Raw genomic sequence first — 266063 nt, forward strand, 5'->3', positions numbered from 1 at the left:
GAACACGGCAGCCTTGCTCCGGTCAGAAAGCCACGATCTGAAATCAAACCCTGACCCCCAGCAGCATGTCCCACATCTCTGACCCACCTCCTGGCCACACTGACCCTCAGTAACTGCACAGGATCCCCAGGGAAGGGCAGAGCCATCGTGGTGATTTGTTACTGCCCACTGCTCACACAACAGCCCCTGAGGAATCTGCTCCACTGGCAGTGTGTGGATAGCATGGAGATTTGAACCCTGCCAAAGCACTCACAACTAGAAGGTGTCTGTAGAAGCATGACAGTGTAATATCACCACTACAGTCTTGGGCCCAGTTCCCATCAGCACATTATGCTCATCAGGCCACCTTTGCCTCAGTCCAAAAGCCAGGGGGGGTTGCTTGCTGCTGTGCAGTGATGGAACAGAGCACAGCAGCCGTTTCTGCGGGGTCAGGGCAGGGCCTGTGGGTCTGAAGAGGAGCACAGGTTATAAAGCATGCAGTGCTGGGAGAAAGCCCCATGTGCACAGGCACAGGGTGAAGATCACTGTGCCCCTGCTCTGAAGCCTCTCCAGGTGATGGAGCCCCATCAGGACTGGAGCCCCAGATTTCTGAGAATAGAGGCAAAGTAATATCTTCATCCTCCTGCCCCTCCCCAAAGGTCTAATAATACCATAACATGCTATTTTCAGAATTTTTTTGCCATCAGTGTGGTGACAGTTCTAAAGGCATCAACTACCACTCTGAAGGACAGAGTGATCAAATCCCCTTTTGAAACAGACTTTTATTAAGGTGCAAAAGACATTTAAAATGCCAAACCAGCAAAGCAGAAGGCATTTGATTGACTGAGCTAGTCCTCTGAGATTCTGGAGTCCCAGACACAAGCTTCCACTTTCAAAGTTGTTCCTCTCCTGTGAGACAAGACAGTAAATGGAAAGCATACCAAGTGCAATAATTCTGCATGACCCAGAACAGTTTTGATGTTTGTTTTTTCTGGCAGGATGCACTCTCCCTGATCTGAGTTACAGCAGCTAATCTTTTATGTATGATCACACTGCTCTGCCAAAATGCATGCAAGCAAAAATACATCACAACCTCTTTCCACTGCACTCTTGGGACACACATTATTTATAAACATTTACTGTACCTGATAAGTTCATCTATATTGGCATTTACCAAGATCCCTGCATTACAAGAGGTTTGCTCCAATTGCCAATAAATCCATCAGAATAATTTCATCCAAGATCAGTGGGAGAGGGATAACCTTAGCAGTTAGGTTCTTTAGGACATGTTTTCTGTCTCAGTGATCTGACATGACCAAGCAACCTGATAAAGAGTCAGTGTTGCTGGACTGAGACACCTCTCCAGTTACTTGTGGGGATCACAATAACATGCAACTTGAGGAAACACAAATGTCCTTTCCAAATTAACCTTTCCTGTTCAAGTCCAAGGAGACAACACCATTTTCCTTTCTACAAAGGGCAAAGAGAACATACCAGTCCCATCAACAAGGTCACACATACTACTGCTTTTTTTTTTTTTGCTCAGCAGTCATGTATCAGACACACACTTAATATGCTGAATAGACTTTTAGCATCAACAGCTGCAACAGAAAGTAGGCCAAAAAATTCTGACAATATATGATAGAGCAGTCTAGCATGACAAGAAAAAATCCAGTGATGGTGCTAGTGTAGAAATCAGGGCATCCCTCTAAAACCAGCCCTTCTTGATGTAATAGCACATACTCTGTTTTCCAAATACTTTGGAAACATTAACCTCCCGAGCAAGTCTTCGTGCAGGCATTCCACATACATAATTCAAATTCTGCTTCAGGCTTATTTCTCAGAAGCGCCCACTACAAAGTGATGTAACTGATATTTTTCAAAAAGGATGAAGATAATCATAGTTGAAGGGAATGTGCTCCTTCTAAGCTCTGACCATGGTTTCCCTCTTGCCCTACTAAGCATAAAAAAGTATTTTTATATGACCCAGCAAAGTATTTTAAAGTACTAGCCAGGGGAAAAATCCCTGACTGAAAAACTTGGATGGCCAATCAGAGACAGAAAGAAAATAATAATAATAAAAAAACACTAATAGAAAAAAATGAAAAGAGAAATTAATGTCCAGAACAGATTTAAACTCTGACTCAGTCAGTGAGATGACAGAAATCTGTGCTCACACATTAGAAGTAGGTTAATGTGTGTGAACACAAAAAGAAACATTCCCCCACTGACAATTCTGGGTGAGAAGGTGAATAAAAGACATCAAAACTAGCATCCTTGGCAAAAAGCACACCAAACCAGAAATATGAAAGAAAGGCAGTGGTAGGGCCTCAAAGCTCCTGAAGACCAAGAAACTAGACCAGAACACCATGAAACGATCAGGATACTCTCTGTGAAAAATGAGAACTTTTTTTTAAAATAAAGTTTCCCAAATTATCAGATGAATGCAGATTATTCTGGGAAGCAATGACTAATGACCTAATTTGCACAACTCTATCTCCCTGACGTTAGCTCCAACCGCCACTTACAGCTTATAGAAATGATAGCTATCTATCTACAGCACTCAGGATTTGACAGATCTTAGTAAAGCAGTATGAGGGAAAAGGAATGGATTGCCTACCACAAGCTTGATGTGCATTTTGTTGGTCTGGTGAGCCAGAAGCTCTGCACACAGTGCAAACCCTACATCCTGATGCCTCAGCCCGACCAGACTGTCCCTTTGCCAAAGGGGTAGAGCCTTTTAATGAGGCTCTCCAGGTCAAATCAGGCTCCCCAGGTCAGGAGAGCACACAGTTCTGACTCACATACAATGATCAGTATGTAAAAAGGATTTGAAAAATATTTTAAATTGTTTTTTAAATAATGGAATCTACCAACTATTAAGTGCGACCACATACAGGGCAAGGGGTCATCAAGTCTTTGGAAATAATCATCTTCATCTCTATTTTCATCTAATGCTTATTAAACTGCTTTTAATCAAAAAAGGACAACATTTTCTACTTAGTGTACAGAAATCTGCTTCTTCAGCAAAATATCAATTTCAAAAGTCATGTCAGCTATGCTATTTAGCTACAAGCAATACACTGTTTTGTTTACAAGCACTCCAACTCTCCCAAACTTACTTTTTATATTCCAAATAATAACTTCTGTTCATAGCTTTTAACCTGTAAACATAGTATAGGTGCCTTAATTTGTGCTCCTACAAGCCCCTCCCTTTGAGATGTGAGACAGAGTGCAGTATGGTGAGGACTGAGGTAGTGCAAAACAGCGGGTAAGACATAACAGAGGGAAGACGGCAATTACTGTGGGGTGCAAGGGGTGACGAGGCCCATGGATAGATGGATGTACAGATGGACGGATGGCTGGCTGGGTGGATGGATGGATGGATGGATGGATGGATGGATGGATGGACGGATGGATGTACAGATGCACGGATGGCTGGCTGGCTGGGTGGATGGATGGATGGATGGATGGATGGATGGATGGATGGATGGATGGATGGATGGATGGATGTACAGATGCACGGATGGATGGCTGGCTGGCTGGCTGGCTGGCTGGGTGGATGGATGGATGTACAGATGCACGGATGGCTGGCTGGCTGGCTGGGTGGATGGATGGATGGATGGATGGATGGATGGATGGATGGATGGATGGATGGATGGATGGATGGATGGATGGATGTACAGATGCACGGATGGCTGGCTGGCTGGCTGGCTGGCTGGGTGGGTGGGTGGACACCCAAACCTCAGGGAGGCGTTTCCCGCCCGGGGCCCGAGCGGGGCCTGAGGCGCTGGGCGAGCGCGGGGCGCCCCCTGCCGGCGGCGCGGACCGCGGCTGGAGCCCCCCCGGGCTCCTCACACGAGGGGGAAACTGTCCGTCCTCTCTGGGGACTGGGAAAAGCCGGGCGGTCCTGCCTCTCACTGCCTTTTGGTTTTCAGATAGCCTCCTGTACCGAGGAAATCACCTCCACGTCCCTCCCCCGCTAAGAGGAGAGCTGAGGCGCCCCGCAGTCTCGCAGGGGCCTCGCCGCAGTCTCGCGGCCTCCCCACAGCAGCGAGGCGCTCCCCACGGCCGGGTTAGGGGAGATCCGCACAGCCGGGCTCCCCGGGGCAGCCCCGGTGTTGCTGCAGCTCCCCCGGAGCTCAGCCCGCCCTTCCCACACTTGGGCCAGACTAACGTGACTCCAGCCCAGCTCTGGGGGAACGGCCGAGCATATTTCAGGAGCAATGGATGCGCAGGAAGGCTGCCAGCCCTTCCCGGAGCGAGGCTAGTGGCAATGGCGCTGGGAGCACACGGGCTGAAGGCAGAGATTTACCGAGCACATTCCGTGTGCCGAATAGCTGCAGGGGAAGGGAGCGCTCCCCTGCAGGGTGACCCGCACCCCCAGGGCCGTTACCCGCTCCTGTGCAGTGTGCGGCCGGGCAGAGCGGGGGGAGCGGCACAGGAACCCTGCCTGGACCTGACTGACCCCCGTCACGCCCCTCTGTGGCCATCAGAAGGGCTGATAAACATTAGGGTAATGTTTAATTACTACATTTGATTTAATCAACCAGCAATTAAAGAGAAAACACCAGACTTCCCTCCTCAGCCACGGGGGCGCAGTCAGAGTCTCGTCGATAGGGGCAGTACGGCCAGAGAAGGTGTGCATGGCGGTTCCATAGTGTAGTGGTTATCACGTCTGCTTTACACGCAGAAGGTCCTGGGTTCGAGCCCCAGTGGAACCAGCGCCATCCTAACAGTTTTTTTTTTTTTTTTCCTTTCCTTGGCTCACGCTGAGGTTTTCATGATTTCCTTTAACGCGATGAGTTTCGGTTTAGCTGATTCCCCCACAAGACCGGGAACCTCATAAGCAGTTACAGCAGTTACGGAAGGCGCGGGCCCTGCGTGCGGCAGGGGCGGAGCATTGTTTCCAGGGGAGCAGAAAGGCGACTCAAGTGGGAAACCCTGGCACATGGGATTCCTTCCACAGGCTGCAACCTTGCCTGGGAACGCCCGCCTGCAAAGGGAGCCTTTCCCTGCCAGCGCAGGAGGGGAATCCCCACCTTACCATGGTCCGTCGGAGGAGTAACCGAGGAGACCACAGAGAGCAGAGGCAGTGGGGAGAAGCAGCAGCCCGTTCCTCCTCCAAGCAGAGAGGGACAAAGGCGGTGGCGAAGTCTGCAGCCCCGTGCACCCCCAAGGAGTCTCACCGGGATAGACTGGAGCATGAGTCCTTTTATCTCTGTTTGGAGACGTGTTTGACCGCTGGGGAAAGGCCAGCGGTTTTCACAGCACACAGCTAGCAAGCACAGTTAACTCCATCCTTGGTTTCCCCTGCAGTGTGCATATCGTTTTTATTAACTGGGAAAAGAAAAGCCATCTCATCTTGCCTTGGAGCAGTTTAACTTTTAAATTATAACACTTTGTCTCATTTTGCACGTGCAAGTCTTTAGAAAAGGGTAACCTCTGGGCACGGCTGCTGGCACAGCATCTGTCTGTGCGTGGGAACCCTGACGAGTGCTGGGGCTAAGACAGCTCTGCAGGAGGAGAGTAGTCCCTAAGCTCCACTGACCTGGAGTCAGCTCTTGAGTGTCTTTGAAGGATCAGAGTGGGAGGGTGTGATTTACCTATCTAAAAGATTAAAGAGAAAACATTGGCTTAACTTACTTTAATCAGAGACTTATTAAGAAACTTACCTTAATCATGATCATATTGAGAAAACTATTAACCTTTGTCAGTGCTTGTTCTCACTAAATAAACACTCTGGGGTATGGGCAAGTGGCAGTTAGAGATTGCAGATAGAGATTGCAGACCAAAGTAAGGATACCTGAGCCAGGTTGCAAAAGCTTTTTTGGGTGGAAAGCAGCCGTACATCCCATAGTGAGACCTGGCAGGCTGAAGTCGTAACATTATTGCCATACTGATACTAAGGGCCCATGCATCCCACAACCTGAAAGTGCAGAAGTACTCAGGTCTGGCTTTCCTCTGCCTATTTGCTTAGCAGTGTATGCACAGCCCACAGGAGGTGAAGCCAAAGCAATGTAGTCCCTCTCTGGGGTAAGCTGTCTTCCACAGACTGGCTTCTTTCAGGACACAGGCTCAAAGCTGAGTCAGATATAGCTAGACTTTTCCTAGGAAATGCAAGCCTTCGGTGTAGGTACATCCCATCTGATAGGGATGGTGCCTATCTTGCTGTGGACAGCCACAGCACTCCCAAGTGCATGAGTTACAGGGAATAGGCCTGGGCCTAGTGGCCAGCACTGGGTCTACCTCATGCTTTCCTACATTTAGGAAAAAGTCCTCTTTTCAGAAGATGACTTAAGATCACGCTTAAGACTTGTAAAAGGAACGTTTTATTCCGAGAGCCATATCTTAAATGTTTGTCTAGTCTACTGCAACTCCGTCCATTTGAAGGGGATCCAGCTCCTGACTCAGGCTCTAAAAGCATCAACACTCTTGCCCTTTCTGCACATCAGTATCCTGCTTCTGAGAGATGTCCATGGTTCATACAGACATATATAAATGTGTGTTTTCTACATTCCCTTACTGTGCTAAAACAGAAGTGTGCCGGTTACACATTTCTGCTGAGACACTGCTTGTCGTGTGTGTTCAGCTTCCAGACACATGGATCTGTGTGTGCTGCTCCAGTTGAGCCGTCTGGCACTCTGACTTGGGGAGAAACATGACACTGCTACGTGGAGTTGCACTTCTCTCTCACACGAGTACCTTTGCCTCCTGCTTCCCCTCCGAGGCCACACGCACATGCTGCCAGTCAGACTAAAAGCATCTCCATGGTGCAGGGAGATCTCTGTGTTTTTTTCCCACAATCTGGCAGAAGAAAACACACCAAGATTCCTGAGGGCTATGAAAACATAGCAAAATGTCTTAGGGCCAATGGGACATGAGCTGGAGCTGGAGAAGATGTATGGACAAAAGAGTGAACCTGCCCAGGCAGTTCCTGTTTTACATAGCAGTGTGAATGTTACCAAACTGTCTTAATTTGGGCCATTTTTACTAGTCTCAGTTTGGTTCTGTAATCATTGCCAAACTAATCTCTATCTCTTTTGAAATTGTATTTTTCTTTTTTTTATGCAGGTCAAATGTAGCCATTTCTAGTGCTGTATTATGTACTGGCCATTAATTGTTTTTCTGTACCTGAAAATATTTCCGTGCTTGCTAGGAATTAACTACTTGATTCATTTAGCAATGCTCTCTGCAGTGGCAACGTGGTTTTGCTGTTTATAGTTATTAAAATTAAGGACTATCAACAGCATTAGACATAGATTGTCTGAACTACATGCTATATATAGAGAGACTTTAATGCTCTTCTAATCTTCATGTGAAACAGTTTGGTTTTTTGAATGCTATAGACAATTTTTTAAACAAAAGCTGCCCTTCCTTCTGTGTGGAGGTAGTTTTATAACTGGGCAGCCACGAGGCTTAAGAGTATCCCTTTGGATGAAATGTTCTTTGATAAGAGCTGTGCTATTTCTGAACACGTTCCCTGAGCTACTGTACATTTCTTACACAAAATCAAAATGTGAAGGGTGGGGTTGACCATAAACCAAGCTGATTTAAAACTACGTGAGGTGATGGGAGAGGATTTGGTTTTGCTTTTTAAAACATGGTAGGTGATTTTTCTTTGTGTGAGTAGCTCTCCTTCCCTGTGACCTGTCCTTACGAGACCGTAAGGTGAGAGGCTGAAGCTCAGGTCTGGTTTTCCAAGAGATATGTGGATGAAGGTATTTAGGGATTTTTAAGCTGGGATTTTCAAGCTGGGATTTTCAAGCTGGGATTTTCAAACCCACGAGATTTAGATACCAACTGCTCATCAGTGCAGAGGAAATAGATGTCTGAGTGTCTTCAACATCTCTGGAAATCTCTGTCTCTGTGGCAGTCCATTTTAGACTGAACAATATAATGAGGATACTGTGTAGAGCCTGAAGTGAGAAGTTGCACTGCAGCAGATGCCCAGAGCCTGCCCTGGTACCCTCAATGGGTCTCATATTTCTTTACTTCCTGGCTGGACTTTCTGGTGAGTCTCACTACCCCAAGATGGGAAGAGCATATGAGCATGAGGCCTCTGGCAAAAAATGAGGAGCAGCCCCCTGCCCTTAGAAAAATGACCCCCTTCCTGTTGCCTGGGATGAGCTGCCCCTCCTGCTCTCCCTGCCATGCTTTGATTCTCCCCCAGTGTTTGGGGTGAGCTGGCCCAAGTCCATGAAGCAGAAGGGCCATGTCTGTGCCCATGGCACATGTCTGTGCCACAGGGGTCTGCCTGTGACAACCCTCCTCTCCATGCAGGAAGGGTAAAGTGGGAAAAGTGTTGGGCTGAGGAGGTTAAATTCCTTGAGGCTGAGCAAAGCAGTGAGCACCCCTGGCAGAAGACTCCTCCCATCCATGTCACATATCCTGGTGAGTCTGGGATGTGTCAATGCTGGAGGTGTGACTGCAGGGGGATGCTGTACCTGACAACAAATTTACAGGGCATTCCAAATTTGTGTGTATCCAAAAGCAAGTGAGATAAATCCTGTCCAGGGGGCTGTTTTTGAAAAACCAGCATCCTTGTTTGCACAGCATTTTTGAATGAATATAAACCAGAAGAGTAGAGCCACGACTGGCTTAACTCAACAGCAGCCTTTGTGATCTAAGCAGTGCCTTAATCTATTCCCAGTGCCTACAATCTGAGATCTCTTGAAAGAAAGCAAGTTGCTTCTGAAGCAATTGCTTTCAAAAACCTCCATTAAAAATTCGCTGCTAATTTCACATAATCAACAGAGATTGGAGGAACAGGTGCAAGATCCTGTGGAATCACTAGCAGTCTGTTTTTATCTTGAATCAGTCATTCTAAAATCAAATCTTTGATGTATGCTAGTTGAGAATACTGTAGGTAGAGAGGTTTACATTTTTGGTTAGAGATATTTGCAGCCTAACAAGTAAACAACTGAAAAATGCTGGTTTGTTTTTTTTTTTTATCTACTAATTGCAGTTTTCAACCCTGTGCAATTAGGTGACTAGAAGAGCAGTAAGGCTGGGGCAGATTTCTACACAGAGCTATTGCTAGGAAAGACAACTATTGCTAGTGTAGAGGTATATAATTGGGGTGGAAGATAATGAATACATGCTATATACAATAGACAATATATACTATACATCTTCTACAAGCATCAGGCATCTGCATTTCTGTAGGGTGTGTATATGTGGTTTATATGTAGGTATATCCTAGTTTATTTGGACATATGTCTGCATGTACAATCAGATTCACACTCAGAGTGTCAGTACCTCAGTACTTGTGTCCTTTTATAACCTGTTACAGATGGCACAGCCTCTAGGATGGAGTTTGACAGTAACAATTGTGTGGTTGGCTTGATGGTGCTTGATAAAATCATGGGAATGGAGGAGAGTAAGGTGCTTAGGCAGCGCTTAAGTTAATCTCATGCCTTCCCATCAAGCCAAGCAGGACACTAAGGAGCTATTTACAACAGAGGAAGGAAAAGATGCAGTTCAAGATGGGGAGCGTCCTGCTGTCTCTTCTTTTCTGGTACAAAGGTATGCGCTTTGCCTCCTGAGGGGCGCTTTCAGATATCCCTCTTTGAGTTCCCTGTTTCAGCCATGCTTTCTTCTGCCAGGGGCTGTGGGGTACAGAGCAAGCTCTTCTCTACATTCTCATGGAAACATCATAATTCGGGGGAAGGCAAAATGTGGAGGAGATGTGTAATTTATGTACATGAGGGAGTAGCATTCTTACAGCTCTATGAATATTCAGTAGTAAAACTCTGTTTCAAAAAAAAATAATTGCAGTGTAAAAAATTGCCATATAATTTGTCAAAATATGAATTTGCACAGAAAATTGTAGTGCAGCTGAGCCAGTGTGTAGATAATAACGCTGATTTGAAAAATGAGGTACAGTATAACATGAAAGACTGGTCCTTCATTAATCAAAACTCCTGATTAATCAAAAACTGATCATTTTCTCTAGCAGCAAGACCTTGCTGATGAAGATTGCCTTTTTTTAAAAGGCCTTTCAAGGTATTTTGGCCTGGAAAAGACTTCCAAAGACTTTTAGAACAAAAAGCAATTCATAAGTCTAGGAAATGTGAAAGGTATTTATCAATTTTGAGGTTTTCTCATATTCATTTTGCAGAAAACAAACGTAGGTAAGCGGGAGCTAGAAGGAGCCAGAAAATTTAGGGTCACAATCTTCTTCCACTTTAATTCACCCAGCTGTGGAAAACAAGGAGATAATTTCCTGGTTCATATTTAAATTTCTGGCTTCATCAAAGCCAATGGCAAAGCTACTTTTTTCTTAAATGAGGCTGAGGGTTGCTCTTGGTAAATGGTGGGCAGTGTCTACCAACATGAATATGTGAATCAAGTATGATCTGTGAGGGTGAGGAACAGATTAATCAGACAGTCCAACTTTTCTCCTGTGGGTGTTGAATTCCCAGTGTTTTTGTATGTCTGTTTTTTTCTATATTTTTCTGTTTCCATTGAATATTTTGCTCTACCGAATCTCATGGGTAGGAAAATATATGCTCCTCAGCTAGCCATGCCTTCATTTCATCTCGTTATGTTTGGCTGTACCCAGCTCTGCCTAATTAATAGGTCTTTCTTTTAATCTCCCAGCAAATATTTGTACGTTCTCCTTGTACCTTATCTCTTCACTCTCCTTTGTTTCACTTGGGAAGGTTACTGGTGCCTGAACTTCTAGGAAGAGTGATTTTATACAGACTCCAGCATTTTTCCCCCTATGGGTGGCATAACTGCAATTAGTCCTTGGAATAAGTTCATATACCTTGCTCTGAATTCCAGACACAGCTTGCTTTTTATAGACACCCACACATCAGGATATTTTTGGAGAGCCTGCAGTGAAAAATAAGTTGCAAGATCACTTTCCAGGCATCATTCCTTCTGTATTTAATTTATTTTCTTAATTTATTGTATTTCTTAATTTACTGGTTTTCTCTGCTTTGCGGTCTAAGTGTCCTCTTGTGGATAAAAAGGGAGCAGCCCGGGTTGCCCCTCACGCTCCTGCCTCTCCCGGCTGGAAGGTGCCGCCAGGTCAGCCCTGGGAGCTACGTGCACTGATGCCGTGATAAGCCGCTTAGCTTATTTTCCCTGGCAGAGCAAGTGGCTTAGAGGAGCACCCGCGGGCCCCGCGCCTTGGCCGGGCTTGTGTTCGCCGGGGACACGGCGCAGCAGCAGCAGCAGCAGATGGTGCGGCAGGAGGGCTCCGGCCACAGAGCCGCGGCAGCTGCCGGGGCCCCGCAAATTATATGGGGGGACAGCACCGCACCGCGCCGCTCCCACCGCGCTCGCCGCACCTGCAGGAACAAGCACACTTCAGCAATTCTAGACAAGGGATTTCGCGGGGGTTTTTTTTGTTTGTTGGTTTGGTTTGGGGTTTTTTTGTTGTTTTGTTTTGTTTTGTTGGGTTTTTTGGGGGGGGTTGCTTTGGGGTTTTTTGGGGGTTTGATTTTTGTTGTTGTTTGTTTGTGGGTTTTTTTGGGTTCTTGTTTTGGTAGCTTTGAAAAAAAAAATCAAAACAAGAGCTCCTCCCCAAAAAAAAAAAAAAAAAAAAAAAAAAAAATAAAGGTGAAAGCATGCCTTTGGATCACCGTAAATAACATATTTAGCAGTGCTGCCTTTTAGTGTAATCAATGCATCTAATGAAATTACTATGCAGGCAATGTTCTGCGTAGTTCTAAGCACGAAGGAACGAACATGTCAATAAGGTCAGAAAATGCTGAACGTTTCTAGGGAACACTTTGGGAAAAAAGGTCATTAATTATACATCTCTTAAGAAAAAAGGGAGGAAAGGTAGATTTTTTTCCCCCCCAAATTTATTTAGCTTTTTTCAAATATTGTTACAACATTAAAAAAAAAAAATTGTGGAAACATTATGGAAAAAGAGAAATTAATATTAATTAAATAGGTGTAATTGTGATTACCCAAATGTTTTTTATTGCCTTCAAATAAATACTCGTAAATATTAAATGAACCACAATACAAAAGAATGAAAAGGAAAACCTAATGAAAATAATTAAAATAAAGAAAATGAATTGGAAATTAAAATAATAAAACTGTGAAGAGTCCCCACAAAATTAAATAGGAAAAGAACAGCCAATTAAAAGCCTGAGAGAGAAGCTTAACACAGAGCATGGGACCTCCCCTGTGCAGGTTTATGTCCTCTTGCCCTCGTTTTCTGTCTCTGGGCGAGGCTGCCCTGATCAGCAGAGATCAGTGCTCGCAGTGATGAGTGCCGGGCTGCTGGTGCCCTGCTGGCTGCTGCTGGGGCCTCAATGTCATTTACAGGGAGGAGAAACAATCTACAGCCCACAACCTACAGGAGGGACAGGCTGAGCATTTGGCCCAGCGAGGCTTTAGGTGTTGGATCCCTGGATGGGCACCCTGCTCTCACCAGGCCAGCCCGGCTTCCCATGGCTTTGGGCGGACACAGACCTGCACTGTCCTGGAGGTCTCTGCCTGCCGGCACAGCTCCCACGGGCCATTGAAAGCCCACGCTTTTTAGAAATAAAGGTGCTGTTTGCACAACACACGGCCCCATGGAGCCTGCCTGGCACGGCCATGGAAAAAGCCCCGGGGGAAAATCAACAAAAGCAATCACAGGCTGTGAAGGGGGGCTGTGCTGGCCGAGGGGACCTGGGGACCGGCCACAGCTGCAGCGGGGCCCTGGGACCACTGCCCCCGGCACAGGGACAAGGAGAGGTGGAGAGAACGCCACAAATGTGGCAGCTTCCCGAAATGCACCTTCTTACAGAGGCTGGTGCAGCCTGATGTGAGTCACCTCAGTCGCCTGGCACGATTTTCAGGGCTGGGTTGTAAAAATAGCCTAAGTTAATAATATAGCAAGATACAAACTAGCACCCAATGGGCACAGAGGCACTGCAATGTTTTTTTTCAGTATCTCAACCCCCTGTATTGCTTACAGGCTGTTACCTAACTCTGCTTCCTGATGCTGCCTAATGCGGGGCTCAGGGAAAAGAGAACCTTTCAGAAAGCATGACAAAACCAGTGCCACCTATTCCAGCCATGCCTTTCATTTTTGTGACCTTTTGGAGCTTTTCTGGGGCTCCAGTCATATTTTCCTGGGGTTTCAGATGTTTTCCTTTCCCCTACCCCATAACCCACAGGTGCAGAAGGGAAGCAGGTGACTATCTGTGCAAAAGGACCCACTGTGGCCGGGAAGCACTGCTGCACCATTGGGGGGGGGCATTGCTCTCCACTGGGAGGAGAGAAAATAATTTTACCTCTCTGAGTACTGTTAAAGTGGGATGTTGCTTACAGAGATACGCAAAAAAATCAATTTATTTTAGCTGAAGCTTCTAGGACACCTATATAATAAAGTAAACAAATAAAGAAATTAACGTTTTCCACATAGCTATCCTGCAATGATCAAGTTTATATGAACTTATTCCAGGAAATTGAGTGACTGACATTTATTCTATATTATATTTTATTTCTTTCTTTTCATAAGTAAAATGTGCTTTCTCATGCTTGTATATCTGTCATTAATTCCTACACTAAAAGATGACTTGCTGCTGTGACACTATGGTCAGGATAGTGAATATGATTCCTCAGGGTTACTGTACTGAACAGAGCCTTTGGCAGTGTTACTTCTGCCCACACTTATCTTCCTCCTTTCTTTCTCCTAATGATTACAATTTTTTTGACAAACACAGCTACCTGTTCCTATCATAAAAATGTCAGCAGCTGAGTTTCCTTGCTATTGATTACCCCTTTTCCCAAGTAGCCCTAAGGTGTGGCTGCTGCTTTATCCAACTTCCACATCAGGAAACCCCATCCTGGCACCCCAGGGCTACCTCTGCCAGCTCTTTTCTTTCTGCCCCAAACCTGGACCAGTTCCTGGAGTATCATTCCCCTTCATCCTGCTCAGCAGCAAGTGCCAAGTGCAGACGACATCTCAGGACCTGGCCTCCAGCCCAGCCTCACCAGCACAGGTTCCCTGACACAAAATCATCCCCTGGGTCTTGTCCCAAGCCCTGGTCCCTAAATCTTGTGCTATGGGATAGCATTTGTGCATGGCAGTGCTCTGGACACACCACACTGCAGGTGAGATGAAGAGACAGGACAGGTACATCCCACAAACACAGATAATAATTTATATCACTGAATTGATGATTTGCCAAAGGTCCAGGGGGGCTGTAAATAGAGCTTTTTCCTTTTTAATGTTTTGGGGTTTTTGTCAGTCCTTTTAAAACAACAGCTCCTGGCGGCCGTGCAGGCCTTATGACTCTCCCTTGAATTGCAGCAATTCGTTCTGTCTGACCTACAATTACCAATTATCTTTTTAACCTTCCTTGAAGGCAAACATGCTCGCTATAAAAGCATGCTGCCCATCACATTTTTAGACTATTGGCAGCCACCTTTCCTCTTCATTTCCTTTGTAGGACAGGGCCTGTCACAGCTGTAAACATACCAATATATCAATTACTATGTTTTGTGGCCAACTGCAGGCAAGGGCATCTTTCATTTGCTTTCCTCTCCCAGGGCCAGGGGTTATCAGGCTGCACTGCCCAGGCAGGGCATTTGGCCACCCTCTGCTATACTTACCCCATGCCAAGCCTGCTGCTCCCCTGTACCATGGTTGGATTGCTGAGGCTCTTGTGGGAAGGAGCCCTTAGCAGTTCACCTCTCCTGGCTGGAAAAGGGGAAGCTGAACTCTTGTTTGAGCTGTTTAAATCAGCAAGTTATGCAGGGAGGAGTGGAGGTGCCAGCCCAGCTGGGACAGCCAGAGGGGCAGCATGCCAACACCTGTGCTGTGGTACTGCCTTTGCACCACTGTGTGCTGTGGGACTGACCCAATAAAACATTGCATTGAAAAAAGGGATTTTGTCCTTGAAATTCACACCCTTTCTTGGTTTGCAGTGGTGTCCCCTGGCAGATGAGGCTAAAAGCTCTCAAAGCCACTCTTGTAGCTCAGGAGCAGGCACCATTGGCTGAATGCAGCCACTCACAAAATGTTGGGTCGCCTGGGGAAGAGGATTTATTCCTGGTGCTTGAATTGATTCTAACATACACCCACCCACCTGAAATCTGTTTGGTTTTGCCCGTTGTTTCACTCACAGCTGTTGAGTTTCCAGCTGCATGTGTCAAGGGCATATTAAGTTTTGATCTTGGCTTTGAAAGTGAGAGACTCAGGAGGCCTATTGAAGGGCTTAGCATGGTCACAGAACAATATCCTACACCATCCTGGTAACTCACATCCCCTTTCTCCACCCCAGGCATGCACTGGCTAAAGAACAGGCCTTACCACACTACAGTCATGGAACATAACTTCCTTAGATTAATGGCTGGACTCAATGATCCAGAAGAAACCTTTTTCAACCCCTTTTCCAGGCTAAAGTACCACCATGAGAATTAATTAAACCACCATAACAAAACCCCCCAAAACCCACAAAAGTTTTCTCCACAAAAATCAGTCTTCTAAAGATGAAAATAAAGTGGTTAAGCAGATGGAAGAAGTCAAGCCTGCAGCCCTGTGAGCCAGAGATTTCTGGGCAATGGGAACACACAGCAGGCTGCGATGGGTGGGGAGCCATCCCTGATGTCAGGGTAAGGAAGCCCTTGCAGCTGGTGGTCCTGGAGCAGGGCACCTGTCCTGCTGGGAAAGGACACCACTCTATGGGCCAGGGTGGCAGGAGAGACACCGGCCAGCCTGGATGTCATGCCCCAGGTACCAATGCCTTTCCAGCACTGGCATCAAACAGCAAAGGGCGGGCAGGAGAGGCAGGCACTGCATTACTTTTATTGGCAAAGATGGTCCAGTTCTGGTAAGTGATAAAATCCTGATTTCTCTTGTATTGACATTAACTTAAATCACCTTCACACAGGTTTAAGTCAAACCTCTTTGCCCCACATGGCACACCACGGGGGTGGCTTTGGGTTTGCCCCTCTGCCTTGGTTTTCTGATTGCACAATGGGCTCCCCGGGCTTGCCTTGGTAATTTTGTGCTGGGAAAGGTGTAATGCAGTGCTGTGTGGGGCCCCCAGCCTACACTTTCCAAGATGTCTGGAGATGTACAAGCATGTTTTCCTCCTGAGCATGTTGGGCTCTGGGTGATCCCTGCCTCCCTCTTGGGCCTGACTACAAGCCACAACTTTTTATTGTAGACTGGCATTTAATTCTCCTGCCAGGGCCAGCACTGTGGGTTAATGTGGCAAGTTCCTGACGCCAAAAATGCTACTCTGGGACAGCAAAGCACAGGAGACTATCTCTGTGTTAGAGAAAGGAATTTTTAAAAAATTCTTTATCATTTTGATTTTTGAGGTCTTTCTTTTAGGCTCTTGAAATATTTGGACTCAATTTCACACCCAAGGAGCAGTTGCATTTCAGTAATAAACAAAGCTTTGTATATAGTTTATATTTCAGCTGATTATAATTGCTCTGTGTTTGTGAATCTTTTGAGATGAAACTTGCTATAGTAATGTAAGATGTAAATTCCCAGCATTAGCTGGAGCTTCCTAGGCTCAGCAAAGTGACAGTGTATGAATGAATAAATCATAACTAGATTTCAGTGAATAATTCAGAGTCTAATTCATTTGGTGAAAAAAAAGTCTTTTCATATCCACAAAACCTCTGGGGATGGCAGGTTTCTCATGGCTCCTGTATGCAAGCTTTTACCTGCTCAATCACTTTTTCCTTACTGGCTTGTAGATTCCCTCCATCTTTGAAAACCAGATGTTTGACATTTGACTTGTGTTGATGAGTTATCAGGAGTAATTGGATTGCTTTTTTATTATTTTATTTTCATATAAAATATTTTCATTATTTTATTTTCATTTTTCAGCTGTTTGGGAAATATTTTACCGGTCTAAAAGCTACTAACATACTCTGCTTTGGACTTAAGCAAGAAGAGCCTTTTCAGTAAGGAAAAAGCCTCATAAAAAATCCATTGCTCAGTAAAAGGCAGGAGATAAAACAGGTCAGATGTTGCAAAAATAGCATCTCTTCCTTCATAGCCACAATTACTGGTTTTCCTTAAGAAAGGAAAAATGGGAGTCTTGTCTGTAAGACAGATTAGGAAGGCCTATTTACATTTCTTTTTTCTTTATCACATCCAGAGGGAGTGATCTTAGGCCAAGCACCTTGTGAGGTGCTCTATCTCCTCCAAAGACTCTTGGCATCTGCAGTGGCATGAGCCTAGGATTGCACCCTTGAAGTTCATCAGCTTATACATTTTAAGGGGAAAATGTGACAGGGAAAGTGTGGAGCAGAAAGACAGAAAAAAATGGATATGGGCAAAATTAGCTGTAATGCAGAGACTGAGGGGTCCAGCATGTGTTTTGCCTCAGAGTGATTCAGGTATATCTGACCAGGAAGGGGAGATGGCAAAGGCATCTGAAGGAAAACCTGATCGAGGAGTAGCAGAGTCATGAGCACATGCAGTGCCCTGTTCTCTTGCCTTCTCCTGGCAATCAGCTTGGGGAAATGTGGTAGATTCATCAGTCCTTCCTCTATTTATTTGTCTCTATCTCAAGAGTAAATGTTGATAGTATTTCCTGATGTTTGCCTACAACATCTTTGTTTCTGATCTCTCTCTCTCTCTATCTCTCTCTCTCTCTCCTTCCCTCCACACCCACTGCCCAGCTGTGATGGCCCTCTCCCCAGGAGAGGTAAGTCTCTCTGGATAGTTCAGCTGCCACGTAAATGCTGGGGGTCTGACACTGCCCAGCCCTGGTGCCTTGTGGCAGAAGGAGGGATGGCACCTGGGCCTTCAAGCTCAGGCACATACCTGACCTCTGAATCCAAGAATATCCAAGTTGTTCTGTGCTTCATGCTGAGCTGGCAACAGGAAAGGGTCTCAGACAAGGTGCAGCAGTCCAGACAGGCACAAGCATTTGTCTAAGGTTCAGAATTTAGATTTGGCCTCACGGCACAATTGTTGATGACTGCGTTGATTTATTATTTGCTTTTTTACCTTTCCTTTAGGATGAGAGACTGGAGCTGTGGCACAGCAAGGCTTGCAAATGTGATTGCCAAGGAGGCCCTAACTCAGTGTGGTCCAGTGAGACTAATGGCTTAGAGTGCATGCCAGGTAATAGAGGGAGCCTTGAGCTGTGTTTGTCTGGTGCCGTTCAAAAGCTTCCCCTTTGTACCTGGCACTGCAGAGCTGGCACGTTCCAAATCCAGCTCTTGATGAGGCTGGTGGAGCTGAACCACTGTGAGGTGAGGGGATGGCCCTACACCATCAGGCAGAGGCAGCCCCCATGCCTGGGGAGGTCACCTAGGGTGGCCCATGCTGGCCAGTGACAGTGGGCGTTTTTCTCTCCCCTCTGGAGCCCTTGGTGTTGGTGCTTCCAGAAACTGGCTGGGGCAGCTACTGTCATGTGTAGGATTTGCTGCAGGAAACGTTTTGTACCATGTAGGCTCATTCTCCCTTGCTGCAGTTCAGCCTGTGACATCTTCTAGACTCTCCAGGGATCAAGAAAAACAGTTTATTCCTTCTTTGTAGCATATTTTTAAAAGGGGAAGGGAAGGGAAGGGAAGGGAAGGGAAGGGAAGGGAAGGGAAGGGAAGGGAAGGGAAGGGAAGGGAAGGGAAGGGAAGGGAAGGTGGCAGATTTGGTTGATCTGTCCATGGCCAAGGAACACATGGGCAAGGACTTGTGTTGGGTTTCCTGGCCAGGCCAGGTGTGAGGGGGTGTTTCTCACATTAGCATTATGTAGCTGAGTAATGAAGGCAGTTCCTTGTTCTCCTGAATCCAATGTCACTCCCAGCTGTCGCTGTTGCCAGAGATGGGCTTTGCATTCCCCTTGCCCAGCCCAGCCCAGCACACATGGTGTGGCCTGGCATTCCCTGCTGCCCAGGACAGTTTGCAGAGCAGCCATGCAGAGCTGGCATGGCCAAAGGGAGCAGCCAGCCCCACAAATGCTGCATGACTTTTTTCTGGCTTGGCAGTAACAGTGTTCAATGGTTCAGCTGCTTTGGCTGGGCAGGCACCAGGCATCTGTTTTGGCAGGTCCCTGTGCACGGCACAAATGGACTCACCAGAAGGTGACCTGCTAATTGCATTACAGTTGTGTGGCCTGTGGATTAGTGTTGCTAAAAGTAAAGTTGGGTGGTGTTTGAGATAAGCCTGACAAATAGTAAACACACAGGGCCACACTCTTGCACAAGAGGAGCAAGGCTTTTAATGTGGTGGAAAAGTATGATGTTTCCATGCCTGGAGGAAGGCGGGACAGTGGTTACATGTTTTCATGGGGAAAAACATGATAATGAGGTTCCAACTGAGCAAGATATGTTAATGAGATATTGATGCATGCAATATTGACCTAGTAGGGCTTGCTAATGAGACATTGACCACATGGCTGCAATGCTGGGGAGTTGCACTGGGGAGGCCACAGTCATGCCAGGTTCTGGGCACTCACTGATGATCCCCATATGTTGACTGTTTTTAACACGAGGTACCATGGTGGTTGTTCAGGCATGGATAAGGCAAGGAAACCTCTTACCCACAAAGAAGCTGCACAGAGCTTTGCTTGCTCCTTTATTGCTGAGACCTGTGAAACAGACTATGCTAAATTGGAGAAAGGGACAGAATTACCTCTGGGGACTCCAGAGGCTCCACAGGCTGCAAAATCAGAAAATGCTGCCCATGATATAGATGTTTGCCTAGGCAATCTCTGTGTGACACTTGAGTGCCTTCATTCTGTGTAGCTTGATACACAATGATAACCTGATCACATAAAAAAAGATCATAACAAGAAAACCTGCAACTAGGTCCAAGTAGCATGAAGGTGCTCAGCATCACTGAAGTCTTACCTTCCAGAGGACTGTGTGGTGACCCACAACAGAAAGTTTTAATGATGAATTAGTATGATGAATGAGCCTTTCCCCCAAAATGTTGCAGTCAGAACAAGTCTAGTAAGTTTGAGAGAGAAAGAAGATTTAGAAATTAACACAAGTAAGGGTTAGAAATGAAGACCCTATGGTCCCAGGGCAGGTTGTGGTCTGGGATAAGAGCATTCCAAGCATTCTAATCAGGAGAAGAGAGAGCAATGAAACTCCAGGAGGTGTTCACAATGTGTGTGCAAACACACCCAGAAAACAGAGCCACTTCTGTCTGTTAAGTGTTTTTTCCCTTGTTCTGCAGAGTGTCCCTACCACAAGCCCCTGGGCTTTGAATCTGGTGCTGTTGGCCCAGACCAGATCAGCTGCTCCAACCCTGAGCAATACACAGGCTGGTACTCCTCCTGGACAGCCAACAAGGCCCGCCTCAATGGCCAAGGCTTTGGGTGAGTTCAAAAACGCCTCCCTGAGGAGTCCTGGGGGCTGTGGGTGTGGGGCTGGGGAGCCCTGGCCATGTGGGGGCAGGAGGCTCTGCCTGGGAGGGCACAGTGGAGGACAGAGCAGGGCTGGTGGTGTCCCCCCAGGTGTGCGTGGCTCTCCAAGTACCAGGACACTGCCCAGTGGCTGCAGATCGACCTGAAGGAGGTGAAGGTGATTTCGGGGATCCTGACACAAGGGCGCTGTGACGCTGACGAGTGGATGACCAAGTACAGTGTACAGTACCGCACCGACGAAAACCTCAACTGGGTCTACTACAAGGACCAGACTGGGAACAACCGGGTCAGTGATCTTTGCTCCTTGGCCCTGCTGGAAGGGTGGCATGTTTGGTGACAACAGGTCTCAGAGGAGAATACATCTAAAGGGGGATCCTGTGGGAGCAGCAGGGTGGATGGGTCTCGGTGCTCACTCGGCGTCAGGGAGCAGCACAGAGAGGGGCCTTCCCCCTGAGGCGAGAGTGTATCATGCTGACCAGTGCAGAAGGACAAAATAAATTATTTATGTTTTCTAAAGATCATACTGAAGTCCAGATTAACCTCAGAGGCATTAGCTGGCATTGCAGAGGAGGCAGCACCTCCATGACTCCAAAACTCTTTTCTCAGCTGTGGCCACACAGCCCTAGCCATGCTTCAGCACTGCATGGGGATTCTCTTATTGCCATGTCCAGGGATAGTGCATGATCCTGGTGCAGAAAAGCCCCTCAGACAAAATCTGCAACTAGTTAAGTCATAACCCACCAAACCATTCTCATGCTGCGCTTCTTACTGGTTGACTTGAAACTAAAAATTGCATAGGGGAAATATTAGAGAGTTGCCTCTTGATCCCTGTGCAGTCCAGCTGGGCTGGGAGGGGGGTGCCACAGCTGCTGCCTCCCAGGTGTCCTCAATGCCCATCTGTGGGAATGGTCCTGTCCTAGCATAGGAGGCTCAGCTGGCTTTGCTGAAGTTCCTGCAGCCCTGGGGAGATGCTGAGCTTTCCCAAAAAACAGGTCATGGTAGCAGATGTGACAATCAGGCCAAGGAAGGGGAAAGGGCCCTCAAATATGTATTTTTCATCCATATTGGCTTGTGTAGGAGCCTGGCTCATGAACTTCAAAGAGCCAAAGTCAACCATGCTCACCCCAAACAAGCAGTGCCTTGGTACAGGAAGGCAAATGAGAGAGAATGGGATGAGAATGGGTTAAGATTTCCTGGCCTAGTCATAAAAAGTGCAGGATAGATGGGGAAAAATGGCCTACTTAGAAAACTGCATCAGTGTGATAGAATTTGTCTACGTCTGGCTAATCTTAAAGTCTTTTGAGGCTGGAGGGGAAGGAGCCTCCTCTGCTCTGCACAAGGCACCCCAAACTCATAGGACAGGACTTCCAGCCCCCTAACCACCCACCCTTCTTTCCACAGGTTTTCTATGGCAACTCCGACCGCTCGTCCTCGGTGCAGAACCTGCTGCGGCCGCCCATCGTGGCGCGCTACATCCGCCTGATCCCGCTGGGCTGGCACGTGCGCATCGCCATCCGCATGGAGCTCCTCGAGTGCCTGGGCAAGTGCGGCTGAGCCCGGGGGGCTCCCTGGGCATCTGCCCTGCCTCACCCCGCCGCCTCTCCTGCGGTGTAAACACCCAGCCTGCAAAGGGAAGGGCTGGCTTGAATAAAATGTTACTTCACACCCTGCCTGGTGATACAGCTGATGGAGGGTTGTGGGACACACACTGGGGAAGAGGAAGGTTCAGGGCTTGGATCCTGTGGGATGCAGTGCTTCTGGCCCTGGGTGTTAGGCTAGGGAAATGGTCATCACGATGTGCTGTGAACACTGAAATACATGCAGATGGGTTCCAAAGGCAGGGCTTGGATTGGCAGGTATGTACCAGGACAGACACCTCACCCTCATGCCCTGAGCTGGGTTTTGGCCAAATCTGGCCTGTCCCCAGTACAAAGGCCCCCATCTAAATTCACACTCTCAAATCACCTCATGTTTGTTTGTGTCAGGAACCCTCAGGCCTGAGCTGCTGTGGCTGGTTTTGGGACAGACATTGGTGCCTTGAGCACCAGGTGATCAAACCCTCTCTGTATCCTTTCTGTTTTTGCACTGACACATTTTGGGGACCTCAGCACTTTGCTCCCTATGGGTGTTTGAGCACAAACACAGGGACTCACTCTTAACTGTTTGATCTCCATGGTCCAAACTCCAGTGGGTGCAAGGGATTTGAGGCATGTTGATGATGGACCCATCTTCCTGGGATGACAGCCCAACTGCTAAGGTTCATCACCCTGCCTCAGCCCAGGAGCTGATGCCCAACACAGCCTAGGTGAGAACTGCAGCCCCCACAGCTCCCATGAGGGAGGGTTGTGGGGAGCTCTCGAGTGATGGCTTTGGTTTGCCTTCCCACACACCTGCAGAACAAACCTGGCAGGCACCATTGGCCTTTTCCCTATTTTCTAACAATCTGTGCATCCATCCCAAAGAGTCACAGCATCAGAACTTGAATGGTCTCAGGGAAGAGAGGAGGGGCATGAAGGCTGTGGCACAGGGGCAGCTCCCGTCCTCTCCTTATCCCTATGGGCACAGAGGTGAATGCTTGGTGTGCAGGGCAGGAGTACAGATAAGACTAAAAACAAATGAGAGGTGACCAAACACATGAGAAAAGCCTTGGAAGGCTGTGCAATTCATCACATTCATTTGTGAGAGCAGATGTTTCTGCCTTGTTTTATTCCTGTATGTAGAGACAAATAATAGCTGTCAGGGAAATAAACTCTTCTAGCAAGTCTGAAAGCTGCTCCACTAACCAACATTATGAAGTCTACAGAGATGTAGAAAAGACCAATTCCCATCTGCTGAGATGATTGCTATACACCAGCACTCCCTTGCTTCCCTCCCACCTCCTCATCCATGGGTAGGATTTTTGCCTATTCACAAATTGGTCTAGGGACACATTTTCTTAGTAAGAAATCACTGGGTGGTTCTTTTAATGCTGAACAGTCGAGGCAAGCTCTATTGAGAAGATCCACTGAGCTTGAGGCACTTCCTCAGCAGCCAAGCTGTGAGACCAGCATGGTATAGCAGCCTCTCTGGAGGCACTGCACATCCAGCACCAGGGAGACAAGGCCTCCCCAGCAGTAATCACAGCTCTTGTCTTGCTAACACCAACACTGAAAGCTGAAGCATTTCCAGGCCCTGCATGCAGTTGCCAACATGTTAACACACAGCTCTCTCTGCCCTAAAATCAGGCAGCTTTTAGGCAGCTCTGCTCCATGTCCTGATGGATGGTAATGGGGGAAGGAGCCTTGGTGCTGATGTTTTCCTGCATGTCTGGGGAGTGGAGGGGTGGCTGCGAGGGGCAGAAGGATGACCAGAGCACAGGAATATTTGTATCACCCCAAAGCAGTTAAGCTTGACTGTAGCTAGTCAGAGCCTTGTCTGTGACTGGCCTCTGACAAGCACCTATGCACAGTCAAGGGTTTTTCAGTTGTCTGGTTTTGGAAATGCAACCAATGGCAAAGGCCAGAAGCTCCTGTGAGATTTGGAAGAGCTGGCAGGCTGAATGCACAGCCTGAATGGATGGACCACACACCATTATTCATCAAGGCACTACACTAAATTACATATCTTCATATGACTGATCCTACATAGAGGATATAATAAAACCTTGGAGGAAGAAAATACTTTCTAGGTAGAAAGGACCTGTGCTATCACTCTTCCAGCCTCCCATCTTCAAAGAAATCACTAGACCTTTTTCTAGATTGAAATGTATGGCAATACATAAGATGGAACACAGTGCATTTCACAGTTCATTTGCCTCTTGCCTTGCCCCTATCCTTTGTCTGCAGTTCACCTCTCCAACTTGTATGGAGAAGGGACATACTTCTGACTTGCAACTCAATGGTTCCTGCTAAAGCAGGAGTTTCTGTTCTGATCCTTGCTATGCAGCTCACTTGCTAATTGACCTCTAGAAATTCACTTAACCTCTGCCTCTTATATAAAGAGTGCTGAGAGGCTCAATTAATTAAGTGGTCCTAAAATGCTTTTAGAATTGCATCTGACTTCCACTTCTGCATAAATTTGGCATGTTAGAGTAACAGTGTGACTGAGGTCATCATGAAAGTGAGACAGCACCAGCTGAAGTATAATTACATAAATACAAAATCTTTTCTTCATAGTCATAGAATTACAGAATGATTTGGATTGGAAGGAACCTTAAAGATCATTTAGCTCCTATCTCCCTGCCATGGGCAGGGGCATCTTCCACTAGACCAGGTTTCTCAGAGCCCCATCCAACCTGACCTGGAACACCTCCAGGGATGGGGAGTCCACAGCTTCTCTGGGCACTCTGTCACTCTGTGCCTCACCACCCTCACAGTAAAAAAAAATTCTTCCTGATATCTAATGTAAACCTGCCCCCCTTTAGCTTAGAGCAAATCCCCCATGTCCTGTAACTACATGCACTTGTGAAAGTCCCTCTCCAGCTCTATTGCAGCTTCCTTTAGGTACTAGAAGGTGCTATATGGTCTCACCAAGGTCTTCTCTTCCAGACCCAAATCTCTCAGCCTGTTTTCTCAGGAGAGGTGTGCAGCCCTGGGAAGCCCTGTGCAGCCCTTGATCTGCTCCTCCTCCAATCTGTATTTCTGCTTGTGACTGTCTCGACCCACATGCAGGATCTTGCACTTGGCTTTGATGAACTTTGAGGTTTGCACAGGCCCAGCTCTCAAGCCTGCTCAGCTCCCTCTGGATGTGTTCACTTCCCTCCAGCATGTCAACTGCACAACAGGGTTTGGTGAGAGGACACTCAATCCCACTGTCCATGTTGCTGACAAAGATGTTAAACTATCCTGCAGGCCTTGATCTGCAGAGATAGGGAGACCAATGTATGGGTTTGCAACTGCATAAAACAGAAGGGGTTTGAAACAGGAAGTAGGACCAAGAACTGCTTTCAGCTTTATGACCTGGATTTTTAGGATAGGATGCATAGAGAGAAGTGAGGGAACAAAGGGTGCTGAGAAGTTTGTACCCAATCTAAGTTACCTGATCAGAGACTGCCTCAAGCCTCCAGACCAGCCACTTTATTTCTAAGCCAATAGCTCCTTTATCTTAATGGGTATATGCAGGAATTATCCCTTCACTTCCATCCAGAGAAAAATGTCCACTCTCCCCTCCATCCCATGGGGGTCTGATACTGACTACACTGGAGATACCACATCAAGGTGCTCAACCTCTTCAAGGAGATGGCCACTCCAATTTCTGGGCCTCTGCAGGGGGTACAGAAAAGGGGTTACTAAACGAGACTGTTGGAAGACTAAGAGCCAAGTAAGGTTTTAAGAGTAAAGCCAAGTCCCCCAGAGCACTGGACACCTCAAGGAAATGCATTTCAACCCCATTTCTGGATGGAAATGTTGAAATGCTGGGCTGCTTGTCCTGGTGGAAGTTGAGGCCATTAGCTCAGGCTGGAAGTTTCCCTCTTGGGGAGGTGATGGGCACAGCTCAGTGCAGGCACTGGCAGCAGCCTGGTCTCACCAAGGCTGTGGTTGTTGCACAACCCATCAGGCAGCTGTTTCAGAGGGATCTAACAGACTGCAAGTCTTTCTGAAGCTCAGAGGGAAAGAAGGGAGGCCCAGGAAAAGCACTCCTCAGTTTGTTTCCAATTTCCAATTACCCCAAAGAATGAGAGATTAGCAGGGAAATATTTAAAGTTTTTTTAAAGCTGCCCACAGTAACAAAAAACTCATAGCCAGGATACACTAAAGAGGAAGCCATCAAAAACTTTCTGCTGACACCTCAACACTTGCCTAGAAGTGTCTCAGTTTACATGTGACAATGATTAAATGCCATCATGACACTTCCTGAGGTGAAGACTGTGGGTTGCAATTTTCAGGGCCTTTTAATTTCTGGTAGTCCCTGCTGAGGGGCTTGGTGGGTTGGTACTGTTCAAAAGAGAGAACAGCAGAGATTTTTGCCCTGAAAGGAAGATAATCCATCCTGCAATGAGACTAGAGGAGTGGTGGGCAACAAGGTGCTTCAGAGATGTTGCCCTGTGGAAACATCCCATGGAAACATCAAGGCTTGTTGGACAGATACAAGTGGCCTCTCAGATGGGGGAGTCAGCCAGGACCTGGCAGTGACCCACTGGGCACAGGAGTCCTGGTTCTGGACTGTTCCACTCATCTGAGCCAAGCTAACTATGGAGAGGTGCTCTGGAAGAGACGTGTCAGGAATGAGATCAGCTGTTGAACAATGCCAGTGTTCTAGTGCAAAATCTGCATTTTTATTAAAGACATATTTTGGAAGGCCCATTCAAAAATACATTGTGCTCAGTAAAAATTAACCATTTCCATGCTGATAATTAAGGTTACCACAGGATTTTTTTTTCTCTTTTAGAATATTTACAGCAACAATAGAAATTGTACAGAAGTAAAGAATGGAATACATGCTCAAAAAAAATTTGGTAAGGTGTACCAACAACATGATACAAAGGGTTGTATACAAACACTTTACAAATGGTTTATTAACTTGCATGAAGTCATCCTTAAATATTCAACACATTTTAAAATCAATTTGTATTCCAGGATTAAAAAGGCTAACACCACAACATATCCCTTCCACAACAGAAAGCACGGTAGATTTAAAAGTTTGTGCGCTTTAGATTTCTAGTAGCTGTTAAAAAACATCAGGGAATCTTATTCATGAATTTAGAAGTTTTGAAAGCTGCCTCCCCAGCCTGTTAATCTGTACTGGCAGATAGTGAAAAAATAAAAGATCTTCCTAAACTTCATTTTTCCCTCTTTCTTCCAATGACATAAATTTAAAATTAAACATTCCACAGTGGAGACCTAAGCAGTCCCGGAATTTCTTATCAGATTAACCAGATTTTAAAATGCCTGCATAGAATTTCCAAAAAACCATATAGTTTCTGGGAAGATTTTAGTGTAGATTTGTTCCATATAATCCAAATACAAAGTTACTTCTTTCAATTAGTCATATCCTTCAGTAGTACGAGTCTAAGATGTGCACTAGCAAAAAAAAAAAAAAAAAAAAAAAAAAAAGGAAGAAAAGGAAAGTTGAGATAGTTCCCTATGCTTGAAGTTTTGCCTTGTGACTGAAGAGTTAAAAGCTCTGCCACTGGATTCACATGTCAGGAGTTTACACCAAGAGGTTCATATCCTACAGGAAAATGGAACAGTGGCTTCCACCTTGTGCTATGAACATGCTTTATCTTTATGCTAATGGAAAGCTCCACGACAGCAGCTACTTCACAACGCATTTCTATGCCTGTACAATGAAGATGCCACCTTGCATTTCTCAGAACGAATCCAGAGAAACAATGCCCTGTGTGAACAGAGACCTGGTGGAAGGAAAAGCCTGGCAGGCAGTGTGTTTTGGTGGGGGCACAATGAGGTAAGGTATCTCACCCAGATGAAATGGAAAATTAAAATGAAGGAAATCCTGAGCAAGTCTAAGGATAGCTGTTTGAGTAAAACAGCAAATAGGGTGGAGTAGTAGATAAGGCCTCTAACTCCCTGAAAATCTGCACTAGAGAAACAACAAAGAACAAGGCAACTGCAATATTTGAGAACCACAAGGGGAAGGCCAAGGGAAGACTGCAAAGCAGTGCAAAGGATGGCATTGGGATTCTAGAGGGAAAGCTCAGATGGCTTGGAGGTTTCAAAGTATTTCAGATGAAGGCCCAACAATATTTCATTACATGGTTGCTAACAGTACCTAGAGGAAGAATCTTTTTAGATAACTCTTCAAAATTTGGAGTCAATAATAAGCTCAGAATAAACAAACCTAACCTAACCACATTCTGCAAGAGAGAGGAGGTAGATTGACTTGCAGAGAAGACAAGAGATGTGCAGTCATTCTTAGGCTAAGACACAAATTCCATGTTCAGGCTCTTGGACCATGTCTCAAGAGTCACTTTGTAATGTTCTAAGAGCCTGAGAAGCAATCTGATTTGTTGGAATGAAAGCATCCAAACGTAGTGGTGCCAGTCCCCTCACACTTTGCATGCATCTTCCACTGAGTAGGTCACCCAGCTTTTGCATCAAACAATTGGCTGCACACAAGGTCACAAATCTATATCCAAGCAGAACTCGGAACAAGTAAAATTCAGACCTAATTAATCAGATTTACCTATGCTGTCTCATGTGGTAGTTAAGACACTCCACTGAGATGACCTAACACAGCTTTTTTCTTACAACTGAAAGAGCATCTCCTATAAAATTTGCTTTGCTAATTTTAATGACATTTGCTTTGTGATTGCAAAATGAGGAATCTTCTGTTTCAGTACAACATTCAGTACAGCACAAGCCTTAACATGCCTGATGAATCTGAGCATTGATGCACTGCTGCTGCTTGACCATTTGAAAAAGGTGCCAACATCTAGAATTTCCAAGCTTTGTTATATGCAAAGGGTTTACTCAAATCACTCCCTTTAAAAAAAAGGCCAGAAGTTAAATGGCTTTTTTCCTCATTCACTACAAACCCAGTTAATGAATGGTTAATATCATGATACCATTAGAAAGAGTTGTGTAGGGAAAGGCACCTGTTCTTTAATAGTGTCTTGATTTGAAGGTTATTCAAAAATGGTTACACAGGGCACATCACCTTTCCAACCATCTTCTGTGGCACTCCTATTTCAAATGGTGGGCCTATTAACATGAACAACAGCCTAGATGCATGGTTTGTGATATTACCCCATTAACAGATGTAGTATGTATGTTAGCTGGAATGGAAAAAATAAACATTCATTGCCACCCCACAATTTGCAGTATATTATATATGGCTATCCTTTTCATACTCTTTGTGTGACTGGGATGCAAATATTCTCCCAGCTCTACTCTGACAGTGATCAACACATACAGAATTAATTACATGCAAGTATTTTGAAGCATGTCTCACTATCAAACCATTACAAGACATAAAAAAAATTAAATATGAATAAACCCCCCAATACTTCTAGAGCACAGCTCCTCTTTAAAGTGACTAGGTCTTGCCTTAGCTACCTAGATCACAATAGTGCTTTCAGAGCTGTATAATCTGTATTCCCATAGGCTCCCTGTGTTCTTACAGGGAGGTCTACAGAATTGTTGAGAATATATAGCTTTATCTGAGTGAACCTAGGAGTCTACTCAGCTAACACCTCATCAGCTTTTGAAGAAAAAAATAAAAGGTTGGTATGTAGCTTTTTAAACAAGCGAGATTCATCTCCTAAGAGATCTAACTGCAATGGCAGGGAAGGTGAAGAGCCTACCACAGGCCACTGCGTTCTGAAGAGTCACTCCAGCCTTGGTCCCAGAAACAAGTTGGTGTGGTAGAGAGAAAGGTGACAAGCCAAATGACGACCTGAGGATGCCTCATGCACTTGGAAGTTTGAAGCCTGCTTTAATATTGATCTAAAAGAATGAGTGGTGTTTGGGGAATGTTTTAAGAGACAAATCTGGGATCATTGACCTCCTGCCAAGAACTCTGCCCAGTGCTCTCCTGGCAACATCTCAGAGGGGCAACAAAGCTTGCACTGCAATAAATGGAGCAAGAAGTGTTAAACAGGTCAAAGGGACTGCTCTCTGTGGCCAGGTCTGCTGAAAATAGATGTTGTTCTAGGTTTATACATTTACATGGCAGTTTAAAACGACAGCTTGGACACTCAAACAATTTCAGTTAGGATGAATTTAAGGTGCTTTTTTTCAATTAAAAAGAGCTCAAGAACTATAACAAAAACATATAGACAAGTTTAGGCAGCTTGAGTTCTGCAAAATGACTACAATTAATTTCTGAAACTTAGTTTCTTTTTTATTCACATCATCAGTGATGCCATAAGGCAAAAGATTGCCAAAGAATAAAACGCAGTTTGACTAGGATCCTTTATACTAAATAAATCTATAGAGCATGTAGTACAGGACTCACAGACCAGTGAAAAGGAAAGCTCACACCTACAAAATAGTTTGCTCTGTAATTCTCTTCCTCTTTATTAAGTCAGAAAATCTCAGTCACTATAATAAGACTCCTTAGAAAACCTTGACAAAATTACATTAGCCATAGTCTAACTATTGGGAAGCCAGACCAAGTTAAAAATACACAATTCATCCCAGCACCAGCTGGCCGAGCTACTGGAATTTCTTGAAGAAAGAAAATACTACATACATTCACCACAATTTATTATTCAACTGAAAGCTACTACAGTTTGTTTAATTCAAAAGGAAAATGCAGTATGAAGCAGAAACAAATTTCTGTAAACATGGGCCACCAAAAACTCAAACATTCCTTGGGTCACCTTTGAAGATTTGCTAACTACTTTAAACAGCTATATGTACAGTCAGGGATTACCCTGATTTAACTTAATGGGTACAGAGAAAAAAAAAAAACAACAACCTTTAGAAACATTTTTCCTTGCTAGAAATCCTAACAACCACATATAGCCCAGTATCATCATCCCCAGCATGATGATCTTACCAGCAAGCTAAAAACCTTGCAGAGGCAAAAGGATACATATCCACGAAGCACAGGAGAGTCTAGACTGAACATTCCCTGTAAGACTGAATGCAAAATCATCAAGGCTGGAAGAAATCTTTGGGATCTTCCAGTCCAACCACCAAGCACCCTAGTCACCCCCAAACCATATCTCCAAGTGCCACATCCAGATACCTCTCAAACACTTCCAGAGTCAGTGACTGCACCACATCCCTGGACAACTTATTCCAATGCCTGAACGCTCTTTCAGTGATCTTTTTCCCCCTAACATTTAATTTGAACCTCTGCTGGCACAACAGAAGGTTGTTGTGCCATCAAACATCCTTTCACTTGAGACATGGGAGAAGAGGCTGACCCCACTTGGCTACACTCTTCCTTTCAGGTGATTGTAGAGGGCAATGAGGTCCCTCCTGAGATTCCTTTTTCCAGACTAATCACCCCCAGCTCCCTCAGCCACTCTTGTAAGACTTGTGCTCCAGGCCCTCCACCAGTTCTGTTGCCCTAAAAGAGACATTCAAACCACACTGCTTAGAGCCCCACTCTCTCAGTGCTTTTGTGAGGGATTTCAGTGGCATCAGCCCTTTTCAAAGCAGGGCTAACAGGGCTCATGTAGCTGTGACCAAGCAATGAATATAACAGAGACTGCTAAAATAAGCTGCTAAACTCTGACAGTGACAACAAGTAAATATCACAATATCTTTCCTGGATGCCCACTGAACTTAGGAAAAAACTGAATACCCTTTCATGTCTATTGTATTTATATATGCTATATATATGATATATCAATACAGTATATATCATATATAGAGAGATATTATATATCATATCTATCTATAGAAAAATCACATGCACATTTCTTGCAGGCAATTGACAAAGGAAGAATTCCTATTTTATATTTTTTTTAAATTTAGCAGACGTATTTTTAGTCCTGGACAAAACTGATATAACATCCTTCCATACTGTTCTTTCTGACAACAATTTTTACAGTAGTGGTGCCAAATTTGCTGTTGTTAGAACTTTGGTATGACTCAAGAGGTACTGAACAGCATGTCCAGTTTGCATTGTTATCCAAGTCGGAAATTCAGCTTTTACTGCCTGGCTGCTTCTATTAACTACATCTATGGCTAAATCATCCAATTTACATTCAGGTTAATCTCTTTTTGAAAAAGACAGTGTATTTGCAAGTACAGGTGTCTTACGAGGACAGCATCTAGAAAAACAAATTATGCTGCAGAGTAATGAGGGAGTAGAACTAATGTGTTTAAAAAGGAAAATTGTATTGTTCTGACACTACAGGCCTGGCTCTCCTCTTATTGCACAAAGTTTAGACTGGCATAAATCTTTTGACTCCTACTGGCTCATGTTTGATTTGCTTTACTGGTAGCAAGAGAGGAATCAGGGTGTGTATTTGCTACACTTGACATTCACCAAGGTAAAGGCAGTTTTAACTAAGTTGTACAGGAGACTGGAACTCAAGATCTAGTATTTTGCTGAGACTGGTAGCTGAACTGGGTATGGGAATATTTGGATAGTAAGACCTAAGGAGAAATCAAGTTGCATGGCAACCTTCTCCGTCTGTATCCAAATATCAGATTTGTAGCTTTAAATACATCCTGAAATGTAATAAAAAGTGCAAGAGTAGTTTAAATTCTAATACAGTGTTTATCTTATTAGTTAATAGATTGTTAGAGATGTAAAATACACATATGCATAAAAGCTTATATCATGATCTGCAGTGCCATGCTATGCTTAAGTGTCAAAGTTTTGCATTTCACTTGCAATTCATGCTGTGTTTCTTTGGTTTTCACCCCTGCTATTAAGTGGAAGAGCACCTGCTTTCGTAGTCATGGGGCACTTTATCTCTTTAGGAGAAACAAAAATTTGGTACTGGGGCTCTGTGCTCTTGATGCAGATGCAGAAATCCCATTAATATTACTTGGAAAGCTAAGGACACAGGGGAGAACATACTACATTTAGATTACTGTACAGTTCTGCAGTCTCTTACTTTTAGCCCATACTTCCAACAAAATAGCCCATAATAAAGCTTGGAATCGAATGCTGTCTTTTGTTTGTTACCAATAATGCCTATAATACTGGGCTCTCACAGCCAAGCAAGATTCATACTGTTACAGTCACGTTTATATCCACATTCAAATTTCCTTTTATTAGAAGTATAATACTGCACTTTATATCACAAATGTATAAAAAATATGGCAGATAGTGTCATAACAATACTTTTCTTTTAAATGAGTATATTTAAAAAACAGACAGTTATTTTCCATTTATATATATATTTATATATAGAATAAAATACTCCTGATGCAATATATAAATGTTACTGTTAGTTTTTTATAGAAACTACTGTAGCTGTTGCACTGCTTCACAATGTTTCAAACAGCTCAAAATAACTTTACCTTATAACATAAAAGATATGATTATAACAGTACGATATTGGGTCATCATAAATAAATATTACAAATCCTATCAAATATGGAAGTTTAAAAAACAAATTTAAGACATACAATTTAACTTTAAACCCTTAACAGGGATACACTTTTATCACATAAACCCCACTGTTTTAACTAGGCAGCAAAAAATGTAGTAAGGGCATAGGCCTAGACAATGCTTTCACCCTTATAAGTGCCAATACATACCAGAAGTTTCCCAGCTTTCAGACAGAGATGTGCACTGAGCTGGAATGTAAATGAGAGAAAATGACAGTGCATTTTGCTCCCTGACCGGCACACTCTGCCTGGCATCCAGTGACATTTCTGATGACCAGTAATTCATAGTTCACTCGTGTTCCTGTACAATCCCTGACTCTCTCGTGGTGCTGAACAGCATAGCTCCACACGTACATATTGCACACCTCTATAAAGCTGAAAATGCAGTCTCACCATCACCAGAACCACCACCGCTCTCCCGGGCTGCTCTCCACCCACACTGGTCTGTTTGCTGGGCAGTTACAAGGCCGTCTCTTTGAGATCGTTCAGGTTTGGCATTCGCGCCCGGTTGGTTCGGCTGTAGGTGTGCCCGTTCTGTCCGCTCTTGGAAGGCAGCTGGTCCGAGTAGGGGGGTCCCTCGCTGACAGCCCTGTTCACGGGGGACACGTGCCAGGTGGGCTCCAGCTGGCTGGGGATCTGCAGGGTCGGCCGGCTCTTGGGCTGCGGCTCCGGTCGCACGTTGCTGCTGCTGCTGCTGGAGCTCTGACTCATGGGGTGAATTCGCACTTCAGGAAATGGAGCTTTGGCTGGCTGGCTGGGCAGGGGCTGGAAGCGGGGCTCAGCAGCGACAGGGTGGTTTGAGGAGAGGTGTAAGAGCTTCCGAAGAGATTTTAATGGCTGGCTCTGAAAGACACGCACAAATGCTCCATCATATCAAACCTCCCGTAAAAAAGCTGTCCTATCCTAAACTGGACATCCTGAACTTTACAGAACTTCTTCACTTTTAGTTCATATCTGTTTGATATATTTCATTCCAAGCTATGACTACACACCTGAGAAAATGTCTTCTCATCACGGTCCAATCTATTAGCTACCTGAAAAGATAGAACCTTTTTTCCCTCAAAAAAAAATTGCTCCCATCAATTATTTTATCCTGGTTTCCTTTGAAAATGCAGGCATAGACAATTGCATTAGCTGTCCATCTGTCACTTCTCCCTCCTGCTATTAACTTAAGAACCTCAGCCACATTTTAAGAGGAACAGATTTCAGAAACACAAGTTCTTAAAAATGTTGTGAACATAAATTAGGGGTTAGAGTGAGTCTTGAGTAACCATCTGCACTGAAACAAGGTCTGGCAGAACTCATAAGTTATTTTGTTTGCTGGCAGCTGGGTGATAGACAGCTCTAGTCTCCCACAGCTTCCTTCAATTGCTGAGCAGGTTGAAGGTGATACAGGGTTACTGAAAATAGGTAGCAAGAGCCTGGGGAAGCCTGTGTACACAAAGTGGCATGAAAGCAGTCTCATTAAATTCCACAGCTCACAGAGCAACTTGTTTCTTCAAACACTGCAGCTGCAACAAACCCTCTTTTCCAGTTTCCAATGTGACAACAACGAACATGGCACTGACACTCCCTCTCAAATACTGCCCACTGAGCTGGTTTTAGAACTGGAGAAAATAAAGTTGCACAAGTGCAGTGCTATGCTGCAAAAATGCAGCCAGCTGAAACTGCCAGTCTGTGCCAAGTATCAAACTCTGCGGAGCAGCTGCCAACCCTCAGGATTCACCATTCCTTACAGAGCTGACTTGAGGGCTTTTGCATCGCTACCAGCACTGCATCGCTACCATAGACCTGCACTGAAACACTGCTTGCCTATAATACAGAAACTTAACCAATATTTCAAGGGGCTCAAAGACTGACACAGGACATTTAGCCTCTTTTTTCCTTGTCATTCATGTCCACATTTCAGAAGAATTGTGCAGGACTGCAGGTACACGATCTTTTACATCCACGGCGCGAGGAATTAGAAAGTTGGGTAAAAATGTCAAATGCAATTCTTCTATTCACCAGAGAAAAAGCTGTCAAGATACATCAGTGATATTAATATATAGGGAATTGATAATGCCACTTACATGAGGCTGGATTTCTGTCATCTTCTCAGGATGCCAATCCTTCTGCCTGCTGCTCTGGTGATTGGAAGAATGAATGGCTTTCTGTAATGCCAAGAGATCCTGACCTTCAGTGTTAGGCATCTGCAACAAAATATTAAATACTGGTCTCCTAATATTTTCTTAAGAATAGCTGTCAATAATTTCCCAAAGTTAATTACAGAACACAAGTGAAGCCCATTACTGCAGCAGAATTGCAATGACCTCTCAATAATTCTCCCCAAAGTAAGATTAAGTGGCTGTGGACATCATGCAGATTTGCTCTACCCTTAGCCCTTAAAGCATTCACATGCTGTTAGTGTTATTTGCTGTAAGAAAGAGCAGTTAAACAAGGCCTTAAAAATAAAATTAAAAACAAAATATTGTTGAGCCTCATCTTCATTTAAAAAGCATTCCATACTGCAGTTAAGACCATGGATCAGTTCTATAAATTTGCTCCAGAGTGAAGCAGACCAAAATCCCTCTAAACTGATGTCTTGACTGACATCACAAAACCAAGAGCTTTCTCTATTCCCATCTTCCTTTTCCTCCACAAATATCCCAAACTAAAGCAAAAATTAAAAAAACAGATGAAACTTTATGGCAGAAAAGTAATTAAAAACTTACATGTAGCTTTTAATCTCATTTCAAGAATTCTAAGTAAAAAGAGGACAGTCAAAATATAATGTATTTTTAATGCAAGCTGTCTTTTATCATGAACAATCATGACAAACAAAAATACAGACAGACACACGAGCTGAAGTTCTTTCCAGATCATCCATTGTTAGTACTTGATTTATATAAATTTATATATAAAGGAATAGTTTGTATAAAATTATGTACTTACAATATATTTATAAATCAAACCAGGTTAATTTTTTTTCTGAATTAAACATAATGAGACAGTTTAATTTTAAACATACATAATTTTCCAACTATTTCCCTTCCTTAGTCTTACTCCCAAGACTCATTCTCTCTGGAACTATGTAGGGTACATTTTCACTACACTAAATACTAAAAAAAAGGTTTTTTGGCACAATCTGTTTCAACAAAACTGCCAATTTTACTTAAATTTATTGAACTGGCCCAAGATACTTAACTGGCATGAAGAGGAAGTGATACCATGAAAATAAACCACATGCTGCTGTAGTCAGTAAAACAAATTTACTGGAGCATTTTACATTGTTACTGTACTTAAAAATTAATACCATTGGTAGAGTGACTACAGGAAGTTTTTTCAAAGAAGAACTATGCTTTAAATTATTCTTTGAATTAAAAAGAGGAAAGAGGGATTTCTTGATGCTTGGATTCTCGCCGTTGGTTGAGTCTGTCTGCAATATAAGACACAAAAACTAAATGCATAGTATTTCAATTCAAGAGATCTGCCCCATACTATGTTAACACTTTTTTTCTTTCTTTCCTTTTTTTGGTAATTCGACAATACATGTTATCAAGCCTATAATTTTGCTTTTGGAAAATACAATAATGATTGAAAAAAGCCTATGGAACAAATTCAAGGAACTCAATGCATAGAAAGCATGTAAAAAAAGATCAGCACACCTATTCTAATATCCACGTTCATTAGGAATACAGAATGTGTTTATTTCAAAGGCTTTTGGAAATAACTGGTAGTTCTGGTTGACTTTACTGAGCTTTGAATTTAATCCTGTAACTCTGGCAATCACTTTGATAATGACCTAAAGCAGTATGACATTTCTATTTTTATATAGAGACAATATGAAAGATACACTAACAATAATAGGAGTTGGTTTCAGAATGAGCACTTGATAGTTACTCCAGGGGAAAAAAAACCCCATTCTATTTTTAACTTGCAATAAGAGCTAAGGCTCCAAGATGAATTATTTCAGTTCTAACATAAATATGCTATTAGCAACTTCACGTATAGCTGCAAGTACACTGGCTGTTTTATTTTAATTTCTAGAGCACAACCAAAGAGCTTACCAGTGGATGCATGAACAACAAACAGAACTATAAGGTACTAGAATTATAAATGGGTCTATTTCTCCCCTGCTCAGGCATAATAAGGACAACAAGTAATAAGGACAACAAGCATAGGACATATATATTGTGCCTTGCATTTTCCTGTCTATCAGAAGAAATCTTTATTTTGCAATAGAATTATTATATGACTAAATACAATGACAAGTGCACTACCAAAAGCAAAGGCTTTCAAATAGTTTTTTCAGGTTCTAGATTCCATCCAAGTTAACGAAAATCAATAATTAGCATAGATTGTGTTTAGGAACTTCATGGTCAGAAGAATTTCCTGTTTCAGATGTAGTAAATTAAAAAGGAATGAAAGCATTGCTAAGAGAAATGCTCACCTGCAACTGTTTTTTCCAAAGCAGATAATTTGTTCATACCCATAGCTTGAAATAAGTACCAAAATCTGCAAAACTCAGGCTCCTCTGAAGATAGTGCCTACTGACACTGTGCACAACCCTCATGGTTATCAAATTGTTTGGTGGCAGATGACATAAAACTGTGATGCTAAAAATCCTCAAAACCTTTTGCTACATTACTAAAACACTTCAAACAATGAAAAGGAGAATGGGTAAGAACAGCTCTGCAAAAACAATATTGCAAAGAATTCCCATAACAGGCAGTAACAATTGCTACCCCACGAGGCACCTGGAGAACCCTAGGGGGACTGATTCATGGGAACAACCTGCAGGAAGAAGTGTGAGGAACTGGGATCAATTCTGGGCTATTAGATATTTTGAGAATGACATTACTAAGATGTCTTCAATCCAAATTCAGGTATCTTTTACGACTCCTGTGATGATGATCACCAGCAAAATGAGACTTGCCAAAGGATATCAGAAGCAAATCATAGCTAGCTATTTTGTGCTTCCTAGCTCTGCGACAGTCCTCAGGTCTAGTTTGTTATTTCTTGCTGAAAGTCTGTGTTTGAGTAAATAACTGAAATTTCATACTTGTAGGACTTTACAAGAATTGTAGGTCTCAGAAAAAAAACAACTTAGGTAGTCACAAACTGTCTATTAAGACTTTTAATAGAAATTCAGAGAAAACATATGGGTAGTAGAAGAGCTAATATTACAGTGCTGTGAACAGCTTTTACTACTAAAGCCAAATCTGGTGCTGAAGTGAAGGCATTAATTATTTTTTGTCATGGAAGATCCTAAAGACTGTTGAAAAGTTTGTCAGGTAGATGTCTTCAATTAACAGATGAAGAAGAATAAATAACAGTGTCTGAGCCAGACACCTGTACACACACTGGTGGTACAGTCTATGCCTAAGTACTGTCCTGGTAATCAGCTGTGAATAGAAATGAAAGGAGGTTTTTCCAACTCTGATTTGATTCAAAACTCAAGTTGATCTCACTAAGTTTCTAGCTGAGGGTGAAAGAGTTGTACTGTATTATTTCACTAATTTATTCATCTTTCTGTGAGATAGCAGTTCTAGTTACATTTTTTTCCTTCTCTATCTCTCCATTCCCCTCTGTCCCTCTTCTTAAAAGTGAGAAGAAACAGGAGTAAGGATTATATATATAAATCTGCCTTAGCTTGTAATCGGTGATGGTTTTGGTAGCTATAGATCAAGGATAAGTGATTTTGATTTAGGTGTTTTGTAAAATGCCAGATTTTGAGAGGCAACACAATCCAGTATGTATTTCTTTCACACAGTTTAATGTGGAGGTAATTAATACACCATCTATCAGCTCAGTTATTGGAGTGTTGTCTGCCACCATGTCTGGATGGCTGGAATCAGAGTACAGTACAAAAATGCAAATTACCCCCCCTTTTTTTTCCCCCTTGAAAATGCATCAGTGGAATCAATGGCCTTAGGTGTGTTACTCTTACATGGACATTTTGGTATCAAACAATCTCAGAGCTATAATTCAGACATTTAATTCAGTTGTTTAATACAAATGATCATATTTGAACTGCATCCAGGTATGAGGGTGAACAAGTTCAGAAGGAGATATAGATGCCACTGCTGTGAATTCCACCCAGCAGGAAGGTGAGGTGCATTTCTGAGTGCTAGCTAATGTACATATGCACATGTTCTACACAGTTCAAAGAAATTTAAAAAAAACCCAAATCAACAAAAAACCCCTAATAATCACTCCTCTCTCCCAATTTTCAACAGATCAGCCCTCCAGCAACATTCAGAGTCATATTACCTTACTCCTTGACAGTAAATATTTTCATTAAGTCACTCCCCTTTGCCAGGAGTAAGCATGATTTACTCAGTTTTGAGAATCTTCAAAACTCTAACTGCATTTACCCTTACAGGAACATTATAGTTTTAAATGTTTTACTCTTTCCAGAGCTGTCATTTTAAGAATGATATTATGTGTAAGTTACTTCAGTTCTTAGGGATATCTTTATTATAAAATTTTGTGAAATGTTAGTATACCAGTACTTTCTGATAAACAAAGTCCTTTCTCCCTCCCAAAAGCCATATGAAAATGTATGAGACACAAAAGACTTATATTGAATAACAAAAGCCACAATCCATTCCCTCAGCAAAACATAAAACACTTAAGAATGTTTAAGACACATCATCCTTTTTCCAGTCATGGAATGCAGCAAGAAGACAGGGGCTGTTCCTAAGACACTCTCATGAAAAAAACTGGAAAGAATTCTCATTTGTAATAATCTCATTTTCTCTGTATGGGTGCCTGAAAAAGAATTTGTTGCAACATCATCTTAAAACCTGTATCAAAACTGCCTCTCAAAGGGTCTGAATGCAAACAAAGGTGCACAGGACTAGTAAGTGAAGAAATATGTGAAAAGGCAGAAAAATCAACCCTCAGGGTTGATCAACAGGAGAAGAATTTGACTTTCATATAGTGAAGAGAGAAAATAAAAGAACAAGTGTATACACACACAGAGTCATAAATAATACAAAGGTACTGTACTAATCTAGCATACTAAAACGGTATAATTCAAAATGAATAAAAGAATTCTTCTATTAGAAATGCTGCATACTTACATTTTGAGATTTCTTCTTTTTCTTTTTTATTGCCCTGAAAAAACCTTGCTTTTCTTTCTCCTTGAGCTGTTCTGAATGACTGTTAAGGTTTTCAGGACTTTTCCTAAATACGAAATAAGGTATTGTAAGAGAAATTTTATTATGGTATTGCTTTGTAAATTCTGTGTAATACTGAGATCTGATGCCAAAGAATGCAAATTATTGATTAAAGTAAAAAGATACTTAATGTTTTAGCATTCATTGGTTCCAGGGTTACTACACAAATACCAGATAGACTTATTACAAGGGATAGGAAGCACACAGTGTTAGGGTAAAATGATTAGTTTAAACCAATGAATAGTTATTTAGGAAAAAGGAAAGCATGCATGTGTTCTTTTAAGCCAGAATTTAATACTCAAACCACAATATCACACACGAGGTCTTTAAGAGAAATAAAAAGCATATCTGAGAGAACATACAAATGGTGATGAGCTATAAAGCACAGGTCCACTTTATCCACTGCTTGCTGGAGAACCAGGAGTTGCAAAGTTGGCCAGAGAAAACCACTTTCAATTGCACTTCCTGACCCTTGCTGACATGATTCCAAATTTATCATCAGGGAAGCTGGGGATCTACTGTTGTCCATTTCAACTTAAAGCCTTCAGTTAGTTTGTTATGTGTGAGTAAAACAGTGCTGGCAAAAGGAGGTGACCCAAAAATGGAACAGGTGACTTGCCTGAAGACTGAATTTCTGCCTTTGAACTCTTAACTGACACGTCTGAAGCTGATAAATAACATGTTACTTTCAATATACACAGTAAACCACGCATGTGAAGTGCTTATAGAGGGTAAAAAGATGGTTTATAAGGACAGTGGTAAGACATAACTGAATGCAGTTCTAGTGCCCTTTAAAATAGCTTGAAAATTGAAAATGGTGCCGAAAAGCATCACAAATATTTTCAGAGATTTCCATCTCTTTGGTGTGTTTAAAAACACAGCCAAACAAGCCCAAATATTTAGTTTCCTTGATCATGATGCAGAACTACTTATCCAGAAAGAAATTACAGAATACTAGAAAAATCTTTAACAGGCAAAGACATAACAAGAACAAGTAGGTGGATGATGAAGCCTAAGAAGTCATATTAGAAATAAGGCACTGATTTTCACAATAACATCATTAACTGCCAGAACAAACTCCTTTGTGAAGTGGATTTCCTGTCTTTGACATTTCAAATCAGGACCTAACACTTATCTGGGAGAAACACAGCCAACAGGCCTGCCCCTGGGCCTGGATCCCAGAGGATGGACAAATTTAATAGCAACTAACATACAGAAAGTCATACTGGGTCATTTAATAGTCCGTTTTCCCGCTTAAATTGCAGGAAAACAAAAAAGAAATTATTCCATTGTCTTGATGGAAAACCTAAAAAAAAGCCACTGTTTTAAGGGCTCTGTATGACAAACAGGAGCAGCTTTTCTTGGAGCGACTGTAATGTAGCAACATTTAACTGTCTAATATAGTTGTCGCTGGCTTCTAATTCTGGCTTTAAATGCTATGCTATCAGCTGGTGATTCAGCTGCTACTACATGCCAAGCTGACTTTTTTTTGCTAAATAAATGTGAAAAACATAATTGGGGTAGAAATCACTGGAGTCATCCTCCTTATTGATAAAACCATCTTCACTCTGGTAGGCGGTATCAGTTCCTCAATTTCTACACAAAACCACCTTGAGCTTGAAATGTTACCTGGCTCTAAGTACAAATGCATGCAGTGTTTAAATCCTGTAATAGAGTGCAACTGTTCATTAAGAGAATGGTCTTAGCAGAAAGATCCATAGGCAGGAAGTATGGCAGAAATTTTCCTAATTTTGATTTCTGGGAACTTATATCTAGATGCAGAAAACACATTCAGGTGCATGACAATATAAATTTAATGTGGACATTAAAACACTACTATAGGGAAAAAAACCTCTAGTTTACCGTAATTATTATGTTTACAACACATGTTTTAAATATACTGGATTGCTAAAGATTGCTCTTGCTGTCATGTCCCTGTATTTGGTACTACTGTAAGTAATGTGACAGGTGTAAAGCATTCTTACACAAGTCACTTAAAGCACCAGGGAGAAAGCCAAAGAGTAAAAACTGCTGACAGCTTTAGATTCAGTGAACTCAGGAGCCTGACTTGACAGAGACAGAACACCTGCTGAATTATTTACTAAACGATTTGTACTTGATTTGTTAGAAAAGTTGGAGGAAAGCATATACCCCAAGTATCCTGCTTGTAGTCAGAGAGTCATGTAAATGGGGCTGAGAATCTTCTGAGCCTTTCCCCAAAAGAGCTCCTGTGCATCCACATCTGCAAGCATATCCCAAACCACAGCCCCAGTGCAAATTACCAACCCAATGATGGTTGCCCACAGAGGAACCAGTGTCAGATCATAAGCAAGACCCCACTGTCCTTTAAATTTTTTCAATGTCTTGCTATAGCTTTTCTATTACAAAGTCTATTCCAAAATGGAGATGCTATATTTTAAAAGGTGAAGTTAATCTTCAGAGTGAAGCTTGGAACAATTTTTGCCATACTTTTAGAAAGAGATTCACTCAAGTGTGATTCTTTTCTTTGGCCCAGTGAACCTGGATGAGAAAACTGCTCTCCGCAGCAGTTGAGCAGAGAGGAGAGAAATTAAATTCTGCACCATGATTTCCTCTTTATGGCTGCAGTGGCCAGAGAGAATTGGAAAATAAGGGGCTGAGAACTGCTCATTTTCAATTGCTGCTTACCCAAAAGCCAGTGGTTTTATACTGAATAGTTTATGTCATTAACTCCTATGACTCATATTGCAGTACAGTTGTCTGAAAAAGCATTGACCTTGAAAAGCAACTGCTTCAAAACACATGCTCATTATGTGAAGAGAGTGAACATATATAGCATTATAGCAGGAAGCTTCAACACCAGGATTTTGTACTGAGTAAAAATAGAGCAGAACATTTTGATCGATGATGAAACACTGGGATATTTTAGGCATCCCAAAAGATGATTTTCAGATAATGGACAGTACAGGAAAAAATAGGATTATCAAAAAAATCTGTATGGTAGAATCACACAACATGAAACTCTTACAAACATACTGCAAGTATTTTGGTATTTTGCAGAAAGCTTCAGCTCTTGAAAGCAAACAGTTCCACCAGAATCTTTTATGTGCTGTCTGTTTTAGTAGCAAGTAAGAGTAGTCCCAGAGAAAAGCCCCCACTCAGAGAGCTCATTCTTACGCAGAAACCAAAGGCAAAATTTGTTGTGCTTTGTTATTTTATCTCTGTGCATCTTTTGTATGCTTAGGACATATAATGTAGAACACATTGGTTATTCTGGTCTGAAACACTTGGAATACAAACAGAAATTCTGTGATTATCACTCTTATTTATTGGCCCTAGTAGGAAAGATATCCAGCTTCATGCAGGTGCAATGAGGTGTAGCAGCAAACATGCATGTGGCAAGCAAGCTGATGTGCTTTCACATTAACTAAAAAGGAAAAATAGGAAGCATGTTGCATTCATGCTGCCATAGAGAGATTCATATTGCAGACAGCTCTTTTTGGGAGGCAATTCCTCATGCTTGTTTTAGTTATTCTTCAGCAATCCTAATCTCAGCAGGCAGCCTGGCTTGGAAACCCTCTACTATTCCCTTTACTGATCCAATCACAATTACATGAGTAAGGTTTTTTTTGCCTAATGAAGGAGTTACTGAAATAGCTGAACTTTTCTTTAGAAGATAAATGACAAACGCTAATTCTTCAAGTTAGCTTTTAGTTTTGCTCAAAGTAAGACCCTTAAGGGGCAGTTACACAGTTACCATTCAGCAAAGGTAAGAAAATGTCAGAAATTAATGAAACTATTCAAATAGATAGTTCAAGATAAAAAATCTCAATCCCACAAGCTGAAGCCCACAGTAAAACTTCATGTCTAAAAGTCTGGCATTGAAAGTTTAAAAATCAAAAGATCAAATCTGAACTCTGTTTGCAGCTGCAATTTTTTTTATTTTTCATGTGGAAAATAAGTATTTATTAATTGGAATAAACCCCAGATCTATTATCTGATTTACAGAATACCATTCAGAATTTGCATTTTCTTTATTTTTTAAAAAAAAATTCTATTAAAGAATTGGAAATAGTATTTATAATGCAGCAACAGTCATGCTGCAACACAGAGCTGAACATGCTCTAAACTAACTTGCTCAGATGCTGGTAACCTTTTACTTTCAGGAATAGTAAGTGTAACTATAATGTTACACTGATACTGACACAGCAGTATGAAAGTCAGTCATGTTCTGTTTACAAAATACTGTTTTGTTCTGGAACCTTGAAACTGAATAGTGGATGAAGTTTTAAGCCTTTTACTCTCGTAAGAGTGAGATGATTTTTTTGTTGTTGTTCTTTTTTGAATGGCAGAGATTTTGTGTGTGTTTAAATATATATATTATACATATAAAAATAGTAATATTATACATATAGTTCCTCTTTTTTATTATTTTTGCAGAAATGTATGACATATGCTAGAGAAGAAATGACAAGCTGCTGGTCATTGCACGACTACATTTGTATGGACATAAAAGGTCTAAACAAAAATGCTTTCCAGAAGCCCCCAAATACCTTGTAAGCAGTCAATGCAATATGATGTGAGATACACTACTGCAGGTTGGAATTGATTCTAAAGAAATATTTAGAACTATGACAGTGGTAAAGATAACTCAGGCCAATGTTCTGGCACACTGGCAGAATACAATTATCTTGCCTATACCTACTGATTTTGCCCAGCTCAGGACAAAGTTTGTATGAGTAAAACAAATAAAACATCTGTTCTTATATCAACAAGAAAAAATTGAGTAAGTTCAAGGTCATTTACAGGATATTAAAATAGAGCAAAGAAAAGATTTTCTAGAAGGATAAAAAATTTCCCTTTTTTCAAATCAAGTTGTTTGAAGTTCAGAAATGGTCTAGTAATTTAAGAGTAAAATCTGATGACAAAAGTCAAGTTTATAACATCTTTATTTTAAAAGGAAGGACAGTGGGCACAGAGCAAAAAAATGCACACAAAGACAAGGGAACATCTGTGACAATTCAGTCTAGCAAACATTCACAGAATCTTTGACAGAAGAAAGGCAACACAGAGCAATAGTATGAGAAGCAATATTTTACAGCAGTGGCAAGTCCAGGTGGAATACATGTCACTCATAATTCGAGATGAATTGTCATGTACCAGTTAGGTATGTCAGTCAAACACCAAATATTTACTTCATCATAAAATTGATGTAAGCAGAATCATTTTGCATTAGAGCTTTCAACATTTTCATAAGCATTTACACAACTTCTATACAGAAAATTAAGTAGAGGAACACAGACTCTTCACCACTCAAGAATCTGATTAAGCTGCATTTATGGCACAGAACAATTTTGCAACAACATTAGACCATTGCCAAGACAACTTGAACAGAGTTAGCATGTAGAGCTGGGCAGGAAACATTTTGGGAAAATAGGGAGCAGGAAAAGAAAAGAGAAAGATAAGCATATGCCAAAATAGCAGCAACTTGGTGTTGCAGGTACTGCTATTTCTTCCATTTCCTAAGAAGAAATGCTTGTTCTTCTGTGGGTTCTTCTCTCAAAGGAGCTGTTCCACTTTGTGAAAATATTTGAGTAATTTGGAACAAGGACTTAAAACTAACTGTCTCAAAGTTAACAAAGGGCCTTTTTCACAAGTCCACATTCAGCACCTCTGTAGTCATTTCACTGTTTTAAGAGGATGAAACAGCTTCAAGAGAATGTATTAAGGGAACCAGACAATGTACTCCAGAAGAACCTCTAACTTCTGGTCAAGGGCATTCACCTGTTAGATCTAAGATCTTGGTTCAAGCCTCTGGTTTAAATAACAAAGACCCTGCACTCAAGTTCCTTGCATTCTAAAAAATAATGCTGCCTCCAAAATATTTGTTATTTTGAGAGTATCTCTGGTTTTGACTGGCAATTCCATCCTGGAGCTGAAGAATCTTCAAAATAAAAGGTTAGTGGGTATCAGCCAGTTCCTTTGAAAAGTTCTGGTTTTGGTTATTTGGCATTATAAACAAAAAAAAAAAAAGTACTTCATTAAAAAAAATTCCCAACCAGCTCTAATAACATATGCTATTTTTTTTCGGTTCAAAGTTAAAATTACATTACATGTTTCTTTGCAGTCAAGACAATATCTTGCTGAATGATATATAAAGCAAAACAAGATTCCAGTTGTCTTATGTTATAGGCAAGATAGAAAGATCCAGATATGAAGGACAATGTAAAATGATAAAAGGGTTGAACAGTAGGAATAAATACCTTCTTTAGCCACATAAGTCACAACATAAGAACCACCTTTTTACATAAATGACCGGTTTCCTCAGCTAACTTCCAGAAAATGGATGTAGGTGGAGCTACTGAAGGACAGGAAGCAGACTCTAGTGAAGCAGAGCAGGTGAGAAGGGTTCTGGAGTAAACATCTTCTATTACTGACATAGGTATGAAACCTGAACAAAAGCTGAAATAGCAACTGTCCACCACCCACCACCCCCTTTCTCTTTTAAGCACATAATTCACTGGTTATTTGTGTGAAAACACATTAAGTCAACAAACCACTGAAATAGTTTAGAGAGCATGACTTCATGGCCCTTTTAGAGAGAAGTGTTTCAGTGAGTGCTACAAAGCATAGCTAAACCATGCAAATGTATGCAGTCCATTCCTCCCACCAATTCTGTGAAGCTCCATTTGCTTATTTTTATTCAATATGCTTTATTGTGATTTAACAAAGTATAAGATTAAGAGTATTTTAAAACCAAACAGCTCTCAAAGAAACAAAATTAAGGTATTTACCTTTAAATCCTGCAAAGCTACGTATATGCTGTCATTTTATTAGCATAATTAAGGTGCTCTATGTTATATAATGGAGCCATGTGATGCTTTTAATCTTTTAAAATCAATATACACCATTAAGATGTTGCTTAGTCCATTTTCCCACAGAATGTATTAATTTCCTTCCGTGTGTAAACAAAGAGAGCAGCGGTCCCCATGGTAGGGTGAAAATATTCTTCCTTAATATAGTATTACTTTATATATGAAAACATGCATTTTGATATTTTTTCCACTTGTCTAACAATTCATGCTTCTGGAATCCACAAATTTCTATACATACTACACACACGAGCACTTTGTACTATCATCAGTTAAAGATTAATAGCGGGGAAAAAATTGTGAAAGACTGGACAAAAGTATATAAACTTTAATGCATTCATGTTATGGGTGCAATGAAGGATTTCTTGCTGCTCAGAAGGGGACAGAAAACATGCCATGCTATGCCAGTACAGCTGGAGGAAGCAACTAAGCACATGGACAATTGCAAATCTCCAGAAAAGCGTGAGGTTTTTTTCCTCCTGTTAAAACTGCTTTTGTTTTTTCCTGCCATTCTCTACTCATGCGTGCAAATTACAACTCACCAGGTATCAAAGGTGGTTTGTCTCTTGGGATGGTTTGTCACCGTGGTGCTGTCTGCTGGTAAAACCGAGGCTCGGTTTGACACGTTGTTTTCTATGTAGGTACTCTCTGGACGCGGAGATGGAACTGAACAGAGAAACAGCAAACAATGTACACAGAAGCTGACTTTTGTGATCCTTCCAGGGTAATACTGGTTGTAAAATGAGACCATCAGAACTTGGGTAAATTGTTATTAGATTTAAAAACACTTGTATTGATAGGGAGCTCTAAGCGTGATTGATATTTAAAAACAGGAAAGAGAATAAGAGGTTAGGATACTGTTACTGAAGACATGAAATACTATAGTTTACACTTTGTCTTTACTTTAGACCTTAAAAAAAGTAGTACCTATCTTGGAAAAAAAAATTGATTTTTAATGTAACTAAGAGATAATGGACTAAAAATTAAAACATCAAAATCAGAAACTATGTATTTTTCAAACAGACATACTGTGGTTTTGAAAATACACAACTATATAGAGATCTAAAACATATATTCATTAGAATTATGCATATCACTAGAAATACCTTCACTGGATTAAAAATTGACCAGACACTAGTTGGAACATTAATGCATCATCACATTACACAATCAATCAAAACAGCATCTTTAAGTTTTTGTTCAAGCTGTAGCACAAAAGTATATGCTAATAAATACCGTTCTACTACAAAGGTTAAACGTTATATAAATAAGGATTTACCTTTTTCACAGTAACTTGCATATACTATTATCACCAGTTTTGCATATACACTATTATCAATATATTCTTTTAAATATAATATCATCTTCCCAAAGCAATGATTAAGTCGATATAAAATATACTTGTTTGATAGATAAAGCTGAAGAGGAAAAACCCTCCTGTTTATAATATGGAATTTAATAAATCCCACACCTACAGTTTCTTTAGCATGTGACTTACGGGGAGTCATTCTTTGGAACTTTTGTTTCACTATGTATAAAAACAAAGGGTAATCCACGTCCAGTTTTTAGGAGCTTTTAGGGATTAATGAAAGCAATTCAGGACAGAGAATTCTTAAGGATCTTCTGTTGCATTTGCAACAAAAACGCTCAAAGTGCCACTCAAAACAGTACAAGCTTTAATTCTGCTCCCAGGTTTTAATATTGCAGTGGGACACTTGCAAGGATTGTCAGATTTTAACGTGTCTAAATCAGGTCATCAGCCAACCCATCAACCTGAAGAGGATCAGGGAGAGATTAGTGACTCTACTTAAGGTTATTAGCTGACTCATAATCGAATTTCAGCTGATTGGGACTTCTTAACATTCAGGGGAGCCCCACAAGCTTGCTAACACTTGCAGGACAGTAATTAGCCTCTTACCATCTTTTTCAAAACAATTATCCAGGTTTAGCCATGAAGCAGCTGCTCAGAAATCACCATAATAGAACAGTATCTCTTTGTGTGTGTCCATAAACAGACCTGTTTTATTATTTATTCTGAACTGGAATTATGTAAGTGTGCTCTTGCTTGTAGGAAACCCTGATCTTTAGTACATTTTAATGAAAGAAATGCCACAGGTTTCAAGCCATGAAAAGCCAGCATTACACTTCCACAGTACCTGAAACAGATCAGTATGTCCATGTGCTACAACTGCATAGGTGTAAACAGAGTCTTTATAAGAATTTAATACAAAAATTAAAAACATAATTAAATTTATAATCAATTAAATAATAAAATAGAAATTAAAATAAAACTGCTTACTTTGGTTATATTAGTTCATTTTCTTCATTTTGCCCTGATAAATTATATTCTGCTGTACAAGGTTCTGCAGTGGATATACTTTCCAATTAAAATGAGCTATCATTTACAAACAAACAATGCAGTACCAATGCAGTTCCTGCAAACAACCTAGCAGGTAAACTCACCCTGTGAAAGCTGAGAAAAAATTCTTTTTCCAACAGATTTTTGTAGTTGCTCATGTTAATTCTCTGTATCAATTTCTACTACTTAATTCACATTCCATGCTAAAATTCTTGATTAAATTTGAAGGATACAAATCATGAAATTACCTCTGTAAAAGCTGCCAACTCTTCTCGGAACAGGGTCATTATACAGAATTCTATTCTCCTTAGTAGATGCTCCATCTTCTGTGTGTGGATCATGATATGCTCCACCCTATGCAAAAGAACAATAAACTATTTAAAATGAAAGACTATAAACCAATTTGCAATTTTTAACCAACATACACATAAGCAAAACTTCAAAATTCACCAAACAATTCTCCTTTCATATTATTATTAACTGCAAATATCAAATCACAGACTACGTAATCAATAATTATTTGGTTTTGCTGCTTCCTTGCTTCCTTCCAGAATGACAAAAATTACATTAACAAAATTTTGCCTCTAAGTTGTAATTTTAAAGACATGAATCTGATTCAGACCCTCAGATTTTTCAACCTAAATGAAATGCAACTGTAACATATCTGGAGGAATCTTTCACTAGGGGCTTGTTAAATTAATTTCTGATGGAATCTGGTCACTCTGCTACTGGCGAACTTTAAAAAGCAGACAGGAATGCACCTAATTTGTGATAATTGCAACACCAAAATACCATAATCTCTTATCTCTTAATATCATTACCTAGAGGTACCAACAGTCACAAAATCTACTGTATGCAAAATAACAGAAAGTCTCTGAACTAAGAATTCCACAGACAACGTACTTTAGTCAGACAGGACAGCAAAAAGCATATCAATACCTCTAATTTATTCTATTTTCCTGAAAACAGCACTTCCTGGAAGTACTTCAAGTAAAGTTTAGGTGAGCCCTTAGAAACATCCTTATGCACATCAGTTACCACCTAATTTGACTTAACTCTGCTCTTAAATGAATCAGAAGCTACAATTTTTTCCCTCAGTATGGACTGACCACATGAAATTTAATGCTCTCTTCAAGACCCCAAAGGAAACTACTGAAACCTCTGTACAAACTAAAATCTAGAATGTCCAAGAAGGACAAAGGTTAAAAACCAAAGTACCAAAAAAACTTAAAGAAAATTAAAAACTAGGATTTCACTTCACTGCACAAGTGATTTGCAAAACCTGCTTTGCTTTTTGTGGATGAAGATCTGGTCTCACTGTCACAGTGAAAACAAACCTTGATACCAAGACCTGCAGCTAAAACAATGCTTCAAATCCCAATTGGATTTTTCTAAAATTTACCAGAGGCTGAAGCATTTGATTAAATTACTACCTGTATTAGGTAATTCCTATTTATCAGCAGTTAAATTTCAAACATGAGACAGGTAACAGCAACTTGTATTTGATTTTCTTCTGCTTAACCCTTTCTGTGTACATTTGATTTATATGTAAAAAACCCCACCAAGACCCTTAAAACAAAACTGTTGTGTTGAGACTTGAAAAGTCCTAAGACTGGATGAGAGTTTTTTTCTTGATTTTTTTTTAAATAAGACTTAAATCTTGGCAAACAAAGAATGTTTTTCTTTAAACAGACTTGGTAGAGCTAAAAAGAAAATCAATGAGAAACTAGAAACATGGAAGTGAGGAAACTTCACAAAATACGAGCAGAGAAAAAAACAGTATAAAACCAGAAAAGAATCTATGAGAACACATATTATTTATGAGTTTTTTAGTTCACTAATTGTGAGGGGAGTGAAATTTTCTGATTCCTAATGCATAATGTAGAAAAGGGGAGGAAAAATGAAGATAGGAAAGAGCCAAAGAATGATTTCTTTGTGAAAATGCCTTTATGAGGCATAGGAAGATTGACAATTTGATTTTGATTTGTTACTGAAAACAGTATACACAAATAAAAACAGCTTTGAGAATTCACAGATTTTGCATCCATTTCAGAAATGTCATTTTCCTTTCACACTTCTAATGGTTGAAATACAGATTTAAAAGCACTAAGTGAAGGCTGAAGTCATAAAAATACTGACCATAAGAGATAAAGGCAAGTTCTTTATCTTAAATGAACAGACTTTCCAAAGCAAATGAAAATGAACATAAGCATTACAATACACATTGATTTTGCTAATTAAAACAAAAATCTGTCAACCAATTTTCAAAGACAAAGAATAATCCAATAAAAACAACTGGCCTCTAAATAGTAGGAAATAGAATTAAAATTACTTCAAATTACTATCTGCTGCACAATGCAGGAAATGAACTGAGGAATATAAGGTAGTGTGACCTTGTATTATCAAAAACTGAAATGCTGATATTACTGCCCTTCCAAATAATATCCTGAAGAATAAGTAACATTTAATTTGACAGAAATGAGAGACAGAAAAATAACTACACAGGAAAAAGCTGGTTTTGAAATGGAGCTGCTGTAATCCCTTCTAGGTAGCTTTTTAAAAATTATTATTCCATTGCACTTCTATTTTGATATTTTCTCATGTTTGACTACACAATCTTGGTTGGAAGAGATGTGCTACAAAGGAAAAAAACACAATTTGTCTTTTTTTCTCCACTGGACTGTGGAGACAACCACTACCTAAAACTCTTCTTTTTATGGTACTTGTAGACCCCCTACAGCTACACAATTAGGTCAGCTACACAATTCTTAGATGAATTACTAAATAGGCAGAGTATTCAGTTTCTCAGAGTAAACCACAATCTTTGGACCTTAAATATTATTTGCAACTCTTTGACTTTCTTCAATTTGTCAGCAAATCTGAACTACATGTTCTCTCCTTAGAAGTCAGTTTATCGCAGGTATAGGCATAGAGAAATGAACACTAATTTTTGTATTTGTCTCTGAACCATTTTGTTAATAGAGGAATTTAAAGCTCTGAGGACAAATACAGTCACCTTTACAGATCTGATGTGTAAAACATGAGATAATTCAGAAGTGCTGTGTAACAAATGTGAATTAACACCAGAATCAGCCCATCCTCCACTCTTTAATTAATGCTCACAGAAAAACACAACCAGGTATCCACTGACAGTAACCACTGTGAGGAGTCAATTTACCAGTGGCTACTACATCATGAAATCTCTAGATTACCCCAGTTAATTATCATACCAATCTAAAGAAATATTGCAAGCTTTGATATTTCTCTAGTAAATTAAGGTATTTCAGCAATAATGTCCTGCTATATATGAATGAAACACTGGCTTAAAAAATTAACATCAGCATTCAAAACAGAAATACATATAGGAAAAGCTAAATAAAAACACAAATGAGAAAGATAATTAAGCAACATGACACAATAAAAATCAGACCACGTAACCAAGGGCTAAAAACAACTAATGAAATTTTAACTTCAGAGACAGTTTTTCCATTTTCACATTTTAGTACTTTAAGACAATGGTATTCATAGTCCATTTTTCAAAAGTACCTTGAAATATTTAGCCCTTCTGAAAAAAAGCCCCTAAAAAATCCCCATGCCTTACAAGACAAATAAATTAATAACTGCAAAGAAACAAACAGAAGACAGAAAGCAGGCCACTGCCCCCACACTGAGTTAAAAAGAGGAAGGTAAACCTTCAAGTAAGAGGCAATATTTTGGACTAACCCTATTAGAATCATCCGTACAGTCTTCTCGTGATGAGCCAACAGACCTGGTGAGTGACTTATGCTGCACCTGTGGAGATAACAGTTGCAGGCTGTTTGCTCTGGCTGCCATCCCTTGCCCTACGCTTAAGCCACCCTCTGAGCCCTTTGACCTCACTCTGTCCCGGCTCACATACATAGAGTGTCTATGAGGGCGCTGCTGTGAAGAAAAAGGACTGGTATAACCTAGACCATAGGAAAAAGATTCATGTGGAGCAGACAGAGAGTGGGAATGGCTTCCATCCATGTGATCTGGCAGTTTTAACTCCTCCATTGTTTTGGAGTGCCTTGTTGGTGGTCTTCGGGTGTCCAGGGTACCATCGCTGCGGTTATTCCTGGTGGATGGGCTGAGCATAGTTCTGTTATCACTGTGCCGGGGAGCGCTCGGACTGGTAGGAGAGTTCAAGTCCATACAGCTGGATGGAAAATACCTACTGGTGTTCGGTTCTGCAGCTTGGGCCCTGGCCTCAGAAAGGTTGCCCACGGATTTTGAGTCTGTCAGAACTCCATGGCTCTTGGACTTTGTTCGATAGGAGGGACTCTTGGATGACTGTGGGATGGTGTCGATGTAGCTGTGGCGACTGTGCTTGTCGCCGGGCTGCAGCGTCCCGGTTTTGCTTTGAGAAGTTTCCATAAAGGAGTGTCGATTCTGCTGGGATCTGGTGTTAGATTTCAGGTACTTTGTGCCTGAGCCATCAGAACTTTTGGTGTCCACGTTAAAATCAAATTCTGTTTTTCCCTTTGGTTCCTTTGGGCTGAGAAGATGCGGCATGTTATTATTGGCTATATCCTTGTTGCCAGATCCAGGTGTGTTGCTTGGTTTTTTTGCATGCATTGGACTAGGTGCAGGTGCAGGTCCAGGTCCAGGTCCAGGAAGGTTTCCATTTAAAAAGCTTTCATTTGCTGGAAGCCCTTCTTCTCTTGGCCCGCCAGCCCCTAGTGTCTGCAAATCCTTGCTGTTTGATCTGTGGTGTGACTGCAAAGCAGAACTTTTGCTGGCTTGATTTCTATATTAAAATGCATAAAGAAGCATTAGTATACCAGATTACTTATTCATGTATTAATAACTTCAAAAAAGTACACCCATTTCAGTTGCCATTTAAAACCACAAAATTTAACTGCAGTAAGATCAAATATTGCCAATTGAGGTACCAGAAGCTTCACTAAAATAACAGATTTGCAAGCATTGTTATTTCTGGTTATAATCTGATGGAAAACTCTGCTTTGGTTAATGATTTTGCTGACAAAAATCCTAACGATATAAAATCTAATCATAGAAATTCCAACATATATTTGCACATTTATGTATGTATGTGTGTACTTTGTGAGTAAATTAGCTGCATATCAATTGAAAAAATCTTAAATACACCTGGCATATCAAAGGAACATAGAACAATCAAATATGTCAGCACTGTCAAAAAAACCCTGATACAATCAATGCTCCAGGCTATCTAGTTTATTCCTACTTTGGAGGAGGAGGGAGAGGAAAGGAGGGGAAAAGAGATTATTATTCAGATGGAGTGTGCCTGAGCAAGCCCTGTAACACCAAACCCAAAATCAGGTCTACCACAGGAAGACAGCTTTTGTGGAACTTGGCACTATCCCAGTTTTTGGTACATTAACTTATTCCAAGGCTGCACCTGAAAGGCTCTGCAACCAGACTGACTTGGCGCAGAGTTGTGTCCTTAACCTCTACTTCCTAGCTCTTCTGCTTTTGGGATTACAGGACTGAGACATGAGTTGGTCCTACAAACCCTGATCCTGACTTTTTGGAGCAGGATTTATTATCTCAGGTTTTCTGGCATTAAACCAGTTCTGCTTCTGGACTTAGGCTGGCTCTGCAAAGTAGCCAAGACTGAACAGTGCTGGAGCTGTGCTTGTTTGCCTTGATGGACCTAGGCAGGCTATAAGCAATTAACTTATTTCTGTAACAAGTCTATGATGTAACTCAGATATATCACTGAGGGTTGAAGTTAGAGCTTACTGTACCTTCGTTGATCTTTTTGTTAATTATAATTGGATAATGCTAGCCATTTTTATACCTAGGATGTTTGTATTAACCACGTCTACTGATCTCATCATCTATTTCATTACAGTTTCTAAAACTTAAGCAATTTTAATGCCAGTTTAAAATATTTTTCAGTTAACAGAAAGTATATTTTTTAAAAACTCAGATTCAAGGAACCTAGTATATTTACTAGGCAAGCCTTTTGGACAAGTTTCCAGGGGATGTAGGTTTTTCTTTCTGATGTCACATGTCTAATGGTAGAACTTCTACTCTAAGCATCTGTAAAGGTAGCTAAAACTTTCTGGCGTCTATCTTTGAAAAAGTATAGATTGTGAATGTCATCATCCCAGGTCTTAAAATAGAGGAGCAATTTTTTGAATGTCACAAAATAAACTCAAGAAAAACATGCCTAGGATTAAAAGCCTGCATATAGAATATTAAAATATTCTGCTTAGTTCAGAGGGTGACCTTTAGGAATTAATTTATCAGAGCAATAACATGAAGCTTTTTGTACTAAAATGTTTTATCCACCAGTAAACCTGATTCATTGAGGCATTAAGTGGCTTCTCTCAAGCTAGGTGGGTCCAGCAAGGGAGTTACTGAACAAACTTTGAGTCTGAATCTGAGGTCAAATAGACTAGACCCAACCCACAACTGCAACTGCAGACAAAATTCTGTTCATCTCCAATCTGGAACGTGATCAACGCGCACAATTTTCAGGATATTTAGTTGCTAAGAATCTGTGTGAACTTTTAAGCTTTTTTAAATATCAAAATCTTGGACAGATTTGTACACATACAGCAATGGGAGCATTCCAAAGAAAAGAGCATTCCTTTGGAATCTTGGGCATCTTCCAAGCCACAAAATTCCTATTGTTCAAGAAAAAGGCTAACATATTTTTTAAGGTGGATCAGTCAATTATTTTTCTTTGTCATATACAGAAATGGTTGTAACATTGTCTTCTTTTTCTGTTTTTTTAAGATGCATTCAGCCTGATGCAGAAAGTTAGCAAAAATTTCAGCTTGTGTAACTGTAAAAACTATGTCTGCTTCCTTTATTCAGTGAGACAACACAGAACAGCACACAACATGTCTCAGTGTGCCTACGCTGTCAAACAACCACCTCTCTAGTAGGTGATGCTGCATGTGAGCACCACAACAACTCACTCACTGGCAGAGCAAATGTCAGTGTAACAGTGACAAGACTACATTTACCTGTTAGATAAAGTGTTGCTGTCTGCATGGTAAGGTTTTCTCTTAGCTGACCGTGAAGGGGAACTTCCACAGCGATCCAAGAGTCTTTGGGTTTGAAACGAAGGGTGGTTCAAACATTGTTCTGTCAAATATCTATCTGCTGGATCTAACTTCAGTAAGTTCTTTAAAAAACAAATTCCAAAGTTTAAATGTTAATATATGTATTAACAAAAAAAACCCCCAAAAACTAAAACCAAACCAAACAAAAAAACCCCAACAACCCCCCCAAACCAACAAAACAAACAAACCCCCAAACAAACAAACAAACAAACAAACCCTCAAAAAACCCAACAAAATAAAGAAAATTATTGGGATAATTTTTTAATTTCCAGAGTTTCTGGGATTAGATGTCACTGCTAGAATAATTTCATGGTGCATTAAACTACACATGATACAAAACAAACATATATATATATGTTATATGTGTATAATGTTATGTACACATACATGATAGTATGTTTAAAATACAAAGATATCTAAAACTTTTAAAATATGTTTTTTATATATCTATATATATTTTAAATACATGTACTTTAAACTTATTTTTCAGGGTTTACCTTACAACCTTATATAGCCTATATTTTTTTTACCTTTTTTATATACCTTATATTTTTTTAATCAAAAATATTAAATTTACCAGTAATAAAATGCTACAATGAAACAGATTTTACAAACAAATAAAACAACTACATGGGAACATTCTTTTGTAAAAACAAACATTATTTTAAAGTCAGTATTTTTAAAAATACACAAATGTAAGAGTTCTGTTTTTAGCTTATAGCATTGAAAGGTTTCTTGCAGGAAAAGAGCAATGCAAAGCTTACATTAAAATTTTCAAGCATGCATGACTGTTAGCAAGGTTAAAAGTTTGAATGGCTATTAAGCAAAAAACCCACCTATTTCTTAAGGCTTGTATATGTTCAAGGAGAGAAGAAATCTATGTGTGTCTATGCACATGCCTATATACACACATACACATAGTGACTACTTTAACACCATATTCACCCACAAACTGGTTTTCCCTTCACAGGATTCCTGCACTTCAAGATGGAAAATGCTCAGGAAACAAAGCAAGTGGCAAACCAAACTCCTGTGCAGTTTGGTCATACAGTATGCTGCATCTTTCTTTCTCAAGTGACAAACTGTACTGAATGATTAACAACTTATTTCCCCCCCTTTTTTTCTGGTGCTCATCACTACAGTGGCTCAAAAGGCTGAACAAACATGAGAAGGCCACATGTGATTCCTACACTCCCCCTCAGAAGAGAGGATGTTCCAAGAAGAGTAACACTCCATATAATTGACTTCCTGGAACAAATCCAATGTCAGCATGGAACAAAAGGTTTATCCATTGACAATCTCTAAGTCAGGATTAGAAGGGAAAGCAACATTTGGTATGTTATGGTGGGAGTTTGTTACCAACAATGCACTGAAGAGCATGAAGGTGAGGAAGAGGAAAACTCTCTACAACAACTAAAAATTGTCTCCTGGTAACAGATCCTCATCCTCACAGCAGACTGCAGCTATACTAACATCCAGCCTGTGTACATGTTCCAGATTTCTAGACTCTGTTGATGGAATTTTCTTAGTGCAGCTGCTGGAGAGGCAAATTAGCCAAGGGGGGAACTTCAGTTTACTTGAGCTGCTGCTCAACAACAGTAAAGTACTGCTGAGAAATCTGATCAGAGAAGATACTCTGAGCTGTGGCAACCATGAGATGATTACAGTTAGGACTGAAAGAAGAGGTGGGAAGATAAACATCAGAGATAAGATTCAGGACTTCAGGAGAGCAAATTCCATTTTCTATAAGGAATTACTGAGCAGAATCTCCTGAAAAGTTACCATAAGAGGAAAGCTGTCCAGGACAGCCATTGATTTTTATGGAAAATTTATTATGAGTTCAGGAACAAAGCACCTTACTGTATAGGCCAAACTCTTTTGCATAGGTTCAGGTTGGCTGAACAGGGAGTTTCCTATTGGACAAAAATGCAAAACAGAAATGTGTAAGAGCCAGGGTGAAGGACAGGATACAAAGGTGGACTATAAAAGCAATGTATTAGCACAAAGGTTAGGCCACTTCAGAAGGCCAAAGTCCAGATAAGGCAAGTGAAGAATACCCAGGGTAAAAAGAAAGAGTTCTACAAGTATTCTATTTAGCAAACAGAAGATCAGAGGAAATGCATGTCTGGTGCTGAATGGCAGAGACAATTGAATGGCAGATGATATAAAAAAGAGAGCCTCAATGTCTTTTATTCCCAAGTCATAACATGCAAAACCAGTTCCCAACTCCCTAATGCTTGCAAACCAGCATGATTTGTGAAGGAAAGTGGAGGACTGGAGCAATAACAAAGCAACAAGGTCCAGTTGGTGCCTCTTCATTAATCTAGTTCAGAAATGCTCTCTAAATAGATATATATTAATAACTGCCTATTTCAGTTCACATAAATTGAAGCATGGGTTATTCAGTAATCTAGTAATCCAACCTCAGGTCCCTGGGAATGCAGATAATGAGGAACACAAGTGTGGACATGTGTCAGACTGTCCATTGTCTGCCAAAGAAACAGGCACACAACCAAGAATGTGCAGCATTTGCAACATGAAATTTAACCACAAGTCCCTTCTGTTCTCTCATTGTAGGCTTCTGCTCATTGCTTAACAAGGTTCCAATTCCTGAACTAAGAAATTCAGGTCAAACACAAAATATCCCCTTTACAGAATTCCTGACGTTTTTCATCTTGTAGGCAGAAACATGGATAGAAAAGATGAAAAGAATGAAATTAAGTGGAAACCGGTGTTTCCCTAAAACTCAAGTGCTTTATTTCACAACTTTGCAACTTTTATATCATATCAAAAGAACTTAAAATACACTGAGATATAACATAAAATCTAGGATAAAATGAAAATAAACCCTCCCCCAGTACATGTAACAATGGTCTTAAGACTGATCTTGAAGTGGATCTTGAGGTACAGCTAACTATGAAAAAAGTTTCTGTGCATTAGAACATAGAGAAGAAAGTATAATACCAAAAATAGCAATTGTATGCACTGGAGTATATCATGTGGCAGACTCCTTGAAACCAAGACAAAAGCCATGCTGACTCTCTTCATAAGACAAGGAGATCAAAGTGAATTGAACTGGCTGTATTGAAGAAGAGTAGAGTAAATTTAGTGGATTTCTGCTGGCTACAACAACACTATCAAAAGCGAGTAAACACCCAAGTATATCCCAAAGCATCTTAGTTTTCCAAGACAACTGGTGCAGAGGGGCTTGGAATCACACAATTCATTCAGAGTTGATTAGCCATATCCACGCTTCATATGTGTCCCATTTTGCCTTTAATTCTTAGGTGGTTCTGTGATTCTAAACCTAATTTTGGATACTATGACTTCTCTCTTCAGCTTACTGGGGATGAAATGATGTGAGTGTTGTGGTGCAGCTTACCATGGAGTGTTTCTATAGTACAGTAGTAAGGACAATAATACTTGTTCCATATCCAGGAATGTGACACAAATGCATAGCATTTCAGGGGAATGAGCTTCTGATTCTCCTGATTCCCCATAAGAACCCTCAGGACCATAACCTGGTCTGGCCATGTGTAACTAGCTGACTTGTTACATAACAGGACTGAAGAATAACCTAACACAGACAGTGTAGAGATGAGAGCAAGCAGATTAAGAGTTGGATAAAACCTCAAAACTCCCATGTGTCAACTCTGCCTTTGAAAACTGTCTACATCCTCACTCTTACCCAACAACAAATGAAAAACAACTCAGGTTAGCCCAATACTCTGTGGATGTATGTAAATATGATGGGTTGAGAGCTCCCACTCCAGCAGTCATTGCTCTGCATGGATGTCAGTGTGAATGCACAGCCTGTAAAGGATGGTGATGATGCTTTGTCTGGGATACATATTCTTTATCAAATCAGTTTAAATTCAACAGACTTTCCTGGCATTTGCAAGGGATATTTTTATGATTTCTAGGAAATACCAAGCCTTACTACAAACAATGGTGGAATCAAAATACCTCAAAACAGAGTTTCCAAGTCCTTCTAAGATGGATTATATTACAAAAAAAAAAAAAAAAAAAAAGGTTAAAAGTCACTTATATATTTTCCTACATATTACAAACAGAAAATAAAAGACATTTTCCTACCTTCATAAGATCAAGCAATACACCACTTAAAATTCCCAAGTATCTTCTCTCTAAAGACTGTGGATGATTGACTGCTGGAAACTGTAAAAAATACACTGTAAATATACTGATCATGTAAACAAGGTGGTACATGAATACAATGTTTCAAAAAATAGAAACTAGTGACTCAATTAATGGGAACCATTAATTACATAAGCACTGAAAAAGTTAGTGGTTTATGAAAACTATAAAATATTATAGTAAAACAAGTAACTCTTGATGTGTGGTAAGCATTTAGTCAACCAAAGAAAGTAGTCTTTATTATTAGGGCAGCCAAGAAACCACTCTCAAATGAGAAATAATCAACTTGTTGTTTTTTTTTTTTTTCCGGCATTATGATTGATAAGCAGTTTAAAATAGATTCAGAACTAACATAAGTGACACATTTATAAAAAAAAAGATTAAAAATAGCTCAGAGAGAATTTGAGAGTGCAAATACAGTACTAATTACGTACTAAATATTAACAAACAATTCTCAAGTGTTCTTAGTGAGAAAAGGCAAAAGCTCCAAGGTTTAAGTTTCAGGGTTACTGCTGTGGTCATGCTACTGGCAACACCATGAGAACCAGTGCACACTGCTGGGGGCATCCATTAGCTGTACCAGCATTGCTTTCATAAATCACATTATGTGTACTTGGAAGAAAAGTGGAAGAACATTACTTTGAATGCTTTTATTCCTAAATAGTCTCTGTATTTTTCTTTTGAATTTGCTTTATTTTGAAGTGGCTTACTAAGAATTGAGAATTTTTTAAATTCCAAGTCTGCTATATTGATCTTAAACAGCAACTTAGGTAAACCAAGGCTTCCACGCTTCCTCCAATTTCAACAGAAACCAAATTGTAAAATGTTCGTGTCTTCCTGTAGAGTGACAATCATAAAGAAGCTTTTATATCTTAAATGATTAGGGAAAGAGGAAAACATGCTGAAGCACTAGTGGCTTTTCACTGTAATTGTTCAGATTCTTCATGTAACTTATTGGTAGAACAAATATTTATAGCCTTACATTGCCACTGACACTTTTCTGTAATGTCATGAACCTATTGGTAATTTCTGATCCCGTATTACTTTACTTTCTTATGTCTTCAACATACCCTGGCTGTTTTCCTCCTCAAAAGAATTGAAGAGAGATCACTAAATATTCCCTTAACCTCCAAAGTGAGGAAAACTGTGTTATATACATATATATGGTGGATATGAGTAGAAAGAAAAGACAAAGTTTGCAATTATGTTTTGAGTGTTTGAAGAGAATTTTTTTTAAATCCTGTTTTACAATATGGTAGTATTCACTTAGGGTAATGTAGAAATTCACGAAGTCTAAGCATATGGATAAAAAATTCCACATCATGGGCTAGTTTCTACCTTGAAAATATCCAGCACCAAATCCAGCCTGTAAGTAATAACTGGCTTGATCACAGCATACCTACAATATGCTCTGCAACAGAAAATCTTCCACTATTAAGGACTACACTACACTCAGAAAAAATGTACTTTTGAGGCTGTCTTATAGCACAAGAAATTTTTTTTTAATTAATTAATTAATATTATATTTCAAACAAATAATTTTTGTAGTATTTTTTATGTTTAAGCCATTATTCACCTTTACTTTGGTTCTAAAAAATACTCTTTATGAGGAGCCATATAGCCCTGTCCACATCAGCAGTATCTTGACTTTACAGACGGGACTAAGAAGGCAGGAACAGGTCTGAGGCCAAGCAATAAACCACTGATCCAGGATGAGAACAGAGACTCATAACTCTGAACCTTGTGCTAATCACATTAGGTCCATGCTGTCTTCTTGAATTACTGTATTTTAAAGCTACAAACCAAAGATACTTCATCCTCATCTTAAGACATCACAGGGCATTTATCCAAACAAGATTGTTGGATCTGCACTGCACAATCAGAAATGCTGTAAAATAACATTGAAGACGCAGTAATTTATTTTGCTTACAATTTTTAAAATATTGCTTTTCTGATAAGAGGTTATAAATTTCTCATACAAAAACCCATCCAACCTCACCCTGTTCTAAGCAGGGTGAAATACAAAAAGGACCTTGCAAGAAATGCTTGTCTAATAATTTTTTTAAACCCTCCACTCTTGAAGGGTCTACAAACTTCAACAAAAACTCTTCAGAATTAGTTACCCTTGTACCTAAAATAATTACCTTAGCACCTTAAGCCAACTCTTTTCTTACCATTGTTAACTAAACCAAATTTATGGCAACTTTGAACATGTTTTAACAGAACTAGGTCTCCACTCCTTCCCTTTCACATTCTCATTTTCTCTTTCTCAGAGTAGAACTCAAATTTTGAGTCTTTAGCACAGATCAGGTCTCCTAAAACCTTTGTATGTCTCTTTACATGATTTACAATAAAGAATTCAGAATATTATCAAGATCATAAACTCACCTTTCCAAGCAACATTCATCAATAAAGAAAGGACAACCAAAAGTGAATTACAAGGAAACACGAGTACAGTCACTGACCAGGTATTGTTAAAAGTAACAGAGCTATTACTTATTTATTGATTTTGGTATTTTGTCATATTGCATATCCCAGCTTGCATAGATCTTCACACTAGTGAGTCTCTGTCACCATGTTATATTGGCAAACTCTTGAAAAGAACAATGCTGTCAGTAGGAAGAGCTTTTTTACTCATGAGACTTACATAAACTCCCCAGGAATATAAGTCAAAAGGCAGAAAGCTCTTCTGCCATGAGAGTAGCATCTACAGCTCAGATTTTCCCAACAAATTAGCCTGAAGGCAGTAGTCCTGAATTTTCCACAACCTGACCTTACTGAACTTTGTCACTAAACTTTACAGTGCAAACCTGGCAGGGCAACGTTAGATTGGGTATAAGAGGTAAACTGCGTGCCAAAAATATCAAAGAAATGAAAGAAAACCTTTAAAGAACTTTTAACAAGAAAACAAATGTATTTATAATACTCACTTCTGGTGCAATCACAATTTTACTTTGACTTATGAATGCCTTATAATCTACATATCCTATACTTACTCAGAAACATAGGCAGTAGGTAATGCATAATGTAAATGAAAAGAACTTTTGCATCACTTTACACAAGTAAATAAGAAAAAAGAACAAAGCTTTCTCTTACCCGCAAGCCATGGAAGCGTGGGTTGCTGTAGAAGAGCTTCATCTGCTCGGCTGGCAGAGGGCCCAGCACCTTCTGAATGGTGAAGAGCTGGTCAATCTCACTCTCGCCAGGGAACAGGGGCTGCCCATCACTCAGCTCCCCCAGGATACAGCCCACAGACCACATATCCACAGCCTTGCCATAAGGGGCTCTGTGAGGCAAAAAAAATGTTTGTCACCCACTGCCTTCTTATTGAGCTGCTCCAATTTATTGGCCATATTTCCCAAGGCACACTTCCTCACAACACAGAAAAATAAACTTTGTTTTTAAGAAAACTACCTCAAAAACCAAGCCCTCTGTTTCTGCATTCGATTCCTGCTTGAAAAGGCAGGAATTCTCAAGTGCCCCCAGGGACCTTGATCTTTTCGAAGAATCTTACACCAAGAATAATCTTTTTGACTGCAAAGCATTCTCCACTCACAGTTAAACTACCACTAACTTCCCTTCTCTCTAGAGCTCATGCCTGTACTCCGTTCCTGCATTACATTTCTTGTTTGATTATGCTTAATAGGTGGATGGGCATACTGGGTCTGGCCCTGGGAGAACAGAAATTCTAAGAAATCTTTACTTCAGCGTTTACACAAAAATTTAATTAGTGAGAAGGAAAAAAATACAAAAATCTTTTTATACACAAGAATTTTAATTAGCAAGAGCACAGCGAGTGCTCCTGAAAACTATTCCTTAGAAAAAATAAGTAAGGAAGCAGTGAAAGCATATTAAGTCATTCCTGTTTGGGAGCAAAGCCACAGGTTGGGGTTTGGGGAAAACTCTTTTTATACATCCATATTCTTGCTTGTTGAATTTGTAAATAAAATTTGTAAACACCCATATTATTTCAATTATGTCTTTCCAGTGCTTGGATTTTGAACAGAATGACTGTAGAATTCTTTTCATGTAAAAAAAAAAAAAAAAAAGCATACAAAAATAATAAAGACTAGAATAAAGACTGAACTGAAAACATATTTCACTGAGTCTTTTCTTTTTGAAACTTGCAATCCAGTAACTCAAACTCTTCAAGAGATTTAAGTTACAGCTTTCTGGAATAAGACAGCACCAAGAGTTGCAGGTGACAAATCCTATCCTAAATCTGTCTTCTTCACTCCTTCCTTATGCTGCTTGCTGATTTATGATGTTTGGAGAAAGAACATCCTCAAACTAAAAAAAAAAAAAACAAAAAACAAAAAAAACAACGAAGTTTGACTCTTCCCCATTGATTACTCATGATTATTTACTTCACTTGTGGGGAAGAACAGTAAACCCCGATGGTGATTTGGTGAGAAAGCATTTCTAGCTGGACAATAGCCCGACTGAAACCACAGGCTCACTGAGCTGACTGCTGCAGGACTCTGTGGTAGCTGGGAAAACTGAAGTAGGTCACCAAAACTTCAAGAACCACTTGCCTTAGAGAACATGCCATGAGACACTGTAGTCCTCTCACAATAACCATCCCAAAATCAAAAGTTTCCCCCCCTGGAAGAGACTGCTGACAAGGAACCACCAGAGGCAAGGTAGACCATGTCACAGTTCCTCAAGTACCACTGCTACTCAGCGGGCTTCATAATTTGCTTTCTACTCCTGTAGTGGCTCCCTGTGGATGTGCTGAGAGACTCAATGTTTGACCTTTCTATGATGTTGCTAGTCCAACCCACCCACTAGGTGAGAATGACAAGTAAGGTCTAGTTTGTTTTTTTCTCAGTGCACAAGCCAACACAGGCAAGAATGGACCCCAAAGCCAAGGACTGGCTTTTTCTGTGCCTCTGTTGGGAAACTGAGGCTCTGTAGGCAAAACAGTAGAGTGCAGGTAAAAATCCTACCCAAATATATCTTTATTCACAACTCCTTTAATACACAGTTTTCTCCACTAAAATGTGAAATGGGGAAAAGGCTGTAAAGTGGGGGTACTGTAGAACAAGCTAGGGTAACAACTGAGGGATGGGCTAAAACTCCTTTCAGGCATGGACCATTACCTTTCCTTGCTCACAACAAAGGAAGCTGAACTACAGTTAAAAACTGCTCACTATTTATAGCAAACAGAAACAAATCAGAAAATAGTAATTTCTTGAGGCAGCACAAACTGCAACGTTGTTGTTTGACAAGGCAAACTCGAGACTTCTTTTCTGCTGATTGCCAGGATCAGTCTTGTCAGATCTGTGCTATAGGAGTTATTTCATTTCTCCAGCCATGTCACTCTTGCATTTTTTGATGCAAGAGTGACATGGCTGAAGAAATGAAGTAACTCCTATAGGACAAACAGACCATACACCTCAGAAGCACTACAGTCTATGCCTGCATATATTAGATTCTCCAAAGCATGCTTCCTACCTAGTAATTTAGAACACTTTAAAATCTGGCTTTTAGCAATATTTTGTCATCAAAGGGTACAGAGTACTCTACTAACAGAGTAACCTGAGGCTCTCCAAAGTGAGTAGATTTTAGATGTTCCGTGAATATTTAGGGAGCAATTTCTTTCCTCTCCTGAAATTTAAGTCTTGAATGTTATCACTAAACAAAAACCTCTCTGGGACACATTTTAAAAATTGAAAAAGCAAATCTGTATTTGTTAAATTGAATGTATTTAATAAACCTGTGAAGACTTTTGAATATTAGATGCTTATAAAGATTTGGTATATGTAAGGAAAGGGGGAATGGGAAAGATGAATGCCTGGAAATGGAACATGATTTCCAAGAAACAGGCATCACTTTGCCAGAAAAACTTGGCTTTAAAAACAGGTATCAGCACAATTGAAACATTAAATGCACAAATCCCCTTCCTTTCTCTAGAAGCTAATCAAACAGATTTAGTCAACTACAAATAGACACATAGTTCCAACAAAATTTCCTCTGTCAACAAAACAGTTTCAAAAACTGCAGGTCAGACTAATACTACGTCTGTCAAGCTTTTCATGCCTGTCCTCCTAAATCCTCATTAATACCAGAGACAGAAAAAATGTTTTTTTATCTAAAAAGGTCACAATTGATGCTATTTTTCCAAGTCTTTTTTTTATACTTATATATGCACATACACACTTCACTGGAATCTTTACTGTTTTCTCCAAAACATGAAAAATCGAGCTTTGAGTTTTCTAATGGCAAATTTATGATGCTATTGTGCACATAAGAAAACAACTGCCAACAGATTTAAGATTAGCACAGCTCTGGGAATACCAGGATGTCTTTATTGACAGAATAATTATTACTTAATTATTTACCTATTCAAAAAATATCTAGGTTCAGTGTTAATCAAAGGTTCCAACAAAGACTTGTTTCCCAGGAGCACTTAACATGGTACTTAAAGACTCCCAGGAGTGACCCAAAATTTTTTGATCCATCCTGTGGGTAATAGTTTCTTATTTTAAGAATATGTATATATAAATACATATGCACAGTATATTAGAATTGAGAGCGGTCATGTAGTTTAGATGAATGTTCTCATAACTTGACCGTAATGGGGAGATCACATATCATAGATGTCCACTTTTTTTTCCTCTTCATTTGCCCTCTTGGATTCTAATGAATTTGTTCATTTAGTACTTCAAAATCTATTTTGCCTTGTGAGATAGTAAAATGCTCATTTTACAGAAGAATAAAGGAGTAAAACTTAATTTTCTGTCTGCGGCTACTCGTGTAACTAATACTTTTGCAGTCAATGCAATGGTAATCTCTCAGTGCTTTATTAAAATGATTTATACAGCCTCCTTCAATAAATTCTTCCTAACTAGCAAAACCATTTGAGTGACTTCAGCAGTGCTGGCAAAAGGTAACTACAAATAAAAATCAAAGCATAGAACCATAGAACGTTTTGGGCTGGAAGGGATCTTTGAAGATCATCTTGTTCCAATCCCCCTCACTTGCGCAGGGACACCTTCCACTAGATCAGGATGCTCAGAGCCCCATCCAACCTGGTCTTGACTGCCAGAGATGGAGCACCCACAGCTTCTTTGGGCAACCTGTTCTAGAGCCTCACCACCTCTGAGCAAAAAATTTCTTCCTAATATAGTTCTGACTCAAAGGATGAGGATAACAAGGAATGCTGCACTGTGAAAGCTGTACTGCCATTGCTATGTCCACAGAGGGCTGATGGAACATTCCAGGCTAGAGGACTACCATGGAAACCTCTTCTGAAAGAACTGGGGATGGCAGTGCAGGAGCTGGAAGTACATCTGTTATAATTCAGCCTAATATTTTAATCAGTTAAACACTGCTCAGCTCAAGACAGGTCAGTATGTCAATGATTCATACTGACTTACTGGAAATGAACAAAAATTAATGAAATTCTGGAAGCCTCTTGAAATCTTCCCTTTAAATCACAGTTCTCCACAGGCAAAGCTTACAAAAGCTGCTGAAAACTGGTATAGAATCAGTAAAGATTAATTATGGCAGTACTCAAACTGTACTTACCCAAGCAAGAGTTCAGGTGAGCGGTACCATCTGGTAGCCACATATTCTGTATAGTTAGCATTGCTTCCTTCAGAGAGGTTACGAGCAAAGCCTGTCAGAGAAACAGTGTGAAAGATTATATCCCATTTTAAAAACAATATGTGTATCACCACTGATTTTGGCAGTAAGAGGTCATGTCTATTTATATAGAAGCAAATTGTTTACAACCCCTGCTGCAGAATGATGTCTCCAGCAACTGCTTGTCTATTGAAATGCAAGCTTTTATTGATACAACAGTGAAAGTCAGCATGTCTGCTTTAATGACTCCCTTACTTGTGTACTATCCTCACGTCAGTAGGGTTTTACTATTTTGCTATTACTCTGTATGCTAAATGTATTACCCTATTATTGATATTTTGGTATTACTCTGTAGGCTATTATGAAATCAAAACAGACTGATAAAAGTAACTGTCAGTATGCCATGTCAGCTATTGAAATATTACACTAAATTTCACTGAGGTGCTGTTTGCAGAAGAAGATTCCTAACTTTAGAAACATTACACATGCATGTGTACTAGGCTTTTCTGGTCATTGATCCTAACTACTACAGTCTTTGATTTTTTAAACTGGTCAAAAAACTACATAGTATTCTCATCTAAGGACACTCCCTCCCGGGCTTGGCAAGAAAATGGTCATCTCCTCAAAACTATAAAATGCAGGAGTCTAGGAAAATCAGCAAAACCGTTTATACCTGCACTTGGCTCACTCCACATGTTTTGGCTTCCCAACTGCCTTAGCATCACATTCACAACAAGGTTCTTCATGAATTAGGATCAGAAAGCATGTCCAAATTAACTTCTTTATCAACATCATTTTTAAAGAATAAAACAAAAAAATTAAAAACGTATACTTATTTGCAATTGTACCAAAACCTCCCTACTGTCCTAAGGCACAACAATTATGACCACTGGCTGAGAGATGAGTGCATATACTGGAAGATCCATTTGTTGGAATAATTTGAACTTTTATTTTCATTCTCCTCCATCCATTAAATGTCAGCCAAGCACCACAATAATGTCACTGGATTTTTCATGTAGCAGTATTCTCAGACATATGTTGGCACTATTTTCAGAAAGTATCAAGTCTTACTGTTTTCGAATAAATAATTAACAATTAGGTGAGACAGGACACACAGATCTCAGCAGCAAGACTGCACACGTGTCAGCTCCTTACTAAAGCTCAAACTGAGACAAACTTTTGGGACTGAAATGCAGAAGCAGCATTTCCAAAATGCTTTCTTATTTGGATGTGGCATTAAAACACAGTTTAAAATTCCCTTCAGTGAAATCACTATAAGTCTTTCCATTATTGTATGAACAATAAAGAAATAGTAAAAATTCCAAAGTGTTGCAGAAGAGTAAGGCATAACTTTATTTCCTGAATCAATAAGTGCTACTTAAATGCACTAGATGTTTTTCTTTATATCTGAGTTCCTTTGCAGAAGCTGCCAAAAGTGCCTTTCCCATTCAACCATGTTTTGTAAAGTTGTAAATTTAATTTTTTTTTTAAATTTTTTTTTAGTATTCTGAAAGTGTGAAGCTTAGCATGAAGAAGCCCAGTTCTACTCACCCCTGTGGAATACTAACTTACTACAAGTTGAAGTAAAAATTTGGATGCAGACTATTATTATTATTGTTATTATTATTATTATTATTATTAGACTAATGATCATAGAAAACAATTATAAATTCATTAATGACACAGGTTACAGCTGTTACTTTTTGCAAGATACCTCTAATTTCACGTTAGTAAACTAAAAGATGGGATGAGTATGATGGGAAATGGGTATTTCAAAGCTGTCTGAACATAAGAATTCATATCTGTTCCCATAAAGTCTAATGAACATTACTGGTGCTGCTGCAGAAAAGCTGGAAAAGATTTTTTTTTTTTTACTTCTAACATGGGGATTGAGTGAATTTTGAAATGTTACTATATTTAGAACTGCTTAGGCAGCCCCATCTCTGTTTCAAATTATGAGCTATCTGATTAATCTTGGCAGTGGAAAATCTTTCATTCATGTGTTTAAAGAACAGAGGGAAGATAATCAGGAGCTACACCGAAGAAATGGGACAGTCAAAATGTGGGAAACCCCAGACTGAAAGGGAGGGGGAAGAAAGGAAAAAAGTTGTCACATAATAAACAGGTGCTGATTTAACACATGAGCCTGGCAGCACATGAGCTCCTGTGCATCAGAATAATCAACAGGTCAAAGTTTCATCCTCCTCCCTCCAGGCCCAGTCTATCAGAACTTGGTCACAGACAGGAGCTATTATGTCCAGAAACCAGCTAATGTAGTCTGAAAAATCAAACTCTAACTTTACAGGCCAAGTGCAGCATGGATTTGATGTGGCAAGACAGAAAGCAAAGTTATCATCGTGGGCTTCAGTGTCATCGTTAGTGTTGGGTGCTGCATTTTATAGATCCAATATTGCTCTGACCCTGTAACACCATGCAGAAAGATGATGAACACAACTAACAGTTCAGGAAAGCATATCTTACTAAGGGAACAATTATTTTTTGGTTATGATGGAGTTTGCTTACTGCTCCTTCTTCCAAATTATGCTGAGGTATCAGGAATACAGAAATAAGAGAAGGAAGCTAGGGAGATTAGACAAACTCTAAACAGTGAGAAGGAACAGATTTGAAGATGAAGATAGGAGATTTGGGTGAGAGCAGCTATGAAAACAATACCATTTGCAAAGGCATCATGCTGCAGAAAGTAATAAGCAAAATCAGAATTTCAGGAAAGGACTTTAAACATCTCAAAACATGGTAGAAGAGATGTTAGGAAAAAGATGTAAGAATAAAAAGGAGGAGGTTGTCAGTTTCTTACAGAGAAACAGGGCACATTTAAGTTAGACATAAGGTAAAGCATTCTAATCTTAATGACATGTAACACTAGGGAACCTCTATTATTCAGAATTTTAAGAATATACTAAGCAAACACCTGTCAAGAATGACAGAGACATTCTTAATCCTTTCTTTGAGTAGGTGGAAAAACTAGAGGATTTCTTGAGGTCTTTTCCAGTACCATGTTTCACGATTTCTATGCTTACACACCATACAGAAATTAAGAGGTTGCTAAAACAAGCAATTTTGAAGCCCCGGTGTTCAAACAGCAAACACACTAGTCAGAAAACCAAATTATTTCCAACAGTCAGATTCATCTGCTGTAATCGACTCTTTGTACTGTTCTCTTTTTCCACTTCTATTGGCAGAAATGACACCCACACAACATGTGTCCAGGCAAGCACAACAACCAATCTCAATTTTATTTAGCACGGTATGTACAGAACACATGGCGCAAGGATTATGAAGAATTATCTCATTAAAAATTTATGAACTTTTCTGTTCAAACTGGTTTTTCCACTGGGCTATTGGAAATGGATGCATTATCCTTTTCTTTGTATTTGTAATCAGATGAGGAACATGATGTTGTGTGTGGCAAGTGCCCATGTTCCACAACATGAATTAAGTAAAGTAGTCAGATAGTGTATGTTAAATCATGCTACAAGGCAAATTCTTTATATCCTAATCTCTGCACGTTCAAGAAACACTTGTGGTTAACACCATTCTGACATGTATTTTACAGTAATAGCTTAAGCTACTAGCAATTATGTCAATTAGCAATAACACTAAAAAATTAAAACTGATTCCATCTTACAAGGGTTGCTCAGAATTTTAAATGCAACTAAAACTGAAAGGCCAATTAAAATTAAAACTAACCCACATGAACATTAAGAACCACAGAAATACCCATAACAGTTTGCCTTCCTTGATATTATGCTGATCACTGAGTATACTGTGACTGCACATCTTTTCCAACAGCAGAAAGAGAGCATGGCTGGAGCACACAGCGTGAGCAAGCCAACAGACCACACAGAACACTGCTGGCAGAATTCACATCATCTCTATCTGGTGTGAAAACTGATGTCCAAAACACCACCATACCATTTGCCTGGCTTTTTATTCTCCTGCAATTCTGCTGCACAGAGGATGTTGACGTAAGTTCACATGCAAAGATCTGTCAGCTGATGTCATGTGATGACTCTAATGGCGTTACTTTCAAGCAGGGACATCCCTCACCCAAAAAAAAAGGAGTGAGGGAGGGCCAGGGAAGGATGTGTGGGGTGCACAGCTCCCATGATGACCCACTCATGCTCCATGCTCTCACTGGCTGCTCCTGTTTGTGATGATGTTATCCCAGGCTGGGGTGTGCACTGTGCAGGGACAGGCATTGCCTTGTGTTGGTTGCTCATCTCTGCCCAGGGCAGTGGGTTGGTCCCTCACTGGGGTTTGCTTGGCAGGGCCTGATAATCAGTGTAAGGGGAGGGAGGGCAGCCACAGCAGTGCAGAAAGTAGGCCTGTGGGTGCCAAAAAGGCAAAGGCACCAAGGGCACCACACAAGAGTATCCTGATGTTCTGTGAGAGCTGTGCAGTACCTTACACTGCAGAATAAATGGCACTGAATTCAAAAGAATTTATATGGACCAAATATTCTAAGGTTTTTCCGTAAATGGTTATTGTTTCTGAATGTTTAAGCAAAAATGCCTTTAGGATTAAAAGAAATAAGCAGCACTGCAAATGACAAACACCTTTCTTGTCTTCCTTAAAAACTATTTTGATTTATTTTGTTAGTAGTTCCTTTCATTCAAAATTGCAGAGGTTTGAAATGACAGCTTTCAAACTGTTCTTACTGAAAAGTGCCCTTGGGGTAACACTATGGAATTGGCTTTTATTTACCAAGCCAAACGATAAGCCTTTCAGAGGGAACAATATTTTATTCTGTGTTTATGAAGGGTATAGAATAAAAATAAAGATTGCTGGAATGTTCTGCCCTGTTGTCTTTTTGGATTACTCACACAGGCAAAGTTCGCCCTGTACTTGGGTGATGACTCTTCCAAGCCTTAAAGCTGACATTAAACAGCCATTGGCAGGTCAGGAAACATCAGAATTAACCTAACATGTACAGCTCTGACTCTGACCTCCAGTCATGCAGTCATTAATCACAGGTGGACATGTGATTCCTTAACTAATGTAACAAAAAACGTTTGTTACCTTAATTAAGGAATATATACTTATATATATTCCTTAACTACAGGAGTATATATTAGTATATATTCCTTAATTATATAATTCCTATTCCTATAGGACCTATAACTACACACATAACATTCCACAAAAGCTAACGGTTCAAAAAATATATAAAAAGTACAAGTAACTGTTTTTTACTAAACAAGCAGGAATTATTTCTTTTAATACACAAGCCAGATAAACCTATAGTTTTGCCAGCCTCCTAATCAGCTCATCATCTGTGCTCTTCTCATCAAAAGCAGAAACCTTGTCTAATACAGGAAGAGAGAAATGCAGTGTTTCTATAGATATGTTAACACAGGTATTTCACGGGGTATGCAAATTAAGACCAGCAACCTTTCAAATTAAAATAGTAGCCCCACTCCTGAAGCAGTAATCAACTCTGACTGCTAGAAGACTTTTAGACAGTACATACTATAGAACTCTTTCAAAATAAGGCAAAACTGCACTGCAAGAGATTTTCCTTAAAAATATAAGCAGCAGGTATCTTCCAAACTTACCGAAGTCACACAACTTCAGAACATCATTGTGGCTTATTAAGAGATTCTCTGGCTTGATATCTGAAGTATGAGAGTGGGTGGAAAAAAAAAAAAAAAGCTGTTAACTTCTTTTAATTTTGGACTTTGTCAACAAATATTATTTCATTATAAGTTATTTAGAGATATTCATGCAATCATAAATGAAGCATTATAAGAGCAACTGCTGAAAAAGCTTCCAGCAATTCAGTTTGTGAACAGGCAGAATTAATTTTCTGCCTTTTGAAGTCTTTTAAAGTGTTTCCCAACAAAATATGGAAAGATAAAATGTGCTTACAGATATTCCTGGCCAGAAAACCAATCTCCATATTTCATATTGAAAAAATAAAAGAAAGGACTGATATTCAATTACGCAGTTAACCAATAAAATATTAAGTATGTTGTGCTCTAAATTTTCAGTTATAATGACCATTTGATTACTTCTTGTAATTTGTTCAGAAAAAATGTCTTGCCCAGTTTTAAGCCCTTTTTCATTCCTATATTACACACACAGTACATTTTTCAAATTACATTTTGAAAATATTTTCAGAATTGTGCTTATCTTAAATATAAAAAGCGCACTATTTGAGAATTTTATCTTATTGGAAACATTCATTAAAAATATTACTCTTGCAGTCACAAAGCAAAACACTATTTTACTGAATCAGGATAAAATACATAAAACTAGATCATACATCAAGATACGTATTTCATATGCTCGAAGCTTCGGAAGAACATAAATATACACAACTGAAACTCAAGGGAGCAGGGAAGAACTGCCTTAAGAAATGAAGCATGGGGGACCACGTTTTAAGTTTTAGGTTATTTTTCTTCTAATATTCTATTATCAGATTCAAAAGTGAAATGACTGAGCACCATGAAATGTTTAAAAAACTCCTTTTTCTTAGACAATGTTTTTTCCTGCAGTTCCAGTTTGCTGTGCTTATCACTTCCCAAACACAGTGGACAGCAAACCTTTTACGTAGATGAATTTTGTTTTAAAACAATCTGGAGCCATGCAGCAGACTTAAGACGCAGCCAAACTTACATTTCTTTTCTGTTGATATAAAGCAATTGCTTATATTTTTGTTAAATGCAAATTACTTCAAGCTGTAATGTGTTTCCCTTTAAAAAGGCCCTTATTCCATGTGGAGAAGTACACACTTACCTCTATGAACAATATCATTCTTATGGCACCAATGAATTGCTTTAATTAGCTGGTAGATATAGCTTTTCACTTTTTCTGGTGGAACTCCATTTGGCATTTCTTCTAGCAATTCAAGCATATTCTAAATGTTTAAAAGACACATTATTTAAAAGAGTTATACTCAGCTGCTGGAAGATAACATGCCTTCAGCCTTCTGAAGCAACATATTTGGGCTACAGAGCTCAGCTATGGAAAATCAGTAGTTTAACATTCAGGGAATGAATTTTAATCATCAGCATTCTCCTAGCTGTTTTCATTCTGGAGAAAACACTTTTGAAGACAATAATCCTAAAAGGTGAACCACAAGTCCTTAAAAGACTGTTATCAAACCACTTTACCTAAAACACCTAAAAAGTCATTTAGTTACACAACACTGCTTAAACAGAAACACCAGGTCAGGTGTGTGGCCATACAATAAGTTCAGCAAATCAAAGCATTTTGTAAATATTCAACAATACTTTAAAATATTGTTCTCTTCACTAAGTTAGTTCTGCCACTTTGGCTCTGCAGGGCCACGATGAATCACCAACTGTATCTGTATATGGATGGGTATAAAACAACACAAGCCTCTTAGTACACATGAAGTAACAGATATAAAAATGCCTCACAGGGGCATAAACAGAAACCTAGGGAGTATCATATAGCTACAGATCAGCTACAGTAATCTTGGACATCTTGGCACTACAGCAACTACACTATAGCAACCATGGCACTATATATCAACTATTTTGTGGATATAAATAGGAAAGAAAATAAACTTACTGTTTACTCTAGTACATTTCCTCTTTGAAAAAGAACACTTAGATTCCCATTATGTTAGCAAATGTCTCTAATTTTGCACAATTAGAAGTACAATGAAGTTTGTATGCTGATTTCTGAAATAACAATGGGCAGCAACAGCCCACTTGAAGAGAGAAAAAGAAGTCTTATGACCACCAAAATTTTGGTGTTTTGTCTATATTGCCTTATACAACAATTTAATTATGGATTTGAGCATTTGTAGATTTTTCATTAAAAGTAAATTTACCTTGTATTTGACAAACATTTTCTTTAGCTGTACAGTAATTTTTTTGATATTTCTCCTGAAAGATGTTTTAATGAACAGTAGAGATTTTGGTGATATTTGAAAATATTTCTAAGTTTTGCAGTTTGGGAGTAAATTCTGGAATTTATGTGCTTGAGTGTAAGTTTTCTTACTAACACACTTCAGAGGTGTGTACACTTTCTGAGGAAAGGCATTTTCTGTTAAGAAACCATATTGATTTTAGTTAGATTCTTGTCCACACAGAAGCTGTGGATCTGGGTAAGTAAGTCAAAAAGTTAGTGTTACAAATACAAAACAAAATAATAGCATCAACACAGGAAGAAAATCCTATATGAAGACATTACCTAAGGGGATGATGAATAAAGGAGATTAGACTAAATGTGAATTTAAGTAATCTGGATTTTCAGTATTGCAGAGTGAACATTTCCCAAAGGACATAAAGTGCTCATTACCAGTTATACAAATTTTAGTCTATTCCACCACATTTTATGTAATTCTTTCTACTCTCCCATCATCCAAAGAATACAGAAACATCCTGGCCTTCAAAGAAACTATGGGTGACACTACTAAAGGTATCTGAAAATAATAAATGTTCATTTACTTCAAAGTTTAACTGAAAAGAAAGCTGAACATTAATACTGAGATGACATTATGTACAAACTATACATGATGCCGACCTTTATCAAAAAATTCTTTTATTCTGATGCAAATAATGTTAGATATTGCAGCCTGGTGTTTTTACCAATATTAACTAGCTTTTAAATATATAACCCTTATCAGATCAATTAAGTATCTTTTACTTATGCTGCTCTTTCAACCCACTTCTCCAGATAGCTTAGCCAAGTCAACTATAACAGAAAAGTAAATGTATGTTCCAAGTTGGTGTGTGATCAAAGACATTTCATGTGTCTGGAACAATTACAAGGAACATGGGGGAAACGAGTCAAGCTTCAAATATTAGATCCAAGATCCAGCACATTAAAAGTTGGTGATCTGCTGGTGAAAACCAAAAATTATTTCTGCCAAATTGTAGGTTAATATAGGTCACCTCACATTATACAGTGAAGTTATATGACAAAATAAGTTGTGAACTTGACATAAAGGAGACAGCATTTAGGGTAAGAAATTCTTAGATGAGAGAAAACTGACTGCAGAGGATTAGCACTCAACTAGACTGCAACACCACACTGGGAGGAAATTAAATGAAAATTTCAATCAAAATAACAGTATCTCATGAAGGCTATATACATATTTGAACCTGCATTTTATTTTACTCTATGTATCTGAATACCATCTAACTGTTTCCATGAAGAAATGCTAAACTGTTAGAATTCAGAAGGAAGGTCTACCTTCATCAGGAAGGTTGCAAAAATGACAAAAGACCAATCTGTTCTAGGTTGTTTCTCCCTGGAAACAGATCAGGATGTTTGGCAGTAGTAGGCCAATCTAAGGAAGTTTTGGAATAGTTTCAAAATGAGGTCAGGATTGGAGTTAATGACAGTGGTCTTTGCCAAATCCCTCTAAGCAACTATTGATAGTGGCCTTGTTACAGAAATACACAAACAAATCCTATTTTTAACAGGGAAGGGTGGAGAAAGTTGAAAGAGATTCCAAGGTCAGAAGTCTATGATCTTGTTTTGAAAGACTATGTCAAGACTCATTACACAACATAACACAGGACAGTTATCCAGCTTTACAATTAAACTGGATTAAAGAGTTCAGATGGAAATTTTTCTTCAAATCATATGTATTCCAGTCTGCATAATTTTTAACATGTTGGTGTTCACAAATGAAAGAATTTTTTTAAAAAAATACCAACACATGATGTAAAAACAACAGTAGTAAGTATTGCTGTCTCACAACAGATATCTAATTACAACTCACATTGTATTAAAGTTTGTGCTGCTTCTCTTTAGAGATTAGGATAGCTTAATTTTAAAAAATAAAAGCAATTTTAAAGACATTTTCAATGAGCTTATGATTTAACTGTGGCAAGGATACTACAAATTCAACTCACTTTTTCCACATATTCAAAAACTAGGTATAATTTTCCTCTTCTTCTGAAGGCTTCCTTCAGCTCCACAATGTTCTCCTGTTTTAAAGTGCGAAGCATTTTAAGCTCTCGTAAAGTGGTTTCTTTGACTTCTTCATTTTCTAGAGAGTAAAGTAGAAGTGACAGAGTAAGCTGATTAAAAAACAAAACAAACTGTCCAAGCAAAAAGTTTTATAGAATTTTATTTTGAACCCCTGATTAAATTCTCTGGTTTTAGACATTACAGAGAAAAAAAAGTTTATTTTCCAGTGTGGACTCTCTGTTGGCTGCATGCTTCTGTATTGGAAGAGAGGTCAATGATGACTGTGCTTGTTATGCAACCCTCACAGATTTCCCATCACTACCATAAAGGTTTTCTGTGGCAGAGATAGTCATAAGAAACAAATTGTTTCCATTTCTATCTTTTTTTATTATGAAGGGAACAAATATGCTTAAAAAACCAGTCATGTGTGTGTCCATGCTCTACCCCACAAATACACATCACACACATAAACCACTGGGAAGGTATTCCTCAGCAGAAACACTGGAATGCAAAGCTCATCTTTGAACAATACCAAAAAAAAATAGTATTTGATTCTGAAATAATTTTATTTTCCAAAAGCCATGACAAATTTTAAGACTGAAGCACAGATTTTTCCATGATCCCCACATGGCTTTCAAAAGAAATTCAGCAATGCCAGACCAGTGTAGCAGCCACAGAAAGCAGTAGAGTAAGTACTGATGCAACAAAATCTTGAATCTAATTCAGAGGAGTCAAGAAATTCAACTGTTTTTTCAATTAAATTTATTTTTAATGTAACTGATTTGACAATTTAATTGTCTGAAAGGTGTTCAAGAAAAGAGGAGCCCTTCACTAATGCTTCATACACTGCTTGCCATTAAGGGGCCCTGAACTAAGCAGGTTCTAAAGGACACTAGCAATATGTGAAGTAAACCTGACTATATTAGGTTTTATTTTCCATTTGGTAAAATGAAATCCATTAATTCAGTAAATTTGCTCATGCACATATAGAAACAGCATACTTAATCTCTTAGAACTGTTATCCACAACAGAGAGTTATTAAATGGGAAATGCTTGCATAAATTCAAAGCTAAATCACATTTGCAGGTCATGTACCACAAAGACAGTTAGAGACAGAGAAAGAAGAGACAAGGAAGAGAAATTGTTTTTCCAAGGCAAAAGAGAAGATGTTTGCAGGGGAAAGCGAATAACACTGGTCATGCAAACGCACTAATCATCATCAGAAGAGAGAGGGGAAAAATAAAAAATTGAAGTGCAGCAAGAGGGAAAAGGAAAACAAAATACTATAATCACAAATGTTTTGATTAAAAAATATATAATTTAGAGCAATCTAAATCTTTTCATTTTAAAACTGAGTGCTTGATGTTGGCTTGCATCAGCCTGATTGCATAATCTCATCTATAACAAGACAGTCACTTTCCAGCACATTTAGTATTCATATGTCAAACAACGGCAAAAATTCACTGAAACAAAAATGTCAATAGAAACAATTACAGTATATTCAAACTTCTAATGAACTACCACATTAACAAGACAGATGTGAAATGGGCTGAATCAAATCCATCAAAAGAACTTCTGTCATATTTCCAGAAACTCGTAAACAACTAGCTACAAATCTGAAAAGCAGTCATCAGTCATGTAAACTGATATTATGTAATACCCTCAAAAGCCAGACCTAATGGCAATGTTGTATTTTTTGTTTCCATTTTCTGGTAGACAAGCTAATACAATAATCCTGTTTAGGGTTTAGTACTGAGATTTACTTCCTAGGATGTGTACTGAATAGCCACAGCAAGTTACAAAAAGCAATTCTGAGATACTCTCATGACCTGATCAAAATGGTCACCACAATTAAACTATGTTCTACATCCTTTACAGGGATTTAAAACAGATTTCTGAACAGCAGAGCCAAAACATTTATCAAATACACTCTTCAAGTGTCTGGGAAAATGACCTGCCAAGCAGAGATTGCACTGTGCAAAACAAGATGCAAATCAGACTTTGCTGTGTCTGACTGATGGAAAAATACAGCCCTTGTAACCAACACCACCTTCACGGCTACCAGCATTCCTACAGGATAGCAAAAAGGGAAGTTTGCTAAAATAAAGTGACTGCTGTTTCTTTAAATAACATTGCTAACTCTTGGCTAAGGCCTGGGCAGATGACAAACCACAGCAGCATCGCCTCACACCAGGATGGCTCCTCTCACACTTCATACTTCTCCTTCTGTTTGTGCAGACCTTTGGGGCTCAGGGCTGACTTAGGATGCACACAAGGTACACAGCTGCTCTCATGTTTGATTGCCAGTGTTGCCTATGATAGGATACAGCAATTCCCTGTCCCCCAGCAAGCATAGGTCAGAGAGCCAGTGTCTTGTACGGTTCTTTGGGGTTTTTACTGTTGGGGGAGGAATGTGTGTGTGGAGCTCTCAGAGTAATTTCTCTGCATCCTGCCTTCCACCACCCTCTTTGCCAAGACTAATCCATGTGGAAATTGGCTCTTCCTCCCTCTCAGCAAACTCAGCAATGCTGCAGAGTACACAGGGTCTGCAGTGAAGGGGCATAGAACAAGTTTCCTGAGGAGATTGAAGCCCACTGAAGTGAGGACAGAGCTGCTGCCTCACCACCCAGCTCCCTCCATGGATCCTTGAGAGCTCCCAGATTCCACTTCCTGTGACTGAACTTCTCAATGACTTCTTTCAGTTTCTTCCATTTAAAACTTCAAGCTGCCCTGATTTAGATTTAGATCCCCTCTCAGATGCAGGGTGATAAAGCCCAAGGACTCTGCAAGTCAGTGTTACAAAACGACTTTTCACATTTTCTGGTCCCATCCAATCTGCAAATGGTAGATCTTACTACCATGTACAGCACCACAATCTCATCCATATTAGGACAGATGCATGAAGAAAGAAAGGTAGTTACCTAACTGGATTGTATAATGCAGTCTCTAGGAAGGTATGAAAGATCAAATACCTTGAATATTTACAGAGCTAATAAATCATTGTCTTTTAAAAATCGTATCATGCTATATGAGACTTCTCATTTTAACTGGATAGATATTAACAATGTAGTTATTGACGTTAAAGATCATGCAGCAAAAACAATTACCTTCACTGTCTTTGAATTTCTTGATAGCCACAATTTCATGTGTCTCCTGTAAAATATAAGGAAAATGGAAATGAGCAAGATTTGTTATGCCTTTTCTCTTGCCTTTTTTTCCCCCCTGAGCATCAGAGGAAGAAAAAAGAAGCATCCAAAAGGAATTTTGCAATGCAAAAAATTAATTGAAAATCTGGTAAAATATCTCAGCGATCAGGCCAACTGCAATACAAACCCACATGGAGCAATATATCACAATTAGGATCCCCAGTACAAAAGCAATAGAGTTAAATGCCAAAAGTTCATGTTTAAACACCTTGTAATATATGACAGTAAAATTTTCAAAAGTTTTTTTCTGTGACTCTTGTTTCTTAGTTATTCTGAAGCTCCAGCAATCTTTTATCTACCCACCATATGAATATGGACGGTTATCTTCATGAGGTGAATTGAAAATACTGTTCCAGTATGTGGCTAAGGCTTATAGTTAGACCTGTGATTTTGGCTGCCAAAAGTTTTTGGGCTTCAAAGTTCAAAAACCCAGAAAGAATAAAATATTAAGAAAGCAGGTCCTCTGTGCCTCCTTTTAAAAATGTTGTCACTTTAAGGGAAACATATCCAAAACAGGAATCAGTAATTCCATTGGGGAGTGTTCAACCATTCTTACTGTACAGTCATAAGTGATAATTTCCTAATGTCCACCTGCCTTTGCTTTCCTCTAGCATTCTCTACTCACTAAATCATAGGCCACTTTTTTCTCTGAAGTTTCTCTCTTGTTGTGCAAGCAGGAATGCATTTAGCACACTGACAAAACGTAGCCAACAAACAGAGCCTAGTCCAGACCTGTTCATACAATGATGCAGCAACTGAACCTTGCCAACAGGACATGGAGGAAGCCTTAAAGTCATGGATTAAAGGCTTGTGAGCCATCAGGCAGGAGGCCACCTGAGCACTTGATGAGCTAGATCTACCTTATACACCTCTACCAAATATCACAGTTTTTAAAAATCACAAACATCAATATCCCACTATTAATACCATACAAAGGCCAGACAGGATACAAAAATGAATCCATTCTGGAATACCTGAAGGCATGAGCATAAGCAATTATTGAGTAACACAAACATTTACTCCATTTTTCATTTCAAATCACTGTAACACATGAACCTGTAAAATACTTGATCCCAATTAAAATAAAAGCACTTAGAAGGAAAGGTTTGAAATAAACCGAACACCCTATTTTACTAATTATATTTTTACTACTCAGGTATAGTACTGTTATATTTATTAATTCTAATTCTAGTAATAATAGTAATAGCTACTAGGACTATGAAGGAACATTAAGAGGGTGAGCAAATTTAGTTAATTTGACTTCAGGTATCTACTGGTAGATGTTCTGGCTAATTAAGCCACTGAAAGATTTTTCTGAAAAGGAACACTGTAATTGCCCTTAAAAGCCTCTGCTGACTGTAATAAGCATATGTTTAGACAGCACGCATACACTGCTTTCCAGATAAACCAAATTTATCCATTAGCATTACGTGCCTATTTCACATGAGGTAAAAGAAAAATTTCTAGATGTTTAGCTACCACAAAAAGGCTGTGTTTTTATTCTCAAAGTAATAGCTAAGTACACTGAAAGAAATACAGGAGTTGAAAGATGCATCTTCACACAGACAGCAATTCTGATTCATTCAAGAAAACTAGTCCACATAGCTTCTCTGCCATATCCTGATTTTACAGTGAATGTGATTACTTTGGCAATTAAGTTTTAAAAGCTCTTGGGTCAAGGTCTTTCAAAGACTTGGGTAAGATATGCTACCAAACATCCTGGAGGATTCTAACTATTTAAAGTACTTAAAGTACAAGTGGTTCTAGAGAAGAAGAGAAGAGAAGAACCTCAGGAACCCATTTAGGGATGAAGTTACCTGAACAATTAAAAAAAATATAACATTTAAGAAATTTTCATTTAAAAAGCTTTGTCACTTGTATTGTTGAATTAAACCAATGAAATGATCATTAATGGTGTCATAAATGATCAAGAAGTCATAAATGACACTTTCCCTATCTTTGAAAAAAACCCCAACAAATATTATTTAAATAACCTGAAATGAAACAGCAGAATGAGACTAGACAACAGGTGCTTTAAGGAGCTGCCCTAGTAAAATTATGTTCCATCTTGGCAAGGAACATAAGGTTTTCTGGAGAATCCCATCCTATGTAAATTATATTCTGTAGGAATGAGCTACTGGTGAAGCAGTCAAGCCACAGCTAAAAAGGATACAAGGACACTGAAGATCGCTATTCACAGATTTTTAAATACATTGCATCTGCTTGATAAAAAGTCTGTAGCTTCCTGTGATGCAGAACACCTCCAAAAGAGCTGGGGTGCTCCATCCAACAGAAGAGAAAATTGCAGCCAAGTGCACATTCCTCAATTGTTGCTCACATGCTCTAAAACAACTAAATGGTTTATATGGAGTGACATAAAAATTAGGAGCCTCTCATAATTTTAAACTAGTTTCAAATGAAAGAACCCAACTGAAATGCCCTGTTCTTCTATTTCCATTACTCCTACTAATTTTGAGCTAGATGTCCCATTTCCACCAAATTTTAAAAAGCAATGCAAGTTATAAAAAGAGGAAATTTCAAAAAAATTGTCTCAAATTTGTCCTCTGTATACAGAATATCCTTCCTTGGGGGAAGGAAGCAGCAAGAACTCAGTCTCCTGTACCCTGTATTATGTTGCAGGCCAGCAGCACATGTAGACTGTGCAATGCAATCAGCCATTGTATATGATTTTCATTAACATAAACTAATACAGAATTAAAAACATGGAATAGATTTTGTATATGGACAAATGCAGCAGGCATATAAGGAAGGTGGTAAAAATAAATTTCCTGGATCAGGAGAGACATGCTGGTCAGATGCAGGGCAAACCCGAAGTTTTAAACAAGTATTGACAGGCACTTGGTGCAAAGCAGAGACACCGCACTGCTGAGCCTTGAGAAGATGGACACAACAGGGGATACAAAGAAAAGCAGAGCTTTGAGGAATGAAGAAATTCAATAGGGGTAATTCAGACTTCTGGGCAAATCTGAAAGGTTCTTTACAGATTGAATTTAGACTTTTGCTACTTAAATGTCTACTTAAAAGACATTTTGGAGATCTGAGCTCTTTCAGGGATCTGGTTTTCTGCTCTTCAAAAACAGGCAAAATTGGAATTCTCCAGAATAGAATTGTCATTCACTAAAATGTATTTTTTTGCATTTCAAGGGGTGTTTTTTCAAGATTATACTATGACACTACAGTACTGAAAACAATGTTCAGTGTGATTGTGGAAACCTACTTATATAATAGCTCAGTATCCAACTACTAGCATGAAAATTGTCATTGACAATTAAATGTATCACCTAGGTAGATAACCTGGTACTAGTTGATTCAGTGTTTCACTTCAGTGACTGTTAAAGAAAGAAAAAAGTCACATAATCCTTTCTGATCTCTACTACTTACTATTACCAGCTTATATCACAAAGTAGGAAAACTTGAGTTTGCTTAGCTGTGATTTTGCTTCACTCAGCTACATTTATTACTAAGCCCCTTATTACCATGTTTTATGAAAAAAATTATGGCCTCAATATTTAACTTTACAACAGCAAATGCAGAAGTCAAATCTCAATGCTGGCATTACCTCTGATTATTGAGCATGTATATTATAAACACTCTATGTTATAAAACTATAGGAAGAACACCAATTTACAATTAAACATATAACAACAGAGGAGTATAACTGAAAAAGATTTTGTATAAAAGTCAAGGATGTACAGAAACTGGTTATTCAGATTATATGATTACACATGTCTAAATTGGGGCAAAATATGTCTCTTCATGTACAAACCTGAAAATATCTTTTAATTAGGCTAAGACAAAAATTTCTGTTCTATTTCCTTCACCTATAAATATAGTGATAGAGAGGAGGAAGGAGATACCTACCCATGGGAAAAGGGTACCTCCAGCCCTGGAGGAACAAATCACTTTATATTAGGACTCAGTCCTTTCCTGTACTTCAAAATGTGTGGGAATTGCCTCTGGAGGAAACATATGCATTACTGTCTTCCCATTTAACCACAGATAAGAGTATGGCTATGAGAGATGAGCATTTTCACTACTTTGCTCCTTGCCACCCACAAGTTTTTCTCTGAGGTTTCCTCACAAGATTGTCATAGCTGGTGTTTCCTGTCACCACTATCAAACTAGAAGAGTTCCTAATTCAAAACCATTTAATTTTATCTCATTTAAAGGACAGAAGTCCCCTATTTTTCCACTGTCTCTACAAAATTTATATGACAGAAGTCACTCCTATTATATGTAATTTACATGGCACAAGACACAAGTGCCAGAACAACACAGCACTGTATCTCTGTTGTTTTCTTGAAAGATCCTTGATGGGAATACTCAAGGAAAAAGATGCTGCTTAGAATAAATCAAGATGTTAGAACTACAACCATTGTTGTCTGGAAAGATGGAGCATATCCTATCCTTGAAAATGCCATGTTACAAAAAAAAAAAAAAAAAAGTCTTTAAAGATTTGTCCGTATTTGATTTCAAAGATTTCTGTTAGGACTTTTCTGCCTTTATCTTTTGCATCTCATGGAAAATATGACACAAAGCACAGGTACTTAACAAGATTCTTGACAAACAGATAAGATTAAGCCCTTCTGAAAGTTACATTGTTCACCTCTAATTTTACTGCCTCACCCTGTAAGAGTACAAGAATTTCTCAAGCATAGAATTTTTAAGCAACTGAAAGAACAAATCTTTATAAATATCAACAAATGTGAGCAGAGATAGTGGTAGTCAACACTGAGCACATCCCATGCACAAGCAGCATATTGCTGCCTTTACTGAGGTAGTGCTGCTCAAGCACTATTTAGTACATGACATCAGGGTTTTACACTGCTATATTAAGTGAAACAATAAAATATGATATGGCATGTTCTGTGATTGGTTCATAATTTCCATCTGTACAAATGTGAGGCTGTTTAGGCCCAAACTCAATTTCTGTTAGCAAAAGTTAAATCAATTGCATTCTCTACTCACAGAGATAAAAATGATCATAAAATTATCATGTCATAAAAATTATTTAGAAGCGAGCAATAACCTGGTTTGATCCTCATCAATCCATTATTACATTTATACAATTTAGTTTGCCACAACAAAGACCCATATTGGAAAAAATCAAAAAAATTCAGCTGAATGTATCCAATGGCTAATGTCTTCTCAGAACAAAGTAGTACAGTTTTACTTCGACTTGCATAAACATTAATATATTCTACAATACTAAAGTATTTAGAACAGGTTTTTCAATAATCATGATTCTAGCAAAATCACAGAACATTAAGCAGTCAGCCACAAGACAGCAAAAGCCTAGAAAACCATTAGAAGATGATAAAGCATCTTTCACGAGCTGCTTAAAATGAAAATGAAAAACTTTAAAATGAAAAAAGAAACCAAAACCAACCCAACCAAGTAATTTTTCAAATTTACTCTTAAAGCAAGAACATAAAATATTAGCATTTTAGTCAGATCAATGTATTATAAATGTGACATTTGCAGTTACCAAAGTTTTTAAACTAAGCCAAGCAATGCACATTCTGAGAGGTGACATCTGCAGGCATCACCTGCAGTTCTCAGGTCCTAAAGTCATTGCCCTGACACTGTCCAAACTCCATTTCCATTCTGCCTTAAACCACTACTGCCTTTAGGCACTACTAAGACTAGAACACAGCTTCCTATTGTCTCAACACTTCTAATATTATGTGCTGGCAATTTTGCTGGCAATTACTTTCAAAATTAGTGGAACACCTTAAAATATTCACTATAGAGAGAGATATGCAAGATGATGCTATTCTTTTTTCAAAGAGTTTGACAATATGAAGTGTCACAGTATAATGTATCTTCTTCTACACCTAAAAAACTTAGGAGAATTTTCCTCAAGAGATTTATTTCCTCAACCTTATACTTCTCCCTCGAGAAAATTGCAATTCTTCTGTTTATCAGCTAAAACCCCCACACTTGGTTTTTCTAAGTAATATAACTTTTAGATTAGGAAGTAATTTCCTGAAAGTTCTCCTATGCTAAAAGTCCTATTTATTTTTAGGGAGGACAGAGTCTTTGGATGACAGAAGAGTATGTCTGAGTTATCACAATGCCTTTATTTACTGGAAAATTGCTTAGAATTTTTCCAACACCTATATGTGAGAGTTTAGTTGAGAAGAAGCACCTAGAGTGAATCACCACAAATCAATGTTTTATCTCTTGAAAGCAGAATGTTATTTACTAACCATCTAAGTGCAGGGGAAGGCTCACAACAGAACAAAGAGTTCTATATTTGATGTGCCATTTTAGGGAAGATGGTCACACTGTTTCCTGAGGAAGAACAAGAGGATTAGGGAAAGCTTAAACCACTCTAAAAGATTTTCAAGGGGAACAGCCATATAAGCTCAGCTATTCCACCGGGGAAAGAAACAAAAGAAAAGGCCAAAATCTTGAGCTACAAGTTTGACAAGAAATTACCAGTAAGTGCAGGTAATGATGGAAAGAGACTTTTTTCCAAAAAAATGCATGCAGATTGAAACAGTTTCTTTGATTTCTTTCTCTATGTCCTTCAGAAACACTTGCAACAACTTTACTGTTTATTCAGATGTCACGAGCAAATGCTTGCATTACCAATCTTACTTATGTGTTTTAAATCAAGTGTAGTATAAGGGAGTCATAAACAGCAGGCATTTCTCATCCAATTATCAGATGAATGCATAAGCCAAATGAGTGGCCCATCTGTGTCCATGGACTCCCAGACTGGGGCTCCAGCCCCAGTGAAGGCTCGAGTGACAATGATGCTGATGCCAGGGACTCTCCAGACTGCAGGGACCTTTACAGGCTCACAGGGCAGCTGGGGCTGGAAGGCACTGCGGCCGATTTTGAATGTCCCCATTTCTAGGGATGTTCCAAATAGCCCTCAAGGCATTTAAAATCCACCAGGATGGGATTTGGAGCAACGTGGTGTAGCTGATTCTGCTTTGAGCAGTTGTCAAGAAGCACAGCTGAATCCTAAGGAGGGCACTACAAAAATCCATTTTACATTCTTCAAGAACTTGCAGTCTACTAATTAAGGGTGTAAATACTACCCTGAAAAGAACACTTGAAAGGAAGTGAACCCACTCAGTATTTTCTATGAACTATTGGGCAGATGATAGTGGTTAGCATCAGAACTTCCATTGTTCCAAGTGGATTTTTCATATTTATTCACATCTTTCTCCAAGCAACAAAGTAAATATGCATCTCCAAAGAATGTGTACAACAATGTAATGAAAAGGATCTGGAATAAAAACCAGCTTTAAACACTATAAATGTAGCTATTGTAGCTTTTCATGATAAACTAGTACTATTGTAGCAATTTTTAAAATAATCTGTGTTTCATTTCATTCTGTTGTAGCACTAATCCATATAATTTTACAATTTGACAGTATTGTTTAATCCAAACCATGGATGTAAAATAGAAACCAAATTCAGTAAATGCCTATAAAATTCTTCCAAAGCTGAAATGTCAGTAATAGTAATTTCAGTTTCAAACCTCAGTCTTCTTCCACTTCTATTTATTTGGGTTTTTGGGGTTTTTTTCTGGTCTGTTAACACTGGATAATGTGAAAATGAAAGCTATTTATAAATAGCATAATACTGCATTGGCAGATACAAGCATTATTTAATTACATTTTATAGCATAATCTTGACACTTGTAATACAAGTGATAACAAGGCAGAAAATGTAGAAAGGCAAACTGTACTACCTTCATGGCTTCCTTTAAAATATCACTGACTCCATAAATTCAGAGGTTAACAAGACATTTACAATTACACTGTATTTCCCAATTTTTTTTGTTATTATAATGCAATGCTCCTTTCCTGGCCACCTTGTAATCCAAGAGTAGACAGAACTTATTAGAAAGTAGTTACTTTGGTTGGTTGGTTGTTTTTCAAAAAAAAAAAAAATCCATGCCAAAGTCCTCAGTGTTGTTATCTTAAGCCTCAGAGTCAAAATAGTTTCAGCCTGATTGGCTGAAATTCTGAAGTTTATCACATCTCAAGCTTGAGTTTTGAAATCTTTATTTCTGCAGTGGATACAATTTATTTTTTATTTGGTACTTTCACATTTTAATATTTTGGGGGTTGCCTTTTTTCTCATCAACAATATGACAGGCATTTTTTTTAAACTGTAAAACAAGACCTACTGTGAACCAAAGGCAAACTTGTCAAGCAGGTTCCTAAGGCTGAGACTCTTCAAATGGAATTCAGTTTCTGATTAAGACAACTATATTCAGATCCCTGTATGTGAGTTGTGTGTTCAAACTTCTGAGAGCTTTACATTGATCAGTCACTCCAGTCACGATTCACCAGCCTAAACATGGGCATCAAGCAGTATTTAAGATTGCTGAGGTATCTACATCTCCAGACCTAAAATGTCAAGAGAGCCCTTTTAGAGTTGCCTCCCCTAAAATCTCCACCTATCAGTTTTTTGAATACTCTCTATTCAAGGTCTGTACTTTCTAACATTTTCTCCTCAATATACTCATGATCTTGAACTCCACTATTTTGAAAACACTGTAGCAAATAATTCTGATAATCTGGCTGGTCTTTCCATCAAGTCCTGATACCCTCCAGAAGTCTCTGGGACTGCTTACATCCCACAACACTGCCTGTCTAGGAAATGCCAGGGAAGTTAAAGTCCCACCTGAAAATAAGGAGCAGAGTTCCCCCCGCTCCACGCCAAACAAGTGTTTCAGAAACATCATCAGCTGTGCAAAGAAGGCTTTGCCTATTTTCTCAGTTTGATCAGCTGGTCTACAACAAAGACCCAATATAATGCAACAGCTTCTGGTCTCACCTCTAACTGAACCACTCAATCATCTACCTGCTATGACCCACTTTTCTCCTAAGAGTGGGCCATCACACCATCCCAGAAAATACCAAAATATATCTGAGACACTTTCCCACAAAGGGAAACTTCACTCCTCTTTCTTTTGAGCCCATCTTGTCGGAAATATCTATATTCATCCATTCGTCATGAAGTACCACTATTAATTCTATGTCAAAAATTTTTATATACCAACTAAATTTTTGTTTTAGCATGCAAGCTACAACAGGGTTTCTCAAAATTAGTTTACTCAGCTTAACACTATCTTAGGAAAAAAATGTCTCTCAGTGTTGCAAGAAAAACACCTAAATATAGCAGAAGCTACTGTCATTTCCATGCTGCAGAAGTAGAGACAAGGTTTGCCTTAATTTTAACACCTCTCCTGCGAATGGCAGCAACAACTCCTCTGTATTCTGCAGTGGGCCTTAAACAACCAGAGGTGGCAATTGCCTATTCAGATATCAAGCATCCATTCCAGATTTGCTCTGGAGCAAAACCAAGCCCCAATGTAGAGGTTATTTTTGGTTTTAACATATAAATTAGTTAGTAATGGTAAGTTCTCCACATCTGGGGGAAAGCCTCAGCTACAATGGTCTTCCTGTCTAGAATCCCAAAGATAAGAACTTTTATGTTTAGAGTCTCCAATAAAAAAAAAAAAAAAAAAAAAAAAAAAAAAAGGAAGAAAAATTTTAACTGAAAACTTTTCCTCCTCCCATTTTGGGCACAGGAAATAGAGTAAATGTATCTTCTTCAGGCAATTTGGTATGTAAAAGGTGTTACTTAATGTAACCATCACCGTCGGTATTCTGGTGTCAGCTCATTGTTAGGTTTGGCTATGGAACATTTCATTGACATCTGCATTAACCCTAGGAATCTGTCATTCTATTTCACTTATTCCAGACCTTTAATGAGAATATTCTTGGTGTTGTTCTCCAGGAAAGGATACATTTGAACAAGAAATGCCACTTGTATTTCAAGCCTCAGTTCACATTAGGCAGCAGTATTACAGAAAGAAAATAATACCCTCCTCTGCCCCTAATGATTTTGTGGCATTTACAAGACATCTTTTTGCTCTCCAGGTCTTTGTCATCAAGAAATATTTTTGCTGACGTTACACTCTTACCAATGCAAATTAAATTTTAGATGTTTTTTTCCAATCCATATATTGATGCGTATTTCAGTGGAGACCTGAATTTCTTCTCAAAGTTTCTACATTTAAGTTTGCAGAGAAAAAAAAAAAAGGCTTTTCTTGTCTGGGATTATACAGATAGTCCACTTTCTGGATAATAAGAGAGAAATTCTTGCCTCCTAAGAAAACTACCATTTTTCTCTGTGAAGCATTTAAAAGTGAATTCCTTTTAGAGATTTTCTCTTCTTCATAGAATAGCATTAAGATTAAAATTTATTCCCAACTGCTTAAAAGAAAGACAGCAGGCAAAATTCATACCGCAAACACCTCCTGATCACTGCTGGAGAGGTCGGAGGAACACAAAGGGCTGCCTCTACACAAGTTGCATGGTAATTTAGCTAACTTGGGACGCTGAACATACATGTGGAAATAAAGCAATCCGCATCCAAGGAAGACTTCTGCTACTACTAACAGATGAAGAAATGGCAGCTAAGTTTTCATAAAAATAGCCTTTTCTGCAGATGAAATTTCAACTTTGGAGCTAAATCAAGAAACAGAGTTTGTGGACTTACTTCAGATAGTTTCTTCAGCATCTGAAAAGACATGGCTAGATCAGTATATTTTCCCTTACATTTCAGAAAGAAGGACAAAAAAAAGTCTAAACATCACAGAAATTCTGGGAAGTCCAAAAAAAGCTCTTCTAGCAAAAACTGCCCCTACCAATAAGACTAACATATTGCACACTTTTACATCTTACACACAAACTCATGTACTTTTGAGCCAGAAGGAAAAAAAAAAAGGATAACACACAGAATTTAGGTTCACTGTGAAAGTTTGCCCAAGCATGACAAACAAATAGTTCTTGGAAAAAGGGGAAGGAAAAGTGATCTCACCAAGTTTATTATCACAAACACTGGAAACACTATGTGGGGAGAGAGGATAAAGTGCAGAGTGAAGAGCTAAGGGCCAGGGAATCCATAGGCTAAAGAAACTGGGGAAAGAAGGCAGACAAATTCAGCCTGAAAACAGATTGGAAAAGAGAACTGGGGTAAGGCACCTCGGCTCAGAAGTCAGTGTTAAAACCGGCATAACAAATAAATGAATCTGTGAACATTAAAATTTTAGTGGAGCCCAATTTAACTGAAAGCAGAGGAACGGTGAGAATTCAGAAATAGCTGCAAACCCACTAAAACCACAGATGAGTCTCATCCACAGTGTTCTGGTATGCACGGGGGTTGAAGGCAACAGGTTACTAGCTATGCCATCTCAAATACTAGAAGCTGACAGCTGTGTGACAACTGCGTGGGTTTCCATATGGTGTTCCATGATGAATTTCGTATTTGAGAAGTCTAAAAAATTATGGAGGAAAAAAAAAAGTAAGTTTATCACAGTGTATATAAGCAAGGCAGTATCTGAGGGGAAAAGGTAGCATTCTTTCATTAGAAATACTGGTGTATGCAGAAGAAACTGAAGCCCTTCTCCAGGCCTAAAATAGAAACAGCAACCTCCAAGGCTAAATTTAAACTGAGAACAATTATATTCTGTGTTTTAAAAGACTCAATGAATCTACATAAAATGCCAAGTATTTCCTAAGGTAGAGTCTATCTCATTTAGCTTTAGTCAGCTAAGAGTTAGATAATCAGTGTGAACTGTCAAGGCTTTCCCCACAGTTAGTAAACGCAGGGGAGGGAGAGAAGATCTGGCCAGAAGGTTACTGATTTTAATAATTTCCAGATGGTAAGAGTTGCTTTTTGGATTTTGGATTCTCTCAACTTATATAAATGAGGGAGATTGGTTATGCAAGACCTAAGCACTGAAACAGTGGGTGAGATTAATTCCACCCAAGTTACTTAACTTTGCAGGCCTTCTGTCTGTATGTTTTATTTTTGCATGCACAAACTTATATGCATGCAAATGTTTTTAAGGTACATTTCCAAATCTTATCAAGATTAGTAACCTCAGGGATATTACTTTCTATGGATCATTATTGTTTGAGTTGCATTGCTACATAAAGATCATCACAGTCCATTAGATTGTATTTGTAATTAACATGCAGGAAACACAAATAAAATATTTCAAACTGTGCTACTGAAGTAAGAACATCTCCATTGCCAACGTAACTGCAGCGTCAATTCTCACATCCCACAAAGCAATCTGGCATAGCTAGCAGCAAGACCAGAATTTCTGAAGCTCATCCTTCTTCTTTCACCTGTATATTAGGGAATAAAGTATATATTCACTGGTGAGGATCTTCATGAAGCTATAAACACCTCCTGCTATGAGCTTTGCATTTCCTTTCTCTGGTATAATTAAAGGTATTACCTGAGATCAATAAAACTTTAAATAATTTGCAAATAAGGCCACATTAGCAGTAGCTTTTCTCCTTACATTAAGCTTCCAGAAGAATGCTTCAGATCAGATCCTTGAGCAAGAGCTCAAACATTTAACATAAGAGTTTTTCAAAAGAAAACATATGCCATATATTGACATCCTAGAGCCATGTTTTTCTCAGTTCCAAGGCACTATAAAGATTCATTTAAATAGAGGTGAAAGAAAAAGTAACAGTTGGAAAAGCTTTATGATTTTTTTGTGGAGTAAAGGTTTTGAACTTTTTACATAGCAAAATTTCTCATAAATGTTTAATAACAGGATTCCTGCTTCAGATTTGATTTAAGATTACTACAAAAATCCAAAAGCTAAACCTGCAAAAGTAAGCTTGGAGCTTCATTGCAGTACTTGGTCTAAACTAGATGCAGACATGGAAAACAAAGCTTCCTTAGAAGAAGGGTGCCTTCTGTCCTTTGTAAACTGATATAGTAGCAAGCCTTCTGGTGGTACAGAGAGTAAACAATAGTTCTAACAGCAGTTTGTTGACTAGCATTTGTGCTTGAATGTGCTAAATTTGACTTGCTTTCATCATAACATGATTCTGGGTCTGATTTATTTAAAAAAAAAAAACTCCACAACATTGCAGTATAAAATTATATAGCAATAGCCCTGGATATAGTAATAAATGTAGTAATAAATAAAAAAAAGTTAGCAAGTTAATAAATTGGTTATTCTAAACGTAGTTGAAATGAAAAAAAAAAAAATCAGTCTCATTACACAGGTTTCATTCAGGTATTACTGCTTGAATAGTCAATTATCACTACCTCTTCAAAAAATAAAAAGCTGGCCTTGAAGAATGTTAATTGTTAACCTATCCCAGTCTAAAAATTAAGAGAAAAGCCTCAAAAAAATCCATAGATAAGAGATCCTTGTACCTAATTTTTCTTTTATTTTCGTCTTTCCACATATTTGTTCTCTGCAAGAATAAACTATGCCCTCATAATTTGATTCCCAGCCAGATCTGTTCAGAAAGGGCACGTTCTTCCATTGAAAAATTCTGGGTCTTATTGTTTACTGTAGATACAGAGCTATAAAACTAAACAGACTTTTCATTTTCATTTTTCTTTTAATAGCTCAGAAGTGGTAAAAGATTGTCCTCCTTCACACAAACATACTTAGGAAAAAACACAAGACACTTTAGCAATAAGGATAAATTTTCAGAAAGTTCCTACAACACGTTCTTCAGATGAAGAGACAAGTGAAAGCTGAGAAAATGTAATCACAAGACTTTGGCTGTGAAATTTTTATTCATATTTTCATTAAAGCCTTGTACATGCCTGCTAAATACTTGGATAAAACAACAGATTTATTGCCATTCATATTTTATACTGAGATACAAGTGTTCGGTTCTCCTTACGTCCATAAAAATGAAAAGTGTAACAGTGTGCTACTAGTACACTAGTACACAAAAATCTTTGTAGAAGCAACAGAAGGAACAGGCTAGTAGCATTTTCCAAAACTGACCAGAAGAGACCACTATGCTGTAACTCATTAATTAAACAAATGTGTGAGTGTGTGAGTGTACACACCTGTGCACAGCTCTGAACAAGTGCACGTGTGTAAGTGGAAGGTTGTCAGTAAAGGGACAGAAGCTCACCTTCAGCAATATAAATGGAACACTATCCATTTCATTGAGAACCATACTAAATAGACTCCAAGAAATACTTGATTGGCTTCTCTGATCCTGACATCATCTAGACATCTACTCTGCATTATCTTTTATGCCATCTGAGAAATAGGAGAAATGCCACTCCCTTTCTTTTTTTTTAAACCTGGTAGAGCTCATGGGATGGATGTTGTTTGGCCTATGTTTAGCCTTTCTAAAAGTCACTGGGGAATCTCCTACTGGTTCTCTTTTGCTTCCCAAACAGTTCCTTAGTACTACAATGACATTTATAGCAGTGGAAGCAGGAAGGACTTACAAAATTAGAAGAGGTTCAGAGCCCAAGGTGCATGTCCATTGGATACTATCTTGTATATGTTTCTTAACAGCATTCTTCACTGGCTGATACTTTGAGGGGAAAAAAATTGTAGGCACAACTCAGATGAGTTTTTCACAGTCAGTCACAGAAAACTTGATCTTGTAGAAGCAGCAGCTAGTCAGCTCTGCAGATGGTATTGCCTGCAACATATTTCTGTGCATAAACATGGCATTACTCTATCTCTCTTGGAAATGTTAATTGATTTCAAGAAGATAGCTTGCCTCCTGGTCAAGATGCATACTGTCAAAAGAAGAGGTAGGTGTAACGAGTCAAGTTTTTTAGGTCCTACAGAATTTCATCTTTCCACATCTCAGTGCATTATTACATTTACAAATATCGCCTAACCCTGTCATACCTAAAACCCATGTTTTTGTTTTAAAGCCCATCTATAACCCAAAGGAAAATCAATAACAATGATAATCCTGTTCAGCCAAAGTTAAATCTAAGAAAACTCCTTTGCAAATAATTTTCAGCACACTGGAATCTGTGGTAATATTCTGTTCCTAGAGCTGTATGAAAAAATGCTTCATAATATGCATTTGGGAAGGAGTTCTCAATGTTATAAAGATTTTTTTCTGGACTGAAAGGAGAGTTGTTTAATAAGGGAGCACACTTCTATGCCAAAAACTAGAAACAGAACAATCACCTTTCAGAGAACATAGGCATCCTGTTTCTTGTGTAATAGATGAGGGTAAGGATGAATAGGATATTGGGGGAAGCACTGAGAGTGCACACACAAGCATGCACAAGCATGAGAAGAAACTGCACAAGGTTTCAAGAAAAAACAGGACTGATAATCAAGAATACTGTTCATGGGATGGTGCTTCAAAAGTAAAATTGAGTGAAACATTACCTCAAGCCCGGAAGGTTTCAGCACAGCTGATTCACAAGCAGACCACCCACCCCCCAACAGGAGGATGGGCACAAGGCTGCAGCTTATAACATATGAGCCTATCTTCTGTTAGCCCATCAAGGAAACAGGTTATAAACATACTTTTCAAACACAAACTGCAAACAAGAAAAAGCAGAAAAACAGATCCATGGAAGTTGAAGAAAGTAAGACTGAAGCTGAGGACCATCCCACAACAACAGACAATATCTAAACACAATATATACACAAAAGATGTAAGAACTAGTTAGTCATCACCACCCAGAGGAACTCCAGAGATGAAGAGGGGACTTGAAAGCTCCTTACCCTCGTTCTCCATCCTGCACACTGGAGATCCTGCCCAAATCAGACACCTCTCATGAGCACACACACACGTCCATTTATAGTTGTCAGCATGTGGATACCAGGGTACAAGTGAATGAAAGCATGAAGAAATTGGCATCCATGAGTACCATCATTTCACTTCAAGACCTGCAAATATGCACGCTCCCTTTATGCAAGACTGACACTGAACTTCATCATACTAGTCTTTCTACACGCAGTACTGTACAGAAATTAGTTTTCACATGGAGGAAGAAACAGAAGATGTTTCAAAGTATCAAAGTTTTTAAGGTGCAAGCAACTATAACATTGGAGAGCAATGTTGGTATCTGTTTTCAAAAAAGTTACCTGTTCTGTTCAGAAACAAATTCTCACTTTGCTACACATCTGAAAAAGTGAAAATAAAATTGCATAAAGTGTGTGATTTTTCATAATGAGTGAAGTAAAGCCATTATGTTCTACGGTGTTAGGGCTTAAAAGGAACTTGCACAAAGATTGGTCTACTTTAGCAATTTCAACTAAAATGAATCCGGGATAGTAAAAATGCAAATACTTTACAAATCCAGACGATGTTTTAGTTTTTATCTTAAATCAGAAGCAGCTTAAATAGATTTACTTTAGAAAAGGAGAAGCTAGCATGCAGTTGGACTATTCTTGAAAAAAAGCAAGCAGCAGACTCATCAAGCTTTATTGTCAAGGTGCAGGTGCAGCTACACACAGCAAAAAGAAGTATGTGTTTTGAAGAGTTCTGGAATTGTAACACATGTATAAGGCATAGATATCATAAAGAATGACTCCAGTTCTGTGCAAACATTTAACAACTGCTATTGGTTGAAAAAAGAGCACAAAGCAGTCTTAGTAAAAGTGGCATTTATTTCAGAGCTCAGCCTGCTTTCCCACTGTATCTAAAATTTCTTGATCACCACAGTAATGTCAGGTTTGTCTAGTCCCTTACTTTTAGCTGTGTGCAATTATTAGGTCCTTTGCACAGGAATTTACAAATTTGTACAAATTTTAGCAGCTATAATTTTCCTTTTTTCCCCATTTATTGTTATCCAGGCTTTGAATGAGAAGTAAATACCATGATACTTCAAAGCAAGTTACAAATTCCAAGAATTTTTATTTAAAAAGAACAGAAAGTTTTTTATATTTTAGGAGGGTATTCCATGAATAGGAATTATGCAGAAGTGACTAATCAAGGAAATATAACTTGCTTCACCCAGGACATTCAGAGGGACAACTTGCTATTTAAAAACACACTGTTCATTTCTACTGATGAAAAAGAAGAGCCTGTAATTTTCAGAAAAAAATGAAGTGATAGAAAAGTTTTCACTGTTATTGTCAATGTTTTACCTACACTGTCAAATGCTCATTTTCCAGGACTCCTGAGTTAAAAAAAAAGGAATTTAAATTCACAAAAAAGAATTTAAGAAAATAAGGTCATGTGAATAGCATATTCAAGACATTTTGGTGTATTTAAATTTTAGATCAACGTGGAGCTGTAAATAATTTTGAAAGCCAGACAGACGATCCAGACCCATTTTTACTGTGGTACATTTAATAATCTACATGAATGATCTTCTGAAATGCTGAGTTGTGCTCTTAGTGGCCTTTGTTTAAATACACAGAGGGTTCAGAAATCAATGATTAACCTAGTGCTCTTAGAGCTGCTCATATGTCCCAGAAAAGTTAAAAAACTCCACAAGAATCTCTCATGGGAAAACAATTAGCCTAAAATTTAGAAATACCATTTTGTTTGCATCAGTTATGCTACACAGTAATTTGCAATTTGATGACAAGACCAGATTGTAGTCCAATATTCAACCAAGTTCATACTACTACAGATGTAGTCCTATAATTAGCCATATGCTCTTCCTTCTCCCATATATTAATTTGCATTAACTATAAATTCCCTTGCTTGCATCACTACTTTCCTAATGATCCAAGACCCTACATCAGGTCTCTAAATCTCATCTATTTCAATTTCTTCTGCTACTGCTCCTAAGAAATAATGTGGCCATGTTCCTCAACTTTCATTTTCAGCAAAACATTTTCAACTCTTTTCAAGGAGAAATAATTTGTATGGATAGTCTTGCTCTGGATGCTCATCACATCCGCACTTAAAAGTAAGATTTTACTTACAAGGACCTTAAAAATATATACAGCTCTACAAGCTGTTTGCATTTAAGAGCCATTAAGGGCAGGCACAGAACACACTGCTGCAGGTCTGAATATGATTCCTGTATTATTACAAGTGTAATGATATATAATCCCTTTGCAAATGGAGTTTGCAGCAACTACTAGGGGGCTTGTTTATTTACTGGCAATATTCCAAGCAAAGCTCTTATTTGTGGCATAAGCAGTAACATTTCACTTAGCAACACCAGTACCCACAGCAAGAATTCATATAAAAGATTGCGTAAAATAATACCAGAAATACATACAGATTCTTTAAAAAATAAAAGAAAAAGGATAAAGGATGGCTGGTTTATCCAGAGCCATTAGTGTAACCAACCGGAAGAAACTGTCTGACTAAAAGAAATACTAATCTGAGATGCTGTGACTGCAACAAATTGCTTATCTTTGACTTTATTTAAATTGAAAACCATCAGTAGTACATTTTACATGTTCTTCCAAAGCAAGATTAATCACTCTTGTTATTTTTAACTCAGACTTCTATGCTTCTTTCAGCTACCTGCATTACTGAAGCACAAGGGTGATCCCTTTTGTCTCCCTCACCCTTCTTGTTTTGAAGATCTTCTGCAGCACCAGGTGTCTCTGCACCCCATCTTTGTACTGTGTGAAATGTAATAATGGACAAGCCAACTTAAGTCATCCTAATTTGTGGCACTGAGAGCCAACACCCTCACACTCTACTGAGTTAAACCGAACACATCTGAAAAAAAAATTCTTAGTATCCCCCTCCACAGCAAGTTAATTTCTCTACTCTGAAAGCTCTGTCTCTTATCTTTGCCCTGCACCTTCCATTTTGAAATATTAGCTGTCGGGAGCAGAGGAGGGATGGAATGAGAATTTTTATACTGAATGCCATCCATATCTGAGCAGGATTCATAACATGACAAGCACAAAGGAGGAGGTAAGGGAATGGGGTATCCTACAAGGGAACTTTGAAACACCAGTCTGGATTGTCAGAAGAGACTCAAAGGGAAACAACACAGCACAACTGCAGACATCAAAGCAGCAGGATTCCACTGATATGGCTACAAAGTGATTGATGTTATTAACAAAAACATTAACTTGCATAAAATCATAGAATATCCTTAGCTGGAAAGGACCTACAAGGATCTCTGAGTCCAACTCCTGGCCATGCACAGGACATTCGAGGAATCACACCATGTTCCTGAGAATACTGTCCAAATACCTCTGGAATTCTGTCAGGCTTGGTGCTGTGACCATCTCCCTGGGGAGCCTGTTCCAGTGCCTGGCCAGCCCCTGGGTGAAGAACCTTTTCCTAATATTCAACCTAAACCTCCCTAACCATTCCCTCTGGGAATTTATTGCATTTAAAAATGCATTCATGCTCACTTTGTTGAATCCTGGCCAGGGCCTCTTACAAAAACCATTGTATATGACTGATAAAGATAGCAAGAGTTTATATAAAATCAAATGAAATAAAACCTTGAAACAGAGCATATCTTAGCAACATATAACAGAAGTAACAGGCAGAAAGCAATAAAAGCAATGAAAAAAGATCTGGGACTACCTTACTTCCCCTCATCTCACACAGCCTTACCAGTGTGAACCCAAATGTTTACTTCAGTTAAACCCAGGACTCAGACTCTGAGGAAATTAGGACAACACCAAACAGAGACCTAATTTTTTTCTTCCAGTAGTCTGAGTCAGTCATTTTAAAATCTGATAGTTTCCTCAAAATTAGTGCTTTAATGGTTTTTCTTAAGAAATGTACTATGAAAAAACTCTTTTAAAATAATAGAAGAACGAGAGAGTCTTGGGAATAAGACTTTGAGGAAAAGAAAAAAATAAGGTGGCAGTACTGTAATACAGAGAATATTACAGCCTACCTTGGGGGTGAGAGAGGAGATTGAATTAGCAGTGGTCTGTTCAAGCTGTGGGAGCTCAGCAAGGTTTCTGAGTTTCCATGCTCCCTTCTGCACAACTACCTGATCTTTGGAGCACTAACATTACACATATGAATCTTCCACTTACTTGAATGTAAATCAGCACTTTATTGACATCAATCATATTTAAAACACATTAATATAATGCAATCTGATTGTCTGCTTCCCCCTGCCACAGGGGACTGAGAGGACTATGGAAGAGGTTCAGGTAAAGACAAATGTCACAATGCATCAATGAAAAATGAAAGGCTCATAAACTGTCAATACCACATTCACATCCACCCTGCATAAGAAGCAGTTACAGATGTTCATTGTGTCTCTCACATGTATAGAAAGCAATACCTGAAATGAATCAGCACTAATCAAGTGAATCAGCACTTGCCTCTCACTGCTCTACTCAAGGGAATGCCATGGAAGTAGAGTTTGAAGTCTACAAAACAAATACTCTACATCTAACATTTCACATCAGAATTCTGTAAGGAATTCAAAAGGTTATTCACTGCCTCATAGTGAAGCTGAAGCAAGCGGTTATTGAAGAGTTACCATGACTTTCAGCACTATCACTTGCCTAATAGCTCTGTTTTCCTCAGATAATACTTAGGAGAGATCTCAGCTCTGAGTACTGCAAACACTTACTACTGGCAAACTCTATTTATCCAGAAAGTCCAAAACCTCTCATATTCATTGTATGTGTTTCACACAAGTTTTGGCACAAAACCAGTGATAATGACGTTTTAGCCTGAGGAACAACAGCATTAATAGAATAATCTCCCATAGGTAAGCTGCCATTACTGAAAGAAAACACTATGCTGCACAGAGATTTTATCCTGGCAGCAATTAAAACCAAAAATCTTGCCACAAAACCAAACCAAATTTGATTAATTGAGCAAATTAGCATATTGCTTTTAATTACATATTTTTAAAAAATAGCAAAAACTTTTAGGACAAGGGGAAAAAACACAGGCAGCAATCTGGTCTCATTTTTAGAAGTCAGATTTTTCATTTACTCATCATTTAATTTCTCAATCAACCAAACAGGAACTACTGTCAAATCAGTCATATCCAAAGTAAAACAAAAAAGAGCTGTACCCATCTCAGTACAAAAGATAATACCATAAAAGTTAAAGATAAACTGCAATGACTGTACTCTTCAGTCCAAGTACTTGACGTAACACATGCTGGGGAGCTAAGGAACCTTGAGAGCCAAATCTAAAGAAGGTACATGAAAAAATACAACACACTGAAAAAACTTGTAACTTTTACAAACAAGAACACTTACCTTTTAATTTTGACACTAAAGCTCAAAACATAAAAATGGTTAACAGATTTAAAGTGCGAAGGTATTAATAACATCAGCAGACGCAAGAGTTGGAAAAGGGATTCTAAGATCCACCAGTGAAATTCAGAACTCTGCTTTTATGAAAATAGATAAAACTCAAATTTTCTATGAGTATGAAGTTCTCATTTGCTCTATGAAAGCAGCACGACCAGGTTCCTGGTGCCCGTATATAAAAATACGAAAAGACCAGGAGGAACTAGGAATCGGTGCACAGTTCTAGAAATATGCATTATCTGAATGACCTGTCATCCTAGATGATGAAACCACTCTTTAGGGTTACATGTAGGAAATGTAGTGGAAGAGCTTGTGTGACCAGAGCTCTGCCACAACAGACACAGCTCATCTTCTGTTAAATACCCTAAGAGGGCGAGTAGATCCTTGCAGAGGAGAGGGGGGCTTGAATGCATGTACATTTGCTTTCAAACAGCTAAGACAAAAGTAAAAAGTTTTGGCACGAGGGTTAGAAGACAGAACAACATAGGTTATATTAGGGGGAATATCTGCTTCAAAGCACCTTATAAAGAGAACAAAATAGATAAAGCCTTTTTAAGGGAAGCTTTATAATAAAATCCAGTTTTCACAGAGGACTTGGAGCACTCCAACATTTGCTGCAAGGGTAATACAGCATGATGGAGACAATCAGGTTTTTGGAAAACAGGGAAAGCAATTGCTTGACACTGATCAATGAAACAACAGGAATGTGAAAGCTGATGATAACCTCAGAGGCAGTGTCTATACACCCTGACAGAAGACCAGTGTACATGGAGGAATTAGTGATGCACATCAGAGTTCACCTGAGGTGGACCAGGCTCAGCCTGGACTGCAGGACAAACTCAGCCCAGTCACTGAACCAGAGGAGCCTGCAAGCAGCTCCCACTCAGCATCTGAAGCTACATAACTTGGCCTTGCCTTTATCTAAGGGTTTAGCAAGGAGTTCTCCTGAGAACATCTTTCTGTTTGACAACAGAATCAATAAGGAGTTTTCTTTTTAAAGAATCCTGTAATAGCTTGAATAATGAAAATAGTGAAAAACCTCTTCTTACAGACTGGTGTGCACAACATGCTGCACACTGATCAGAGGCCATTTAGATGCTGCACAACTGAAGATTCCCAGCAACTAAAGGGGTGTAAGATCACCTGTTCAATTTTTAATTTATTATAGTGAAGTTAATACCCACTAAAGAAGCAGCACTTTAAATTACAATTTGCAGAGCCTGAGTGCCTTTCTTATGGCTATTACAACAGACCAGCATCGCCAGCATGACAGTGGAATTTAAGATTCTCAAAGAATTAAGAGGGACAATAGAAATACAACCCTGGACTTTCAAAAGAACAGATTTCACCTTGTTCTATGATCTGCTTAGAGAGAGCCCTGAAGGGCAAAGAAGTCTATGAGGGCTGATGCTTCTACAAAAATTACTTCCTCAAAGCACAGCGATGGCCATGGGAAAATTTTCTTGAGTTGGCCAGCATTGGTAAAAGGGGAATTTCTGACTCTCAAACACAAACAAATAGTGTGAAGTGTGAAGAAGTGGGTTACCTGTAGAAACAAAAAAAGATTATTGGTTTCAAAGGGAAAACTAAGAAAATCATGACTGCCGGTCCATAGGGGTTCTAGTAATAAAAGACATGAAAAAAGCTGAGATACTCAAAAGAAATGTAATGATTCTGCTACACATGCACATTGACTATATTTTCTAATGAGTAAAATGTACCTTTCTAATGAGGAAAATGTACCTTTCTAAATGACCCCTTTCTTTAAGGGGTCAGCAAATACTTTTTTCATGTGTACTGAGACAGACAAACAACTTACCAGAACACAATGCAAGGGTATTACAGAAGATTAAAACAAGACAAAATTAAATATTAGGCTAAGAAGACATTGCCTGGAAGTATTAAACCTATTCCAGAGGTTATTCTTTATTACTCTTCAATGCACTGAAGTGTCAAATAATTCTAACTAACATTTCTTTTTGTTTGTTTTTAATATGGGAATTGAGTGATGTTTATCTCAAACAAAAAGATCTAAAAATGCCTCATACTATTAAGAACCACCAAAACAAGACACATTTCTAAAAGAAAAGACAAAAAAAAATCTCATTAGGCAGGAGATGTTGGACATACAAGAACAACTGGCACCAAACTTCCAAATCATTAAACTGTATCCCCTCAGGCTCAAGGTCTTTGGTAAAACACAGCACCTTGTAAAAGCAGAAGTCAAGGAGATTTCATCCATTTCAACTATGCTTTTAGAGAAACTCCATCACCACACACCTTCCTGCATACCTGGCTAACCTAAAAAACCACTATCAATTTACACACACAAATATATGCATAGAATCATAGAATGTCCTGAGTTGGAAGGGACCCACAAGAATCACTGAAGTCCAACTCCTGGCCCTGTAATTGACACCCCAAGAATTAAAGCATTTGCCTGAGGGCAGAGTCCAAATGCTTCTCCTGATTTGACTGCCTGCTCATACAAATCCAGCTTGCTCTCCAGCCTGGCTCTGCCTCACCCTAAGAAACAACCCCTGTTCCAGCATCATCATCTTCTCCCCCTAGACAAGAGTCTCCACTCAGCTCAAGCATCTAAGGATGTATTCACCTCATTTCTACAAACTCTACTTGCAGCTGCAATTGTCAGGGTTTCTCCTATAAACACAGTTTATTATCTCACAGTGGAATTCTTCCTTTTCACACTGTGTTTTGGCTCAATCTTTATATTAGGCTTCTTTTTCCATGTGCCCATCTTTGGAGACCTACGGCTTTATCACAGCATCTTCCTATCATATTATTGCCCAATAACTCTGCATGAAGCAGCAACACCACTTTGTAAAGTAAAAGGGATACTGGTTTTATTTAAAGGGCAAACATTTGACAAGTCTTAAACAATAGCAAAGGTTCTTTTCCTCAGCCATGATCTCTGACTCTACTGAACTCTTCAAGTGGCTTTTGTTTTCAGAAAACAGCCAAAATCCAAATAAGCCAAGACAGCCTTATTTAATAGTTTGTAACCATCAAAGTATTTCCAGTATTTTCAAACACAACACACTTCAGTGTATTTCCTTAGGAAACATCCCCTGACTAAATGAAAAAATAGGAAAAAGCTTTTCAGAATATCATCTCTGGTTTTTTTTCAACATTATTTGTATTAGCTTAGCATCAGAAAAAACCCTCAGCTAAGCAACTAATTTTTATGCACAAACCACAATTAGCAATGAAGGATTTGGGATAAAAACAGGCTGTATAATAATGTAAACACAGTCATTCTAGAGGAGCTACTTTAGCTTTTCTGGTAATGTTCCCTTAGCAAAGGAAAAACACATATAATAATGACAAGGTATTCGTTCCTTATGCCATTCTCTCCTACTTAAATCTATATACACAGATTGAAATGAAATGTACTGCCAGTGAATTGCATTGAGGTAAAAAGCTACATATTTACTGAAGCACTAGTGGATTACATGTTGGAAAATTGTTGCAATTAGGTGCTGGCTCCTCATTTCACACAAAATTTACCCTCTCAACAGTACAGATATATAGACTTAAAATAGCTGGGAATTTGATCCTGGCATATTACTACTATTTATAAACATTAATATAAATACTTCTACATTCAAAAGTATGTCCACCAAAAAACCCAAAACCAACCAACCAAAAAAACCCCAAAAAAACCCCCACCAAACCCCAAAATACAAACAAAAAACCCCAAACCATACATCCTTGCATTTCCAGGTAAGTCTGTTAAGACTGTATGAAAGTGTATTTAATCTTTGTTCTCCTATACAAGTAGGAAAGGCCAACATTTCACTTTTAGACAGTTCCTCTTTATTTTTTTGCAAAATAGATAGCTCCTAAACTCATCTGCTCTCAGAGGCTCAGTGCAGTTTGTTTTAAGTGAGAATCATAAATCAGTTAGATGGAAACATCAACATACCTCGACTTTTGTTTAGATCTCCAAAAACTGGACACCCTAGGTCTTACTAAACCCACCTGCTAGAAAATTAAAGAAATACCACTTTGTTTTAAACTTTTAGCACAGCTGTTTCCTTTCAGATGAAGCTGTACCAAAAAATGGTGTGACTACCAAAAAATTTAGATGCTCACAAGGAAGGCAGCAGTCTTACACAGGCTGGTGGAACACTCTCTGCTAAAGGAAAGCCTTTCCTTTCTAGTCCTTTGATGTGTTGCAAGGTATTCTCATAGGAACCTGGACAACAGATGACCCTGCCAATATACCAAACTTTTAGAGTACTGAACTCTTTTGCATGAGCATGAATGGACATCCACAGCTTAAATTTCACTCAGCAATGCAGGAAATACTAGAAACTTCTTGAGTCTGTGTGACGTTACTTTCAAGAACGAATAGAGTTGCCTGGTGCAAACTGAATCATCACCACCCAGGTGTTCTCAAACTACTCACTCTGAATTTTCATGCTGTAACTATCTAAAAAAGACCCAATTTACTTAAGTCACTCTATAGACACTTATACACACCTAAGCCCAACAAGGCTTCAGCTTGAAACAGGATCTTAAGTTACTTTTTTTTTTCCTTTTTTAAGTCAGTACAAGAGTGCAAAACCCTCCAGGCAGACCCATACAGGGTATGCAAAAGCCCTTCTGTGTACATGCTAAAAGCCACCATGAGAACATAAATCTTCTGCACAGTCCTAAACTTTTCTAAAAAAAAGGTCTGAACTACATAAAAAGATTTATATATTCTTGGATCACTGAAATTCTGTGATTCTGAAATGTTTTGCTTCAGAGAAGTTATATTAAATGACTACACTTGCAGCTCTGAAGACAGCAGTTTGTGACAGTTCTGTGTTGACGACCAGCAAGTTCAGGTACATCCAACTTACACGCTAATTGAAATAGTGTAGACAGGTTGCCAGACTTCATTTGTGTATCAAACAGCGTTTTTTCTTCTCTTTTTAACTTCTTCCTTTTCCAAATTAAACTCAAGAACCAAAAAAACTCACTGTTTTCTTAGTGTCATTTGAGCATCCTACAGATGTTGAAACCCCTCATGGACTCCTCTGTCTCTGCCCTGCCCCTTCCAAGACAGCAAAGTGCTTCTACAGCAGTATTTGGCAAATAGTTTGACAATCTAATTAAGACTGCTTGAGCATAAACTGTGTTCCAAAATATTTTTTGGTCTCTTTTCTTAACAACTCTCTTAGTTGAAATTAATAAAACTTTAGTAATATTTCAGACAAATATTAAACACAAAAAAAAAAAAGAAATTTGGTACTAGATATAGCCATTTCCTCTGAAATTTGCAATTAAGATTGCTGCTAAGTAACTGACTGCAAGAAAAATCCACCCCAGATGCCATGTCTCATACATATTAACATGCTAGTTCTCATTAAAAGTCATTGCTTCACTCAAACACCAACATTTCCCTCTGACTTTAAAGCAATTCACTTACCTTGTGTCTGCATTTAAGTACAACGCCATAGGCTCCTGAAACAGAGAGGATGAGAGATAAGCCATCTCAAAGCAGGAAAAAATAATAGTGGCAAGATAAAAGTGTTCAGCAACCTCCTAACTATAGAAGTAACATTGTTCCCAGTATTATTATCCAGAACTTGCATATTACAGGTACTAAATCCCTGTACACGGAAATAATTTCATAAAAATTGCTCCAAAGCAAATGGATTTTAAAACACTGAAGTTGTTTTTTACAAAATACACTCGCAGGTAAGTTTGAAAACTTGCATCTGCCTAGTAGCCCTAGTGAGAAATCAATATACTCAGCTTTTAAAAGAAAAAAAGAACAACACAAAAAACCCCAAGCCCCCAACAAAACTGTTCTATTTCTCTTCCCTTCCTTTCAGCTTCCAAACTTCTCCATCCATCTGACAAGATAATTAGAAGAAGCTATAGATAATAAATACATACAAGAAAAAATTTGCAGTTGCTAACTTCTTATCATCAAGAGGACTAAGTCAAATACATATAAAATTCTAATTAATCTTTTATTAAGATACTACTTACCTTCACCTACAACCCCAAGGATCTCAAATTTATTCATCACATTACCAATGTTAGGAATCTTCATCAAGACAAATTCCTCTTACGGTGAGAGCCACAAAACATGGCACAAATGGGACTGTCTGAAAACTTTGCAGAAGGCAGTTGTGAAAAGGCTCTTGGAAAAAAGATTTCCACCTTGATCAATCAGACTTCTCACACCCTCGTTGAATGTCTAGGCAATCAATAGCTTCCTGGGGAAAGAATAGAAAATAATATAATTAGTACTTTGATTTATTTCAGTAAGAGAAAGCAATGGTATATAGACATCACACCAACTAATAGACAATTAATTTTTGATCAGGAGAGCTTAGCAGCAGGTGTAATGGACGGAACCTATTGAGACCATACATCTGACACAACAGCTGGCCTTGTAATCCCATACACAGGATGCCTATTACAATAATAACTAACTGGCATAAAGTAATTTTCTACAGAACAGAAGCAAACAAAAATGTTGACACAGGAACTATCTCAGTAAGCAAAAATAAGCTTACAGTTATTTATGGTCTGCTTGGTGTATATCCACAGCTACATATAAAAACAAATCTTGTTCAGTTAATTTCTTATTTGCCCACTGTAATGATAAAAAGGATATGGCAGAAAGGACACTCTACAGGAGTAAATAGCTTTCTACTACTATTTTCTGTGATTATTTTTAAAAAATTAAGGAAATTAATTTGCTAGGCTGACTAGGAACACGATTTAAAAATTATTTACATTTTCAGCTTATTTATGAAATGTGGTAAACAGAAAAAAAAATTGGTTTCAAAGGGTTTTTTCCATGCTCCCCAAACATTAAAGTAATTTTTCAAATCAAGCAACTCTAAACAGGGTAAAAACCAAAGTTTTTTGGCCTGTTTTAGGCTCACCACTTCTCTGCTATCCTATTAGAAGTTTGATAAACAAAACCCATCAAATTTTTTAGTTCACTAATTCAGACTGCATTTGCTCCCTTAATATTAAAGGCATGTGTCTCACATTCAAAAATGGGGAAAGAAAAACCCTAAAATGGTTTCACCATGAATTGGAAATGTATCATCTTTACAACTCAGCGATTCAAGGACAGAACTACTCATGAAGAACAAGATGGCAGGATGGAAGTGAATACATTTAATTAAGTTATGTGTGAGGGTGAGTGTGACCCAATAATGCTGGGTTCAGCTCACACAAATGGAATCTCACTATAAACCAGGAGTGCTGGCCAAAAGCCCAGTGTTCACCAGGTCACAAGCAAGAAAAGGACAACCCAAGGGTGGAAGGGAATCACAATGACATTTGCTTCAGCATGACACAGGCAGATCATGTGGGGAGGGGTTGTTATTTTAGAAGCAACTCCAGAGTTAATCAACCACAGTAATTTGAAAATAAAGCAGTGAGTCCCAAATTAAAGGGATAAGTTAGAGTTTTCTGGTTTGCTTTTGTTTTTTTTTCAAAAAGATGCCCAGTCCTTTATTAATTATTTCAGTGGTTTAATTTACTGTTTTAATTAATCAAATTTTTTTCCATTTGTGAATTGTACAAAATACTCTTTCCTTTCCCTCCCATATGTTCTCCTCCTATTTCATTTGGCATCTCCTTCTCACAAAAGCCTTTTTGCTGTTTGTCCAGACTTTCTGGTTACAATAATGAACCAAAAAAAAAAATGAGGTCCTGGAAAAACAGGAGCATCTGCTCGGTTGCATCCATCAACATGAGAACAGAGCCTGCACTGAGCTGCTTCAGCTTTCTACTGAAACAGGCTGGTGCCAGGCACAGGGTGCAGCTGACTGTCCCCACGCTGCAGCTGAGTGGCAGAAATACTGCTACAGAGACCTTGAAACAACCATTAATGCCACTATGACGTAAGCAAGACACAACAAAACTGGTCAGCCAAGTTCAGAATAGCAAAATTACTTGCCAGAAAAATAGGAAAAGTCAAGAGACACATATAGTTTTCTATTAGCACTATTCAGTAACATCACCAAATCTGTTACTTGAGTTCCCAACATTATTCACTGACAAGTCCTTCCAGAAATGAGTTTCTGATAAATTGATTACTTACCTGCTAATTAACTGATCTGTTATCACTGTACACTCTCATTCCACCTTACAACATTTACAATACTTCTTAAATATATGATGAAACATGAAGAAATTTATGAGATAATGTACCAAAAACTCAACAAGAAATTTAGATGCAGTTTCCTTTGCTCCTCATTCATGATTTCTAAATTTCTCATAAACTACTTAAAGCTATACAGGCCTGCAGCTTGTGATCTACTATTTTTATTTCTTATTTTTAGTTCTGCAAGTTTATTCAGTGTGAGCTCAAGCTTTTTATTGGGAATAAATGTTTAACTTGCAAGGAGCTAATCTTCCTTTCTGAAATCCTCTAACTAGGGAGGTTGTGGATCCTCAATCCCAGCAGTGCTAAAGGCCAGGTTGGATAAGCCCTTGAGCATCCTGTCTTGTGGGAGGTGTTTCTGCACATGGCAGGGAGGGTTGGGAGAAGATGATCTTTAAGGTCCCTTCAAACTCTGATTCGAAACATTCTATGATTCTATGAAATTCAATACTGTACATCTTCTCCCCACTGATCACGTATCATCTTCCCTTTTCACTTCATTAGAAGAGCCACAGAAAACTGATCCCCCCCTGCCATCCCTGGATTCATGGCACCTGGAGAAGCATTTGCATCTAATTCCTTAAAGGTAAAATCCTGTCAACTCACTTATTGATGTTCACTCAATATTATTGATACACTTCAACTGGCCCAAAGAAACTCCCAAACCAGCTTCCCTAATTCTCCCCAAAGTGCACCATAACTGACTGACATGAGGGCTAACACAGATGCAGACGGGGGGACTCCCAAAAGAAAACTGCACTTGAGTGACCCACCTCCTCGGCACTGGCTCCGGGCAGCTCTGTGCTCAATTCTGCTGAGGGCACTTAATGAGAACTTAATCTTGAAATGAAAAGGAAAGCTAGTTAAAGATGACTAATGGCATGCAGCAGTAGTATGGATTCATACCCAAACACTTTTTGCCTCAACTCTTTTGCCTCAAACTGGACCATAATTCAAATGTTAGTGAAGTTAGACTAGATAAACCCATTTAATCTCTATATAAAATTTATATGCTTGTTTGAGATCTTTGCCTTCAAAAGCTGCTAAAAGATTAAAACCAAGCTGCTAAAAAATATTTTTTCAGTGGCAGTACCCACTTTTTGGGATTCTTCTGCTTTTCAAAAGGCACTGGCCTTGTTAAGATTGTTTTGAAAATCACTGACTGTTGCAGGTAATCCGGTAAAATGAACTCAAAACTCCATGAATGACAGAGAGTCTTATGAACGTCAGAGCGAGTAACTATAATAACAAAAAACAAGGGAAAACACCTAGAAGTTTTAAACAAACTTTTCAAACAAAAAAGTAATTTCAAGAAAGTTATCCACAGCAAGAATTACTCTATTCTGTAACTTAGTGAGGACAGGCTGGATTCTTTCAAGCTGAACACTGGAAATAGCAAGGAAAACCTAACAGCTGCCACAAATTTCATTCTTTGCACTGAGTGCAACACTGGTCTGTTTTCCTAAGTTGCTTGCTGGCTGGAATAACCATTGCAGAAGTGGAAATAAGGCCATCATTTACCTCTCAAAGGCTCTCCATAGGGAAATAGCAGTCATTCTCCAAATACCCCTTTCTAAGGCAGCCAGATTTACAACACATCAACAACTTATGAATTAAACTAACAGATCTCTGAGATGCTCTCAACATTACCATGATGTTCTACAAAACACAGAGCCAACTCAGCAAAGTGAAGTGTCATGAGACTAACAAGAAAAAATTAGTTTTATTTAATCCAGAAGTGTAACACTGTGAGACTTTAATACAAAAGTAGCTGTTTTGCAATAGCATGTAAGGCTTATATGTAAATTCCAGAAAATATACAAAGATTTTTGAAATAAGCATACAGAATACTGCAGCATTATGGTGCCTGATCATTTGAATTGAAATTAAAGCAGTGGGGAAAAACCCTAGCTTTTCCACAGCTCCTTTTCCCTTCAGCCATTAAGAATTCTAATGCATCACCCAAAATCATCAGACGTAACCACTCAATCCAAAGCCTCAAATTTTAAGTAGAAATGCTATTCTTTATCTTATAATCATCAACACCTGTGTGGAAAGGGGAAGTATTTTTTACATAGTTAGATTTTAGTAGAAATCCTTAGCGAGAATTATGAAACACATGAGGAAGATTTTTGCCTTCACAAGATGCAGAGAAGTAAAACTGTTCTAGAAATACAGTTAAATTTGTATATCTGTCTTGCAAATCAAGTATTCAGTTAATTTCATTTAACATGACAGAAAGAATGCAACCGGCATCCTCTACTTAACTTGGTTAGAAACTTCTAATTGACTTCAAAGTCATCCATGAGCTTTTAAACAAGCTTCCTGCCTGCAGAAGCAATACACCCCTCCTGCTCTTCTAAAACAAGCAGTAAACTTAATTTATTTATTTATTATGTTTACTCGCCAAGAGGACACAACCAGGAATTTCTAGACGCTGGTTTACATTTTCATGTGTGCACTAACAAATCAGTGAATTCATACACAAATGTAAAGAACTTATACCACACCATCTGTCTTTGATGGTTATGCATTAATCCACACCCTGGCACGTCTTATGTCAAATAAGGTACACGGATGAGAAACGCATTAGCCACTTCTGTTAGCAATGATGCATCATTCAGCACCTTTGCTTTTCCTCCCCCATATACATTTAGTTCTATTCATTAAGGTTTTCCAGGAAAACACTAGAGAGTTACAAGCACCCAAAATTCAGTGTTATAGCAGTATAAACAACTGACAGAGTAAAGAAAATAGGTGAGATTTTTCTTCTGGATTTATTGATCCAGAGGAATGTGTCAGGATTATTATGAGGAATTACTGATCAGGAAGACAAAATTGAGTATATGAGAAGCTGTAAGGAGGAAGCTAGCAGTAACATTCTGACTTGAGGAACGTAGAGAAAAATGATACAATCACAGTGCTAGTGACATTGTACTAGTCTCACTCCTTAATCTTGAAAAAAGCTACTACTCTATTTTTCTATTTTTTGGAGAGACAGTAGATCTTCTAAATGAGACAAGATTCTGGAGAAAGAGCCATCAAGATTTCGCAATTTTTAAAAATATGAGGAAGTTGAAAAAAGAAAAAGCTAAAGAGTTAAAAAGCATCAAAAACTTAACAATTATAGTAAGCCAGCTCAAGCTTTTTATAGATCAGCTTCAATAGATCCTCCTTTGCTCATAAAAAAAAAAAAATTAGGAATTAGAAAAGAACAGCTCGTGAAAATACATACAAAATTTAGAAAACTATCAAACTTGAACAAATTATGTAAAAGCAAAACACCAAGTTTCCTTGCACAGGCTCATATATTTTAAAATTCAGATCCAGAAAGCTGTTCTTGACATTGCTAATATCAACATTGGACCCTGACTTCACCATTGCTGGTTTTTGGAGCACTTGCTTGGGGTTTTTGGTTTGGGGCTTTTTAATAGCTGTTGAAATACTGCAACCTTCAAATGCATCTGAGTGATTATACATCAAGGGAAGGCATCATCATGTAACTGGTCTAAACGCAGGAGATATCTGTGGCCACAGGGCAGGAATGTATGGGAGAAGAACCTGAACAAAGTTCCCATCTCACAGCAAGCAAGCAAACAACCAGAAAAAGGGTGAATCAGTTCCCTACTATTAAAGATGCCTGTTTGATTAAATTCCTAAAGGAAAACTTCAAACTACTTGAAGGCCAGGGCAGCAATAATGATTTGGTTTGTTTTATCTTATTCTATGAGTGCTCTTCCTTTTGTATCCAAGTACAGATTCAAAAATAAATACAGCTCATCCTGGATATATGAACTAAATTCACTTCTCTGAGTTAAAACGCAGAATTCACGATCCTCCCTAACAGCTGTGGCCAACTCAAAAAGAGTGGGTGCTTAGCAGGATGCTTCTAAGACCATACTGGCAAATAAGCAGACTGATTATGAAAGCACTGAGCACAAAAGCAGCTCCCATGAGTCATAACAGGAGGACAGGAAAGACAATTTTGCTTCCATTTTAGTCTTGCTCTCCAGTAAGAACCTTAACAAGAAAGTCTATTGTGGGTGTGACAGCTCCTTACGCAGTTGGTGCCGGTCTTTGCGCATGCTGGGTGGGCTCCACTGTACCTGCTGCAGCTCTGAAGGAAAATCGTCAGTGTGCAGAGGATAACACTCTGAACAGCAACCTGGGAAATCAAAAGCCTTTGCAGCTTCTTCTGGCACAAGGCACCTGACACTTTACACTTTCATTTCTATCCAATAGAAGCACCCAACATTTGTAGTTGAAGTAAAAGGACATTTTGGTTTCTGATATATTCTTAGGCAAAATAGGGATTTTTTTTTTATTTTAAATTTTTTTAGATAATAGGTTTTATTTTGTTACAGAATAGCTTGCTGTAGAAGAAGCAATATTTCTTTATCTGACACAACATTTGTAGTGGTCTCCTTGAAAGTTGGTTCTTGATGTTAATCTTTCCTTCTCTTTTCTCCGAACACCAGTCTCCAGTAATATCCTATATTCATTTGTCATGTTGCCTATGATTTAGTCTCATATTATTTTTGACAATCTGCCATGGACTTCAAATCCTCAATATAATATTACAAAATAATATTGCTGACATTTTTTCATCTTTAGCACTACCAAAAAAAAGCTGCTATTTTCAGTTACACATCAGGACTCACTCTGTGGCTCAATTCCAACATTTAAAGATACATACTTAAGAATAAGAAGGAAAAAAAAAAAAAAAAAAAAAAAAAGGGAAGAGGGCAGAGGGTGCTCCTGTCCAAGAAAAGTACAATATATTCTCTTGAAGGGGACACGTTAGAAGCAGCCAGTCAGCTGAAGGTCTGCTCTGAAGTCTGAGCTCAGCAGGGTAGTTTTGGAAGAACGGAGCACATCCATCACGCTGCCTGGTCGGTCCCTGGCATCCACTGGCACCCGAGCCCTGCCATGCTGCACTGCCATGCTGCCAGCAGACAAAACAACATATGCATAAGACCTGGCCACTTCAGGAAAGTCCTCTGACGCATTCTTAACTGGATCAGCCACTGAATTTTTCATATGTGCACACACAAAGCATACTGGTGATTTAGTGAGACTGAAATTCTTCTAATCTGACAAAGCTACCCCTCTCCTTCCAACCCAGTTTTGTCTTCATTGTTCTAAAAATAACTCCCATTCACATTCTAAAAGTCAGATGTTCCTCTCTCCAATGTATTTGGCTGAGATGGATCTTTCTCATAAGAGTACAGAAAAGTAAAGGTGAATAAAAAGTATTTATAAATAGCAAACGAATGCTGAAACTAAATCTGTGGGCATTCTAATGCCGATCAAAACAACTGCAATGACTACTCTTCTTGTAATCTTCAAGCATTTAATTAAATACAGATGACTGGTTCACTATCTGAACCAAATAGGAGAAAAAAAACCCAAGAAATCCCTTTTTCCTTGAAAAGGGCATACAAAATACATAGAACAAACAAAAGTATGAGGGGGAGCCCCCAAAACTTAGTACTAAATTAATAATAAAATACAATACATACAAATGAACAGAACTACATTCTAATTACACTATAAAAATTATTTAACATTGCTTCTTCACGTATTTTACAAGCAAACAACTAGAAATATTTTATTTAAATAACACTGATCCACCTTATATCAAGCTAACCCTGAAAAGAATGCCATCAAAATGTTTTTAAAAAAAGGACAAAAAGAAGCCACTCAACAACTAATGGATCTAATATCCAAAGACAGGTCATTTCAAGAATGAATTCTTATTAGTATGCAAGCATAAGTGCAGGAGCATATTTAAAGAAACAACTCAAGGATTTATCATATGGTCTTGTGTCACTAAAGTCATTACAAGTGATTAAACCACATGGTGGACAAATAGTGTACAGTGGGGTTTTCTGGGGAAGTGCTGGAGGATTTTTTAATAATTTTGTTTAGGTTTGACTTATTTTTAATTAGAAAAACAATCTACATCAACCTCAAAGCAGATTGATTAAAAAAACCCAAACAAATTAAAACCTATAGAAATATCTCTCCGTATGAAGTTTCATCTGAATTTGAAGATAATTTCTATCTCACATTATTTCAATGTGTGAAACTCTATTACAAGGCATTTGCTCCAATTTTACCAGCCGGGAATTTAAATTAGTATGATCAGTACTAAAAGTGTATCAAGGTGCTTATTTTACAGTTTATAGCTGGGGTGTTTTTAAGATGTCTAATATCAGAGTAACTGAACACTAATGATGTTTAAATTCAAGGTGAGTTTTGCTATGCTTTCTAGTTGAAAAAAAAAAAAAAAACCAAAAAAAACCAAAAACCCATAAAACTTACACAGGTGAATAAATTAATTAAGTAAAACTCAAGCCAAGATGACTCATCTCCGAAGTGGCTCAGACTGCATTAAGAGGTTATGACCATCACAGTAAGACAAAGTTCAATGAAAACAGATTCACATTCCAGATGAAGAGAAAAAAACCCAAACAACCAACTAACAATTCCCCTAAATTAAAAGTATTTGTTAATTGTTAACTGTTATTAATGTAACAACTTATTAACACAAGTTTCCTTGAAGCAGAGGATAGATAAAAGCTTCGAGTGTTCTGGAATGTCTCACCATGGAAACAGCTGCAGCAATGCATCATGTACCAAAGACAATTTGAGGGAGGGCTCAGAATTGAAAACTCTGAAATAAAGTTTGTGCTCAGTGCAAATCCACTGCAGATAAAGTACAGCAGAGTGTTGACTTGTGCTGTAATGACAGATGTCCTCATGCTGAGCCACCTAGAACACCTTCAGGTAGGGGAACTTCAGTTTGCTGAATTACTGCAAACATTTTTGGAAGATAAATGAAGGTGACCAACTCAATTTGCAATATGTGCAAACAATTTTCCAGGAGACAGAAAAAAAAAGTAGAGAAACAAAAGCACAAATTTAATTTGGTGGTCTCATCCAAAAGCAGCAGAAAAATAAATGCTCATTATGCTGTCTCTCCCCTGTCCAGTTGAGGACACAGATAAGGAATTGGCTGGTTGGATACAGCCAGAGAGTTGTGGTCAATGGCTCCATGTTCCAGTTGGAAGTTGCTGGTGAGTGGTGCTCCTCAGTGTTCTGTCCTGGATCCTGTGTACTTTAATACCTTTAACAATGACATAGACAGTGAGACTGAGTGCACCTCAGCAAGTTTACAGCTGACATGAAGCTGAGCAGCACAGCTGACACAACAAAAGGACAAGATTGCATCTAGAGGGAAAAACTTGAGGAGTGGGCCCATGAGAACCTCACGAAGTTCAACAAGTCCAAGTGCAAGGTGCTGCACCGGGGTCAGGGCAATTCCAGACATGAAGACAAGACTGGGAGAAGTCACGGAGAGCAGCCGGGCAGAGAGGGACTTGGGGGTTCCTGTGGATGAAGAGCTGGACATGAGCCAGCAGTGTGCATTTCAGGAACACTGGGCTGCAGCAAAAGCAGCTCAGCCAGCAGGCTGAGGGAGGGGATTCTGCCACCCCAGTCTGCCCCCATGAGAGCCCAGCTGTGAGGCTGGGTCCAGGTGTGGGGCCCTCAGCACAAGAGAAACACGGACACATTAGAGCAGATGTGGAGGGCACACACAGAGATGGTCAGAGGGTAGAGCACATTTCCTATGGACAAGCTGAGAGAACGGAGAGCAATTTTCCAGCACTGAAAAGGGGAAAAGGGGTTGGAAAAAGACAACAGCTGAGGTCGCTTCCAACCCAAGACCTTTGTGATGCTCTGAGGAGAGTAAACAGAGTGACTCTGGTGACATTGGACAGCCATGGTCAACCCCTCACAGATTCCTAATTGTAAAGATATAATTATGATGATCTCTTTTCCTCTCCCGCTTATTTCGACTGTTAGTTGCATTCTTAGGTCTTGTCTTTAATTAGACATTAAGCTCTTTGATGAGGAAACTTTTTCCTATGTTGAAGGCCTCTGGTGGTGTTACAAAATAACATTTAATCTAAGATTTAATGTTTGAAACCACGCTATGGTAATGATTCTTTGCATGAACAGCATGGCTGTGGTAAAATATCTTAAGGTAAGTCTTAAGGTAAGTGAAAGTCTTACCAGAAAACTCAGGAAAAAACTTCAAAAAAACTAGGAGGCAATTTAATTCATTTCTGGAAACAGAATGAGGTAATAATTATTTTTTTAATAATAAACAATGTTATTTCAGTGCCAACTTCCAGAATCACTTTTAAAAAAATAAATTAAGTAATAGCTTCCCTTCCGATTTCAGCCTAGTGGTTTCCATTTCATAGGTAAAAGGAAAAAAAAACGGAAAGTATTTTGAATCTCACATAACATAAAAACTATCGTCATATAACTACAAACATTCAGACTAACTTTCTTAACAAAAATGCAGCCTGTACTTGCTCTATACCTTCATCAACCACCATCAATACACTGGTAAAACATTCATATCCAATGAACTTTGCTTAACTAGTATTTTTGTCCACACTATTAATCTGACAAAAATGTTTCTAAAGTAAATAGAGTTTACTACTGAAGATACAAGCTACCTCAAAAAAAAAAAAAAAAAAAAGTAATATTATTTACAACTTAGTCACTACAATCTAAAGAGAAGAATAATCAGGACTAGAAGTTTAGGTATAAATGGAAAAGTATTTAACATAAATAGGAAATGGCAGATATGTGGCCTTTCTCCCACAGAGAAAGGCAAGCCAAGCAGAGCCTCTCCTGCTATGCTGACAGCTTCACAGCCTCTTGCATGAGAGATTCCCATGACAGCAAAAGCATGTCTGGATATGTAAGTGACCCAAAAGAGGACCTGAAAAACAGGTCCTGAGACAAAGGAGATGCATCTAAACAGTAAATAATGTTGGCAGACCTACCAGAAGAAAGGTAATAAAAAACACCTCATAATCCTGATTTTCATCCTTCATGTGTTTTTCTATCCTTTGAGTCTTCCAAGTTTAATTATGGAGTGTGGAGGGTGGGAGGAGGAGAAGGGATAAAAGAGGGAAGGCAATGCTCCTGGCAAAGGGCAAGAAGGCTGAGTGAGGGAGGAAGAGAGAGAAAACTACTCCAGGGAATCACAGGAGAAGACAGTAAAAGGCTGGCATATGGAGAAGTTCTGAAATGAAAGAAAACAGAATTCTAAGGACAAGATGCTTCAGGCATGAGCAATGAGTTCATCATGATATTTGAGATTTATATTAGTTTATAAAAAAATACAGATTTGCAGCATCCAAAAGTCAATATTTACATAACTGGCTTTGTTGTTTCTTATATATCTAGTTACTTCTCATACAAACAGGCTTCTAATATCAAGAAAAATAAAAGTAACTTGTGAGATATGAATGCAGAAGTGTACACCCAGAAAAATACTGCCATTTATTTCCTGCAAAAGAAAAGTAAAAACTACTAAGAAAATAAGGGCTGGCAACAATATAGGGCATACCATGTGTCAGTGGGTTAAACAGACCTTCCCAAAATTCAGTTATCCCCACTGACAAAGGCTGCTAGGGAGATGCTGAGGTCACAGACTCTACATCAAAGATGAAACAGCTGTCTTTTGCTTGCAAGTAAGCTGTACAGAATCATATACATATGTTGACAGGCTTAAATATTGGTCATCAAGGAACCAGATGGATGCATATCAAGACATTTCCTCACCCAACACAGGCAGCAATCACAGAGCAGCAACACACTGACCCCAGGCCTAACCCAGCACATCCAACCAAAGCAGCCACTGCTCAGCAGGCGGGGAGACAACATGCAAGATTACAGTTTTAACTGCACCATATTATTTCTTTCTACTAATGTTCTCTTTGTGCCTTTCCAACATTAGTGGAATAATCTCCACCTTCCTTTGGAATCCAGATAGAATGGCTGATATGGTATTTGCTCAGCCAAAAAGTCAGAAATAATTCTTGTAACCTCCTTTGGATTATACCACTTTCTTTATTGCTGATGCTACATACTAAACCAATTTAAATGCAAGTTTAACATTTAAGCCTACATTTAGGCCTTTTTGTGGTGCTAGACATGCATTTTATGTTCCCCTCCACTAATATGGAAAAAGTCCAACCAAACACAACCCACCAAAACACCAAAGAGCTGAACACCTTTACACAGCTGAACACCTACTTCTGCAGAGACATTTTTCTAATACATAAGAGTCATCCCCCCTATAGTTAAAAGAGCTAAAAGACAATCAAGTAACATAAAGAGTCTCCATCCTGAGCTGAAGTTTCAAATATGGACGTTAAATGAATGTCAAAGTCTATTTGGATCAATTTTTCAAAATACTTTATAATTTAGAATAATTCTATTTCTCTGCTTGCATGGTCAAACATTAAAAAAAAAAAAAACTTTCAAAATAATTTGCACAACATTTTGCAACAAAATGCAGCTCAAGTACTTTTTCCCACTGCAAGGTATTTACTAGACTGCAGTAATTCTCTTAACACTTTTAAAGCTTGAAACACACCTTCTGTGTTGAATGCTATGAGTCAGTTTTAATGACAGTGTTATGTTCTATTGCTCTGTAGCTTATGCAAGGGAAAGAATTTGCATTAAGTACCCAACTTTAGAAGCCACCTTCTTTTCTCTTTTGTTAATACTGAATAAAGGTTTTTAAAAAAGGCTATATTCTCTGCCTGCTTTCTTATTGTTTTAAAAGAATAAATCTAGTTAGCTGCCTGTAATGTAAAACCGACATAAAATTTTTACTGTCACTCTACAAATATTGGGGAGGGGGGAGATAGATTACGGGGGGTGTGTTGTTTTTTTTGTTGTTGGGTTTTTTCCAGAAAGCCAGAATACAGAAAAAAAAGAGTTATAGTTTTCTTATTTATTAAAATTTTGAAACTTTAAACTACTTTTTCAGCAAGAAAACAGTTAACCTCAGAAGAAAAAGAATAAAACAGTCCAAAATGCCAAATCAAAGGAAGGGAAAAAAAATGAAGGAGCAAAAAGACTTACTGCTATCATTAGGGTGGGCGTATGCAATATCATTGTCTTCTTCAAGAAATTCAACAAGAAAAAGTTGTAACACAGCATGTCTTTCCACTATGGGTCTTTCAGTCCAGACAATGGTCCAATTTTATCACGCTTTTCCTTCATTTGCTTTGTCCTCACCCTCCCCAGCACAGTACCTCATACTTATGTTGGGGTATTTTGGGAAAGTTCTTTTGGGTTTTTCAAACAAGATTACACTTCACTCAGCTCAACAAAATAAGGGTTTGACCAGTTTTGCCAGAGATAAGACTGGCAAATTTTTAACTGGCTCTCATGCAAACTGCTGCCCAAAATTCCTAGCAAATACCCTTGCTACACAGAGATATGAGGTCAAACATTTTTTTCTTATCTCTGCAGATTATATATACACACAGAGAGAGAAATGTACATATGCATGCACCTACTTAAAATGACAAGGGACAAAGTCCTTCTTACAGCAAATTTAATTTCTTAGAAGTTCAACTAAATTACCACCTTTCTTGTCTTTATCGAAAATAATTGTGAGTTAAATGGCTTACCTTTTCTACTCTTTCTACTTTCCAGAAATTAATCATACATAGGCCAAAAGCTTCACTGAAATTACTGTAACTTACTCTTTTTTTAGCACTTTCAAACAGATCCTAGATTCCCAAACAAGAAAAAGGGAATTTACTTCCTATTTTTAGTTCAGAAGTTAAAGTTCAGAAAATGAACAAAAATGAAGAAATGGTCTGATGGACATCTTCCTCCACGGTTGGAAGATCTTGTATAAAAGGCTATGCTATCACAGTAATAAGTGACATTTTTACAGTGCAGAAAAAGCACCAAGAAAACCAGATTTCTCATGTACCAGCGGATTGGAAGACTGATACAGACCACCACTTTCTGAAAGCTCTGCACAGAAAAGACTTGTAAAATAAAGCAACTCTTTGGACTGAAGAAATTATACACTTTACAAACCTGTAGAGACAGCAGCTCATGAATTAACAAAGGACAGTCACCCACACAAGGGTAAAACAGATACATGGATCACACTTTGCCCAGCATATTGGGGAACAATACTCACTTTTATGAAACAACTGTAAGGAAAATGTCAACTGTCTCCAGCACTGAAAGAGTCAATTTCTCAAAATAGAAGGTCTGTCATTATTGCCATGAGATGTGAACACAAATTATACTGCCATTTTTGTTAATTTGCAAGTAAAACCAGAGAGGCAAAATCTAATACCATTCTGATCTTGTTTGGGGGTGTGAGGAGGAGGTATCAGCCCTTTTCTTTTACTTATGTAAAAGCAAGCCTTCTTTTTTTTTTTTCCTTCTCTTAGAAGAACTTCTTCATATAGTACTTGAATCTGCTCCAATAACAAGTTCCCAATTCATTTCAGAAATATATTCTAGCTCTTGAAGTTCAAATAATTGGGGGGAAGGGGGGAGGAATCCATCAGCACATTTTCCAACTATTAGAAACTTGTTTCTTGGCAAGCTGAGAGCTTGGCCGACTGAGAACTTAAATAATTTTGTAGCTATAACTCCAGTGGCAGTGAAATGCAATGGTCTTACTTCTAGTTCAGCCTCTAAGCAGAAGCAGCAGCTAAGTAACACCAGAAATAGAACAAGGAATGCAGTTAACTTCAGGCATTTTGAAAGTTTCCTCAGCACACATTAACACATGAAGTGAGATAAAGGTTAATGAAATATGCACAGATATTCACACTGCAAACAAAAGCAACTATTTTAAGCCGGATGAAAGTGTTGATGGACTTCCTCTATGTAAGATTATGTTAATTTATGTTCAGTATATAGTTTTATCAATAATTAAAAATCATAATGTTGAATGCCATTATTAGGAAGACAAATATATTTTCACCAAAAATCTGAATCAATGAGATCTTGCAATAGTTGATTCCAAAAGCAGAAGTAAAGGATTTCTTCTCTCCACACAGTTTTTAAATGCAGTATGCCATCAAAAATAGTTTGCATCCTCTTTTTTCATATGAGAAAAGGAAAATCCCCTCCCAAGACACAAGCAAGCTCACCTCAAAGCCCTTTGAAAACTTGTATCTACTTGAGGAAAATACTGAAATGAATGTTTAGTAAAAAGAAGAAATACTATTTAAACCCATGTGAAGTATCAAATTAAAGTGGAAAAACATTAAAACTATCAGAGTTCAAGAATACAGGCAACTAGAGATTTAAGCATAGTAAACATTTATTTTACTTGTAAGAGAGGCACTGTCAAGTGCCCACTAAGCAAATGCAATTCATACTAAAACCCAGGGCTAATTTAGTCTGTGTCCTTTTAGCAGTTCTTTGCCCAATTTAAATTTATCCTGCTTAGTTTATATAAATTGTTTGGACACTGAATGTGCCAGCTTGAATTTGGCAAGGAAAACATGCTTTTACTATGTAGAGTCTAATTTATTTTCATTTCTATCTAATTACTTAAAAATAAGTGTTGTGACGGGAGATTTACGCTAAACTAAAAACCAAGACTTTCACCAGTAACGTTTATACCATATTTAAAGGGATCAAGAGTATTTTTTAAAAGTCTACTTCCATGAGAAGTAGAAACCTGTACTGGTATTGAAACAATTATAATAAATATATTATGCTTTATAGTAAGATTATGTAAAATACTTGGAAAAAGTGTACAAACCAAAGCCACCATAATACAAAGCATCACTGGTGGCATGCTCCATTCAGTTCACAGGAATACAACTACAGAATTCCCTATCCTCAGTACAGTAGGGATCCCAGCATTTACTCCCTACCAGAGTACATTATCATGTTGTCCTTACTCACAGAACTTCTACAACAGAAGGAAAATAAAACAAAAAAAAACCGCACAACAACAAAACCACATACACACACAAAAAAACCGACCAACTGACCAAAAACCTCCAAGACTACTTCAGTTTTTCTTCTGAATGTAATCCAAAACAGTTTTTGAGGTGATAAAAATTTTTCACCCTAAAAAAAAAATCTTCGCACAATGAGTGTCACATATTCTGTACATAAATTAGCCAGAGACCACTGAGGATTGCCAGCCAAAGACCACTGACAAGCAAAGGACTGCTGTGTCACTAGAGGCTCTAATGTTTATTAAATCCCACAGAAAATGAAGCCAAAACCTTGACAAGCCTTCAGTTAACACCAACCAATTAACTTTCGCATAGCAACTCAAGACAACAAGAAATAAGAACACAAGGCTCTAGTCCTCTGCATTGCCTTCCCAGGGTCTCAGTCCCATGTCCTACTAGGAGTATAACCTCCTTTTTTTTCCTGCAGAAAAGAAAAACATCTTCCAAAACCCGGCTCAGAGAAGACATACCTCAATATTCCCTCCAGAAAGTTACCCTAAAAGAGAAGTATAAACAGAAGTTTTGGGTAGTGGGTGTACAACAGTGTACCTTTAGAAGTACTGTCCAGTCTAATCTCATGTCATCCCTACAAAACAGATAACAATCCATCATTTCAGTAAAATAGCTACGCACATTTTCCCCACAGTGTATATATTTAAACACACATATACACATTTATAAAAAATATATACATACTTTGTAGTATACACAGTAGTAAGAAAACATAATATGAGAGAAAATGTAGAGAAGCATTTGTCTTTGAGAATGTCTCAATGGCAGACCTATAACCACACCCAGACTGTGAAAAAACCCTGGTTTTCAGAAGTGAGCATCAGAGCTATAACAAGGAGGTGCACTACATTAGAACTATAGAAGACATGGCTGGAAGGGAGTAAGTAGAAGAGCAAAGCCTGCTCTGCTCTAGTTCAAAATGAGACAAAAATCATTCAATCAGATGCTCAGGACTCAGGCTATAATCCTTATTATGTTTGTGGAGCATTTAGAACAAGACAAACTAGAACAACATGATGACAGATGTGCTTTGACTGCAGTATCCAGAGAGAAAAAAAAACAACAAAACCCAAATCAACCAGCCAACAACAACAACCTGTATCACATTTATAGCACAAATGAGCAATGTCAAAGAAAACAATTTACACAAAACATAAACCAAATCAACAAATTTAAGAGCACAAGGATGAGCAGATAAAAACTCAACAGTCTCAAGGGAGCTTCTGTACTGAACCCTATTCACTCACTCAACACTAAGCACATCCAACTGCCCAAAGTTTGCTCCTTTTTGCTGGTTGGATTTTTTAAATTGCTGGCACTGCCTCCCAAGATCAAACAAACCAACTATAATATGCCCATATTAACAAAACTGAAGTCTACAAAAGTACTTCTAAGTTTCATTGCATTTCATCCTCTTAACTGCTTGTCTAATGGCACACAATTAGTTTTGAAAAATCTCTAAAGGAAAATCAAGGGTTTTTTTCTCTGCAGTGAACTGGAGTCTCATCTATTTTCTTCAGTGTCATGCTGGCTCATTAGCTTCTTTTTTTGCACTCAGGTAAGACCTCGGTAGTCAACTGGGAACCTCCTGAAATCTGCAAGTCAGGATGCAGAAATTACCATTCTAAAAGCCCTGTGCTTTCTTAGTTTCTCCTGTTTAAATGAGGTCAGTACACAAAAAACATGCACTAGAAGGAGAAGCTAGGGTCCAGGTGAGCTAAATAATCGAAAAAGATCAATAGAGATTGTGAGATGCTGTCTCAGGTGTTCCCCCATTGCTAGCAAGACTTCCTAAGAACTCACAGCTCAATCCATCTGAACAACCCACAACAGAAATGGATGACTGGAAATTCTGCATGCCAGATTTTATAAAACCTTTGCTTTCTACAGGCCCAAGAAAATAACCTGCCTTCAGTATTTTCATGTTCTTCTGTCAAAAAGAAGAATAAAACAAGGATTATGTTCTAAAATAACTTCATCAATAGCCAGAACAACAACTGGGGACTACAGGGAACTACATTCATAGGTACACTAAGCAAAAGGCAATGACAAAGTTTCATTAAAAGAGAACAGTTGATATTTTGCAAGACATATGGTATTTATTTCTATGCGTTAGTCATACAGTAATACTACAGGCCTAATTTTTCTTTAAAATAGCACAGTATTTTATGTTGAAGTGTATTGCTGATATTAATTTTGTACAGTTTACCATTTATTTCTGCAGTTACAAAATGACTGGCTGCAATTTTCAAAACATGCCCATACTATACATGGAAAGGAGCATTCAGCATATATACAGGTGTGTAGAACACCTTTTGAAAAAGAACAAGCCTTGACAAAAAACTACTACTGAATTCAGAGAAGGAAAAAAAAAATCCAATGCAAGCACATGCCAATTTCTAAGTATCTCTTATCTTTTCAATCAAAAATCCCAAAAATCTCATTATACATGAAATAGCAACAAATAAATAGCTTTGGATTGCTGCAATGTCAGGTCAGTACAGTGTAGGCAAAAAGGTACTCAATAATATCAGCAAAAGATTCCATCTGAACTTTAATATATCCTTGCTGACTTCATCTAAGAGAAAAGTGTTCCAAGAGCCTACAGGTTTTAATAATTCATTTTTTAATATGAGAAAATGTGATAGAACATATCCCCTTTCTCAGTTTATGCAAGTTTTGACTGAAATCTACACATTATTCTTGCAGTAATTTTAAGGACATTTATTTATTTATTAAAATGAATATTAACTCTCAAGTTAATTAGAGAGATTCTTTGTGTGAGGGTATTTCAGTACTATGTAAATTTTCTGTAAGTTTTCTCATGTCTTAACCTTTGTTATTTGCCTCCTCTTTCTCCAACATATTTTCCAGTTAAAGTTCTTCAGGACTCTACTACAGGAAAATTTCCATGTAGCATAAAAAATAACAATTGGAAAATATTATCTATTCCTTAAAGGAAAAATAAAAATAAATGTCCTCCTAAAAAGCCCTTATCAGGAATCAAGGCAGAAAAATCTAATAAAAATTTATGAACCTTGCAGAGATAGAAAACAGAGTTTGTTGGTTTGTGAAAGTAGCTCTTGCAGGGATCAGCCCACTCAGAGAGAAGACAATAGAACTTGGCTGAGGCCTCACCCTTAAGAAATTGTCTCTATCATGGTAGGCCCAGCACACGTTTAAAGAGTAAAACACCCCAGTATTATTTTATGCTATTTGGGCATGGATTTGTTATTATCCTTACTGTTACAGAAGCCTGTGAAGTACACTACAAGCTTTGCATTCACAGAACGTCAGTGAATAGAAAATCAAGACTAACAAAAATAAAAGTGTCAGCAAATATTTGCGAGAATACAATAATAATGTTTCAGGATACACCCAGGTGCTCAATTCCAGCTGCTCCTGATCCAGATAAAGTTGTCTGCAAATCCAAATATCCACAGCCAATCACAAGTCCCTATTTCTACCATCTCTAGTAGTCCAGGGTCAAAAACCAGTTCTAGTTTAAAAGTTTTTACAAATCTATTTTATTTGTTTACATACAAGATTTTTTTAAAGAAGACGTCTCCACACACTTATTTAGCTTTCTTCTTTGAAATTAGATACTACATCCAAAAATCTTTGCAATAAATCTATTATATTCTTTTTCTGGTCCAGAAGATTTTACACAATGAGGCTAGAGAGAAAAGATTTTTTTTTCCCCAAAAAACCCTCTGCTTTCCCTTCAGGCCACCATCACAGCAGGCTCACGGGGACACTCCAGAGTAGCTTTGCCATCTGGATTCCAGGTTGCCAAATTATTAATGCTCCTTCAAACAATGACTCCAAGCAAAGACAACAAACATTTTACAGAATCCTGCCACTGTTTTCTCTTGCTAGATGACAATTCCAGCCTCATGTCAGCAAAGACAATTCACAGATGAAGCTACCTAGAATACATGAATTCTAACACGTGGATTCTTACCCTAGCCCAGGTTAACATTTTAAGATTTCACACTACAAATTCAAGATTGTCTTTCAACTTTGTATCTAACAGAGATGGCTAAGTCTGTCCTGTATCACTAACAGATTACAGATGACAAATTATTTTTCAGAGCACAGCAATCACAATGGTAAAAGTTTTACTTGTTGAGTAAACAAAAAGAAAACTTCACTGCTTGTGTTCCAATGCAACAGTGATTAGTTTGAACAAAGATTGAGGAAGACAGAAGCTCTTTTAAAAAGCAGTAAATGCACTTAGTTTTTTAAAAGCTGCAAATGTGTTTGCCATGTCACGGACTTAAATCTGGGTATATCACTACCCTGTACTGTTTCAATGCCTACAGATACTAAATACAGGTCATTAAGTTACAGTCATGAGGGAACTGGAACAAGCAAAAAGAAAGCATAACAATTGACCAATATCCCCACAAAAATATACAATATATGTCTACAATGTCATTATCCATCCCTCCCTTCCTAGTGCAAAGGATAACATTATTCTAATACTTGAGGTAGAATATTCCTATGTTAAGTTCAATACTTAAGACTCATAGGATGACATAAATGCACTGAAGCATTATGAATTATCCTCAGAAAAGAAATATAACATTTTGTTTTCTTAAAAACCCTTCAGCATTCAAAAAAGTAGACAATTATCCTTTCTTCATTTTACCATATGAAAGACCTGTATTGGGAACTCCACTCGTTCAGATTAAAAAAAAAAATAATAATCCAACCATATTACAGTGCAGCCAAATTTCCTGAAAATCATCTAAGAAAAATTAAATTATCTCTACTCTCCAACTAATTAACTATACCCTCTAATAAACAAAGGAAGTCAGTACAAATCAGCCAGTTGCATGGCCAGGAAATTATTGGAATTAAGTTCAAGAAGTTCTAGCACATGACAAACAAATCAATACATGTAATTATTTCCAAATGGAAATACACTGAAATCCTATAAAACATATGGTAGCAAAAAAGCCTGTACAGCAGGGAAAGATTCTCCTGTTAGTCTAATCTGGGTTCCCATCTTGATAGCTTAAGCAGGATTTTCCACTCACAGCCACAACCAGTTTCAAAAAGAGTAAAAAGCTGAAGCACAAAATGAAATGCTAAAACCTAAACTGCTTAAAATAAGATACACATTAAAATGTATTTTAAACACTGTATACACTCAAGTGACTCACCTTTCCAAGTAGAACACAAAATCAGAGAGCTTGTACCCTACTCAGAGCCTATGAGAAAACAACCTTCCTTTCCTATCAGTGCTCAAACACTGCAAACACTGTTTTCTTTTTGATTTTGTTCACTCTGCAAAACGTATAATACTCATCTAATAATCAGTTATTCCATAATTAATTTTTTAACTCCTGTTTATTGTGGGTATATAATCACATGATTTTTGAAATCATATGAGCAAACACAGGCCACAAATTAAGAAGACTGAAGCACTAATTTTTTTTCTCTTATTCTATTTCAACACAGGAGTATTTTTAACAATTTGCCTATGTGGACACATTCACACACCTCTGTGTAGGTTCTCCAGGTGGTGTGTGCATACTGGAGGAGCAGATGAACTCAGACAGTTCAAAAGCCAGTCAGAATCCCCGACTGCTCCAGACCCATCACTGCCATTCAAACACTCCTCCCACTGAAATCTCAGATTCCACAAGAAGTTTTTCAGTAGTGCCCAGCAGCAGGGCCAGAGGCAATGGAAAACACGAGGCTCCCTCTGAACATGAGGAACACAGAGGTTGCAGAGTGTCCACCCTTGAGGATACCCAAAAGTCACCTGGACATGGATACGGGCAACTGACTCCAGGTGTCCCTGCTGGAGCATGGGAGTTGGACTGCATCACCTGAAGAATCCCCTTCCAACCTCATCCACCCAGTGATTCTGTGATCAGACCCCTCGAAAGGGATGAGACATAGCTTGCCACCTGGCCTCCCAGCAGAGGAAGAAGAAACTCCCTTTGAAAAACCTGGCACTAGAGCAGACTCCCTTTGCTCTCAGCTTTGGTCTCTTATATCCCCTTCTCAATAACTGATCTTTACCTTGCCCTCAAATACCATCTCCTCTTCCCCTTCCCACACCATTATCCTGTATCTTAAGCTATCACTCTACTGAGTTAAATCAACTTCCTAATGTCCTCAGGCTTTTCATCTTTGGATCCTGGTAACTTCTAAATTCCAAACAGCAATAGTCACATTCAAACAGGAATTTTTAATATTTTTTTAAGTGCCTGAAACCTGAACAAGTTTTTATCATTATTTGTGAAATCTTGAGTGTAACCATGAGAAAATGACTCTTCCATCCCTTATTAGATATTCTAACATAACTTTAAAAGAAAACTTTGTTTTTATTTTTTTTTAAACTTCTAAAGTAGCTTCTTTCTCAACAATTAACTGTTTTGGCTTGAATTAAAAAAAGAGTCAAAACTAAACCACATGAAAATCCATAATATAATCAGGCTGAGGCAGTCATCCAGTATAGGAAGGGTGGAAGGAAAAAAAAAAAAAAAAGCCGAGATTTGAGAAACGTTATAAGCAATTTAAAAGTAGAATCCAAAGGCGAAGCTTCAGAAACCTTAATTATAGAGTTCCAGACCTGTGTACTAAAAAAACCCAACCCAACAACCCCAAAAAACATCTGAAGAGCTAGCAAGACCAGATGTTTCAATTTATTCTTTTTGTGTCTTTGTTAAATAAACATCACTTTGTAAAAGTAAGCTTAGAAACTCTTGTTTATATATCAACATCTATTCTAAACCAATAAATCTCACTTTTTATCTCCAGATCAGTATATATCACAGAATATGAGTACTGGTAAAGTAGTTAGTTCTCAAATTTACAAATTTCAAGCTGACAACCATGATATTAATGAAGGCTTTGTTCCATTTAGAGCAGAGATCTGAGACAGAGAGGGATGGATTCATTATGATATATAATGTGGAACTGGTGTTGCTCTTCCTTTTAGTAACAAATAAAACTGGCACTGCAAGATAAACAAATGACTGCCTAAAATGTATATGCCTTGATCTTTAAATTAATTTTTAAAAAAGACTGAAAATGAGCCTAAGGATTGTAGGCAGTGGTCTTGAAAAAACAAAAAACTAAAACCTCCACAACTTGCACAAATACTATTGGCTGTCTATAAGTTTAAGACCATATTAAGAAACTCATTTCAGTTACCCAAGCATTTCTTTCCTGCAAAAAACCACTTCTTCAGAAGTTTCACTTAATGAAATAAAAGAAAGCAGATTAAATCAAAAGATCATTTCATGCAATACCATGGATATACTAGACTTTTGCTAGTTTTAATAAAGAACAGAGATCTGCAATCTCTCTGCAGAACTGATTGGCTGTTTCTAGTGCAACAGGAAAGACTGAAATAAAGGAGAATTGTAACCAAACAAAACCCCGACAACAGAAAAAAGAGGGAAAGATAATGAGCTGTAAAATGAAAGGCAATTACCCAAGGAAAGCGTTTCAAATCCTACATACGGGGTGGGGAAACCACTCCCGTCTGAAGTACTGCAATTCATTAAGTATTGCATGGGTGTAATTTCTTTACCACAAAACTCAGATCAGCAAACTGATACAGACTTAAAACAGATGTGAATGTAATTTAAGAATGCCGGTTGCTTACTTGGTAGGACATTTTCAGGATTACCTGAAGGGAGCAAAAGCTACATTAGTAAAATTAGAATTGGGATAGGCCCCCAGAAAACCCTAGCCTCTTAAATCCACTTTTATCACAGATTCTTGGGCTTTCGAAAATGTTTTACTTAAAGGACTTTTCTACTGTCACAAGAAAAATAAAACTACAGTCAAGAAGAAACACTTAATATCGCTTTGTACTAAGTAGAGACTCGGCACATTCTCCCACTAGAGCCTTCAAAATTAATCTGCAGTTAATATTGATAATTGGATTTGTATATCTGCCAAGAAAATATGATTCAGTGTTCATAGGTGCTTATTTCTTTTAAGGTTTAGCATCACTGTCTGTATTAGCATGACCAATAAGGATCATTTAAGAGTATCTCCACAGCAAATAAAGAAAGCAAAAGAAACACTTGTGACTGCACATTTTCCTAATAAAATTTAGAAATTCTGCTTGTAATTATGTAATTTAAAGTTATCAGATTCAATTTTGGAACTACCTTTTGTTCCTGTGAAAAGGGAAATGCTATGCAACCATTTAAAGAATGGTATTTGGGACCAGCATCCTCAGCTGTTAAATATTGCTTAAATATAGATCATGGAACCTGTTTCGCAGCTTAGTTAAATTTAAACTTGAAATGTAAGCCTTGGAAAAAAGAAAAAGATATTTGATCATCTACACCAGTTAAATACTGGCAACACTGTTTTTCATTATCCAGATTTCAGCCAAATCCTGAGTTATATTTGTATCTCAATCTGTACTATACTGGTATCTTAGTTCCTATCTCCTTGGGCCACTACAACTTGATAGGTGAATCAGTTTGCATCAGAGCACAGGAGGAAACAGGCACTAAGGCTGCATTCCATCCAGGTTTTAGTTTTTAGAGAAGATTCTTTAGCACTCATGTTTTTCTCTACATAGCTTTAGCCTGAAAAAATATATAAAATTGAGGGATCCAAATTATCACCTATCTTCTTCAAAATAACTACACATTTTCCCTTTCTGGCATGATACCTTTAAAACCCAGCATATAATTAAAAACAATCAATCACCTCAATGACTTCGGTACTGTAATTACTAATTCTACAGGTCAAACTATAAACTTCACAGGGAAGATATTAAGGCCTTGTTAACTTGGATAGCATTCATCTTAAGAAAGCAAACCACAGTTAAAAGGCTTATGTTTCTACCACACGTGCTGAGCTTGTCTATACAGAGCAATAACAATGAACTTTATGATAGATATAATATTATTCCCTGCAGCAACTCTAGCACAGCCTCTCAAGTCTAATTCATCGCTTCTATATATAGTAAGTATTTTTACAGTATTAAATCCCCTTCCATATGATCCAGTTCCATACATCTTTAAACTCTACTTTAGGAATCAAACAGCAGAGTATTGAATGGATAAATGGCCATCTAAACAGATTAAACCAATGCTGCAGTCAGAATAATATGAATTACTTCTTTCTGTACCAACAGCAACAACTAATAAACAAACCATTGTACTACCCCACATTAATAATGATCCCCTCAAATACACCACGGTTTTCAGAAACAGATATTATGCCTTACATATCAGCCTCAGTAATTACAAGCAAATTTCAATAACAGCATAATCCAAGAATACTTGGACCAACTCCTATGGCAATAACAGGAGATCATTAAAAAATGTTCAACTGAGTGTAAAGAATTTTTCTCATGTTCACTTCATGCTACTTGATTTGTGTGCACTTTGGATGTACAGGAGAAATGGCCAAGAAGGTCAATTGGTAAAAAAAGGGCCATTGAGAAACCCCACAATTCCAGCAATGGCTATTAAGTCCTGTGATAAAAATCAAGACACTGGCGGAAGGCTACAGAGATTTCCTAACTACTTACACAAGCTCCACCAGCACCAGCAAACCAAGGACACTCCATAAGCTCAAACAGGAGCAACCAAGAGTTAGCCAATTTCACACTGTCAGTATAACACTGGGGCTACTCTGCTCCCTCCCCTTGTAGTCTGACCAACAGTAGAGTGGTACTGGCAAAACACAAAAAATCCTGACAGCTTCCAATTAATGGGAGTTCCCAAATTCCCCTTCTAAGCTTATAAACTGGGAAAAGGTATTTATTTCTTCAGTGTGCTTCACAACCCACCTGATCACCATAGCAATCTCACAAAAAAATAACACTGCTTGTTCATGACTAGAATCTTTAGCAACTCATGTGTCTGAGATAAAAAACCAGCACAAAGTTTGCTGTCATGGACTCTCATTCACTTTCCCCATCCTGATCAAATCAGTAAGATTCTGATGTTTTTCTTTTCATTTTGTTAATTCAGAAGATTAATCCACGGAAATGGAAAATAAGCAGAAGATTACCAATGAATTAGAGAGGAACTGCTTAAGAGATAATTAACCAACTGCAGGCTGAACAATGCATTCATGAAACTGAAAAGGTGCTGTGTTTGATCAGATTAGGAACTGCTGAGAAACATCTGTGAACGTCACTCAAGGCTGGCGGAGAAAAAAAATACTCAAAATTCTCCTCAGTTATCCAGAGCCCTTGCAGAACCCAAGCAAAATTAACAGGGTTCACCTCAAGTTGGAGAACAGAAATTTTCTTTTCCTTCAAATTTGAAAACCAAATGAAGTACAGCAATCAGTTCAGTGATATATAGATGCAGATAACTTTTTTTTATTTGAAGAGAGTTATGGGATTTTGTGAAGTATTCATATACACAAATATCCTGAACTTTCACTTTTAAAAGCACCTTTACTTAGTAAAGATCCAAAATATAATAATGAGATTTTTTTAAATTGCTCTAAGAATCCAAGCAGTCAAAGTTTTTGAATCAAAAACCTGAGAGGCAGCACAAATTGTGACTGCACCCTCAGCCTCAGATGTGAAACAGCAGCTCCAGGAATGCTGGAGTGTTCAGGGTGTCTCATGAGTCAGCAGGTACCGCCACTTTCCAATACCCTACACTAGCGTGTCAAGGACTTCAGACAGGTGACCAAACAGGACCTTCTCAGTGTTCAAGTGTCTGACACCAGGGTGTGAAGAAGATCAACCCAGATTCTTCTTGGAGGTGTCAAAGGGAAAGGACAAGCAGAAGTGGGGATGAACTGACACAAAGGAGGGTCTGCGTGAGGCAACACTGTGGTGGTGAGGAGGGCTCTGAACAGGACCAGGCTGCTCCCAGAGGCTGCAGTCTCATGTCAGAGATACTCAAAACACGATTAGAACATGGTCCTTGGGCCATGTGTGGTGGCCCTGATGGAGAGGGAGGTTTGGCTTTCCAGGGCTGCCTTCCAGCCTCAGCTGCTCTGATTCTTTGACACCTTTGGAGTTACCTCAAACTATAGTGCACTACGTGTCTGAGGGTATTACACAACAACAGGAAGCAACTGCCCAAATTCAAGAGACGAGTGCAAAATTTTATTATCCCTTGCTTGTTCTGTAGTGTCCATGTTCAATGCCTTCTAATGCCTAATGCATTTTCATTCTTTCATCTCAGGCTTTCTTTAGCCCTTAGATATTCCTTGGCTCCTGCCCACACTTCAAGGCATCTAGCAGTTTTCTAAACATTGCTATCCATACATAGTCCCTTCAGATGTGCCTAAATTAAGAGAGTTCTTAAACTTTGTATTGCTAATCTTGGCTCAGATGCCTGTTTTGCAAAATGTGAATTGCATGTTCCCTCTTTCAATGCAACATGAAGTATTTCCTGAATTTTCAGATGTCTTCATAGCTTTCTAACAAAAAAAATTAAAAAGAAAAAAATATAACTTTGCTTCTTTATTCCTCACACTTGCTACATTGAATAACCAATTTGTTATGTCATGTAGCAGTTACTTTAGCGAACAGAAACACAAAAGTATCTGAGAATTCAAGGGATAGATCAGCATTTTCAACTTTTGTTTTGAAATAGTTTGAATGACCCACCACCAAAACACTAATAATACTAAAGTAATATGCTATTCACTTAAAATCCCTATCAGAGGCTCCAGGAATGAAATTATTTTACCAGACTAGCTTTCTTTATTGGAAAAATCAATATAAGCTGTGCCATCTTCCTTCAGGACAATGAAATTAAACAGAGATACAAGATGAACTTTAACTCCCCTTGAAGAAGTTGCATACAGCCTGAAATTACTCTTCAAGACATTCTAAGTTACCTGTGTTTGCCTCACCATTGGATTACTCCTCATTTTGTAGTTTCGTTTGTATAGTAAATGATTTATTAGCTGCTTATCCTCTACTTTGTATTACAAAAAAAAATCTGTCAAGTCTAAAAAGCCAAGACAGAACACTGTGGAGTGTAACCAGGAGAATACAGTGATATAATGCAACAAAATCTCAGACCTAAAAGCAAGAAAATCATCACACTTAGAACTGAACATAAAAATGCATCACTGACTCAGGTTCTCTGCAGGATTTTAGCCTTAATTTGCTGTGGAGATGCAGAATGGATGGGGAAAAGGTTGGCACTTAGAATACCAAAGAAGAGAAAAGGTTTCAGTGAGAAGTTACTGAAAAGGACTAGACTATGCATTTCCAATCCCACAAGAACAACAGGTTTTAGCCTTTTCATTGCTTGCTTAACTCTAACCATACTTATGATTTCTCTGGAGTATACGAGTATACTAAGCAATAATTGTTCAAATTAGAAAGGATGGTTTCCTATAATCAAGGAAGAAAGACTGGATTCTGTCCTCTCTCCTACTCACCACACTGGATAAGATGAGACTCCAGGGAAAACTCTTTCCTTACAAGGTCCCTTCTAACATCCTTCTCCCATTTCAGCACACAGGGACAGTCAGCCCTGGCATAGTAAAAAACATAGCCCTAAGAAAATTAATTTTAAGTTTTTTAACTTTGTTACAAAATTGATGCCTGTACTATGTACCTTTTACAATTAGACTGACAAGGTATAATTCAAAGGCCTCCTAATTACATCCACATATCAAAGAACTGCTCAACAGCTTTTCCTCACAGACAGACACTTGGGGAGAAAAAGCATGTCCATTTGTAGGTATCATCTGCCTATTATAACATTTAATATTACATCAAATGAAACAATATAAATCGGGGAGAGAGATAATATTTGCAGTCCTTTCCCCAGGTACATAAATGAATATAACTGGCATTGAAACAATGGCCTCTGATCTGCTTACGATTCTTCCATCACGATGATTTAATTCATCGTAATGAATTTTTTTAATGTTCTCTCTTTCTCAAGAGTTCCTGAGGTTTTCGGAGGAGCCTCAAACTCCCCCACTGTGTTCAAAAAATGTGATCTATTTATGGCATCTGCTAGATGCTGACAGACAGGAAGGTATCCAGAAAATTATTTTAGTGCACCATGGTCCCAATACAACATTGGGCTAGAGCAGGTAGAGACAACAGTAAAAACCTCTTCCCATGATCATTTGCCCATAGTTTATGAATGTATCCAAAACACATTGCTTTAGTCTATGTTATGAATGCAGTATGCAAAAAACTCATTTAACAGTCAAACAACTTCAGTTACGGAATTTTTTATCTTGAATTCCCTTGAGGATCTTTTAAGGCAAATACACTTTCACCATTAGAAAATGGAAAGTAACTTGCTATCACATTTAATCATTCAAATGTTTGGAAGAGATGAGAACAAACATTCTAATCTTCCCATTTAAAACAAAACCATCATAAACCTAGTAATTCACACAGTGAACAGCTAGACATAAGACTCACAGCCTAATGAAAGGCTAACATTAGTACTTCCAAATCTCTAAAAACAAAAAAATAAATAAAAAAGTCAAATGCATATTTATTACCCACTTTGCAATTAATGAGCAGGGAAAGATACCATCACTCTTCTCCTATTTGCTCCTAGTACTGGCTCTTCTACTTCCCTTGAGATTCACCTTGTGCTTTGCACAAGCCAAAAAGTTTCCTCACAGATACCAATGCAGATTCTAAATAAAAAAAGTAAAAACCCTCATCTTTGACACTAAAAAATATAACTGCTAAATATGGAATCAGAGTAGGTATCAACACACCTAGGTTACCAAATCCTTCTTCTAACCCCCCCCCCCCCAAAAAAAAAAATATACAGGCAATGTCTTAAAAAAAAGGATTATGCATTTTTCATTAACCTGAGATCTTTTTCTTTAAAAGAAGGGGTGGAGACTACATATCTTTAGATGCTCCTTATTTCTTTAAGCCAAAAGTAAATCATTAACACTAGTAAGACCTGCAGACCACAGGTATTTCAAATATTTGTGGCTCTGCTGACACAGTAGGAGTCTATATGAAGTATTGTCATCTGCCTAAAAAATGGAGCTTTACTGAGATCCAACCCTTCAAGGACAGTAAAAAAGTTACACTTGATTGACCACATGTCTACCAAATCCAGCATGTGGTTTCTGACAAGAGCCAGGAGGCAACAATGAGTATAGAATAAGATTGCTACAATCAGGAAAGGACAACCCTTGATATTCTCCCAAAGAGTCTCCCTGTACAGACACAGCCCCCAAACGTAGTACTGTTCTCACTGTCGTCAAGTGAGATAATCACTTTCTCAGATCTAGATTTCACTACAGCCCTGCTTTGTACATTTTGACAAAACAATGTTTATTTAACAAAATACCCCAGAAACTAAAAGGAGCATAACAGCATGCAATGTTGACAACAAGACAGTTGTAACAAGAAGAGTAATTTAATACAAGAATAATCTACCAAATACAGATTTGCAAGTAAAACCTAGGTTAGGTTAACTTGATGTCATCCTTACACACAAATTTCTGGATGGATCATAAACTGATTTGTGGCAGACTAAGGCAGTCCATTACAGTAGTTACTCAAGGTTTTAAACCTATTAGCCTTACTTAGAGGCAAAAAGAATATCACTCTACAGAACAGAACAAGCTAAAAAAGCAAACTGCCTTAGCTAACCAAAAGTCACAACAGTTAATTGAAAATGACTGACTAATAAATCAGCCATATGTTAAAGATTTTTTTTTTTCTAAAAATGTCACATTCATTACTGAAAGGCCACAAAGCATGTACCTTATTTGAAGAACCTAAAATGGGTACTTGTTAACAGAAAAGGTTAGGATGCCCAAGAAACTAATACAGGGCAAAAGGATTTTTCACCCACAATAGCTCACATGAAGTGCAGAACAATTAAAGCATTCCATTCCACCATGTCTTCAGAGTGCTTTCATTGAATATAGAAAACACTGCTAAGTGGTACCTGTCTGAAAGAACACAGGAACCTGGAAATTTCAAAAATTATTAAGTTATAGCTATAGTCACAACCTATCTGTGTTCTTATGACTTCATCTAGTCAGGAGTGATTATTCTCATTTTACCAGAGTGCTGTTTAAGTGTAGCAAGCCAGCTATAATGACAAATCTGAACTGTGGGAGCTGAAGAGGGCAGGGAGAGAATAGAACAGCCTACTTAGTGCACTTATATTCAAGGTATACAAAGTGAGACTGCTCATCATACAAAACTGGAAGGAGCTGTTGACTTCTGAAGGCAGAAAGGCCCTGCAGAGAGATTTGCCTAAGTCAGAGGGCTGGGCAACCACCAATCCTATGAAGCTGAACAAGGGCAAGTGCCAGGTTCTGCACTTGGGATGGGGCAATCCTGTGTTGGGGAGATTTAGATTAGTTATTAGGAAAAGGTTCTTCACCAGAGGGTGGCTGGGCACTGGAACAGGCTCCCCAGAGAAGTGGTCACAGCACTGAGCCTGACAGAGATTTTGAAGTGTTTGCACAACGCTCTCAGGCACAAGGTTGGATTTTCGAGGTATCCTGTGCAGGACCAGGAGGTGGACTCTACGATCCTCAAGGGTCCCTTCCAACTCTGGACTTTTTATGATACTAATAATTCCCTCTCTTCCTTTCAATTGCTTAAAAAATGTACAGCTTTTAATGCTGTGAAATTCCCATTTAAGTTGACTAGCAGAAACAGAACATCATCCACTATCTGCTTATGCTTTCAAATAATTGCCTTTTTTTTTTTCCAGATTTGTAGCATCAAGAAAACCCCTACTACCTTTTGACATTAGTTTTTTGAAATACACTACTGTAAAACTGATCTAATAGCTATTAAGTGTAATTTTATCAGTTTAAATTGAACTAGAATGGAATTTGAATAGGGTGTTTTCAGTAGTTTAAGAAGCGCAGATTACTTGATTCATTAATCTCAACACTCATTAAGGGTTACAATTAAATTTTTTAATATGGAAGTCTTCCTGAGAAGGAAAAGACATTTTTTCTGGTTTGAAAGCATTTCTTTACCTGATACAAAAGCATAGAACAACATGGAACTAGCACTCTCAGTATTTTCTGATCTCCTTCAATTTGTTTCCATTGATTAGCACACAAATATGATTAACAACAGAATTCTACACCCATCATGAAACAAAATGCCTTGTAAAAAGAACTGATCCTAAATAATATATTTTCTTTACTACATCTTGTACCTGCCATAAATATGCAGCATAAACAAGTATTATACAGATCCAGATGTAGAAAACGTAAGTAAAAGACTAATATTGAAGACACTGTCACATGATCTGCTGCTGTAAAATAAACCCTGTAGGCAATAATAGTGAATTTTCATGCTCAGGAAAGTAATAGAAAGCACAAGTTCCTGTGAGTATGATTTCCACTTATGATATATACCTTTACAAAAATCAATAAGCTTTAAAACCTTAATAGCTGATGTTAATTCCACCATATATTAAGCTGTTAGCCACCAGGACGTGCAGCAGAATAACAGTAGAGCTTCCATATGTAGATGACTAACAAAGTAGAACTTCCTACACCTCCTACCCCCCAGCAGAGCCTAGCAAATAGTTTAATTTTTACATATAGGTATCAGTCTTCCAGAGAAGAATGATTTCTTGCATGTTCCCTTCTTTCAGAGTACCTGATCAATGCATTACTGTCTCATTTGAAACAAGAATTTGAGCATCAGCTTCCAATCAGTTAATTTGGAATAGACACGTTGTATTATTCTGTTTTCTGGGATATTGACAGGAAATAGGACTTTGGTGAATAGCTCTAGTTTAGTATTTCACTTTATTACTGTCACCATTACGGATAAGCTATCACAGACACATCTTTAAACAAAAATACCAAGGCTACAGTTTTTTTAGTCTTCAAAATGTGACTGTGTATTGCAACTATCTAAAGGTAACTCTTAGAGCATCAGCTAGGATTAAAGACAATTAGTTAATTAGTTTCAGTCCTTTTTTTTTTCTTTTGTTCAATCAATAAGACACAGTTCGCTATAATTTTCAAAAGATGTCTTCTCAATACTTCAACTGAAGAGCTTCAAAACCCTATTTGGAGAGTAGAAGTAGGCAGAGAAAAAAAAAAAAAACAAGAAGATTAAAACCCCACGTAACATACGAAAGACTTCACTTAAGATCATCTTACATTTATAAACCATATGCACAGTATTTCTCTAGCATATAAGTGGTCTATTTATAAGAATGTAATGCTGTTTAAGGATAAAAATTAAAAGAGGTAGGCTTCACTTCAGGGTTACACAGGGCTTGAAACTTCAGAGAAACAGAAAGGGATTGAATTAAGTTAATGCTTTTTTTTCATCTAGTGAAAATGAATGTAAATGAAGTGCAGACTGAAACTTTTTTCTATTTCTACTTGATACAGCACACGACTGCATCTAAACGTGAAGTTCTTAAATGGTAAAAAATACCACAGAAGCATAGATCTCGATATTTCACCAGATTTTTTCCCAACCACAATTTTTTTTTTTCTCCTTCTTCTCTCTAATCTCCTGCAACATTTGCTGAAGTTCTCCCCAAAAAATTTCAGAACTGTAGAAGCCTATCAAACAGAACAACTCACACTGGAAAACCCAAGAAATGACAGATTAGGCTGTCTGTAAAACAGAGCAGAAGAGCAGATCTCTTTAAAGGTGTATTTCCCACCGCTGAAAAAGCAAGTTAGCCTACTGAATTACAGTATTTTAAAATGTGTTTATAGATGTACTACAGCAACACACTTCCCCCTCCTCCCCCAGTCTCACAAGCAATGCTACAATGCTTCCCCTCTTGCTACATCCACATCCTATCACCTCATTCATCAATTATGGCTTTGCTTTTTATTTTATTTTTATGTAAGTACAACTGAACTGCAAAGCTAGAAATGTAAAGTTTATGTAATTATGACTTAATTACTACCAGGCCTTAAGTCTTCAAAAGAGAAATATTATTGAAATCATAGTGGGGCTTTGTGTCCCAGTTAGAAGAACAAATGCATTATGCAGTTAAATAGCATTAATTTCTTTAATACAAATGGACACAACAGTGAAGGACAGTACTGGAACTTTAGGGAGAAATTACAATTTTCACGGAATAAAAGAGCTCAGCATACCTCAGTATTCCATCTTAAAAGCAGTCTATAATCTAGGGAGACTTTTCATGTTTGGTTTCTAGTCAGTATTCTTAAATGCTGAACCAAGAACTCCACTATCAAAAGGAGAAGATTAAGGAGTTCCAAACAACTTCCAGTGTACAGAGGTAGATGCAGGAACACTGAGGAGTGCTCAGAACATCCCACCTCATGTCACTGACAAAGCTGCACAATCTATCTAAAATGTCTTCTCAGTACATGCACCAGCAAAACTCATTTCCACTTAACCTCTACCTTCTGATACAAGTAGAATAGATAAAAACTACTGCTGTTCACATCCTTCAGCTCTGATTCCATTAAGCTGTGCCTCTGCTGCAAGAAATACTTACAATAGAGGGACAGTTAATAGCATTACCAGATAACTGGGGAAAATTATGTTGTTTATTTTGCAAAAGGGCTACTTGACTATTACACTGTTTAAAAGAATCATTACAAATAAGTGCCAAAGAAAATACTAACCACTTTTTTACCTTAAAATTCTACAAGCAACAGCATTTGGAAAGTGAGGGATAAAAGAATAAAGGTGCCACCCTGATCAGAGCCAAGCAACAAAGGTGAAAACCACATAGCAAGTTCAGATACAGCTCAGAAGGTTCACAGTTTATACCAAAAAGCATAAGGATGCTACAGATTTCTGTTTTCTCAAGGTTTGCTCCAGTTTGTATTTCTCCACCTTGTTTCACAAATCTTCTACTGGAAAACATGCAAAACAAGGCAATTAAATAAGCCCATTCATGGAACTCAAAGTACATTTTCAGGTCCTGCTCAGCACAACTCCTTATACAGCACAGATTTTTATTTTTTCCCACTCTTTCCAAATTTAATTTACATTTTATTTACTTCATTTAATAACTTTGAACAATCGGTCAGTCATTTATACCACAGTTCATAATACCTTGTTACCTAAATTCCTTGAAGGAATAGGTACAGTGTATTATATCCCACAATTCTAGTAGACTTTTAAACAAAGAAGCTCAGACTACTAGTTTGAAAACATGGACTCCCAAAAATGCTGATAGAAAATATAGAGCTTTCATCATAGAACAAATGCAGGTAAGTAACTCCTAATTACACAACACCTTACCTAAATCAGTTTCTCACTACCAAAGGACAAATTCCTGTTTTCATCTAATTCTTCTGTTATGAAAGGGTCATAAGGATGTATGTTTAACAGTGTTTAGATTTTAATTCAGGTATGCTGGGTTCACAGTATTTTAGGACCACAGTAATGAACCAAAGAAAGCCTTAGTCAATGGCTGCACCCTAGAATTTATTCACCTGGAATTTAGTCCAATTGCTATCTTGACTTATATTCCACCTGTTTTTAGCACTCCAGTCACAGCTGTACCATAAATAGCACTGGCACATGCAGTTTTCTGCCCCACTATTGACATCTTGAAATCAATTTGGAAACTTATTTTATATGTTTCTCCTTCAGAAACATTACATTTCTCTAAGGAACTGCAGTGCAATTGATCAACCCCTGCTTTCATCTTTTATTTTTAAGATTAGTTTGAGCTGTTTCTCATCTTCCTTTGGGTTTTTGCTTCTAATTAAATGGCAGCATTGTTTTCCTCCGATGGAATTATTAGAAAGCATCGTGAGTTATGATAAAAATGATAAACACAACATCTATTACTTTATTCTGTATTGTTAAGGAACAATATTTAAAAGAGAATGTCTACATGTCCTCATTTAATCAGAGAAAATGGAAAAAGACTTATCAAATTGAAGTATTTCAGTATGTACATACTCCAGATGACTTTCTTGAACACTATTTAAAAACACTTCTTCATGTTTCAGTAATCCATATACCTTTCCGAAAAATTCTCTTCTGCTCATGTATTTTGGAGGCATATTTAAACAGCAACAACCACCAAGCAAACAAACAAACAAAAACAATCAGGAGAAAATAAGTTCTTAGCATGGTGTTATTTCTTACATAAATATTCCATTAAGGCATTCTGTAATTAAAAATAATCTGATTCTTGTAACTGTTCAACAGCTTGATTTATAACAAAATTGTAGAGCATTAACAGTGTATTTTGTACATTTTTGTACTCATAAAATCAATCTTAAAGCACACATGACAGGACATTATCTAGCTTACAGATACGTAGGTGCTCAGCACCATTTACTGTTCTACCAGTAGCCCCACAGAGCTCACTAAATGTGAGCACACACTACACTGCAGCAATATCCTTGTGCTTTTGCTTGCAACATGTAACTAGACAAAAGCAAGGTTATCACATGTTGAAAACGATCTCAGCTTTCATTATTTTCCTTACAGATTCAAACTTCAGGTGAAGGCCCACTATGATGCCACTTCTACTGCGGTACCATGCCAAAAATCTATGTTAGATAGAACAATATCTTGTTCTATGTAACTACCAGGCATTTGCAGACATTAAGCAATTCACATCATATTCAAAATTATTTCTTATTTACAGCACACAACTTTACCACGACAGTCAGCCATATGTAATTTAATCTATCCTGCAGTTCCTCAATAAAATGGCAAAGTCTATTAGAGAAGGAAAAGGAAGTTAGGAAAAAATTTACCATGTATCACACAAATGTAATTGATCCTAGAGGTCCATTTTAATCTTTATCTATCATTGCACCTCAAATAAAATCTAATTATTTCCGCTTCACTGGTGGACTGGATTTTCATCCCAAGAGATATGAATGAGCCATGAAACAACTTTAAAAAATGTAAATTAACATTGTACAAATATATATGTTCCATACTGAGCTGTCAAATCCCACACTTTAAACATCAAACTGAATCTGCAGCCTCCCAGTTTAAATCCTGAACACAACATATTCTCTCAAATATTAGCAACATAGCACTAGGACTGCTATCCACAGTGTAATGCCATACTTGCATTATACAGTGGCATAATGTTCACCTGTGCTCCACCTTGAGCAGGAACACTCCAGGCCAGTGGGAGCCTTATCCAAAGGGGCAACTTCTCACCACAGCCTTGTACCAGACCCCCCTCAATCACATGGTCAAATTAATGCACACATTCTTCCAGATTACCCATCACAGGCTCTCTCAGGGTTAGAGCTCCACAGCAGATAAAGATCTGTAAATATGCTCAACAGAATAGTCTTGCTTTCATCCCTGCTTCCATTTCACTACTGCAATCCAGTTTCCACTATTTCATTCTCAGCACTGTATGCAAAACCAGCTGTAAGGGTAGGAAATATACCGTGTTTTCCTTTCTAAGTATTAGTTACATCCACAACAGGTTGAAGAAAGTGGAAGTGATCAGGTCATTCATCTGTACAGCAACTTCCAGAAGCAGAAATTAGCTGGGGGTCCCATCCTACTGCCCTTACAGCCCTTTGAGACCAACATATTCTTATTTAATCCATAAAAACACATTCTTATTTTCATGCATTACATTCATGGACTCATTACAACACTTTCATGCCCTACACCATCAACCTTGTATATTCAATATTAGAAGTTATTCCCCAAATTAGGGGATCTGAATGGTTTTGGATTGCAAAAAGTGTATGGGACTTGGCAATTTGGTGGGAACTGATATGTTGTAACTGTTTCTGCACCTCACAAGTTACAAAGAGATTAAAAAAAAAAAAATCAGAATATCCAAAAGTGAGGAAGAAATATTCCACAATACTTTGATAGGCACAAAATTACAACTGTTATTAACAAATTCTTTTAGAATCTGAGATATTAAAAAGATGTAAGAAATAGTTTTTTTAAGAATTACCCATTGATTTTAAAGTGGGAAAGTAAATTTGCTAGTGTAAACTGCTTATTTATTTTTTCAATGACTGAACAACCTCTTCTCACTATCATTGAAGCTTTGTGTAGACTAATTCTTTAAAGACAGCATACCTCCTCTTGGTTAATTCTTTGAAGAGCAGCGAGATAACAAGCTTGATCTGCCTTCCATTCTCAGTGAAATAGCCAACAATAGCTCAAATGTTATTTTAAGTGACTATAACTGGAACAGTCAAACAAAAGGTCACCCATTTCAGAGATATGGAAAAATACAGGACAGGCCTCCAAACCTCCCAGGGCTGTTCAGTACTTTGTACAATCAAAGGCAAGCAGACTTTGACCTTAATACAAGTATCTTCCTATCTCCCCTCATCCATACATATTATCTGCAATACAATTTTAGTCACTGTATTTTACAGTGATTTATATAAACAAATGTGATTTATCTCGGAAGAAGAAAAAACAAACATCTCCATGCATCGAAAGTTATAGTTAAAACAATCTTAAGTTTCAAATACATTAATTAAAAATATACATGGATTTTTTTTCTGTGAGTTACATCACATAATATTATTGAGTCAGCAGAAGCAACTGAAAAACAACTAGGTTAATAGATGGAAACCCATGCCTTTTTTTTTTTTTTTTTCAGATATGTTGTTCACTCACAGAGCTTTAGGCAACTAAAACATCAATGTGTATAGAATTTACTGAAACAGAATTAATGATCTCCAAATGACAGGAATAGCTATTTGCTTGGGAAAAGCAGAGTCACGGTTCACCTTCTGAAAAGACTGTTTTGTTACTATTAGTGTGGGCATCCCACACTGTCACCTTCGTACTGAAATGTGTTTTTATTTATACCAGTAGTAAAGTTTTTAAAGAGAGTCAAGTAACACATTTGTTGCACTGAAGCTACATATTTCTTTAAATCCTAGGTTGAAAAATTCATTTGAGCCCTCTGATTTTTTTCAAGAAATACATTGATTATTTCAATTTGATTTGCTGTGCTACAGCACCTCTTTTCTCTCTAATCCCCCTCATTTCTATATATGAGGTTGTATGTTTGAAGTTCCTCCTGGCTGGCTGACAGTTCATATTTCATATTTCTGTCACTGACTTTATAGGATATGCACAACCTCTTACCCACGTACATCAGATGATGTTTTCTATGCCACCTATTCCTCCTTGCTCTTCATGATGGGTCTAAGCCAAGCAGCTCTTTACCCAATTCCATCAGACAGGAAATTCTTTAAAAACCTGTTAGACCATCAAACAGGTCTCCCACAGTAACTCTGGGTCCCATAACCATCCCTGAGAACACACACCCTTGCTTCTCACCTACAATAACATCCTCCAGTTATTGCCCCTGTGACTTCCCTCCCGTCATGCACATGCAAAAACCTACTGCAGCAGCATCATGACTATCCCACTTTCCATCTGACCTTCCCTATGCACTCTGACCTAGCAAAAGGCAGCAAATGCCCTGGCGGTTATTACTCCAGGCCAGCTGCAGTCACACAGACTGGGATTCCCCATTTCTTGCCCAATCTCTTCTCTAACCATCTGCCTGTTTCTGTCAGACCTGTATATGCGTGCAGAAGGGCTGGAGAACACTCTGCCAAAGTCAACTAGGAATTGGGCAAGCAGTTCAGAAGTGACTGGCAGAGTGGGAGGACAGGCTAATGGACAGATGGATGGACAGATGGAACAATTGCATAAGCAACCTTCCCTCAAACTAAAATAAAACTTTGAAGTCCCACCTGTTCCACAAAGCATTTCATCAGCACTAGCCACTCCCCACTTCAAGGTTTTCTGTTTTATAATGGGCTATACTGCATAAAGTAGTAGCTTTAGTCTGTAGACTTACTGGATCAACACATTACTGACTGTACATCACGATGTACAGCCACAGCGCTCCATAAATAACTGCCTTTAAACACAAGCTGTACCCAAACAAGATTTCACAGTTAAGGAGAAAAAGAATGGTTGCATAAAAACATTATAATGGCATGTAATTTGAAACATCCTTTAAAATAATAATGCCATCAAGGAAAGGAGAAAGAAAGCACGAGCTTTTAGGGTAGGGTTTTTCTCAGGTTGTCTATTTTTTTTTTCTTTTTTTTTTTTTCAGTGTGGGGGGGAGGTCTGTTTTGTTTTTCAAGAAATACGAAAAAAAGTAGAGAAGTAAAAATAAAGACTACTACCAATTAAAGGATCTGCAAAGGCGTCTTGCATCTCAACAGCCTAAGATTGTGTGAAGGGATAGAGAAGAAGCTGTGCTAGATGAACAGATGGATCAGGAAAGTGTGAAGAGGTCCATAAGGTAGACTCAAGTTTTTAAAGCATGAAACTTTTGAAGCCAGCACAGATTCATTGTAGGTGTTTCCATAAAAGGATTAGTTAAGGTCAGGGGATTTGGGGGTTTCTTTGGTTTTTTTGAAAAAGGTTATAGATGTAGGTAGATGACAGCATACTACGTGTACATGCCTGGAGCGGTGGATTTGGGAATACTCCACCCTTGTCCGACATGCAAGGAAAGGAAGACTGGAAGCATTTTTGCAGAGGTTAAGCAAACAACCTGATGGCAACATTGTGGATGTGGTAGATCAAGAGTAGAATCAAAAATAGAGGCAGATCAGAGCCAAGAGAAAAGCGGGGGGGGAAGCCTGCTTGCACCCAAGACATTTGCTTTGTTTTAGTTAGAATTCTCTTTTTAAGTGCTCAAGAGAAAAAAATGCAACAGTGTCATTAAAATGAGCTGAGCAGGCAAGTGTGTATTCCCTGGAAAAAGAATAATAATTTAATTTCACACGACTTCTTCCAATTGACATTTTAGGAATAAACATACATTTAAGAAAATACTGCTTTTGAGCAGAAGGTCTACCTAGAAAACACCCTGAGGGCCCTTTTCCATCACTGATGTTAATTATCACTTCAAAATACCCTACGCAATCATAGTAAAAACAGCAGTAGAAAGTTGGAGAGGGAGTATTCTATATTTATTAATAGATTCATCCTCATTTCAGTAAACACTCATGTTGCAATGAAAAAGGTTATAATTCAAAGTAGTGTATATTCTGAGGTTCACAACTGAAATTTAGTAACAGTTACTGTCATTGCTAGGACAATTGCCTAGTTTTTGACTAACAAACAGCTTTAACTTTTGGATGAATAATCCAATATATAAATAACCCAACTCATAAGCACAATAAACTCAAATGGTATATAACATTAAAAGCAAACTTGTCGCAATGTATTATAAACCAATGCCCACCTCCTGCTCATCATCATTGCGTTTATATTTACACAACACAGAAAACACTGAAGAGCTTCCAGTAGGCCTACCAACTACTCTGAAGAACATCAACTTGTAATATCAATTAAGACGTGTTAAAAACAGTTTCATATGCTATACAAGCTGCTATATGTTTTGACAACTTTAAGATTTCTTCACCTCTGAAAGGGGTCACATAGTCAGATGGGCCTTAATCCTGCATACACTCCTGTACAAGCAATGCAACTGAAGTTAAACACATGCTGAACTCACCATGTGCACAAATATTTGTAGAGAGGGCTTAAGTGACTCTGGGGAATAAACAAAATACTGCCAAGCATTCAAAATAAAAAACAGAAAAAGAAAAATTTTCTGCAATTTGTTTTTAGCTACTGGGAAATTCTATCAAACACAAGAGGTCAACAAGAATTTAGAACAAGTGTAAAAGGTCTGACAAGAAGATCTTTAGGAACAGCTGACTATGACATGAACCCACCTTCCATCCACCTCAGTTTTGCTATTAATATTTCAGGTAACAGCCAAAAATGCAGCCTACAAAAATAAACAAACAAAAACCAACACAAAACCAACCAACCCCAAAACCAAAACAAACAAAGAAAACACTCTCACCATCTTGAAAGAAGCAGAATGACCAAAGTACACTACACTTACTCATTGAAAACGCCTGTGACAAACCTGCAATTAACATGATATGCTGCAACATGCAAGATACAACAAATGTCAGTGTGCGTGGAAAGAGTAAGAGCCAGCAGAGGGTAATACCCAAATCCTTCCAGCAGACGTTTGAAATTTGTCTACTACAGATCTCCCACCAGAACACCATCCTCTTCACCATCACCTGGAAATGCATCCAGATGAAAAGGGAGAGGAGAGAAGAGTAGCACACACCACCAAGCATCACGAGCCCCCAGCATTCAGGGCACGCTGGACCTTCTGTGCTACCAACACCAGCATAGTGCTGATGTATGCCGAGACAAACACAGGGAGCTTTTGAGAAGTGAATTATATGAAAAATACACACAAAAAAAAGAAATATGACCTTCTTAAATTTAGGAAATATAGCAACAAGTCGAATGCTTATAAACACAAATTTATTCTGCTATCAAGTTAAATTCAAAAGATCCTGTGCTTTAAAGATAAAAATATATAAGTACAAAGCTTAAAAAGCTGGCAGTTATTTTGCAGCCATGAAATCAGATTGGTTTAACAAGTTAAAATATTACCCAGAATATCACTTGCAGGCCAAACAGAAGGATCTGCCCTCTCAAAGTCAGAAGTGATGAGACTGAAAAGCCCTCAGTGATGTACCTGCACTTATTTGGCATATAAAGTGGGACTTTACAGCTGAGGAGTTGCTCACTTCATAAGCACTAACTCAAAGTAAACTAAACACACTGGAAAACTCTGGGTGTTTCTACACCAGATAGCAATCCCAGAGAACCACAAATTTAGTAAGCAGTTTAAAAAAATCTGTTTTAGGATCCCAACTTCTATGAATTTGATGATGGAGTCATCCAAAACATATTTCTACACAGAAATCATATTAAGTGTAAACTGTTTCTCCAAATTCACTTAGAAATGTACAGTTCCTACAATACAGGATGACTTTTAAATGCTGACTCCTAATTATGAAGAGGAAAAATGAGAGAAAAAAGTTTTGGTTTCCTATTTGAGCTCCAAGAATTTTTTTTTTTGATACTTAATTGTTGAATAAATATTTTATTCTACTGAACCTTGCAGCTACATCCTCCCCTTCCTTCAGTTGAATACAGCAGTGTGTTACCATCAACATCTGTACTACTACAGTCATCTGTGAGAACACATTAACAGACACAAGTGATACAAAATGCCAAAATAATGGAGCTCTATGTGGCTGGCATACTGAAGATTCAGTTAGAAATTGGTTCACACTTCGAGGTTTTTCTCTCTCCCTCCCCCCTTTCCTTTTTTTTTTTTTTTTTTTTTTTAATAATATTGCCAGGCAAGTATTTCTTGTAAATGCCAACTACATCATCACACTATGATTTTATTCTTTTCTCTAAATAAGTGTCAGTGTTAAATTAAGTTATCCTATTATTGTTAATAAATAACTAAAGGATTAAATTTCAAGACACTAGTAGGCAATTCCAACACTAAAAGGCTATATTAGTTGAAATTTGAAGCCAAGCTGGAACACACAAACATCTCTGCTGAAGAAATGCTAGAAAAATAAAACTAATTACACTAAAGCTAGAATTAAAAGCTTCTGGGAATCTAAGAGTTCAGTATCACAGAAAGTCATCATCTAATAACTAATCCATATGCATTTTCCTCATTTTAAAACACAGTAATAGATTATTTTTACTCCACATCAGCTAAACGTAACTTACATCTCAAATGTCATATGATTAAGAAGAGGAACACAACTAACTCGAGAGCCCATACATTCATTTCTGAAAGTTACTTTGCATAAAGGAAACAGGTATGGAAGTTCTCTGAAAGCTAACCTATTTCCAATTAAATTCTCACAGTTGCTTCAGAGAAGGGAGGAAAAAAATATATGCAATATTTCTATAGCAACACAGTTTAAGACATGCAGCACCTTTTACATTTATTTTATTCTTTCATTGTGACTTAGTCAAGATATCTAATACAACTATTTCTGCCATGCTAAAATATCTTCATTACCAGTGACAAAGAAATATATTATCATGTTTCAAATTTTAAAAAATATTGTTAAAAGCTGAATACATTACTCTTGTGAACATTCAGAAATGTAACATTTTTCCCTCATCCACATTTAATATTATGAAACTGCATAGACTCAGCAATAGGGCTGATATTGTAATAGTGATTTCCTCAGTTTATGCATTGTTTTAATGTATGTTTTAATTTATATTGTAAAATTAATGCTTACTCCTTCTGATGCAGAACACTGGTATAACCATGCACAAACAAATCCTAATCTAGATACTAAAGTATCAGAGTCAAAATACAGAATTTGGAACCAGGAAATTAATTCTATTATTCATTATAATACAAACACTCATCATTCTCATGTTAGAAATAACATCAGAATGATTATGTTCTAAAGTAAAAATCAATATAATAATTTAGAGTTTATAGGTTTAGCTTATGGGTAATAGTAAAAATTCTTTAAAATTCTCAAATGGAAATTATGACAAATATAAGGCATTCTTGTTCCTTTCACATGATGAGCACATAGTTCACAATTACTTCATTTATCCTCCATGTCAACACGTTTCCAGGGTAGTTCTTTCATTACTGTTTCATGACCCATGTTCATACTTCACACACAATAAGCATAAAATCAAAAAAAGATTTCATAAATAAGAACTCATATCTTAGTCAGAACTTAAATAGTACCTAGGAAAAACTGTTGGTTAGGTCTTTTCTGTATTTCTACTGCTGTTATACATTTGAGAGAGAGTGAACCCAGTGCTTACATGTGAACAGTTTTCAAGAGTTTCCATATATAGTCAGCATTATAAATAGTTATTTTTATAGCAGCACTGAACTGACTTTTCAATATATATAGAGAGGGTGTTTTCTGCTTGCAGAAATTATTCTGTTATTCTACCCTGTACTTCCAGTCTTAGCTCTCCTCCCACTCACATGGTCTTGCTCCATACAACAACAGAAATAGCCACTGCCAGTGTAAGGCCACCCTGGGACTGCAGTACACAGAACACCGGGCTGGAAGAGACCTCAAGGATCATTTGGACCAACCTTTCCTGGAAAACACAATCTAGACAAGACGGCCCAGGACCCTCTCCAGCTGTGTCTTACAAGTATCCAGTGTTGGGGAATCCAATGGTTTCCTGGGAAGATTATTCCTACAGCTGACTGGTCCTGTTGTGAAAAATTTTCCTCTCATATCCCACTGGAATATCCCCAGGAATAACTGGTACCCATCACCTTTCATCTTTTCCATGGGACTACTTGCAGAAGGGAGTCTCCATCCTCTTTGCAGCCACCCTTTAAATACCGGAACATGATGTTAATTAAATAGTGGAACATGATGTTAATTAGATCAGTGCTCCAAGAACAGTTTCCACCAGACTAACCCAAACCTCTATTTTATAAAGAGCCTCTCTTTGTACTGATGATACAGTTTTTTACACTTCCAGGTAGCTGCTTCACTTGTAAAGAAGGCTTATGAAATGTATAATCTCAAGGGGTTTGTTAGGAACATACAGCTGGAGTATGCATTTCAGTACTAAAGTCTCCAAGTCTATTTTTCCCCCCATTATTATTAAACTAAACTGATAGGATCTATGAGAACATTAAAAAGGATTTGCAATTTCTTTGTTTCAACACCAAGTTTTGAAAACTAAGCCAGGGCACATCAGGTACAACACTAACAGGTTTATTGTAACTCTCATTTTTAAGTCAGACAAAAGGAATCAAAACAATATCTAGTTTCAGCTTCCATAAAATTCCAATCTAAAATGTTAAAAAAAACCCTTTAAGATAAACTAGCCATGGATTATATATCAGATTGACTAAAATTGTCCACATTAAGTTAAAAAACAAGCATAATGGAAATATTTTTATATGTGTATTTTTAAAGATAATTACTTTCAACAGCAGGTCCAACACCGACTGAAATTAATTCTAAAAGATCTAAAATATGATATAGCATTTGCTCCTTGCAATGCTTGATTTCTACAGCTTTAGATTTTTCCATGCTTCTATAAAATATGGTCTTTCACCAGTTGCAATGTGCCATCCAGTTCTGTGTGCTAGAAAAATCTAAGGAGCTAAAACAAGGCAACCAAGATTTTGACACAATTCTGACGTAATCACCTAAGTACTACAGTTTTAGGTAAATACTGACAAACAAGGGGATATTCTTGAGAATTATTCAATGTGGAGGCTTCTTGAGGCAAGAGATCTCTCCTTGAAGAATATCTTGCCAGAAGTACAGAGGGGGAGATTTTCCTTCCTATTGCCAAATGAGCAAAATGAGAGAAATTTTGAACACCCACACAACTAGAGGTAGTATTTAAGTCTGTACAATAGAAAAGGCCAATACTTTTCTTATTCAATCCACCTATTAAAAATGGCACTTCGTGCTTCTACTACACACAAATATATTTTATAAAAAGCTTGCCTTTTTTTTTTTTTTCTTTTTTTTTTTTTTTTTTTGCCAACTGCAGATCTTTTTGCTGTTAAAAGCACACACACTAAGACAAGAACAGTCTTAACGATCATGCTGTTTTGGGCAAACCCAAAAGACTATCTGAAGGGCTAAATTTTGACACACTTACACCACATCTGGGAAATAAATACTTAAGTGTACACAAAGACAGTAAAATTAAGTGGGGCTTGTAGATTGTACCAGCCAAGGAGCCACTACCAGCTGGCCACACACATGACTTGATCACTCATTACACTGAAGCTGGTGATCCTCAACAACTCTCTGAAAAACAGCAGAGAGGCATGAGGAAAACAAAAGAAACTAAGAGGACAATTTTAAACTTCTCCCCTGCAACACTGCAGAGCCACTTGCGATCTGCGTTTATCAGTGTGCAAACGGATTTTCCCAGCCCTCCTCTGTTGAACATCCTCCTCCAGCCTGTTTGAGACCTTGCAAAGCTTTACTAGATAAACAGTATCTGTAACAAATGATTCCTCCGTGTGTAACCGTGACTAATGTATCACCATCCTGAGAAGCCTGCCGAGCACAAGTCAGGTAACAGCTTCCCCTGCCCGAGGCACGGCACCCAGGAATATGCAGGATCAGTGCATGGCAGGAGTGGGGCTGTGGCTGGCTCAGGCAGCAGTTCCCCATGGCAGGAGGAGGCTGTGGCTGGCTCAGGCAGCAGTTCCCCGTGGCAGGAGGAGGCTGTGGCTGGCTCAGGCAGCAGTTCCCCATGGCAGGAGGAGGCTGTGGCTGCTCAGGCAGCAGTTCCCCGTGGCAGGAGGAGGCTGTGTCTGGCTCAGGCAGCAGTTCCCCGTGGCAGGAGGGGGCTGTGGCTGGCTCAGGCAGCAGTTCCCCGTGGCAGGAGTGGGATGTGGCTGGCTCAGGCAGCGGGTACCTGCCGCAGCCATGGTGGGCACGGCGCGCTGCGGGCGGAGGAGGATCGGCGGCTGGAGCACCTCAGCAACAGCCTGCACAGCCCTCACCTGCATAGGGAACGGAATAGGAGCTTCTTGCTCCTCCAGACCTACAAGAGGCATTGCTGCAGATACACAAAACCCTGCTGGGAAAAAAAAAAAAAATCCTTTTGCCTTCCGTATACTCCCCAAGGGCAGCAACCGAGGTTTCCCTGCTCAACCAGCAATAGAGAAGATGAAAGCTGAGAGCAGAAGGGAGGAATAGCCCAGCGACGGGAATCCCGGCATCCCTCATCCTCCCAGCGGCTGGAGGTGAGGAGCAGCCTTTTCTCCTGGGTGTTGTCCCCTCTGACGCTCTCCATCACCACCTGCCTACCCTGAACAACTGGTACGTTTTCTCACAACCGGCACCGACAATGCACAAGCCCAGCAACAGGCCGACTGATTAAAATATTTTTTTTAAAAAAACCCAAAACCACACAAAAAAATCCCAAACCCACCCAACAGAGAAACACTGCCTCCTCCAAATCATAATACTCTATGGAGCATCTTTTTTAGCAAAAGCCCTAAGCCCTTCCAGCGCGAGGGAAGAAGGCGTTAGGGAGGAAGGGGGAGAGAGCGGGCTCAGGGGCGGAATCCCTCGGGCGGCTCCCCCGCCCCGGGCACCCCCGGCGGGCTCTGCCCCTCCCGAGAGCGGCCCCGCCGGACCCCGCCGGACCCCGCCGGGCCCCGCAGCCTCGCCCCGGCCCCTCCCGGCCCCCCGGCGCACCCGGGCTGGGAGCGGAGCGGCCCCGGCGGGGCGGGAGGAGGGCGGCAGGCGGCCCCGGCGGCGGCGGGGGAACCGCGGGCGGCCGGGGAGGAGAGGAGACGTTCGGGGAGCCGAGGGAAGGGGCGAGGCGCGGGGCTGTCTCGCCGCAGCGGCGGCAGGAGCCCGGCAGCGGGTCGGTGACAGGTGAGGGCGGCGGGGAACGCGGGGCGAGCTCCCGGCGCGGTGCGGGTCCCCTACCTGCGCTCCGGCGCCGCCGCCGCTCTCGCTGCGCCCGCGGCGCTTCCCCGCCCGCCGCCGCCCCCTGGCCGCGCTCCCCCGCCCGCCGCGCTCGGCCCGCCCCGCCGGCCGGAGGGCCCGCCCCCGGCCCGCACTGACGTCTCCGCTCACCAATAGCAGAGGAGCCAGGGGGGCATCAGGCCCCGCCCACGCCGCTTCGGCCAATAGCAGCTCGCCGTGGGCCCACCGTCCCGCCCTTGGCCCCGCCCCCTTGGCCCCGCCCCGGTCGGGAGCGGTGGGGTTGGGGCGCGGCGGGCGGGGGTCGCGGGTCCGGGGGGCGCGGGCTCGGGGGTCGCGCTGGGGGGTCCCGGGACAGGTCCGGTCAGAGGGGACACGGGGACACCACCGCAGGTGCAGGGGCGGGGGGCCAGTCCCCGGCAGCGGGGCAGGGTCTGAGAGATGTGTCCTTCCCTGGCGGGGAGGGGGCAGGGGGCTTTTCGTGCGGGGGATTCCGCGGAACGGACGGGCTGCTTCTTCTTATTTTTTTAATTTCTTTTTTTGGCATGGAGACTGGTCCCCGCCTCCGGCACGCAGAGCCGTTTGTCACCCGGGTGCGGGCGGGGAGGCGGGAGAGGCGCCGGAGGAGCTGCTGCTGCTGCCTTTGCTGGATGGGAGGAGAGGAGAGCGGCAGGGGATGGTTAAAGTCAGTATCTTTTTTTTTTTTCTTTTTTTTTTTTTTTTTTTTTTTCCCACATCAGCTCCTGACGCGGTGAACATGCCTCCAGCCCTTCAGCATTTCTCCCTTATCCTTTTTTTACAAAACTCTAATCTGGGCTTTCAGAATCTGTTGCTGGCGCCTGTAGGGCTTTTCACCTTTTAGCTTTGCTCGCACACAATAACAGTTTTAAACTAAAAGCCACTTTCCAGCAGACATCGAATGTTAGATGTATCACAGCAAAACGTAGCTCTGCAAGTTATGGACGCTTGAACTCGACACCCATTTTCTTAGTTTGCTTCAATGGTTATTTAAATTAGAAAAATGTTATGAAGCCCAATGGACATAACATGCCGCGGAATTCAGCAATGGTTGAGTATTGCTACCAAAAGCATATTTCTTCTTTAAGGATATGTACACTAGAAAAATCTGCACAGACAGATAGCAGAATTTAAGGCATTGCAATGCATAAAAATCAGGCATCTCATTTTAGTTTGTTGTTCCACACAGACTGCTTCATGAGCCTTGGGGCACTGAAGTGTTTTAGTTTGGATCGGGGATGCAGTTTTGGAGTAAATGCTGTCATCAGCTCTGCTAACAGCGCTGTAACTCAGAGTGTGGAGTGGTGTCTGAGCCATGAAATAGACCCTTTTGTGCAAAGCTAAACTAATGCATTCCAGCCACAAATGAGCCCTGGGTGGGACTCACAGTGAACTAGTCAAACACCAGGAATCCTTGAGGTGAGTACAGCTTGAAGATCAGGCCCTCAGCACCAAGGGTTGCACTCTACTCTACATAGGTCTGTCAGACCTTGGTGCTTGCCACTGTAGTTGAAGATTTGGAGCTTTGTAGTTCAGAAGCAAGGTCCCAGGGGGGTTCTAATGTAACATCTGAAAGAGCTGATTCCTGGTTCACAGCTGGCAGTCAGTCGATACTTAAAAACTTTGATGCTTAAAAGTCTGCCAGAACTCCCAGTTCAGCTATGGATCATCCCATATTCTTGTGTCAGGAGTACATCACATCATCCACAGCTATAAGGATAACCTGAACTGAAGTAAAAAATGTGCTGCCGCCGCTGCTGTTGCTGATACTGTCAATGACTTTTGTGGTCCTTATGAATCTCCCTACACCTGCAACAGATTCCAGGATAGAAGGCAGTGGTGCTGCAAGTTTAAAATTAAGATAAATGGATAATGGTTTAATGATTAAAAATAACTTAATGAACTTCTAATAACATATGTTAGCAATGAAAACGTTTTTTTTCTATCAGTGTAACTTATCATTTTAATATGAGGACAGCTTGTAAGAAATGTAGCACACATAGAGTTTTTTGTAAAGCACATAGAGAAAGCATATAGACAACCACTGTGGTAGCAAAATCAGACCTGAGAATTTTTTGCTTATAACTTATACACAAAAAAAATAGTTTTTTTACAGTGCTTCTCACTGGTAACCAGTTACATGCACTAGCATGATGTAGTTACTCCTTTTACTGAGATCTGTCTACTTTTGAAAGGTGTGTGTGAGAGAAATATGTTATTTGACAGACAAGATAAAACACTTTCTTATAAACTTTAATCTTGAGGAGCTTGACTACAGACAGCAGTCCATAATTTACATGTCTGAAATCAAACACCATAGCTCACTTGTCTTCTAGGTTACTTCCATATTCATCATTTTTTGCCCTCATCTTGTGGTTGTAACAGAAATGTTAGAATACAACAGATCTTTGTTCACTTTCTCCAAAAGTTTAAGGCTAATTTAACTCAGTTATAAAGATGGAATTTTCTAATGTGAACCCTTCAAATCAGGCATGATGTGGAGGCCAAACCCTTTTTTACTGACACTCACATCTATTGTAGAGGTTTTGTTTTGGCAAGCTAAACTACATTCCGCAAAGTCACTAAAACAAAATATAGGAAAAATATGTTTTACCAGGTGAAGTGAGCATATATGACTCTGAATACAAATAAACAGCAGGTCTCATTCATAACAAGATAGGGTTTTTTTAGACAAACTTCCTGTTTAGAAAAGGGGAAACACCCAAGTTTCCCAAGGGCCACCTAACTGTTTTCTTTAGGAACTCCTAAAGGGATTGTGGAGTGATCAAGGCCGGAGACAAACACCTGAAAGTAGCAGCCAGATTGCCTTGACTTCCCTTTTTGGTCCCACAAACTAGCTGTCTCAGTGTCAGGCTGTCCCTCCAGTGCAGATCAGAGCAGTCTGATGTGTTCTGCTGGAAATGGTGAGAAATGACAAGTCCTACACGTGTCCTACTTCTCTGGAGCGCCTGCGAGTCACCACATCAGCAAGGTGCAAAGGCAGCTCCTGCTTTGGTGGCCAACACATCTCGTACAGCCTGGAAGGAGAGACCTGCTGACCCATTGCATCTGTATTTTCACAGACACTAAGAGCCAGGTAGGAATAAATTTGACGTGGACATAACTGTAAGTGAGAAACAAGAGGACATTGAGTAACGAGCATTAGTTTAGTGAGGTATGAATGGATCTGGATGGGCCAAGATATTATCATGGCATTAGAAGAGTCTTTAAAAGGGCAAAAACCAATGGGAGTTTTTCTTAGCTGAAAAGTGCAGAAACTGGACATGGATAGTAGCAGAATATTCGTTTCTTCTTTCTTGCAATGACATTTCATTACATTACAGGAGAAAGAAAAACCATGAAATAGTCAATAGATATTGTTTCTTTTCTAAGGTCTTAAGAGAAAACAGTGTAACAAATGGGAGTGATGCTGGTTTTATTATTGTTCTCTACAAACCAGCTGTTGCTTTCCTGGGAACCAAGCTCTCAGTTGAGCAATCAGCAGTTTTAAAATAATTTTTATGGTGAATTTCCTATACAGTGTTGCACGTTTAATACATGCAACAGTCACAATTCTCAGATGGCAGAGTCTGCACTGACATCCTTTTACAAAACTTTTCCTAAAATGTATATTTTTAAATGTGTAATTTGCAAGTATTGCTCTTGATCCTTTAATTTTGAAGATTAGGCTCATGATCAAAGAGCTATGGCTTTATTCCTTCCTGTGGAATCATTTCTATGCAAGGACTACAAACCAATTCTTTCCTCCTTCGTTTGGTGAGCAATGCAACCAAAACAGCAAGTGGTTCACTGCACAAGGTGTTCCTGGTATGGGTGGGGGGTGTGTGCCAGTAGGGATGAGAGTTTTCTGCACATTCCCCGTGACAGAAATACAAGCAGCTCTGCCCAGCACTTCTAAGCCAGATGAAGTCCTTCCAAGGGCAGGAAAGTAACAGAAGAAAAATAATACTTGGTCCTTAGGAAATAGTCTTACTGTCTTCTTTAACAAGACTTGTTTAGGCTATGAAAAGTACCAGTTATCTAGAGCTTACCTACTCTCTGCCTCTTAGTTTAAAAATAGGTTTTCTGTGCTGCTTAACCACCTGCTGTATTCTCCCCCTATGCATTAGCATTGCCCTTTCTGCTGGCTTCCTAAACATACGTGGGTAGATTGCAAGATACACATTCTGCTTTTACAGAGGCAGGACTCAGCCTAATTATAACCTGAGACCAGAATGTGACTGTTTTGACTTGCAGAAGCAAAGATGAATAACTGAGTTGTTGGCATTTAATTTTAGATATTCTGAACTCAGTCCACTTTTTATTTTAATTTATTGTACTTATGACAGTGCTTATACCTGAAGAAAATGACCTATGTGTGCAAGCGACCATTTGCATTGTATTTTCCAATGAAGTAAATTGACTTTTAGCAAAGTAAAAACACTTGCTGTTCTTTTGTAAATCTAAAATCAATGTGCTTTTGTTATTTCTCTATGACAAGAAAATAGTAGACAGAATAAAGTTAAAAAAATATTTGTACCAGACTACAGTAATTTAGACATTCTGATATTTCAAGAGCTGTACATCTTTATTTCAATAATAATGATCAATTGTGGTTAATGGATTTCATTCATCCTAATATCTCTTACTGTGTGTAATAAGCACATTCAATATGCACATAGGTAGGTTTGCCCATGACACGTTTCATCCTTGAGCATAATTCATAGTTTTATGTCAGCATTTGGTTGGAACAAGACAGGGGTAAGAGGACATGATTGCAGGGTTGCTTTCTGCTGCAGTAGTCTGTGTGTAAAGCTCTTGAGGGCAATTCCTGGTTGTCTAGACCCTTCAATGCTGCAGCCCTCACCTTCATCTCAGAACAGTGGTACAATATATCATTATAGACTTATACATCCCTTTGTTTCCCACCTATTTTTCCTCCATGGGGCTCTGGCATTGCTAACAGTAATGTCCGAATGAGTGTCCCTATGGTGTCCCTACTGATGATAACAGATTAGATAGCAGAGCTCACATATTTTTGTAGTGATTATTTTCTTTAAATTAGTCCCATTTTCAAAACATTTGGAGCTTTACATAGTTTCCCAAAGCATGTCCCTTTTATTATATTTAAATACTATACTTTCCTTCTCTGTCTGACTTCTCCTTCTTACTACTTTCTCTCTTGGTTGCATTTAAACTATGTAGTTACTATTGTGTTCAACCATACCAGAAGTATCCCTCATGTGGGGGCTCTTTTGACCTAATTTTTAAGAGGCAATGTTTCCATATAAGAGAAGAGTCACCCTGCCTTCTAAAAGAAATAAAATTCTTAAATTGTCTTATTAAGCCAAGCCTCATGGAGAGTCTGTGCTTCTACATTTAATGTCTGTATACACAATCCAAAAACTTGATGTAATATATGAAATACGGCACCTAGGTTGATGTACCACTAAATGTGATCTCAAATTAAATCAAAAATATAACTTTCTTTAAATGTATTTTTAGTCAGGGGAAAGATGTGTATGTGTTTTTGTAGCCTGACATACAAAAGGTTATGTTCTAAAATCTGAGTTTAAATATAGCAGAGAAAGCGGGATTGGACAACAGTATCAATGCAGTTAAGATGTTACAATTTTTTATTTATTGTAATATGTATTACCATTACAATTTTTCTTAAAATGAGTCTAAATCTTGGACAAAATTTCTACTTAGATAGATCAGGTTTCATACAAATACAAAATAATAGGATCATCCTATTTCACACACATGTTAAACAGTTGGTTAAATGTATCCAAATTTGCAGCATCCTGGCAGAGCTGAACCTCAAACAGAGATTTTAGAGGAAAGTACTAAAGCGGCTTTCCTAATGTTTTTGAGGAACTCAGCAAGAACATGCAGGAGCACACAGGAGATAACATGGATGTGCATTCCTGATTTTTTAGCAAGCAAACAATACCTACCATCCTGGCTAGGGTGGATGTGAGAGCTTAGTAGGTGATACAGTGGGGACAAAATGTAAATGGACTTCAAAATGAAGACCGTGTATCCTGGTGCAGTAAAGATGGAGGGAACAAAGAGAGAGTTGGAGGGGAGGAAGATTTATAACTTGCCATCTCCCATAGTGATGATGAATTATTAAGGTAGTTCATGGCAAGGGTAAGAAAACAGATGTTGCAGCAATAAATGTGTGGCATAATGAAAATTTGGATGAGTTTTAAGTATGCATATAAATGCAAAAAGCCTTCTACTAGAAACATTAGAAAAAAGTCTAGTTAGGATTTCAGCATAATTTGGCTATGAAAAAAAAGATGGAGGTGGAAAGTGCAGATAAGTGGCAGGCTAGATATGATTTATCATGGTGACTGCAAAGGAGATGGCAACTGAATGTGCTGTTTTAAACACATCATTCTTGGGGTCGTGTCCCTGGAAAGCAAATCTGAGACAAATTTTCTGAGGTTTTCCTTTGAATAAAAACAGTCAGATCTGCAGTGAAGAGATGAATATTCAAAACAATAACTAAATCATCATAGGGTCACATTTTCATAAATGCTGGAGGTGGGTGTTGAAAGAATGCCAAAGGACATGAAGTGGTAAGGGATAGATGCACAGAGAGAAAACAACAAAAGAAAAATCATGGAAACTTAAGGAGGACAAGGTGTCAGTAATGGATTATTGTTTTTCAACTTCAGTTCAAAACCAGTAACAGTCAAAGGTAAAAGCAGATTGTGTTATGTCTAAGGGGAGAAACCTAGTTTAGAGAGGCTCTGGAATGAAACTGGAGAAGAGATAAATTTAATGAGCTTGGAACTGGGAAAGAGGAGCAGAGCAGTTTGTAGCTAGTGAGAAGAGGGGATCAGAAAAAGAATGTTTTTGGTGGGAGCGTGAGAACTGAAGGAGGAGTGAACAACAGTTTTCTCGGTATGGAAGAACTGAGGCAAATGGAGGAGTTGGAAAAGAGAAATTCTTAAGATATGACATGGAAGAAGGAAAGGAATTACAGAAAGGGAAGTGATGGAAAGTAGATGTCTTCATGCAGAAGAGATTGGTGAAATCCCAATGTGGAGAGTGAAGGAGATGTAGGAGCAGGGTAAAAGGGAGGATGATTCAGGGTAGCTAAAAATCCTACTTGAGATGACAGATGTTCCCTAACTGGAGAATGGAGAATTACTTAACTAGGAAACAGGAAGAAATATAAATGGATAAAAAAGGCTTGCAGTGGAGAAAAGGGGTGAAGTGAAGGAGGTAGAAAATTAACAACAATCCATGGGGTAAAAAGAGAAAGGAGAGAAGAAATTTGGGGAAAAGAAAAGGGAGACAAATAACAAGAATTACTGATCATCTGAAAATTGTGGAAGGATTGACTGGCAAAGCTTGAGGGAGAAGATGACCTCAAGTATGAGGGTGCAAGGTATATGATCATTGTTTAAAAGGGAGGAACACAGCATCAGAGATTCAAGAATATGGCTGATGAAACTCAGTGCAAAGCTGTAATCCTGGTTATAGGCTGAACTGAAGGAGGAATGAACACAGAAGGGAGACATGGGACTCTTTAGCCAAAGGCTCAAGTGATTTGGTAAAGACTTATATGGGATACAGTGAAAATAAAATGCCTTGAGCTGAAATCAAAGGACAAGGCTGAAGATGGAGAGCAGACAGAAAGAAAATGATAGGGAGAAGTGAGAAGGGCCACGTTTAATGCTGCTAACAATGCAGAAACAGTAAAAGGGATGTAGCCTGGGAGGAGCCTGGACAGGGAAAGAGCTAAAGTCCAGTGTGACTGCCATGAAATTTATCTGGGGAGATAGAGATGAATGGAAAAGAGAAACTTCTGAAAGAGAGGGAAGGTTAAAAAAATTATCCAGGACTTGGTGAGGGTGAAAGGAATGATATATGAAAAAGTCATGGATGACAGGGGATTTTACAGAGACAAAGAGAGTAGGAGGAAAGAAGGGTGTAGGTGTGAAATTTGAAGCTGTGGAACACGACAGGTAGAAGCAGTAAGAAAGGAAAATGTAGCATAAAGACAACATTTTCAAACTTGGATGGTAAAAATAATGATCCTAAATTCATTCTGCTTAGCCACCTTACTAGAAGGTGGCTTTAAAGCAGAGTCCCTCAAAATATTTTTCTTTTTTCTTTCCAGACATCATCTGCAAATAGTTACTGAGATGTGTGGGCTTTTCTCTGGAGAGAGCAGCAGGAAATGAACTATGGATTCCTACTCTGTCATCTTCTGTGTGTTCATTAGATGGTGCTGGAAAGGCTGATAGAAACTATATTTAATAAAGTGTCATGTGATTAGTTTAGCTGAGAGAAGGAGTAGATGTTAATAGTGCCATTCCTAAACAAGTTCAGATCTTTGTTTCACCACATTTGGCAGATCTGTTTGGATGATGCCTGTACTAATGCCTAATATAGACTTCAGCCTGAATGCAACCTAAATAGCTGAGACCAGGTTTATTTCAGCAATCTGCACTGGAGGGCTCTGCTGCTTGATAATAGTGTTGGTTTCTGTATTAGGGACTTTCCTGTTTCTGCAGCTGCTTCTACTTTGTTTGGAAATGGATACCTTTTTTTTTTTCCTGGACATGAGCCTTGCTGTGCTTCTGTCACCTGGAGCTTGGCTTTCTGCAGAGAACAGTCCATAAGACCATGCCCAGAGATCAAAAGGGAGCTTCCCCATGTGAGCAGAGAACACCCACTGCCTGAGTGAATTCCTCCTAATGTTCCTGGCAGGCAGCTTTGGCTCCTGTGAAATTCAAAGTGTGTGTTTTTACATGCAAAGCTTTGGGACGGGATCCATCTTGCTTGAATTCACCGCTCAGTCCTTGTAAAAATAGCTTGGCAGCTGGGGCTCCTCAGGTGAAGGGTTCTGCTCTCACCTGTCCTGGGGAAAGGTCTGCTGGTCTCTGTCTTGTGTGCTCACCATGGTGCTCTCCACCAGCATTAGCATTTCAGTCATAATGCCCACAAAAATCTTGTTTCCAAGAGAAGCTTTCTCCTTCCTGTTTTTGAGAAGGGCATTAGTTGTTAGGCCTGGGGAGCTGCAGCAGACTGTGGTTCTGATTTGTTTTCTAGGAATGACTAAGAGAGGAGGAGTTTGTACGCTCTGACTAAATTCTGATGACTCTGTTAGCAACCACATTTCTTTAACTGTACATGAGCTTGCTGAAAGTATGTTTTTAATCTTGCAAAACCCTCCTCAGTTTCTGATGTTACTTCTCACATACATTATGTTATTTTCCATTTTTGGCTTCAATCCTTCTGTGTTTGGCATACAGGATTTTCCAGGAATATTTTCAAATGGATTTTCTCAACTTTCTCCTCTTAGTTTCATGTATTTTCATTGTCAGCTAAGGTCTGAAGATTTCTTGAGTAAGACGCCTTGACTCTGGTTAAAACCAACATTTTGTTTTACTACGTAAGCATCTTAAAATTGAAATATATTAAATCAGAAAATTTAAGAACTAGTATGGTGGAGATTTTGCTTTCAAGTTATGGCAAATAATGCAGAGAAAAAAGTTCAAGTCTTCATCAGAATAATGAGTATGTGGGATTAATGACTTGGTTGGAAGCTGCATCAGAAAAAAGGTGGTGATTTGAATCCTCAGAGGCAAAATGAATGAATCACACAGTAGCTGGTTTTGGTTCAGAATGATGGTTGTCCCAGATTAGCTTCCATGGTATCATTTTAACAACAGTGAAATGTTTCTTGTGTTTGATCTCCAACCAGAAAAAAAAAAAAAATAAAAAAAATCTGGATGTGCAGCCTGATACTCGCTGTGGAAAACCTAAAAACATAAGGCTGCAGTTCTCCATTGTGGCCCACTCCCTGGTGAAACTAATATCCTTTTCTCCAAACTGTGTTGGAACTGATTATCCTGTACTACAGTGACATCTACTGAAGGAAAGTAAAAAAAAGTCTTGGGAAAGCAGTGTTTGCCTCTCTAAAACATAATACAAACAACAGGGATTTAATATATTATTGACTACTGGGAGGTTTACTATTTTTCCCTTTGTCAATTTCAGAGCTATTATCTGTTATGAAGCACCCATCACCACTATGTTCCCAGACTTTAAACACACATAACTAATGTATTCTGTAACCTGTTTTGTAAACAAATACTTAATTCCTGAAAGATTGTGGTTTAGTTTTAGTTCGTTTTCCATTTGAGAATGGAAGTAAAGGGATTTTTTTTTCCTCACTGAAGGAGGGGAGAGATTAGAATTTAGGAGGCTGGCAAGCATAAATATTGTTCAGACAGAGCTTGCTGCTGTGTGCCACAGCGGGTAGAAAGGACGAGAGAATTGTCGCTTCTGCTACTAAGGTGAACTGCTCATATATTTATTACCTTTAGGTAGAGCATATTTGAATATGTGCTTTCTTTATCCCCTCCTCTTGCCAGCAAGCACTGTTTTATACTGGAAATGAACTAATGACTTGTGGAAGATTAATGGATTGCATTATGTACAGCTGCTTGTAGGGGAGATCTGCCTCATTTGCTGGCAAAGCTTTATGGTCTATAGCTGCCTTATCCAGACACTTCCATCTCTTTCTTCCAGGGAACTGGATTATGGGATCTAATCTTCTTGCCATTGGCAGCAGTGTATGCAGGTCTCTGAATGAGGAGGAAAATAGGATTCACGCCTGCACTTCCATCCCTCAGAAGCAGACAATATCCTGTCTTTTTAGTTGCAAGATCCTCCTTGAAGGGATACCTCCAAGCAGAAGAAATCCCACCACTGTATTCATGTGCCAAACTATCGACAAACTTGAAAAAAAAAAAAAGTATAATGTAGCTGCAAAATATTGTTTGATTGAAATTACTGTTGTTTAAAAAAAGACCTGAAAATACCGGTGGGAAGGGTTTATAGTTCTGCTCCTTTCTGAATTTTTTTTTCTGGTCTTTCATCATGCAACACTTACAGCCTATAATTAAAACAGCTTGCTGCTATTTGCATTTTTATGAGAGGAGCCTCTTCTAACATACCACTTTTAAATCTCCTATTTGATATCAAGTGAAATTTAATTTCAAGGCTTTACTCTTTGCAGATCATTTAACTCTTAATGGCTTTTCATCCTAAATCTATCTCTGCTTCTGTCTGAGCATATGTGTCTCCCTCCTCATCTCTGTCTCTCCTCCTCGTTATTTGTTCACCTTTAAGCCATTCCAAAACTATTGGAAAGACAGATTGCAAAGACAGAAGCCTGAATTTTGCTATTATGCTCTACAGCTCTGGCATGAATTCGTACACATTCAATCAGAAATATTTCTGGAACTGAAAACCCAGCAAGGGAAAAGATGAGCTCTAGGCTACTTATTAGTTAAATAGTTCTGTATAGCACTATTTGCACATGGGAGTCATATTTATGGATTTAGCTGAACAGTCAAAGAATAGTGCTTTGCACAATATTCTTGGAAGTGCTTAACTTAAGGACATACATAAAATTAAAGAACAAATTTTATGCTCAGTTCTAGGTATTTTGTGTAAGGCATCCTTGGAAAAGTAATAGCTAGCAGCAAAGCTTGTCTAGCAAGTGGAATTTTCTGTTGCTTCTCTCATTCCCTTCCCTATCTTTCCTTTTCCTGACAGAAACAGATGGAATTTTATTTTCTCACAATTACTATGAACTGAGACTAACAGCTCCTAAATTAGCAGTGAGGGGGTGGAAAGGTGTGGAAAGCAATAAAAACATGCAAACCCTCTGTAACAGTCTTAAAAGTGAAATGTGGAAATAAATCTTGTCAATCAATAAACCATAACTGCCCTGTGGCTTGTGGATTACACCCAATACGTGTAATGATCCATCAGTCCTTCATATAATTTGTGTATATTAAATAATTTTAAAAAGGTTGTGTTGATTAGGCCTTCCAAACTTCTATGCAAAAGAGGAGGACTGAATTTTATTTACCTACTGATAAAGTCTGAAAAGGATTTTGTTTCAGCTTTGAAGTTGTTGTTTAAGCATGGAAGCCTTTGACTTTCTGAAAATATTTCCTTTAGGTTCTTCTTTGTCCCATTGAGTCTTTTTTTGATTTTTTTCCCTCTGTTTACTCTCTTCCAAAATTTGGTATTTTCTTTTTGTGACCATTATCTTTTTTTTTTTTTTTTTTTGATTGTAGTATTTAATCATAAGAGAGGTCACAATGGTAATAAGCTCAGTTTAAAACCTACTCCAGTAGGTTTGGACATCTTCTGAGAAAGCAGCCACTTGACTTTCTTGTGGGCTAGTTCTGGAGCTGGTATGGATATGCTGCAGGTACTGGCCACAATATGATTGTCTGACACATACCCCAGGAGTCACACAAGGACTTTCTGTGCTACAGCTATGTTTATGTTTTATGTTTGAGAAAGAAGACTTTCTAAATTGAACATGTTAAATCACTTAACCTCTAAGCAGGCCATATGGAAAGATGAGAAAATTAACATTCAGAGAAGTAGAAGCTGGTGAGATTTCACTTTCTAAACTTTGACTGAGGTGTGCAGGAGGAAGACCTGATGCAATGCTGTGTTCTGTTTCTGATGAGGATCTCATGGTGGAAAATGCACATCACCTGAGCTGGAGTGAGGGTTCTCCTTCAGCACCAACAAGGTGAGGATATCCTTTCAGGCAAAGAGGAGTAAAAGAAGAAATTCTCTGTGAGGGAAAGAAAACAGCTACATGTGAGGTGTATTTCAAACTCAGTTTTGTCTTTGCTACAGAACCAAGATCATGCTGTTCCTGAGTACTGGTTGTGGGCTGCTCTAAGATTGGTAAATTCATTTGGGTATGATGGACTTTGCCATACTGATATTGCTGATATTGACCTGTAAGTTCAAGAATAGGAGGTCACTATGTTCTTGGTAGTGTTTGTATTGACCATAACCCTTTCTAGAATTGATTACCAATGCCAGGTGATGAGGACTGCTGTCTTTGGTCTGACATATGTGTATCCCTTCCTCTTTGCTCCTACACATGCAGAGGTGATCTAACACTTAGCTTAGGCTGTTGTGTACAACAATAGCCCAGAGGCTCTCAGTGATTCCTTCCTGTCACTGAGGAAGCTGAAATACAGAGGTTGCTCCTGGTTACACTCCTGCAGCTTGAGCGGAGCTACCATGAAGAAGACTCTGATGCATGGGATGAAAGATGTTCAGTATGCTAAAATTATTCAGCTACATATTTTCTGCCAAGTAGACCCTGAAAGTTCTGGGAGAAATGCCAGAGTGATGTTGGTAGATGAATGCTTCTGAGCCATCATGTCCTTGACTGCAGGAAGAGAGAAATGTTTGATCAGGATTTTTTTTTAAGGTTATTCTCTCTTTGTTTTGCTTTTCTTTGTATGGAGTCATGTTAAATACCGGCTAAAAAATTGTATACTCATTTGATGATGCCCTTTTCATAGGTTAGATATAGCTTTTAGTTATGCAGTTTCCATAGATTCCATTTCATTTATTTTATAGTTACCTCCTACCAGTATTATATGCATTTTCCTGGGTTTTCTGGGTTTGCATTGTTTTGCTGAATCACTGCATACAGCACATTGAAAATTCTTAGTAATCTTGCAAATACAATCAGCCTGATTCAAATTCCTTTTATTGTGTGCTCATTTCATTGAAGGTCCAACTCCACTCTCCCTCAGTGTATACAGCTGGGAAAGATTTGACTTAAGTCAGATCTCTAAAACTTTCTTAAGCATTTATTTAACAGGATTCTGCAGTACATGTTGTTTTGTATTTTGGACCTTTTTACCTGTGCTGGAAGGCAGTGGATATTGATAATTTTCCATAGTGGCTCATTCATACCGAACTTGCCTCTGAAATATGGCCGGTTTAGTTCACTGAATTGCTTTCCTTTACCTGAAAAAAAAATTTTAAAATTACTGCCACAGCTATATCATGATTGTTTTAATTAAATTCTTTGCTCCTGCTAATTTTCATGAGGTTGAAATGTTTCTAGATAATGATGTATATTTGTGAAGCCTTTTTCAGCATCTTAAGTCGCTAGTATTATCTAACAATGTAAGTTAGATACAGGTTGCTACAGGTTTAGGGCTTTCTTTTCTGTTTAGATCAACCAATGTGGAGAAATTTTCATTTTCTGCCTGACATTTTTTCCCACATTGTAACAGGAAGATACCCTTCTATTTTACTTCAATCGTACACCATTTGATATTTCTGATGTTCTCTTTCATGCCTTATTTTTAGTAATTGTGATTGTGCCTTCAATGGAATATTCATTTTACAATAGCATCTTGTACTCTGGAGGGATTTTGTAGTGATGTAAAAAAATAGTCTAGAAGCCTTTAAAGAAAGGTTGTCCAAAACTATTTTTTTTTAATTAGTTTTTGAAGCATTTTCTAATTTTTGACTCCTGTGAGAACTAAAGTAGCCAAATCCAGTATGTACTAAAATAATAAGCATTTTTATTCTGTATTATATTACTATGTGAACAGAGGGAAGAAAGGAGCTGAGCACTTAAGTGTTTAGGAGGTGCTGGACATATAAGGGTCAGTCCACCTGTATCCCATAAATATCCCATTTAATCTGCACAGAGCTGGATTTAAAGGCATGCTTAAGAATTCTGGGTTACAAAGGATATTAACAGGTATATCTTTGATTATGGTGCATATGATCATATGTTCACGGCAACAAGGATGTGCAACAAGCCTCTGTAAACCAGAAAAGACAGAAATACTCCTGTAATCAGTTACTGATGTAATTAGTTTTCTTACTAGTGGAAATAGCCAACAAAGTTCCAAGGAAGCCATGAAGTGTCTCGACAAATATAATAAAAGTATCAATATCTACAAAAATCTACTGTGGCACATAAACTTCAAATGCACCTGAAGATAAATAACAAAGAAAAAAAAACCAAAACAAGCAAAACATACAAAGGTATCTTTTTCTTTATGGACTTAGACTGAAGGTAGGCTAAAGGTGGTGTCATCTGGACCTGTAACATCATGCATGCCAGAACTAATATTATGTGGAAGTGTTCAGAGCAATGTAATTCAAATTCAATGTTATTTTAGTCAATGTTAACACTGTCCTGACTTACAAGAGAGACAATTAATTTTGTCTAGATCCCATTATTCTCTCTGAGAATATATCTTAGTTGAAATATATTTTTGATCAAATTCACTATTTGATTTTCAGATGCTACTTTACATTCAGATTTACAGATATGCAGTCCAACTTTGCCTCCTATTTTTAGCAAAACTAGGGCTTTTTTTGTTTCTGTTCAGTCTGCTTCTTTTTCCATCTGCTGGAGCATTTACCATCTCACAAGAGCTTGTAGCCCAATCTTTGCATTTGGTGTTTACCTTCCTATTTCCTGCATAACTACTTTGCCTTTTTGGAGTAAGGAAGTTTTATGTCCTACTGCTATATTTTCTTTTGATCATTCTTTCCTAAAGTTATTGAAGCACTGAAAATGCCCACAAGGACAGATTTCATTAAAGGGCAGTACATAGGTTTAATTGTAACTAAAATAAGACAAATTGACACTACTTTTGTCATCTCTATGCAATAGTAATTTCTCCAAATGCCTTGGGCATCTAGGAATGTCAGCTTATTAAATTTGACTCAACAAAGAATTCTAGGGCACTGTTTTGCAAAGGATGCTTTATTAGTGAGTTGGCATCAAGAATCATAAAATATAAAGGTTCTCAAATTTGCATAATAAAATAAACTGAATTTACAGGCTCTTCAGTAGTGAAAATTTCCTATTTTCAAATGGAGTTTCCTATGACTAAGACTGGATAGAGTAGTGATACATGGATAGGGATAGTGCAATGGCATTTCTGTTTTCTCATCCCATGATCTCAGAAGCACTGTTTGGGTGTTACAGCTCTCTCCTTGTCCTTCAACATCCCTCCTTCAGGTATATGCACTGGATCAGAAAAGTCAACCAGAAAAATTACAGCTATTTAGTATTACATGGTGAGCACTTTTGAGCTGGAAGCATAAAATACCTCAAGGTATTCATGGCTTAGCCCAACAAGAAAAATCAGTCATAGTTCCCATGGTTTCTGGGGTTTAACGTCCTGGCACACTTCCAGCATGTGTGGGATTTTACAACTGCATTTAAGGAACAGCTTTCAGCTAAAGGTTATGAAGTAAGAGGGTCCTGTAACCTTTCTGCTGCCGTGGTGTGTCTGAACAGAGCATCACCACAGCCAGCTGGCCATGGCCAAGAGAGGCAGGTGGAATGAATATTGCAATGCTGCCATGAACTTCAGTGATGAACACAAGTCAGGGGCATAGAAAGCCCTATTCCGCACATGGAACCAGGCCACTTTGTAAATTAAAAACAAATTAAAAAGTGGGGATTTCCTAATCTTCAAATTATTTAGGTGATAATATGCATTCACTAATTATCACATGGCTGGTGGCAGGGCACTAGGATGGAGTAGAGCATTTTTAAAGCAACAATACTTTAAAATAATAATCTGTCTTTTAAATAATAAAAAGTAATCTTTATGTTAAATAATAATATTTTTAAAATCAAAAATAACTGAGTTTTTCTTGTTGCTAAGAAATTTTAAGTAGGACATTAGTAACTTGCTATTTGTTTACACAGTAATCTGATAGAAAGATAAATTTTAGCTCAACTAAGAGAATATAAAAACTTCCCAAAAACAATCCTTAAATAAAGTCTGTCCACACAATGGTATGACATTAGCAAAGTAATCCATGTCCTGCCAGTGTATTACCTCAACCTGTTCTTCACTTGTCACAGGCAGTAAAAAAGGTCTTTGTCTTGTGCAAATAAAAAGACATTTGGGCATTTCTAAGTAAAACTTTGAGAGAAAAAAATATTTGCTTAAGACAAACAACTGTTTCGTGACAGACCTATTTTGGGTGAAAAGAATGTAAAAATCTAAGCAATGTGTCTCTGGTGTATAAATAAATGCCCTGTAATTGTCTTTGCTAAAAGTGGAGGTAATGGTGTTGAAACAATAGACTCCATTGAAAAAATGAAATCCTGTGAAGTGATAAATGTGTAAGGTCAGCTGAACTATCTGAAGGTAAATCACTTTTCTTTCCTTAGTTACTGACATCTTTAATCTGAGAAAGAAGACGTCCAGAACTTAACTCTGTGTGTTCCACAGAGGCAGGAAAAGACCTATAACAGGTATAGGATCACACCTGCCACTTTACTTAGCAGGAACCCCCTCCATTACCCTGCCTCTTCCCTGGATTAGACAATTCCTAGCACAAAAATCTCCAAACTGTGTTCAGACATGCTCACCTCTTGCTAAGACTGTTTCATACAGATTGCTGGCAAGACTGATGAGGCCAATGCATTTCTGGCCAGCCTGTGGCCAAGGGGCTAATGCTTCACATTCCTTCTGAGGGGTTGGGATCCTTTAAACAGGTAATGGGCAAAACTCTCCTTGTATACACAAAGAATTGCCATATCAGTGGGCCCAAATCATATTGGAAGTTCCATCTGGAGACGGGAGGGCTGCCAGGAGGTAGTTACAGTTTAGGGGTGCTTTGACTACTTGTACAGCTCATACAGATTTGTCATAACAGGCAACAGTGACCAGTAGCCTCCAAGGGGCTGCACACATCAGGTAACATTACCCAGAGTGGAGCACAGTTTTAGCACTGCAAAAACTAGTATCTTATTTCACACCAGTTTACACAATGTATTCATGCCATACTTTCTCTATTTCTCAGTTTCCATTGTACCTTCCAGCCATTCCTAATTCTGATCTCTCCCGGCTCCCTCTAATTTTATATGTACTTTACATACATAAAATACTACATGTGTTATATTGTGTGTATCTGATACCTACACATCTATACAGCACTGCTGCTATCCCAGGCAGCAGCAGCAGTATCCTGCTGTAAAGAATTCTCCTCTCAAGGAGAGGAGAATGCACTTAAGTCAGCAGCTCAAGGATCCTTACTGCACATGTAGAAAGAATGCATTTGTGATGGGAACATCAACCTCGGCACCAACAACAGGCACAGAGGGCTTAGTTTGAGAGAGTTTTGACTCTGTCTCTGTGCTCATATTCTCTTTCCTTTGAAGGCATGAGAAATTTTCCATTACAGCTTACTTTGTAGAGTTATTTTGGGAATGACCTCACAAGAAACTGACCAACAATAAATATATAACCATTGAAAGAATAAAGAAAAAGCTGTTAATGCCAAGCATGTAAGAACTTACATCCATGGCAAAAAAACCTCAAAACAACCTACTAGAAAGAAAAAACATTATGTTTTGATAATTCCCATATATGATATCTTACTTCTTATGCAATGCATTTTCTTTACATCTCTGGTGTTTCTATTAGAAATATGATTCTCCTTCCCTGCCTCCTGCTCAGCTGGTATTTTGGTCATGACAGTTTTTCATCTTCAAGAACAAAGGAATTTTTGTATTTTATAAGATCAGAGATTTATGAAATCCCATAACTTTTCTCCGAAAATGACAACATAAATGATTGTATAAAAAGTACAAGCAATTGTTGCAGGCAAAAAAAAAGAGTTTTCTTTCTTACTCTCAGCATCTGTCAGCTACAAAAGAAAAATCTGAAGGGATGCTCTCTATTTAAAATTATCTCTATTATTATTGTCATAAGACAGTCAGAACTACTTTAACCTTTACAGGTCTATCCCTTTGTGATATCCTGTTAGCTGTTGGTAACAGCAATGTTATATTGTGTTAAGTTTCACAGATTTTTCTATTTTAGCTCATCACATTTTCTGATATTCAAGTTCAGTATACATTCTTATGTTTGTCTGTGAGTTTACATTATTTGTATTTTTCTGTTTTGAAAATATTTATTTATTGCACCTCACTCATCTCTACATTAAACAGCCCCACATATACAGTGCCTCCTTGCATAAAAGTCTCAAGAGAATTTCTAATGTGTTGCATCATCTGTTTTTGAAATAATTCTGTTTGCATTTTTATTTTGAGATAGAGGGAACAAAGTAAAACACAATAGAAAACATAACTCTGATTTAAATAATGCTTGGATTTTGTCAGAGTTATTTTCAGTGTTGCATATACACACCTTTCTTGATAAAGATCCTTTTATGTAGACGCTTCCTAAGTGTAAGAGGATTTGCCTTAGGGACCATGAGCATCTTTGACCCTTTATTGCAGTTGAGGCAGAGAAAATATTCCTAACATGTTCCTGAGAAGTATCTCTTTGTCTGCCTAAGAACAAGTGTGTATTATTTTAGCAGTCCCATGATTTATTTTAAAATTCTATGAATGTATTGTTTAACCTGAGGACTTCTTCACCTCATCCTGGTTGCTTCAACAACTCTCCCTCTGATTCCTCAATCTCCAGTCTGGAGGTAGAACAGAAATGATGTATAGGGCTACTCTGGCATTTTCTTACTGTTTCTACCTTCTTCTCATATCCTCATATTTTTAACAAAGAACATTTCTATACTTTTTTTAAAAGTAACATATGCAAAAATGTTGTTAAAATGAAAGCTAACAAATAGTTGAAATGCTTCATTTCTTTCACCCAAAGACTGAAAGCTGAAGTGGTGGTATTTATATGAGAAAGGAAAAGTACATTATTTTGTATCTTTAAAACAAAAAAAAACTTCAACTGCCATAACATCATTGCTTAGACTAAAAAACTGTGTATTTGTTCTAAGTATTTAATAGTAATGTTTTGACAGAGAAAATAAAATCCCATTACCTCTATTTTTTTCTGACTTGAGGTCATCTATTATTAGGAGAGGGATGGGTGACAGGAGATGACCACTCTTTCCTTGCAGAAAGGGAAAGACAGAGGTGTTAGCACAGCTGCTGCTCGTGCTTGTGGCCCTTGTCTGACCCCCTTTCTCTGGCCACCTGCCTTCTCTCTCTCCCTTCACACTCTCCAGCAGCAAGGCTCCCCCTGGGGTCTTCTGTACTTGGTGGGAAGCTGAGAAAAGCTGTGCTTGGCAGAGACCCCTGTACTCTACCTGCATACCCATGTTGCTCTGAAGGTGGATATTGAGGGGCAGAAGCATCTATTCTTAATAAAGCCAAGTAAATTAAGCCATAAATAAATTAATAAATGAATTATTGAGAAGCTGAATGAATGAAACAGCAATTTAAGTACCCTATTTAAACCATGGTATTCTGTTCACAAGGAATAGTGCTTTAAGGAAAGCAGGAGTCACTGGCATTTGTGAGCTTGCAAGCTGAGAGCTGCAAGCAAACTGCCTCTGTCATCATTTGAAAACATAATGCTGACAGATTTCTGACTTGGCAGTAGCACTAAATGGGATTAACCATTCTGGCATCTCAGGTTTCATTGCACTGAAATGGAAATAAGTGCTGTTCACACAAAGAATGGCATTTGTCATATTATTCATGTCTGTGGTAGCCTCTCAGGGATGGTTGGTCACAACAAGCCAAACAATGCTTCACTTGAAACAAAACTTTCAAGAGTGCTTCAATGGTATTATTATCAGTTAATTCTTCTTTTGGTTTTTAGGGTACTAATTAAAAGAGATAACAACCTTGGCTTCCAAAAAGCACTTTTTGGTTTTATTCTTATGCAATACATTTATTTAGCAGTTACCCCTTCGCCCACCCATGGCACTCCCTATCACCTCCATTTCTCCCAGAGCATGCTCAGCACAGGGTGTAGCCCAAGCAGGATTTACATACCCATCACTCAAAGACCTGATTAATTTGATTGTAGATTTGAGATCCTGTTGTCAACCAGGGCAACTCCTTTCTGTGGCTCCAGCAGGTCACAGCTGCCACTCTGCCCCAAAGGCAGCCCAGGTGCTGGCCAGCCTGTGCTAAATCCAGCTGATGGCCCAACCCTCCCCTCACTTGCCAGCTGGGCTCCTCCTTGCTACCTTGCTTGCTCCTGACCTCCTTCTGCCTGCCCACCATCCGCAGAGCCAAGAGGCCACAGGAGACTGCCAGCATGTGCTGGCAGGGAACTGTCAACAGTAACTGGTAAATCCTATGGCAGAAGTGCTCGGTTCAGTAGCATCACAGAAATTGGATTGGATTTGGAAGTTGTAGGACCATGGGGTCCAAAGGCTACATTTGAGAGAAAATCACCCCTTACGTGTATCTGTATGACTGCCAGATTGCCTAAAAATATTCGGAGACAACAGTGCATTTGCTTAATTTTTTCATTTTCTCAAAGCTTTCCCACAGCCAGAAGAGCTGGAGTGTTTTCTTTCACGTGGGACTGAGTTGGGCAGCGATGTCCCCAGACAGCTGGATAAGCCCCAGCAGCAGGGAGATGGCAGGCTTTGCAGCAGCTGCTGAATTCAAGGGTAGGGATTATTAGCACTTCATCGTGTTTGCTCTCATTCTTAGTGATGAGGGTGCTCTATTTTAATTGAATTTCCTTTCCTTTTCCAAAGAGCATCCAAAGGAGAAATGTCAGCACATTAAAGAAGACTTTGCTTTTGTTTGCCAAAATATGAACCTGGAGCCAGAATAGTTCCTCTCTGGTAATTATAAAAGCTCAAACATTTATTACTTTCCTGTTGGATGACACTTGTAGTACACCTTGGAGAAATTAATTCTTACCTAGACAAGCAGAGAAACCAATGGCATTAAGAGAAAATTGGTAAGTTATGCCACCTTCTATCCTGTCTTGTCGAGTGTGTCAACTGAATGACAATAATTAATAATTAATTTTTACTATTGCAAAATGAATTGGAATTTGGGTCAAGTGCATTGCTAAAATATTTGTCAACCTATCAGGATTTGTGGCAGGATGTTTATTAGAGCTTTTGCATTTGGACCTCTAATACAAATCACTGATCTGAATTATTATGACCCAGAAGTTTTGTTTCTTGGTGCTGTTGCTTTATTTCAAATCCCACATTTAAATCCATTTAATAAAATGTTTTCTCCTATTTCATTAATTTCTTCTAGCCTAGCTGGAAAGATCCGTACTACATTTACACAAGTAGTTTGGATTCACTGAAATTGTCTCCAGTAGAGGGATTATTTTTCTGCCTTTCCTGGATTAAAAAAAACAAGCCTCAAAACAAGGTTGATATTTTAACTCTCAAAATGAGGTAGTTAGAGATAGAACTACTGGAAACACTTGATTTGCATAATTTGAATTCAAACAAAATGGAGTTTTTGTCAAAGTAAAGAATGAGTCACAATAAGGTATTTAGAAATACTGAAACAAATAATTTCCATATAAAAGCAGTTTTACTTTGTCAGTTTATGAACATGTTCAGGATTTTTATACTTCAGCTACAGAAAAAAATACTGTTTAAAATCTTATCTTTTTTGGTATTACAAATCTATTACATATTTTTGTTCACAAGATTTTGGGAGTAAACAATTTTTTCTTGTTGTTTTTCATTGTAGAGGAAGTACTCACTTAAAATAATACAAAGAAAAAAAATCTCTTTTCCCTTGCTGGAGCAATTTAATCACTATTCATCCAGTGGCAAAAGATTAGCCATAGCTTAAGTCTATCTTACATGAAATTAGTTTCTCACTGCTTTTCCTTTAAAAATCAATTTTTAACTAATACAGACAAATATTTTAACAGGTTGTGTGGTGAATATTCTGTTCCCACTTATTTCTGTGAGCTTCCTGTTCCTCAGAGAAGTTATTTTCAGGTTTGCAGCTATGCAAATGAAAGTAACATAACTCCTTTTCTTTCAGGGTTACCAGTTCCTACATGCATGTCTAAACACCTTATGTATATACTGTAATATTATAGCATTAAATGAAACTGCTTTAGAATGCCTGAATGTTTTTACTTACTCTAGTCACAGTGAGTGTTCTTTACACTTGTCATCTGAAATTATTCCTGCTCTTAATCTACACAGTTTAAAAATCGTGAAGGAGGTGATGGCATTTTCTATTAGCCAGCAGAAAAGGAAAAGAAACATTAAAGAAGATGTTATTAAAAGCATATGTCATTGTCACACTTCAGGCCCTGAAAGACTTCTGAGGCTGTTCTGGAAAAGGCAAACTTCATTCTTGAGAAAGAACAAAATGTTAATTTGCTGTCAGATAAAAATCTACAGTATCTGTTGAATTCACATGACTGAATGCTAAGGCAGACCTCTTTAGGTCTAAATTGCAGCTTTCTTCAGCTAGTGAAACTGCACATCCTCTCAGATATCTGTGATATACTTAGTCACATAATCATATTGTGACAGCTTGAAAGGAGGAGGACTCAGAAAATAGAAAAGCAGTTTAAAATTCTTATTGAAATGATTTATTTTTGGAAGACAGTGGCATGTATTTTGCAGAAAATATAAAATCCTTTTCCTGAGGGAGCTGATATTTTCCAATGGCCTTAAAGAAATCTTACATTCATTGAAATCATGTTGTTGGCAGGGACCATGGAAGGTGGCTGACTCCACTCTCAGCCTAAGGACCACTCTACCTGTGCCAATGCTGAACGGTGGTGCAAACTCTTCTTGAGGCTGCTGGCTGCACAAACACTCAGCCAATCTTCTTTCTATCCTTCTATTTTTTGTTTTCTAATCTTCTTGCTTTGTTTTAAATCTTTATCCATCCACTATGGAACTGGAGAGTGAATTCCTTTTCTTTACAGCACTTGCATATACCTGATACATGTTCATATCACTACTGCATAGATATGTATTTTTCTCCTTCTTCTGCTTTTATCCCTTCCACCTAAATTCCATGTTGTGGAGTTTTGTAGAAATGTTCTTCTAAATCATGTTTTATAGATACCTGATCATTCAGATTGTTCTTTTCTGCTCTTTCCATGGACTACCTATTTACTGAAGCCAAACAGACCATGGCTACTAAGTCTTCCTAGGGCCATGTAAAGAAGGCTGATTCACAGAGTCCATCCTTATTTTTCTGTATTGTTTTATATGGTTTAACTTTAACTAGCTCTGCGACAATATCCCCTTTTTATATAAACTGTGATTCACATAAAAACAGAACATTTTTTGTCACATAATTGCATCTTTTTTTCCCTGCAGAACACCCAGTAGTTTCTCCTTTCCTGTTTGTATAGCTGATCGCATCTGCCGCCGCCCAGTAGCAGTCACTTATCCCTGTTGAATAGAACCCTCCTTTTTCCAAACCAAACCACTAGTGTGCGAAAATCCTTCTAAACCCAACATCTGTCCCCCGGTATTCTAAAGACTCTCAGTTTGGTATAATCTCCAGTAAAGTAAACGTTTTCTGAACCATCGCTGAGTTCATTAACATCCTTCTGACAAACGTGCCGCTTGTATGAGCTCCTTAAATAACTTCTTCTACATTGTTTTCCTTGTTTGCTGAAAGAATATCATATGAAACCATGTCAAAAATCTTACTAAAGTGACATCCAGCATGACCTTCGATGTTTCTCCTCTGCTGTTGGTTCCTCTTACTTTGTTGCAGGAGAGATTAGATTTGACATCTTTTGTTCTTGACAAAGCTGTGTTGGCTGTTACTTGTTGTGTTACAACTGCTTAAAGATAGCTTGTTTACTTGCTCCAGAATCTTTTCTGTGCTCTGAGGTCAAACAAATTGGTATATAATATCCTCTTTCCTTCTTTCTTTTTCAACAATACAGTTCCTCCCCTTCTGTCCTGTAATATTCCTTCACTGTAAATGATCAATGATAACCATTAGTTTTCATCATCCAGTCTTTTAAATTCAGGTGATGGAAAAGCAGCAAATTGTGTTTGAATAATTTTTCACTTGGTCCTTTGATTGTCAAATCTGAAATCTGTCTGTTTCCCCAATTATCAATAATGCCTTATAAATATATATAAGAAAAAATTAGTTATAAAAATATATAAAACCTTGACTTTCTCAATGATGTTGTCCATTAAAAACTTACCAGTTCTGCTTGATATGGGCATAATCATTTGCTTGATTCATTTCCATGTCTGGTAACGTACTTAAAATTATTTCATGTTACCCCAAATATCCCTTGCTAGTTATGTCTCATTTTCTGCTGCCTTTTCTTACTTTATCCCTGCATGATCAGGCTGCACTTTTGTAGCTCCTCCAAGTAACCTGACCCAACTTCTCTTTTCTGGATGCTTCATTCCTGTCTGACGCTCAGGAGGAGCTTGTGACAGCCAGGCTGATCTTTTACTCTCCCTGCTGCATTTTCTGCATGGGTAGTTCATTTACTTACCTTCTTAGGGTCGTTTCTTTGGGGAAGTGATAATTCTTAAACTTTTTTTTTTTTTTTTTTTGTCTGTATCAACCTCCCAGAACATCATGTTGACCACTTGTTGGAGTTCATGGGAATCTACATTCATAAAATGTATTTTTTGCTATGTTTTAATGCTGTTTCTTTTTCCTAAAATCACAGAATCTCCCTGCAAAAAAACTGTGAAGCCATACATTTATATATGTACACATATACAGATATATTTATCCATACATACTTATATATACATGCAGATGCATGTGTCCATCTCTCTCTTTGTGAAGAACACTGAGAACTTTAAAGAATGCCTGGTTTTTCAGACCCAAATATTTCAGTTCAATACCTACAAAAGAAAATGAAAGATGATGGGCAAGTCACCAGAAAACAAGTTCGTAATTCTACTGGAAAATAGAAGCAGTCAGGATTTCTTCTTCCTTTTCTAATAATCCTGTAAAGAATTTTTTTTTTTGTTTTACATCAGTTATAGCTTGTAGGTGAAGGACACATGTGAAGGAATTATAGATCCATTTGACTCCTGGATTAGAAGAGGGTGTTAAAAGTTTTCTTCTATTCTGCTCTTTTTACTGGTGATGTAGATATTTATTCTTATGACTATGGTTTATCCTGCTTCATCACATCAGGGGTCTAAGAAGCAGGATTTTTGTTGGTTGAGCTGATTTCAGCCTTCAAGGAAAATTATGAGCAGGTATAGGACTGCACCAGTTCATATCTGACTGCTCTGCAAACCAAGATATGGTGTCTGACTGGCTCCCAGGGAACAGTTTCCTCAGATGTTTTATCTAGCACTGGCTTGGGTTTAAAGAATAGCTTAAAAATTTGTTTTAATTTCCTCAGTGTCTCACAGGGACACTTATTCTGTGACACTTGGCATGTTTTTGTATCCATCATTACAATGAACATAATCTCTCCTGCAAAAGTTCAATATTACAGAAAGGGGAAAATATTTCAAATTAAAAGCAGCAATCATCTGCATTGGTGATGCATATAACACACTTCACTATAAAGGCTTTGTGTAAGCATGTTTCAGTATTTCCTTCTCTTCCTCTTGTGTATTTTAATTACTTGGATTTGCATATTTTTACTTCTTTCCTGTTGTCTAAATATTAAATATTTATAATTATGTCAAGGACTCATTTTCCTTGTTTCTAAAGAGCCATTTACTGCTTATGGAGTGCTTATAATAAACTGTTAGTAGTAATTTACAGTATATGCAGGATACTAAAGTGGGCTGTATGAATTTCACTGTCATACAGAAGAGTGTGAGGGGGGTTGGGTAGATATTTGGGGGGTTTTTTTCTGTGGTTTGGGTTTGGTTTTTGCATTAAAAGAACTGATAGAATCTCACTCACGTGACAGCACATTTTCTCATTTAAAATTTCATTTCCAAGTGATGTTAAACAGTGAAGATGAAAATTGGGCACAAACTCCTCTGAATGCTGGTAGGATTTACAGTATGATTTTTTTTACCATTTATGCTTATCCCTACACGCCTCTTGGGGTCTGAATTAAAACACCCAAAGCTTATAAAATCGTAATGCAGCCTCCCAAAAAGCCAAGGAAGAGCTTTTCCTATTATACAGTACTCACGAGCGTGCATGTTCGTAAAAGAAATGTGTGGTATTTCCCGAGCGGATATGCACCGACTGTAACGTGCATTATTACCCGCTGTAAGTGGTTATCTATAATGACACACACACCGTGATCACCAGTACAATGCAGGGCACTGTTCACCACGTGTACACACACACTGGCGGTGTGCACGGCACCGGCTGCTCAGGATTCCCCTCAGGATCCCCTCAGGATTCCCCTCAGGATCCCCTCAGGATTCCCCTCAGGATCCCCTGCCATCGACCCCCCCCCGCCCCGGCCAGGCGTTCCCCGCTCACACCGCAGTCTCCTACACGAACACCTGCCGAGGGCTCATTTCCCCCCCTCACAAAGCGGCCCCGCTCCCCGGGCACAGCAGCTCCCGCCAACCCTGATCCTCTCCCTCCCGCCGCAGGTCCGGGCACGGCGCGGGAATGCCCGGCGTGCGGGGATGCCGGCGGGGCGCGGGAACGGCGGGGGGATGCGGGGATGGCGGCCGTGAGGGGATGCAGGCGGGGGGTGCGGGGATTCCGGCCGTGAGGGGATGCAGGCGGGGGGTGCGGGGATTCCGGCCGTGAGGGGATGCCGGCCGTGAGGGGATGGCGATGTCTGGGGATGCCCGCGGACCGCGCAGCTCCGGGCGGGCGGAAGGGGGACGGCGGGTGGGGGGAGGCCCCGCGCCCCCGGTGCCGCTGCCGGGCATGCGCGGTGCCCCCGGAACATGGCGGCGGCGTGAGGCGGGCGGCGGCAGGAGCGGCTTGACAGGACGCCGCGAACCCGCGTCCCGCCCGCCCGGTGAGTGGCGGCAGCGGCGTTTCCCGCTCCCCGCGGTGGCGGGCAGGGGGAGGGAGGAGCGGAGAGAGAAAGGGAGGTGAGGCGGGGTCGCGCCCCATCCTGGGGCTCGCACCGCAGCCTCTGCCCGCCGTGGCCGCCGGGCGCCCCGGTCCTGGGTTCCCCTCCCCGGCAACATCACTGCGCTGGGGGTGGGCGGCACCGGCTCCAGCGCCGCGTCCCGGTCCCTTGGCGCCGGCCGCTCCCTCCTCTGCGGGCTGAACTCTCAGCGCGGCGGGTCCCGCCGAGCGCGGGGTGCCGCGGGTGGCCGAGTAGAGCGCAGTTGGGAGGGTGAGAGGAGCGAGGCTGCTCTGCCTCCCGGCTCTAACAGAGTGCCCCTCTCTGTCCGGGAGCGGCCGCGACTCCTGGATAGCAGCAGCTCCGGTGAGGAGGGCGGCACGGGCGGTCCCTGAGCCGCCGGTGCGTCCGGGACGAGCGGCGGGGCCGGCGGCGTTTGACAGGAGCGCGGGCAGGACACGCCTCCCCGCGCCGGGCGGCCCCGCTGCTCCCCCGCGGTGGCGGTGGCTGTGGCTGCTGTGGCTGCTGTGGCTGCCCGCCCTCCGGCCGGGGCCGCGCCTGGTCCGCCCTGCCCGGCCAGCGCCCAGGCTGGCGAGGTGCTGGGGAACGGGCGTCGAGCAGAAAAGTCGGATGCGTGTTAAAAATCATTTAATTCGGAGCGCTCGCTTGGTTGGGTAAGAGGGTTGGGGGTGCCGCTTGAACACCGCGCGGTGCCAGGCGTGGCCTGTCGGGGGGCACTTGCCGGGTTGCGATGCGCTGCGGAGCTGTTCCCGTCTTCTTTACAGTTAAACTGCGTGTAAGGCGTGTATTGATTGTCGACTTAAAGAGGGTGTCGTGCACAGGGAGTCGTAATTTTGGATGGTCCAAAGAAAGTAGTTCAAGTATGGAAAGTTCTGTTGCCGTGTTATTGTTATCTTTAGCTGCTAGGCTAACCTGCAAAACACATTGCAGTGCTGTAGTGTGTATCAATATTCGAGTTAAATTTTATGCTTAGTTATTCTTTAGGAGTGAAGGCATGCTTTAAGTGTTAATACGATTTAAAGTTGAAGTCTTTGCCTACAGTTATTTGCTGTTTCTCACTGATAAGCTGGAGTATAAGAGATAGCAAAAAGTAATTCTAAGACCTAAAAGGTTTAATGAAAATAGGAAATACTGATATTTTAGTGAGTTCTGTGATGTAAATTTTGCTTGTGACTCATGCATAGCCTAACTAATGTAGACAAGGTGATTAAAACTTAAAAAGCATAGATAGATGGACAGATATAACTGTAGATATGACAGTAGGTTTTCAGAGTTTCAGAGCATTCTATGTCTGACTTGTAAGCAGCTCTTCAAGTCTGACTGGTTATGAATTTTTTATAATACAGAGTAGCAGTCTTAAGCCTTTGGATTTTAAAAGCATTCCGACTTCACCTTACCCTTTGGAAGTGGCAGAGGGAGGCAGTTGGTGCGGCAGTGGCGCAGGGTCGATAACAACTGCAGCCCTGTGCAGATGGGAGCGGTATTGCAGGGAGGCGTTTGCTGCGTTACACTTGAGGTTTGGGCTGTCACATTAATGTTACCGAGGAAATAGAGGAGTGAATGCATTGTGCTGTACCAGCTCTCCACAGACCACCATCAAGTGCTGTTCAGGCCACAGCAGCCCACAGCCCACATGAGCGGTTGCACTTAGAGTGTGTCTGCAGAAATTCCTTGTACAGCCAGACCGCACGTTAGGGAGGGCAGGGGGAGCTGATTTCCTCCCTTAGGGTACCATAAAATGTAAGTACTATTTAAGGATAATATTACTTCAACTGATGTAAAGAAAAAGTGCATTGGAGACACTTGTGTTAGTATTTTATTTATGGGAAGTGGCACAGTAATGCAAGTGCGAGGCTGCAGGAAACTGTGTTTGGTGAAACTGGAGTTGAGACCGGGAAGTGTTTATATGGCCTCTAACTTTGACATAGTCTGGTCTTGAATGTGGAAATAGACTTTACTAGTTTTGTTTGAAACTCAGTTGATGGAGTCGATACTCTGTTTTTCTGTTTGGTGTAAATAGGTAGCAATATTTATGATATCTTTCAGGTTGCTTGGTATTTTATATTTTTGTACTAATGTTCAGATTCAGCAAAAACAAATGTTGGCTTTTCATGATGTGCTATAGTGAAAGTATAAACTACTCTCAACGATTAGAGGCCATGTAGATATGAGAACATAACATAACTAGATTGTTCTTACATTCAGACATACGTAAGTCTTGATGTAGGAATTTTAGGAAACAAACAATGGTAGTACTTTAAAGTATTTTCTTTTGACTTTGTGTTCCTACATTGAATGTACAGATGCTTCTTTTTCCCCCTTTGCTGTGACTGCTGTGACCAGATAGTGTGCTCTTAAGGCAGAGGCATTGTTTTCTGGAATAGCTGCTTGAGTTCAAAAGAGGCATTTGCTGGTGTGAAATTTGTAATACTGAGAAAGTATTGGTTCCCTTACCTGTCTGAAATTTATGCTAAAATGCAGCTTTATTTGAGAGAATGTGAAGAAGCTCAAAGCAAACATAGATAGCTGCTTCTGCCTGTTGTACATAGGTGTCTATTTTTGTTTTCTTGATATTCCAATGGGATCGTGAGCTGTGAGTGAGTACTGTTTACTCCCTTTACTGAGTGAATGTCTGGGGACAAATGAAGTCCTCAGCAATTGTCCACTGCAACTAAATAGTGTCACTAACAGGAAGCAACATTTGTCATTAACTGTTCAGGACACTGCAGCTGGCTTTCTTATTTGTCTGAATACATCTACCTCAAACAAGGCTGAGTGAAATACATAGTTATTCTTTTCATGTTTTAGGGAAATCTTTAGAAATATAATTTGACAGTCTATTCTGGTATTTTTAAAGTGTAAATATAGAACAAATTACAGGTAGGGACCAGGACACTGCTTCAAGGGGTCTAGACAAAGGAGGTTGTTAACCAATTTTGTGAGCTCCACATCTGCAGGGCATTTAAAGTTCTGTCATTCCCATTTGAAAGAAATAGCCTCAGGCATCTAGCTTTAGTGCTGATTGTTTCTTTCAGAGATTAAAATCTTAAATGTAAAGGACTATACCGTTTGTATTCTTTAAAGTGTAAGACATGCAATGTAAATTGCCCAGAATGAGATTTTTCTAGCATGTTGGAAGAGCCAGAAAAGCCCATATAAAATTATCAAGGTGTAATAGAGCAGTAGGTAAATAAGAAGCAATGGAAATGTTTAATCTAAAGTTCCAGAATATTTGTTAACAGTATAATATAATTTGATGAATAATTCTTTTTTTACTGCGGTTTGTGCTTTTGGTATATGAGGGTGCTTTTCCTAGAAAATCTGTACACCTTCTTTGGAGATTTCTTGTTATCTCCAATTGCTCTATAATTAAGTGTTAAGAAGCTTTAATATTAGTTATATGCAGTTAAGTTCATTTTTGCATTGTAATGATGTGTGTGTGAGCAGCTTTTCTTATGATGTCTCAGTGGAGAGGCAATTAATTTGGGGTAAAATCGCTGAAGAGTGAGGCAGTTAAATACTTAAGTGAACTGTAGAGTTTTTAAAAAGTATGTTTCTGTGTAAATACTATTTTTGTACCTTCATGCACCTGCGTGTGCGGGCAGTGAGGGCTGAGTGTGCGCACCCAGCTCCTGCTGCAGTGCTGGCCACGGAGCAGCAATGCTGCCTCGCTCCTGGGAGCAGCAGGAGAGGATTTGGTGAGTCACCTGCTCAGCCCAGGTGTGTTTCTGTAAACTCAGCACGTTGCCTAAAACTCCTGTTCTGTATCTGTGATCTCTTCAAAAGATCACCACCTTTTGGGATGGGGAGGATGGCTTCAGGTACCTGAGCCAGCAGTGAGCAGGCTCCCCTTTTATCTGTAGACAAAGAGTAAATGGTGCTGATGACCATCAGAGGTACTTTTATCTTGTCCTTGTTGGTCTTTCTGCTTGGTCAACAAGAGTGCAAGTCTGGAGGAAAGTCAGGAGCTGCCTCATAACCATTCAGAAAGCAGCAGCTATCTCTATCAGCCAAGGCATCTCTTTTGTTTATTTGGGCTTGCTCTGACAGTTTCTTTTATATACAATGGACATTTAGCATAAGTGCACACAACTAAACCATTTGTAGTAGAAGGAATATAATGTGTTGCACCCTTAGCACTTTGTGTCTGCAGGATATGCTGTGTATGTGCTCTTAGCAACTCTGCCCAAAATCTCTGTCAGAAAAAGTAACAGTTTTAGTTTCTATGTCTTTTGGATAGGACCAAAAATTCATTATTTTCTTATCTTGGATCTAAATAAAGTATAGCTTTCTTCTCTGTGATGTTAAGTTCCATGTTTCTTTTATTTCAAGAGTCTTGTTTCAAGACTGGTTTATAGTTCTGAACTTTAATTAAGGCACCTGCTTTATGGGTAGTGGTTGATCAGTTTGAATCCAAGCTGGTGCAGTACCCATGGTGTGCTTATTGTGGTTCTTATGTGTGCTGTCGTCCTCTTTTTCTGAATTACTTGCAGAGCCTAATACCAAAGTCTTTCTGAAATACTACACTTATAGCAGAATTTTAGTGCTCTTTTGTGTGTTTTAGCAGGGTGATAGCCTTTCTGCTTCACAGGTAAGATAGTGTCTAGATACCTAATGTCCAAACTAATCCTAAAGTACCTTTTCTTTTTTGGCCTTGTAAGAATAATGCTATACTCAGTTTAAGCATGAGCAGTGTTTTGGACTGATTACTGATTTTTTTTAAACCCATAAGTGGCTTATATTCTTCCTATTAGTATGCTATTATCTTAACCCTAGTAAAACATTGTATTAAAGGTACATGTGCTGTTTAGATCATTTCATTCTAGGCCTTCAACTTCACAAATCAGGTCAAATTCTATTTAAGATACCATCATTTTCATTTCCATCAATTTTCATAAAAGGGATGAACTTCTTTGATGGAAATCTAAGTCAGTTGTCTTCTCAAGGTAATACGAGACTCCTTTTAGTGTAGGGCAAAGACGAGGTTGAGCCTTTCATCCTCTACCATACATTAGTTCAGGGAGCAGCTGAAGTTTATAAAACCTGTAAGAGAGTAGCACCATTTTAATGAGGTGCATACCTAAAATGAAGCATGTACCATTATTTATGTACTGTGTGGAATCTATCAGAGATTAATGCAGGCAGGTTCAGTGGAAGGAGTGCAGTTCTTGGGGCACTTATAAAAGCCCACTTAGAAAGGGCAGTTTGTATAACTGAGTCTTGTGCATGGAGGAATGTGAAAGGGTATCAGAGCTGCTAAATTTGGTGGAACTCTTTATTGTAACTAACGTCTGTCAGGGGCTCAGAGATTAAAAGGGCTGCTGCATGTTTGATGGCACTTCCCCTAACCAAATCTGTTGTGTGTGCACCCTGCGCTGGAGGGCTGTAAAGAGGCAGACGGTGTTTTTTCTGGGAAGGTCAGATGGTATGAACTGGTTTTAATCCCAAAATAGGCAGTGTTATGGTTAGATGGAAAACATTGAATATGGTATGTACCGGATCTGAATATTCTCTAGTGCTCAATGGTGTAAGCACTGGGTGGAGGAAAGGGGGGGGTTGCCTTCAGAAAGGGGATCTCCAAAAACAGCAGAAAGGGACATGCTCTGCCTCTGTCCTGGGCCACAGCCACATACAACCAGTGACACATGTGCTGTCACGCTAAGGAGGAGGTAGAGGAGATTGCTTGCTTTACCTCTGGGTTGTTTTTTTTTTAAATATAATTGGAAAGCTGTCATGGAAAGTGGAAGAGAGATACAGATTTGCTGCAAATTTTCCTGATGCTTTGAGTCTTTAGTCTTCTTCCATTTTTGAAGAGTGAAGCAAATAGTACAACAGAGTATTTGCAGCTGTCTAGTCCTTTGAGCATTGAGGAGTTGTTATGTCTTTTATGACCTGTTAGTGCTTTGTTAGCTGCAGAAATGTCTAGCAGCACTGAATGGTCCTTTGGAATCGCACTTGGTGTGATTCTTGGGGTTGTCCAGGGGCAAGAGTTGGACCTTGATGGTCCTTGTGGGTCCATTCCAGCTCATGATATTCTGTGGTTCAATGATAATGTTTGTCCAGATAGATGGTCATATATTTTTTGGTGGCATTTGCACGAAGATCCCTTGTGTTAGGGGACTTTTTGAGTTGGAGAAATAGCACAGCTATCAGCGCCAGCAACAGGTGAGTCCAGTGTGTTTGCCTGGAAACTGCAAGCAGCTCTCTGGGTTTGGTTTTTTTTTTTTTTTTTTTTTTTTTTTTTTTTTTTTTTTTTTTTTTTTTTTTCTGCAGAAACATTGTCTCCGCAGGGGAGCTATCAGGAAATTGCTTAAGGGTTGTTTAGTTCTGGTTGGTTTGGTTTTGTTCCCTGACTGGACATCAGTACGTGGGATCAGTGTAGTTATTCCATTATATAAGCCAGGCTACATGATGGAGTGTTGCAGCAGCAGAAAAACGAGTTGAGGCAAATTGTTTCTTTGTTAATTTACAGTGGCAGGGAGTCCCAGTCAGCATTATATTGTTTGGATTCTCAAGTGGGTGAGAGAAACAGGTATTTTATGCACTGGAAGAGGATGGTAGCAGAAGTATGTTGCTGCTGGCGTTGAGTACAAGTGAGGTGAGACAAATGTCGTTCTGAAACCAAGTAACTTCATCTGAGGTGCTGACAGCAGTCAGAACCTGTGCAGAAATGTCCCAAGGCTGTTCTCCATGCCTTCAATGAAAAAAATAAATTGTGCATGCTATTTGATTTCTGTAGATTTCTTCATCAGGCTGAAAGTATGTGTATTTCTCTGGATACTCCATTGTGAGTAAAAAATCTGGACCTCAGGGATGAATTTTCTGACTATGCACTGTGTGGATAGAGTTCTGTTGGATCATATCTGGTCCAAGCTTTTACAGTCCTTTTCCAGTGTGAAGGCAATGTAGAAGGGAGTAAGCCAAAGTTGCCTAAAAGGGTGAAAAATCCCCTTTCTGCCATTGGGCCTGTGCTTGTTTTTTCCCCCTCGTTCCCTTATGCATTACACACTCTGACTGCTGGTGGTAGTGTTGCTTCTTGTCTGCTAAAGACAAGTGCAGAAAGGCTGTATAGGGTTCTTCAGTGTCTGGGCATCTCTTGCTATGTTTGCAACAGCAATTTCTTTTGTCCCTTACTTGCTGTATTTACACTGTGCTAAAAGTAAGCTCAGTGCCTTGCAGAACGGATAGTTTGAGACTTCTCTTCTATGTCAAGGGAGGCTGAGCTGAAGACAGGAGATGTACAGACAATTTCTTGCAGGAATGTAGCTCTTAGTGCTAATTGTGCAGGGTTTTTTTTTTTTTTTTTTAATAGTTTAATTAGTTTGCTTTATGAAAAAAGAAATTGAGTTAGGTATTTGGACAAAGCCAGGTTGAATAATGATGATGAATGTTTTCAGGAAGAATACTTCAGGCTTGAAGGGGGAAGCGGAAAAGAGCACAGAGGTTTCGGTGTGCTGAATTGACCAAAATGTTTAAACAAATTGTCAAAATCTTGTGCTACTGTAAATACATACTAGTAAACTACTAAAACTGGCAGTTTTGTTTAAGATAGAAACGTAAGCTATATTTTTTATTTATTTAAATATAACATTAAGATACCCTTTCATGTGGGAAGGTTGGCATTTTAAGAATATTTGAAGCTGTTAATGGCCAGTCAGCTGCTTTGCTGAACTGCTGACTTCACACATACCATTTCCTTTTTCAGGTTTTTACAACCCCACATCTTCTGACTTTTAAAGCAGGATGGGGAGGAAGGGAAGGAGGAGAAAGGCTTTTTCATTTTTTGTTGGTAGCCATAGAGCAGCTCTAAGCTGCAATTTTAAAAATTACTGTCAATTTAGTAAATGTTAAATCTGCACAACATTAAATGTTTCTGTTGTGCCTTAATACAAACTATGCTGTTTAATTTGGAGATCCTACTTCTCTGATATTCTCATTTATAAGTATGATTTCTTGTTTCAGGATTTTTGGGACAAATCTTTGGTCTCAATCTTGTTAGAAAAGGTGTTTATTTTTAAAATACACAATGCCTTACTCTGTACTGAATAACACACTTAATAGGGTTTGAGAGGTTAGAGAGAATTTTGCATTCTTGAAATGTATGACTTACTGTAATTACAGTTGCTCACATTCTATAGCAGGTCGTAAACTTACCTGGAGAGAGAGCAGAACATTTACAGGCAATCTTTTACTGCTGACAGCTTAAAAGTTTGTTTATGCTAATCACTTCATAAATGGTGCACCACTGCTGACTTCCCGAGCAGTTTTGCAAGTGCAGAAAATTTCTGCTTGATGTTAAAGCAAATGACATTACAAAAATATATTTGTGAAGCGCTTTAACAACTTCTTTAACAACTTAAGAAATACTCAAGCTTAGTTGTTGTAATGATATATATGGCTAGTTAATATTTCCTGGTTTGAAATCTGTGAATTTGATTGTCCTGGCTTTCCTTTAGGGACTAGAGGAGGTGTTCAGATATATCAGTTTATTAAAAGTTCAGCTGTATGAAAATGTGGAAGTTTAATTTCCTTTCCTTGAAAAAATTTAACTTTTTTGGGGTTTTTTTCATACAAAGAATGCGAACTAAAGGGACTCCAACTGGGATCAAATTTCTTGTCAGAACACCAACTGATTATGTATTTGTGTGCATAAATGAAAGAAGACCTGGTTTTTAGTGTTCTGGTTTAAAGTCATATATGTGTAATGCTAAATAATACTGAGTTTATAAAAACAAAGCTTTTGTTACATTTTCTGAAATTCTGATACATTTGTGTAATTTTTCTTCCTTTGGCTTTTGAGATCTTACTTTTCCATGATGATGCTACAGTATGCACTGAGAGGTAAACTGACTATCTCTATTACAGAAATAAGAAAATTTGCTGTTGTGCCTTCAAGTCTACTAGATAAATCTATATGCTGGGTAGTTTGCTGGAAAATATTTTTAAGTATTGCAAATTTTATTTAATAAAATACTATATATTATTTAAAAACTCCATTTAAGTTTTATTCTCCTTGTTTGACTCCTTTCAATCCTTTGAAGACTTTTTAAAATGATATGAAGTAGGGTTTTTATTTAGGAGACAACAGATGAATAGCTGATTAGGTGTTCCAGATTCATGAGGGGTAGCTTTGAAGTGATGCAGTTAAGTCACACTTGTTTGGGAAGTGACTGGTGCCGGTAGGTGCGTGTTCCCCATGAGTGAGTCTGGAGTGGGAACTAAGGCTGCTGGACTGTGTGTCCATGGAAAAGGTGGCACAGGCCCTTTCCTTGAAGGGCTCTCTCGGTGACAAACAGCAAGGAGAAGCCTGGCCAGCAGTTGTAGCTGATGTCTTGTGTGTTTCTAAACATAAATCGCACATGAATGCTGGTGGTGAAAGAAAACATAAGACTTGTACAAGTGAAGGAATTGTCAGGGGAAAGTATTTCCTAGCTTACACTGTACCTATTTTCTGTCTATAACTGGTTTTGCTGTTCAAACTATAATTCTTTTTCACCCTTGTGAAAGAAACTGTCTTTCTTTTTCACCCTTGCGTATGGAATTCTAATTTTGAAGCATTTGTAGAAGAAAAAAAAGAGGGAAATATTCACGTTAAGCCTGAAAAATGTCTGTCTTTATTTCAAACTAAAACTGAGAACTTCATCAATGATTCCAAGTGGCTGTTTTGGTAGATTCCTCTTCAGTGCAGTGTGTCTGTGGAAAATAGCCTCGGTCCTTATCCAAGATTGCCCATTGATGACTGTCCCACCCATGAAGATGCCAATGGTGAGGTCTGAGTTACTGCATTTGTACCACTGGTAGGGTCAAAAAAGCTAATAGGCTTTAAAATTGCTAGCTCTTGTCCTGCCTTAGATGCAGAGTCATTGAAAGAAAAACCTTAATCTTTTTTGGGTGGACTGAACCCTCTTTACTTAGGCTTCTTCTGAATGTTATGTTTATCTCCATAGTTTTGTTGTGTGTTTTTATGAGCAGGCATGCTGTCAAGATAAACTTGCACTGGGAAGTCCTAGATATGCTTTTTTTTTTTTTTTTCAGGACATTTGGCTTACTTGAGTGCCTGGTTAACAGTGAGAAGGATAAAGGAGATGCATGGCAGGCAAAAGAGGGAGTGATTTTTACATTTTCTGTAGAATGCTACCCTCTTTGAAATGCAGCAATGCATGCCCTTTGAGTAATTCTTGCAAAATAGAAAGAGCAAATTTAGGCAGGAAAAATGTTTTCCATCCTGTTTTCTGACACCTAGTATGTATTATGTACTAGCAATGCAGAGAGGGTGAAGACTTAGTCTTGTCTACTAATATAATGCTTCCTGACAAAGGACTGCACAGTGGGAGGTGGCTAGTAGAAGTGATTTGGGAATCAACAATAAAAACTTCAGTAAAGAATTAAGGGCAGATAAATGCTTTCCATCTGATTTTTTAAAAAGTGACTCATGTAAGGGGTATTAATCAGAGAAAGACTAAAACTCAGTTTACAGAATGAATTGAGATGTAAGTGATGTAAATAATACACTTTGTGAGTGTGGATATCCTTTGAGTGCTCTTTGGATTGAAGATACTTGATGATTAATCCAATATGATCCTAGGTTTGTGGGTTTTTTCCCCTTGCTTTTTCCTTAATTTGCAGCAAATGGTTTCTCACTGGATTCTGACAGTCTCCTAAATACTTTGGCCATTTTCTGTCTGTGACTGACAACCTCTATGCTTCTCTCAGTCTTAATAACTTTGGTTTTCATTCTGCTGTTCTGTGCACTCTAATGTCATTGCACTTCAGCTTGAGATTGCATTTCTTTGTTTGCTCATATATTCCCAACCTTGTTTTGTTTCATTTGTCCCTTCATTTCTAGGAGCTGCTCGATTAATTTCTTAACCCCATCTTTCTCACTAAGCTTGCTTGCCAAGGCTCACTTACAAGAATGCCTTGAGATCTGTCCTTGCTATGTAATTTTGCCAGGATGTGCCCTGGAGGTGTTTTCCCTGTGTTTGCTGATGTTATTCTTCTCTTTTGTGGTGGGTGTGCTGTGTGTGAGCCAGGCTGGGGATGGTGAGTGCAACTAAGGGACTCTGTCTTGGTTAGCAAAGGACACAACTGCCTTGCTTAGGGTTTGCCACTGAAGTGTGTGAGGTGATGGAAAGTTGTTCCTAGGTCTGCCCCTGCAGAAGAAGTTACATTTTGTTTCAAGGTGACCCTGCCCTGTTTTTGAGGTAACTGGTTTTAATTTGCTGTGGTTCAGCAACATGGAGTGGTTGTTAGATAGAGGATCAGAAATACCATTCTTGAATGTTTTCTGTGACAAACAGGACAATCTAGGAGCTAATTTAATAGCAGCTTTAAACTGAATTCTTAGGTGTAACTGAGTTCTTTCTAAGTAGCACCTCTTCGAAACAGTAATATATTGTGTTCCTGCAGTTGTGTTTGCCTCGTTTCAGGCAGCTCTTTCAGAACTTTCAGTTGTCTTATATTTTTAACAGGCTGGTGGGCATGCTGTAAAACAGCCTATCTGGTACAACACAAGCTAATGAAAAGCTGGAATCCTTTTTATGTTCTCACAGACGCTCCGGTTGTGCTAAACTTGATGACTATCACTGCAGGGTTGGAATCTTTATTACTGCACCAAGTGCAATCTGGTACTTGGAACAAAAAGATAAAAACCATTCGCTGTTCTAAAGTAATCTGTAAAAACAGTTACTTTGACTCTGCATCACCTTCCATGATTTATTTACTGGCAGTGGAAAAGCTTTGAATTTTTGGGGGAGTCTGCTAAACTATAAAGTATTTCAAATTTATTTCATGGCTTAAAAGGGTTTCTATTCTTAATCTTGATGATCACTTATGCTATGAATGCTATTGTGTAGCAAAACCTGCTTATTTTATGGTAGTATTCAGTTTTATTTATAACTCATTTCAAGTCTCAGTCTTGAGATTTGTTAATATCTATCCAGCATGTTCACAGACAACATACACATTAAATGAATTCATCAGTCACTGGTGTTTTAAAAAACCCTTTTAATTAGCTTTAGCCATGGTCTTGCACTGTATAAATTTTTCATCATCCAGTCCATCATCACCATTTGCAAGTTTCTTGAAGTTTCAGGAAAATATTCGGCTGTAGGACACTTCTCTTTTTATATGCGATAAATATGTGTATTTTAATTTTTTTTCTCTTGTGAGTAGAAGCGTCAAAAAATTCCAAGTAGATAACTTGCTTTTCAACTGTTAGTTCTTCTTTGTCACAATAGAAAGATGTAGCTTCTAAAAATGATACGTTTGACAAAATTAATTGTGGAAGAAGTATTATTAAATTTTGAAAACTCCTCAAGTTTTTGGTGATGTCAGCTTTAAGCCTCATGGAAGTTGCTTGAGAGGAAATTATCCAAGAACATAATTCAGAAATTTGAATGTATTTACCCATTATTATTTGAAAAGTTAATGGAGAAGGATAATAAACTTGCTGGTTTTGTCGCTTCCGGGCTAAACGCTTGAAATGAGTTTGACTTGAATACAGTCAAAGTTCAAAATACTAGATGCTGGAGTAGAAAATCACAGTAACACACACAAAAAAGCAAGTTTGTTTTTACTGTTTTACACTAGTTTAACCAATCTGTCCCTCCCAGTTTCTGAACCCTACAAGAATGTGGCTCATTGCTTTTATCTGCAGTTAGCATTTCCCTAACAGTTCTGTGTGCTGTTACAAGTCTGTTACAAATCATAGGGCAGGGGTATCAGTGAGCATTTGGGCCTTGTACAGATTTTTTACATTAGTTTTTTGTTCCCTCTTCAATTGTAGTTGTGCAAGATAATGTGTTTTACCCAAAGATGTTGAAGCTGATGATTGTTCAACTTTGTGCAAGTGAGGCAGGGTGAGTAGGTTATGCTATAGAGTCTTACATTTTTCAGTAATGTTTCTTGGGAGGAAAAAGGAATAAAGCACATTTTATATCTTTCTTAGTTTTAGAAATCCACAGAAAATGCAAATCACTAGACAATGAGCTGTCTAAAACAAGGAAATGTAAGTTTGCATTTGGTACCTTTGCTACTTTTATTTAACTGTTGTTTTCACACTACTTTCCTACAGATAGTTCGTTAAACGCTTGTAATTTAAAACCAGCAAGGTTTTTTATACACCAATATAAAAAAATTATCCTTTCCAAAAAAAGAAAATTCAAATGCCAACAACAACTTCCCCCTCTAACTTGTTGTATTACTGCTCCACAGGAAACTGTTGTGCTGAAAGGATGAATTAAGTGGTCTTTCAACTTCAGCCTTTTTATTGTGAGAGGAGAGATCACAGAAGTGTTACCATGGGGAGAACAACAGCGAAAGGTAAGGCCTGGTAGCTTTAATCCAAGAGGAAAGAAAGTGGGTGACCTGCTAAATTCTCTTTTTGGAGCTGGTGGGATACAACATGACAATTTACTACACTGTTAGATTAAGGAAGACAGTTTGTGATCTCCGCTGAATACAGGTAAGGTCAAACTTCACATTGTTTTAGAATACATATGCTGACTCTGACTGTCTTGAGTTCTACAAGTTTAATTAAAAGAATTCTGTCCTGTGACAGCCTTGAAACCATTACTGCAGTCTGAAATAGAGGAATATGTCTAGATGTGCTACTAAATAAAACATGGGGCTTTAATTTGGATGTGCCTATAATTTAGCAGGATAATAACTAGTACAAATTTTATCACAATGAATGGCATTAGCAACTGTCTCTTGAAGATAAAATGAACATTTTAAAAGAAATTCATCCACAAGTACACAGTGTACTGCAAAGGTGTGATTTCTGCTGTGTCATGTCTGCAGATGCTGTGAGTTCAGACCTAAAATAGAGAGTGAGACTTAAGAAGAAACAAGAGTGTTTGGGTTGATGAAACAAAAAAATAGAAGAGCAAAAGATTCACCGTCTGAAATCATGTTGCTGCTGCTTTGAAAGCTTCCAGATTGGTAGTCCTCCCCCATAAAAGGCTACTAGCACTTTTGTACTTTCCTTGAGCTTTCCACCTTCAACCCAAGCTGCTTTATGTGCTTGTGTGTTCCCTTGGTAAATAGTTGTCTTTTGCTAGAATAGATTTTCTGTAATGGCAGGAGTCATCTGTTTAATTGTTGCACCAAGAGTTTATGGAGGAAGTTTATCCCCTTCTCTTGTAGGTTTTCTGCATGGCTGTTTTGTTAAATATAGTCAAAGAGACTCTCTGTTCTAAGCAGATAAGGTAAGATTCCCACTAGGGAAGCACAAAAAGAAAGGAAAGGAGAAATTTCATATTCACTCTGCCTGGATATCCTCAACTGTGTGCACTGAGGCATGGTGAAAGGTAGCTAAAAGGTGCACACAACCCTGTAGCAGGGAGTGAGAAGAAGGCCCCTTCCTGAGCAATGGTAATTCTTGGGCTTGTTTTAGTAAACTTCATTTGAGGGTGAGTAACTGTGTGGCACAGGCAGAGCAAAAGTTTTTCTTACCCAAAGGTATTTCACGTACATCAGGAAAAGACAAGGGGTTTGTTAGAGAAGAGTGATATCCTGCCATGTTTGAACAGCCAGAAGAGTTGAAGACTTCGAGGTGGTAAAGGGATAGCTGCAGAAGTCTTGAAAGTGTGACTGTGAACTTCATTTTCCCCACACTGGACAGTGAACAAATAACAGATCTCAGAAGAGAGCACATACATGCCTTCCCACGTTGTACACCATTCTGGGATGAAAGCCATTACTGTTAAAAGACATGATGCTTGCCATCACTTAGACAAAACAGTAATCTAGTTTGCTGAAAGATTAAGTCTTCTAGAAAGAATTTGCAGAGTTTTAAGGAATCTCAGGCAAGAAACTGGAGTTAAGTACGGGGAGCTTATAAGAGGAGTCACCAGGATTATCTTTGCCCAGAGCTTTACCACTGCCTTCTCTGGTTTTTTTTGTTTGTTTGTTTTGGTGCGGTTTTTTTTTGTATTCACAAGTCAGTCAGGATAGCTTTGTCTTTTTTTTCCCTTTGTCTCTAATTTCTTCAGTGATAGATGTGGTTGCTCTTGCCTGTGTTCTGTTGAGTAATCTTATCAGCAAAATTCTGTTGTTATAGATAGGGTGGGAGTAATGTAAACACATGGAGTTTTGAATCAGTAAGCAGAAAGCACTATGTTAAATAATCTTACTCTAATCTTGGCTTGTATCTAAAGCTTTAGCTTATGAAGCACACTCTAAAAAATAAATAGTTGGTGAACAATAGAATATGTTGCTTTTAAAATTTTAGTATATGCTTTACTCCAATCTTGCTACCCTAAAAGAAAGAAATCTTTTGTAGGGTGTTTAGCCTGTACATGGTATAGGCTAAATATGTATAGATACATAGCAAATATATAAATGCTATGTACTTATATTTATTACTTTATTTTCAATACTTTTTTTAAAAATTCTATTCTGCTCTTCATTGGTTTTTTAGAGAGCTGAATAGCATTTAATTAAGTCCATTTGATTAAATGGTTAGAATTTTATTCTAACCCTTGTTATGGTAAAAGATCTAACACATACTGTGTTTTACACTGAGGAATAAACTGATACTTTTCCCTTTAAAAATGGACAAGGAAAGATGGATGATGAATTAAGCTGACCTATTTTTTTTTTGTTACCATGAGCTTCAAGACTCTCGGCCTAATAAGTCTCTTCTGTCCCCAGTATATAAATAGAGTTCCTGTTTTCAAATCAATTTTTCAAGTGTCAAGGAATTAGCCATTGAATGTGGCTAGGAGCTGAATGTGCAAGGGGATGAAAAGAAAATACTCTTTGTACCTGTACAATTCTTCACAGATACGTATTATGTCTTTCATTACCTCATTTTTTGAGGTTTGACCTCAAAGCTTGACCAAGCTGAGGATCATATGCAGAGAGAGTCATGTTATTCAGCCCAGTAATTTGAATAATAGCCTTCTGGCTAATTTTTTTTCTGTGATCTTTGGAAACTAAATTTATTAAAATATAGAATATCAGAATTTCAAATGTAGATTGGCATGCGTTAAAAAACCCCGTATGTTTATAAAAGATTAATATTTATAGAACTGGTTTTAATAAAATCTTACTTCTTTATAGTTTTTTTGAAAATAAACAATAATTTTTAATCCACTCTAACTGCCAACATTGGAAACAGCACACCTGGACAAGGCTGGGAAGCAGTGACTGGGAAGCAGTGACTGTGAAATACAGACTGGGGAAGTTTTCTGGGGTGGCAGTAGGTACCAGGGTATCTCGTGGAAATGGGTTGGTAATTCTTCCTGCTAGTAGCTTTGCATCTGCTTAGACAAAACACTCCAGCTTTGTAATGGAATTCCCAACTTCCCACTAAGGGAAGTTGGAATGCATAAAAGCAAGGGGATCCTTTGAAAGCAATCTTGGTTTTATTCAGGCCTACTCTTGGATGTTTCTGCATATGCTGGGTAAGATTTATTTATGTTTTAAGGGGGAGATTTCCAACCATCAAAAACAAGTGATAGTGACAGTGCTTTGTGTTCTCTGTGAATGAAAATGCCTCCACCTCAAATGAAATAGTTGTTTAAAATGCTTTTGAGAAATCCACTTCTCATTAATATAATCATATCTTCTTTTCTTGTAGCTTTCTAAAGGCTGATAAGAAAAATATGTTGGCAAGAGTGTTTTGTTTCAACTTCCATATTTGCTGTGGTATTTTTGAACAAGGCACTAAAGCTAGCTGGTACAGAGAATAAATAATTTGTGTAGTGATTGTCAGCAAGAACACATATGGTGTCCAGGCTGCAGTTTTTCACATTATTTCACCTGTTCTTGATGTCTCTCATCATGAAAGGCTGTCATCTTGTTTTTAATCTGGTGCTGTTGGGTAGATATTCTTTCATGACTCTATCCTTTCAAGCTTTGGGTATTTGCAGGAAGCATTTATTACTTCTCTTCTTTCAGTGGAGTTCCACATAAGAGACTTACTGATTTCCTTTTTGGACATAGTCAGATTGGGAAGTTATTTGTTCTGAAAGCTGACAGCCTGATGTCTGGGAAAGTACCACATCTGCTTGTGGGAAAACCTGACTGAGGTTATAGAACATGGCAAAAGATCCTGCTGTTGATTGCTACCTCCCAGCAGAAAATTAGCTGGATTCAGCTCAATCCCAAAGAAGCTGGATGAAGTATATTTTGACTTGTAGGATGGAGAAGGTGAGCTTTAGCCTTGCATCTTTTCAGTGTTACTTGAACTAGTTTTAGCATTATCCCTTCTTAGATTCCCACAGGTAGTTGTAGGGTATCCACCCACTTGTGTAGGTTAAAGCCCTACTGCTGAGGAAGTACTGGGGTTAAATAATGCTCTGTGGGAACTTGTCCAAGTAATTTCAGCAGTTCCATCTGAAGTTGACCTTCATAAGTGGTTTTTTTTTCAGGAAGCCGTATAATAGAAAATTTTCCAAATCAAACTTCTTCTAGAAGAAAGAGCACGTAAGTCAAGAAAGAAGATTAAGTCAAGTAGTAAACATAGCATTTTGTTTCCTTTTCAAAGAACTTAGAGTTCTGCCCATGTCTGCTTTAGAAGAAGAAGGTGGTATTTTTGCAGTGTATTTTGAGCAGTTATGTACCTGTGCATTAATTTTGTGGGACTGTGAAGTGTGGGTTATTCTTGGAAGGTGTTGTAGTCCTGAGTACACTAATAGGCTTTAATGACCCTGACTTACCTGAGGCCTCCACCTTCCCTGCCCAGGCCCCTGTGTCAGCCCCTGCCCCAGTGATGCTGCAGCAGGGCCAGTCTCCAGATCACCACAGCCCCAGCCCTGTGGCCCATCCCAGCCCCAGCCTGTCCCCTGGGATGGCACCCAGTGCTGGGTCTGCCCCCAGTGCCACCCCTCTGGTGGCTCCTGGACAGAGTGATGGAGTGGCTCTGGATGGTGATGCCTTGCCTGGCTGTGCCCAAGGGTGCCCTGGCCATTGCTGTGCTCCAGCTAAAGGAGCATCGCATCCTGCCAAACACAGTCATGTGGATGGCTTGTCCTCTCTGCACTGAGTGGTAGGGGAGGATTTTGTGACTGGTGACAGAAGATTGTCATGACTCAGCTCTTGCTTTAGGTGACAATTCTTTGATAATGAAAGATGTGAGGTGGAAGTGCTGAACACCACACGTTGCTTGTCAGTATGTTTCAAGAAATGCTTTACGTACAGAAGAGAAACACTGTTACGGCTTAATCTTTGCTGCAGAACAACTAATTGTATTTCAAGTGTTTCTGTCATCAAATGCTTCACATTCTAGGTCAGGAGTGTTTTTATTTCAAGAGCAAGCCAATCAGTAGCTGTAGACTTAAAAGTGAGTGAATACAGCCACTAATAATCAGTTACTAATGCACTCTTACAGTAAAAGTGAGCCTTCCCTTCACCTGTACCAGTTCAGGCTAAGTGGGATGACCCAAGGTGTGTCTAGGCACAAGCAGAACAAGAGGAGCAGCCCCATTCCCAGTACTGAGGCATTTGCAGACCAAGAGAGTTATTCTCCTGTGCAGATCTTGGTAAAAACAAAAAAAAGCTTTTTAAATCTGAAAAGGTACTTTCATTTTTGTTGTCAAGTCAGTATCATATTTGAATTGCAGTGAGTCCGTGAGTGTCAAAAGCAGGTCACCAAACAATGTATTTTAAAAGAAATGAGTGGAACTGTGTCTCTCAGTTTTCTTCATTATAGTTGCCCAGTTTTTGTGCATCTCTCATACATGCTGAAATCCATCAAAAATGAAATATGGCAGACCCCTTTCTGGGTGTGTGCCAAGATTAATGATAGAGAAGGTAGATTCTCCTGAATGATTCTTTTAAATAACTGATGTGTGCACTGAGATAGCTGCTTTGAGAATTTAATATTGAGAATATTGACTATTAAAGAATCTCAGTATAGAATGAAATCTTTAACTCAGAAATATGGTTTTAGGATGGGTTTGGTTTTTTCCTTGTTTCTCAGTTCACATGATCTGTGTATAACCAGATGTATAAAGATATCCAGTGATCTTGAAGATCTCAAATTGTATGTAGGTTGAAATTAAATTTTAAAAGTAGGACAGGATTGCTCTCTGTGGAGCTGATACTCTGTATTCTGCAACTAGATTTATTCTAATAATTGATACAAAGTAGTCAAAAGCTCTGAAAAGTCAATATATTTTGAAGGGAAAATAGTGTAGTGGTTAAATTTAGAGTCTAGATACCTTTTTGATTATGCTCTGAAATGAATAAAATAAAGTCAACAAGGTATTCTGTATTGTGTGAAAGCATTCTGTGTTATGCTGGACATCGTTATGATGTGAATAATACATTTATTATGTAATGGAATCTTGTCTTTTAGATTCAAAGAATATTAAAAAAGAGAAAAATGGAAAGAATCAGCAGGCAAACAACCCATCCTTAAAAAGTGGTAGGTATTGCAGCTGTCAGGTTATTAGTTAAGGTACTCTGAAAGAAAAAGTCTGTGTTTGGATTGTACTATTTTCTGAACTTTTTATTTTCCTTGTTGGAATCTCTTGGGTTATTATTGGTGGGTAGTTAAAAACATACCTTTGCTTTTTGTCTTTTTGTTAAGAAAGTATATTTTGGTATAGAAAGTGATGGTTGAAACTGCTAGTTTTACTAGCTAAGATAAATACTTTGTATGTACAATCAAATATGCTGTGTAAACATTATTATTTTTAAACCATTACTGATTTGTCTGTTCTTATCACGTATTTCTCGGTTTCATGCCTTTTCTGCTGCAGTTACCTTCTATTTCCTTAATGTGTTTCCTGGTGCCAAAAGAAGGATTTTCCGTTTAATAGTCTTGAGTTTTTAGGATTGCTAACTGGATTAAATTGCCTGGGATTCTAATTTTACTTTAAATAATTGATTTGAAAACAGAATTTGTGGGGTTTTTTTACTTAACTGAGGAAAAGTACACACCAGAAAGGATCCGAATTCTTAGCTAACTTAGGCTCTAGTATCCTCAGCAGGTGCCATAAGGCAGTGTATACATGAGATTGCTGTCAGGGTAGCTTCTGTGGGCTGCAATGAGACAATCCTTCAATACCCTTTGCATGTTCATGTTGCTTGTTTGAATTTGGGACAATAAGAAATGTCATGAGTAGTATTGACTTAAGTACAAAATCTCTTCAGGAGTTCTTGAAAAATTATACTGAATTATTTAAACTCTCACTCTGCTCACTTTTCTGTGCCCTCTGACTCCTGATAGATGGTCTGGTTCTTCTTGGGTACCAGTGGAGACCAGTAGCATAGTAACTGATCAAACATGCCGAGATACCAACACCTTAGCTGGATAATTGAGATAATGACTTTGCATCAAAGATCCAGTCATAGTAGAGCCTTCAGCTGTTATATTCGGAAGAGCCAATTTTTTCACTTATTGGGATTCTGGCCATCACAGAATGGGTAAGGTTGGATAAGCAACCACTGGAGGTCATTTTAATCTGACCTGCTGCTCAAGCAGGACCCCCTTGAGGGCATTAATCAGGTTTGTATCCAGAAAACTTATCTGCAGAAGAGGAGAATCCACAACCTCTGCAGGCAGCCTGTCATCTTTATTTGTCCCTGTTACTTTGAGCCGGAGAGAGAAGTGTATTTGTCTGTTTTTCCCTCTTCTGCAGTGTAAAAGGAGCTCCAGTCAAACTGGACTCAGCGTGTCTGTTTTAAATAATGTTGCCTGACATGACAGAGTGCTGTTATACACCCCCCACCAGCAAAGTGCTTTTCATATATGGATAAGATAACCATATTTCATGAGTCACTGGAAAATGTCCCTGCCTCCTCCTGCAGTTGAGAGTAAGGTGTTGAAAAAGCTTTGTGGAGAAGCAGTGCTAAGCAGGCAAGCTTTATTCCGTGTTCGTGTTCTTGACTTGGTCTGTGCTGTTAACCTAGTGTCTGGGAACTGAATTTCCTCATGAAATCTAGGCTCAGCTCTGTCAAACAGAGAGGAGTTTCTTGCAAGATCTCTGATTTTCCACAGATGAGATAATTTTTATCCCATGTTACTGCTTGTTGGTGGCAAAGGAGCAGAAAGAGCCTCTTGATGCTAGATGAAGATAAATGCCATACAATGCTTTGGGCTAGCAACTAGGAAGTCTCCAGAGTTTCCAGGGGGATGTGTGATAGGAAAAAGTCAGAGAGGAGATACAGGTGTAAGAAGAATGGGTTAAAAAAGACACACACTAAATTGAGTAGAGAAAGACATGAGGAGGAGAAAAATTCTAACTGAAGGATCACAATAGCTAGAAAGAGGTACAAGGTATAAAGTGGAGTATGAAATACTATACTGTTTGCAAGAGTGTGTGAACAGAAATTAAAAGGAAATCTCATTTTGAATAAGAGAGATTGTGGCATGAAGACTAGAAAAGATCTATCTCCATGTCCAAAGTCTCAAATGGGTGCCAAGGGAACTGAGGGAATATGAGAAGACACATCATGTTCCATTTGCCCAAACAGTGTTTAGGCTATGGTGATACTGTATTATATTAACCTAAATACCAATCTGCAAGTGACAGTTCATAGTTTAAATGTTCAGTTAAAATTTTGTAAAAATTTTGATGTACTAAACTGGAGAATTACATATGGTGGAAAAATATGGAAAGCACTTCAACAAACTGGGCATTCACTTACTCAAGGCAGCAGATATGACACCTCCAGAGGTGCTGAGGCAGGGGACTAATGTCACAAGGAGGCTTCTCACTCCTTTTAGAGAACTTGTAGTGATTGAGGGAGTTTCACCATGACTGCAAAAGGTCAAATAGCACACACTGTCAAGAAGGACAAGACGGGAGCACCCGGGGTATTACAGGCTGGCCTGCCTGATTTAAGTCTTCAGGAAGACTATGAAGAAAATACTTCTGGAAACTATTTCCAAGCAAAAAAGGAAAACAATGAGGTTAGGAACAATGGAGGTAGATTTGCCAAGTGTGACCGATTCTTTTGTGCTTAGTTATTCTGGAAGCGGGAGAGAGCGGTGGGTGTTGTTCACGTCTTCTTCAGCAAGGCTTTCTGTACAATTTCTGTGGTCCCCTTTCAGCCAAACTGATGAGGTGTGATTTGTAGGTGGACGAAAAATTAACTGGACTGTCAGGCAGTGCAAGGTCCACCTGGCAGATGGTAGCTAGTGGCATTTCTTAGAGGTCAGTACTAGGGCTGATGCTGTTCTATTGTTGCCAAATGGGGACGACTGGACAGGGCACACTGCCAGACCAGTTTGTGGGCAACATCTGATGGGGAGGAGTAGCCAGTGGGCTGGAAGGCAGGACTGCCATCAGATGGACCTGCCAGTGCTGGGGAAATGGAATGGCAGGACCCCGGTGAGGATCCACTCAGTGGTGAATGGAGTGTCCCTCTCGGCGGCGGGCAGCGCGGAGCCCGGCAGCAGCCCGGGCGGGAGGCTGCTGCCCGGAATGGAATTGCGCAGGAAAGGCCCTGGGACCCGGTAGGCAGCAGTGCGGACCCGCAGCGAGCTCTTGTGGCCGAAGACGTCAACTGCACAGGGACCGTGCGGGTAGAGCTGCGGGCCGGGAGGGGCGGTCACTGCCTTGGGGCGTTCGAGAGACTCTTACCTGGAGAACTGGCTTCATTTTGAGCTGCACAGTACAAGGAAGGCACTGCTGTACTGGCGTAGGCTGGCTTGAAGTCCTGCAAAAAACTGAAGGAGCCGGAATGCAAGACGTAAGCAAAAAACGGTACTGAAACCAGAAGAAATGTTTCTTTTTTAGCTAAAAGAAAAGAAAGCTTATGGGAGATGGTCGTGATGTCTTCAACTACCTGTCAGGTGGATGGAAAGGGGACAGAGCCACGCTCCTCTCAGAGCCACTGTGGAAGGAGAAGTGACAAATACTGGCTGGAGCATAAGAAATTCCTCCTTGATGAGGAAATCTTTACACTGAGTCTGATGGAACCCTGGAGGAGCAGAGGGCTGAACTACACACCTCCTGGGATCCCTTCTAGCTTGAGTTACTTTGGAATTGGCAGGTTTGACAAGAAGTGATAGGGTATTGATACAGCACTGCAGAGAGCATTGAGGGTCATTGACCCGTGGGTCAGTACCAGTAATGCAAGCAACTGTGACATAAACTCGGTCCCTCCGTTTTTAAATTGGTCAGGCTTTATGCCATTGCTGCTTGTTTTGAATCACTGTTTAAGAGCCTCACTCCTGTGCTGGTTATAAACTAATAATTTTTTTTTCATTTACAAAAAGCTCTAGTTACCTTCTGGTGTGGGTTTTGTTTTGTTCCATTTCCAGTATATGCCGGTTTGTTCTTCAGCATAAAATTTTCATTTCCTCTCTAGTTTTCACTTTACTGGTGGATTATAAAGTTGTGGTTGTTGCATAACAGTCTTTTCTTAAGCTGTTTAATTCAGCCTGCAGATTTGAGTGTGAAGAGAAATGCACATTAAATTATTTAGTATGAGCTAATTTTCTTAAGGATTTCTGGTTGTCAGAAGCTGCATATTTCCAGGGTCTTTAGAATTAGAGATATGTAAAATACAATTGCTTCTTTACCTGTGCACTCTGAGAAACCAGAGAAGCTTTCCTGTAGATATTTTTCAATGTGCTTATCTTTCTAGAGATGCATCTTACATGTTGCAAACATACATGTATCTCCTATTTCTGTAACTGCAGTAATTAAATGATAATTAGCAGCATCTCGGAGAGCTTGGCTCTAATTTAATACAGTGTATCTTCACAGGTGGAGAGCTTCTAATTTTAACTCCAGGACATTTCTGCTTGATGCAAGAGCTTTTGATTGCCAGGATTTAAAGCACAGGGCTAGGCAATGTTTTCCTCTTGGCTTTATCTGCAGCTGGCTGCTTGTGTTACCTTCTCTGTCTTTCTAGTAAATGTTCTCTTGAAAAAACAAAACTATTTATTTCCCCTCTGTATTTTTGGTCATCCCACAAAATTTACCATCCTGTTACTAAAATTGAGATAATTTGGGAAATGTTACTGTATAGTTTTTTTGGAGGAGGTAAATGATGGTTTCTTCTGGTAAATTTAATGTCACTGAAGTATCTATATTTGTACAGTCCCTAACACAATGAGGCTGTGGTGCATGACTACAGCTTTTACATCATGTTAGACCAGAGACAGCTGGGACACAACTAATGTTTTCTTTTGACTAGATTTAATTATATAGACTTAGGTATTTACTAAAGTAAGCTCTGATTTATTTTTTTTTTTTAATCAGAAGGCAACCTGAAGTGGCAGTTTTATTATTAGAGTCCAAGAAGAACTTTTATAAAATAAAACCTTGTTATCAGTTAATAATAATTAATTTTTTCACCCTCCTTAAACTGCTAATGAAAAGAGCAACAAATCTGGAGGGCTACTTTCTGGGGAAATCTCTGAAGAGCTATTTCTGCCTTCCTGAAATACGAATATATGCTTAAGTTAATGTATCTTGCCTTTTGTAACTAATAAAAAATCAGTGTTACTATATAAATGTGTGAATAAAATTTTCATTCCAAAATAGGTGGAATTCCAAGGTGTTGTGTAGAAGTGTCTTTGTTACCAGCCTGCATATATTCCAGACCACCAAATTAACAGCTTTTGACATTTTGCTGACTTGTTACTGACTTCTCACGTAGCTAACAAGCACATGGCTTCTGCAGTGCCAAGGACAAATGACTCGTACACTTTCGAATCTGCTTTACCAAAACCCAGGACCTCAGCAGGCCAAGGGGATGGTTCCCTCTTGCTTGAGACAATTGATTATTGTCGGCTGAACGCTGTGCTACTGCAGGCACATTCTGGGTTTGAGCCACCACACATCCTTCAGAGAAGCTGTGTGTGAGTGCTGGAGGATGCTGCCAGTTTCTGATTGTTTCTTTGCTTCTCCTCTCTGCTGAAAACTGCAGAGATGTGTTTAAGTGTCTGTGGCCCAGTGGCGTTTTTGGAAGAATTACTGGCACACCCGGAGCGAGTTCTCTCCATCATCCCCAAGAATTTTGTGTTGGGCTGTGTGAGTGGCTGTTGCTGAGCCACTGGGTGGCATCACTGCATCGTTTTGGATTCATCAGTGCTTCTTCAGGAACATCCGAAAAATGTCAGCTGCCCAAACAAGAAAAATAATCAAAAGAGCTCACTTAGATAATTTACTAACAAAATTATTAGCTGTGCCACTGTAGTTTTTCTCATACACTTTATATTAAAATAATTAATATGCTCGTTTGTATCTTTGATGTTGGTTCTTCCTATTTTTCCATTCATGCAAAACTGATAACACTAATTAAATCAAATGCAGAATCCTCTTGCCCATGCACGTAAACAATGACACTGTTAACACTGAAAAAAATAACACGATTTTGTTACTTAACGTTGCCATAATATTTACCTGTATATGCCGTATTACATGATATTCTACAAAAACAAATCTTTATGTGACTTCAGATAAAAAGAGACAAAGGTGCAGTTAGAAGGTTATGCTAATTTTTTTGCTTTCTAGTGGATGGTATTCGTAACATAGATTTCAACAGTATCCATGTGTCTGTGTTTTTTCAATGTGTATCATCTCAGTACTCATGAGGTTATCATATCAACCCTGATATTGGGGGAACTTAGATATGGCAAGGCTAATGTGATTTATAGAAGGATTCTTGGGAGATACTTGTGCAGAGAATTGTATCTAGATATTCTGACTTGGATAATTTTGCATGTGGAGCACAAAAAAAAAAATTGAAGGAAGGTTTATATTAATTTTGCCTATTGTGTGTTCACCTTGTAAATTAACATTACTCTTGAAGGTCCTTCAAGGTCTGTATGTATTTCAAAGGTGGAGTTTCCATTTGAGAATGATTCTGCTCTTGAAAAAAACGTATTCTACAAGATAGTTGGGTTTTCTGTCCTTAAATCCTAATTTAATTTAACTTCCCCTTAAAAAAAACCCTGTATATATGTTCTTTTTTTTATCTTGTGTCTTCCAGAACAGTTTAATTGGGATGATTATCTGAAAGAGACTGAATCAGTAGCTGCCCCTCTGCATTGTTTCAGACAGGTATGCCAAATACTGTTTTGCAATTGTGCATGTGTGTGTATGCCTGTTACAGGATGATCCTAGAAAAACCTTCATATTTAGACTGCTTGCACACTTCCCATTTGACTTCTTTTGATCTGCAGTTATCAGTAGCTTACAGTTTTGGCAGTTACTAGCTATGGAAGTTTTTTCATTCTTGGTTTCTGCCTCAAGCCAAATTTTGAGGGTTTCATTAAAATTGTATCTTTGAACTCTGTTTTCCTTAAAAAAAAAAAAAAAAAAGACTACTTAATGAAAACAGATAGCCTTGTCAGTGTTCAAAAATGTTTCCTATTTTTTTCAATAATCTTAGTGCTACCATGGTTTTAGTGAGAATTAAAAATTTGGCAGATTATCAGAGGAGTCTTTCCTCTGCCCCATTTTTGAAAGATTTCTTTCAATTCTGTCTAGCTATAAGATGTGTGTGTAGTAGAGTTTAGTCACCACTTTTTTCTTGGATCTCTAATATGTTTAATTTTATCTCTTTCTGAACAGAATGCTTTCTACTTAGGAGTAACAGATACTAAAATAAAAAAAAAATCAAGTGGAATATATGGGAATACAAAGAAAATACTGGATTTATCATGAAGGGTGTTCAATTTTGTATTACACTATACTCTACAAGTTTGCTCCCCCCTACCTCGTGGTTTGGGTGATGCCTTGAGAGGCTGTCTAGAACAGAGGCTAGACAGTGTTAAAAGAATAAAGTAGGTATTTATTAAAAAGGTCTTTGAAGGATACACCTTGGGCAGTACAAGAGCCTGGCTGGGGCTACACCCATGATGGGACAACAGGGCACAAATTTTCACACTTTTGTAAGTTTTGGTCCATTTACATGTTGGGGTCAACTCTCCAATTACAGCTTCAGGTTATGAGGTCCCATCCTCCCAGACTGCTCTCCTCAATTCACTGTCGTTTATACTTTTTGGACCTGAAGCTGCAATGGTGTCCTTGGTTCTCGGGCTGGAAAAGGATTGTTTTGTCTAATTAAGCTGTGAAGAGAACTTGCTAACACTTTGTATAAAGTTCAGAGTTATATACTAATGCAGTACAGAATCTAGAAAATATGAAAGCTAAAACCAGTCATCATGGTATGTGCAGTCACCATGCAGTATAGATCTACCATCTTGTGTAACCTAATGACCCGCAGTTATTCAGCCCCCTGGAGGCTGAGTTGATCTCTTTAGGCATCTTTCTCTCTGTTTTCCCAAGCTGAGGTGTATCTTGTCTGTGTAAAGTTAAATAGAATTCATTTTGGTCTGTGTGCCCTCACTGTGTTAGGAAGATAGCTGCTAAGGAATTGGATTGTTCAGGTTCATAGAAGTGTAATAGGTGTGACAAGCAGTGCATGTCTAGTTTAGTGGCTTGGTCATGTTTGGAAATTGTTTTCTAGGGTCTGTTGGTGGTCTGATTGTACTGTAGATGATAGTGGCCTCCAGTGGGGCCCAAATAAAAAGCAGCACGAATTGAATAGTGAGGAGAGAAACCATCATTTGGTGAGTCTGAAGCAGCAGCAGGAATGGAGAATAAGGAGAGAGAAACACAGTTTCCTCATGATAGATCTCAAATCTCAGCTTGCTCTTTGCAGATGAGAATAAAGGGCAAAGAGTCCCTCACATGCTGCTTTCCACTCAGCTATGGTGTCCATAGCTCTGAGTGGGGCTCCAGAAATCAGTTTCACAGTATGTATTTTTCACAAGGCAGACACCTCAAACGCCTCCTGTGTAGAGGCAGGGGGTGGTAAATTGTCCCTGAATCTTTCTGAGGTTAATGCCATACTCACACACCATAAACCATCATGACTGGAGTGTTTGCTCCCAAGGAATATAAGTACTGCAGAAAGTTGCTCGAAAGCCTTCCCATGTGCCTTTGCATCTTCCTCTTTCCTAGTAATGCTCAAGAAGTTTGAACTGAGCAACCAAATAATGCCTTGAACAGAGATCCTTAGGTGACGTGCATTGATGGAGATAAATCCAAGTGACCTGGATTGCTTAAGGAGTATGTGAGTTGGAAAGAAGAGCTTTAATTTATGTGCATAGCAAATTTCAAAACAATTTGCATATGCAGATTTCCAGTTTTTCCAAGAGTCAACCTTTAAGTAGAAAGTGATATGCAATGGTGATAAGTGCAGAGCTAGATCCTCTCACTACATAATGTTTGCAGATTTTAAAACCTTAAGTGCTTGTGCTTTGTGTAGGGCTAATTTGACTTTTATTGGGTTACACATGAATTGTACATATCATTATTACTCTGTGTAATGCAAAGAAATACACTGTTGTGGCCAGCCAAAAAATGAAGAACAGAGAGAAACTTAATTTGACAATTACATCCAGAATTTGTGACCTTTGGGGATGTTAAAAGTTTAAATTTTGCAGTAATTAAAAATTACCTGGGGAACAATAAATTAAAGCCTCTACCATAAATTGAGACACAGCTAATGGAAATTGATTAAAGTATTTATCTTAATTTAGATACTTTAATTTTGATGCTATTTTATCTATTGCTTTGTTTTTAATAACTATTTAAAATTTAATTGCACGTCATATTCCTTTTTCTTGCCCTAAAACTTTTTCCCAAGCAATTGAAAATTTTAAATATAAAAGCTTAGTTCCTTGTGGTTTGAGCAGAACTTAAAGCAAGGCTGTTAATGAGTGAGGTTTTGTTATTTTATTTTAAAACAAACTAGCATGGAGGACTTACCTTTTTAGTAGAATGCCTTGAGTTGTTGGTATTTAAACAAGCTCACCTTTTCCACAAACAAAGAAACAAACTCCCCAATTTCTCAATTTCTGTTGCTTTTCCTGGTTGTACAAAATAACAGCTTGACAAACAATATTCTGAAATTGAATTGCCCTTTAAATTTAATATGCTTGGGCTCCCCTTTCAGCCAGCCTGCTGTCTGAGTGCAGCAGTGGCAGATGCTCACTGAATTCTGCTTGCCTCTTTGGCTTTTGGGTTCAGGCTCCTCCAGGGCTCCTGCTGTTGATCAACACTACTTACAACCCTAGTGTGTTGTAAGTAGTGCACCTGCACAATATAGCAAGTAAAGCAAGATGTATTTTAGACATTAAAATGTGGTGGAGAAAAAGATATTACTAACACTTGTTGCAGGAGCAGATTTATTCTGTCTTTTCTTGTGTCCGCAGGCAGATCAGTGCACTTTGTCTGCCTGCTGTGGGATCCCCACCTGACCTGGTCAGGCCGGCACAAGGGGACATAGGACTTCTATGAGTGTGAATGCCCATGATTTTGGGTATTCTAATGTGCCACCTGTGTTAGAAGTCACATTCTGTTAGTCTGGATGGGGAAAATGTCATGGGGAAGGCTGCTTACAGTTCTGGGTGTCTGTATTCAAAAGCAACTTTGTACTGAAGAGTTACAGAGAAAGAGTTTCTAGGGTGATAGGAGAAATTTCAGTGCTTATTTCCTTTGTGGAAAGGGTACTGAGAAAGGGTCAGTTGTAGCTTTTGGTTTAATTTGCTAAGGTCCAAAAATAAATTAATGATAGTGTTGGCCAAAAATTCCATCAGTAAAATTTAGGCTGGAAATGAGGGGACAACTAAAGAGAATAGTGAGAGGCATTCCATCCCAGTTAGTGTTAATACAAAGCTTTGAACATCATTAGGTGAAGTCATTGTCTGCAACATGACAGAAGGCAAGTAATCAGGCTGTAATCCAGTCAATCTCTGCCCACAGTGTGTTGATACATGAGTAAAAAAATACCCCCTCTTGTTCATCTTTAGCATGTGACAAAAAGTTCTGCCTAAAGACCAAATTGCATTTGTCACTTTCTTTTCCCTGTGCTAATTAAATTGGCATTGCATTGTAGTTTTGTGATTATATTCAGTTCTCTATGAATAAGCACAAGCTACAGTTTTTGTCTTAGCACAGAAGTTTTATATGACTTTAGGACTGTTTCCTTTTTTTGAAATGTTAACACTAACTCCTTTTCCTGTCTTCTTTCTTTGTAATGTAAGCTTTTTTTTTCCTGGACAGAAAAGTCCAAATTTTATTTAGATTTCCAAAATATTATTACAATGAGGATAATGATTTCTTTTGAATTGGAAGCTAATAAACCTTGTGGTTGGGATTTTTTTTTTTAATGTGTGTGTTGGTTTGTGCTTTGGTTTTCTGTTTTTTTTTTTAGTTGAATGTCATGTTTCCTAATGTCCTTGTATTCCTTTCACTTCACTCTTATGTTCATGTCTTCATGAAGACTCCATTGTAACCCTTCTTAGCATCCTTATCTCTTTAGAATCAATCATGCTTATGCAGTTGGTAGGTTATCCAGTTACCTTTTCTGACTTGCTGCTAAACGCTCAAAGTTTAAAAGCTTCTTCATGTTTATCACTTTTATGATAATTTTGGCAGAAATAAAGCTGTCTATTGAACTGGCTGGTAAATTTAGCAATATTAAAGACAATAAGAAAAAGTCTTTTACCTTTTATTGTAGTCTAGAATTCCACCCACGAACGATTTCAAAGTTGGTATGAAACTGGAGGCGCGCGATCCTCGCAATGTTACCTCAGTTTGTATTGCAACAGTGATTGGAATCACTGGTGCCAGGCTAAGGCTGCGGCTGGATGGAAGTGACAACAAAAATGATTTCTGGAGACTTGTGGATTCCTCAGACATCCAGCCCATTGGGACCTGTGAAAAGAAAGGAGGCATGCTCCAGCCTCCGCTTGGTAAGTAACAAAGCTGCTGAACAAATGTGTGTGGGGTGGTGCTTTCAGGAAGTCAATTTTACCTTTTTGTCTTGGCAAATATAATGGTATGAACATTTTACCAAACCATTATTTAATTGAAAAAGAGGTAAGTAAACCAAAGCAAATTGTGGCTTTTTCTTATTTTTTCGTTCTTCTGACATAAGAATGAGCAGTTTTGTTTGTTGGGATTTTTTTAATAGGCCCTTAATATTTAATGTGCCCATGCTGTCAATGTTCCCTCACACACAGCCTGCCTTATATGTGTGAATACAGTGTTTTGTTGCATGATGCCATCCATGCATGCTCCTGTTGGGAGCCCTTGGAAAAGCCAGATTGCCCCTTTACTCTTCATCGGTGTATCCAAGCAGCTCACAAGAGGGCACTGGCTGCTACAGGCCTGGGAAGCCTCAGCAAGGCTGCTGGAGGCACACCCCTGCAGGGCAGTCAGGATGTTTCCTTGGGCACTTGCTTTCTAGGACAGGCAGCATAAGGTGGGTTAGTGCAGAATTGCAGCATTCTGCTCTGAATTTTTACTCTGAGGTAGTAAAAGCAGCACTCCAGAGCTCTAGCAAACTGCAGGCTTAGACTGTATGATATTCTCATGGCCTCAAATCAACATGTATTCAGCAATGTCAGATCAGTTTGTCATGGCTGGTTTGTGAGCACAGTGAATGCTTGTGAACAAGGTATAGCTTTCTTATGCTTAGAAATAAAATGCATAACTTCTTTTGCCTTCCATGAGCAGTGTGAGTGACAACATTGATGTCTCCTCAAACTGAGAAATACTGCTTGAGTTTAGTCTTACTGAGGAAGTTTACTAAATAGGGAATTCTACAAAGCAATTCCTTGTTTCCTGGTGAATGGTTGGAGGTAACTTTGAGTAAACTGCAAGAGGCAGTAAAATGTGACATTGCCTTTCTTTGCTGTGATTAACCTGTATCTTTAGATCTTCATTCTTGTACTATATTTCTCAATAGCTTAAAAGTCTAGGTATGGAAATATTTAAAGATTTCACAATGATTTGTGAATAGTTTTGCTTTCAAAAAAGAGGAAGAATAGTGACCAAAATTTACCTGAGCACTCTCTCCCCTGTTATCTTATGATCTTCTGTAATTTTTAGAAGACGCAAGAAATAATAAAAATTATAAACTGTAAAATAATTTTTAAAAAATACTTGTTTACAGAAATTGGTTGCTGCTGCTTTTCCATCTTATGGTTATGCTTTTCCTACTTCTGGTTTGGTGCCATCAGTAATTCTTAGAGAATTCTTATTGGAGATTTACTGAGGATAGGTATGCTATCTCTCAAGAGCCTCTCAAAAAGCTTGTCATCCTGCTTTGGAAGCAACTTCCAGTTTTTCTGTTTGAAAGAAGAAGTGAAAAGTATAATTTCACTACAATATGAATCTTGATTTGCTTGTAGAGAGACAGACACAGGAACAGTTGACATTAAGACACTTCACATAGACTGTAAGGGTAGATTTTTGTGCTGTTGTGCTCCTTCAGAAACATACACAAGAAAAGCAATGCAACCAGGGTGCCAGTGTAGGAAAATATTGCTTATGATAGATATAGTTTGAGCCCAGAAGGGCTTTTTTTCCCTTCTTTTCAATGGATATATAGAGGTTTTGAATGAAAACACTGGAAGTTCCTGACATCAGGGAAAAAGGTGGGTTTTTTTGTTTTTGGTTGTGTGGTTTTTTTTTTTTTTTTTTTTTTTTTTTCCCAAGAAGTTTCTCTGTTTAACCTCTGTGAGGTTCTTGATACAACTTTCTAGAATGAATGAAGTGATACCAGTATAAAAAAAATGGAAGAGTTCACTGGTTCATTCAGTTGCAAACTTTTTCAGTGTTAAAAATATGGCTTCAAGAGCAGACCACTTTTTAAAATGTGTTTCTATGCCAGAGTAAAGAATAAAACAACTCTGGTTATGTGTGGTGGGGGCAGTTGATTAGTTAAGAGGAGAAACTTTCCATGACTATCAGTAGAAAGGTTGATGCCTTCACCTCAGGTACTGTTTCTTACTCTTATGTGGTCAGGCTGCCTTCAGTGCAGCACCTGACAAGCAGCTGTTTCTCTGCACCCAGGCATGTAAGCTTACCTGTCCTCTGAATTGCTGGTTATTCAGAAAAGAATGTGAGTGCCACTATTTTGGCCCTCCTGCCCTAGATTTTTCTAGAGATAGGCTGAATTCCAGCAATCAAACATTCTGGCATACCTAGATAAATTTTTGAAAAAGCCTTTTTGGCAATTTTACAGCATCCTGTTCCTGGGTAAAGCTGGGAGCTAATTGAGTGTATAATTACCTCCTGTTAGACATTTAACCAACGGGGTTTTTTTTTCCTTAGTAGTAGGGAACCTTCTGGATATTAATGTTCCACTTCTATCACAATAACTAACTAAAATAGTCCCTCCCACCTGATTTTTACATGGCTTTAGTTGTGCATGTTGCATAAGGGTTTTGAGAAAGTGATTGTTCGAGCAAAATGTTCCTGTTCCAGCCTCTGTTTTCCATAGGTGAGCTTTTTGTTGTTGAGAGCTTAATGTTCTGAGCAAATTATGTTGCAGGTAGCATTTTCTCTGGTTTTACTAGGACAACTTAAAGGCCAGATGAAGTTAATTGAAACTGTTGTTTAGTTGTCACTCCTCTGTCTTGCTTGTATATCTTTTCTGAGCTACCTAGTTCGGAATATTGTGTTTCAGTAACCACACATGTTCAGGTTTTATAAAGACAATGGTATGAAACCAGGCCTGACAATCAGCTCAGTGGTCCAAGAATTATGACACCATTTATCACATAGGAGCTCTGCATTAATTTAGGTGTTGCGTAGATAGTTCTGGCTTGAAAACTGGTTATTCTACTGAAGATAGCTTAAAGCTATGAGCTAAAGAACCACTAATCAAATTTTAGATGAGTAAATTATTTAAGTGATCAAGAATTTCAGATATGTTCCATCTTTCTAGTTAAAATTTTTAAGACAATTGTTAAAGATCTGTTATGAGGGAACTCGTGAACTTTTGGCAGATTATGGTACTGTTTGCTTTGTGGAAAAGATTCCGACTTGCTGTTTTATGTCTGTTTCTCTGCAGAACTGTTCCAGACATCTAACTGCTAAAGAAGCAGAAAAATATGTCCACTATGTCTGTTATCTTACTCATTACTTTAAAACATTCATTTGGAAAGCAAAAAAAGCGAAAGGATTTTCTATTTGTTTTGTTTTATCTTTTTACTGGAAAGTGGTTTTTTGTGAGGGAAGATTATCTGGAACAAGAAGGTTTTCAGCCAAACCTTTGTTCTGTTTGAATGAGGTAGTTCATCTAAACAAATCTGATTGTTGTTTATGATTTTTATTCACTTGTTAATGAAAAATAATAATAGAAAGACTGTCCGGTTTATGTTTTTCAATATAATACATGATTTATTAAAATTACTTTTTTTTGTTCACTGTTAGGTATTCTTTGTTTTTATGGCTATTTATGTATTTATTTTAATGAGGGAGGGAGAAAAACCAATTGCGCTGTTTTTCTGTCTGTGGTTTGGTGAAATAATGATAAGATTCTCAAAAATAAAAAAGTATCTTCTCAATAAGTGAGCTAGAACCTGAATGAAAAGCTAGGTGCTTGTGCCAGGGAAGTTCCACTGCACCAGAGACTGTGGGAGAACCTAATGGTCTCCTGTACTATGTGGCAGACCTCTCCCAGTGTACTAGGACTGGCATGTCATTAAATCCTAGAAATTAATCTGTAATACCTGACGTTCTGATGAGTGGTTTTGCGGGCAAGTCACTCAGAATGGAAATGAATCACACAACTTTCTGCAGCTACAGCGACCATGTCATCTCTTCTTAGCTAGTTCTATTTTGGCCAAGTCTGAAATAGAGAGAATGGAACATTAGTGAAACAGACTTTATAACCTTTTCTATTACTGTATTTTACAAACTGAAAGTAGGGCATTTGTTTCGTTTTTGTTTGTGTTCAGGGTTCCAGATGAATGCATCCTCTTGGCCAATGTTTCTCTTAAGAACTCTCAATGGAGCTGAAATGGCACCTGCAGCATTCTTCAAGAAGGTAAGAAGAAAGGCTTTTCTAGTAAACAACTTCCTATCAATTGGTCCATGGTTACACTTTTAATGAGGATGCTAAGGTATTACCCTGTTGTCTGCAGCAAAGACAGGGAAGGCAAGACTATTATTAAAATTACTTTGATGCTATGGAACTAGACAGAAAGGAATTTGTTTCTAGTCTATAGAGAGGGCAGTTTCTTTTCCTGAGCTTCAAAGTATGGTGTATTATTTAGAAAAGTTGTATTTGCTCATTTTTTGTCTCATGGATTTTAGATAAAATGTATATCACATTTCTTAACAGCACTGTAGTAATGTGAATGTGCACAGAGCAAAAAAAAAAAAAAATTATTAGGGAATGAGACCCACTGGAATACAGTAGTGCCTAGAAAGGTTTTTTTAAAATATTTTCATTGGGCACACACTCATTTAAAATGTAGTGAGAAAGTAGCAGAAAAAGCTATTTGGTTTTTTAAACATGACTCTTGAGTAAGTTACTGTGAAATATGTAAAGTTATATAAAAATAATATTAAAATGAATTGGTTCAATTTTTTGTTGAGGTGATAAAACCCTGTTGTCATACTGAGTGTGTTCTTTTTGGAGTGATACTGACAAGTATGTCAGCAAATCAAACAGTTGGGTTCAGGCCCACAATCACATCACTTGGTGTTAACTTCATATAATTATAATTTTTTAGATAAGATAATATAAATTTTCTGAGGCATGATGAGCCATGCTTCTCTGTGCTAGCCTGCAGCACATCTGAGATGGGCTTGGATAATAACATTCCTGAGGCTGAGGTGGTAATTTGTGTTCTGTCAGATCACAACTCCTGCTGTGGAGGTACACTTATGCCAGTCACATTCCCTTGTTTTTTGTTTTTCTTTTGTCCACTTGGAATTGGTCTTAGGCCAACAGAGTTAACGGAAGCCTATAAATAATGTCCAATGCTAATGAATTTTTCATGGATTAATTGAGAGGTAAAGCTTTTACCAGACAGTTATCAGTCCCCAGAAATATCCATGCTCTGCAAACCTCTTCTTTATTAGCATGTAATAATTTCATTTTAGTGTCTTGGCTGTCTTGCTGCCCAGACATAATGTATTGGTTGCAACCTATTGCTTATGTAAATACTTTTATCAGGGTCTTTCTGTCGTGGAGAATTTTGCTAATTATCCCAGCTGTGTTTGGGGGAATAGAATGAAGATTTTTTTTTTTTTTTTTTTTTTTTTTTTTTTTTGGTGCAGAAGAGCAAAGGCAAATTTGAAATACAAATAAGTTTCCTTGAATGTGTTCTATAACTTCCTGAGAGTAGTGACTATAAGAAGTAGGACTATTGAGGAAAAATAAAGGGCTTAGTTACTTTTGTTTTTTTTTCAAGAGGTCATAGAAATACAAATATTCTCCCATGCATCTTTTTGTAGGAACCGCCAAAACCTGTGCCAAACTGCTTTAAAGTTGGAATGAAACTGGAAGCTATAGATAGAAAGAACCCATACCTGATTTGCCCAGCAACCATTGGAGATGTTAAGGGAGATGAAGTTTTTGTTACATTTGATGGTTGGAGAGGAGCATTTGACTATTGGTGCAGGTGTGATTCTCGAGATATTTTCCCAGTCGGATGGTGCAGCTTGACAGGAGATGCATTACAACCACCAGGGAACAATGGTAAGATGACTAATAATATTGCTTAATTGTTTTTCTCCTCAATTACAGCAGAATTTTAAAAACCAGCTGGCTATATGCAGATAAGACTGAAGATGTGATTTGTGAGTAGCAGACAAGGATGAAATGTTGTTGAATTTTCTTTATGTAGCTTAAAGCTAATAGAAATTGCAGGGAAATAATTTTTGCCTGTTCACAGTATCTCTGGGAACATGTTTTATTTAATACTGTTAGGAGGACTTCTAATGGCCTCTAATTTTTGTGTGCTTGTAAAGAATCTTGAACTAGATTTTCTATTTGTATTATTGATAGATACATGCTCCTGTGTAGCAATACTAATGTATTGGCTGCTGCTGCAGCGCTTTGTTATGCTAACTGCTAAGTAAAATAGTCTTTGCTTCTGTGATGATTGCAGGTCTACGCTATATAGTTAGTGTTTCTTCTTTCACACTCAAAATTCTGTCTTGCAGCTGCCTATTCGGAATGCTTTGTCATCCTCTTGCCTTTAGGGATGTTTGTTGATCAGGTGATAGTGTCTCTTTAACTAATGGCTACTTCATAATGAATAATTCTCTACTTTAGAAAGAAGGGAAATAGCATGAAGAGGGAATTCTCACTGGAAGTAGGAAAGGAACAGAAGCAAGAAGGCAAGAAATCAGTAATGTTTCCTGGCCTTTCCATTCCCATTGTTTTTCTCAGTCTCTTGCTAGCAGATCCAAGAACTGTGTGGAAAGTCTAATTGTAATTAGTTAAGAGTACCTCTGCATCCTTGCTCTCACCTGCCTGTCTGAAGTTACTGCTAGAGGTCGTAGTGCCTGGAATCGAGTTCAGTCCGTTCTGACAGATTTCAGCAGAAGAGTAACTACGTGTGCAGCTGTGTGTTCAAAATGATCTGCTGGTACAAACCTGCAGTGAGAGGGAAAGGGGAAAGTCAGATGAGGACGATGTACACTTGATCAGAAGTCATCTAATAGGTACCACACTGACCTTAGTCTTAATGTTTCTGTGCTCCCAATCTTTAGAGTCTTTCTCAGCTTCTTGAGAAGGTTTGACCTTGTCTTAGGCTATCATGAATGAGATGTGGTGTAACGGTTAAGTTAACGATTTCTTCACTGGAGATATTCCAGAACTATCTGGACACAGTCCTGTGCCGTGTGCTCTGGTATAGCCTTGCTTGAGCAGGGAGGTTGGACCAGATGACCCACTGTGGCACCTTTCCACCTGACCCATTCTGTGATACACAAGAGAGGCTGTGTAAATAAGTGGCATAGAAGTTTTAAAAAAAATTTTTTGATAGTTTAGATTATTGAGTCCAATTTCATCTTCTGGAAAGAATATTATTAAATTGTTTAGTCTACTCCAATTTCACTGCTGGAAAGCTAGTGATATTTTGAGGTAAGATATCCAGAATCTTTTCTTGCCTGATGAGTGCTTGATAGAGCTCAAAGTTGTTTGACAATAAGTAAAGCTGATTATGTAACCCAGTTCTTCAGGTAATAAACCAAACAAAATTCAGACTTGAAATACCTATCCAGGTAGGATACTCTTGCTTTGTAATGAGAAATAAAACACTCCAGACATTAATAAAATCTGAAGCAAGGTTCTTACAGATTTGTAATTAAAACTGAGAATTTTGGACATGTAATAGAAACTGAGTGCAGAGAGGTGCAGGCTGGAGTGTTTTTTATTTTGATTCCAAAAGTGAGGCCAAAGTTAACTGCAGTTTTATTGAAATTCTGTATTCATTTTTCCCCATTCTGAGCATAAATAATTTGTTATTTCTATTTTGCTTTGTACTGTTTTTCTAATTTATTTTATATTTTGTTTCTATGTGTCATACACACTTGTTGAATTTACATAGCTGGATGAAATACTTTTTGCTCTCAGATTAGGTTTTTCACTGCTATTTGATTGCTGTTGAGCCATTAAACAAGTGCAATGACAATCCTTTATTAAGATGTAAATAATAGCTTCAAGAAGTGTATAATCAAGTCGTTTCAATTCAGAAATATGATGGTGTTGTCAGGATTCTTCATTATGTCACACTTAACACTGACTAACATTACATTATGTCACACTAACATCTTCTGTTAAGGGAGAAAATATGACAGGTACTACATTGGAGGGATTTGCTTGAAATATTGAGGTGTTATTCTGGTCTGGACCTTTTCTGTGCTGGTTACCTCAGTATTTCTGGCTTGACTTTCTGGAACAGAAAGTGAAAATAATTGACTTAAGAGCAGCTTGAATTCCAGAGTGAATATGAAAAGTATTCTTGATTTTTGTAAAGCTGAAAGCATTTAAATATGTTAAATCACTACTTAGAGAGCTGAAAAAAAATATAGTGGATTTTGTGAGCATGTACATACAAAGCCAGTATCCTGCAATCTAAGTATAAAAGCAATAAAGGATGAATCAAATTTCATCGATACCTAGGACAACAATTTCCTGCCTTAGGTTGTATTTTGGGGTCAGTTTAACCTTTTGAAAGAGAGATGAAATGCAGCAAGGGAGACAGTATGAAAATTAGGGAAGATTTTATTTCAGCTGTCTACTGTCTTAGCTTTTCAGGATGCCCAGAGAGAATGTAAGATCTCTGCCATGGGAAGTGTTGTGTTTAAGAACAATTTAAATACAGGCTTCTAGGATGTGGGGGAGTTTGTTCAGACCAGACTGATTATGTGTTATTTTTACTCTTAATAACTATATCTTCGGTACCTCTCATTGGTATTAGACAGCTCATGAACTAAGATAGAAGATAATACAGAGATATTAGGTGAAAAGATGTTTTGGACCAAGTGTTGGTACCCTTCAGGCCCTAATATTTGTGCTTATGTTTTGTCTTTGGTCCTTATCAGAAGATGTGACTTCAGTGGACCTGGCTGGATGTCAGGATATGTACAAAGTGGTATAAAATGTACCATTCAATGTTTATACTATTAGAAGCTGTGCTTAGCTAATATTGTAGTTTGTGTCATTAGAAATATCTCTGATAGTAGTAATTGGTTATGTATGGTTTGACTTCAGTGCTTGATGTTGGCTTGCTGCCTCAAGGTTAATATTTTAAGGATGCAATAGATTGTTTTCTCTGTGTCTGTTGATCATTTAAATGCTTTTAGAGATGACATGTTACACATACACTGTGTTGTGAAAAGTACCTAATGAAAGAGAATGACATGGTAATGTCTGTGCTGGAGGAGTCTGAAGGATCATCTGCTCTTGAAGGCTTTCTCCAGCACTGGCTGAAAGCAGATATCTGAAGAAAAGCATGAGCATACAGGAGACAGGTTTGCACAAGTGTTCCTAGTATCTGCAGGATACATCTACAGCCTTCCAAGCCCAGAATAATGCTTTTATGCTGGTTACCTTCTCAGGTACTCAGCATAAAAGGAGAACTTGATCTAACCTGTTCTGTTATGTACTGGAGCCATCTAAACTTTTAGCACCTACAACATAAAGCATTCTCTGCTTGAGTATATTTTTTGTGGTAAAGGAGATATTAATTTTCCTTGCTGAACTTTCCTAGTTTAATTTGTTATCCTTGGTTTCTTGTACTGGAACAGGTTATTGTACTTCCAGTACTTTTACAGGAAGATTTTGGTTTTGTTGATAAGGGATCAGTTTTATTCCCCTGGTCACCCTTGTCTTTCTGTACTGTTTCTTTTTCACTGACAGCATTTTTGAGCCATTGGATCCAGAAGTGCACAATATATGGAAACTTTAGTGACATAGTGGTGCCTTCTGTTATGTTTTTCGTTCCTACCATAATTATTCATTAATTGGTATTTGGGATTTTTGGACTTTTACTGATACTGTGTGCTTCCTTGGAGTGAGTATGAATGCAAAAAAAAATTCAGTCTTGTTCCTTTAGTGTTACTTTCTGCATTTGCTCATTCTTAAATTTGGTCATCTCTTGGGTCCATGTAACTTCTGCTTTTGATATATTTAAGAAGGCTTTTAAAATTTTATATCTGTTGCGTGTTTTTTTATTCACTTTTTTCCTAGGCCAAGTGTATTGTACTTTTCTATTTAACCACAATAGGTTGTATTTTTTACTTTACTCGGTTGAATAATAGAAATCTGTTTCTATACTCAAGAATATTCTTGGTATTCTTGTATAGCTCTGTAGCTCATTGTATTTGGGGCTTATGGTTGAAGTAGGCAGCAGGTGACTGGAGGTTGTCAGAACTATTTCTATTTGCTCTTTCTGTATAATTCATTTTACTGTTTAGTTATTACATGTAAATGGCAGTTACTTAGGCAACCCACCTCTTTTATTTATAATAGAAGTAAAACCTTTTTCATGAAAGAGAGAAGACAAAAGAACAACTGGGGACCATCCATGTGGGAAACAATAAGTAGTTTCACCTGCAAAGATTGATTTCAGTATCAAGTAATATCTATCATTTAGATGTGAACAGCATCAGGAAAGAGAGGGATCAGTTTCTACATATCCATGATCCCCCCAGCCTATGAAGCTGGATTTTTGAAGGATGAAGGTGATGCAAAGAACTCAAAAAGTTGGAACTGCTCTCTGCACTAAAAATTTGGGACGCCAAGGAAGATGATAAAGTAATTTTTAAAACCCCAAAAACCATGATACACTATAGCTTTTACCCTTAGTCATATTCTTTCTTTCTCTCTCCTCTGTCTCCCTCTCTTCCACACCCTGTGTCCCCTCATTGCTTTTCTCCTAATTTAGTGCATTTATTGTCAGTGAGAGCAATCTTCTTTCATTATGCTAATCAGGGTGCTGATGTTAAAGGTCTCCTTCTAAAACTGTCTGCAGCAATAAGAATATTATAGGCTCAAGCAGAGCTTTAAAAGTATCTTATTTGTCTATTTTATGATTTCTTGGTTTTACTTAATTATCAGCCATGTTCTCAGTGTTTACTTTGTGGAGATTTTACCAAGCTAGATAGATACTAGATATAGTCTTCTCTGTTGCTGATGAAATTATGTGAAAATAGCTGTTATGTTTTCAGCTGAGTTGTACACAAATATGCAACATCAGTACAAACCTAAGTTTGCAGATGAAAAACCCTGTTTGCAGATGAAACAAAAGAAGTGTTGAAACTTTAGACAGAGCTACAGTTAAATCTGTGAAGACTCTATGTTGTTTAGAGTAGCCAAAAGAGTCAGATAAGCATGGTAATTAAGTTTCATTAAAGAAAAAAAAAGTGAAGTGGTACAATTTCATACTGCTGGAGGTTTTATTTTTCTGTCAGTGCAACCAGCTTTTCTTCACGAGCAGATCACGGTAGTTAAATCAGGCACATACAGTAAGCAGATTTATGCTGTCTTCAGAATTGTACATGAAAAACTCCTCAATGCTTCAGGCTAAAATCTGATTTGCCACATTCTCTCAAATGTTAAGCTTTTTTTATTTGGTATTAATGTTTCTTGACATCCTGCAGCAAGGCTTGGATAGTGCTCCTACAGGGCAGTAATCACTTAAGAAAAAATAGAGATTTTGCCTTTCCCAAAGATATGACCTTATTGTAAGTCTAGATTCCTTTTTGTCTTACCATGTTTATTTATAAGGTAATTGTAATTTTCTTGTAAATTGGAAGTTCTCCAGCACATGGAGTTTTGCCTGCTACATGGATTTTTTAATTATTTTTTTAAAATTTGCTCTTGTTCAGGTCTTATGGACACTGCAGGTATTTCAGTATACTCTAAACTGAAAGTTGTACTACTGTACAGACCTCCCACCTGCAGCTTGAGTAATAAAAGATCCTGTGGGGACTAAGTACTAAAGAGTTACTAACCTAGTTATGCCAAGCCACAGCAAATGGTTCTGATGCCTTACTAGTGGATGTGATTGAGTGGATATTTTTAAAATCTGTGTTAATAAGTGTAAGCTATGTCCAGAGTATCAGTGCTGTCATTCTGGTACTGAGACAAAACAAGTTGTGGCATTGTACTATCCATGCTTTGTGTGTCTTTTTTCCTTCTCTGGGAGCTTGTTGCATTTTATTGTCTTGTTTTGGGCCCACCTTTCTTCTTGGTTATGCTATTTGGGAAAAATAATGACAAAACCAGGGCAGAATCAGTAATGATTGGGTTAAAAGTCACGTTGTTAAATTTGTGCTCAATGTGTAGAGCTGGGCTTTGCCAGGCTTGTTGAAAGATTCATCATCACACATCTAAGTTTGCTTCAGGTAACGCAAGTTGATGCTGTTTTGATAGTTTGAGTTACTTGCTTGCTCTCTTCCTTGTCTTCCTTCCTTCCAGATTATCAACAAAATATAGGAGTTTTTCTTTTGTTGGGGATTGTCCGGTTTGGTTTTTTTGCTAATGTGGTGCAATGGCAACGTTTGTTGAAGGGTGAGACTAGGATCTGGCTTTTTACAGTTCTTGGTTTCTGGGGACTAACTGAAAAGATCTTCCAGAAGTCTTTCTTTTGTTTTCCCTGTAACCTTCCAAGTCCCACATATCCCTTGCCCCAAGCGATGTGTGTTAATTTGATTAGCAGAGGGTTTTGATGGATCTGAAATGGTATTTTCAGTGGTTGGTTCTGTAGGGGCTGGCTTGCCTACCTCTTGAAAATGTGGCAGACTGAGGATGGGAGTGAAGGACTGAGGGACTGAAGGTGCTACAGTGCTGCCTGGGGAAGTCTTTTTCTTTCAAATAATACTTTTTCTTTCATCCATTTTTGTCTTACGTTGCTTGGCAGCTTCCATTTTGCCTTTTAGTCCTGTCTAAGGTAGGCTAAAATTTTTTGCAGAAGACAGAGACTTTTTATTTCTTTTGTTATACTGGTAACAGAAACTATAATCTCGAAGGAAGAAAATTTCAAGCTGTAGTGTCCATGTCTTGCCAAGGTGAACATTGAAGTTTCCAAGAGTGATGTTGCTTTTTAGATAGCAGAACAAGGACTTATAACTGATTTTGTATCATAGCAACATATCAATTAGTGTCTTACAGCTACCTCGTAACCAGAGGTAATCCAAACACAGATAGGAAGAGGTGGAATGTATTACAGATAGTTATGCTTTTGTATGGCTCTGTTGTTCAATTGAGACATAAGGACATAAATTTTTATAATCCTTGGCAGTAAGCTGTTTTGAAAAATTGCTAATCTTTTCCACTTCCTTTGCCAGTTGTCAAAACTATCATGATAATAACTGACTGTATTAAAGAAGGTTAATTTTATAGTTAAAATTCCAGGCTAGAATTCAGGAGATATGTTTCCATTACTTCTCCTGTGAAATGCTCCCATGGATTTAGGGTAGGTTGCTAAATATCTTTGCCTCATTTTTTTTGTCTGTACATGGCAGAAGGACCAAGCTTTTCATATTCTCAGAGGAACATTGGGTTTATATATTGGGGGGGGGGGCGCATAGGAACAATACTACAGTACAAATAGAATAATTTCTGTCTTGAAAGAAAACCTGGTTTTAAAAGTGAACTACTTGTTTTACTGGCCTAATTGGCACCTTCACCTCAGGTGGCAATTCTGTGTTCACAGAATGCATTGGCAGTGAGCCCCTACCTTGCTTTGTATAATTTCCTATCAGCTGTTTTAAGTCTTGTCTTGTAATTGCAGTTCTGTGACACTAGCTGAATAGGAGATTTATAATGTTTAAATATTACAAATCTGAACCTTTTTTTCCCCCGCTTTCCATAAAAACATGGAGTGAAACTGTCACTGCTGATTATTTGAGGGAATTTTACTAATTAGAATTGCATGAGAATTCAGGCTTTTGAGCTGTCATCTGTTCTATCCCCTTCCCAAGTACTGGAGGTTTCAGTAGCTTCAGATTTCACAGTTGTCTTAAATATCTTACTTATTCTGGCAAGAGATCTTGGAGATAACATTCTGGGGTCAAATTTTGCAGTTCTGCCCTTGTCTGGGCAGTTTTTCTGCTTCTGCAAGCAGAATTTGGCCCTCATGTAAGGTATAACCTTTTGGGTCCTTTTCATGCAAATGAGCTCAGTTGATTGCAGTGGATCTGCTTGTTTCATCGAGGGACTGAGTTTGTGGCCATGCATTTCCAGGATGTGAGTTCCGAGATACAGGATTTGGGGTTTCTCTAATATTAAATGTGAAGTTTGTAGGTAGGTGTTGGGATTCTCACAGAACCGTTAGAAAGGGGGTGGGGCAGGGGAAGAAAGAATGTTTTGAAAGAGAAATATTTGAAAGTATGAAAGCTGTCAGTTGCATGAAGGGCTGTATACCTATAGCCCACACAAACGTGGCACTGTAACTAGAGCTCTGTGAACTTAGCGTGGCTGAGTTGCTAAGATTTCTATGGTAAAGTATATCTGTGTAGTGTGACCTCTGTTCTTCAGTTATTGAGGGTGCTTGTACAGATTTTAGCTGTAAACAAGATATTTGGGAAGGAAAGCCATGCAGTGCATCCCATTCCTGAAACTGGAGTGGTGGATATTTGTGTAGATGAGCAACATGACACAAATGCTTGATTTTGTTTGTGCAAATGAGAGGACCTTTGTGATGCAAAGCAGCATCCTCAAAAGGCAAATGGGCTTTTTTGGTTGTAAATATCCCAGCTAAATACTGCAGTAATTGCAAGCAGAGCTTGGCATTTTTCCTCTCTATTCTCTTCATCGTTATATTTTAACAAGTTCTCATGAGACTATTAAAATGTCTTAGTTTTTGGAACATGTGGCCTAGTGGGGATAACTCTGTCTACAGATGCAGTGGGTTGGCAGCTTGATTTTGCATGTCTTTTCATTTCCCCCTAGATCCTGTGACCCAGTGTAACCTTTGGTCTGCCTCTGAAGGCCGGGGTGAAGGAAGTATGAGCAGGTGACTGATGATCACTGTCAATACAGCCTGCAGACAATATGGGAATTACTTTAGCAGTCTCCCACTCCCTTTCGCTCCCCCCATCCTCTCTTAAATCAACAAATGCAAATAGCAGCTTCCCCATTTGCTATCTCCAGGAGGCTGCCCAGGCAGCATCGGCTTTGTTGCAGTCCTGCCTATTAAAAAAGCAGCTTCAGCCCTAGGCAGAAGGAAAAATATCAAGTGGGACCTGATTCCCCCTACCCCCTTAATGGTTAATGCTGCTCATATTTGGTCCTCTGACGTATACAGGTAGGAAGATGCTGAGATAAGGCAGTGCTTGATGCGTGTGGTTCAAGAGGGCAGCATGAAGTGGCTGGAGCTGTTTGCATTGTTACTCTTTGTCTGGTAAATGTCCTTCTGGAAGGGAGTAGGGATTGCCCAGCGTCCAAAACTCGTACCTGTGCTCCTAGAACGTGTTGACTTGAAAGTAGTGTGTATTTAACAACAGCTGTGTCTTTACCGTGTGAAAATAGAAAGCATTTGCTAGATTTCAGCATAGGCAGAAGCACAAAGAATTTATTAAACAATATTTCTTTACAAGGTCGTGATTGCTTTGTTCTATGCATAGTTGTATAGCACAAATAAATAAAAAAGCTGCATTTTATATTGTTGAAGTTATAATACAATATGCAGTATTGTCTTCTACAGCATACAGTTGATATTGTTTTGCTTTCCAGATATACAGCTTAATGTGAGTTGTCGTTCAGCAATTCAGGAACATAAGTGTAATGCTGTGCCAGCATTTGGTTAAAATTCTGTTCATCTTATTTTAAGTTGTCATTGCATATGGAAGTATGTTTTGGCATACCTAAATAAAAGGAAAGTGATCCCTTTGTACATCCAGAAGGTGGTCCTTCCCAGATACCATGGGATATCAGGTCTACATTTGATGTATTAGGATTGCAACCAGCCATAACGAAGAGATTTCTTCTGAACTGCCATTTAGGAATATTAGATTAGTAACTGAATCAGGCAAATAGCAATGTATGTAAATGTTCCTACTGCTTTAGAAATGTGTGTCAGTAGTACTTGTATTTATAAGAAGTCTGTGTGCAGTGTGTATTTCATCTTGCAGTGACATTTTCTGTTGCAAATACTTAATAACAGTTAACTCCTGAATAAAGATACAAAGGTAAAGGAACAGTTGTAAAGCAAGGTGCTGGACTGTTAAGTTGAATATAGTTCATGGAGCTAGACATTAAAACTATTACTCAATCTTTAAATATGTTATTTTTTCAATCTCTCATTTTGAAAGTGTATTTGTGTTTTATTTTTTGTTTTACTTCCTTACCAGAAAGCTTCAGCATACTAATATTTTCAGGGAAGAAAGATTCCAAATTCACAAAAATCTATAATTAATAGCCCTCTATGCTCCATTTCCAGTATGAATTAGTGCATTGAATCAGGTACTGGTGACTGACAGTCAAACCCTGCTTTAACTCTGACTTGCAATACTTCTCTAAGTTATGTCACATTAAATTTATGGTATTTAAGGTTGGCGTGAATCACATGAGTTTCATGATCAGCAAGATGCAAAAGGCTGTGATAGGGACGGTGTGACAATAGAAAGCTTTCTAATTTTAGTGTAAAGGTTTCAAATTATTTCAAATTTGTTGTGTGTTTCTTTCCCATACCTCTCAACAAAGGTGGTTTGATCTCAAAAAATTTTCCTATTTGGTCTTCTATTTACCTGTCCTGCAACTTATGCTTCTGTCTGCCTACCAGTGGTTGGGCCAATGGAATGGAGTATTTGTTTGCCACAGGAACTTAATATTTGCTTTTTGTTGCGCACAGGTGCTGCTGTAGCAGGGTGCAGTACATATTTTCATTGAGGATATGTCCTCATGTTCTGTTCAGCATCCTTATGGTGTTCTAATCTGTCCATTGGGAAGGGAATTGTTAAAATGAAACCATCATTATTTCAGAGAAGAGCAAGTTGGGTGGAAAAGACCTGTTCACTAGGAAGTTTTAAGTTAATGAAATCTGGTTAAATCTTAGAGCCTCACACCAGATTATAATGCTGTCACATAATATACATATTGGAACATATCCAAGTGGATATCTGTGGGGATCCCATATTGCATTGGGATGGGAGATTAGTACATCTTATGGGAGAAAATCACTTCAGTGTTAAGAATGAAGAAAAATGCTACTTTGTGTTTGATTTTTGGAATCCCTTCTTCAGAATGGCACCAGGTAGAAAAATCTGGGTATGGTTATGTGAGCTTAACTTTCTAAACCAGCATCTCAGACTCATGAAGGACATTTTGCCTGCCATCAGTTTCTCCTTGTCATTGGGATGATTTTCTTTGCTGCTCAAAGTTGTTTTGTAGCTCCCTAGAAGTAGTTTGCATGTCTAATAATCGTGGAAAATGCTCTTAGCAGAAAAGGGATGTATTATAGGCTGTATAATTTTTGAAGTATTTTGAAGGCCTTCTTGATGAATGGCACTTTATAAATATTGTAATTAAATTATGGGAAGCATATTTATAAGGTGAGTAGATTAATTCTTGGATTTTTTTTCCCAATTTTTATTTGAATGTTTTTCTCTTAGGGAAGTCCCTCTAAAAGAATGGGTACAAAGAGTTCTCTCTTTGGCTTCAATGAAGTTCTATAGTTTCATGCCAACCACTTAAGTTCAAAGTAAAAAGTATATTCATTTTACAATGTAAATTGTGCAGTACACTTTTATTTTTTTTAAGCCTTTGTTAGAAAAGTTGCTTTCCATTGTTCATTTTGAGGTTTTCCCCCCCTTCCCTTTTGTTTTTGTTTTTCCTCAGTTTCCATTACAAAGAGCAGTGCAAAAATCCAATCTTCCCCTTCCAAAGTGACCCGGCGTTCAATGCAGTCTCCACAGAAATCTGCTCCAGTACCAGCGCAGCGGGGCAGGAAACCAGGTCGGGGCAAACCCCCTGGACAGTCTGCAGTTCCCAAGAAGGGCAGGTCTCCTAAAAACATTCCCCTGACAAAAAGCACCTCTCATACTGAAAGTCTTAAAACAAGGAAAAAAAGTTTAAAACCTGGAAAAAAGGTTAGTCCTTATCTACTACTTTACTTTATATTGCAAAATTTTGTAGTGAGATTTTTTTATTATTATTACTTAATTTTCTGTCTTCTCTTCAGCCTTCAGGGCTTTACTGTTTTCAGCAACTGATTAAAAGAAAAAAATTAGAATAGCTCTTCTGGAATATTTTAGGATAAGATCCTGTGGATTATTTTATATCCAAACAAGATTACTGTTTTATTTATGGGTGAGTAATTGGTGTTGAAAAATGCTATTCTGAAATAGAGAGACAGGAAAGTCTTTAAGCTTTTTAGTTTGGGTTAGTTTGTTACAGAACCATATATATAGCTTGCGGTTTTTGTTTTTTTTTTGTTTTTTTTTTTTTTTTTTTCAGGTTTAGAAACAAAGAATTAAAAACAGTGAGGGCTTTATTGCGTAATTTAGATTTCTTAAGCATACAGCTGGATTTGCCAAATGGATCTCATGGTTACCCCTAATCCTGGAGCTTCTACTGCCAGGAAGCAGGAAGCTTCTTTTTCTCTAGATGTGGGCCTGATTCTGCCCTGGTCTGAAAGGCGTGATGCATTTCTCCCTGTCCAGCTGAGTCAGACCTGGAGTGCTGGCAGCTGCCTCCAGCTTCAGCTGTGGTGGAGCAGTTTGGTCAGGGACACATTGGAGCTGCTGTCCCCTCACCCCACTGCCACTGACACCAGCGCTGGCGGATGAACAGTCTCCGAGTGAGCCAGTTCAGGGAGCTCCACTGGTAGACAGCTGGTACAGCATCCATCCCTCCTACTTCCTTCTTTGTCTGCTCCACCCCAAAAAAGCACAAATGCTACAGCTGCTGCAAGGAAGAATAGGTTCACAGCAGGGCAGACTTAGGGCAATTTGGATTGCCATGGAAGTACAGTCTGTTTTCTGAGGCTTGCTCATGCACAGCAGGCTGTCCAAGAAGAGTAGCAATCCTGCAATGTCTTTCCTGAGGCAATTTGAGTCTGGCCTTGTGTTCCTTCCTGCTTTGTATTAGCACTAGTGAGGAGGTGGAGGACAGTGATTTTTCCTGGTGGTTTTGGAGGTTTTTATTCTGTTCATTTGCCTTTCCTCACCACAAGAATCGAAAAGTAGAAGTTTTGGGGCTTTTCTCCTCCAGTCTTTATCAGTATGGGCTGTGGGATTTATTCCTGAAAATGCATGGGAAGAGTAGTGGCAAGGTGGGGATTCTCCCTTCAGTGATTGTGTTGATCAGTGTGAAGTGCTAGTGAAGTAACATTATTAGAGCATAGCCTGAAGCTCTAGTAGGAAACTAGAAGCAGCACTTTGTTGAAATGATGGATCACAGGAGAAGAAATTATTTTGGGAACCATAAATTGAAAGTTGAGTCTGCCCCTTGCAGTCAGACATCCAAACCAGTAGGCTACTGATGGAATTGGTCTTCAATTTTGTTTCTCTCTTACTTGGTGTATAAAAATGCGCAGCAACAGAGATTAAAGAGGAGAAAGGTGGTCCTATCCAGACTTAGCTGGTGAGTGGGGTGTTCTTCATGAGTCTGGACAGGGCTTTAAAGGACAGCATTGAACACAGGACTGTCATATCTTAAGGTCTTTCTCAGGTGTGGAAGGTTGTGCACTTGCATGTAAGATTTTTTGTCCTCTAGTTCTCATTAAAAAGAATTTGAGAGGCTTTATCTATGTTTTGAAGCAGTAGTTGGAGGCACCTTGCCATTAGAAGAGGTTTCTGGATGTCTGAAAGTGTCTGCTTGGAGCATTTGACACCTGGTTTGAGTGAAGTGCTTGGGGGGTACTGTTCGGGGAATGGGTGTTAGTGCTGACATTCCCTCTCCTGAGGCAGCAAATCTGAGGTACCTCTATGTACTTCTGATTTCCTATGTGGGACCAGGCAACAGAGAGTTAGGTTTTGCAAAATATAGGATTGATATATCTAATTTGGGATTTTTACTTTGTTAACTTTAGCATTAAAAACTTGAAAAATTAGCTGCCTTTGAGAATTCACAGAAGGCTGTTTTTGCTTTGGTATATGGTTAAATTGCCAAGATGTTATTATACATATGTGCAAACTTTTCTTTGGACTATTACACCTGTTCGCATAAGGGTAAAGAGAGGAAATGGAGCTTTGTGGGAGTTCTGCACAGACAGGGTGTGTCTGACATGAAATGCAGCCATACATCCTGTACACCTCACAGTATGTATGCAAATATGCAAGTGGTATGTGCGTAGAGGCTTGAAAGTGTTTTTATTCTTCCACCCACCCCCCTAGACTGATGCAACTCCCCCCCTAGATGTTGCACTAAGTGGTTGTGCTTCAAGTGTGACCTGGCTATTTGGTGTATTTAGGTACATTGGTATCTGTTTCTCTGCAGAGTTGTTTGAGTTTCTTTGCCCCTTTAGGCTTGTTATGCTGCAGTGTTTATCATTTTGCAGATATTAACTTCTATTATACAGCTAGAAATGTTGAGCTGTTGCATCATTTTTCGCCTTTATTTAAATTTTTTCTAAGGTCTGTAAGTATGAGATGTGTGTTGGATTTTGTTCTTCATTTGTTTCTCACAGCTTGCACTGTATGTTTTTACTCTTCATAATAGAGAAACCTCTGTACATCTCTTTCATTGTTTTAAAAGTACACTTGACATAACAGTGCAAATAATTCCTTTCAGAATTTCTTGAGGAAACCCCCTTGGTCTGAGTGTGGGTACCAGCTCTAAACTCAAACCCACAAAAAGAATTTTTAAGCATGAGGGTGAAGCTGGTGAAGTTGTCCTGGTGGTACAAGCTGTGAGCCCTACTGTCTGCAGGCAGACAGAGCTGGTGTGCCCTCCCAGCTGGCAGGGGCCAGACCAAGCCCCTGTGCCCAGCCCTGGTGGGAGTGTGTCCTGTCTTGTGAAACACCACAGCTCTGGGCTCACAGCTGGCTGCCCATCACTGGGGGTGCAGAATGAGAGCTTCAGCTGAGCAAGCATAGTGTGCTATATTCCCTTCAGAGGGAGAAGGTAGGAAACAGCCAGCTGGTCTCACCACACATATGCATTGGAGAGTGGATGGTTCCTCTTAGTTAAGTGTTTGTATTTTGTTTTCATGCCTACATTTTTACCCATTTCCTTATCTTTTCTCTTAATTTGACCACTCATTTTTGGTAGCGTGGTGCGTCCCTGCCCCCACAAGAAACCCTGCTACAGGCAACCTTCAGGAATGTTGGACTTTAGATCAAAACCTCAGTCTTCTCAAGTGCAATTTTGTTCCTCTGTATTAAGGATGGAGACATTTCTGTCCTCCATTGTTACAATAAATGGTCAATTCCTGACAAGTAATACACCGCTACTTGGTTCTGTGCCGCCTGTGCCACCTCATCTCATTCACAATGCAATGCCAAGCTGTGACAGTCTATTCCTTATGTTCATGGTGATTCCACCCAGTGCCATACTGTCAAGTACTTTCTACAGCCAAACCTATCTTTTCTGAACTGTAAGTGGCACAGATTTTTTTTCTTTAAAGTGCCCTGGATTTCAGAGGAAAGTTCTTTTCTTCTTTCTACGTGTTGTGAAGAAGTTAAGCACTGCTTCTTTTCAGAAGGAATATATTCTGATTGCTTTCTACATGGTTTTCAATACATTACTTGGAAAATAGGCTGCTTCTGAAAGTGTAAAGGATAAATACTGCTAAATGGAAGAGGGCTTAGCCTTCCTTAGCAAATTGACTGAATTTTTACTTCATTAGATATCAGTTTTAATGGTAAATCCTTACCACGTGACCACAAGTCTCTGCTGCATTCAGCAGTGTAAAGGCCTTGTGTAATCTCTTACATTCCTAATTTTTGGAAGGTAAGAGAGTCAAAATGTTTTCTGTTCTCATGCCAGAATAAGTGCTGAAGGGAAAAGCGATGAACTCTTGATTTATTATTACTTTTATTTCTATGTATTTTCATGGTGTGTCAAAGGAGTGGCCTGAAGTTGTGTCAGAGGAGGTTTAGGTTGGATATCAGGAAAAGGTTCTTCACCCAGGGGATGACTGGGCACTGGAACAGGCTCCCCAGGGAAGTGATCACAGCACCAAGTCTGACAGAGCTTGAGAGGTGTTTGGACAAGCTCTCAGGCACATGGTGTGACTCTTAGGGATGGTCTGTGCAGGACCAGGACTTGGACACAATGATCCCTTTGGGTGCCTTCCAACTCAGCATATTCTGTAATTCTGTGAAATATCTTCCACGTGCACATCTCTTTTCTAAACCCCAGTCCAAACCAAATGACAACAAAATTCTCTTTTCCTCAGGTGAACAAGGTAATGCACATGGACCAATCTCTAAATCACTGTGCTCTGAACTCTGGTTATCTGTTATATGATAAGCTGCAAATAAGTTTGCTTTGGGAGAGGAAAAGGTTTTGGTAACCAGCATGACTGGATTGTAACTACAGGCTTGTTTGATATCTTGCATGAAGCACCTGAAAATTCTTGGAAGTAGTTACTTGGGAATTTCAACCCCTTTGAAAACAAGTTGAGGGAAAATACAGGTGCACTGTAAATGTTGACACCTAGGTGTGACTTGGGTTTTTTATGGCAATACATACACAGCCCAGTTAACTTACTTGAGCTGTGATAAACCCAGCTGGAAGGAAAATACCTTGAAATACCTCTTCCTAAAGTTTTTAGAAGAGTCGTGCATTGGTATATAAAGCTTTTTCTTTTCTCACATTTTAGGTAAAGATGGGTAAAGGTGGGTTCCTTTTTCTAAGTCATTTGTCTTCCACTGCATTACTAAAGTAGGTGTAACTGCAAATTGACAGTTTCTGGTCTTCTTTACTTGAACTTTCCCTTCTCTGCTGTGTGTGTTACTTTTAGTAAGGAATACACACATTCATTAAGATGTTAGCTGATAGCAGGAAGATTGTGCAGACTCCTTAAAAAACACTAAACATTTTGACTCTGGGGTTTTTTTTGTTTTTTTTCTCTTAACAGAAAAAAATGTTGCCAGAACAACTGACTCCTGCATCTCCTTCTCCTCAACCATCTCCTGAGGGGGAAAATGGCACTACACAGATACTTAAAGATGGAATCAGTTTGTCTGGTGGAACTGCAGCAGTTATATCCACAGGTAAAAGACAAAAAAAAAGTGTGTGAAATTGATTCCATGTCAAGCAGTTACATTTTATAAAGAATGTGCTGCAAACTTACTACTGTAAATCATTATCCAGCTGCCTTATTTTTAAAAATACTTGTAGGAGCCACAGTTACTCTTCAGAACTAGTATTTTGATGCCCATGTTATAGCAATAAGGGCTGGGGCACAAGGATTTCTGATAGATCTGCTAGACCTGGCAGTTTGTTCCTGTGTGAAGAAGGAAACTGTACTGTTCTTTCATGTCTGTCCCACTCCTTAATGTATGAAATGGGAATAGATGTAGCTATGTGGCCAAAAGCCCATATGATATTCTGATCCCATGCAAGCTGTACTGTAATGTAACAAAATGGAGATTTTATCTCTATATAGCCTTACATGAAAAGAAACAACTCTGTCAAAACCCGGTAAAGGCAATCGGGGGAATACATTCCTCTTTCTTCATGTTTGCTTTTTTTTTTTTTTTTTGCCTCTCAATATAATGAAATGTGTCTTGAAAAGGATTCACAGAAAAGAAAAAAGCTAGTAAATGAACTAACCCATTGAGGAACTGGTAACCCTGTAGTAAAACAGTTCATTTACTGTCAGCCAAAATCTCAGAACTTTCTAAAAACTCCATAAATTATGATAATTTTGCTTGGGGTGCTTTTTTACATTTAAAACCTATTTTTACAAAAGAAGTTGTCAGGCTTTTCTCATGCCCAATTTCAGTCATGGATGAGGGGAAAACACATACTTTTTTCCTAGGACACTAAACCTTTTCCAAGGCAGTTGTTGTTGAGCCCAGACAGAAAATGCTGTACTATTATTGTTGATTTGTAGCTTTGATTATTTGTACAAAAATGTTTCCTTCAATTTTTAGGCATCAGAGAATAAACAGATATGCATGAAGACATTACATCATTAAAACTCTTGCAGAAATACTTTATTTTTAAAAGCTTAGGGGTTTTATCTAAAATCAAACTGAAGTTCAGAAAATATGTCAGTCTTTTGTGTAATAGAATGTTTAGATTGCTCAATCACCACAGAGGCACGTTTTTTCATTAAGCTGTAATACTGTGTTGGGTGCATTCTTGGTCGTGGCAACCAGGATGAACAAGAAAAAAAAGTAATCATTTATATGTTTCCCATGCTCTTCTGCCTTGGCAGTTGTTTTGGAAGACAGTTTCACATTGTCTCTTTAAAAAGTAGTTACAAAAATCCTATATGATTTTTTTGTGCCACACTTTAAACCACCTTACAGTGTTTGTAAAGAAGTGTTTATTTAGCAGACAAGGCCAAATGGCAGTGTGGAAATCCTGTGAGTGGTTCAGGTCCTCTGAAGCTACAGGCTTTCAGTAGCCACTCTGTGTGATGTATATGTTAGTGCCATATAGGTGCTTCAGAATGAGCATCAGTGACAGGTGTATAACACAGGGTTCTCTTTGTGGCATCTTCTCAAATAGGAAAAAATTTAGGCAGTAACTTGGTAAGGCCTGCTTTGTAGAATTGTGACTTGGTAGTTTGGAGTACCTGCCAGTAATTTGTACTTCACTGGAACCAGTGTATGAGCAGAGATTAGTCAAAACACAAGCACAAATCATGTTAGCTTTGTTACATTAGTGAGGTAGAAGAGGGCTTCAGAAAGCAGGAAAAAAAATTAGTTTAGGATTCAGTGAGGTGAACCGTGGTAGAAGAGCACTTTCTGCATGCTCTGAAAGTATGTGTGCATGCTCAGCTTCTTGAGTTGACCAGTACAACTGTTCTGCAGGATTAAAACTAAAATGACAATATGCAGTTCTAACTTGGAAATGTCTTGGTTCCTTGGCAGTAAATATGGCTTGTACCTTTTCAGTATGTGTTTATGTGAACAAACATGGAAATTCTGGACCTCATCTGGATAAGAAGAAGGTTCAGCAGCTTCCAGACCATTTTGGACCAGGTCCTGTCAATGTGGTACTTCAGCAGGCTGTACAGGCTTGTGTGGATTGTGCCTATCAAGCCAAAACAGTCTTTGGATTTCTGAAATCTGGCCATCATGGAGGGGAAATGATAACTGGTATGTGAAGATGCTCTATTTCTTTTGTTTCTTTAGTTGTTGAACTTGAGGTAGGGCAGAAGAACTGAAGTAGCTGCAGTGAATTTATATAACTTTTGTAGCTGTGTAAACACACGTGTGAACATTGATGATGTATGATTTAGCTTATTCTGAATTCAGAGTGATTTGAACAATTCTTTAAATTTAAATTAAAGCATAGCAATAGAAGTGTTTAAATTACAAATGCACAATACAGTTAGTTTCTTACACTATGTAGGGCTTGTGTACCTCATTTAGCAGCTGTAGCCAAACATTTGTCAAGTAAGCTCACTACAAGTGAAATAATCAGCTTTATTAGTTCAAGCCATTCGTATAATCTTATCCATGCATGGTGTTTGTGTTCTTAAAGCATTAACCAAGTGGGTGACAAGTCTCCAACTAATCTGTTTAGCTTCCAGGCAAGTGATTCCACATGTTAAATTTGCTGCTGCTTCCCTTAACCCATTCCCCAGAAGTGTAGCAGTATCTTAGGCCACTCTTCATCCACCTATGTCACCTCTTATGGAATAGGTTTATTTCTATTACATATTGATGGCAGGCCTGTAGATAAATTATGTCTCAATCTAAATAGCTGCTGCTTGACATTTTTTCCTTCTGGGCTAGGAAACATTCTATGTATAACAGCACATCAATTCCTAATTCCATCGGTGGCAGTAAAAGACTTGGCATTACTTTAATCTCTTTACATTAACACCAGATGTGAAAGATGATTAGTGGAATAGAGGTTCAGTTAAGTACTCATAAAGATGTTGCTGTCTAACTGTATTTAGAGAGCAGCACCCCAACCCTATGTATGGCAGAACTACAGTGAGCCTTGCTTAGGCATCCCTCTGAATTTGTGCACAAAATGGATGCTGCTTCTCTGCTGTGTAGTAGAGGTTTAATGGCATCATGTATATGTGGTTTTGAAACTGGTGCTGCTTTATTTTTTCAATATATGAACATTTGTTATATAATTAATACCTTGCTGTATGTATTTCAGACAAGTCAATTTTCTAGAGCAAAATGCCTGGAGATGTTCATTGCCAGTATTCTATTTGTGATTGTTTATCACAAAGGGCTAAATCACAAGCTAGTGGCATTTCTGGGCTGAGACTGAGTAATTGAAAATAATAATTTCAAACAGGAGAGAGAAATTTCAGATTCTTTATGTAGTTATGGCTTGTTTGCATTCAAAATTTCTGTACAAAAAGTGTTTACTGTTGTGCACCTGGCTTCACCCCAAGGCCCGTATTCTGGATTTGAGAACTCTGCTCCACAACCAGAGTCCTGATCTGGCTGATAGTGAGCCACAAGGTCTCAGTGGGTTCTTGAGCTCTTCCTTCTCCTTGGCTTGTCAAACAGGTAGCTGAGAAGTGGCTAAGCAAATACTCCCTGTCATTTTATCAAAAATTTGTGTGTGATAAATTTTGTGAAGCATAAAATATGACTTTGATTAATGTACCACATTACATCTAGCTGTGCACGTGAATAGTAAGGAAGAAGAGGGAAGCAATAGTAGAATAAAATAAGGAATTACAGTTGTAGTGTTTTGTTTTAAAGTGGGTTTGGAGGGTGGCTTGTTGTTCAGGTTTTGTTTGGGTTTGTTTTGGACCTTCAAGAAAAAAAAATGTTGTGGCAGAGAATAAGCAAAGAAATATAAGTCTTTTGTGAACTGTTGCTTTTATAGAAAGTATTATACCTGCCATAGGAGGAAACTGTGCTGATGAGGACATGGATAAAATAATCTTGCTAGAATACATGGAATAATTAGTGGGCTCTTTTGGTTCAGCTGCCAAAGAAAAGAATTGTTTTGAATAAAATTAAATTTAGGATTTTTCCATCTTTTCTTTCTCAAACAAAGGCACAAACTATTTTATTTTTGCTTAATGCATAAGCTTTCAATTCAGGCAAATAGAAAGGAAATTAAAGGCTTGATTAACAAGCTCACTAATGGTGGTGGTGTCAGCCCCTTTTTTCTCTTTGTAGCACAGAGACTGTGGTGTTTGGTGGGATGAAATAGATTGAGGCCCAGATAAATTTTCTCACGCAGAGAATTAAAATCAGAGTCTTGGATGAGTTTCATCACTATCAGAAAAACACATTTCTCTGATTGTTTCCTTCTCAGTCTTTCTCCCAACTTGAACCTGGTATGTAAAACATACTTAAAGGATGGAAGGTGAAGAAATGAGTATGGCTCTTCATCCTGAGGGCTGGGGTTGCACATGCAAGCTCCAAGCCGTGTTTATATATCATTAAATTTGAGGTTATTGCATCTCAGAGGTACTCTTTTTTTTTTTCCTAGCATTTACCTGGGAAGTAAGGTGCTTATGTTTTTCCCAAGCAGAGTAGAGAGCTCAGCCTGTGGATCTGGATCCCACACCCTTGGTTGGAGTTTGTATGGTTGCCCTCAGGTGTTAAGAGTCCAGGGGAACTGCATTTGCACTGAATCTTTATTCATGGATTTTTCTCATGGAATGTTTTGCTGGGGCAGTCACAACGCCTCAGCTGTTTCTTCCTTTATCCTCCTGACAACTCTTAAATAACATTGTTCTTTTCAATGGTTTTTTTTTTTCAAAATGAGAAATTAGGCGGTATAGAATAAGTAATTTCCCCAAAGGCCATACAGGAAGATCCATAAGGCTATTATAGAGCATTTTGAATTTCTGCTGTAACTTACTACTGCTTGCAGTAAATTTGTCAGGAGGTCAAGCTACACTAGGTCATACAGCCCATTTGCTCTCCAGAACTGGTTGAGTTCCAAGCAAAAATTTGCCTTTGGAGACCCCTTCCACAAACAGGATGGTAGAGGACCTTGTGTCTGAGCAACATGTGGGACTGTTAATCATTAGCATTTCATTTGGACATTGGAGCCTGGAAAAAACCTAATAGCCTAATAGGCCATGGAAACACTTCATTCCTGTAGTGCTGACTCTTAAACTTCAAGCACTTGCACTGGTCAGTCTGTCATGAAAGCAGGTGGGAGAGGTAGCACGTTGTTGGTGCTGGCTGGTAAACCCACATTAATCAGAAGCTTCCTTACAGCAACCATGTAAGTAATTGACACTTCAGATTTCCTAAGGAAGCCTAAAATATGCTAGACTTAGGCATTTTCTTTGGTTTTGTGTATATTATCTGTCTCTTTTGTAACACAATATGGAAATATTCCTGAATTCAGATCTGTGAATAAAGGCTTTCTTGTCATTTCTGGCTTCTTTTTTTTAAAGCATCTGCTACCAACAAAATGTGATCCTTTAAAGCTCTGCTTATGATTTGGAAATTATGTTAACAACAGAAAGCTGCATGACAGGCTGAAAACCAAAAAGACAAATTGATGCATAAACCTGGTGTTTATGCCACTTCTTTTCAGCCCTAAGCTTAAGTTACAAGTTTGTTCCTGCTTTGTTCTAAAGTCTTCCTAATCACAAGTAACTAAAAGTTTCAGCTGATATAATGGTAATTATTTATCCATGTATCTGTAGCACTCAGTCTTTTCCAAACCTTACTAATTTTCACAAAAAAGAAAAATATCCTCAGCTGCCACACTGTTTGAGGGCAAGGAAAGAGGTCAACAAGGAAAAGACATAGGCACATGTCCAGGCTCTTTGTAATCACTCAGTTTAAAAGACAACAGATCCATTTGTGGCTGCTGTGGTATCTCTACCACCTAACTCCTGTTGAAATAAATGGGAGCTTGGCCACTGTAGTGCTGACAGCAGAATAGATTTCTCTACTGATAAAATAGCAAATGGCAAAACAGTTTCTGAGTCAGAATTTCAATGATAATGGATGCCAGCAGCTTACCACAAGTATTCTCCATTCAGTTAGAAACTGAGAAAAAAAATACTAAAAGTGTTCATTTCATTTCTTCAGGTTTGTTTTTGTTGGGTTTTTTTGTTGGTGGTGGTAGTGGTGGTTTTCTTTTTAATAACTGGACTTTTTATTGATTTTTTGGAGGATTTGGGGCAGGGGTTTAGCAAGTATTGTAAAGGGTCTTTCTTGTGCTATTTACTGCAAATAGATGATGGAGAGCTTGCTGCTTTATAAGTGATGGAAATTCTACATAAAGTTTTGGTGGTGAGGGAGTAGTTGTAAGCTTTGTTATACTGGTGTGAATCCAAAATTATTTTATTAAAATAAGTTCCCATAGATCAAATTTAAACTGGCATGTATCCAATGGAAGGTGAAATCAGTCCTTTGGATATAAATTTTTTAAACTATCAGAATGATTGTTTACTCCTCTCATATCTTGCATAGTTTAAATCAAGTCTGCATGTCTTCTTTTAGTTAATGATGGTATTTTACTATACTTCATGATGCTTGGGGGGTATTTGACATAATCTTCTTATTCACAGCTTCCTTTGATGGGGAAAAGCATGCCATCAATCTTCCTTCTGTAAACAGTGCATCGTTTGTCCTACGCTTCTTGGAGAAACTCTGCCACAGTCTGCAGTGTGATAATCTCTTCAGCAGCCAGCCTTTCAGCCCTTACATGGGATGTGCACATAGTCCTATGGAATATGATAGGAATAAGCCAGGTACTGTTAATAACTTGTTATTTTCAAGTGCTAATATTTTTGAGAAATGTGGAGACTTTATGTAATGCAACTACTTAGTCTTTCTGTGACATGAGTTGCTTGAAATTAATACACTTCAGTTCTTAGTGAATTGGTTCCAGTGTGGAAGTGCTTTGACAGTAATGGATAGGTCATACCACATGTGCAGAAATAATTTTGTTCAGCAAACCTCTCCTTTTAGGCAAGCCAGAAAACATCTGTACTTTATCACTGTGATACTGCTAAAAAGACAAGATCAAAATTTAACATTTCATTTGTTCACCTCATAAAATAAACTTACCAAAAGATGCTTACTGTCTGTGAGAAGGCACTTCCCCTGGAAGGGAATTCAGTCTAACCCTTCCAATACAAGTACAAAGTCTTTTCTTTCTCTTTTCACTTTACTTAGGAGTGGCTCGAAAAAATTTAAATTCTCGTATGTACAGTCCAGTGATCTAGTAGAAAAACTTGTGATATTGGCTGCTTGTGAAATTTTGTGTGAGTCCAATACCTTTTCTGCACCAAGAACATAGAAGGGGAGATGAAATTACTTGCCCAAGATCTCCCAACAGATTGTTTGTAGGACCTGGTACTACAAATCCCAGGTGAAGCCAGGAGTCACAGCTGACACAGCCATGTTGTTAAGAAAATTTCACAAGATTTATATTGGGAATGAAGCTTCCTCAGAGCTGTTTGATAGCTGAGTCTGTGTTCCGGATGCTGATGTAGAATTTTTTTTCCTCTTTCCAGTGGAGAAATTATGTCATATGAAAGCTCTTAGTTTTAACTATTCAGGAAAGTAGACAGGGTCAAGGTAATTACGCTTTGAAATTTTGTATTGAAGTGACTGAGTCCGCGTGACACAAGAAGTGGAGCTCTAACCTGGTGAATGGCTGATGTCTGTCTTTTCTTCTGTCTCTGGATTGGGCCCATGAGCAGCTTTATGCTAGAATAATAGGAATAATAGGTGACTCTTCCTCTTCACAGCCAAAGAAGAAATACCTGAAAACAGGAGTGCTAAACGATACCCTCAGGACTCTCCACCATACACTGCTCCTCTTTCGCCTAAGCTTCCCAGAAATGATGCTCATCCATCTGAAGGTAATTATATTATGTCAGAATTATATATGAGGATTATTTATGGTTTCAGTATTTCCAGTCAAAAAGGACTGAGTACAACATATGTGTCTGGTTTTTCTCTGGCCTTTGACAGGTCAGGGTGGAAGTATGTTAATTATTGATCACTGGCACAGATTTTGAACTTAAGGAAGATCTGCTGCAAGTTCCAGCAGTGCTTCTCCTAAACCTGCAGCCTTTTCTGTGAAGGGGCTCAGGCACACGGATGACAGATGAAGCCTCCTGCTTCATGTATGGCTACTGAGAAGAAAACCAATTGCCTTGAAATGGGTTAGGAGACGAATTGGTAGCAACTCTTAACTCTAGGCTGGGCTCATTAAGTGAGTAAGGGTGCAGCTTGATGATACAATTCAGCTGAGTTTATGCCTAGCTGCCAGTGGAAGTTGTGCTGCTCCTGCTTTCCTTGCCTCCTTGTCCCTGCAGGGAGTCCTAGCCCACCCCCTGCTCTCTTTCCCTGGCTGGGTAGTGAGCTAAAAGCACAGAAAACATTCTGGTGAAGAGTCTTGTTTTACTCCTCTGGAGTGACTCTGTGCATTCGGATGAGCACAGGGAAGGGTTGAGTGGAAGGTGACCGTGGCCTGGGGAGAGGTGTGGCCTCCCTGTGGCAGCTGTGTGCTCTTAGGTTGGTGCAGTTCACAGGTAAAATAACATCTTTTCCTGTGCTGCAGCTCAGCTGCAGTAACTGAGCACATGTCTAGTCTTAGTCTGCCTCAGATGTGAAGTAAAGCATCTAGATTTAAATGTCAGTGAGAGAGAGACAGCGAAATGTTTGAATATTTGCTACTTAACTGGTTAAGACACGGTAGTTGATGATACTGACTTATCCCATCTGATACATATTTTCTCTTGCACCATGATATTTGCACATAATTTCCAAAGGCTTTTTTGAAGTATAATGGGGATTAGGTTTTTTTTTCCCCTTGTTTTCTTTCTTTTTTGTTTGTGATCTTGAAATTATTTTGTATCCATTACTGTGAGTAGGGGCAGGATATCTCTTCTGTGCATGTTAAAAACCCATAAGGCTACAATTAAAGCAGAAAAGGACGCAAGATTAAAATGTTCCAAATGATAGTTTATTTAAAATTATGCATCATTATTTTGTGTATATGTGACATATTCACATTTTTGTATTTCCTGTAGCTGTTATTATACATAGTTCTGCATTGATTATCAACTTCTGTGTCTTCACAAAAGAAGCTCTAGTTTAATTTCAGAGATATATTGTACATCTAAGTTATATTTCTGGTACAAACTAATAAGCATGGAGCAAATAATAATAATGCTCAAATGTAGTCGTTTCATTTGGAGCAAAACAAATGTTTAAGTAGATCTGCAGTATCTTGTAAGAAATCTTACTCAAGTAAACAGGAATACACATACTGTTTTTTATTCCTTGTTTGCTAGTGGATTTTTACAGATGGTCGGTGTACCCTTTAAAATACAATTTAAGATCGGTAGTTCATTGTAAAATGCAGTTACTTAAATAAAAAATAATTAAAATAAGTGGTTTCCCATGGTTCCAGAGGTTTGAATTTGTACTCTGTGCATTTTAACAGGCAAAGTGTTCTCTAGCATTGTGTGTTTCCCATTAGGGCAATGTCCTCTGCTGAAAATCTGGAGGCAATTTTGTAGCGGTCAGTCATGGGTTGGTTAACAAGAAAGATCTGCCCCCAAAAAGTTCTGGTTCCATTGAGACGCAGTTGTCTTAAAATAGTTGTTTTGAAATATCATTTGAAGGCAAAATGTGGGAAACGGTCTTTCAAACAGCTCATTTTCCTTCTGATCTGCTCAGGGATATGCTTTGCAGATTTTGCTGCCTTTCTTGCTCACTAACAGTTTTTTCTTAAAGTTGTGAAAGATAAAGGAGGGAGTGAGGAATAACATAAACTCCCTTCCCTTGAAAACAGTGTGTTCCTACTACTGTGTCCAATTACATCATTTTGTTATGTATGAGACAGAACAACTGGCTTCTAATTCCCAGAAGAGCCTCAAGAAAACAAAACATCCAGTTCCTGCTAAGGCTTCGCTGCCTAAACAGTCTGCTGTCATCCCTGCATTTGAAACTTCAGGCTCTTACTGGCCTTTCATTAATCTACCCAGAGGTCAGGCATTCTGCAGTGGAACCTCCCATCTCTTTCCATACCTCTGTTATTCACAGCTGCTCAAAATGCCGAGATAGGCGAACTGTGTCACTCCATGGATTGCAATGCTCCATTTGCTCGATGCCAGTTTTGCTGCATTTTGTTTGTAGAGAAGCTACAAATGGATGGATGGATCCGAAAGTGGTTTGGATGCTATAGATACTGAACAGAAAGCCTTCCCTAAAAAAAAGATGGGAAATTGCCAGCTTTTCCACCTTGTGTATATGATTTTAGAATTTACAGTAAGATAAATTCAAATGCTGGTATCTTGGAGGAAAAAAGCAGAGTTGATCTTTCCCAAACCTAGTATTTGCTTCAGGATATATAACATTGGAAAGAAATCTGGGATATAATTAGAATGAATACTATTAAGTTCTTTTGCAGTGCAGTCAATTTTTAACATCTTTTTTCTACAGAAATCTTGACAAAGATAATGTAAACCAACTATTAATAAAACCCAAAAAACCAACCTATATTTAGATTCCTGCTAGTTAACTATAAAAACTTTAAAAATGTTTTTTCTTAATACATTACATAGAGTTGGCTGATACATGCTTAAATACTCCAGTTGAAACTCTGCTGGGAAGCGTTATCTCCATTGTTTCATCCTACTTCTCAAGGCTTCTGAAATCTGAATCTACAGGTTCAGTCAGTTAAACCTTACATTCCTTCATACAGCTTTGCTGGAACAATTTAAGGTATCACCTTGGACTGAGATGCGGTTTCATTCTCTACAGCTCTAATTTTCCCTTGGTTGGTTACTTTTATAGTGTGCATTATTGACTTCATTTCTTAAAGTCTCTCTGAAATTCTGTGGAATTATACCTTTTGTTTTTAATTTTGGTAAGTTGCTGTGAGTACTTCTGAGAAATATAAAGGCTTTTATTTTTTCATTTGTTTTCTTCTAAAACTTCAGTAGCTGCTTCTTTTCTTTTGTGATTCAGGTCCAGCAAACTAGAAAGTTTTGGAGTGGTTATTTTGAAAGTTATTTATATGAAAGAGAAAAACTTGTATTCATAAAAGCTTCTTTATTCCATGACTCTCAAATTTAGTAAAAGATGTTACATCGCCTTGCAGATAAGGAGTCCAGGATGGCTAGACATAAAGATACAGGAGCAGGCTGTGTTCACATGCTGAAACACAAGCTTGCACAGAAGAAGACTGTCCTGGCTGAACAGAAATGTTTGCCTTGAACTCAGGATAAAAAGGACCTTTGAGGAAGGGCAGGAAAATCAGAAGGACTACAAGGATGCTGTTGGGTTATTCAGGATGGAAATTAGAGAGGTTAAAGCCCAAATAGAATTTAATCTGGCCACTGCCATAAAAGACAAGAAAATTTTTGTCTCATTTTTCTCAGCAGTCAAGAGAGGGCTAAGGAGAATCCCCAGGCCTTTACTGGATGTGGGAGGGAAACAAAGTGATGAAGTTTGAGAAAGGCTGGAGTACTTCATTCCTCCTTTTCCTCTTTCTTTAGTACTAAGATGGGTTTTTCTCCAGGTACCCAGCATCCTGAACTGGAAGGTAGGGATGGGAAACAGATTGAAGGCTCCACAGTCCGAGGGAAAATGGTCTGCACTTAACGCATGCACAAGTCTCTGGGACCATATAGAATCTACCCAGGAGTACTGAGGGAGCTGGTAGAAGTACTCACCTCTTTTTACCTTATTGTCCTCTACAGTTATGTGAAAGGAGGTTACTGGGAGGTGGGAATTCATATCTTTTCCCAACTAAGGCTTCTCCCAAGAAATAGGAGAAGAGGAAATGGCCTCAAGTTACACATGGAGAATTCCAGATGGGTATTAGGAAAAACTTCTTCACTAAAGGCTTGTGAAGCATTGGAGCAGGCTGCGAGGGTTGAGTCACCATCCCTGGGGGTATTTAGAGGACATGTAGATGTGACTCAGTGGTGAACACAGTGGTTCTGGGTTAACAATGGTCACTGTGGCTTTTTCCAGCCAAAACGATTCTGTGGTTCCATTCTGTGTTTCTATGGTCTTCCCTTACTGAATTCACTAAGTAGAGAGCTGACTCTCTGAGACCCTTTAATTCCCTTTCAGGGTTATGCTGCTTGAAGGTCAAAATACACATAACAGTTTTTCACTGTACTACACTTTAAACAGGATTCAGAAAGAGAACCTGAGACCTTATGAAGCAAGTTGAAAGCATGCTTGAGAAGCTCACTGGGTTTTTTAGGAAAATACTCTTCCTTTGGTTTTAATTAGGCATTTGCCCAAGAAATTCTTGAAAGTTTTCATATAAGAAGGGTAGTAAAAAGCTTATTTCAGGAACTTGTTTTGCAGAACATACTAGTTCTTATTCCAAAGAATATGCTGCCTCACTAGCATATGTTTTATAACTTCAGTAGAGTTATTTTCAAGATGGTAGTGTGGGGCTTACACTTCTGTGAACCTGTTAGCTATATTTTTCCAGCTCTTAACTCTCCTGCCAAAGCAGCATTTGTTTCATACAGATTTGTACATCATGGTTCCAACTTCTTTCTCATGCTAGATATTGGCCTGATGCAAACGGAGGGGAATACCTTACGATTGCTAGAGAATGGAGTGGTGTTCCTGTTGATTTGTATTTTTTTTTTTTTTTCCCTGACATAGCATGCTTCTCTCAAACAAACCTGAATTGGGCTGAATGGGAGTGGAATTTTCAGTAATCAAGCAAACCTGGCTCCTGTCTCATGGCCAAGGGAAAGGGACATGCTGAACTTCACTCACGTGACTTAGAATCAGTGACAGACTTTGAAAGTTCACAGTTCTTCTGTGAATGGATGTTCATTGTTTGTAGAGTATAAATTTGCTGAAAAGGCATAAGAACTAGAATATTGTTACACTCCCTACCTGAGACTTTTTTTTTTAACTTCCTTCATGAGTTCAGTAATTTACCTGTATCTTTAGATTTCCCGAGTCTGCATTTAGAGACCCTGAAACCCTGCCCTATGCAAAGAACTGTGTGTAGGTAAAGCAGGGTAGTCAAAACATGTTACTGTAATGTGCCATACCAGGCACTCACAGCCTTCTGTGGCTTTGCCTGTAACCTCTTCCCTTTTAATAATAGTACCTCTGTCTGAACCTGTTGGGGTCCATAGATAATAATTATCCACTTGTTTTCTTTATGAATTTAGTAACTCCCTCTGCTGTTTAGAACTTACTAAACAATTGTTAGTTAACATGAGGTTTTTGTTTGTATTAAAAGTATCTTGCAAAATAAATGCTACATAATATTAATGGTTTTCTTTTTAATGATATGTTTAAAAAACAATTAAAATTCTTGACTAAAATTATTTGATGCATCAATATTTACAGCTGACAATTTTATTTTAAAAAAATTCCTCTGTCATTTCACTGCTCATAGTATTCAATAAGTACAACTGAAATGATTAATGGAAGAATGTCTCAAACTTGACATATTAAATCTTTTGCTACAAAAATAATGTTTTAAAATACAATAAGAGCCCAATGATTAGTTTGGGAAAAGGGACAAACATTCAGTCTCAGTGATTGTCTCACAGGAGATTTGTTAACAGGATTACAAGCTGTCAGTACCTTCAAGAGAACATAGCAATGCCTTAAGTAACAAAGGTGTAATGTCCATCACTTTGAACATATCAATGCTTGCTTTTTGTGTAGCAGAAACACTGCCTGTAAAGGAAAACAGCACTTCCAAAGAACACCGATTTTCTGAGGATTCTATGGATTCTGCACTTAATTCTGTAAATTCATCCAACCCAACCTGTCGAAATTCCACGGAGTACCGCACTTCAGGAAATGCTGCATATTACAGGAATTCCCATCAGCCAGCAACTGCTACCTCAAATTCAGCCCCGGTCCTGCGCAGGCTGTCCCTGAGCTCTGCGGGGAGCAGTGGTTACTATGAAGTCAGTAGGAATCGGATACAGAGGCGGATTGAAGGTATGCTGTTATACAGAACCTTCCAGAACATATAACTGCTTCTATTAACACAAAAAGTTATGAATAAAGAAGTTCTTTGCCATTGGAAACCTTGCATATGGAGTGAAATGTGCTGTTGCCAAGCATGTCAGGCTTGCTAACGTAACTGCAAATACAGAACTTAAGCCTGTTAGTACTAACAGTGTAGTGCAAGTCAGGGAGGGTCTTTCCTGCTGCAGCTTCTTCCTGCTGCTGTGATGGACCCTGCAGCAAGCCATAGCAGACAGGGATAGCTATATGCAGCTCACTTCCTGAGCATCTTATCAAATATTGTCATGTTGCTGAAATACAGGGATAGAGTTTCCTACTGTCTCTCCTTCTGTCTGCACAGCTTCACTTGCCTTTGCCTTGTTCCCAGTTAATAGCATCTTGGGACGCAGGAGCCAAGTACAAGTAAAACTAATCTGTCTAGGTGTGTCACAGTGCTAATGTTTGTGCTGCTGTAAGTATTTCCAGTTACTGAAGTAATTTAAAGACAAAAAGGAACAGTTCAGTATTATTTGAATGAAAATAAAGCATCTTTTCATTTTAATACATTGCAAACAATACATAATAAATGCCACATGTTAATATTAAAGGGTCTTATGAAATGAAATATGTTGTTCCTGCACAAACTAGTGATACTTCTTTCTTTCACAATATTTTTGTATTGAAAGCTGCAAGTTCCACAACTGGACCGGATTTAAATTCACTAAAAAGGGAACCTTCAAGAATATTGAATAAGGATCCTTCCACTTGGTCAATAGAGGAAGTAGTGCGTTTTGTGAAAGAAGCTGATCCACGGGCACTGGCTCCACATGCGGAACTCTTCAGGAGACATGTATGATGCATATCCATTCTGTTCTAGTAGATTGTGTCATGTTAATCTCTTAAAATACAACTTTTGTGTCTATCAGTCTGTTTGCAACTGGAGGTGGAGTAGACTCTCCTCATAAATTAGAGAGAGACTAAAAATTACTTTCCAGCCTGAAACCCCTCCTGCAGTATATTTCTTTTGTCTTTCAGTCTTACTAGACTAACATAAATAGCCACCTCTTTCCAGTGTATGTGGAATAATGCCAACCTGGAAGCACCCAAGTTCTAATGGCCAACATCCCTGGTACCCCTGTGATCCCTGGTGCCTCTAGAGAAGATGGCATTCTCATGTTCGGTGTGGGGCATTGGGTCCCCCTGTTTTGGAGACTTAATGTCCTGGAGCAGAGATGATGTTACGCATCATTAGCTAGACACTTAGTCATTGATACTAAAATTCAGAGAATCAGCTGAAATATTTAATTAATCTGTTTGGGAAAACAATGTGTAGGGTTTCATAGCTCTGACTAGATGTTATCTTTAGAGACAGAAACTGTTATCAGTTTGTGGTAGGTTTAATCTCCCCTATCATGCTGTGCCTTTTCTATGGTAGGTTGCTCAGTAGAGAGCTGCTTTCTTGTTTTATTGCATATATGGCCCTGCAAAAAGAGATTGGCTTTCTCTTTAGTAGTGTTTCACCCATGTTCTGCTCCAGCTCCTCCTAACAGTTTAATCTCTGAGTAAGCTGGATTGAAAGGAAAAATGAAAATAACTTCCGATGGAGATTCCTATCTTGTATTTTATTCTTAGTTGTATAACAACAGCAATTGTCACTTGTTTTGTCAGGTTTATGTTTAGAAAAGTAAGAGTTGTTGCTCTTTATGGTGCTTTATGGAACTAATTACCTGTCTATGGTATGTAATGATACTAAGAGCTTAGGACTGTCTTTTTTCAGCAGCTTCTCAGTCAAACTGTTGAAATCTGACTAAGTTGTCCTTGGTCTTGATCCTGACAATCTCTTTGGTTCAACATGGAAATAGATCTGTCTGATTTCCCATATTTAGATGGTCTGTAGCCCCTTCCTCCATGTGACTGTACACGCATGCCAAAATCCTCCCACGGCTGTTTTCAAGGTTCAGTGCAAGGCCTCAGTGTTTGGATCATTTAATCTCTAACTGCACAGACCTTCCTCTGCAGATTCTTTTTATTTTTTCCCTTGACCCATTCACTTTTTTTCCTGGTTGGAAACCCTAATTCTGAGAGCTGTTGGGTCAGTTTCTTTTATTTACTATAGTTTTCTTTCTTTTACATCTCAAATACTTAATCACATATTAAAAAATACTAACTAATTAATACTAAATTAATCACATATTAAAACAAATTAAATTTCAGTGGTCACCTGTAAATTCAAAATTACAGTTACTGTTTTATATATAGTAGATATATTTTTACTACGGTATAAACAACTATAATTTACTTTACAATTTTACCGTGCAGCTTGTTGAAGTAGTTGTCTGTTGTGTTTATTCTCTTCCTTCTGCAGGAAATTGATGGGAAGGCACTACTCTTACTCAGGAGTGATATGATAATGAAATATATGGGACTGAAGCTGGGGCCTGCCCTAAAGTTGTGCTACCACATTGAACGACTTAAACAAGGAAAGTTCTAGCCAGTGGGGATGCCACAAAAACACGTGTGCTCGGATCACACCAAGCTCTCAGGTTCACAGCCATCGCCTTGATTTGAAACTGTTTTGCTGATATAAATCTTTATTTTTTGAAAGTGCTCTTGAAATGTAAAAGAGGCATTCAGGATAAAGGCAGGGAGGGATTTGTATTACATTCTAGTATTTTTGCAAACTGTTTCAGAGAAAGTTGGCAGGGAAGGACAGTTGATCATACTGGGTGTGGGCAGGTCTGGTAACAGCGCTCTCCGAATCCTGAAAAGTGTCTTCTGTGTTACAGGCTTCAGCCAATGTGTTCATATCCAGAACCAAAACAGCTGAATCCCAAAGGGAAATAATAAATTAAACTAGCATCAGGTGTTTATAATTTTACAGGGGTGGCTGTAAACTTTTATATTGCAAGAAAATCTTAAAATAGAAGATCTCATCTCTGTAGTGAAAATTCTGGTCTTTCAGAAGAGAGGAAGAGTTATGGAAGAGAGGGCTAAATTCAAATATAAGCTTTTATAAAGTGTGATTATCAGTCCTTTGGGAAGTTATGAGGACAAATGTATATTGTCAGTTTAGGCAGGCAGTAAATATTTCTGTTTCATGGAAGGTCATACTGGCTGTATAAACAGCCATTTCTGGGACAGACTGATTTCACTCGAACAATGCATCCACATATTAAACATTCCATCTTTTTGCTAAGTTTGGCATGGATGTGTGTGTTCATGCTTTTTATATGTACACGTGTATGTGTCAGGGAAATACATACTATATAAAAATATACATACATGCTGTGCATATCTTTTCAGTTTTTTAATGTGTACTTTGCACTGTGCCAGAGAGAACTGTACAATTTCTTGTTGTTTTTTTACCAGTAAGTTTAGTTGTCATTAGCACCTGTGTAATTTGTTTTTGGAGTCAGAAGGTGACAAACAATCAAAAGGTGTCTTTATTCATACAGGCAAGATCCCTGTACTATGCAATACTCCTGGTTATTCATCCCTTAACTCTGAGCCATATATTCTGATACAGATTTGGAAAGACACATTTGGTTCCAATGTTTTGGGTTTATATTTCCTGTGAGGAAGTGCTACTATGTAACTGATAAACCTTTTTTTGGGTAAAATTGGTGCTGTTTGTATAAGCTGCAAGAATGAGTGATGATAATAAAACAGTTTTTTGTCACTGCCAGTTGTAAAATACATCAGGGACAAGAAAATACACTTTCTGTTTAGGAAACTGAATGTACTGTATGTAATAGTCAAGTGATAAAAACTGTTTGTTAGGGAAGGTGTAGTCCTAAAATGGTAGGATTTATTATATTTCTTAATGCCTTTTTATATGAAAGCATATAGTATAAATGTATTTTTTACAAATTCCTTTTTTGAAAATGACTTTCTTTACCCACAGACTGATACTCATCAGATTTCAGCAGATGTACTGCTAGGAAAAAGTGAATTTTATGACTTACAAGTCCAAGTATTTTGTTATTCTAAGTGACTGCAATGCAATTTCAATTCAGAAAGTCATTTGGACCCTGAGAATTGTTTTTGTTATTACATCATTAGACATTTGACACTAAAGTTTATCTGTATCGATTTGTTTTGCATATCTTTTGTGGTGCATGTATGCTTAGATGAATAATACAGGCATGCTCTTTATAGTAAGAAAAGGTCAGAGCATTGATTGAAGAAGCAGAATATTTTCTCTTGGTGTTAGAAAAATACTGACTTAACTTTCAAATGGTTACACCAAAAATTATATAGTAAGGAAAACATCATGCCCCATGTGTTCAGTATATTGTTTATACATATGTAAAATTGTATACTTCTATGCTTCTTTATGCTGAATTTGGGTTCTTCAGCATAAAAAGATCTCATACAATTTAAGTGGAAGTAATTGACTGAAAACAGTTTTCATTTTTCACATTGCCCTTGGCATAAGAAAAAGAAAGATGTTTAAATTTTCTGTTTGGTCTTTATGGAATAGCATTTTTGTACATGGCACTATTATGGGTATAAATATTTGTTCAAGGCTTTCTGTGCACCCATGTGCACAAAGATAACTGTGATGTTGCTGTACCAGAATTTCTGTGTGCTGTAGTGTGAGATTCAAGCATTCAGAGTCTTACAGCAGAACATGTTTTTTATTCTTTATTTTCAGTGGGATGTTCTTATCTAGCAAGAAAAATAAAATAGTTTGTTCATTGTTGTAACTGTCTGTTCTGTTTGATGCCGTGTGGATGTGTGAGTGTTCTCTGCATAGGCAAGGGTGCCTGTCTGATCTGGCATTTGGCCTTTCTAGACAGTCCATGAAAACATCTGATAAGGAGGTTTTAATGAAAAGAGTAAGACCATTCTCACCTTGTTCATCTGAAGCAATTAATGTTTGAACTCGGGTTGTTCTATGCTTTCAAAATAAGAACTTATCTAGTTATTCAACTGTTTAGTTTTGTAGATCTCATTTTGCAACATAGAGCTTACAGAATTCTCATATAACCACTGAGGGGAAGAGACTGATAAAAACTGTGTTTTTGTGCTGTGTTCAGATAAAGACACAAAGGATCTTAAATCAGCAGTTAATGGCAGTAAGTTTAGACTTCGTACACTTCAAGCTTTCTTATTTCTGTGGTACAGAAGTCTCTTGTTCCAGTGACTGTTAGCATCAGCCAGTGCCTGAGAAGGAACTTGGATTGGGTTAAATGGCAACCTCACAACCTGCAGGTGATGAAAACTGGAAATTGGCAGTGGCAGTAGTCTGGAAGCATTTTCCATCTGATCTCTTTCAGAACATACTTATTATCTTTTTGGTGTTTGTTTGATATAAAAGACAATATGATTTAGTCTCTTTGTTTCTCCAAGTTGGTTTTCTATCAACATGGATTCATCTGTTCATCTGGTTCTGTAACTTTGGGTCATCTTGGAAGACAGTGCCATAACTCCTCAGTGCATCGTGGGACTATTGGAGATTAAAATACTGCTGCCTGGGAGGACTAGAAGCTCTAAAGATTATTTTTGCAGAACAACTATGCAAAAGTGGAATTGAAGAAGGCTGGAGGGTAGACTGTGGCAGTATACATATTGTAGGACTTTTTCACACATATGTAGGAATGACAGTGAAAGAGAGGACGATCATGTTACAAATGTTGGCTTGAAGGATGGAGCATCTTCCCCTTTTTTGTTGCTTTGGATAAAGACACACCATTTTTTATTTCAGGTGGTAGACACAGGCGCAAAGATATTAATCTGATTACTCATTGTATTTGTAGAGCTCTTCTTCCTCTGCAGTCAGGGATATAATTTGCAAAAAGTGATGTCAGCCTTCTCTGTAGCTCTGACAGTTTTGGGTGAGTCTGTGGATTTGATTATGTAAGCCCTGAACATGATAAAAAAATTCTAAGTTTGAGTATCTCAAGTACTTCTCTAGGGGAAAAATGGAGCCCTAGGTGGGGATGACTAAAATCTTGAACTTTTAACCTGATTAGGTAAAATTTTCTTTGTGCTTGTCTTTCCTTTAATTGGCATTGAAATTCAGAAAATTGAAATATGGGTACACTGAGGCAAAGCTGGTGTTCAGTACTTCAGCCTTTTCCATATTCTATAAAATGGGGTCCCCTGTCTCATTCAGCAGTGGGCCTCAGTCTTCTTTTGTCAGCTACAGAATGTTGTCTATTTTAATGCAGTATCATGGAGAGAAACACATTTTAAAAGGAGATGATAGCAGTATTTTTTCTTTGATTGCCCAGCTAGTTACATAATAGAGTAAAATTAATGAAGAGGTGTGAACCTCTTCTAAGTAATGAGCATCTTCATCTTTTTGTTGCGCTGTCTGCCGAGTTGAGGCTATGAAGAGTTACACTGGCTTGGCTTGAAGAGGAAAAAAGAAGAAAGAGAGACCTACTTGAGATCAATTTCAAAGGTCATATATTCCTCCTCTCTATCTTTATTACATGTAAAACCGTGGGAGTGAGTAAAAAGTGCTCATTTGGAACTGCCTAAGAGTGATGCAGGGAGGAGAAGCTGATTTCATGTCCATTTTAGTGGTGAACTGATTGCTGCTTTTTTTTCAAGCCTTGATTATAATCTTTCACTCTGTAAAGCTTACTAACTAGCCCATAATCCTGGGATTGTGTTCCCCAACTGTCAGTGTTCCTGTTGTTTCAAAGGTCATGCAGAGCCATTTTGAGGCTTGGTAAAATCTGAACAGCCTGTTGTAAACTCACTGTGTTTCAAGTCTGCAACTGTATCTATAGATAACATTTTATATATCTTTTTAGTGTTTTTTTAGTGTGAAAACTGCAGAGATAAGTTTGGGGGTTGTTTAATAGCAAAGTATTTTGCTACTTTATTCTCTGACGGTTCTAAATAAATCCTCATTATTGTGGTAGATGATGGGAGTCTTATGTATACTTAAAATATGCCATTAAAGTGATCCAGCAGGCTTTTAAATTCCTTGCTTACGTAATCATCCATCCCTGTCCTAGCAGGTCATTTTGATCAGTTGTAATTTGTCCCATTTGAATCAGAATTAGCTGCTGTCAGCTCCAGAAAGTCCCAGTCCTGCTGTACACGCTGAGGAGTCCTGCATAAGCTGCTTCTCCTCATAGCTTTATGGACCACTGCTAGTTTTATTTCTGCTTTCATTATCTGCAGGGGAACTGCTTAGCGCTGATAGCGAAGGCTGCACACCTCTACTTATTTTCTTTTTAAAATACTTGAAGGCATTTTCATCCACAGAGATTGACTTTTCAGCATCTGAAATCAAAGGCCTTTCCGGACAAACAGCACAAGCAAACAGATGCCAGCATGAGGGGAAGGGGAGATTGCGTCCCATGTTGTCTGAACAGACAAGCGTGAACAGATGTACAGCTTGAAGCTGGCAGAAACCCTCTCTGCCAATGGTTCCCTTCTAGTTGTGACAGCTGAAAGAAAACGAATATGCCACAAAACCACCATGACAATTGCTGTTACCCTGTGCTGGCTGTCCTGGCTCTGAGGTCCAGAACTGGAAAGACAAAGACTCATCGACCCTTCCAGGCAGACACAGAGGCGATTGGCAAGGCAGTGGAAAAAAAATATAATGAATGGTGGTACTCCTTAGAAAGTCTGGTGTTCAAATGCAAGAGGTCATGATTTTACTACATTTTTCTCTTTCTTATATTTAGCTTTTTTCAGTAATTATGGAGGCACTCTGTTTCCCCAAGCAATTGGGCTAATGCTATCTAGATTTCCAAGAGTGAGGTTTTCAAACAGGTCTGAACTCTTCCTCAACTTCGTCTTTCCAAACTAGTGCTGCAGAACAGGTTTCCTCTTATTGAAGACCCTTTTGAGGGAAGGATCTTCCCATGTGCTTTCTTACTCCTGCATGTTATGAAAAGTAAGGGAAGGATTCTACAGCTTTTGCTTGCTTTATCTCTGAGGTACCAGCTATAGCTACTGATTTTGGTCCTTGCCTGGGCATGTACGTGGTACTCTGTTATGAACAGATGCCTCTCACCTGCACAATGTTACTCAAGGTGTGATCTACAAAATGCTTTTCTTTTTAAGTCCCTGTGCTTACATGAGCAAAATAGCGGGGAGGGAGAAATCAATAAATAAATGCTCAGTTTCAGTCTACCCTTGGTTTATACTTGTACTTCAGGGCTGAGGTAGTACATAGGTAATTTTATTATATTGGAACATAATTGGTTATTAGGTTCAATGGGTAATGCTACAGGGGACAGGTTTTGTTGGTTGGTTGGTTTTAGTTTGGCGAGGTTTTTTGGTTTGTGGTGTGGTTTTTTTGTTTGTCTTGGGTTTTTTTCTACCTGACTACTATCAGCTATTTGTTTGTTTTCAAGAGGCCAGCTCAGCAAAAGGGAACATATTACTTTCATACATCTTTGTATTCACTGTAATACAGTAATTGTAATTGCATGGGTGGTGTTCAGCTACAGGAAATGAACAAGTTGGGGAAAGTTTAAATGTTTTGAAAGAAAACAGAAATGCAAGGCTGGGATGAGTGATAGGGTTTGCTTGCAATAAACATGGGAAGGAAAATACATGAAGAATGAAGTAATGGAAAATTAGGAAGGAGAAAATCAGGTGGATATATAAACTTTCATATTCACAGATGACTTGTGTCTTTGACTATTTGTGTTAAGCTGGGATTTTTAAGGAGAAAGTTAGGAATAAACATTTTGAACCATGTCAGGGATATGAAGCCTTTTATCTTTACATGATTTTATCTGAAAACAGGGGATGAATACTTGTAATTCCCAACCCAGTTTCTGGGGCGTGCACTCTCTTGTCCTTGAATTGTTTCTTTGCTGCTAACAACTCACTCTTGGTCTGATTTCTTTTAAAGCCAGACTAGTTGAGGAGCCAAAACCTGTGAATACAGGCTTGGGTTGACTTAATGTAACTTCATTTCTTGATATAGTTATCCAGACTCTTTCTCAGTTTAGTCCTCAGTGAAAGTTGAGGGTATGAGTGATCTGACCAGATAACATCATCTACTTTACAGAGACTTCTTGACTCTATTGGTTTCTTTAGCCAGTTTCTATCATGGGAGTCTCAATACTCATTTTAACTTTAGCACATGAACTAATTCCCCACCTAAAGTGCTCTTCATTGCAAATAAGCTAGAACAACCCTCTTACTCGAGTACTTAATTGGAAAACCTAGTTGGCATTGAGAAATGAATGTTGAGGTGCACATTACAGTAACCAAGCAATGTTGGCCAGGTCCCATGTTCTACCACACAAGAGGTCTGGCTTTAAAGTCCAGTTGTTCAGAATATCTAGCCAAAATTCTATCCATACAGAATATTTGTGCTTTCTTAGATTTTGTTGTTGCACAGAATGCTGTGGCAAAAAGCAGATGGCAAGTACTTAAATATTCTGTTGGTGTTTCTTAACCCCACTCTGACCCCCTGTGTACACAAATAGAGGTGGTTCTAGGTGAGTGTGGCATATGCATCATTGGGCTTTGAGTGTGGTGACTTTGTGCCATCATGGCTGAGCTGTGGAGGGTCTGTGAAGGGTAGGTACATGCTCTCTTATCCTGGATTGTGCTCTGCGGACCAAGCTTTCAAAGGACTTTTTTGTATTAAAAAAATCCACCTGTTACCTGTATAACTTTGAATGCAGGTATGTTGGGTTTGGGGATTTTTTTTCCTCGATAAGTGAGAAATTACTTGTGTATATCAGAAACTTCAAAGATCAATAGCTTTTCCATGCTTATTGGTACTTTTAGGGACTTTCTTTGGGTACCTAAGCCTCACAAAGGACCTTCTTGTTTTGTGTCCAGTGGCCTGTTCTTGGTCTGTGAGATGCCAGTCTAGGACAAATCATTGCCTATCTTTGTTCCTAAGCAAAGAAAGATGGGAACTCCATTGACGAGGAGGTGGTGGGAAGGATGATATTGAAACAATGCAAAAAATGTGACCGTTTTGAAACAGCTGTGGCCTAGGGAACATTAGTAATCCCAGGAGCAAGGGAAGGGGGGGTGGGGGGGACACACAGGGTGATGCAGGGATGCAATGTGTCTGTTACCAGTGTTTCACTGGAAACACATTTCCAAACAGTGAAAAAAGGATGGAAAAAAGTCCTTCCTTCCAAATATTTGATTAGATTGTACTCTGGTGTTTGTTCTTTTAATTTTCATATCTTAGTTTAGAAGAATCCTAATAATTTCAGTACTGGGATATGATGGTACTATTCTAAGAGAGCTTGGGGTATATGGGCACAAAGCAGTACTAAATATTTTAGCTATTAGTAATATTTCTACTCAAAATGAAGAAATGTTTCAGATGGTTCAACAACAGAACAGATTTTCCTAACAGGATTGCAATGCCATGATTTTAACAACTGTGGAAAATATGTTTTCCACACTAAAATTAGGGGATTTGCTTGTGTGTGTCCCAGGACTGTCCCAGAGTACTCTGAATTGAAAACTTCAGCATTAAGGAAGAGTATAGAGTATAGTCTAAGAGAAATGCAACTTTAAATAGGAGGAGGAGGAAGCACTGGGAAAAAAAGTGAAAGGTGAATGAAAAAAGCAAATTGCACAAATTAACATTATTAATGTTACTGTGTCAGGCTGTCTGCCCTTGGGAAGGCAGGAACAGACCCCAGAGGAAAACAAGGTCCTTGACTGAGCCCTTCAACATGTTTTTATAAACTTGAGCACAAAAAGAAACTAAAACATCTGGCACCAGGATATTATGCAATGTTGTTTTATGCTGTTTTCATTGTCTAATATTCTTCATGAGAACTGTTAACAAGTCACTTACTGTTGTCAGATCACAATCCCAAGCTGCCTCTGTGCAAGTGAAGGTGCACAGACTTCTCTGACTCACTCCCTTCCATGCTCAGTGGCCACTTCTCTGCCAAATGGTTTCCCCTGAAACCTTTCACGTGCAAGTGTGTGAAGCTGATCCTTGAGCCCCTGTGGGTCAAACTGCTGCAGGGATGTGCAAGGTGGTGTAATCATCCCAGTGCTCTGGGAGACCTGAGCAGAAAATGGGTACAAGTGGTTAAAGAAGTGAGCACTGATCTTGAGACATCATGGCATATCAATTTAATACCAGATAGGAGCATAGGTGGTAGGGGAGTATAGGTCACACAAGTTACCTCAGGTATGGGAAAGGCAAAAAAATCTACCTGTGCTCTTCTGCTTCCCTTTGCATTTCTGCTGGGATCATTTTGCTGCCCCTTTTCCCTGTCCCCTGCTGTCAGAGCAGGAGCAGGAGGTTGCACTGCCTTGTGTGCTCTGCATGTGTGGTTTGATGTATGGTCCCCCCCCAGCCCTCACTTTTTGGCTGCCTTCTCCCAAGAAACCATTGCCCTCTCTGGGCTCAGTGCCTGCCTTTCTCCTCACTCTCACCAAGCAGCCTGAGCCATGTCTTTGAAGCTGACACCTTTCTTTTCTCTCTGTCAGCAGCTCATGGCCAAAGCCTGTCATTTTGCTTCTCCCTTTCACTCTCTGTCTGGCTGCTTGCTAACTTCAGTAAAGGTGCAATGCTAAGAGGCTTGGATCTTGTCTCAGCTTCCATTGCCTTCTTTCCTCTCCCTATTCTCCATCTTTTCCTGGACTTCAGTTGTCTGTGCCTTACCTGACTGCTTGGTGTCCTCTCCACCTAGAAACTGCCCAGTCCAGGTAAGTTCCCTGTGTGAGATGCTGCTTATTCTTCTTTTGGATTAAGTTATTTTGCTAACAGCTAACTCCACATGTAGGTATGCACCCCTGGTCGTGGTGCTGTTGCTTTGGGCAGCATAGGGCAAAGGCTGTCCTGTGTAGGAAAGTGGGTACATCTGAGCACTCCTGCCCCTGAGACTTCCCTGTCCCATGGCCTTCATCTGATATGTTTAGTTTCTGAATTTCTGCAAAGCCCCTGCTGGACAGGGGGAAGAGAGCAGAGGGAAAGGTAACACGACCCTGCAACCTTGTACCCTCTCACTCACCCCCTAGTAAGACCCCACACCCAAAGTCCAAGTCACATGGAGACTGGAGCCAACAAAAGGGGTGTCGTGTCCCTGAAGGCAGGGCTCCTCTCTCCCTCTCCTCTCTCTTTCCCTCTTGCATATACTTGTCATTGTAAAATGTCTCCTTCCTACCATTACAGCTTAATAACTTTCCCTTCAACTTCACTAGAGGTATTAATGTCTCCATTAACAGCCACCAGAAATGGAAGCTCTATATATCATGAGTGCAGCTCCGCATCCTTCTCATACAGAAGTTTCAGAAGCAGTTAAAATGTAGCCCTGTAGAAAATTAATGGCCCAATATACAAAATCTGTAATTGCTGCTAGAGGCGAGGAGGAGGAGGAGGTGAAAGTGCTCAATCTTGGTATAATTAAGTACTTTGTTCTATGGCCACTTCTCCCCCATGCTGATGGGGTGTAGGACTTGTGCTTCACAGACGAGGATGGTGGGAGGCAAATGGTCCCTATTTAGCATCATTTGCCCAGTAAAGTTCAGCAGCAGGAGAGGTGCCCCCATGGCACAGCCTTGAAGCCTGGGGTTGCATGAAATGGCAGCAGGGTAAGGGAGTGCGAGCTGCCCTAAGCCTTCCTGGGGAGATGCTGTTGAGAATATTTCCTCTGCCCCTGCAGTTTAAACAGTGGAAAAGCCAGGCAGTGGGGTGGGTGAAGTCCAGTCTGCTCTGCTTTTCCATTTCTATGTGAGTGGCTCCAGCCTGTGCCACAGGCTCTGGGGATGTTGGTGGCAACCAGCAGTGCCAGGGAGGCTGCCCATTCTGTTCCTGTAAAGCTGGGGAGGCTGGAGTCCCTCTGGCCCTCTGCTGAGAGGGATGTTAGGATAATTGGAGCCTGCTCTGGTTTTCCTCAGCCCTGCTTCAGAAGGAAGAGGTTGCAGTTACTCCTCCAAGGGACTGGGGCAAGATGCAGCCACATGGCTGCTGGTCTCGTCTACTGTTACAACTGTACCAGTTGGCTTTAAACTCAATTTGTTGTCCCCAGGCATTGGGTGTTTTGACAGTGCTTGTATGGGTTTATAATGTCATAAAGCTGATTTAGCCTAATTTGTTGTCAGGGTTTCTGGAGCCTGTGGTCTAAATTCAGTTAAACCAGACCTCTCTGTGTGCAGAGAGGGCTGGGAGGAACCCTCAGCATTGATGCTCCCAGTAAAGTCCTCTGAAGGAGAGGAGGTAAAAGCTGAGTACCTGCAGCCAGTGCCACCAACAGGCTCTACCTGTCCCAGCTATCCTGTGGCCAGCTGGAGGGGCAGCAGTGGATGGATGCCCTCTCTGCCTGCTTAGGATGCTATGGGGAATGACTCACACAAGGATGGCAAGGATTGGGGCAGTTGGTGCAGCAGATGCCACCATCAGCATTAAACACTTATTTAAAAAAAAAAAAAATTAAACTTGTTTTGAACTTGTTTCTGTCAACTGCAAAATAAAAATGACAGCAGCCAATTCAGTGACCACCTTATTTTACTCTGATATAGCCCTGGGGAAAAATCACATTTTCAGAAGGTTTTTTGACAATCTAGAATGGGCAGGCTGAAACAGAAGGGGACAGTGACAACTGCAATGGCTGTCCCAAGGGACATTGAAATCCTCAGCCTCTGCACTGCAATAACCAGATGACATATTTCATTAGCAATTTCTTGGAAGGAGAAAAACAAAGTAGCTGAGTATTTTCAATTAAGAAAAAAAGTTATTTTAAAAAAAGACAGTCAGATGACTAAACATTAATGAATCCATCAACACTTTACTCTTTTCCAAACGTTGTCAGTTCTGCCACCTCAGGGAAAAATAAAAGGCTTTAAAATACTTAAAAAGCAGGAGTTTGACAGAACAGATGCTATGCTTATGTGAAAGTCTTCCATTTTTGTATTAAACAAGAAGGCAGTGATCCTTCAGCCAAGGAAAAGAGAAACATCATGAGCTTCTTAACCTCATAGTGCAGATTCGTTTTCCAAATACTCATGTCTGCTGCTATCAAAACTTGCAGCAGATTTTGGCATGACCGTGGTGTCTATGGGTGTGAGTAGACTTGAGACACTTAAGCTGCCCCTTTGAGCAACTTCTCATTGTATGAACAACTGCAAAAACCTTCCCAAAGCTGTCCAAGAGGAGTCTTAGAAATAGGTTGGCTGCAGCTAGGCAAAAGCAGTTAGTTAGCGTGCAACAGCATCAAGCTGATTGCCTTACAAAATTTGAATTTTGTTACAACTTGTTTGTAACTTTTGTTACCATTTTAAATTACATGTTCCTGGTACACTGCCAGGAACATGTAATTTGAAATCATAACCAAAGTTTTCTACAGGTATAGCCACAAAAAAGGCAACATCCACCAAAATGTGTCCTCCTGCTCTCGCATTTGTCCTTCAGTCAGGATCTGTTTTTCCCAGTGAGCTGTGTGAACTTTGAAGCCTACAGACAGTAATTCACCTCCAGCTCATTTCCACAGACAAGTGCAAAACTGTAACCTAGCAGAACTTTTATTTTAATTGTACATTCACATTTCTCCACTGACGTAGGCAGCTTTGTA

General features: G+C 38.8%; 3 protein-coding genes across 6 annotated transcripts; 2 read left to right on the forward strand and 1 right to left on the reverse strand.

Annotated features, from left to right (window-relative positions):
* Nucleotides 1-9455: 9455 nt before the first annotated feature.
* On the forward strand, nucleotides 9456-21839 carry RS1 (retinoschisin 1; the record flags this gene model as incomplete). Its single annotated transcript, XM_083881713.1, has 6 exons — nucleotides 9456-9507; nucleotides 17590-17615; nucleotides 17932-18037; nucleotides 20096-20237; nucleotides 20376-20571; nucleotides 21687-21839. The coding sequence occupies 6 exons, from the start codon at nucleotides 9456-9458 to the stop codon at nucleotides 21837-21839; spliced, it is 675 nt and encodes a 224-aa protein (XP_083737839.1).
* Nucleotides 21840-26516: 4677 nt separating this feature from the next.
* CDKL5 (cyclin dependent kinase like 5) lies at nucleotides 26517-156829 on the reverse strand. 4 transcript variants are annotated; one of them, XR_014589275.1, is made up of 19 exons: nucleotides 156783-156829; nucleotides 108585-108814; nucleotides 108016-108050; nucleotides 81476-81521; nucleotides 78311-78447; nucleotides 75210-75330; nucleotides 74027-74086; nucleotides 68394-68484; nucleotides 63957-64146; nucleotides 60801-60881; nucleotides 56607-56767; nucleotides 53347-54391; nucleotides 49872-49977; nucleotides 47807-47930; nucleotides 40318-40420; nucleotides 36543-36665; nucleotides 35320-35439; nucleotides 33398-34090; nucleotides 26517-27283 (listed from the first exon to the last, which is right to left on the reverse strand). XR_014589275.1 is itself a non-coding variant. In XM_083854575.1 (18 exons), exons 2-18 carry the CDS (start codon nucleotides 108646-108648, stop codon nucleotides 33707-33709), a joined length of 2991 nt encoding a protein of 996 aa, XP_083710701.1. In that variant the 5' UTR covers nucleotides 108649-108814; nucleotides 156783-156829; the 3' UTR covers nucleotides 26517-33706. The 4 variants fall into 4 exon arrangements, 3 of the variants coding, with proteins under 3 accessions (XP_083710701.1, XP_083710702.1, XP_083710703.1); XM_083854575.1 differs by having other exon boundaries at nucleotides 26517-34090; XM_083854576.1 differs by lacking the exon at nucleotides 36543-36665 and having other exon boundaries at nucleotides 26517-34090.
* Nucleotides 156830-197319: 40490 nt separating this feature from the next.
* SCML2 (Scm polycomb group protein like 2) lies at nucleotides 197320-255357 on the forward strand. Its single transcript, XM_083881387.1, has 15 exons — nucleotides 197320-197381; nucleotides 197588-197695; nucleotides 203682-203750; nucleotides 210281-210351; nucleotides 214823-215057; nucleotides 219057-219145; nucleotides 220564-220807; nucleotides 232403-232653; nucleotides 237591-237726; nucleotides 239584-239787; nucleotides 244161-244343; nucleotides 245349-245462; nucleotides 251278-251559; nucleotides 252255-252418; nucleotides 253934-255357. Exons 2-15 carry the CDS (start codon nucleotides 197674-197676, stop codon nucleotides 254057-254059), a joined length of 2190 nt encoding a protein of 729 aa, XP_083737513.1. The 5' UTR covers nucleotides 197320-197381; nucleotides 197588-197673; the 3' UTR covers nucleotides 254060-255357.
* The last annotated feature ends 10706 nt before the right edge of the window (nucleotides 255358-266063 follow it).

The sequence above is a fragment of the Zosterops lateralis genome (genome assembly GCF_965231275.1).
Source record: "Zosterops lateralis genome assembly, chromosome: 2".
Classification (NCBI taxonomy): Eukaryota; Metazoa; Chordata; class Aves; order Passeriformes; family Zosteropidae; genus Zosterops; species Zosterops lateralis.

Bases quoted from the DNA above. Each gene is read 5' to 3' on its own strand.
- SCML2 (XM_083881387.1), top strand. From the start codon at position 197,674: ATGGGGAGAACAACAGCGAAAG. The intron at 215,058-219,056 runs GTAAGTAACAAA...GTTTGTGTTCAG, and splicing joins CATGCTCCAGCCTCCGCTTG to GGTTCCAGATGAATGCATCC. The intron at 252,419-253,933 runs GTATGATGCATA...TTCCTTCTGCAG, and splicing joins CGGAACTCTTCAGGAGACAT to GAAATTGATGGGAAGGCACT.
- CDKL5 (XM_083854575.1), bottom strand. From the start codon at position 108,648: ATGAAGATTCCTAACATTGGTAATGTGATGAATAAATTTGAGATCCTT. The intron at 64,147-68,393 runs GTAAGTACAGTT...TTTGCCTCACAG, and splicing joins TCACCTGAACTCTTGCTTGG to AGCCCCTTATGGCAAGGCTG. The intron at 49,978-53,346 runs GTTAGTCCAAAA...TCTTTTGCATAG, and splicing joins GTACGGATGATTCTAATAGG to GGTGGAGCATATCATGATCC.